This window comes from Rattus rattus, chromosome 9, assembly GCF_011064425.1.
Source record: "Rattus rattus isolate New Zealand chromosome 9, Rrattus_CSIRO_v1, whole genome shotgun sequence".
Taxonomy (NCBI): Eukaryota; Metazoa; Chordata; class Mammalia; order Rodentia; family Muridae; genus Rattus; species Rattus rattus.
In genome coordinates this window covers 25,861,650-26,140,683 of record NC_046162.1, presented here as the reverse complement: position 1 = coordinate 26,140,683, position 279,034 = coordinate 25,861,650, and the positions used below count along the sequence as shown (strand labels likewise).

Genomic DNA, 279,034 nt, shown 5'->3' with positions numbered 1-279,034 from the left:
TTCTTTGTATATTTTGGATATAAGGCCTCTATCTGTTGTAGGATTGGTAAAGATCTTTTCCCAATCTGTTGGTTGCCGTTTGTCCTGACCACAGTGTCCTTTGCCTTACAGAAGCTTTGTAGTTTTATGAGATCCCATTTGTCGATTCTTGATCTTAGAGCATAAGCCATTGGTGTTTTGTTCAGGAAATTTTTTCCAGTGCCCATGTGTTCCAGATGCTTCCTAGTTTTTTCTTCTATTAGTTTGAGTGTGTCTGGTTTGATGTGGAGGTCCTTGATCCACTTGGACTTAAGCTTTGTACAGGGTGATAAGCATGGATCGATCTGCATTCTTCTACATGTTGACCTCCAGTTGAACCAGCACCATTTGCTGAAAATGCTATCTTTTTTCCATTGGATGGATTTGGCTCCTTTGTCAAAAATCAAGTGACCATAGGTGTGTGGGTTCATTTCTGGGTCTTCAATTCTATTCCATTGGTCTATCTGTCTGTCTCTGTACCAATACCATGCAGTTTTTATCACAATTGCTCTGTAATACTGCTTGAGTTCAGGATAGCGATTCCCCAAGTCCTTTTTATTGTTGAGCATAGTTTTAGCTATCCTGGGTTTTTTTTGTTATTCCAGATGAATTTGCAAATTGTTCTGTCTAACTCTTTGAAGAATTGGATTGGTATTTTGATGGGGATTGCATTGAATCTGTAGATCGCTTTTTTGCAGAATGGCCATTTTACTATATTAATCCTGCCAATCCATGAGCATGGGAGATCTTTCCATCTTCTGAGGTCTTCTTCAATTTCTTTCTTCAGAGTCTTGAAGTTCTTGTTGTACAAATCTTTTACTTGCTTGGTTAAGAAGTCACACCGAGGTACTTTATATTATTTGGGTCTATTATGAAGGGTGTCGTTCCCTAATTTCTTTCTCGGCTTGTTTCTCTTTTGTGTAGAGGAAGGCTACTGATTTATTTGAGTTAATTTTATACCCAGCCACTTTGCTGAAGTTGTTTATCAGCTTTAGTAGTTCTCTGGTGGAACTTTTGGGATCACTTAAATATACTATCATATCATCTGCAAATAGTGATATTTTGACTTCTTCTTTTCCGATCTGTATCCCCTTGACCTCCTTTTTTGTTGTCTGATTGCTCTGGCTAGAACTTCAAGAACTATATTGAATAAGTAGGGAGAGAGTGGGCAGCCTTGTCTAGTCCCTGATTTTAGTGGGATTGCTTCAGTTCTCTCATTTATTTTAATGTTAGCCACTGGTTTGCTGTATATGGCTTTTACTATGTTTAGGTATGGGCCTTGGATTCCTATTCTTTCCAGGACTTTTATCATGAAGGGGTGTTGAATTTTGTCAAATGCTTTCTCAGCATCTAATGAAATGATCATGTGGTTTTGTTCTTTCAGTTTGTTTATATAATGGATCACGTTGATGGTTTTCCGTATATTAAACCATCCCTGCATGCCTGGGATGAAGCCTACTTGATCATGGTGGATGATTGTTTTGATGTGCTCTTGGATTCGGTTTGCCAGAATTTTGTTGAGTATTTTTGCGTCGATGTTCATAAGGGAAATTGGTCTGAAGTTCTCTTTCTTTGTTGGGTCTTTGTGTGGTTTAGGTATAAGAGTAATTGTGGCTTCATAGAAGGAGTTCGGTAGTGCTCCATCTGTTTCAATTTTGTGGAATAGTTTGGATAATATTGGTATGAGGTCTTCTATGAAGGTCTGATAGAATTCTGCACTAAACCCGTCTGGACCTGGGCTCTTTTTGGTTGGGAGACCTTTAATGACTGCTTCTATTTCCTTAGGAGTTATGGGGTTGTTTAACTGGTTTATCTGTTCCTGATTTAACTTTGGTACCTGGTATCTGTCTAGGAAATTGTCCATTTCCTGCAGATTTTCAAGTTTTGTTGAGTATAGGCTTTTATAGTAAGATCTGATGATATTTTGAATTTCCTCTGAATCTGTAGTTATGTCTCCCTTTTCATTTCTGATTTTGTTAATTTGGACACCCTCTCTGTGTCCTCTCGTTAGTCTGGCTAAGGGTTTATCTATCTTGTTGATTTTCTCAAAGAACCAACTTTTGGTTCTGTTGATTCTTTCTATGGTCCTTTTTGTTTCTACTTGGTTGATTTCGGCTCTGAGTTTGATTATTTCCTGCCTTCTACTCCTCCTGGGTGTATTTGCTTCTTTTTGTTCTAGAGCTTTTAGGTGTGCTGTCAAGCTGCTGACATATGCTCTTTCCTGTTTCTTTCTGCAGGCACTCAGCGCTATGAGTCTTCCTCTTAGCACAGCTTTCATCGTGTCCCATAAGTTTGGGTATGTTGTACCTTCATTTTCATTAAATTCTAAGAAGTTTTTAATTTCTTTCTTTATTTCTTCCTTGACCAGGTTATCATTGAGTAGAGCATTGTTCAATTTCCACGTATATGTGGGCATTCTTCCCTTATTGTTATTGAAGACCAGCTTTAGGCCGTGGTGGTCCGATAGCACGCATGGGATTATTTCTATCTTTCTGTACCTGTTGAGGCCCGTTTTTTGACCAATTATATGGTCAATTTTGGAGAAAGTACCATGAGGAGCTGAGAAGAAGGTATATCCTTTTGCATTAGGGTAGAACGTTCTATAAATATCCGTTAAGTCCATTTGGCTCATGACTTCTCTTAGTCTGTCTACGTCTCTGTTTAATTTCTGTTTCCATGATCTGTCCATTGATGAGAGTGGGGTGTTGAAGTCTCCTACTATTATTGTGTGAGGTGCAATGTGTGTTTTGAGCTTTAGTAAGGTTTCTTTTACGTATGTAGGTGCCCTTGTATTTGGGGCATAGATATTTAGGATTGAGAGTTCATCTTGGTGGATTTTTCCTTTGATAAATATAAAGTGTCCTTCCTTATCTTTTTTGATGACTTTTAGTTGAAAATTGACTTTATTTGATATTAGAATGGCTACTCCAGCTTGCTTCTTCCGACCATTTGCCTGGAAAGTTGTTTTCCAGCCTTTCACTCTGAGGTAGTGTCTGTCTTTGTCTCTGAGGTGTGTTTCCTGTAGGCAGCAGAATGCAGGGTCCTCGTTGCGTATCCAGTTTGTTAATCTATGTCTTTTTATTGGGGAGTTGAGGCCATTGATGTTGAGAGATATTAAGGAATAGTGATTATTGCTTCCTGTTATATTCATACGTGGATGTGTTATGTTTGTGTGCTTTTCTTCTCTTTGTTTTGTTGCCAAAAAGATTAGTTTCTTGCCTCTTCTTGGGTATAGCTTGCCTCCTTATGTTGGGCTTTACCATTTATTATCCTTTGTAGTGCTGGATTTGTAGAAAGATATTGTGTAAATTTGGTTTTGTCATGGAATATCTTGGTTTCTCCATCTATGTTAATTGAGAGTTTTGCAGGATACAGTAGCCTGGGCTGGCATTTGTGTTCTCTTAGGGTCTGTATGACATCAGTCCAGGATCTTCTGGCCTTCATAGTTTCTGGCTTAAAAGTCTGGTGTGATTCTGATAGGTCTGCCTTTATATGTTACTTGACCTTTTTCCCTTACTGCTTTTAATATTCTTTCCTTATTTTGTCGTTTGGTGTTTTGACTATTATGTGACGGGAGGTGTTTCTTTTTCTGGTCGAATCTATTTGGAGTTCTGTAGGCTTCTTGTATGCCTATGGGTATCTCTTTTTTTAGGTTAGGGAAGTTTTCTTCTATGATTTTGTTGAAGATATGTACTGGTCCTTTGAGCTGGGAGTCTTCACTCTCTTCTATACCTATTATCCTTAGGTTTGATCTTCTCATTGAGTCCTGGATTTCCTGTATGTTTTGGACCAGTAGCTTTTTCCGCTTTACATTATCTTTGACAGTTGAGTCAATGATTTCTATGGAATCTTCTGCTCCTGAGATTCTCTCTTCCATCTCTTGTATTCTGTTGGTAAAGCTTGTATCTACAGCTCCTTGTCTCTTCTTTTGGTTTTCTATATCCAGGGTTGTTTCCATGTGTTCTTTCTTGATTGCTTCTATTTCCATTTTTAATTCCTTCCACTGTTTGATTGTGTTTTCCTTTAATTCTTTCAGGGATTTTTGTGTCTCCTCTGTATGGGCTTCTACTTGTTTATTTATGTTTTCCTGGTATTCTTTCATGCATTTTTGCGATTCCTCTCTGTAGGCTTCTACTTGTTCTCTAAGGGAGTTCATCATGTCTTTCTTGAAGTTCTCCAGCATCATGATCAAATATGATTTTGAATCTAGATCTTGCTTTTCTGGTGTGTTTGGATATTCCATGTTTGTTTTGATGGGAGAATTGGGCTCCGATGGTGCCATGTAGTCTTGGTTTCTGTTGCTTGGGTTCCTGCGCTTGCCTCTCGCCATCAAATTATCTCTAGTGTTACTTTGTTCTGCTATTTCTGACAGTGGCTAAACTGTCCTATAGGCCTGTGTGTCAGGAGTGCTGTAGACCTGTTTTCCTCTCTTTCAGTCAGTTATGGGGACAGAGTGTTCTGCTTTCGGGCGTGTAGTTTTTCCTTTCTACAGGTCTTCAGCTGTTCCTGTGGACCTGTGCCTTGAGTTCACCAGGCAAGTCACTTGCAGCAGATAAGTTAGTCTTACCTGTGGCCCCGAGGCTCGAGTTCGCTCGCGGGGTTCTGCCCACGGGCTCTCCGCGGTGGCAGCGACCGGGAAGATCTGCGCCGCCTCTTCCGGGAGCCTCCGTGCACCAGGGTTCCAGATGGCCTCCGGTGTTTTCCTCTGGAATCAGCAATGTGTGTAGAGAGCAGTCTCTTCTGGTTTCGCAGGCGTGTCTGCCTCTCTGAAGGTTTAGCTCTCCCTCCCACGGGATTTGGGTGCAGAGAACTGTTTATCCGGTCTGTTTCCTTCAGGATCCGGCGGTGTCTCAGGCAGGGCTCCTGCTGCTCCTGGGCCCTCCCCCACAGGAACCCAGAGGCCTTGTACAGTTTCCTCTTGGGTCAGGGATGTGGGCAGGGGTGGGCAGTGTTGGTGGTCTCTTCCGCTCTGCAGCCTCAGGAGTGCCCACCCGACCAGGCAGTAAGGTATCTCTCCCACGGGTTCTGGGAGCAGAGAGCTGCTGCGGGCCGGGATCCGCGGGTGTGGGACTTCCGGTAAACACAGGACGTGCCTGGTCCTAGAGGGATTCTGCCTCTGTTGTCCCGATTCCACCCGGCAAGTCACTTGCAGCAGATAAGTTAGTCTTACCTGTGGCCCCGAGGCTCGAGTTCGCTCGCGGGGTTCTGCCCACGGTTGCAGTGGGTCTTAATTGTTTGAATATCCATCCCATGTGTGTGCTAAGTCTATGTGCCCATCACAGGAGAAATATGTCCTAGGAGGACATCTCTGCCTAACCCTTTAGTGACAACTAGGCAACTGAAGAGCATTTGATAGCCAAAGTCCAGGAAAAGCGAAGTAGACAGATTCTTGTTCTTTTGGCCAAGAAAGTATGGACACCAATCACCATTTAGGGTTTTCAAAGCCTTTAGTGAACTGAGGGCAGAGCTGGTCAATGCTAGACCTCTCTCTTAGGAGCAGAGATGGGACAACAACTAGAATCACCTTTCTGTCACACACACACACACACACACACACACACACACACACACACATGAATGCATTCACACACATACATACATTCCACTGACTCTCTCATTTCAGGCATGGACCATAGAGTCTGGTCAGGAATGAATCAGTACCAGGCATGGTTCTCTTGGACCTTCCTATTTTGAATTTGCCTGTTTGCATTTCAAACCGTTCAGTGATTTGTTTAAGAAATAGCCTGTAGGGACTGTTCTGTCAGTGTTTAGGAACACTCAGCAGCTCATCCAGCTGAGCTGAACTCTGTCCACTGTCTCATACACTTGCAGGGACAGAGTAGGGGTGAGTGCCGTAAGCTGGCCCTAGACTTTCAGTGGGGCGCTCTTCAGCCACATTGCAAAGCATTTGGGTAATGCTTTCCTTTGCCTTTGATCTTGTTAGGTGGCCCTCACCTCAGGCCTCCTGTATTTTACTCCATTAAGGAGCCACATGTTCATGCCGAAGGATACAGGACTGACGGATTTTAATTGATCGACCAGCCAGAAATAATTTTTAAGGAGTATTTTTAATAAGAAAAATTCGTGTTCATAATGATAGGCTTAGAAATGAGGGAAATTTATTAAGAAGAAAATAAAGTCACTAGAGATACCACTACCTAGAGATCACAAATATTATTTGCTGTGCTTGCTTTGAGAGATACTTAAACATATTAGAAATCTACTGTTTTCTAATTGTGGTTGAAGCCAGCTTCAGTGGAGACAGTTCATATATCAGTTAGGGAATTGGAAAGATGTTGTTGGGAGCTGGGGATGTTGGTGAGTTCTCAGTACATGGATGGAAATTGTAGCCAGAGCCCATGAGCAAATGCCCCAGAAGCACTTCCGTCCAAGGAAACAATCCTCTAGCTGAATGCAGGTGAGGGGTGTATCTTTTAAGAGAGAAGGATTTTGGAGATATGCTACTGTGTGTGGGGAAAGCAGGTGGGTATGAGGCCTGGGCTCTCCAGCTTGGAAGTGAGTCTTATGCAGACATCCCTAACTGTGCATACGTCTGCTGTCTGTCCACTACCCAACCTGTGTCACTTTCCTTGCCTGTCCTAAAAATGTTCTGAGTTTGATGCTGGGAGATGGATGAGGTGATAAAGTATATGCTTTACAAGCACAGGGATCTGAGCTTAATCCCTCTTAATATTCTCCCTTCTCCTCCTCCTACACACACACAGAGACACACACACAGACACACACACATACATACACACATACATGCACACACACGTACATGTACGCACACACACATGCACACAGACACACACAGACACACAGACACACAGACACACATACACACACAGACACACAAACACACAGACACACACAGACACACACATATACAGTCACACATACACACATACATACACACACAGACACACACATACAGACACACACACAGACACATACACAGACACACAAAGAGAGACACACACACACACACAAACATACACAGACACACACACATACAGACACATACACAGACACATATGCAGACACATAGAGACACATACACACATATGCACACAGACACATACACAGACATACACAGACATACACAGACATACACAGACATACACAGACATACACAGACATACACAGACATACACAGACATACACACAGACATACACACAGACATACACACACACATACACACACACATACACACAGACACACACACAGACATACACACAGACATACACACAGACATACACACAGACACACACACAGAAACACACACAGAAACACACACAGAAACACACACAGACACACACAGACACAGACACACACACACAGACACACACACACACACACACACACACACACACACACACACACACACACACACACACAGACACACACACACACACACACACACACACACACACACACACACACACACACACACAAACACACACACACACACACACACACACAAACAAACACACACACACATCCCAAAACAAAATAAAAGAAGACCCCAAAACAAAACTACAAACCATTCTGACCCTGATCACATGTTGTCTATTAAGTCCAAGCGTAGCGATGGAATTGAAATTGGCCATTGTTACTGGGGTCAGGCAGGGACTCTAAGGCAGATGAGGAAGCTCAAGCTTCAGAATGGAGGAAGAGAAGGACTTCCAGTGTACCCCGACTAGAGGCAGGCTCACTGAGAGCCGTACTCTGAACTGCTTGGTGAAGCTGCTAATTCAGCTCTCCCTCTTAGACCTAGGATATAGCTGTCAGTTGACCAGTCCTACGCATCCTGTTTTGGGTGCATTGTTACAGGAGTTTTATTTGCCTCCCTGGCCAGTTCTCTTCTCTAGTAGGCAACGGTCCCAGAGTCTTACCTTCTGCATGTTTAGCTTTCTGGACACTGAAGACGATGAGTTTGTTTGCTTGGCTGTCTGTAGTCTGTACATTAGAATTCTAATTTGTATATGGGCTTGATATATGCATATTCAGTCTCTCGTGCTGCCTTCGAAGTTTAATAGTTTCCTTTGGTAGACATGGGTACCAATATGATCTTGAAGTGGCTGCTATTGTAGTCATCCCCCATTTTGTCCAAAGATCAGTGAGGACATAAATCACCAAGGATCACACAGCAAGACAAGTCTGGCTTCAAATCTTGGCAGTTACATTCTAAAAATCGCTCCCTATACTGCCTCTCTCAGCTACTCAGAGACAGAGCCCACCCTGTCTTTGCCCACATGTTAGAAGATAAGAATTTAAAAATGGCACTTTGCTGGTGGACTGCCAAAGACCTGCATTGGGTCAAGAGTTATCATTTCAGCATGGAGGGGTAAGGGACTCATGGGCCCTCACTAGGAGCAATTGACAATAGATGATGGTTGGAGGAAGTCTCTTTTCTTCAAGGCTGTTTTGCCCCTGGTAGGTTGATCATGTTCCAGTAGATAGCCACCCACCTATGTGTATATGGACAGCACAAAATTGACTCAGTAGATTGTAAACACAAAAAGACAACACGGAGTCGGGAGGGTATATGTGAGTAGGTGGGGTAGATCTGGGAGGAGTTAGGGTTACAATTGTTGAGATGAAACGCCATGACCAAAGCAACTTAAAGAGGAAAGAATTTTTGGCTTACACTTCCATATCACTGTTCATCACTGAAGGAAGTCAAGGCAGGAATTCAAACAAAGTTAAGGATCTGGAGGCAGGAGCTGATGCAGAAGCCATGGGGGGTGCTGCTTATTGGCTTGCTTCCCACGGTTTGCTCAGTCTGCTTTCTTATAAAACCCACTACCTCCTACCCAGTGGTGGCCCCAACCACAATGGGCTAGGCCCTCCCTTATCAATCACTAATTAAGAAAATGCTCTATGGGCTTGTCTACAGCCTGGTCATAGAGAGAGGCATTTTTTCAATTAAGAATCCCTCTTTTCCAGTAACTCAAGCTTCTGTCAAGTTGACATAAAACTAGGCAGCACAGAGAAGAACAGGGAATGAGAATCAAAATGCACATATGAAATAAAAATATGCACATATGAAATTCTCAAAGAATTAGTAAAAATGCTATATTAAAGAATGGGCCCTCTTTCTTCTACTGGGTTGCTTTGTCCAGTCTTGATTGTGCCTAGTCTTATTGTAACTTGTGATGCAGTGTCCAGTTGATATCCCTAGGAGAACTGCTCTTTTTTGAAGGGAGACCTAGGAGGAGTGGATGGGGGGCAGGGGAGGGGAAGGAGAGGGTGAGGCTGCAGGGGAGGGAGGAATGGAGGGACAGGAAACTGCAGTAGGGATGTAGTGTATGAGTGAATATTAAAAAAAAAAAAAAGAGCCTTTTCTATTTGCCAAATTCACCCCCTGTCGAATCTCTTTCTGAAGAAGTTGGTCCTTTTGGTAAGACTTAACCCACTTTTAAAATTTGTCTTGGAGGACCTTGAATCCTCTTGATTCTGTTCCTCTATCTCACTTCCCCTTTAAATTACCAAATGGGCAGAAAGATACAGAGGAGAGAATGTGCCTGGGAGAGAGCACATCCTTGGATACCTGCTCGAGAGTCCTGCTGCTCAGGCTTGGCTGGTAGCTGCCCTGCTTAGTGGGCTAAAGACCTTGAATTCTTACATCACCCCAGTGTCAATTTCCATTGCCTCTTCAGTATGCCCCAGTGATGCTAAAATACTGCCTAGTCTGTGAGCAGGGTGATTGCCATACAGACAGAAATCATTTCTGTGATTCTGGGGCAGATGGTAAGTGCTCTATGTAAATTAGAATTCAACTTCCTTCCAAGATTTCTTTCTTTTTTTCCCTATGGCTCTGGCAACATGGAATGGAGGAATTTGAATTGTTAAAAGTTTGAGCTGGAAAAACCATGCCTAGTACCCCCTTTCAAATAGTGTCTTGGGAAAATTGAAGTTAAAGTTGATAAAAAAAAATGGCCTTCTTTATTCCCTCCTGCCTCCCTGCGTACTTTCCAGCCCACACTGTTCACCCAGATTGTGCAATGATCATGGGAGAAAAAGACTGAGTATCTTTTTTATTTCCTAATTCAGCCTAACAATGATTCATTGTGATTCCAGATAAACACACAATGCATTAAGAGTTTCAAGTCTTGTTTTATTTTCCGTCTCTGGGTCACCGTACTTGGAATCAGTCCTTGGAATCGGTAGACACTGGATGAATAGACCGTGGAGGAGCAGTGTGGGGATGCTTAGGCTTTTGTTGGCTGAAATAATAGCATATCAAGAGGCTTATCCTTCTTGGGTAGAAAGCACAATGGAATATTTTAATAGTCAATTTAACGAAAGAAAAGAGATTTACATCCCCAAACACAGTTCATTTTCTGTCTCTATGGTATCATCCCATAATCAGGGAAGCTAGGGAATTTGACTCAAAGGTGGCAGAACAGCGGCTTAGTGGTACTGAACAGGCTGGAGTTCCTGAGTAGCCAGAGGGGATGGTCTCAGGCATCCTGCAGGATGGCCAGGATGAGAGTGCTTAGCAGAGGGAAGGGGAGGGGCAGGTCTTCCTGATGATATAGAGAAAGGAGTAAAGTTGTTGGCTGAGGTTGGCTCAGCGTTTGAGGTATGAAGATGGAGGAAAAAGCTTGGAGAAAACATTCAGTCGGAGAGAGCATGAAGGACTCACATTAGGATCTACTGTAAGTTGTGTACTTAATGGGTAGATAGGCCTGGCTTATACTTTTCTTCAGTCACTTACAACTCTTGGTACAGATGCAGAACAAAGGAGTCTTGGTTTTAACTGTAAAGGTGTGGGTTAGCCAGGTGAGTTGGACAAGGCAAGAAGTAAGAGGAAACGAAGGCAAGCATGGGCCAGGGATCCATGCAATGACAGCCGGTGAGGACATGGTGTTGGAAAAGATGAGGTATAAGGAAGAGGGGTAGGACCCAGGGATCATAATTCCCTGAGGGGTGGGACAACCACAGGGAAGATAGTTGAAACTGAGATTTCAGAGGACCTACAGGGACTGCAAATGACAAGGTTTGGACTGAAGTCATGGGAATGAATGCCTGAAGAGGGATTAAGGCTAAGCTCATGGGAGATAAGATGGAATGGAATGAACAGGTTATTAAAAGAGTCACCAGAGCAATTCTTGAAGTCAAAAGTGGGCTGGAGACAGTGATGGTGAGCCAAGAACTGGCTGGTCGAGGGGAAGGTCCAACCTTAGGATGCTGGTGAAGAGGATGGCACACTGTACCACTGGACACCAGGAGACACAAAGGTGTGGGAGGGGAAGGGGGGAAATGGTCTGGAACAGAGGGAGAAGGATACCAGGTCATTTCTCAAGATGGAGAGGTGACTGCTGGCTAGGAGAGAACACAGACTTCACTTGAAGGATTTTCTCAGGGGAGCACTGGGGTCTCTTCAAATGGCTCCTCTTTAATAGTCCAAATGTATTGGGGATGATATCCAAGGCCAACAAAATGAGCAGTGAATGCACACATTACTAGAGAATGGCTCCTCTGAGGCGACTGTGGGGAAGAGGTGAAAGGTGGCCTACATTTTAACAAATGGGTGGAAGCCATCCATGGAGTCAGGGAGGAAGGGGAGAATTATGGGCTGTATAGCCACATGGCTGGATTTGAGGTACCGGAAATCAGCTGATAAAAACAGAAGAGGGAGGAATGGAGGTGGTTCTCTCATCCCGGAGCAACTTTTGGTGTCACCTTTGGAATTTGAAGTTTCCTTGGAGTGATTGAGTCACTGAACAAGCATAAGCAGAAGGTGACTTGGCTACGAAGACCATGACTTGTGTTTACTCATTAGTGGTCTGTGCTGGTTTGTATGGTGCCATGGATTAGGATGGTTCAAGTGGCTCCATTTCTGATTGCTTTGTTTTCACATTAGTCTCTTGGGAATTATATCTTTAAGAATATAGACCTGAATTCGGCTTCCCATTGTTGCTTCACAGTTTATGGCCTGGTGACTAATGACTTGTGCTTCCTGACCTATCCGTAAAATAGGAACAATAGTCCCTAGGTGAAGTTTCCTTTGGGGACTGCACAATCTTTAGTCATGTGCTTGGTGGGATGACTCACGGGGACACAATAACTGTTCACTGTAGTCTCTCTGGTGTGTTCTATGTTGGATTATTTCATGTTAAAATGTTTTTTTTTTAAATGTATTTGGCTGTTTTGCCTATATATTAGTCTGTGTACCACATGTGAGCAGTACCTACGGAGGCTAGAAGAGTGTGTTGGATCCCTGATTGTGTGTCACTTTGTGGGTGCTGAGAATTGAACCCTGGTCATCTGGAAGAACAGCCAGTGCTCTTAACCATAGAACACCATCCCCCTCACCCCCCAGACCATTTGCATTATTCCTTGTGGCTTGGATGTATATTGAAATCAACCGATCTTATTTATTACTGGGACAAGCTTTTGCTATGCTACTCAGCCAGCGTCCAGTTGAGATCATCTTGCCTCAGTCTTCTGAATGCTGGGTGACAGACCTACACCACTGTGTTTAATTGCCTGCTCTGTTTTGAGACTCACATCTACCGGGATTCTGGTGGACTAGATGAGGGGTATGGCCTGGGTGTTTCTATAAGATCCAAAGATGATTCTTATGTGCAATGAATGTCAGGCAGGTACTGAGCTCAGGGTGTTAGGGAGCAGCCAGCGGCATTAGCATCAGCTGGGATTCATTAAAATGCAAACCCTCCCTGATCTACTGAGTCAGAAGCTTTAGGGCCATCAGTGCTTGCTCTCAGGAACTTCCTGGGGGTTGTAGTTTGTATCAGCTTTAGAGCAACTGATGTAGGGTGAGGAGGTCAGAGCAGTCACCTTGGTTTTTGACATCTTTTCCTTCAGACCTGGTAGGGATCTTACTCTTTTTAATGCCCCAGTAGAAGGGTACCAATTGAGCTCCATGCCTCAGTTGTCTTTTTGATTGAGCAGGCACATTCCTGTAGTCCCGACACTCAGGAGGCTGAGTGCAAGGACAGTCTGAGCTATGAAGTAAGCTTTAGGGTGACCTGGACTAGATTTGAGACCCTGTTTCAAAAACAAATTCTATGGTGCATATGTACTCTGCTTTTTGTTCCATTTATCTGTTGATAAACATCTAGGCTAGTTCCAGTTCTTGCCTATTTATTGTGGGTAGGACAGCAATAAAAACAGATGTGTAAGGTTTTCTGTGGTGTGCTGACGTAAAGGTCATTGTGTTTATGTCCTGAAGAGCCATGGCTGGGTCATAAGACCGTTCTGTCTTTTAATTTTTGAGGAACTTTTATACCTGCATGTTTTTATAGTTTCAGAAGTCTCTCTCTCTCTCTCTCTCTCTCTCTCTCTCTCTCTCTCTCTCTCTCTCTCCCTCTCTCCTCCGTGTGTGTGTGTGTGTGTGTGTGTGTGTGTGTGTGTGTGTGTGTACTTATTGTTTACTCCCTTTACAGATTTGAATGTTTTGTTGTTTTGCTCTTTTTGCTGTCTTATAATATGTCACGGAGTGGCTCTTATCTGATAACATCTATTTAATTCTAAATGCCTCTTGTGTTTGGATGTGAATTCTTTCTCTATGTTTTTTTCCCCTTAATTTAGTGAATGATACATCCTCTTTGCCTATACTTTTAAGAAATCCTCAACACCTTTTGTCTTTTGGATCCTTTGCTTCTGTTTTTTGGTTATATCTCAGAATTCTTGGACATTGTAGTCATTTTCATTTGTTTCATTTTATTTATCAGTGTTAGAGTGTAGTATTTCCTCAGACATGTCCTCTATCTCTGGTACTTTTCCTTTTGTCTATTGATTGTAATTTGGTGTTTTTATTTGATTTAAGGGATTATTTATTTTAAATGATTTATTTTATGTATGTGAGTACACTGTAGCTGACTTCAGACACACCAGAAGAGGGCATCTGGTCCCATTACAGATGGTTGTGAGCCACCATGTGGTTGCTGGGAATTGAACTCAGGACCTCTGAGAAGAGTCAGAGCTCTTAACCACTGAGCCATCTCTCCAGCCCAGGGACTAATTTTTATTTCCAACATTTAAACTTGTTTCTCACCCAGGCTGACAATGCTCCTTCCAAGAGCCAAATGCCATCTAACAGAAACCCCAACACCAGGCATGAGAAGCCCTCACTTTGAGTTGTTCGTAACCGTCATCCAGGAGATGCCCCAAACATTACAGGCTATTGAAGTTGTCCCTGGTCGCCCCCCAGAAGTGGAGGGTAAGTCCTGACTGCTGAGGACACCGTGCATCATTTAGACCACTGGGGTGAAGCTGACTGGAAAGCCTCCTCCCTCAGAACTACTTTTCATAGTACCAGAAGGAAGGAAACAACCAAATGTGATGCCCAGCTATGATGCCTGTGAACAACAATGATGACGACCAGTTGGCTTTGTAATCTTTGGGCTGGGCAGGGTGTCTCACCCTTCTCTGACTCCCTAGGTTATAGTCCCAAGGGTATTCAATGTTCCAGCTGCTAAGATTTCTCCCACACGTGTTGGGAGTGGTCGGAACGAACACAGACTGAGCTTTGTACAGGCAGAGTACTTGCTTTCCCACGCTAATGATCTCCTCTAAGAACTAATCACCCGACTGTGGGGATGCACTTTCAAACTCTTGGCACCTGCGTCAGTGAAGGGCAGACAGGCGTGTTCAGAGGTTAGCCCCCACACCGCCCTCAGGTTCAGCACTATTGAACGTCAATGCTGTTCATTAGCTAATGGCATTTACTCCTGGGCATCAAGGTGGGGGTCACCATTCCCTATGCATTGGTTGCCAGAGCAGAACTTCTCGTGCATCTCAGCTATGCTAACTCTTACCCTGGAGTTGTGAGGGATTAAATTCAGGCTCCCTGAATCATGGTCATTAATAGTCTCAGCCCCCTCTCCCAGCTATTTCAGTTTTAAATAACAGGCTCCCATGAAAGATGGTACCTGGCCATTGCCTTCTGAGTCATAGAGTGACAAAATTGTCTCTGTCTTCAGATACACCAGAAGAGGGCATCTGGTCCCATTACAGATGGTTGTGAGCCACCATGTGGTTGCTGGGAATTGAACTCAGGACCTCTGAGAAGAGTCAGAGCTCCACCTGCTTATATGTCCATCGAGGATATAGGGTCTCACCAAAACCCATGACTTGATTTAAGGCTTGCGAGGGCTGTTATTTGTCTTGAGGACTCTGTCTGTCTCTCTTTTTTGTGATTTCTTTTTTTTTAATTAGATATTTTATTTATTTACATTTCAAGTGTTATCTCCTTTCCTGGTTTTCCCTCTGGAAACTCCCTATCCCATTCTCCTGCCCCCTGCTTCTATGAGGGTGCTTTCCCAGCCACCCACCTATTCTCTCCCACCTCCCTGCCCTGGCATTCACCTACACTGGGGCATCGAGCCTTCATAGGACCAAGGGCCTCTCCTCCCATTGATGCCCAACAAGGCCATCTTCTGTTACATATACAACTGGAGCCATGGGTCTTCTCCATGTGTACTCTTTGGTTGGTGGTTTAGTCCCTGGAAGCTCTGGGGTGTCTGGTTGGTTGATATTGTTGTTCTTCATATGGGGTTGCAAATCCATTCAGCTCCTTCAGTCCTTTCTCTAACTCTCCCACTGAGGACCCCATTCTCAGTCAAATAGTTGGTTGAGAGCATCTGCCCCTGTATAGCTGTCTCCTGAGAGGCTCTGCCAGAGCCTGACAAATACAGAAGACTCCCACCAGGAACTGTGTAGCTGTAGTTGCCTTTGATTTGAGTTCTTTCTGGTGCATCTTGACACCTTTAGGCTGTTCCCTGTCTTGGTAAATTTCTCAAATCTGCCCTTCCCTCTTTCAAGTTGTGATTTCTTTTTCATACTGATTACACTCCTTCGTTGGGTCACACAGGTGCTAGCTCATGCAGAATTGTGCAAATGATATTTGTTACTGACAATTATTAAGCTTCATTTCCTGCTCTGGCAATATTGATTTTATCTGAGGCAATATGAGCAAACGAGTGTCCAATTCTGGGAACTTAAAGGAGGTGTTGGGGTATTGTCTTTCCACAGTATGTGTCTTTCTACATTACAGGTGTAGTTCCTGTAATGTCGGCCCACTTCTAGGCAGTCCAGAGCACACCTGCTCTTCTGTCTCCAGAAACAGCCATTGCTGGGGCTGGAGAGATGAATCAGTGACTAAGAGCACTTGTCACTGTATCTCCAAGGGATCTGATACCCTCTTCTGGCCTCTAAGGGCTCACATTCTCTCTCTCTCTCTCTCTCTCTCTCTCTCTCTCTCTCTCTCTCTCTCTCTCACACACACACACACACACACACACACACATCAAATAAATAAAGCACTCAGTGCCACACTCTACCCACGCTTTCCCACGGTTCTGCCAATGCTGATGCTGAGATTGCCTTGTAGTAGACCTAAATCTTCGTGGAATATAAGTTCTTGGAGAAGCCCAAGACCATTTTAATTGAATTACCTCATCCAGTGTCAGGCTTCAGGAGTAGCCTATTCGGAATCTTAGATCCGAATGAATTGCTTTAGGAAAAAAAAAATATCAAGCAGCGTGAATTGTGGTTTAATCCTCAGGGGATATATAAGTGGAATTTCTTTCCAATTCCTCTTTATTTTCCTGTATTAGTTGGTAAACATTACTTTTATAGAATCTGTCTTTCCTTACCTAATGCTTTCTAGTTGATTTAAGAAGAAATAAAAGTTTAACGAGACCTTTAAACTTTTATTGCTTGATTTTAAGTTTTACTTTCTTGGATTTTAGGTCAGAAGGGATGATAAACATCATCTCATTTAACCCTTCATGAGCTTCATCTGGTATAGGCCAAAGTCCAGAGAAGGAGAATTCCTGCCCAAGGCTCTTATAACTTCATTGTCATAGATCTTAGCGTGGAAAAGACATCACATATCTGGACAGGAGTTGAGAACTACAAAGATATGTGTCATGGAAAGATTCAAGCAGGCAGATCAGGGGAGCAGTAAGGGTAGAGTTCTGTGTCCATCTAGAGTAGTGTTAAGGGAAGTGCTATGTCCTCCAATTAGGGTAGTGTTAAGGGAAGTGCTATGTCCTCCAATTAGGGTAGTGTTAAGGGAAATGCTATGTCCTCTAACCAGGGTAGTGTTAAGGGAAATGCTATGTATTCCAATTAGGGTAATGTTAAGGGAAGTGCTATGTACTCCTACCAGGGTAGTGTTAAGGAAGTGCTATGTACTCCAATTAGGGTATATCTGAAGAAGGAAAGGATGAAGTCCAGTGAGAGCCAAAGGGAGGATTTGGATCTCAGGAAGAGATTTTCCACAGTTCTGGCAACTTGTCAAATCGCCTTACAGAAGAAACTAGAATTATAACAGAGCCATACCTTGACCAGTACTGCAAAGCTTTGAATACCTCTCTCCCTGTATTTAAAGGTAAATCTTTCATCAGTATGGGAAAGATTGGCTTTGGAAGGGTCCTCTGGTCTCCTCTCCTCTTTTGTACCTCTTCTGAATGAGGTTACATGGAATACTAATACTAGTATGATTTGCAGTATGGATTACATACTAGTGGTTATGGGTAAACTTCTGCCCTTGTAGGGAGAAATTCTACAGGATGTGCATTCAGGGGAACACCTGAGTGTTTTGAAAATTAGAAGGTGAAGGGTCAATAGATCAGGTTCTGTCAACAGTATTCTCTGACCTCTTGATAAGATCTTAAACAGAATGAACTTAAATGGTTAAAAATGTGGGAGTTCAATGACACCAACAGTAACTCTGGGAATATTAGCATCTGTTATTTCAGTGGATTCTCTAACTGTGTATGAACATTTATAAGTATGACACAATAGATGTTAAATGCATTGGTAGTTAGTCAGGAATCATCCCACTCGAATGAGCAAACAGGCTCAGGCTTTATGAGTATCAAGTTAGCTTAATTTCATCAAAGTCTCCTTCCCTATTGTTCTGTAGTTTGGCTGGGTGGGTCCTCTGCTGCTTTTGTCTGGGCTCACTCACATAAATGCCGGAGAGCTGTTGAGTTGGAGAGGGCAGACATCCTCATGTCTGTACTTGGCAGCTAATACTAAGTGTGGATTGTGAGCTTCTTTGCTTCTGGATCATGTGGCTTCCCGTTTTCCAGCAGGTTGGTAGCATTCTCAGAAAAGCATTCCCAGACACTGGATACAGAGGTGCAGGCTCTGGAACTTGAGTGACAACATTAATTTACTCCTCACTTTCACAAGTCAGAGCCAGTTATAAGACTCTCTCAGATTAGAAGATTGGGGGTGGAGGGTAGTCAGTGGAAGGAATTTCCTCCATAGCAGAGTCTACAAAGAATTTGTAGGCACACTATTCTACTGAATTATCCACGAGTAAATCTCTATTAGCCTTTGGTTGTGAACCATAGCTTTACTGCACATTTACATTTGCTCCCAAGAGATAGGCATCTGGGAGAGGCTTTGGGTACCCCGTATATTTGTTGAATCCTGAGCCTCTGTGGTTTGGAGGTAGCATTGTTTATGTTCTGCATATAAAAATCATTGTAAAAACCGAGATACTAGCTGCATGTCTTTTTATTCTTAGAGAGCCAGTGTGCCCACCTGTGGCTTAATTTTAGAGATCTGTTTAGATTTCACTCCCTGAATTGTTTACAGAAATCCAGGTCTAGGACTATGCCCTTTAAAAAATGATGGGTTTTTCTCTAAAGGTCATGTGGCTCTCAAGCATTTGGCTGAGCCTTGGGAAGATAAAACAAAGGCGACTGAAGGCCAAAGGATTAAATTCCCAGTCAACAAGAGGGCTTTTGAAACCTGAGAAAGAAGCCTAGAATAGTCCGTGGAACAGAACACCTTTGTGAGAATCTCCCCAAACCCCCAAACTGTACTGTTTTCCTAAACAAGAGAAAAAAGTGATTCAGAGAACATTTAATTGAGTTTCTGTCTTCATGATGGTGACCTTTAGAACTTCCCATTTACCATAAAATGTACGTAATGACAGTAAAAAAAAAAAAAAAAAAAAAGGTTGATTAAGGCAGAAAGTGCAAAACAGTCTTCAGTGCTTGCTTATTAAAGAGGAGAGTCCTTGTTCAGCCACTGGACTAAATGAGACCATCTGGCATTTTCTTCAAGGAAGGGATTGTGACCATGGTGGGAAAGACTCTGGAGTAGAACCCAGATGAGAGCTAGGTGAAGGAGAATAGCTGTGCTACACAAGAGGGCATCTTTGGGACAAACAAATTGTGGCTAGCCATGAGGGATATTTATAACGTGAAGTGTTAATTTTCTTTTGAGTGGCATCCGGTGACATTCTCTTACTGCATTATAATGGGGAGAAGGAGCAAGTAGAGCTTCTTATATAACCACTGAGTTTAGCATAGGGCCTCATTCACAGGACCTCATCTAATGCTAAAGACCTCTCAAGACCATGACTCCAGATAAATGCAAGATGTAAATTTGGATGTCGAGATTATAACATAAGAACTTTGGGGGCACATTCAGTCCATAGTGAGGTAGGCAAACACAGATGTAGTTTGGTAACCCATGATCCTGCTTGAATTGAACTATACACAAAATCTATTCCAAACCGCACAATCTGGAGTACTACCTACACCTAGTCCTACACTCTTTTCTAAAAATAGCCATCCATCTCTCAACCTTTGGCTCCTCAGTAATCTGTAGTGACTCCTCCTTTGTGGCATGGGAAGGAGTAATTGTCTTGGGCAATTTCATGTTCTTATAATATAGTATCTTACAATAATAGTATCTAAAACTCACAATGAATAGAAATGTATTTGCCTCACAGTTCTGGTGGTTGAAAAAAAATCCAAGATTCAGGAACTACCTCAATAAGTGTTAACTGTGGTAACAGAAAGTGAGTGGGCCAAAAAGTCCATGTTGAGTGAGATTGAGCAAGTGGGGAAGGATGGTCAAAAGGAAAGAGAGAAATAGAACCAGAGAGGCTGACCTCCTGACCCAATTCTGGAGTCAGAGTCTGCATGATTTCATCACTGCCTAAAAGTCCCACCTCCCAAGAACTGAGGTTAAATTTCCAGCCTGTGAACTTTAGGAGAGGATCAGACCAGGGCAGCCTCTAAGCAGGTAGATATAGATCACGCTGTGGTATTTAATACACATCTACGTTGTATATGGAGCAAACCATGATCGTTAATGTTTCCTTCTCGTATCATGTTTCAAGGCTCCTTCCTTCTAGCTATTTATCAGATATATGAGAGATTATTGTGAACTGCTGTCATTCCACGGTGCTATTGAACACGGAAACATTCCTATTCCACTCTGTCTGATACTTCCTCTGCCTACTTTCTAAGGCTTCCCAAAATATAATTTTGAAAAATAGTTGAGCAATATTCCATTGTTTGTTAGGACTGTATTCTCACTGACCCATGGATTGATATCTAGGTCAGTTGCATATCTATTGTGACTAGTTGGGTAACTTTTTGACATGCTGACATCACTTTCTTTATGTGTGTACAGAAATAGGGTTGAGTCAGATGGCGGATCTAATTTTAGTGTGTTGAGGAAACGCTGCATGGTCCTTCTCAATGGTTGGATGATTTTACATTTTACCAGCATTGTAGAAGCAACCCCCTTTCTGTAATTCTTTCCAGCAGCTATCATCTTTTGTATTTTTAAAAATTATATTTTATTTTCAGTCATGCCTATGCAGGTATTTCTGACTATGGGTTTGTGTACATGGATGGTGCATCAGAGGCAAGAGGGTATTAGCTTCCTTAGAGCTGGAGATACAGGTAATTGTGAGCAGCCCAACATGGGTGCTGGGAACAGGACTTGGGCCCTCTGTAAAAGCGATACACGCTCCTAACCACTGAGTCCTCTCTCCAGCTCCGTCTTTTTCTCTTTTTACAGTAGCCATATGAACTGACTGGTTTTATGTGTCAACTTGACATAAGCTGGAGTTACCACAGAGAAAGGAGTCTCCCTTGAGGAAATGCTTCCATGAGACACAGCTGTAAGGCATTTTCTCAATTTGTGATCAAGAGGGGAGGGCCCAGCCCATTGTGAGTGGTGCCATCCCTGGGCTGGTGGTCTTGGGTTCTATAAGAAAGCAAGCCCCGGGGAGCAAGCCAGTAAGTAACATCCCTCCATGGCCTCTGCATCAGCTTCTGCTTCCTGACCTGCTTGAGTTCCAGTCCTGACTTCCTTTGGTGATGAACAGCAACGTGGAAGTGTAAGCTGAATCAACCCTTTCCTCCTCAACTTGCTTCTTGGCTTTGATGTTTTGTGCAGAAACACAAACACTAACTAAGACACCGTGCTAACTGGGATAAGATAGTATCTTACTGTGGCTTTTATTTGCACCTTACTGACGACTAATGCTACTAAGCATTTGTCCCGAAATTTGTTGTCCACTTCCTTTGTATAATTCGCCCATTTTAAATCAGGATGTTTTTCCTGAGTTTCAAGTGTTTGTACTTGTTGCCGTAAGATTAAATAAGCGGCTGAACTGGTTCCCATGGCGTTCTTTGCTCACATCCCCTGTAGCCTGGTAAGATCAAAGCTCTAGAAACTTGTAGTTTAGTAATTAGATTTATATGTTAAATACTCAACCCACAATACATCCACAGAATAAATTCATTGCCAATTAATAAAATAGAAACCGCCTACCTAGGACAAGATAAAATTGCCCCAGACCACCTGGATTGGAATCATCTTCCTCTATCGTCTCCAACTTGAATCCCCTCCTCCCTTGTCTTTACCCCGCCTACCCTTCCTTCTCATCCAATGATAGGCTATGCCTTATCCTGCACCCGCCTTGCTGCTTAATGACATCATCCTACGGTATGACTCCAGATATTATCGGCTCAGTAGCTCACAGTTTTCTTCTTCTGTAGGTTCACTCTTTATTCTGACTCCTGCGCAGTGGAGAAGGACCTTGATTTCACTTAATCTCATCGACAAATGATTTTCTGTTTTTGATTCCTGTGCTTTTGGGGTCTTGTTCAAAAAGTTCTCACCTATACTGGTGTTTTAAAATATTTGCCCTTTGTTTTTCTCTAGTAGTTTCAGCTTTTTACTTAGATTTGATCCATTCTGAGTTGATTTTTTTTTTAAGTTCAGAGTGATAAGGATCAAGTTTTAATCTTCTTATATACATATACAAGCTTTACAATACCATTAGTAAAAAGTATTTCAGTTAATTGTAAATATATGAAGTTACATCTGATCAATCTATTGTGCTTCATTAATCTGTGTGCCTGTGTTTGTGCCCAGAGCATGCTATTTGGAGCACTGTAACTTTAAGATATTTTTGACATTAGGCTGGGTAATGTCTCCAGCTTTGTTCGTTTTCCTTTGTGTCTCCATATAACTTTAGGATGGATTTTTTCTAGCTTTGTAAAGAATGTCTTTGGTATTGTGATGGGGATTTCACCAAATCTATGTTACTTTGTATACTGTGTACATTTAAAAAATATTAATTCTCCCAGTCCGTGAATGTGGGATGTCTTTTTTTCATTTTCTTGGCATTCTCTCCAAATTCTTTAATCAGAGAGTTTGAAGCACCATATATTTGTATTCTGTGTAATTATAGGTATTAGTATTCATTGTGCCTTTGGGAGTTCAACTATAGATTATTGTATACATGCACACACATACACATAGGTGAAGCAACTCCATTTATCGTGGTCTTTCTTGGTTAGTGATTTTCATATCCTTAAGAGAAATACTTTGCTGAGGGTGGCATGAAGCCTAAGTAATGAAAACAGTTGACTGCTTGAGGTCCTAAGGGAGTCATTTACCATCCTCTCACCACTGTTACAAATACCAGAGGTAAATTAGGATAGAAGGAAGAAGGGAAGATTTATTTTGGCTCATGAGCTCTGAGGTTTCAGTTCACATTTGGAAGATCCCATTGCTCAGGCTTTGAATCAGCAGCTTGCCCTGATGGATGTGTTGGAGCAAAACTGCTTACTCTGGTAGCTGTGAAACCAAAGGGAGAGAAGAGGAGGTCCTGGTCCCCCATTTCCCTTCACAGATATTTCCCCAGTGATCAATGTATTTAAAGTATTAACAGATATATTTTGGGCATAAGTGTGAAAATTTCAAATTGTTGGCCTCATTCCTTAAAGCCACCAGTTCTGTTTCTTTCCTGTTGTTTCTTGCTTAAAAGTAGAGTGCTAAATTGATGGGTTTTTTTGCAAGAATATAGTAGACAAATAAGAATTATGTTCAATGGGTGTGTATTATCTTATTTTCTCACTGTTGTGATTAATACCTAACAAAAAGTGACTCACAGAAGGAAGGATGATTTTGGCTTGAGGTCTGAGAGGGTAGTGTCATCTTGGCAGGGATGGCACGACAGAGTTCATGGCTGTGGACAGACGTAGCTAGGGCTCTTCATATCTCTGCAGAACAGGAAGGAGTGGGTGAGGGATGCTTATCACCTTCTGGCTTTCTTCTCTGCCCTTTTATTCAGCCCAAGTTCACCAACCCTTGGCATGGTACCAGCCATGCTCAGGGTGAGTCTTCTGCCTCAGTCAATTCCCTCTGGAAAGGACCTCATAGCTACAACCAAAGGTGTGTCTGCTGGGTGATTCTAAATCCCGTCAAGTTGACAATGAAGAGGAGCTCAGTGGACAGTGTTTTGATGTACATTCGGATGGTGATAATAGTTACCTCAGTCAGGGTAAGGAGCTTATCCATCATCTCTCATAGTTAGATTTGTTGTACTGAGAACCCAAGCAATTCTGAACACAAAACAAAACAATCAAAATCCCAAAACCCAAAACCCCACAATCCTTTATTGTAAAATGACTGTCACTTGAAACTGAGACTTGTCATAACACATATTAAAAGGATGAACTTTTGTCTGAAAATAATATTACACATAAACTACTCAAGGGGAGTAAGTAGGAAAGTGGGTTTCTTACCGTGAAGCTTGTCTTTGGCAAGAAAAAGTCCGAGATCATATAGTTGAAGTTGTCTGGAATACTTGAATTGGTGATTTCTATTTTCAATATATTTCTTTTATTAATCATGGTCTAGTTAGAAAAACAATGGGAGATATTTAATGCAAGAAATCAATAACTATATGAGATATCTGTATAGTATAACAAAATATCCTAAGACTAGTAGCTTAATACAGCAATCTTTTATTATGACTTACGAGTTCTCCACTTAGCAGGTTGTTGTCTCCTGGTCTGGACTAAACTCCTTCCTATGTCTGTGCTGGATGCCAGGTCAGATTCTGAGGCCTGGGTGATTATGCACAATTTGCTTTTTCTAATGATGTTTCTCATCTTCCAGTAGGTAAGCCTGGGCTTATTAATATGTCAGGAAGGTTATTGGGGTTTCAAAGCAAGAGCAGAAGCATGAAGTCTATTTAGATCTAGAATCAGAACTAATATAACATTGTGTTTACTATGACTTATGAGCTGAAAAAAGGAGCAAGACTTTTTACTGTGCTCTAGCGGTAGAGAAACAGTTCCATCTTTAATAGTATATTTCAGAAGTCTTTAGGAAGGGATATGCTAATTGTGACTACTGGTATAGTAGCCCCTGATCCACTACTTTATCGTTTAATGCTTTCAGCAACCTACGATCAACCGTGGTCTAGAAATATGAGACGGAAAATTCGGTAAAAGTAAAAATGTACTTTAGAAAAAAACTAAAAGGCTTTTTAAAAGTTACAGCCTTCTGAGTACCACAATGCAATCTTGCACCGTCTCACCCTGTCACCATCTCTGTTGATTAGGCTGACCATCATGGCCTAGCTATGTTTGGGTTCAGTAACCCTGGCTTTACTTTCCCAGCCTTAAAGCACAAGAGCATTGATGCTTGCAGTTCAGCCAGGCTCAGAAGAAGCCGTAGCATGTTTCTTCTATGCGAAAAGGGTAATTTTTATTAAGGGAAGAAAAAAAAATCCAGTGAGGATATTGCTAGAGTTAAATGTGCACTATGTCAGAAGCATGAACAAAAGTATTTATGTCTTTTAACAATATCAGAATTTATTGGTTATCAAAGTCACAAGGTACAGTGGTTTTATTGAAAGCAGCCTATGAAGTAGTCCCAAATTCTTGGAAAATTGGCTCAGGCAAACACAGATTCTTTTATTCCAATCCCAACTGTTGTTATCAACTGTAAGACACAGTAGACACCATACCATGGATGTGTCATCTATTTAGATATGCATTTATATAGGTTACAGAATGGCAGCAAGGGATAAAGAGGTCTCAACAGAGTAAAGGAGTTCCATAGAGGTCCAATTTAGAGGCAGAAGTAGGGAGTTAGGGATCCAGAGACAGTTCTTATGGGAATAAGATAATGAATGCTGTTGGAGGTCTTCCGGAAGTACCCGTGACAGATCACTTGGAATAGTGTGTAATGATAACGGGGACCAAGTAGAACTAAAGCTTCTAGGATAAGAGTTTTCTACCCATCATTCATTTGATCACACACTGGCTGGTTAGATGACAGGTTGGTGTCATTATCATACTTGTGGTGGTTTGAATAGGTTTGGCCTCCTCAAATTCATGTGTGTGAATGCTTGACCATAGGGAGTGGCACTATTAGGAGGAATAGCCTTATTGGAGGAACTGTGTCACCATGTAGGTTGGCTTTGAGGTCTCCAATGCTCTGGCGTTGCTCAGTGCAGAACATAGTCTCCTCCTGGCCTCTGCAGAGGACAGTCTTTTTCTGGTTGCCTTCAGTTCAAGATGTAGAACTCTCAGTTCCTTCTCCAGCACCAAGTCTGCCCACAAACTATCATGCTTCCCACCATGATGATAATGGACCTAATCTTGGAAACTGTAAGCCAGCCCCAATTAAATGTTTTCCTTTATATGAGCTGCCTTGGCAATGGTGTGTTTTTACAACAATAAAACCCTAGCTAAGACAATAATGTTAGATGTCCTTCTTTTTAATGGGATTCAGGTGAAGATGTTATATCCTTCCTCAGTCTGCTGTGCTTGATAAGTTCATGGTCTTTCTAATAATTTATTTTAATAAATTATAGGGAGATGCCCTTCTTACATTTGGAAATAGTTATCCTTTTTCAGTCTTCTGGTGGTGCTGGAAGACAGTGTTAAGTGTCCTTAAAGGTATAGAGTCACCCTGCCTCTGCATGTGCACTCAAAATGGAGTCAAATGCTTTTGTGAGATGCAATTTTTCAGGGTAAGGAATAGCCAGAGAAGCCACCATTTTAGGGCATAGCCTGATCTCAACATCTAAGATTTATAGTAAGACCTATCTTACAGTGAAATGTGATTAAGAAAAGAAATGTGTGTTAGTTTTGCTGTGCATTGGAAGCTGTACAAGTTACAGTCATAGTGAGGGATGAATCCTTCACTGAGTTGGAAAAGCCATCCAACGTGTGACCATTGACAGAAAATATGTTCCAACTGTGTGGTGGTTTGTTAGGAATGGCCACCATAGACTCATGTGTTTAAATGCTTGACCTCTGCACATAAACACACACATGCACACACATGTATCTGTTATGCATACCTGTACCCAGACTCTTAGATACATACATTGGTTGAAAGATATAAGAGAAATATAAAACCAGAAAACTTTCTGCTAGTAAAGAAGTTGCTGCCTAACTTTCAACAGAACTAAAGTTGATGAACATTTAAGGATGAAGGAGAAGGCATATCATTCAAAGTAAGGGCTAGAGGGGCTAGAGACATAGATAGCTCAGTGGTTATGAGCACTGGGTGTTCTTCCAGAGGACCTGGGTTTGGTTCACTAGGGTCACTCTAATTCCAGTCCCAGAGCCTCAGATGCCCTTTTCTGCCTGGTTAATCTTTTTTTCTTTTGTCTTTGTTTTTGAGAAGAGCTTTCTCTGTATAGCCCTGGCTAACCTGGAACTCCCTGTGAACTCAGAAATCTTCCTGCCTCTGCCTCCTGAGTGTTAAAGGCATATGCCACCACTGCCTGGTAATCACTGGTTCATCTTAGGCTGTGTGTAATGTATGGGTTAAACTTTGCTATAGTTATGCACACATGAAGATATGCAGTATGTATGATGGCTAGCATGCTTGCTGTTTCAGGTATCCTTTGGGGTCTTGGCCTCCTTCATGGGTAAGAGAGGACTATCATCTATCCTAGTGATAAAAGTATTAGAGCTGGAGGAATAGAAGAAAGAAATGTGCTTCAGGACAGGTAAGAAAGAAAGAAAGAAAGGTCTAATTAATAAAGATTCAGCTGCTGATCAGAAGGCCATGTATTTGGTACTTTGGAGAACAAAGTGTCAGTTGCTACTGGACTGCTGAAGGGACTGCAGATCTATGGATTTAGGATGACTTTCTTTTTCATCCTTGTGACGATTTACATAAGCAGAATGGGACTGAAAGCCTCAGCCTGAGAATTAGGGAAATCCAGCCCAGAGGCTTCCAGATGTAGTAGATAGAGCAGGTGCAAAAGTGAGAGAGAATGAACCTCGGTGGGGTGCTGTGACTCTAGGGAGTGGTGAAATGCAAATCCCCTTTCAAAGGCAAATGTTGGCTGAGTCAACTCAATTGCTAAATCCCCAGGGAGTTCTCTTGGGTCCTTTAGCCGGTGTCTTGGCAAGAGAAGAGAGTCTTGGGCTAGATACATACATAGTCTGAATGAGCAAGAAAACCGTATTCTACTCAATGACAAGTTTTTTTTTTTTTTTTAAAAGAAGTCTTTATGTAAAGTTGATAGGTACAAAGGGATTCATGTTACTTCTCTTGTTTGGTGAATAATCTTAGCTATCATCACTGAGAGTACCTGGGTGTCTGTGTGTAGTGTATAGAGAGATAGGCAATCAGAAGAGTACAGGAGTAATAAGTAGAAATGGTTAAGCAAACACCAGTCAACAGCCAAAGGACAGCCATCAGATTCTGTAATGAGAGGTACAGATATTAGAGAAATGTAGTGCTCTCTATTACTGACCATCAGAAGAAGGGGAGGTGGTGGGGAGCAGGAGGCAAGATATGTAGCCAAGGATGAGGTCAGAAAGGGTTTATAAAAATTCTGCTCTGAACGTCTCAGAATCTTAATTATTGATTCTGAAGCTATGTAAGGAGGTTGCGGGCTGATCTGGCAGACTTGTGTGTTTTAAATATGCACTGCTTTCCTATAAGAACTATCATACACTGCAAGTTATCCTGGGAATTAATCAATTATTGCCTGAAAGAGGCTGGCAAATGTAAAACGAAAACAAACAGGAAAAACCCCAAACACCATAGTTATGTCACCTCAACTCTTTGAGGCACATTAGCACATATAAAGAGGCTGGAAGTGGTGGGTCTGAGGCTGAATGGCTAATTAAAGGCAAAGTCAGGATAAAAATTCAAAACACATGATTTTTAACTCAGTGGGTTTATAATCTGACCCCCCAAACTCAGACAAAGTTTGTGGCTTATATTTTGACAGAGGCTTAGTCTTTATTGAGACCATGAGAATCACCCATGCATTCTTTCCCAAATGGGCAAACCTAGATGTAATCCAGAACTTGAGAGGCAGGACCTGAGGGACAAGGGTACAAACACTTGGGGGCGTGCTTATGCCAAAACAAAACCAAAGCACCAAAACAAGACAGTTTTGCTGTGTCAGACTGATGCTGGATTCCTGAAGAGCCAGCAATTCTGCTGGTTTTAGCATCTTCCAGGTGTTCTACTTGTCTCTGATTCCCCTCTACATCACGGTGAGTGCTTGAGGGGTTCAAGTGAAAGACCTTGCACGAGAGATTTCTACAGGCATGTGCTTTAACCAAGGATAAGTGTTAAACTCATGATAAAGGGGTTGGCTTTCACTAGGCTGAGTTAGGCATTCAGTTAATATTTGTATGTTGCATAAATGAAATATGATTTATGCACGTTAAGTGTGAAAGCTTTATATATAACATATCTGGGATCACTAAGATTTCTCTTCTAGAAGGTAGGAGTGGAGTGTAGCTGTGATTCACTCAGGAGCACTCCACCAGGCCTAATGTGTGCTGATAAATATAGCCCTCCTAGTGTTCAGAACCAATTTCACACCTCATCCGTTATCACGCACAGAATGTGTAAGAAAGTCCCTGATCATGGTAATACATCAGCTCTCAAAGATCAAAATTGCCTGAAGACCAGAAAAAAAGAACACCGTTATAGTCCATTGTGCTTAATCAGCTACCCAGACATTGATGGATTTCAGAAGATACTTATACTTAAATCCTGACGTCTACAATGTCTCAAGGAGAGCATGCAGTGTACAGCCATCATAGAAACAGTTTCACGAAACCATTTCTCATCATCCGTAGTCAGAATCACAGTCTCTCTTTATAGAAATATTTTAAGAAAAGTCAGACAAAGACTGGGGATAAAATCCTATGTAGAATAATCGAAGCAACTAGGTTACCAAAATCCTCACTGTGTCCATGACGGGCATCACTGACAGAACAATCTACGTTCTTGCTCAGCCTGGATGAAGCTTTACTGCTTCTTAATCCAAAACTCTAAGTCCTCACTGCTGGCTCATGTAAGCTGGCATGTTGAAGGGGAAGTCAATGACCACTGCTGATCTACAATTCGTGATTATGACTTCTCTGGAAAGGCAATATAAACAGGTAATAAGACAAAGAAATGGCAGATGAAGTACTCTGGATTGAGAAAGGATATTGAAGTAGGTTATCTGGACAGATATTGCTTCTGCGCAGAAAAAAAAAAACATTCAAAGACATGGCTTAAGCGTGTCCTCATGGTGGTGTTTCAGTAACTGAACTTTTGGGGCCATGTGTATCAGAACCACCAAGGTTTTAATACACGTATTTGCACTCATAGTCCCTGTGTATCTCAGTCACAGTGATGTTGGATCCACTGCCCCAGGGAGACCTGGATTCTAGTCCCAGCTCTGCCACATGCTTGTGGCATGAACTTGGTGTCTTGGTTACTTTTTTTTATTGCTGCAACATCATGACCAAGGCAAGTTAAAAGAAAGCATTTAATTGGGGGCTTTACTTAGAGTTTCAGATGAATCTGTGATCACCATGACGGGAACCATGGTGACCATGCAGGTAGACCTGGAGCTGAAGAACTCTCTAAGAGCTTACATACTGACCTGCAAACTGGAGTGGGGAGGCGCTTTTGAAAACTTAAAGCTAAAAAAGGCTGTACTCCCTTCAACAATACTGCATCTTCAATCCTCCCTAAACAGTCCGTCAACTGGTAACCAAATACTTAAATTTAGGTATAGCCTTACCTGAGCCTCAGTTTCCCCGTCTTATGGAGCAGAAAACAATCATTAGCCATGCTACCAGTCTCTCTTACAGGGTAGTCCCTAGTGTCATTCAAGATAAAGACACTTGTGATAATTTGGAAAGAAAAAGATGTCCAAAACACAGTATATAGCTATCCACCTGTTAGTTTGTAGCAAGTTGGAGAATTTCCTCAGGTGCCAGTGGCCTACTAAAAACCAGGAGAAAAGTGTAAACATTTTTCCAGAGTTCACAGCAGCCTTTATCAACCATAGCTGGTAAAATTTTGGGACATTTGAGAACTACTTGACCTAAAGTCTTATTCAAGATGGAGTTAAGGGATCCAGGGTGAGAAGGATGGATTACCTAGTCTCATAAATATTTGTTTTGGGTTTTGTCCTTTCCCCTTCAAATGGCTGACCTGTTTGTCTTTCAAGTTTTTAAATTCCCATTCCAGTGTTTTACAAATAGATTTTACTTTATCTTTATTGCATATATATTTATATATAGTGTATTTAGATTATGTTCACTTCCTACCTTCTCCTTTCTAGCCCTGTCAACTCTAACAGGAGATTTATACCCCTTTTTCTTTTTAAGTTTCTTGGGCTCATATCCATTGTTGGCAACCAGAAAACCTTCACAGATACTTTCTCATTAGCAAGCTAGGGAACTGTCAATGTTTGCTTTACCCCAGGACCCTGAGTGACTAACATGCTTCCTAGAACATATTAGATAGGAACATTTCGCTTAACAACTAAATTGAGAGCTGCCCGAGGGCTAATCCTAACAGAAAGAGATCAAAGCCAGGTCCTCTCAAAGCCAAGAGATAAGGGGCATAAAGTTCCTGGCTTTTATATATGGAGACTCAGGGAATGATTTCTGGAGATCATTTTTGAAAGTTATATATAGCTGTGAACGCCTTGTGCTATAACTCCAGGGTGACTCTGTGTCTACTACTTCTCCAGAAATGGGATTACAGCTAGACACACCCATTATAAGTAGGAAACCGTCAGAGGTGGAAAATGTATTCCAATATTCCAGTCAAAGAGTGTGGCTTAATAACAGAGGACAGTGAGGGTCAGTTGTTCATGCTGGTGATTGGGCAGATAAGTTGTGGCTAGCTAGGGCCTGGCAACATACAGCAGCCCATGTGGCTCATCACTAGTTTGAGAGACGATGAAAAGTCCAAATACAGCATCCAAGGCATTAAAATACTCTTTGAACCACTGTGCAGTTGAAACGTCATGTGTAGAGCATTGATAACAATCCCAGAGACAATATGAATAGAAAACTGCTTTACCATGTGGCCCCTTCACTCTGCTGGTCATCATCCCACTCCTCCCACCCTGTTTTGCACCCCAGTTGGTAGGGTGGATGCCTGAGACTATGCTTCTTACAGTTCACTCGTGGCAGCAGCATCTTACTGGTACCTGTGATATTCCTGAGTGCCACTGCAGACCAAGTGAATCAGAAGCTCTGCGGGGTAGGGGACTGTAATCTTCTATAGCCCTTGGGTAATTAGGATTACCCAAGTGTGAGAACCATATGTGTATGGCAGTGAGTTCTGTAGTTTCTGGTTGAAGCATAAGGTAGAGGGAAGGAGTTAGAATGAGCTGGGGGTGGGGGGTGGAGAGATGGCTCAGTGGTTAAGAGCACTAACTGTTCTTCCAGAGGTCCTGAGTCACATGAAACCACAGAAACCACATGGTGGCTCACAATCACCTGTAATGGGATCCTTTGCTCTCTTCTGGTGTGTTACAGTGTACTCACATAAATAAAATAAGTCTCGGGGAGAGAGAGAGAGAGAGAGAGAGAGAGAGAGAGAGAGAGAGAGAGAGAGAGGAAGGAAGGGAAGAGAAGGAAGAGAAGAGGGAGAGAGGAGGGGAGGGAGGGAGGGGGAGAGGGGAGAGGGAGAGAGAAAGTTGGGACATGTCTTTCTGTCTCTCTGCTATGGTGTAACTTCATTCCTCACCTGAATATCTCAGCCCCTGGAAGATTTTCTCTGTCCTGTGACCAATAAAGCACCACAACTCCCCTCTCTCACTTGGGCCTAGGGATGTTAGACATCCCTCCTATCCTGGAGCCAAACATTGGGTTCATACAACCTGTCTTTGTTGAAAGATATGTTATTGTTTTGGTCTTTTGATCATTTAAGTTGTTCATATCTTAATTGATTTTTGATAGGTTACACATGTCTAAGATTTTATCAAAATTTCTATATTTTCAGTGTTCAGAATGTTTTCAAGTATTCTCTAATGATTTTCTATATTTTACTAGAATTTATAGTGACCTCTAATTAATTAATTAATGATTTATTTTTTGAGATAGGGTTTCTCTGTGTAGTCCTGGCTATCCTAGAACTTCCTCCATAGACCAGACTGGCCTTGAACTCACAGAGATCCATCTGCCTCTACCTCCTGAGTGCTGAGATTAAAAGTGGGCGTCACCACTGCCCATCTGATCTCCAATATTTTAATTACTAATTTTCTTAGCTTTGATCTTTCTTTTAGTTAGTTTGACTAGAGGATTCTCAAGTCTTTTTTTTTTTTTACCTTTTTATTTATTTTACAGTGAAGTAAAAAAATATTTATTGACTTAAGCTTTGTAATTTCATTTAAAATAATTGATTTTTAAAATTTATTATTTCTTTTTTACTTATTCACTTTATATCCCATCCCATCACTGCCCCCATTCTGGTCACTCCCTCCTACAACCCTTCCCCTTCTCCCTTCTCTTTTGGATATCCTCTGGACAGGGTGCATCAAGTCCCCGAGGGGCTAGGTGCATCCTTTTTCATTGAGGCCAGACAAGGCAGCCCAGCTAGAAGAGCATACCCTATGGACAGGCAACAGCTTTTGGGAGAGAATGTTGTTGGGACCCACATGAAGACCAAGTTGCACATCTGCTACATATATGCGGGGAGGCCTAGGTTCAGCCCATGTATGCTCTTTGGTTGGTGGTTCAGTTTCTGAGAGCTCTAAGGGTCCAGGTTAGTTGATTCTGTTGATCTTTCTGTGAAGTTCCTATCCACTCTGGGGCCCACAGTTCTTCCCTCTACTCTTGTCCCCAAGTTCCATCCACTGTTTGGCTGTGAGTGTATGCATCTGTATCTATCTGAGTCAGATGCTGGGTGGAGCCTCTCAGAGGACAGCCATGCACGGCTTCTGTCTGCAAGCATAAGAGAGTATCATTAATAGTGTCAGGGATTGGTGCTTGCCCATGGGATGGGTCTCAAGTTGGGCCAATTATTGGTTGGCCATTTCCTTAGTCTCTGCTTCATCCCCTGTTCTGCATTTCTTGTAGACAGGACACATTTTGGGTCAAAAGTTTTTGGGTGGGTTGTTGTCCATAATGCTCCACTGATGTTCCTGCCTGGCATTAGGAGGTGACCTCTTCAGGTTCCATATCCTCAGTTTTCTTATTTTTGACCTTTCTTTTAGTTAGTTTGACTAGTGGTTTGTCAAATTCTTTTTATCTTTTTATTTTTAAGGTTGTAATTTAATTCGAACATTTCTCCCTTTGTTTTTCTCCCTCTTGACCATCCTATATAATCCTATTTACACCCCTGTACACTATGGCCTCTTTTTTTCACTAATTGTTGCTTTGTATGCATATATGTATTTGTACATATATCTAAATTCTTATATATAGCCTGTTCAATGCATATAATTTTACTTGTATGTATGTTTACACGGCTGTTTGGCACTAGATGACCAACAAATTTTGTTTATCGTTTCAAGAACCAACGTTTTGTTTGATTCTGTGTGCTGTTCCTTAATCTCTATTTCATTAGTTTCTAGCATGATTGCCAATATTATTTTGATATGTACTAAGCTTGGGTTGCTTTTGTTTAGGACTTTGAGGTATATATATCATTAAGTTATTTGATTTTTTTTTTACCATTTTTTTTAACCACAAGCAGTCATAAACATATACTTTCTTCTTAGAATTGCAGGATCTCCTGGATTTCAATGAGTTATACGTTATTTTCATTTGGTTATAGGATTCTTTTAATTTCCTCACTGATTTCTTCAGTGACCTACTTTTCATTCAAGACTGATCCAGTCTCTGTGTATTTGTATAGCTTTTCTTGCTATTGATTTCTAGATTTATTGTATTATGAACTTGAGATTATTTTATATTTGGTAAGACTTGATCTATGGCCTATTTTAGAGAAGGTCCCATGAGATATTGAAAAGAATGTATATCCTGTTATATTTGAATAGAATATTCTATACATATCTGTTAACTCCATTTGATCTGTGGTTTAGTTAATTTTATGTGCATGAGTGTTTACCTGAATGTATGTCTATGAACCATGTATGATCCAGGTGCCTATGGAGGCCACAAGAGTGTGTTGGACTCCTCGGAAATTGGATTGTAGACAATTGTGAATTGCTGGGAATGTCAGTGCTGGGAAATCAAACCAGGTCCTTTGAAGAGCAGCCAGTGCTCTTATCTGCTGAGCTACCTCTCCAGTCCATATGACATAGTTTAATTCTGACATTTCTTTGTTTTTGGTTTGCATAACCTATCTGGGATGGAGTGGAATATTGAACTTATTATTATTATAATATCAGGACCTGAAATTTTTATGTCTATTAATGTTTGCTTTATGAAATTGGAAATGTCAATGTTTGATTCTTAATTTGAAATTGCTTCTTTTAAGAAGCTCCTTTTCTCTAAAAATTCATCTATCTATCTATCTATCTATCTATCCATCCATCTATCTATAATCCATATATCCATTTATCTATCATCTACTTAGTTATGTGTGTGTGTTTGTGTACAAGTGTGCACACACGTGCAGTGCATGTTCTGTTGCAAACTTTCAGGATTCAGTTCTTTCCTTCCATTATGTAGGTTTTGGGATTGAACTCAGGGCATCCAGGCTTGGCAATTAAGTGAGCCAGCTCACCAGCCCTACAACTGTTTCCTGATTGTTCTCTTTACTATTCCATAGTGGTCTTTGTTACTTATTTTGACTAATTCTGGTTTAAAGTCTATTCATCAGATATTAGAACAGCTATGACAATTTGCTTTGTTTCTATTCACCTGACTGACTGCTCTCCATCCTTCGGTTCTAAGTCTGAGGTGTCTTTATCCTTAAGATACATTTCATGGGGACAAATATGTGGATCTAGTTTTTAAGCCAGTCAGCCAATGTGCATCTCTCTCTCTCTCTCTCTCTCTCTCTCTCTCTCTCTCTCTCTCTCTCTCTCTCTCGGTGTGTTGAGGACATTTATGCTTGAGAGGTGTTTACAAATGCAGGATTTTGGGGTGGGATGTTATGACTCATTAGATTATTGTCTGTTCTTTCATCCTCTCCTACACCATTGGGAAGCTGTTGTATTAGATGTGACATATTCCACCCTAACTCTCCTTTGTTTGGCCTTGCTCGCATGAGTGTTATGCTTTCTTATGCTCTTGTGACTGAAATTGACTTTTCCCCTGTTTGAGGTAGGCTGCCCTTTCCTATGCTCAGTATTTAAAAACTATATATCTTCTGCAGTGTTGGCCTGATGGTCATGGGCTGCCTCGGTTTCTTGACCAGTGTCTTGAAGTGTCTTTATTTCTCTGTCGATTTTTCAAAGATAGCTTTTCTGGTGTGGCAGTCTGAATGAGAAGGTCTCCCAGTGGGCTCATATAATTGAACGATTGTTTGCTTAGTTAATGGTGCTGTTTGGGGAGGTCTAAGAAGTGTGGCCTTGCTAGAGAAAGTATGTCGTTGCGGGTGGGGGCAGGTTTTGAAGTTTCAAAGCCTTGCAGTCTTTCTCAGGGCCGGTACTTCCTCTGATTCCTGCTTATTGCTCACAACGTAAACTTTCAGGATCAGCATCGTGCTGATGACTGATGATTGCTGCCATGCTTCCCTGTTGAGATAGATTCATTCACCTGGAACCCTGGGCCAAATAATCCTTTCTGTCCTATAAGTTGGCTTGGCTGTGGTTGTTTATTACAGCAACGGAAAAGTAATGAGTACAGCTGGGTATAGCCGTCTTTGTTGGCAACTACTTACTTCCAAGGCTTACAATACATAATTTCTTTCCTAGGCATATATAAGTAATGTTTGGGCTTGTGAAATTCATGTCTGTGGTCCTGAAGGTATCAGCCATGGAGGAAGATATTTTTTAGGTCTTGAGGGAGTATGGGGCTCATGGATTTGTCAATATGGGCCGGGCAATGTTGTATATGAATGGAGATGCTCCTATGTTATATGAGCCAAGCTCGCGGAAGCTTAAAATCACAGTAACAATACTTCTAGAGCTATAGAACATGCATGGAGATATCCTCTGCTCTCTAGGGATAAGCCAGAGGAATGCCATTTTTTTTTTCACAAGAAGCTATACATCCAAGTTCTTTCTTGGGTGGGAAAGGCAGTCTTTCTGTCTTTTGGTTATATGATTCCAGTTGGTGACAGAGGTTTGGGCTACTGATATCAATGTTCTTGGAGCTGCCAGGAAGCATTCCTGAGTTCCGAGAATCAGCAGAGATTTTCCTGACCCCTAATAGACATGTGCAGATGGAGTCAGAACTTCATAACAGGAACTAAGGTTATGGACTGGGGAAGAAATTTCCCCTAGTTCTTGACAAGCAAGTGAGCTTGGGACTCAGTACAGGTCTTCAAGTTGTAGGATGTTGAGAGGTATCCTTTCCCATATGAGTGATCTGTCAGCCCAAGGTTTCTGGTTCTTCTGGGGGAACAATTGCAAATCCCTAAGCCAAGAAGGTATATAACACTGACTGTTGTAATGGCTTGGGTTTGGGGAGCTGGGTGAGACTCGAAGTACATTCTTTCTTTGAAACACGATGGCTACCCTTAGGTAGATTATCCTAAACTGTATTGAAAAGCTATAATGGCAATGGAGTTCTCTTGCTGTTGTATCTGTTGGGCAATGCTGTCCTGTTTGCTGTCACTTTTCACCTGTCTCCTACTTCCTCAATCCCTCACCCCTCACAGGGAGCCAGGGCTGACGTCACAAGCTGCAACTTCTCCAGGTTGACTTTCCTTCTTGCCATCTAAGGTTCCAATGACTTACTAACTCATTTCCAGACTTTTCTCTTTGTCACTGTCTTCAAAAAACAGTTTTTCCTTTGTTGGCTTGGATTCTATGCAGCCATCTGGGTGGTTTTCCTCCAGTCTGTCAGGCTCCTGGATCTGTCAGCCTGGACCAAAGGACCTTCATCTGGCCAAGAAAACCTGCCATCGATTATTGCTGGGATGTCATACTTTCCTATCCCCCATACCCTCCATACATGTCCACACCAGTCAACCCCACCTCTAGCTGATCTCTCTGATGGGGTTTCCTGATCATCCGCTGCCTCTGGATCACTCCAGTATCTCTTTGGCCACTCAGATAAACCCCAAGCATCGTAGATTCCTTTCACCTTACCGGTTCTCGGCATTTCACCAGCTCCGCGGCTATAGCAGATTTTAGAGACCAGGTCTTAGCTTGTAACATTGGTGGTCCACAGAGTAAGATGGAGAAAATACCTACACAATGTAAGCCCTAGAATGTGAAGCATAGGATGACAGCCGCTTAGGGTAATGGGAGAAGGGAGGCCTATCCTCCGCTTGGATTGCGTCTGCGCAGTGGCTTTGAGGAACACTGTTTAAGCATAGCAACTGATTTTGTTAACTCTTTTTGGAGATGAGCAGAGTCCTGAAGGAGATAGAGTGATTTGCTCAAGGTCATCCAGTAGATTAGTTCAGGATTTGTATCAAGGCTTCCTTAGCTTTATCGCTTTCTGTAGATCCACAAATAAGAAAGACTACAGGGGACTTTCAAGGGAACATTCAAAGAGTGGCTGCCTATTAGCCCATCATCCCTTCAAAGTCTCACAGTCTGTCAATAGGTCCCTATGAAAAGCATCAATAGCATTCCCCCCCTCCCCGAAATGCCTCCCTCCTGCCCCGATATAAATGCCTTGCTGGCTTGTTAATTTTAGTTGGAAAATCAGAGACCTAGTGACAACCACCAACGTGCAGGGCTCCTCTGCTGTTCAATAAATGCTAATAAACGGCAATCTGCAGTCTTAACAATTGCTTCTGCCTGAACCCAGATGCAAGGGCAAAGATTACTTTGGTCTGAATTGGATTTGAAAAGGCCGAAGGAACAAGGCTTTGAGTGCGCAGTGGAAATGCCAGTTGAATATTAATTACAGCTGCGCTGCCGGCTTGTTGAAGTTGTGCAGCGGTTCAGCGCGAGCCAAGAGGGACTAGCAAAAGCCTTCAGAATGCTTGTGCTTGTGGAATCCAAGAGGAAGGCTTCAAACAGAGTCTTGGGAGCCTGGGGGTGGCTTTCTACAGCTCTCCCGATGTTCCGAGAGGTCCTTCTGCTCTTGTAATTTGCTCGTTTTATTTACTCTTCAGAATCATCACAGTGACTCAGCCAGGAGCTGTCTTACGGGCAGGTTTTAATTAGTGGCTTGGGAATTCAGGGAGGTACATAGGGGTTCCAGAAGCTACTTGCCCCACTAATTATTTCACACACTCCAAGAATGGAATGCTCGTGCCTCTAGTGATCCCAACACACAGTTATGACCAGCCTGCCTCGTACACTTACCTCTCTGACCTCAGCATTAGTCATGTGTTGGATGTGAAGGATAGAAATTTGTTTATGAACACACGGAGATGATTTCCATATATTCTCACTCCTGGCAATCTTTTAAATTATGAATACTAAATTATGTCCTATGGATCTAACTGCCCAATAGATGCATGACTAATTATTTCTTTCCATTTGAAACGGGAGCCTCCTGGTGGGCTGTATGTTTTGGTGCAATTATGTGGGCCCCAGGCCAGAGCCGGGCCATTTTAGCCACCTGAGGAGTGTGCTAATTGTCCTGAAGTATATTGCCTGGTGTGTGCCTCATTGTTGTAGTGGTCTTAATGGAAATTTCTAATTAAAAATAAGAAGAGAGTCAGGGTTGGATGCCTGTATTTTTTTCTCCAGTATTATGGTTCAGACAGAGTCCCCTTGAACGTGCCCATGTGAGCAAGCCCACAACGGGAGGGAGCTGAGGCCGAGACTAACATGTGTCTGGTTTGTCTAGTAGGTACAGCTTGGGCTACTGGAGCTCTCATTAGAGCTGGGCCAATGTCAACATGTTTTCCCCCATGCCACTTCTCCCAGGCTCCGTGTCAGTCAGCGTGTGGAGCGTGTCCCAGTGAGGACTCTGGGAAGAAACAAGGCAGGGATTTTAATCAGCTAGAGTTTCAGGCTGACACCCGGAGGGAGGTCACGGACATAAGATTGTTCTAGAAAATCATATGCACAACCCACTGCTTCCAAAAGACCAGGTTCCTTAGTGATTCAGTCATCAGTCCAAGATTGGATCAGAATATCGGCTCTGTTCTTATTAACAGTACATTCTTGGAAAAGCCACTTACCTCTTTTGAGCCTTGGAGTACTTCCTTATAAAGTGAGGATAAATAACAATAGAAACTCTGATGGCATAGCGGTGGACATTTGCCTAAGACATTTTTATATTGTACATGGCGAGTCCCATTTCCTCTTCATTCCCTCATTTCCCTCCTACACTGTCCCCAGTCTCATAACACAGAGACTGAGGAGACTGAGGCTATTAGTCAAAAGTAGAGACTAGAAAGAAAAGGCAAGAAAAGAGAATGGGATTTTCTTATTCCTGTGGGATAAGGTTCAGCCCATTTGTACCAACTGACCTAGAGATGTTTTTGAGAGAGAAAATAGTTTGTAAGAGGTGTTCTGGAGTCAGGAAAGACAGGAAATGGAAGGAGGAAGAGTAGAGAGAGTGAGAATTTGAGAGAGCAAGCCCTCTGTGGCTTGAGCCCCTTGAATACATAGGGTACCAGGAACTATTAATTTCCCTGAATTTTTGAACACTGGGTCATCATCTGGTCTTTGCATATGGAGAGAAAAAGAAGTAGGGCAAGTCAGGGAAGATAGGTCTCCAACTTCTGTCTTCTGGATCTGTATTTAGGATAAGATATGAGGACATTATTCTGAGCTATCCTATTGTGCTCATTGCCCAAGCCTGGGAAGAACTAACGTCGAACCTTTGATGACACCAGTCTTTTGGGAGTGACAAACACAAAGAGGCATAGGTAACTAGCAGAGGTCTGTGCTGGCTTCTACAAGAGATGTGCAAAAGCTTTTGGAGAAGTAACTTCATGCAGTAAAGTATCTGTTTGCAGGTCTGAATTGGAGATGGGGCCATTGAACCATTGCTCTGGGTAAAGCCCATGAAGGGAACAGCAGAGGTACAGGGATTGGGAGATACAGAGTGTGCTCAGAATAGTAAGCAGGAGATTTACTATGGTTCCTAACAGCCCAGCCTCCAAGCCTGCAAGGTCAGGCAAGGTCAGGTAATGAAGGGCCAAGTGAATACCTGGCTTAGGAGGCAGGCCTGTGAATGAAGCCCTGGTGACTCTTTTCTTATTTATCTCAATATCCTTCAGGTTTATTTCCTACCACCTACCTATTCCTCCCTCCTCCAATCTATATTTGCAATTTGCTAATGTTCAGCTGGTTTTCTGTTGACCTCCCAGTGCCTTTCATTTTCCTTTCAAAGAGTTAGTTCCATCTGGGCTTCTAACACTGTCACTACAAAAAAAAAAATTAGATTTCTTAGTGAGATCTCTTGAATAAAAGTTTTAAGGGCTTTTAGAATGACTTTATAAATGTTCTCATGGATGAGAAGGCAGAGTTCAGGAAAATCGCTGGCTCAGGAGTCCTCCAGACCAACCTCCTTATTTTAAATAGATAAGAAAGAAAAATTTCACAATAAGAAATTTGCAAGAATGAGAAATGATCTCCTGACTCTTAGATCCAATTGGGGCCTTTGAAAGCTTTCTTTTAGCAGGAGGGTGGCTTGATAATTTATTTTCTGGAGCCTGAAGTTGAGCAACACATGTGTCTTAGTCAGGGTTTCTATTCCTGCACAAACATCATGACCAAGAAGCAAGTTGGGGAGGAAAGAGTTTATTCAGCTTACACTTCCACATTGTTGTTCATCACCAAAGGAAGTCAGGACTGGAACTCAAGCAGGTCAGGAAGCAGGAGCTGATATAGAGGCCATGGAGTGATGTTTCTTACTGGCTTGCTCAGCTTGCTTTCTTATAGAACCCAAGACTCCCAGCCCAGGGATGGCACCACCCACAATGGGCTTGATCACTAGTTGAGAAAATGCCTTACAGCTGGATCTCATGGAGGCATTTCCCCAACTGAGGTTCCTTTCTCTGTGATAACTCCAGCTTGTGTCAAGTTGACACACAAAGCTAGCTAGTGCAACAGGTTTGACTCTTGACTCAGCCACATACTCACCTAAACAAGAACAGAAATGTCCATCCCACTGTATCTCCTGTTGTATCTGCAACAACCTCAGATGTAGGCAGTCCTGTCCAATGGAGTTGCCTAGATAAAGGTGTCTATCTCTCCATCCTTAATTGCTGTCCTGACTTGAGAACTCTTAGGCCTACTTCTTTGCCACAAAGCAACTCAGTGCTGTTGAAAAGGATGGCTTGCCAAGGTGGGAACCTCTCATTGTTAGGTCATGATGGTCATGAAGGGTCTGGACCCAACTGATAGTGATCCAGGAGGGTGGCATAAAATTTTACCTCGGAAAGCTCCAATGGGTCACTGTGGAGAAAGAGCATGGAGACTTTGAGGCTCAGAAGTGACTCTTTTGCATCCTCATTGGGGCTTTTTCCCTTACTCTTCAAAAGGAGTTGCACTTGACTAGAGTCTTAGCGACTGTTTTTGCCCAAGACTCTTGATTTTCCAGCTTCAATGTTTTCCATGGGAGAACACAGTGCATGCTTATTTTCACATATTTGTCTTATACATCCAAGAAAAGGACAAACGTGTGTGTGTGTGTGTGTGTGTGTGTGTGTGTGTGTGTGAGGGAGGGAGGAGGGAGGGAGAGAGAGAGAGAGAGAGAGAGAGAGAGAGAGAGAGAGAGAGAGAGAGAGAGAGAGAGTTCTTCTGAAGGCTTGGGGCTCTATAGCAGCACTTGATGGAGCTTTTAGAATTCATTTCTGCCTCTGCAAGCAGGACAAAAGAACTCTGAAGGAAGCCTTTTGCTGGTATAGCCCATCTCTCTTCCCCTTCAGGCTACTCCTCTGTAAACATGGTAACATGAGGAGTTCTAGAAGGACTCTGCATTAGTTAACTTTCTGTCTGTGTGATAAAGTATCATAGCAGAGTATGTTTGGGCTTGTGGCTCCAGAGGGAAGAGTTCATTATGGTGGAGAGGCAGGCACGATGGTTGGAACAAGAAGATGAGGGATCACATCCTCAAATGCAGCTATAAAGGACATAGAGCAAAGCGGAAGTAGGTCAAGCTATGAACTCTCAAAGTCTACTTCCAAAGAATACCTCCTCCAGCAATCCAGCCCTGCTCAGTCAGTGCCTCCAACTGGGGACCAAGTATTCAAATACACAAGCCTCTGGGGGATATTCTTATTCCAAGCACTACACACGGATTTCTATTCAGGATTTCTCTTCTCTCGTTTATCATGTGGCCTCATATCATTCTATGCATTTGGTGCAACAATCCTCTTTATCTTTTTTTAATGTGCATTGCTGTTTTTTGCCTGCATTCATGTCTGTGGGAGGATGTCTCTTAAAATGTGCACACAGTTTTGGAAAGCATTGGTATTTTTTTCTCTCTTTGGCTGATGAAATAGTTGAAGATGGGTGTCAGGAGAGCAGCGTTCTCATCTTAGTCTTGCTTACAGATTGCCGAATGACCCGGGACACAGCTATCTGTCTCTCTGTTGGATTTCATCATCCACATTTAATAGCAACCTTTCATCTGTGGGAATACACAGGTTAGTTGTAGGAGAAATGGCTGTTGACCTAAAGAAAACCATTTTCCATTACTAGTCTCATGTGCAAGATGGGGCCCTTAACATTATGAGCCAGAGGGGCTCATAAGGATTGTGGTGGTTTAAGTAAAAATGGTCTCCATGGCCTCATAGTTTTGAATGCTCAGTCATCAGGGAATGACGCTGTTTGAAAAAGATTAGGAGGTATAGACTTGTTGGAGGATGTGTATCACTGGGGGTGGGCTTTGAGGCTTCAAAAGGCCATGCCTAGGCCCAGAGTCTTTCTCTTGGCCTGTGGCTCAGGATGTAGTTTTCAGCTATTGCTCCAGAGCCGTCATGCTCTCTACCCCAATGAAAATGGACTAAACCTCTGAATCTGTAAGCCCTCAACTAAATGTTTTTCTTTATAAAAGTTAACTTGGTCATTGATGTCTCTTCATTGCAATAGAACAGTGACTAAGACAAGGCTCCACCCCTCTCTGAAGGGATAATTATGTTGGTAGGTAATTATGGTTGCTGGGTAAGGAAGAGACATTTTATTTAGCATTGCAGCCACTGGCTAGGTGATTTAAAAAAAAAACAAAAAACCACCCACTCACCCATTCACCTACAACTAACCCCAATTAAGATTATTTGTTCAAAAAGTGTAGGAAAATACTTTCTTTAGATTTCAGTCAAGTGTTTGGTTGGCTAGCCTCTCTGTAATTTATGTCAGAGGAACCTTTCCTCAGGCCTTCGTGTGAGGGGTGAACCCTCTTACAGACTGCTGTAGAGACAGTGTCTGTTCAGCTATCCACAGAGGTATGACTTTGAGGAAAGTTATATTTGAAGGGGCACAGGAATATAGGCTCTGGGCATCATTCACATAGTAAGCAATCATATTTGTTGAGGGTAGATGGAAGGGTTGAGGAGGTATCCGAGGGTCTATGTAAAAGAAAGGTACATATTTGCTCTGGCTTCCTTCTTGACAGTTGGAAGGGTTGAGTGCTTCGGCCCTTCATTATGGATCCCCTTACACAACAGTTTCTCGACATCTATCTACTGATCTGAAAAGTCAGCCAAGGTCCTCCAAGGGATTGGAGGTTTGTTATCTTCCCCGAAGGGATTGATGCCTCCTCAGTTTCACTCTACCCCTGAAACCAATCCCATTCATGATGTCTCCAATGGCAGCATCAGAGTATTATCATAGGATGTTATATTCTAAGTGCCAGGGGACACAGCAGGAAACTAATGTCTTTATGGGCTTTTCCATTCTCTGTGTTTATGTGTGCATGTGATACAGACTCATACAGCCGCACGGATAGTAGACCGCAGTCTTAGGCTATGTCTGAGAACATTCCTACACCATAACCAGCCTCCCCAAATAGCTTCTAGAATCAACTGAGGGCCCAACTCGAGAGGCTGGGGAAACTGAGATGAACAGTTTCAGGGAAAAAACTCCTGAAAGAATTTGTTTCGAGTCACCATAGAAACCACAAAACCAAGACTTGAAATCTGGTCTCTAGTTCTTAGCTCTAGGCTGACTCAATGTCCTCAACAGGATACCAATGCCTGAAGCCACCCCAACCCCCAACCCCAGGTGCAGTACCTCCTTCTATCCTGCTAGGTGGCACCAAAAGGCTTCAGTGGACAGGGTTCAACAGGGCTCAGTAGTGCCCACTTTGGAGTTGGGAATGGCTGCACAGGAGATTATTTTAAGGCAGTGTAAGGATTAGCTTAGGTTCCTGCTAGATGCTTACTTTACTTTGGGCTGCAGCCTGGCTTGACATGGTTTGGAATTGTCTTTCTTTAGGCCACATTGCTGGCTTGTGCCAGATTTGGATGAAATTAGGGCACCCTCACTACTGTGAAACCCTGTCTCTCAAGAGAATGTCATCAGGATCTCCCTGCCTCTGGTCTTACCTTGAGTCGTGCATCTCTGGCTAAGCACACAGCCACTGCTTTCAGACTCCCAGGGTCAGAATACCACCTGACCACTTGCTAACCATGGGACTGCATTGTTGTGCGAGTTCTCTCTACCTCACTGTCTTCCTCTACGAGGTGGGGATGATGACTGCAAATGGCATTCAATTTCTTTATGGTGCCTCTCGTGAAAAGATAGTGAGTATTTTTGAAAGAAGTGACTGCTTTCATGGAGCCTGGTGGTCAGCAAGTATACAAGTTCTCAGCATAGATCTTACGAGGTCATACAACTCCTTTTCCTTCTTACGATTCTGAAACCATGTGACAAGACCTAGCTGGCCTCCTCGACGATGAGAGACCATGAAGGAAGAAGATACCAGTTCTTCAGCTGGGGTCCCAGATACATATGAGCTCCATTGACATTAGGCAAAGTAAGGGCGAGGCCAATGTATGGAGCTTTGAGTTAGTGGTGGTGCAGTTGAAGCTATCGGACCAGGCTAGATAAGTCTTTACCATGCAGGGTTGCTGTGGTGTTAGATGGTGATGCATGTTGTATAGCACACAGTAAAGTAACCCAATACAGTTATTAGCATCCAGGCCATTGTCTGAGTTCTAGTCACACTGATCACTTTGTTCTCTGCTGTCTGTCTGTCTGTCTGTGTCCCCCATGCATGCATGTATGTGTGTGCATGTGTCTGATGTGTGGTATTTGTGCACATGGAAGACAGAGAAGAGTGGATATCCATCTTCTATCATTCTTAGCCTCGAAACAAATGCTTTCACTGAACTTGGTTTGCAACCACCAAATCCCAGAGATTCTTTCCTTCCTGCCCTCCTCACATCTCTGCTATAGTAGAAGGGTTACAAATGCATCTCACTACACATAGGTTTTTATGTAGGTATCAGAGATTTAAACTCTACCCTCATGTTTGTGCTGTAAGCACTCACACTGACAATGAAGGAAAAGAAGGATGCCGAAGTCAGCCTAGGTTTTGGGTATGTGCTAGGTTCGCAGGAGAAAAGTAGCTGAGTTTGATTTCTCATATACGTGTGCTTTATGGGCTGCTTCCAGTTCTTGCAGCCCAGAGATGTAGTTTGTGCTCCACTCTCATGCTGGGCCAAGTATTCCTAATGCCATGAACTCTGAGAATGTAGGTATAAGTGAGGGCAGGCCCAAGTTACACTGAAAATTATCCAGTAGGGATTTACCGAAGTTATTTGGATAGATGCATGAGTGAATGCAATGAAGGATGAATGAATCCATGAATGAACAAATATTCATGATATGTAATGATAATGTATTGGCAGACTAATAAGAGTTTCAGATTGGTAGGGAACTATGGAAAAACCAAGTTTATTTTTCTTTCTAAAAAAAATGATGACATGTTTCCAGGGTATCAGTAAAAAGATTATACACATACAACATATACAACATATAGTTACTAGCATTACACTATAGAGGGAACGTTAGAGCTTCCCTCTGAGTGAGGTGGCACATCAGACAGTCACACAGTTGGTTTGGTCCATGAAGAATGGCAAAAGTAGCCACTTGTGACCAGATTGGCCCAGGCTCCCCAGCATGTGGGAAACTGTAAAAATGGGGCCATCACAGGCAAAGGGAGTTGGTTGGTCAGGCAAGAAAAAAGCAGCATCAGAGTTCTGAGCAGAGCATGGGTTTTTGTAAGGGCTTGGGTGTTGCATTTTCTTTTGGTTTTCCTATCCCCTCTTTTCCTTCTGGGGTGAGACTCTCTCTGTTACCACTGTGTGCTGCCCGTGCTTCTGAAAGCTTCGAGTTGCACTGCATGCGATTTGGATTCTGTCCTTCTGCCAGGAGGTAGAGTTGCTTAAACTTAATTTGCAAGCATGGTGACCTGCTTCAAGGTCCTTTAAGGACTTCTGGGAAAAAGCAAACACCTAAACTCCAACCTGCTGGAGCCAATGCTCCGTTATTTTTTAGAATATTGCTGGAATTTCAGGCAGGGAGTCTCATAGGGAAAGTGGGGTTGGGGTTGGGATGGGGCAAAATCCAAGTTTTGGTGAACCTTTTCACCTGGAGCAACTTATACCTGATTAGTAGGATTACCTATCCCCTATCCTCCTACCTCTCGCATGACCATATTTTTCTGTAGGATACTCAAGTCCTTCTGCCTCATGCTGGCGCCATTACACAGGAGAGGTTTAGGATAGTCCTCCAAATGGCCTTTCCAGCTTTCTGTTTTTTCACCAGGCTGGACAGGAAGTCACTCTGCCATTTGCCATCTTGACTGTGGAGCTCTTTGGGTCATTGTTGAGAAATTATTTAAGTGACAGGGCAACTCATAACTGGTGGTGATGAGTTGGGTACAAAGGCTTAATGCAATGATAGGCTATCCTTGGACTTTTTGCCCAATATATAGGCACTGTCTTAGGAAAACTGGGGCAAAGAACACTCCTTGACTTAACCCTGAAGACTTGAAATAAGCCATAGAAGATCTAGATTCTCTTGACAACCTTTTAGAGAAATACTTCTTTGAGTTCTTTAACATTTTTAGCATTTACAATTTATAGGGATACGAAGTACATATAGTTCTTTCCCCATGATTGCTTAACTTAGCTGAATCATGGGTCAGCAATGGCCCTGACATTCTTGAATAAGCTGATTGGTGTAGATTTTAAACTTGAAGATGTCACTTTGCATTCGTAGTCGCTCCGTCATGTGAGTCTCTTCCTGAGTGAAGCAGTGTTAAGATCTCATCTCTGATTTTTCCTATTGAAAGTGATGAATGAGGATGGGTAATTTTATTTTAAAATAAATAAGTAGTTTGATGAAGAGAATGCCATATCTTTTTAGAATATTCCTTAGATGGTGGGGCATGTGGTCCACTAGTGAAAACCTTCAGTATGCATATTCTTCCTGCTACTTTACATGAGTTGCAAACCCACAGCCTTTGGCAGTATCTGTTGTACTGTGTGTAAATCATTTTCATCTTTGGCTGGCCTAGGGCAGTGGTTTTCAACCTGGTGGGTTGCATATCAGGTATTTATTTTACGGTTTGTAACAGTAGCAAAATTACAGTTATGAAGTAGCAACAAAATAATTTTATGGTTGGGGAGGCATCACCAGAACATGAAGTGTAGTAAAGGGTTGCATCATTAGGAAGGTTGAGAACCAATGGAGTAGACGAAAGAAGCAAACCCAATTCTGTGTGTGGAAGAGATGGTGTTGTAGTGATCTTGAGATGAAGCCCTAGTATGTGCAGGTCTCTTCTGAAGCTTGAACTCCTGAGGTGAAGTGATGGTTTGACAAACCTAGTAACTTCCACATTCTGATACATTCCCAAGGTCTATAATACTGGTTGGAGGCGTGGATACGTACTGCCCAGTTGCATTAGGTCACAGGCTTTACTTAGAAGCTCATAAGGACATGCTTGGGCTGTGAGAACACAATGCAGCAAAACCATATCTGCATCCAGACTATCGTTCTCAAGATGTGCTTCCTGGCAGCAGAATAAAGCCAGAGTCAACTGGCCCAGCAGTCAAGTTTTTCTCCAACCCTTTTGGGGCCAGCATTTCCTGAGGGCAATCAACCCTGGTGAGGAGAATTGATAAAACTGTCAGTCATCCCTCTACAGAGAGGAGAGGGAACTGGGTCATTTGCTCAGTGATTGAGTCGTCTCTTCTGCGTTTGTATCCGTCTCTGATTTCTGCAGACCCTCATATGGTCAGTGAACTCTGAGATCTGCGATGGCTGCCTTTGCTTGAGTGTCGAGATGCATCCTTCTGACCCCTGGAGTAGGCAGTGGGAGCCACTGTCCTGTTTGGGTCCAGAAGGCATTCTCCAGAAGAAAGTTTAGCCAAGGCATCTCGTGAGCACGTGTCATCCTTAGAATGCTCTCTACTGCACCTTGGACCTTGGAGAACCCAGTCTTCGACTTGCTTCTGTCGGGGAGGGCTAGAGCTCTTTGAGGTACTGGCTCCAAAGTCCTGCTGTGCTTCAGGTGCTACTGGATGACACGGGGGCTGAGTGTGGACAGTGCCAGTGGCAGGAGCTGAGGCAGAAGCAGAAGCAGGGGTCGGCCTCTGTTTGCTTCTCCAGTTCTGGATCTCAAGGTTTCTTTTGTCTGTGGGCAGCTTGTCAATTTTCTGAGCTTTTGAGATTAGAGACTTCCCGTATGTCCCTTGTAGAGACAGGAGAAAATACCTAATGGGAAATAAAAGGAAAAAAAAAAAAAAAACGGTTTTTTTGAATTGTTGTTAAAGGTAAAAGAACAACATAAATCCCATTTGTCTCTACCTAAGGACCAGGCCTGATTTCGATAAAGAAGGCCATAAGTTACTAGCTCTAGGAATAGACCATATGTCCCAAGAATTAGGCCATAAAACACCAGCTCCAGGAACAGACCATAAAATCCAAAATAGGTCATAAAACCCCTTCCTAAAGAATAACCTCAGGATAATCGCAGAAATGGGAAAATGTCTTTTCCCAGGATAGATCATCAGTGCCGGACACCTCATCCTATAGGTAAACACTCATGACATAGAAATGCAGACCACTGACCACTCAGCACAAGTTAATCAGAAGCTGACCCCTGTGACTTCCCCAGCACAATACAGTTTTAGATTACCCAACCCACTCTCTAAATATAGAAGAACTAACATAGTAGCTAATCAAAGCGATACTAATGTCACTGCTTTGGCCCCTACCAATCACGTTAGAGATTACCTAATCCTTCTAGACCTCTAGTTCCCTATAAGAAGGTCTGCCTGCCTTTGTCTGGGGTTGCCATTTCGGAGAATGGCTGACCCTGCATGCTGATAATTTCTGCAGAATAAATGCTCTTTGCCTTTGCATACTAGCTGAATCTAGGGTCCTCCTTTAGGGATCTTTGGAGCCTTACCAAGGGATTCTGGCCAGCTGGAGGAGCATGGTCTGGCAGGCATTGCCCTTCTCTCACATTCCCTCTGCCTTGCTAATACTCATTAGATTAGATTCCTCAAGCTGGCCACCCAGGTCTACTCTCTTACTTAGCCACTTCCTCCTTCCCAGGCTGATTACCAAGGTCTAGCTATCAAAGTATTGAAGTCTAGCAATCAAAAGTTTCCTTTGGCTCATCTAATTAACACACCCAATTAAAATTAGATACCCCCATCCTAATGGGGAGTTTCCCCTGGTACTTTTATAAAACATCATTTTCCTATGCATTAAGTCTGTCTCCTTTCTATCCAGAGACAGTCCTTTGTCCCATTCCAGGATAAATATTCCCCTTCTCCCTTGTTCCCTTCCTTTCCTCCCCCATCCTCCATTTCTTGTCGTTAGTCTCTTATTTCCTGTCTCCTTTGAGCTGAAAACTTGGTCTTGGGGGTCCTGAGCTGATTCTTCCCATAACAGTTGTCCACTTCTTAAAATGTCATTGTTAAAAGGGCTCTTAGAATCTAACTTGGCAGAGATTGTCATTATTGGACTCTGAGTGCTCAAAGTTAATGGTGACTGCCTCTGGTGGTGCAGAGGAAGCCTGAACGCACCAACGACACACAACAGTTAATGCTTATTCTGTACCAGGACTGCTTGAAGCGCTTTGCTGAGTACTGACTCAATTCTCCTCAAAAAAAAAAAAAAAATCCATGTGCTTGGTACACTTGAAGAACAAAAGGCTCTCTCTGTTCATGATAGGGCACACATGATTCCATCACCTGGAGACATTGCGTATTTTGTGATGTTTGTACTATAATGAAATTGCCTGACGCTGTGGCTCTCATTTCTTAAGCATGTTTGTACAATGCATAACTATACCTTTGTTTCCCTTTGTATACAGATGTAGAAACCAATCCAGCAGTCTGTCTGATGTCAAGTTATGGTCAGACCTAAGGACTCTAGATCTACAGGCTAGTCTCTCGTTTACTGTACTTATGCCAGCATTTTCTACGGAACTTTATTTATATAATTCGTCTTTGCCCCGTAAAGACACTTCTAGATGCTGAGGAGAGATTGTCAAGGTCTCCTGAAAAGTCTATAGCTCACCCTGACTTGTCTTCTTCCTGCCAAGCTGCACATAGCCTGTGGGAGACTCTCACTTCTGGATCCCAGTTTATCCAGGTGGAAGGGTGAGAATGTTAAGTATGTGTTATCTTGCATCACAGGCCACCCACATCCCTTTCTCTAAGTCTTATCTAAGAAGCAGCCCACCTGGCCTGGAGGACATTGAGAATGTTAAATTTAAAGCCTCTTAAGAGAGTGTCTTTCATTATTGTATTTCAAAGTTGCATGGTGAACCCACTGGGGTCAAGGGTTTTCTCAAGATCATAGATCTCACCAGTGAGTAGATAGGGGACCAAGTATATACTTCAGGAAAGATTGGATTTCTTATCTGGAGACTGAAATTTCCCTAGTCTAAATCTACCCAGGACAGAGCCTTTCTCCTCCACCCTCTAGTCAACAAATATGTGTTAAGTTCCCACAGCAGTTAGGTCCTATAGGATTAAGGTTTGGACAAGAGAGAACTCCTACTTTCCTGTTGCATAAGAGTACAGTTGCTGATAGAGAGAACATTTAATTACTTGCTCTCATTTGAAGACTATTCTCGAAGAAGGGAGCTCTGAAGAGACTGGTTTTAGAGGGCAAACCTCGAGGGAAGTTATAGATGCTCTCTGCTTTTGTTAGACTCTATGCAGTTGATGAATGCGCTAGAGAAATGCAGCTGGAGTCAACGAGAGGCCTGTGTTGGGAAGCATCTGGGAAAGATTTTTCAGTTCAGAACAGTGATTTTTATATCCATGGAGAAAATATAAAATTAGGAGACCAGAGAGCCTGGGATAAAGGCTTGCCACCCACTGTACCTAGGGTGTAAGTGGCAAAGGAAAGAAAGAGAAGTTGGAAGAGATTCCAATCACAGGTCATGTTGAACCACCTCTCCAGCCCATCTGACCTATATTCTAGGTCAGAATTATTTCTTTTATTTTTTGAGATTATATAATTTCCTCCCATCTCTTTCCTCCCTCTAAGTGGCCCATATATCCTTCTTTGCTCTCTTTCAAGCTCATGACCTCATTTTCATTACTTGTTTTACTCTCTCTCTCTCTCTCTCTCTCTCTCTCTCTCTCTCTCACACACACACACACACATTCCTAAATACAGAAATACAACCTGCAAAAAAAAAAAAAAAAAAAAAAAAAAAGTCAGGGGCAGAGGGCCCAAAGACTGTTAGACTGCTACAGCCAGTGGAAAGGATTAAGAGAATACATGATGGTTTAAGCTCAGTATGTTATTCTGCTTTTAAATCTGTAAAAAATAGTTTGCATACATCTGTGCTCTAGTTGAAGGGAATTTGAAATGTCCTTTTGACCTGAGTGGATTAACTAGACTAAGGTTAGTGGCTGATTATCATAAGATTGGCAAAGGAGATCAATCCCCATTATGAGTAATGTGACTTTCAACTTTAAGCTGGGAACAGTTTTCTACAGCAAACATTCTATCGTGTGGATTTATATAAACAAACAAGAATTATGCCAAAGTTGTTTAAGTCAGGAGTCCTTACAACTATTAAAATAATCCCTTCATTATCAGAAGCAATCCCTTTGGCCTTAGTAAATAGAATTAAACAAGAATTCAACGTTGTGGTGATAAGTCAGCAAAGATTTGGCCTGTATACCGTGGTCACTAGCACGTACATACTTGCTAATGTTTCCCTAACTCATCCCTTGTCTGTTCAGCCAGCCATCAACCTGATGCCCATCTGTTCTCTCCATGTGTGTCAACAGTCCTCGCACATGTTTCAGTGACCTTTCTTTTTTTTTTTTTTTTTTTTTTGGTTCTTTTTTTCGAGCTGGGGACCGAACCCAGGGCCTTGCGCTTCCTAGGTAAGCGCTCTACCGCTGAGCTAAATCCCCAGCCCCTCAATGACCTTTCTTAAGCTGCTGCTGTAGCCTTGTAAGACTCTGGCTCCCATAATTTTTCTGATGAACACTGGGTTTATGAATTTCTTTCTGGCTTTGAGGCTATAGAGTGCGTCTCAAACATGAGCTCACTCTTCAAACAGAGAAGCACTGTTATTGTGGTATTTTCTTTGAAAATGTGAAAGCAGACGTTTTTCGGTGGGAAGTGTCAAGAAATAGTATGTGAGTATGAATGATTAATCAGGAAAACAGAGCCTTTAAAAAAAATGTGACACGTGCTTTAAACTTAAGCGATGATAAAATGTTGGCTACTTCATAAAAATGCAAATTTCTGAGAGAAATCTGAAGTTCTGCTTCACAATCTTCCCTGCGATGACAGGAAGTTCCTTGTCTCCATGTGTGCACTGCATGTGGCTTGCTGGGACGGCTGCCTTTCCTACAGGCCCTCACGTGCAAGACTCCCTGACTAATAGAAAAAGATCATAGAGCTTGAAAAAAATGCTCCCTTACCACACAACAAAATTTATAGGCCAGGGAGGTAAAATGATCACTCCCACATTCCATATGTTACAACGGAGGTCATTTTGTTTCTCTATGGCTGACCTGGGACCTGAGTCCATGTTATTTACCCTCTGGCTTATTGTTCTTTTATCCTAGCATCTCAACTCTGGACAACGATCCCAAGGCCCCAGTGAACCTGAGTGATTTAGAGGCTTTATCGAAACACACTTCTGGGTATATCTCTGTGTGTGTTTCTAGAAAGGTTTAGAAGAGGAAGGAAGAGCCATCTTTAAGGTGGGCTGGGGTCCTGGGCTATGCAGAGAAAGTAAGCTGAGAACCAGTAGTCATGTCTCTCTGCTTTCTGAGCATGGGTGCAATGTGACAGACTCCATGACAAACTTTATCTCCAAACTGTGAGGTGAAATCCTTAAGTTGATTTTGCCAGGAATTTCTTCACAGAGACGAATACATTTGAGGTATGTGAACTTAGGGGAGACTGGGAATTTCAAAGGACATTGCCCAAGAACTCAAACCTTGGTAGAAGAGCCACGGCTGGTGTGAGGAGACAGGTGAGGTAGAACATGGGGTCTGAGAGCTGCCTTTCCATCAACCAGTAGGGATTGGTGGGGCTGTTGCAGGTGACGCAAGTGGCGTTGTATATTAGGGAAACCACGAAGTACATCAAAAAGCTGCCGAGGAGGACAAGGCCATGGAGGACAGTCTGTGAAGGGACAAAGAAGATGCTGTTGGAGGGTCTAATTAGGTTATGGGGCAGCAAAATGCACACAGCTTAGTTAACCTTTGTTTTAAACCATTCTGAAGAGGCATACACATATCAAACACTCACAAAATGAGCACATCTTGGATCAAGCTCTGCCTAGCTAGGTTGGGAAAACTGACTCAACTTGTAAAATACTGTTTAAAGAAAATATAGTGGCTAAGAGCATCTCAGACAGTAGAATTTGAGATGAACATCTCAAAGAATTTGAGATGAACATTTCAAGCATACTAAGATAAAATTAAAGTAACAACATATCTCTTGGCAAATGGCCTGCCTATCTTTGTTCTTGAGCTTAAATTTCAGTGTTCAACACGTTTAGGAAAGATCCGTACATGTTTACACATTGTGTTTATGGCTAAATTTTAACTTCATCATCTATAGGAATCCCTTTTACGTATGGATTGGATGTTTGTGCCTTTCCCAATCTATATAATGACGCTGTCAATTGCTAGAGTTTGAACGAGAGGCTTTTGGAAGTATTTTAGAAGCCCTGTTCCCATTAATGGACTTAGTGCTCTCGGAGACCCAAAAGAAAAGACATCTTTCTTTCTCTTCCTTCCAGGGATGTATTAAAAAAAAGATAGCTGTCTACAACCTGGAAGGAAGACTTTTCCCCAGACAATTCCTGGGCTAGGATGCTGACTTTGGACTTTTAACCTCGAGAATGGTAATCTATAACTTTTTTTCCTGTTTAAGCCCCATTATCTACAGCATTTGTTATGAGCCCCAGGCAGACTTAAAATAACTCTGCATTTTCTTTCACTCAATGCTCTTCTTGAGATCCATGTGCGCACAGATGTTATATTTCTAGCTTGTTCATTTTAACTCTAGAAGCTTCTTGACTCGTGACAGAGTTATGCCTTATAAACCTGTTGTAAGTAGAAAACAGTGTATGATACAAATGCCTCTGACTATACCTGACCTTCTGAACACCCCAGCCTACCAGTGTAGCACTGGTACCACCATAAAATAAAACAAAACAAAACAGAGATATAAGCTTAACTGTTGCTAAGATGGGACTACATGTGTTTGATTGTACAAAAAATACCACTGTGAAATTTATCATTCCTAAACATTTAGGCTTTTATTATGTGTATATATGTATACGTGTGTGTATGTATATAAACATGAATATACACACATAAAATTAAAAGCAATGCTGCAGCAAACATTTTATATGTTTCCTTACACATATGTAAGATTATTTGTTTATTACTATTATTTGTAGGGTGCATACTTAGAAGTGAAATTCTTTCATAGCGTTGGTGCTTTAAACTCCTTTGATTGTTTTAAAAAATCACCCTGTAGAGCAGTGGGTCTCAACTTTCCTAATGCTGTGACCTTTAATACAGTTTCTTATGTTGTAGTGACTCCAACCATAAAATTATTTTGTTGCTATGTCACAACTAATTTTGCTACTGTTATGAATCATAATGTAAATATCTATGTTTTCCAGTAGTCTTAGGTGACCCCCGTGAAAGGGTCATTTGACCTCCAAAGGAGTCACGACCCACAGGTTGAGAACTGCTGCTCTTGAGTTTCTTAGCAGTCTGCTAATAGAAGAAGAAAGCTGTTGAACTTCTTCACCTTTAACAGTCTGCTGTAAAGTCTTACCAAAACAGAATGATTTAGTTGCATCACTCTAGTCATAGAATAAGTATAACTGTCATTTGAATGTAGGTGTTCCTTCAAGGCTCTTAGGAGGCACCTACAGCCCTACGTGAGACCAGAGGAGATAGGGTGTTTTGGGGAAGCAATTGAGTCATAAGGGCTATGGGCAGAGAATGGATTTATAGAAGAGGCTGGAGGGAGAACATTCTGCCTTTATAATAAAGAATATAGTGTCCACTTTTGACTCCATCCCCCAAGTAAGCCATCTTGGAAGTGGAGGAGTTAGACAATAGTCCCTTCCCAACTTCGTGTCCTTATATATGTTCCTAAGTCTATAAAATGGGAGTATAAAAAATAACCTAACACTAAGGGCATAGTGAATTTTAATGAGGAAATATATATGTGATTCATGATGATTAATACTGGGCATATGATTTTGAGTTCTTTAGAGTTATTGATTAGGGAAACTTAGTAAGAGAACTCTCTCTCCCTATCTATCTATCTATCCATCCAAAGTTAGAAGTTTATTTTAGTGTCTGTTTTCCTCAAACTCCATCTTAGTTTTTGGGACAGGATCTTTCATTGAACATGGATCACTGATTCTGCTGGACTGGCTAGTTAACCATCTGCTGCAAAGCTCTTCCATCTCCATTTTTTTCTAGCACTGGGATTATAGGTACCCACCACCATATCTGGCTTTAATGTGGGTCCTGGGTATCAAATTCAGGCCCTTACCTTACCGATTGAGTCACCTCCTCACCCTGCCTTTATGATTTAAGCTACCAAAATATGATATTTGCAAATGCTTGATATGTGTGGTAAATAAGTTAAATGAGTAACAGTCCTGTGTGCACAGCCTCAGCTGTATTCGGCCAGCCTTTCCTAGCTCTGCAGTCCTCCTGAATTTTTCATCAGTATATCTCTGGTTTTGCAACTGTCTCATTGCTTCATGTTTGTTAGTATTGTCAGCCTGGCTGGATCCTGAGGCCAACAATGCCAATTCCACTGCTTTACAAGGGCACAGCGAGAAACTAATCAATTTATTGAGCTAGATCAACTATATACAGTAAAAGAACTCTGAAATCTGAGCGCAGTCAATGAACAAGAATACAGGTTTTAAGCTAAATGGCCTGTGGGGTCCTTACCCATGTCTTCATTTCCATTGCCTGGTGCAGGAGGATGGTGGTGAGTGAGATGGTGTTGATTGGTGTTCCAAAAGTAAAGACATCTATGTCTGAACCTCGGTAGGTCTAAGGAGGAACAAACGGGCACTGTCAGGTAGGCATATCTGGGCATGCACAGACTTAAAGCTATGCTTTCAATACAATGAGGCCAGGAGTCAAGGGAGGGGGAAGGAACATGATGAAGAGAGCGGAAAAGATGGGGTTCATTCAAGGAAGCGAAAGGTAAGAAATGCTATTAAATTGCTTAGGAACATGCTTGCTTTGGTCAAGGAGGAAAACCATGGTGGAGTGGTACACAAAGGCTTCCTGAGCATTTCCCAGGCACAGCATAACTGCTGAGGGTAGGCGTGTTTCCCTTCAAGGAGTTTGGTCTTTCAGGCAGGGCAGGAGGTGGTATACTTTAAGAGGATGAGAGAGTGCTGTAAGGACTAGATACCCTGGGAGCACAGATGAGGTTTTGTTAGCTGAGACTGGGTTATGATAAAGGAAATGATAGTCTAGACAGAGGGCAAGTCTAGGAGTGGCCAGTATGATGGATTTTGTGAGCTTGGCATGAACCTAGACATATCTGGGAAGAGAGATTCTTAGCTGAGAAAATGCCTTCATAAGATAGGCCTTTAGGCAAGTCTGTAGGGTAATGTCTTGATTAATGTTTGTTGTGGGAGGGTGCTACTCCTAGGCAGGTGGTATTGGGTGCTATAAGAAAGCAAGGTGATCAATTAATGAGGAGAAATCCAGCAAGCAGCATTCCTCTGTGGCCTCAGCTTCAGTTCCTGCCTTTAGGTTTCTGACTCAAGTTTCTGTCTGACTTCCCTCAGCGATGAACTGTGATGTAGAACTGTCGAGCTGAATAAATCCTTTCTTCTTCAAGTTAATTTTGGTCATGGCAGTAGGAAACTTAACTATAATAAATGCTTTCAATTCTAGGGCAGGAATTATAGATACTAAGAAGCATAGGATAGATCATGGCCAAAGGTACCTCCTCCCTTAGGGAGGCTGGGCACCTTCATAGTCACTTTAGAAGGCAGGGGAATTACAGATATGCTATAATTTCATGGTGATAGCATAGTGCACAGGCACACACAGAGAAGGGGCAGCCACAGTAAGATGAGAGGGCAGAGGAAGTCAGACAACATGGCCACTAACGATACAATCCCATATCTAAGCAGGGCCATGAACCAACGCTGAATGGTTTTCCTACAAGGGATGATAACCCAGTGTAATGACAATATTTGGTTTTTCAAGAGCTATCCAAAATGAAGCTTGGCATACATTGTTCTGTCTTCTCAAACACTTTGGGCTGGATGTACTCAGCTAGTAATTTGCGGTCTCTGCCACGATGTACACAACAAAGATACTATTAGTCTTGATTTTGTCTAACTAAGACTAGTGTCACATGTGCCTTGTGTGTCTAGGATGGGGCTATATGACTTACCAGGTAGGGGATAAAGAAACAGATGAGGCTCTGGTAGAATGCATCAGCCATGGAGACCCAGAATGTTGGCAGGTTGTAGCACTGCAGGTGAGAACACATTAATAACTCAGCCTCTGGTATTTGCGAGCATCTTCCTTGTGTGTGGCTGGGTTTGACAATATGATACTTTGCATACCTGTCATCTTAGCCACAAAGGAATAAAGTTTTAGCTCTGCCTCATACACATAGTGTAGTGGAAATTATGAACCTTCTCTGAGAACTGCTTCTTTTTCCCATAAAATATGGAGTTCAAGGGCACTAAATGCAACTGTGCTTTGGTATCTAGGAAGTGTTGTCAACGCCACTGTCAGTGCCATACATTAGCTCTGTCACTAGTACTGCTATTCTGAAGTCACTGAGTGCCATCTGCAATGAAGTCATTCATAGACTAGGATCAATGTTCCCAAAAGTCAGAGGTCAACTCTTTGAGACAATATTTCTCATCGTGTACTTGCTCTCCTCTCTCTCTCTCTCTCTCTCTCTCTCTCTCTCTCTCTCTCTCTCTCTCTCTCTCTCTCTCTGTATGATATATACTGAAGGACCTCATTAGGTACCCAGCATGGCTATGGGGGTATAAAATCAGAAGAGCCTGAGATGGGCTATGTCCCCTCCTCTTCTTCTTTATCTTGGCTGCTTGGACTGCTGTATTGTTCTCCTCTGGGTTAGGACTTGGTCTGATTCTTGGGCTGTCCACAAAAATAATCAATGGCTCTAAGACACCACCTTTGCTCTTCTTCACACCAGGTGCCAAGGCATGAACTGGACTCTCAGGTGTTTCGAAGCTCTTTCCTTACAACTCCCTTGTGGGCAGCCCAATGTTGCCCCTATCTCTTCTGTGTAGCTTCCTTGTCTGTGCCTTGTCTAGTCTCACTACTTGGGTTATATCTTCAAGTCATTCAAAGCTTCAGTATGGCCTTTGTAGAAACCTACATGATGACTTCCTAAGCCCTCTGAAGTTTATTTGATTAAACTTGTTCTAGACTCTGTATAATCTTAGGTCTAGTTCTGCCTTCCTTAGAGTGACATAGAAGCATTCACTCCATGCCTTACTAATGAGGAGAAAATTAGCTGTTAGTCATAGGGATCCCCCAAACCAGGAGCCATGGTTTGGACATGATTTGAGTGTATCCCCAAGGGTCCCATGTTGGAAGCTTGGTCCTCAGTGTGATTATGTTTAAGACATGTTGCCTAGTGGGAAGTGGTTTAGTCACTGAAGGAAGGTGCGTCTGGATTGATGCTGGCTTACAGAGTGAGTTCGTTCCCATGAGAATGGGCTGTTAAAACAGAATCTCACTAGCTTCCTGTCACACCATCTGATCTCCCCTTCTCACATATGCTTCCAGCATGATGCCACCTTCACGTTGTGATGGAGCCAAGGACACCCTCACCTAAAAGGCTGAGCAGACAGAGCTGCCTGATCTCAGACTTTTAGCATCAGAACTATGAGCTGCATAAAAATCTTTTGTAGTGTTATCCAGCGCTTGGTGTTTTTATCCAGCGCTTGGTGTTTTGTATGAGGAACAGAAAACAGTCTTATAACTGGTCTTGGAGGGTTAATTGCTCCATTCCACAGCCTGGAGGGATGGGATCTTATCATATATACTCCACAGTTTAGCTATGGCAATTGATGTGATAGAATTATGATGTTATTAAAGTATACTTACCAGTCTTATCTAACAATCTTAGCTGCAATTTTGAAACAGTCTAGAGTCACCCAAAGTCACAAAGGAGGAAAGTGACATATCTGTGGCTAGGCAGTAGAATTCCTGACTAGTAGCGCAATACTCTTTCTCTGACTTGCAGGAAACAGTCAGATCAGAGGGCAGAGAGAATCCGAAGCTATGTCCCCATGCCTTCTGGAGTTCCTCACCTCAGAGTTCTGGCCACTCTGGTATAATTCAGGCAACGCCAGGAGTGTTTCTGCAGAGACATCTTTATCGAGGATTCCAAAGACGATGGGTGGCAAGGACGTGAAGAAGAGATTGAAGAATATCATCTGCCAATAATCGATCATGGTGGAGCCCGAGAAACCACAGAAGAACTGGTACCAGAACAGCAGGTTGACATAGCACTGCAGGCAGGAAGCATGGCTTCGTGAGTGAGGGCCTTGCGTGCCCTGTGGTGGACTATGATGGTTACGAGCACAGGTTTGGGAAGTAGAGAGGCTGGATTTTACATGCCTGGGTGTATCAATTACTATAGCTCTGTGACCTTGGGCAAGCTATGTCATCTCTCTGAACATTTTATCATCAGTCATGGCACATGATATACTAACAGTATCCCAGTGGTAATAGAGAGTGGGAAGGGATGACAGGAAGCTGAGCAGTGGACTTCCGGGTAAAGATGGCAGAACACAGGTTGTCTCTGTGTGAGTCTGTAACGGAGAGAGTAAAAGCAAGGGTGAAGAGACTTCATCCTAAAGACAGATAGAGGAAGAGGAAAAGCTTGGGAAATCCATGACAGAGGTGAAAGGAATCAAGATGCATGGCACAAGAGACACAGGTGACACAGCCTGGTAGAGGGAGGAGACTCAGATGCCGCTTCCAAAAGGTAAAACAGATAAAAGCTTCGAGTTATCCCCCAAGACATTCTCACAACATTCATACAGTCAAACCCAGTGGATTCTGGTGAGACAGAAAATTCCTCCAGCAGATAGGTTAGCAGTAGAGATAAAACCCATTTTGCTATACTGCAACTAGGAGGACAGCACCCAAACGTCATAAAGAGAGTGATCTCACATTAAAGACTGAGCAAAAATATACTTGGGGTTCTGAGTTTAGGGAATATCCAAAGATCATGGAGCTTTGATGTAGCTTGCCTTAAGGGTTGGGTGAAAGAAGGCTCAGATGCTGTGCGGGCGGCTAGGTCGAGGCTGGGGGTGGTGGTGGTGGTGGTGGGGTAAGCATGAATAGAGGGAATGTCTCACCCACTCAGAATTACCCTTCAGTGTGACGATAACTGAGTCTGAAGTCAGGGGTTAGATCAAATTATGAAACCACCTGTTTTGCAGCGCACCAATCTTTGAAGTTCCAAAAATATGAAAGCAGGTCCTCTGTGAGACCCTGCCTTCCCCAGCTAAAACAGCCACCCCAGGATGGTAGAACATATTTCCATATCATGCAAACCTAATTGTGGCTAGCAGACATGCTGATATACAAGGAAAGAGAATGCTTCCTTCTGAAGAAAACTCTGGGGAACATCAGATACTTGTCTGACAGGACAGGTAAGAGGTCACATTTTAACTGGTCCCCTCTACACATACTTGTAGTTCCAGTTTGAAGGTCTAAAAAGAAGCTACCCTGTCACCCACTCCCTTTTAAAATATACATTTAGCATAGGATTTTTATTTACTGTATTGTATTAATTTACATCAACCTGATTTTTAAACAAGATTTATTTATTTTATGTATGTGAAATGCACTGTCGCTGTCTTCAGACACACCAGAAGAGAACATCGGATCCCATTATAGATGGTTGTGAGCCACCATGTGGTTTTTGGGAATTGAACTCAGGACCTCTGGAAGAGCAATCAGTGTTCTTAGCTTCTGAACCACCTCTTCAGCCCATCATCAATTTAATTTTTATTTATGCACTTTCTAATTTATTTGTGTTTTTGTTTCTCCCTTGTTTCCTTCCTCTCCCCTCTCCTATATTGAGTCATATTTTCATTTACCTTACAGGTCTTTAAAAAGTAATGCTTTTAAATGTCTTTTTATTCCCCCCTTATACTGATCTAATTTAGAACTTTTTCACTATTGGGAGAACTTTTAACATTTTCTTTAGTTTCGGTTCACAGCTCTTTCTTCTCCTAGTTATAACAATCCTTTCCACCCCTCCCCTTTCCATAGATTCCACCAGGCTTCTCCCTTCTCTCTTCCTCCCATTTCCCTCCTTCATCACATCCATTACTATTTTCACCCTGACTCTGAATTATTTTTAACTCCATAGCCCATGCTACTCTCATTTTCGGATCTGTGCTCATTGATGGACTGTAAAGTATAATTCTCGACCTTGCCTGCTGAGATGCTGCTGCTCCTGCTGTATTCATTTTCTCCTGGCTGAGTGGTGTGGGGACTGAGCCTTCAAGAGCTCAGTATGAAGGAGGTTTCCCCCATGCAAGCACAAAGAGATATGCATAAATTGCTAGACAGAAATCCAAGAAACATGAAAAACAAGACAACACAACTCCTCCATAATTACACAGTGTCTCAACAATGGGACTCAAAGATACCCACATGGATGAAACACTGGTGGAAGGTTTCAAAACCTTGAAAAGAACATACAAATAGGTTGCTAAATCCAATGTGGATCCTAGAGAGGAAAGTCATAACACAGGATGAAAATTCATGAAGAAAATTAAGATTTGGATGAAAAAAGGAAAGGGATATTGGAAGAGACTTTTTAAAAAAAAGCTAGAAAGGAAGCTCAATGAACAAAATGAAAACCTGGTATAAAGCATTTCACAAAGACTCAAGCTAGCAGCAGAAAAAAATGTCAGGGATGCGGGAAAGGAAAGATGAAACCCTGCATTCAAACATCAATTAATGTATATGATTGCAACATCCTCAGACTGTGGGGTATGACCAGGATACAGAACTTAACCTGGGAAACAGAAGGAAGGACTGAGGCAAACTGAAGGCACAGATATTCTAGTTGGTGAAAATTATAACAGAAAAGTCTCCAAATCTAGAGAAGGAAATAATCATTTAGAACCCCCAATAGATATGACTAGAGAACCATGACATGTTCTACAGTCAACATGTCAAAAATACAAAGCTAAGAAACGACATTAAAAGTGGTAATGAGAGGCCTGGGGAGACAGTGCCGTGGTAAAGTGTATATCACACTAGTGGTATGAACTGCTTCTGAGGGAACCTGAGCTTAGTTCTGAGCACCCAGATTCACAACTGACTTCTGCTCAATTTCTAAGGGATCAGATGTCCTTTGTGATCTCTGCAGACACTGGACTTTCATACAAAAATCCCATATCATGCACGCTAAAAGTAAAAATTCTTAATAAAATCTTTTTAAAAAAAGCTGTAGGAGAAATACATTACAGACTCTTGGTTTTTGACAAAGAAGCCAAAATCATACGTGGAAAAAAGAAAGAATCTTCCATAAGTGGTGCTGGTCTAACTGACTGTCTGAATGTTGAAAAATGAAAATAGACTCATATTTGTCACCTTGCACAAAGCTCAAGTCCAAGTGGATCAAGAACCTCAACATAAAACCAGATATACTGAATCTAATAGAAGAGGAAGTTGGAAAGAGTCTTGAACTCATGGGCACAGGGGGAAATTTCCTAAACAGACCTCTAATGGCTCATGTTATAAGATCAAGAATTAATAAATGGGAACTCAGGAAACTGGAAAGTTTCTGTTAGGCAAAGGACATAGCCAGTAGGACAAATCAACAACCTACAGATTGGGAAAAAATTCTTCACTAACCCCACGTCTTATAGAGAGCTAATATCCAAAATACATAAAGAACTCAAGAAGCTAACCACCAAACAACCCAATCAAAAAATGGAGTATAGAACTAAACAGACAATTCACAATAGAGGAATCTTGAATGTCTGAGAATCACCTAAAGAAATGTTCAAAGTCCTTAGTGATCAGGGAAATACAAATCAAAATGACTCTGAGATTCCACCTTATACCAATCAGAATGGCTAAGATCAAAACCTCAGGTGACAACACATGTTGGCGAGAATTTGAAGAAAGAGGAAAACTCCTCCACTGCTGATGGGATTGCAAACTGGTACAACCACTCTGGAAATCAATCTGGAGATTCCTCAGAAAATTGGAAATAGATCTACCTGAAAACCCAGATATACCACTCTTGGCAATATACCCAAAAGATGCCCCATCATGCCACAGGGGCACATGTTCCACTATGTTCACAGTGGCCTTGTCTATGATAACCAGAAGCTGGAAACAACTCAGATGTCCCATGACAGAAGAATGGATACAGAAAATGTGGTTCATTTACACAATGGAATACTACTACTCAGCTATTACGAATGAGGACATCCTGAGTTTTGCAGGCAAATGGATGGAATTAGAAAATATAATTTTGAGTGAAGTAACTCAGACCCAAAAGGACATGCACGGTATATACTCACTGATAAGTGGATGTTAGCCATATAAAGTACACAATTCCAGGATACAGAACTCAGAAGGGTTAGCAAGCTGAAGGGCCCAAGTGAGGGCACTTTAATCCTGCTTGGGAGGGAGAAGAAAGCAATCACAGGAGGGGGAGGGAGGGATGGACTTGGGTGGAGAAGGGTATAGGCAGGGGGAATAGAGGAACATGATCAGGTATTGGGTGTGGGGAAAGGATTGAAGCCCTGAGAGCCAGGAGAAAGCATGGAAACAGGCAACCTGGGGAGGTGTAGGAGGTGGCCAGGATCCTCCAGAATGGATTGGGGACCTGGGAAGTGAGAGAGACTGTCTGGACTCAAAGGGAAGGGACTTAGATGAAATGCCTTACAGTGGGGAGAGGGAACTTGTAGACTCTACCTCCTTCAGAAAGGCAGGGTGTCAAGTGAGAGATAGGGTTGCCATTCTACAGTCAAAACTCTACCCCATAATTGTCCCTGTCTGAAAGAACTGCAGGGACAAAAATGGAGATGAGCCTAAGGTAAAGGAGGTCCAGTGACAGGCCCAAAGTGGGTTCCAGTTCAAGGGGAGACCCCAAGGCCTGACATTATTATTGAGGCTATGGAGCGCTCACAAAAACCTGCCCTCTTAAAGACACAACAAGTAACAAAGAGTCAGAGGCAGATATTTGCACCCAACCAATGGACAGAAGCTGCTGACCCCTGTGGCTCAATTAGGGAAGAGCTGGAAGAAGCAGAGGAGGGGGTGACCCTGTAGGAGGACCAGCAGTCTCAATTTACCTAGAGCCCTGAGAGCTCTCGGATGCTGGATCACTAACCAAGCAGCATCCACCCGCTGAGATGAGGCCCCCAACACATATACAGCAGAAGAGTGCTGGGTCTGGGTTGAGTCAGAGATTGGAGGTCCCAGGGAGTGGGGAGGTCTGGCAGAGTGGAGGGTAGGGGGGTGGTGACATCTTCATGGAGACAAGGTGGTAGGTAGGGGTGGGATGGGGAGGAGGTATGGAATATGGAATAGTCAGAGGGTGGACTGGGAGGGGAATGAAATCTGGAGTGTAAAATAAAGAGATTAAATGAAATTGAGAGAGAGAGAGAGAGAGAGAGAGAGAGAGAGAGAGAGAGAGAGAGAGAGAACAAAAACCACCGTAACACCACAATAACACCAGATCGCTAATCAGAAACAGTCAAAATCAGGATATCATGCAATGATCTATCTTAATCCCTGAGACTAAATAACTGGCAACCAAGAGTGCTGTACCTAGCACTTTTCAGTTTGACAGAAATAGAGACACATGTTACACATTCTCACTTGTGGTTGCTGTCTTCAAGTCTTCACATGGGAATATAAAAGCTGGGGAAACTGAAGAAGCCAGGAAGTGAAAGGGACCATGGGGGAAGGGGATACTAGAGAAGTCCCTAGTAAGATCCAAGTGATATGAATGGGGAAATATAGTGTGGGGCTTATTTGGGGATCAGAAGGGAAGTCAGTACTGAAGGAGCGGACGGGAGGAGTAATAACACCAAGAATGCTTGAAAAAGTCATACAGAAACATTAAATATTTGCCTAAAGTTATGTTTACACACACACACACACATGTGCACATGCACCCATCCACACATTACCCCCACCCCAACAAGTAAATGCGCATCTTGAAGTTATGTCACTTGAACTGAACTAAAATTCATATGGACACTTAAAAGGTCTGGGAATTTAAAATGATTCTTACCAGAAAGAGCAATGCCAGAGACAAGTTAGCACTCCAAATCAAATGACATTACAGAGTCACAGTAACAAAACAGCTTGGCACTGGACATGTAGACCAATGAAATAGGTCAGGGGATTTGAAAATAAACTTACACAGTAATAGCAGTCTGATTTTTATTGAAAAATGTTGAGTACTATCTTTCTAATAAGAGTTTTTTCTCTCTCTGTCTCTCTGTCTCTCTGTCTCTCTCTCTCTCTCTGCGTGTGCATGCACATGAGTGCAGTGTCTGCTGTGGTCAGAAAAGGGCAGTCAGATTCCCTTGAGTCACAGGTAGTTGTAAAACCCTTTATGTAGGTGCTGAGAACTGAACTCAAGACCTCTGGAAGTCTAGCAGTGCTCTAACCATTGAGCCGTCTTCTAGGGTTCTAACTGTCTAACCGTTGGCAAGGCTGTCGAAACCGTATGCTGGAGAAAAGGCAGCCTCTTCAATAAATGGCGCTATGAAAACTGTATATCCACATGTGTAAGAACGAAACTAGTCATACTGTCATTTTGTGTGGAGGTAAATTCTAAGTAGGCTAAAGACCTTTGTGTAAAAACTGAAACTTTGAAATGTCTGAGAGAGGAAAGAAGATGTAGGCACAGGAAAGGATTTCATGACTAGGACTTCAGTGGTTCGGACAATAATTCCCTAAATTGAGAATTAGGTAAAGTTAAGCTTTGGCAGAGCAAGACTTCTTCAAAACCACCACCCTTGTGAAAACACTGTCTCTGTAATGCAAAAGGAAAGACCGCCAACTGTGCACCAGAAATGGTATTCACACTCAGGGTACACAGATGACTGCAGTTTTAACCACCTATAACCATCTACCAATAACTGGGCTAATTAATCGGCTAGAATGTCCTCAAAACAAACACAAACTGCTAATATCTGAAAAAGTGTTCACTATCCTTAGCTATCAGGTGCAGTTTTAAGCTGATGTCAGCAAGAAAGTACATGAGCCTGATTGATCGATTGATTGGAGGATGATGAAGGAGGAACCCTTGTTCACAGCTGGAGGAAACAGAACTTGGGCAGTTACTACGAAATTTCTCTGGAGGGTCCTTTCTCTAATAATGAAACTAGAACTGTCCCATGGCTCATCTTTGATAAAAACCCAAAGACCCTAAGTCTATACGCACAGAGATACTCCATGGCTTTGTTCATAGTTGCACCATGCATGATGGCCAGGGAATGGAATCATGTGAATGGATATGGAAAATGTATATATCTATAGGTATTTAAATATGTGTGTTCTTAGCTCGTGAAACTAGAAAGAATCATGGTGGTTGGGGGATAGGGTAATGTAATATGTATAATAAGAAGGGGGGATAATTGAGAGAACAGAGGGGGTCAGCTGGAGGGTGGAGGAGGACATTGGCATGGCATGGGTTGGATGAATAAAGGATAATAACAGTGTATGAAGAGGTCATGAGGAAACCTATTACTATGTATACAAGCTGGAAAAACTTAATACAATTTAGTCCACGAGCAGGAACCCTTAGGAGAAGGTGACCTCATGAGTGTTACCACGTGATACCTTCCTGATGACCTTATAACGCAGAAGGGTGAGTTATAAGGCTTAAATAGTCCATGTTCTTTAAAACAGTGTCTCAGTACGGAGGCCTGGCTGGCCTGGAATTCACTATGTAGACCAGGCTTGCCGAAAACTTAGAGATCTGTCTGCCTCTGCTTCCTAAGAGCTGGGACTAAATGTGTATGTCGGCATGGCAGGATTTACTTTTGTCTTGACAACTCTTTTTCTGTCCAAGATCCTCCTAATGGAAGTGTGCTGGTCAACCGTATTGTAAAATGGTTTGAAGTATAGGTCTAGCCCCAGGGAACTGAGAAGTTCAAGACCTGAGGCTTAAAGATAGCAACGGGGGTGGGAGGGGATGACTTACAAGAACGTACTCAGTAGACTTGTGCCAAGCTAGCACCTTCATTTACTAATTGCTGGGTTATTATTATTTTTTAAGACACAGTCTTAGTAGGGCTTTGAACTCTCAATCCTCCTATGTGAGCCTCCCAAAGGTTGGGATTAAGTGCCGACATATCTGACAAGGTCAATATTATTTGGAAGAGGCTATTATTATTATCGTTATTAATGATAAGACTTGAATACTATCACTAGTTCTAACACTATATTACATGTGAGGTACACCAGACTGGTGTCTAGTACAATTGATGTGCAGTACCCATTAGCATTAGTTATAACCATGGGTGAGGTTAATGCTTTTTAATATCATTAAATGTATGTTATTAATAAATATCAATACTATAGCAATGATATTGCTAGCTCCTGTCAAGAAATGAGGCTCTAAGATACTCAGCTGCCCTTTATCCTAGTTGAGAGCTAGAAACAAGCATCTGAATTTTCAAGGTTCTTTCTCTTTAGTCACTCTGGGCCTTTCCCAGTCCTTGGTCCTATCTTTCGGTTACGTAGTAAGATTCATCTAGACAACCGTAGCCAACAAAGCAGACAATATTTGTTGCCTAGTCTTTACGGGAATAAGATTTTCATCTCAATATGGACAGAGCATTTCCTCAGGGTAACGAAATTTTCTTCATGGCTCAGTCCACACACTGTGTCCACTGGCTAGCATGCTGCCTAGCACACAGCAGACATTCAATAGTTGTTTGAGTAGATGAAATAAATCTTTGTTTTGTCCTGACATGCATCTTGAAAATTTAACATCACAGAGTGTATTCTTCCCCCTAGAGTCTGGTTTCCATTTTCCCTCTGGTCTTTGCTTCTCGCAGGGAGCACGCTGAATCCCGTGACAGCAGGGCTGAGATTGGGTGCTCATTCTTCTTCCCTAGATGCTCCATTACAGTAATTAATTCATTGTTCAAATTTCAGAGCAGGCAGGGTTTTAATCCCCTCTGGAATTGGTTTCGGATGTGGAAGTCATAGTTCCCCACCCTCTAATTACAGCTGGGAGATAATACAGCATCAGTACTGCAGTTTTGAGCTTGGCAACATGCTAGAAATAAATATCATTTGAGCTTTGAGAGCATGACTGGCTGGAGAGGTTTTCCTTCTGTTTCACAAATTTAATGCAGAGAAGAGGCTATGCTGATTCAAAAGGATCATTCCTTGGATGCAACAGAAGAAAACCCAAACAGGGTGTTTTGAATTCCGAGTAAACTGCCTTTCATTCTTAGAGTGAATTTCAAGTCAAGTGGAGTGACTCGCTTTCATGGACAGTGCTGAGACAATACCATCCAGCTGATTGGATTTACCTAGTTTTTGTTGTGTGGTTCGTTTACGTGTGTGTGCATTGGACTTTGAGAGAGAGGTTTACTTCTGAACAAGGAAGACTGTTAGAGCCTAAAACCATACAGTAAGAGGAAAATGATATCATTTTATAGGCTACTATATTTGTCTTTCATCACCCAGTGTTAATTGTCCATTCTTCCTTAAGGAAAAAGGAATCAAATTCTATTTTCATCAAAGATCCTTGAAGTAGGTGATGGAAACTCAGTCCCTTGTCCCTTCCCTTAGTCCAACTATTCTTTGATGTGTTCTTATACTCACTGTTAAAATAAAAGCCTTTGTTACAGCTCTAATGCCTCAGCTTGGTCTTTGCTTTGGGGCCTTGCTTGGGGTACTTACTTTGGGGCCTTATTAGGATAGAAACCAGCTTTCATTTAGGATACACAGCATATCACAGGCCACACATCCATAATAAATGGATCAACCAACCACGAACTGAAACCTCCAGAAGAATTAGCCAAAATCATCCTTTCCTCCTTTATAAGTTGATTATCCTAGGTATTCTACACTGAAGGAGAACTGACCAATCAGAGCACTTGTGAGAAAGGAACCATTACCACCTGCATTTTCTAGATGGAGAAACAGAATTTTGGAGTCCTTCACAAATATGAGAATCTGGGTTGGAACTGAATATATCTGACTCCAGGATCCACATTCACAAGCATTCATGCTGCTCCTGGGTGCCAGATGCTTTTCGCACAGCATTACCAATTCTTATGACAACATTCCAGCAAGCAATAGCTGCCCCCTTTCCTGTTTTAAGATTAAAGAGGATTCTACAGTCCAGGGAGAAATGAACAGTGATGCCCAAAGTTGCACAGCTAGTGAGACACCAAATCCAGGTCAGCCTGCCTGATTTCCTTGCACAGAAATACTTCATCCAGTATTCTGAGGAGACAGAGCTCTTGCAAGGACTTTATGATCTGTGTTCCCACCCTGGGTACACTGGGGTTACTCACCACGTTCTTATAGAAGTAATACACTACCATCCTGGCCAGGCGCGAGTAACACCAGTGGCCATGCACAAGCAGGAGCTTCTTGAGGTGGCTGAAGCGGGCAATGGCGAAGTCACTGGACATGACAGCCTGAGAGGAGAGCAGAGGTATTAGTTTTCAATTTACAACCATCAGTGCTCCCAAAGAAGACAGTGCTTTATTCTGGGTCTGCAGCATTCAGGGCCTGCCTGATCCCTTGTCATGTGCTCATGATTAGGTGGCTCTTTAGATTCCGATATCTCTCCTTCCTTTTTGGAAGCTGAAACTTTACTAGACTCTAAGAAGGGGAAGCCAGGAGGGCCAGAGCTCTACTTTGCCCTTGTTTCCATCCATTTAACCAGCAACTATTTATTAAGGACCAGTGGCAGTTTCTGTTCTAGGAGTGAAAGAAAGAACTAAATTCACCAGGTGATTCTCAAACCTCTGAGCACCCTTGGGTTCTTCTCAAGTAGACCATTGGCATAATATACAGATGACACAATTGGTTGGGAAGTTACATGGTGCTGAGATGGACGTTCTGTCATTGGGGTCGTTTATAATAAGATACAAAGATCTCTTAAGAATAGGAGGTTTAGATGTGTTTGTTAGGAATCTTGGAATACTTTCAGATTATGTTAACTCCCCAAGCCTCAGTTTTACTATCTGAAAAAATGATTGACAGTCTATAACACACAATTATTATTGAAATTCCATGTGGTAACATATAAAGTATATAACACTGCTGGCATATGGTCAACACCCAACGGGAGAGAGAGAACTAAGGCTGCCGTTCTCATTCTCAGCAACAACTTAAAGCAATATCTTCTCTAGTGATGAGACTATGAGCATTGATGCTTCAAAACACAGGGTCTGATTTCATAGGGAAGAATAGCATCTCACTTTAGTATGCTTGTTCCAAATTGAATTTTTAGAGAATTAGGTACACTATGAAAATGTACCAATTAATTTATGAGGCAGTAAAATATGTTCAAATTTCCCTATGTCTGTCACTCCTTATAGAAGTCACAAGAAGGATATGTGAAGTCAGAGAAAGGTTTATTTATTTATTTTTTATTAACTTGAGTATTTCTTATATACATTTGGAGTGTTATTCCCTTTCCCGGTTTCCAGGCAAACATCCCCCTCCCCCCTCCCCTTCCTTATGGGTGTTCCCCTCCCCATCCTCCCCCCATTGCCGCCCTCCCCCCACAGTCTAGTTCACTGGGGTTCAGTCTTAGCAGGACCCAGGGCTTCCCCTTCCACTGGTGCTCTTACTAGGATATTCATTGCTACCTATGAGGTCAGAGTCCAGGGTCAGTCCATGTATAGTCTTTAGGTAGTGGCTTAGTCCCTGGAAGCTCTGGTTGCTTGGCATTGTTGTACATAGAGAGAGAAAGGTTTAAATATGCTGTGTAGCCTTAGACTATAGCTACCATTGCTGTTTGTAGAAAGCCACATAGCCTCAATGTCCCTCTGTTTTTAAAGGACCGAGTGGCAGGATTTTGAGGAAAGATGACACAGATGCTTGGGAAGGCCTCAGCAGTCAGTTGATAATTCTGTGAAGCTCAAAGGTTTCTTCAGCACTGTGGGATATTCCTCAAATCTACAGCAAGGGAAAAGGAGAGCAGACAAGAAGAAAGACGAGATAAAGGGCACAGTACCTGCATGCCTTCCTGACCAGATATTCCAATGCCAATGTCAGCAGCCTGAATCATGCTTACGTCATTGGCTCCATCCCCTGAAAGAAAAGAGGCCATCAAGTGTCTTTATACTCAGTCTAACCACTCGGTGATGAGAAGGCTCAGAGTGGCCCATTTGTACAGTTGAATCCTTTCAACATTTCCCTAAATAGGATACCACTTTTACCATATTTGGCTTGAAGGATTTCTTGTTCTTCAACTATGGATAAGAAACCCCACTTTATTTTAAATCTCTCAATGAGTACTTGTTATTGATTTTTTACTCCATTAATGGTGATCAAAAGCATCATGAATGGTCCTTCACAATGTACAGAAAGACCTTTGAAAATTTCAGAATAGATTTTGCTGAAGAGTAAACTGAGACTCTGACCAATTTTGAGACATGGTGAGGTCTGTCCATCCGGTGAAGCAGTAGTGGAACTTGGGTCTTTCTGTTCTGGGGCTGTTAGGGATTTGATATAACATGTCCCTTAAAAGGCTTGTGTGCTTAAGGGTTGGTCCCCAGATGGTGGATCTATCCACTGAGAAGTGATTGTGTCATAAGGGCTTTGACTTTATGAGTGGAGAAATCCAGTCATGGACTTATAATTTGATAGCATTCTTGGGAGCAGGTGGGAAGTGGGACCTAACTGAAGGAAGTAGGTGACTTGGGATATGCCTTTGAAGGGTGTCTTCTCTTAGGCACCTTGCTGCCTCTCTCTCAGTTTTGGTTGTCATGAGGTGCCACTTCTATTGCATTATACTCCCTCCATCATGACTGTGTGTATGTGTGTGTGTGTGTGTGTGTGTGTGTGTGTGTGTGTGTATGTGTGTGTTAGAGCCAGAACAAATGCTAAGCGAGATTGTACCATGGGATTATATTCCTAGATCATGCCCCCTGAGATCCTGCCTCACACTTCAGGAAGATGTAGCCAAAACTGAAACTGCCCACACCATGAGCAAAATAAACAGTCACTCACTTGAAGCTGTTCATGTCAGATATTTTATCACAATGACAAAGAGGTGACTGAAACAAAGTCTAAGAGCCTTCTCTATCTTAGTTTGACTTGAACCAACTACCATATCAAGATAGCTAGAATGTGGGGACAGACAGCTCATCAGAGATCCATGGGATTCAGTTCTCTGTATAAATATAGAAAAGTGGGATTTATTCACTGTATTTTTTGGCTGGGATATAGTAGTCACATTGAATGAATTGAGATTTCATGAAATTGGAGGTAAGGCCATTAAAAATACCACACACACACACACCCCACACACAGGGATACACACACACGTGGACACACACACACAGACATACACATGGATACCCTACCTCTGATACCAGGACTATTGAATAGATTATTCTCTTATGTATTAAAAACTCTAGGGTTGGGGATTTGGCTCAGTGGTAGAGCGCTTGCCTAGGAAGCGCAAGGCCCTGGGTTCGGGTCCCCAGCTCGAAAAAAAAAAAAAAAAAAAAACACCAACCAACCAAACAAAAAAAACCCCTCTATCTACAATATAGAAATAGTTACCATCTTATTCTATTGAAATGTAGCTGGTGAAGGTCTATTTAATTCAAGAAGCCACATACAGTTCTATATAGTGAGGGCATCTTACAGAGCCCAAATCTCCCCAGTGATTTATCTTGTAATCCAGAGCTTGGCAAACTAAACTCTAAAGGATCAGATAAATATTTTTGGCTTTATAAACACAAAGCAAAGTGAAATGATTATTGCCGAAAGGCTGGTAGTATTAAACTTTATGTTTAAAAATACAAAAGCCATTATAAGCTTCCATAAAAAAATATATAGTTGGCTGGAATCAACCTGTGACTTATGTTTTGGTAACTCCTATTAGAGACAGTGTCTACTGTATCCTCTTCTGGAACCTACTGTTTTTGCCTAGTAGCTTCTCATATTTAAGCTGTAATTAAGATTACATTGTTCACCATAGAAAATAATGGAATTGGAGAGGAGAGAGAATAATTCTTCCACAATTATTTGGCAACAAATATATGGAGCTTTAAAGTGTTGTCACTAATATTGTACTCCATAAATTTATATAATTTATGGGCCAATTAAAAATGTAGTAGTTGTCTTTCTTGGTGGACCTTGTCATTATAATAGTGATTCTTTTCTTGATAGCACAGCAGTCCATAATTTTAATCCTCTCAAAGGCAGAATAAACCTAAGCTTTAACTTTTTCTGTTGGCACACCAGGAGAAGCAGAGGTGTGGAATCATGCCATTTCTCACCCTGTTGGTTTTGTTTCTGTTGCTATGGGAGTGAAGCCAATATCTAACCTCAGAGAATATGTGCTAGGCTATTGTCTATTGTGTATCTAAATTATAGAAGAGGACAGTTCACAGTATTGAAGTAGTGGTGTAGTTGCTAAGGATCTGATCCTTTTCTTTTTCTTTTTCTTTGAGACATGATCTCATACATCCCAAACTGGCCTTGACCTCTCTGTGTAGGTGAGGATAACTTTGAATTTTGATTCTCACTGTCGCTACCTCCTAAGTGTTCAGATTATAGGCATATGCCACTGTGCCTGGTCCTCCTAGTTTTTAAATTCAGTTTTTATATTGCACATGGAAAAAGAATATAATATTTTCCCGAGCTCTAAAACAGGAGAGAAGAAAAAGGAGAGGCTAGAACATCTGTAGAGATATGATCCTAAGTAGAATAACTTAGCTACCCTTATCTGTGTGTCTGAAATCATGGAGAGTAATAGACTCTATAGACTATTTTTGTATATATAGGCAATGATAGTACGTTTCAAATAATAAATTATGTCCAATAAAAGATTAACAATAGCTAATAATATAACATATGGCAAATTATAACAATACATTATAATAGTTATTTAAACTCATGAATGATAATTTCTATAATTTTCTACTCTTAGGTCCAAAGGCAACTAAAATTGCAGAAGGTGAGATTAGGCTGCTGTATGTGAGTTGAGAGATGGGGGCAGGGGGAGTGGCTATTTCTAATACATGTATGGAATGTGCTCATCATGAGATCAAAAAGTGAATGAAACAGACCCTGTCCCTGTAAACTTATGTGTAGTAGGTACAATGGGGGAATGAGAATCTCCCCAAAAGGGCAAGATAGGGATGGTAGTGGAGTGTTTTACAGAGCATTTTGTACAAAGGCTTGGAGAGATGGTGGCGAGGAGGAAGGCCCATGGAGAATGGCAAGTAATTTAATTTGGACAGAATATGAAGAGCCCAGTGATAAGAAATGGCCATAATAAGAAATACCATCAACAAGTTAGTGGAGAGCAGATCATAAAGATTCTTATAAACCAGGCTTGGTGTTCCTGGGAGGTACTCAGTGGGAAATTTTTATTTCTGTGCTTGATATGACTAGTCTGATCAATTTATCATCAACCAATGAGAGTAGATTAAGAATATGCTTTGAAATGACTTTGGATGTAGACACTAGCATACCAAATTAAAAGGGACTACTTAAAGATTTCAAATACCCCTACCAGCCTTCTATCCCCAGAAGAATAGCAAATTTATATATATCCTAGGTATTACCACAGGTAAAATAATTTTGGGAGAGTACTGGATGATGTTTCTGAGTGGAGCTCTCTTGCTTGTCTATTTCTGGAAGAAGTATTTTTAAAACTATTTCATGTTTTGAGTTCAAGACCCTTCTAATCTAGGGCCTCCATCTAAATATGATTTTTATTTATCTAATTGGCCAGTTCTAAGAGCTTTGATCATTGTTCTAATCTAGTGTCCCCTGTTTCATCTCCTAACATTGACATCTTGACCGTGATTTTTGACAAAGACAAGGAACCTCTGCCTACTCATATTGGTATTCATAGCTGACCCAGGTCAGGTCATTCCTGCCAAGATACCACCCCCATCCCAGCATGATGGGTACCTATGGAAAGAGTCATGACGCTCAACTTGTCTCGCACCAGCTTGACAATCATACTCTTCTGCAGCGGGGTGGAGCGGCAACACAGGACAGACCGACAGTACTGAGTCAATTCCAGGAACTTATTTTCCAGCTTTCCCTGGAAAATTGCATTCAGTGTCTTCCCATCAATGACCAGTCCAATTTCAGGAGCCATAGCTCCCAAGTTAACAGATGGCTTCTTAGATGGAATGCAGTACCCACAGAGTTTTCTGGCTGGCTGCTGCGGTTCATGAAATCTCTTTACATCTTCCAATGCACAGTTGAGGATGGACTCGCAGGTTTCCTGCAGAGTGTCATGTAATCACGTATTAGTAAACAACCTTGCCTGTTAAAACCATACCCTTACTTTTAGTAAGATATTTATAAAACTCTATCATATAAGTTATTCAGGAATTTTTTCTCTCAGTTCAATGCACATTTCTCTGCAGTATTTGAAGCAGCATTAAGCCATACTAATTTTTGAGACATCAGTGGCTGGAATAGGAGGTCATTAGGAGTAGAAGTGGCTGTTGCAAGATGCCAACTGAGTTGGGCTGGGTATAAGATAAAAATCAGCACTAATATGTTGGTAGACACTGACGATATTTCATGCTGTCATATGAGCAGTTTTCTGTCCCTTCCAGGCCTCCCCAATTCCCCGTTGTGCCTTTACACATTGTTGTAGGTATCCGTGGTCTTGGTTTAGAGTTGAGGAGGTTGAAACAATGAGTAACTTAGTACCTTAGTCAATGTCAGCCAAGCAGTAGTGAGGCAGGAGCCTTACTTCTTCAAATGTGGTTTCCTAACTTAAAAAGAAATCCACCACCCTGTGTAGCTCTATTGGTGTATTGTACAGAGGTCTTAAGAACTGTGCTATACAGTGTTTTTCATGTCGGTCTGAACTGACCATGAATGTGAGATTCTTACTGGTTCAAAGAGTGTTCTCTGTGATTTTTTTTCTACTTCTTTGAGATGGTCTTTTGATACAGTTCAGGATGGCCTTGAACTTGTGATATTACCCTTTTCAAGTGATTAAAGATGTACTACTCTCATGTTAGTTTTATGATTTTTCATAAGTGATGTTATTTTGAAATTCAGAGAGGAAGTTGTTTTTAATTAGCAATTCTTTTTAACACTTTGAACTATATCAGTGATAAAATCAAATCACACTACTAATTGTTCTTCTGATATCTCTTCAATTCTTGTAAACATCACCTTTGAATAAAGCTTGAGAAGGCAGAAGATAGTAATAAAAACAACTTTAATAGCATGTTGTACTTAAATGAACTGTATTTTCCATGTAAGTATGGCATGCATGCATTTCTGTATGGATGTTTGCATATGTGTTGGTGAATGTGTAGGTATGTGTGCCCGTGCCCTGTGCATGTGGAGGGCAGAGGGATGACTGGTGCCTGTCTTGATCTTTCTCCACTTTACCAAGGCAAAGTCTCTTCTCACTAAACCTAAAACTTGTCAATTTGGCTAGGCTATCTAGCCAGCTTATCCTGGAAATTCCCTGCCTTACCCTTCTAAGTGCTGGAATTATAGGCATGCTCCATGCCCACTTGTCGTGCAGGTTTTGGGGACCTAAACTCTGATCCTGTACTTGTGCTACAAGTACTTTATTCTTTGAGCCATCCCCTGAGCCTATCAGGTTCTTTTATCCACGATAAGGGATGGTATTTCTTTATTAGTCAAAATGCCAAAAATATATTCTAAAAGTAAAGTATTATTCAAATGAGTTAATTTAAATAAAATCATTAAGAGAAGTAGTTCAGGCGATATGTGGATAGATTGGGTAGACTTTGGTAGATTTTGCAAAGTTACTCTTTAAGTGACAGATCTGGGGCAGCTCGATCTACTGTCTAACAATCAGTGGAGTAATTCCTGGAGCAGATACAGCTCATTTTTCTGAGTCTTCCCCTAGGAGATGCTAAATTGCTTGTTGCAGACAGTGGAGGGGTCACAGGAACTGGTTCTGGAGTATAAAGTTTTACCAGAGCATTAATTTAAGAAAGATAATGGAGTGATTCTTGCTGGATGTTGGTTCTAGTTACATAAATTCCTCTGGACTGGACCACACAGTCACTGGAACTGTGACGTTCACAGCTAAACATGAACCCGCTTGTTCTCACATTTTAATCACAATAGTTGTAGTTATTGAATATTTAACATTGTCAGGAGCCTGCAGTAAACAGTGCTGTGCTGATTCCTTCCAGTCATAGACCTAATGACTCTCTCCCAAAGAAGAGAATCTTACAACCCCCCTCAAATAATGCATCTTTCTTCATAGTATAGAAGCCAAACTTCTCTTCTGGGGTCTAGCTCAGCCAGTGAGAGGCCAGCATTCTCTCTCCCACTCTGGTAGCTTCCACTCACCTGCCTTTCTGCTCTTCCTTTCCCATGGTATACACTATGTTCCCAGGCTCTCTCTTCCCACCGACCCATGGGTATATTGCTCCTTTTATCCAGCTCTGCTGAATTCCATCCCTGCTCCACTGACAGGGGATACACTCACTTTCCACATTCCTTACTTCATTTTCCATATCTGCCTCCCAAATACAAACACTTATGATAGCTTGGAAGACATTCATTAGGTTTCATTCTATAATTTCCTGATCCTCACACTTTGCACAACCTACTCTTGTGGAAAATACTAATTTCTGGCTTTGTTTCTTATACCTTCTTTCCCATCCTATCATGACATACCCCCATAATGCATTATTCCTTTCAGGATGCTGTTCCATGGCATATAAATTGATGTTGAAAGTTTAGCTCTGGGTAATTTCAGTTTATGTAGGACTTTTCTATAGGGGGGTAAATCTTAACCAGCAAGATACTGACAATTGAATAAACGAGTGCGGTATGTGACTTGCACTAGCCTGGCAAGAGAGCAGAATGCTAGATTTGGTGTCTAGACTAGCAGACTAGCTGGGGTGAGGTGAGCAGTTGGGAGGCCCACTTTCTGATAAATAGCAACATCAAAATGACCAATTTACTAAGTATGTGGATGATGGACTATTGGATGATCGGCCGAATGTCTTTCAGATCATCTGAGAACCAAGATCTAAAGAGTTAGCTGAGGGGATGCTATGTATATCAACATTCAATCCCTCTTTGGCCTCACCTGATTCTCTGTGTTAATGGAGTACACGGTGTCAGTCTGATCCAGCAGTTTGCAGGAATGTGCGACATTGACAGCTGTCTCCTGTTTATCCCCTGTCAAAACCCAGAGCTGGATTCCAGCCTCCCGAAGTGCAGCGATGGTATCTGGAACCCCTTCTTGGAGTCGATCTTCAATCCCAGTGGCTCCTGGAAAGACATGGGAGCACAGTATGTCAAGTGTGTGGCAGCTTACTTTCCCCACATCATTACACAGCCATTCATCCATTATGTTTTCTGTATTAGTCTATGCACATTGGATGCAGCCAGGAACTAGATAGAGATGATTGGTATGCTGGCTAATTTTATGTCAACTTGACATAGGCTAGAGTCATTTTGGAGAAGGGAAGCCCAATTGAGACGATAACTCTGTAAGATTGGGCTGTAGGCAAGCCAATAGGCCATTTTGTTCGTGTTTGATGTGGGTGGGCCTAGCCCAGTATAGCTTATTGTGTGTGTGTGGCCACTTCTGGGCTGGACCTCCTGGGTTCTATAAGAAAACAGGTTGAACTAGCCATGAGGAGCAAGCCAGTAAACTGGACTCCTCCTTGGTCCCTGTATCAGCCCTTGCCTCCAGTTTCCTGCCCTATTTGAGTTCCTGACTTGACTTCCTTCAAGGATGAACAATAATGTGGAGGCAGAAGCCAAATAAACCCATTCTTCCTCAGCTTTCTTTCGTTCATGGTGTCTCATCACAACCCTAGCAACCCTAGTTAGGACAATTGCTACCTGTCCAGAACTCAAGTTATTGGAGGAAGGTTTATAATTGAGCTACATGGCAAGAAGATCTGAGTGCTTTGTGAGTGGACACAGCTTCACCTCAAAAGTCAAGGAAAAGTTTTGCTGATGAAAAACCATTTCTTGTGGTACATCTACACAATGGAATATTACTCAGCTATAAAAAACAATGACTTTATGAAATTCGTAGGCAAATGGTTGGAACTGGAAAATATCATCCTGAGTGAGCTAACCCAATCACAGAAAAACACACATGGTATGCACTCATTGATAAGTGACTATTAGCCTAAATGCTTGAATTACCCTAGATGCCTAGAACAAATGAAACTCAAGACGGATGATCAAAATGTGAATGTTTCACTCCTTCTTTAAAAGGGGAACAAGAATACCCTTGGCAGGGAAGAGAGAGGCAAAGATTAAAACAGACACAGAAGGAACACCCATTCAGAGCCTGCCCTACATGTGGCCCATGCATATACAGCCATCCAATTAGACAAGATGGATGAAGCAAAGAAGTGCAGGCTGACAGGAGCCGGATGTAGATCTCTCCTGAGAGACACAGCCAGAATACAGCAAACACAGAGGCGAATGCCAGCAGCAAACCACTGAACTGAGAACGGGACCCCCGTTGAAGGAATCAGAGAAAGAACTGGAAGAGCTTGAAGGGCTCAGACCCCATATGAACAACAATGCCAAGCAACCAGAGCTTCCAGGGACTAAGCCACTACCTAAAGACTATACATGGACTGACCCTGGACTCTGACCTCATAGGTAGCAATGAATATCCTAGTAAGAGCACCAGTGGAAGGGGAAGCCCTGGGTCCTGCTAAGACTGAACCCCCAGTGAACTAGACTGTTGGGGAGAGGGCAGCAATGGGGGAGGGTGGGGAGGGAACGCCCATAAGGAAGGGGAGGGGGAGGAATGTTTGCCGGAAACCGGAAAGGGAATAACACTCGAAATGTATATATGCAATACTCAAGTTAATAAAAAAAAAAAAAGAAAGAAAAGAAAGACCACTTCTGTTCAGACCAGGAAGATCAATGGCAGAGGTAAAGGAACATCCCAGGTAAAGGGACCAATATGTGTGAAGGCCTAGAATTCAAAGTAGGAAATGATTAGAAAGAAGTCAGAAGAAGTGAGAGAGGGAGAGAGAGGGAAAGGGGTTTTGGGGTCGTGTCAGGGCCTTGAGGGATATGTAGTTTATTTCGCAGCAAAGAAATCCATTAAAGGGCATTAAGTTGGGGAGGGACAGGATCAGGTGTGTCTTTTCAGATCATTCTAGAAAATGGATTGGAAATTGGATAGTGCGGATAAGAGATTCTCAGGGACTAAATAGGAATGCAGAGGAGACCTGGTGGTGGTGTGTAGTGACCCAAGGCAGTAAGTATTGAAGAGACGAGACAGAAACCTGCTCTGGCACAGATCAGAGCAGACTTAATAGGGACTCCCATTTGTTTTTGCTACTATTCGTGGTGCAGTTTAGACATGCAGGTGCCATCATTTGTGGATGATCTAGAGCTTTGCCTCAACCCTGATGAATATATACCCACATATTAGATAGTTACTAAATGCCTAATCAAAACTCAATCTGCATTTAGAATGAGATTCATTCTGAGTCACACGCTAATGGCTAACCATTTCACTTAGAGTAGAAGCAGAGGTTTTGTCTCTTTGAACAATCCAGAGTGCTGAAGTGTTGGCAAAGCAGTTACATTGGCTGCATATTGAAAAAAAAAAAAAAAAACTTGTATTTTGAGGTGTAATGTGAAGGCCGCAAAGCATTTTTGGCAGTCATGGGGTTCTGCCTTTGAGTCACATTTCCCAGCCACCTTGTGCCTGTTTTGTATTTCAGGTACAAATACATAGGTAAACAACTCAATGGGCAGTGATGGTTTAAATATCATCTTTCTCTGTGAGGTTTAGCCTGCAAGGTGAGCTCAGGAAATCGATTTACGGTACAGGGAGACTGGGTGGAAGGAAGAGGAAAAACGCATTTATTTGTGTGAAAGAGAAAATGAAACGGGAAGGTTGTGAACGCCTCTCCCAGACAGGGAAGCTGACGGGCTGTGACAAGTGAGTCCTGCCGTAGAGCCAGCTGATGAATAGCATGCTGCAGCTGAGACTTGGTGCTACCCTGAAGCCACAGACTGAGGGGGTGAGAGAGTGGTGGGAACCGCAGATGAGGTGACTGCCGGTGGCCTTGTACGGAGGGTAGACTGCTCGGGACTAGCGCCTTCTGGTTCTTGTAAAAACGATTCTTGTTTCCAGCTTTAGAAGTGTCAGAGCTTCTGAGGCAGCAAATATAGGTTCCCTGAAGCCAAGACACAAGGCAAGAGGCAGAAGGTGCTAAAGAGTAAAACTTCTGTTTGAAGGCTGTCCGGCTAATCTGCTGCTACGTGGCAAGGTCTCACCATCTTGTCACAATGAAAGATGGCTTTTGGTTTAGTGGCCAGTGCACACCCCTAATTCGTTCTTGTTGGGGGTCTGTGCAAAAATCCTCTAAACCTAAACTCCTTCCTGCTTCTTCTCTTCTATCCTAGTGGCCTCAGAGTGATTAGAGACAAGGGCGTCTCTCCCAAGACAGGAGGAGATTCATTTTCCCAAGCAAAGCTTTTCACTCCTCAACTCTGCAATGGTCTTCTTCCTACAGACATCCAGCCTGTCTTCGAACCAGTCTCTCCTCTTGCCCCTGGATCATCAGCCTATCCTTTATATAGTGGTAGCCCCATGATTTTACTAAAGCACCCCATGAGCACTTGATTTACATGGCCCTTCATTAACTGGGATCCTCTGGCCTCCTATCAGTTCTCCTTTATACTCTATAGTCCAGTTAAAGCAAATCTCTGGCATTTCCACTTCTCCTCAGACCTTACTTCCTGCCTTTCATTTAGCCTCTATATTCTGTTATGAGTCTCCCTCCCCTTTTCTGAATAACTTATCTTTTTAGTTAGTGGCCTCTCCAAACCCTCTTGGCCCCAGCGTGAGTTGGTACCTCCTATTTTTCATTCCTACCCAATCTGTACATCTTCTGTCCCAGCTCTTATCACTTCCTGTGTGATGGTCTGACTGGTATAGTCATCCAGGCTGGATTCTGAGCTATGAGAATGTGGAGACTGTGATTCCCATTTCTCACTCCAGCTGCAAAGCCTAGCATGTTACTTCATGCACATGGTGGGTGTACAACAAACATTTGATTGAGCAGAGGAATTTGTTGTTGGGGAAGGAGCCAAACTCATGGGCGTCTTCTTCCAAAAGGGAGTCCAGGAATCCTCTCAGGACAACCCCAGGAAACAGGACTGGCTGAGGGCATGGCCCAATTATGCCAAATATCTGGGAAAACCCAGTGAAGGTTCCTAATTGAGACAAAATTGTAGCAGCATCAGAATCCTGGCCAAGAGTTCCTTTCTTAACTTGTAGCATTCCCCTTTCTGTTTTTACTGTAGTGATGTCTTATTTTTAGCTACCGAGTAAAGTGAGGTGATTCTCCAGGTGCTGGGCTGTCTCCATCAGAAGTTCCTCTCGGTTGTCAAGGGATGCCTCAGCCTCACGCCGGAAACTGGCCCACCTCTGGAAGTCCTCTTCATTTACAACCTATGAGACAGAAGAGGATTATCAGTACCTTTGAATGGATCAGCAAATAGAATTCTTCCTTGGTACTGATATGCTGGCCTCCTGTAAGCCTGTGGAATTCACAGAATTGGGCATGGAATTCTCCACAGTGATATTTTGAATGCATAAGTTGATGAAAGATTAAACCTTAGATAGCCTTATGCCCAGAATATGGATAATATGAAGTTGATGGGTTATTGTGGTGGTAGAGAGGTAGGGCAATTCCAGGAGAAGTTAAGGTGAGGGGTTGGAGGGGGTGAACATGGTCAAAATATATTGTATGAAATTATCAAGGAATTAATAAAAATATTTAAAAGGACCCATGGAGTCATGAGGAAGAGAAAATGTAAGTACTTTGAAGGAGCAATGAACTTGACCCCATTTCTGATCCAGTACTGCACCAAGAAAGCAGCAGCCATATTTTCCGTGGCTTGTAGACCAAATATACAGACATGAAGTCTTTTTACTTTGGAGTCTCAGAGAACCTTTGGCCCACCATGTTAAATGTATACATTCTCTTTTTATAAATGAATTTTTTATACAAGCACCAAATATTAATTGAGTCCTTCTGTGTGGCACAATAGGGGAAATCAAGGGGACATAGGTCTTTTTTGTTTGTTTGTTTTGAGACAGGACCTCATAATGTAGGCTTGGCTGGCTTGGAACTCACAGAGATATACCTGCCCCTGCCTCCTAAGAGCTAGGATTAAAGGCCTACGCTACCATTCTGGGCCGTGTACAACAGGAGACACAATGGACACAGACTTATGGAAAACAGACAGTGCTGAGGGGATAGTTATCCTGTAATAAGCTATCCCAAAGACGCATCAAAAAGTAGTAAGATTGGGACTTGTACCTAGATAGACCTGTTTTTTTTTTTTTCCAATGTGGAGAGGTTTAATGAAAGGACAAGACAAGAGAGAGGGGAGAGAGAGAGAGAGAGAGAGAGAGAGAGAGAGAGAGAGAGAGAGAGAGAGAGAGAAAAAAAGTATATTTAACCTCTATGAATCAGATAGGCAGCTCTGGGAGCCTGTGGAAGGGAAACTGATTCTGGCTACCTAAAAATGTATGAGCATCATGGCATTCCTACCAGATATTACATATCTCATCAGACACTCTTGCTCTGTCCCCCCCTTCCTACCTCTTTTGTAGGGGCTGCAAAGTCAAGTATCTGAGAGCAAGAGGCCACGTCAGAGCCAAGGGTAAAGCAATAGCTAATGGTGGGGCTGCTAGGCAAGATCAGAACGCAGCTGAACACATCTCATCACAGGGGTCAGCTGCTACATAGTTATGCAAATTGGTGCCATCAATGAAGACTCAGATTCTCAAGAGAAACGAGAAAGCTAGGTTTCATTCATGTGAACACACACATACACATACACACTCTCTCCAAATTTTAATGTAGACAAATAATTCAAAAATTAAAAGACCACTTTGAAGACAAAATTTATGAATGGGATCAAGACACCTTGAGTACATGCATAAAATTTTCAAAGAATAAATATAAATGAATAAATAAATAAATACCTTTATGAGGTACAGGTCACCCATTACAGATACAATGAAGATAGAGAATGGTTAAAGGCACAGATATGTAGTTTTCTGTTCAGATTTCTGCCTCAGCAAAATTGTCACAATTATAGATTTTGGTCTTGAGTCAGATAGTTAAATCTAACCAGGTGTGATGTAGAACCATAATCCCAGTGACTTAGGAAGTTGAAGCAGATGATCACACGTTCAAGTCTTGCCTGGACAACTCAATGAGATTTTGCTCCAAAAAGCTACTAAGAATATAATTACCACCACCAAGCAAAGGCCTAGTGGTGGAGTCCTTATTTAATATATGTGCATGGTCCTAGAGTTAATAGCCAAGAATATTAACTTTGAAACAATAAAAGAAACCAGAGGTCTTTTATAAAGAAAGTAAGAAACAAAGGAAGGAAGGAAGGAAGGAAGGGAAGAAGGAAGGAAGGAAGGAGAGAAGGAAGGAAGGAAAAAAGAAAAGAAGGAAGGAAGAACAGCTGGGGAGGTGAATCAGTCAGTAAAGTGCTTGCCATGTAACTTGAAGACCTGCGTCTTGTAAGCTCAGTTCTGTGGAGGCTCCAGAGACTGGAGGGATTCCTGGGGCTTGGTGGCCATTCTGTGCAGCTCCAGGTTCAGTGAGAGACTATGTCTCAAAAAATAAGGTTGGAGTGAATGAGGTAAATGTTGACCTCTGTCTGTCTGTCTGTCTGTCTGTCTCTCTCATACACACACCTCTCTGTCTGTCTGTCTCTGTGTCTGTCTGTCTCTCTCTCTCTTTCTCTTTCTCTCTCTCTCTCTCTCTCTCTCTCTCTCTCTCTCTCTCTCACACACACACACACACACACACACACAGACTGAGGCGAAGGCCACTCAGCTACGCTAACATCTGGGGCACGCCAGCAGGCCAATCAGTTCTCACCTTCTTAGCAATGCACAGGGTTCGAAGGCCATCTCTTGCATACAAGTCCAGATGTTTTTGGGTCCGGGCTCGGATTCTCTTCAGCTTCTTTTCCACATCAATATCATTCCCTGTCAAATAGTTGTTGTTTCCCCCATGAAGCCATGGGCAAATGCTCAGGGAGCTTCACCCTCAACTTCCTGGAGTCTTTCTGGTTAACTACAACAGTCTTAAAAGAGGAGTCCCCTTTCTAGCCCTCCCTAGGAACGAGGAAGAGATCTTCTGATGGCAGACTGCCTTGGAAAATGATAATTCTATGAGTCTCCACGCTGTCTGCTTCTTAGAGCTTTTCTTCAAAAGCCTGGCTGGGAAAAGTGCTACTTAAGGAAGGGAGGTAATCTAAGAAATTGTTCAAATACATCTGCTTACAAGGGAACCGCCTAGAAAGTTAATACAATGCTATGCTAACATCAGATGGAGGGTCGGGGGCTAGGAACTTCTGTGTTTTTGGTACTCAAGGTAGATTTTCAGTATCTAGCCTTGTCTGGAGAGCTCCCCAACTTTGCAAACTCTTCTCTGAAACTTAGACAACCCATCATCCTCCCTGTCATCTACAGTAGTTCTTGTCAAGCTCAGTTCTAAGACAGCTGCAAACCTGGATCTCATTAGCAGACTTCTTCAGTGCATTGGGTTTGCTGACTTAGGCTTTTTTTTCAATATGAAGGATGGTGTTAGGAAAAAAAAATAGCTTTCACATTTTCTGTAACTTTAGTGTGAAAAATACCTCACTCCCTTGTTCAAAAATCCCTGTGTTAAAGTTCCACATAGCTTATTTCTTTCCAAAATCATTTATTTTCTCTATTAGACAGTAAGAATAGTCTAATAGTCTAACCAGCTGGGATGGTTGGGGACAGGACCTGACACTGTCCTTTTGTCATCCAAACTGTGATAGGCATCAGTTATCAATTACAGCGCTCTGTAAATCTGAGCAATGAAGTCTTTAGAATCCCTTACTAGTGCTGGACAGAGGTTTTAGAGATCCTCAGGAATGAATAGAATTTGAACACCACACCCATTCCTTTAGACCATGCCAAGCTAAAGATAGTTTCTAATAGTGCCCTAAGTACAAGGAAGTCCAATAAGTATATCTTTGTCCAATATAAACATCTTTTCAAATATTATTTCCTCATTGATCAAATGACCTAAGTACAGTGTTCATGTAAGCAATGCCAAATTGAACACTACAATAGCTTATCTTCAAAGCCATCCCTTTTGAAGCTCACCCTTGTGAGACCTTCGGTTTTCCCCCACCAGGTTGCCAGGAACCTCACAGTCAAACCGAATGATCAAGCATCACCGATACACTAAACTTGATCTTATCTCTCTCCTCCCTTTCAAAGTGTTCTCTCTCTCTCCTAAGGCAGTAACACTGTGATTGTGGTTTTTATTGGCAGCTTCTCCAACCCATTTCTGCAATCAGGTGAAGAAGGAATAAATAAACATCTCCAGGGCAACGTGGCTCTGTTGCCCAGGGTGCTATGGCTTCCCCACTCAGCTCCGAAGCACTCGTCTGCCAGAGTCTGAGGCTGAAGAGAACTAATTAGCTCCCTTCTCATTCTAAACACTAATCAGTCCCCATGAACCTCTTGGCTGTGATCCACAGCTGATAAGGCGGGAGGCCCTGGGCTGCCTGGGCAATTCTGAAGCTTGGCTGGGATCCACTATCCTGGGAGAATCATGACCCTATCACTGTCTTCTCCTCGTTAGCAATCAGGATGCGGTGGCACACCAATTCATGCTTCTCCAAAATTGGACACTGATACGCAGGCACTCTGGAACTTTTTTCTGGCCCTGTACAAGTTTATGAAAATCCATCTTGGTGGGGGTGGGCACTGGGGAAAATGATAATATAGAGAGATACTTGAGGGACTGCAGTATGCTCTAGGATGTGACTAATAGATGTTTTGGTAGCAAGAAACCTGGATATGGGCATGACTAATGAATATTTTAGTGAATGTAGAAACCTGGAAACTGGGAAATGTGAAGATAAAATGGCTTCTCTTATGAAACACTCTACAGAGTCTTGAACGTATTAATGAACACCTCAATTCTCTAAGTCAAGGTAATGGATAACTCAGTGTGTTCTAAAGACTTTGTTTTGAGAGTATCTCATGGGCTTGGGTCCCATTGGAACTTAGAGTAAGTGACTTTTAACTTGGGCTCCTTGTCACCTTTCCATATTGCCTCTAGGACTTGTGTTTCTGGGCCCGATAATGGTAACTCACCACAGGCTGGATCTTCCAGCAGGTCCATGATAACTGAGTCCGCACCCTTGGTGTAGACGACGATCTCGCCTGTCAGTGGGTGCCTCACCACTACTGACATTCTCTTCCGGACAGAGTCAAAGCCCAGGGTGAAAAGGAGGTCAAAAGTGAGGCAGATGCCCTGGGGCAGACGCACAGTCACCTGCTCAGGTGTCCTAGACACTAGTGTGAAACTGTAGGCACGGGCTGCATGAACTAGGGCTGCCTCATCAGGGCTTTCAGCCTCGTAGCACAGCTCTGGTCCATCCAGGCTGAGAGCTGGGGCCTCCAGCCCCTCCTCCAGAGAAGTGCCTGACTCAGACCCCAGGTTGTCACCCTGTTCCCACGTGCTGCTCCTGTAGCCACCATCAGTGGAGCAGTCCCCGCTGCACACAGATGCATCATCTTTCTCATCGGAGTCTATGGTGGGCATGTTGGGCCCCAGACTTTCTCCTAGATCTGTGTCAGAGGGAGCTGTGGATGAGAATGATTGGCTGAGACTCAAAAGCTTCAGCCTCTGGAAGAGATGTTGAATCTTCTCCAAGGAAGTCCCCAGAGCCTTGTTGGCTGGTGGAGTGGTGACCTGTGGTTGGGGGAGGAAAGTACAACATTACTCCAAGCATGCGAGATGTCTTATACAGAACATGAAAGTCATTCTGCCATCAGAGCATTATTTGGGTCTTCTGTGGTCATAGACCTGTAGCATGGTCACACACAGGCCCATGTGTTCTGTGGATCTCAGCCTTTCCACCCATACAAAGAGAGCGTTAACGCAGATGTTTCTTTTCTTTCTAGGTGTGGCCAGGGCTCATATTCGTATAGTTTCCAAACATCCCACTCTGATCGTGGTGGAAAGGAAGAAAGGGGTTGAAAGCGAGTCTCTCTACAGCACTCTTTCTCCCAATTCATCATATGATAAGCTGCTTTCTCTTTGTGTGAATCATCACATTCAATTTTCCCTGAAATTCCATGGGCTACCGAGAGTATGGGTGTGGAAAGCAGGCACCCAGATGTTGAAGAGATTTGCCAGGACACCTCAGTGTTTTGGTAATAGAGTTGGGACTCAGTCCTGAGTCTGGGTCCAGCAATTAGCTTGGAGCTATGTGTTAGTGCCAGCCCTCTCATTAACTTGAAAACTGAAGTTGGACAGCAGCTTTCCTAAAATAGTTCTTCTCAAAAACAGTTGCTTGCTCAGATTGTGCTATCTGCCTCCTCTATATCATGGAAAATGTTTGATCATGAGGGTATTTTTCTGGGTGGTTTGAAATCTTGGTATAACGAGAAGTTATAGTTTAACAAATCCCATTTTCTTGGTTTTATAGCCACAAGTTTGCACCAAATCATTTTTTTTGACTTTTTATTGGTTTTGATAATTCCACTTCATGCACCGTAATCTCACTCACCTTCCCTTCTCCTCATATCCACCCTCCACCCTTGCAACCTCCTCCACAATAGAGAAAAAACAAATCTCATTGTGGAAGCTATAGTGGGTCACAGTGTGTCTCACACCGTACCATTTTGCCCATGCTTCTTTGCTTGCAAATGTTCATTGCAATGACTTGTTGGTTTGGTACATGGCCTCTGGTTTCTGCTACTCTATCAACACTGGAACCTCACTGGGACTCCTCTCAGATATCCTGTGATTGCCCTTTGTCATGGAGATTCTGCAGCTATGATCTGTAGGACCAGCCCCTTCATATACTCCATCAGTTCATCGATGGGGTAGATGTTGAGGTGAACCAATTCAAAGCCCTGGATCTGGGCCTGAGAGAAGGGATTAGGCCAGCTCCACCGCTCTCGTGATCTAGGATTCAGTTCTCCTGCCTACCCATAGATGTTGACAGATGAGAGAGGGGAGGAGAGCATCTCTCCCTTATCTGTGCCATTGCCCAGAAGACAAGAGGCAGGGGTCGCTCTCCCACTCACACCCTTGAAGCTGGCTCACCCTCAACCTCCACACCCAGACCAAGCTCTACTGAGATACTTAGATGAGAAACAGGTTCAGCAATTCTGCTTTCATGACCCCACTGGGGCCAACTTTTCTGCCCAATACCAGTGTTAAGGACAAAAGGGAGGGGAGATCTCTCCCTCTCTAACACCACTACATAGCAGAGGAGAGGCAGGACTGGATCTCCCACACTCAAGTCTTTGGGGCTGGTTTACCTGTAGTCCCCACTTTCAGGGTTAGTTCTACTATACTGCCCAAGTGAGGCATAGGGCCTGTTCTCCCGAGTGCTGCAGCAGGTGAGGGGCAGGGTTAGATCTCCCACTTTGATAACCTAGGGGCCAGGTCTTCTGTCTGCCACCATGGGAAGGGGCAAGAGGGCTGATCTCTCCCTCTCCATGTTATTGCACAGCAGACAAGTAGCAGGGCCAGCTCTCCCATACTCACACCAGCAGGCTGGCTCACCTGCACCCCCACCATCAGGTTCTGCTCTACTGTGCTACCCATATGAGGTGCAGGGCCTGGTCTTCCAACTGCTGCTACTGGTGAGGGGCAGGGACAGCTCTCCTGCTCTCAGGACCCCAGGGCTAGTAGCTCTTCCAAGATGCCCAATCAAGGAGTGGAGTCAGTTCTGCAGCTCTCAGATATCAACATGTCCCTAGGCAGCAGACCAGAGATGTCCACCTGGCCTTTGGTGATAACAGATCCTTGCTGCTTCAGGGTCATGGACTCAGTCAAACATGGCCCCCAGTGGCAGCACAGGCTAGGACCCCACCACGGTCCCAGGTGGCATCACCAGCTACTCACATCAGGGTGTTCCTCACTACCCTCGGGTCTCCAGTTTTTTCTTTCTTCATTGTACCCATCTCCTTCTCTTTCTCAACCACTTACATGCTCCTCTTAGAGGTGCTTGAGGTCTGAGTGTCTGAAGTCATCTCAGGAATATTATGCCTCACTTGTGAATTTTGGTGCCAGACAAGGGTCATCTCTGGCATGGTCTGCTCCCCCATTCCCACACAAGATGGTTCAGGGTCTGACTGATGGTCATTTCCCCATGGCACTGGTCTGGTGGTCATCTCAGGCTCCCTTCTCGCTTGCCTGACCTAGTGGCCTCATGTGAGGCTTATCTGTCTGAGGCTTACTCCCACCTAGGGCCCTCAGTCCCAGATGGGGTTCTTCTAGTGTCAAGCTTGCTTCTGTTCTTTGGAGCTGTATGGACCCGCATGGCTGCAGACTGGTGGTCATCTCAGGCTTGCTTTTTTTTCCCCACACAATTGTTCAGAGGTCAGAACTCCTCTCTGCCACCCACGGATGCACATGTGACACAGCAGCCATCCCTGCAATGCTTCTAGTGGCAAATCATCATTCTTATCACTGACTTGCAGGGATCTTGACTGGGTCTATAGATAACTGGAGACCCGTATACCCTCAGAAGTTTTCATTGTTTAACTCTATATAGACAACCACATTTCTGCATTGTTTCCAAGGCAAGCACATAACACACAAGCTAATTAGTTTTAACCCCTATATAAAAGCAGATTCCAGTTTGATATGATATCATTGGGAACCACAGTAGCATCCACATGTGGTTCTACCATGTGTTAATCATGCTTTCTAAGTTAAGTTACTCAAGACCTGAGACTTCAACTTGTTAAATCCAAATTTCAGGGTTGTAAATAATATAGAGAAAGTAGTTAGCATGGGACCTGGCACACGACCAAATGTTCAATAACTCTTTACTCAGTATCTGCCCCACAGATGGATAGACGGAGGTTGAAGGTTACACAAACAGCTACTGTGTAACTTTCCCCATTTAATTTACAATCAGGGAAACAGACCTAGGAAGATTACAGGAAAGATCCAACGTTCACAGTGATGGGTGATTGACGCTACAGCTAGCGCCAAAGAGTCGTGCTTTTCTGATCAGGGGTTTCCCCTTTCCTATCTGCCTTTCCCCTCACTCTCAACCATCATTGGACCTTACCCTCTTTCTGGGTTCAGTGGTTGTGGACACCATGACAGAGTTGCAGATGGTTAAGGCGAGAAAGAAGTCAGCAATGGAGGCAGTGGTGGAGTGCGAAGGCTTGGCAGGTCTGGTATCCAAGGTCTCCAGCCACAGGGCAGCATCTCGCACCTTACTCAGGAGGTTTTTGTCAGGAGTCACATCTTTTTCCTGGAAGAAAAAGAAGCCCCTAGTGAAGTCTTTTCCTGAAAGGACTGGGAAGGGAGGTCCCTCCCAGCAGGCTCCATCTAGGGTAAGGATGACACCATCATCCCTGTAGTCTTGCATCCAGTACATTCCTCCCCTTCTGCTGAACTGACCACTGCTCATCTTTAATTCAATCTTTCATTGTCAATCTGTGGAACCATCAGTCATGAGGCCCCAATATTTCTTCTCATCTGCCATCTTCTTATCACTTGTTCCTTCCTCCTCTTGCTTCCAGTAGAGCCTGGACCCTCCTGTCCTCACCTGTATATTTCTGCACCAACTTTATACTAGTAATGCTGCCACTGGGCTCTTTCAGCTCTTCTCACCCTGCACATGCACATGTGGTGTGCCATCTTCCTAAGACACCACTTTCTCCCTGCAACTTCTGGCTTCTAGAAAGATCTCCAGATCATCACCATCAGCACTGCCAACTCCTCCTGCTTCTATACCCCTTCACAAATTTTACCTCTGGCAGACCCTAGAGGTATCGGTTGCAATCTGGACACACAATCTCCTTCTATGCTTCCGGTCACATCAACAGAAGAATCCTTTCCTACGCATCAGAGTCTCACCTAGAGCTTAATGACCGCAGAAGTGCCAGGTGCCTGTCAGACTCTATTCAACTCACGGTGACCTCTTCTGGATCACAGAAGCAAGTTCTACCCTGTCAGTGTCCAGAGGTACAGGCATGTAAGGCAGAGGAGGGAAGTAGGCCAAGGCACAGCCGAGTTCATTATGGGATGGAAGGTGCTGTTGACCTGGCAAGCCATACTAAACAGTGCCGCCAGCTTTGCTTAGCAAAATGCTCCAAGGCCCTTTTGCCAAGAATCCTGACTCTTCAGGAGAAAGCAGAGATGATAAGTGACCTGTTTTCTCTCTTGCTTCTTTTTTAACTTTCTGAGCCGAAGCTGATCCACAGTTCTGCAATTTTTCACATTTCTGTAGAACGTTCCATTTGAACTGTCACTCTGGAATAGGTGCTATCCATCTTCTCTGCATTTGAATATTGTACTTCTAAAAGTAGTTCACATTTATGAAGTGCTTTCCACCTTCCCAAGCTCAGGGTATTTCTGTGACACCTATCAGATTGTCACAGGTTCAGGTGCAGATGTATTTAATCCTCTCTTAACCAAAGCCCAGAGATATGGGCTGATTTAATCACTGGCTTTTAGCTAGACAGGGTGAAGCTCAATTTACATATGGGATCCCTGTGCAACAGGTGCAGCATCTTTTTCCCCTGGGCTTATGGCACAGGGGGTTGGTTCGTTAGTACTCTGTCTAAAGTTCTGTAGTCAGATTAGCCAATACTGTCTAAACACTGAACCAGTTCATCTTGATAATGAGAGCTCCTGTTCATGCAGTGTTTCATATGTTCCTCGTACACCCACCATTTAATGCATCTCTGCAATTGGTGTTGCCATTGTCTTGGTGCTGTTACCTCTAACTTTAGATTAGGAAACTCATGCCTAGCAAAATGTAATGCCTCATGGAAAAAATCTCACAATAAGCAGAAGGTATTTTCTCAGTTGACTCTTGGTAGCTTGACTCTAGAATATCTCATCACTCCTATACATTAGGGGGGAGTAGCCTTTGGGATTTTGTGAGAGACGGAGCCTCCCAGATGTCATGGACTGGCTCAACTATCAAACCTGAGTTCTTACCACTTTGGGAGACCATGGAAATGTTCCTCTTCCTGAAAATGGATTTTTTTTGGGGGTGGGGAAGGGTACATGAATGGGATTCTAAAACTTTGCACAAACATTCAGAAGTGGGAAGAAAGCTCAGAGGCCATCAAAGTGCAATCTTCTATTTCCCTGCAGAGAGGCCAGAATTATATCGCAGGTACTTTTTCCTTGTTGAGGTATTCTAGAGTCTGTAAGTGCCGTGCGGATGATGGCTTGTGTTTGAGGTGTTTCCTGGAGTTAGGCACATGCAGAGTGTTGAGTGAGTCCTTTCTAGAGTACTGTGCTTGCTCACAGCTGATGAGCTCTTGACTCTTTCTCTTCTTGTTGTTCACTTTATTTTTGAGCGTGTGTCCATGTGTGTGGGGTACCGTGAATAGAGGTCAGGGGACAATGTCTGGAAGTTCGTTCTTTCTTTCCACTATGTGGCTCCCAACAATCAGACTGCTTAGACCACCATGCTAGGTGGCAGACAATTTTTCCTGCTTTGCCATTTCACTGGCCCTTGACATTTCTTTATTAGAACTGCTTTTTAAATTGTTTCTAAATTATATGGTGCTGTGTTATAAAAGGCTTCTGCAGGTGTTGGAAGATATGGCAATCAACTTTTACCTAGTCACCAGACCAGCCGCTGCCCCTCAAGTCTCTTCAGGGTGCTATTTGCTCCGGCCCACTCTTTTTCTATGGGGTCTATTAGCATTTGGGAAGTTAGCCCTTAAAACACAGAAGAAAAGGCAGCTCCTTCCCCCGTGGCTGGTAATTTTGAAAGAAAAGAAACAGGAGGCCATTTACAGGTTTTTTTGAGCCAGAACTCTGTGGTATCCAGACTCTCAATTGGTTGGTTTCCTTCTATTGTTAGTCAGTTGGAGCATACAGGTCTTTTGTGAGCTCAGGGCCCATATGAAGGGATGCTGTATCACGAGGTTACCTTTACTGATACTCGATACATACCAAGTCCTTTGTGAAGTACCCTCATCTTATATCATCTATGCCAGCCACTATCGTTTTCTGTTTTGATTATGAGGCAAAGGAGGCTCACAATCTCCGATCCTGAACCAGGATCCCAAAGTTCCTTATCCATAAACCTGACCCCTTAAATGTTAAGGTGGTGCTTCCTAAACTGGGGTTGAATTCACGCAACCCGTAATGGGCCAGGGCTCCTGCATGTCTAACTAGCTCACAGGAGGGCGTGTGCTGCTGGTGCAGGAGCAGCTGGAACATCCAGAATGTGTGCCACATGGCGGTCCCGTGATTGCTCTTCCTTTCTGGATGGAATATATTCCTACAATGAAGTTTGGATAGAAGAGGTCAGCCTCCATTCTGCTACTCTCCTTTCGTATGTGTGTGTGTGTGTGTGTATAGGTCAGAGATCATGCTATATGCTGGCTGGGTGTCTTCCTCAATTGCTTTCTACCTTATTTTTTGAGACGAGGGCTTAAACTGAACATGGAGTTCGCTGATTGCCTGGGTTGGTTTGAATAAGTTTTAATAAGCCACTCGAATCACAGTATCACTGTTACTGATTGGGGCTAGCAGCTTCTCAATACAGAAGTCCACTAAGTCTCCGGTAGACAGAAGTAGGCTGCCTGGTTCCTAGCCTCTTGTGACTCCATCTTCCTCACTTCTCTGACTTGCACCTTCCTTCCAGCTATGGATGAGCACTCCAAGGCTTCACCTTGCTTGCACAGATTTTGCTCCTGTCACAGCTTACATTCTTGCACCCGTTCCTCATTAGATGGCTGCTACTGGTTGAGTTTCCCTGTTTGTCCCCCACTCTTGTCTCAAAGGCCAGTTCAGGTGCTGGCTTCACCAGGAAGCTCCCCAGAGGCCAAGAGGAGGCTGGAGCTCCCCTCTGCTGATCTCTTATAATACTTCTGTCTACCCACTGTCCCAAAGGAAGCTGCTAGTGTCCCACTTGCTCCTTCATTAGTCTGTAAATACCTAAATTGATGGGCCACTGCCCTATGAAACTTTATATCCCCACTGTCTAGCTATTGTATCTGCCATTGAATAGATGTTAACAAATGTTGATGGATTAGCTGACCAAATAAATGAAAGGCTATTCTAAAGAAATGCTGACAGTAACCACTGATACAGTCAGACACAGTAGGGAGGAAGCAGGCCCTTCTGTTTGTTGTTTGGGGATGTGTACATCATCTTGGGAAAAGTAAATTGACTAAAACCTGCACAAACACTCCAACTTAGCAATAATGCTTTAAAAATTGATATTGTAAAAGGTCTGCTATATACATATAAACCCACGACCGCTCATCTATCCAATAAGTTCCAATAGCCACTAAAAAAGAAAGCAGTGGTTGCTTTCTACTGAATTCATAGTGTGGCTAACATAGGAAGCATTTTCTAGGACTTGTGTTTTTTTTTTTTTTTTTTTTAATAGCAAAGTTGGGGCTGGGGAAATGGCTCGGTGGTTAAAGTGCTTGCTCTGAAGGGTGAAGACCGGAGTTCAGACTCCTTGCACTTATGAACTTGGCAGACCACCTGTAATTCCAGCTTCAGCAGACAGACAGGAAATCCCATAGCAAATTGCTTGGCTAGAGTAGTCCTATCAGCAAGCTCAGCATTTGATTGACAGACCTTACAATATGAATAAGGTAGTAGAGTAGTTAAGGATGATGTGATCTTTGGTTTCCATACGTGCATGTGCATGAACATATAAAACATAGGTGTGCACATTCATGTAGACATCCATGTGTACCTGCACATTTTAACCTGCATATGTACGCATAGACACACATGAAAACAGAGAAAAGACAAAGTCCAAAAGTTCTCTGTTCAAAGCATCATAATCTATTTATATATGTGTGCATGTGTGTGTGCCTCTGTGTGTGTGTGTGTGTGTGTGTGTGTGTGTGTGTGTGTGTGTGTATGTGTGTAGGTGTAGATGGCTATGCTCCATAGAGGCTTCTGTGTAGGAAGGCTCCTCTGGAAAGGCTGTATAGGCCACTGTGAAGACGTTTGTCTGTGGTGGAGGGGGATGGAATACAGTGCCATGTGGCCTTTGATCCCCTTTCTGTTCCTAGCTGTACGTTGGTATTAATAGCATGGAACTAGGACTTTCTGGTTGCTGGGGAAACTGAAGATTGAATTATTTTTCAAGATAGTGACTTTTTTTTTTGTACTAAGGTTGCGGTCTTGATGATATTTGGTTTGGATGAAAAACCAGGAAAACATAAACATTCACCCAGATCACACACAAGATGGTTAAGTATAGGTAGGTATGAGGAAAATTCACTGTGGCTACCCAACAAGGTATTTTCTGATAGTTTTTGCCCTTCCATTTGGGTCCCTGGAGAATAAGGACAGTCCTGCCCTGTGTAGTCACATTACTTGCACAAAGATATATGTGCCTACCTGATTTAATCAGGACGCTTACCTAACTTCACAGGGCCAGCAGGCATATGCTGGCTGCCCTGCCAATCTGCAGGAGTCTGGGAGTGTTGCACAGAGGAATTGCTAGGAAAGATGCTAGGCACTTCTTCTAATAGTGTCTACTGATTTCCTTCTAGAGATGTCAGGGTAGGGGACATGTTCATAGAGGGTAGTGCTGGAGGAGACTGAAGGGGCCCAGTACAGCTCCACCCCATGGTTGAGATGATGTTCTCTGGGTTGATGATTTGTGTGTGTGTGTGTGTGTGTGTGTGTGTGTGTGTGTGTGTGTGTGTGTGTGTGAAATGTTGTACAAGTGGTTCTTGGAATCAAGGGCTCTGCTTGAATCTTGGCTGCTTGCAGACTAGGGCGAAAGGCATTTTACTTTCCATCTGCCAGTACTGTTGAACATTGGCTGGGGATGTGCCAATTTCATAAGTATATTACCCACCTTAAAACCACAGGTTTATAGCAGCTGAATAGGAGATCATTACGGATGCTTCTTTGTTTTCTTTAGTAGCTAAAGAGAAAAAGCAAACCCCTTCGTTTGTTGCTTGCTACTGTCGATTCTTGTTTTATTTTTGGTTTGGATTCAAGGGCCAGGGAGACCAATAGCTGGTCTCTTGAGAAGCCTGTAGACTGCTGACAACTCCTGGTATCCTGGGAGTTTCTGAGGCAAGCTCTGACTCAGTTCCAAAGGGAAGGTAGAGATGGGGTGGTCTGGAGAGGTGCTTATGCCAGGCTGGATGCTGAATGGGCAGGTGGAAGAAAGCACCAAGACAGGTGGGGAGGGTGCAAGCTAGGTAAGCCTGCCACAAGTAGATGGAGGCAGAGCTCTGGAGAACTGCCTGGGGCTGACACCAAGTCTGCACTGTCCTCATTTAGAACCTGACAGCAGCCAGCAGAGAATCAGAGCCAGTACTTTAGGTGTATAAGTGCTTTGCCTGCATGTATCTCTCTATACCATGTTTGTGTCCTGCCCACAGAGGCCAGAGGGCATTGAGCAGAGTCACAGAGGGTTGCAAGTCATCATATGGATATTGGGAACTGAACATGGGTCCTCTACAAGGGCAGTAAGTACTCTTAACCACAGAGCCATCACTCCTGTGAGCATCTTTGGAGACAGCACAAGTCTCCCCTCTCAGCCAAGGTTTCACGTGCTTATCTGAGCCATGTGAGTACAGTTTTAGTCGGAATGCCAATGGTCTGAAGAGAACCTCAGTCTTGCCTGTCGCTAGAATCACTAGAAATGGAAATTATAATGTTCATATCCATAGACAACATGTATCAGAATCTCAGGGGAGTAAGAGCAATATTTCATAACAACATACATTTTTACACATGACATCGAATAAGACCTCTTCTTTACAAAGGCCACTTCAAATGTATACTAATGTCTATCTTCTTAGAAATGTGATGAATCAGAATTGCCCATAATTTAATGAAGGGGTGGCTATGTTTCTAGCTCACTCTATTTGCTGAGTGTCAAGTTCCCTTATTCACAATAGAGTTGAGGCTTGACCTGAGGCTGGGGACCCAGATGGACTTGATTTGTAACTGGACAGAATTTTTTTGGTCAGCACAAACATTGTCTTATTTGATATCAGGAACATCCTAGTAAGAATTTTATGTGTTTTCAGGTGATTAAAAAAGGGATAAAAATAGATTAATCATATTATGTATTAACAAGCTAACAGCATAGCTATAAACCTACATTTTCTGATTTATAGTCCAGCCTCTTCCTGAACAAACCCAAAGATGATGTTTTACTAATACCAGGTTCTTGGCCATACATAAAGAGAACACACCACTGTCTCTATCTATCCATGCCATAGGCAGTGAGTCATAATTCATTATCCATTTTCCTTATTGCTCTGGAATGAATGTAGAACTTGCTTCTGAAACTGCGAGTCAGTACAGAACCCTGAGCATAGTCTACGTTCTGGAGACAGTTTGGGGTCAGAACATCTCACCCATTGCCATCAGTTAAGGGCCCTCCATCAAATTGACTAGAAGAGGTTTTTTTTTTTTTTTTTATCACTGCTGTCAGAATGCTTCCAAATCTCCCACCTCGTGTCCTTGGGGTTGGGGACATTCATTATTAGACACATAAGATGACTGCCATACCTAAAACTGTGAGGTGCCAAAGACATATAGACTAGGTCCAATGAGACTTCATTTAAGTAACTGAAAAAATATCATCTAAAAATTTAGAAGAGCATTTCATTCAGAGGCGTAGAATTAAAGAAGGGGGTGCTGGGAACAGAACTCTGGGTCTCAGCACAAGCAGCAAGAATGCTTGACTGCTTAGCCTTCTCTCCACGTCCACACTGTGGCATTTTCTAGGATTTGTTGAGTTCTGTTTTTGAAAATGTTCAGAGCAAGGAGTGGAACAGGAGTCAGAAGGCCCCAGCTCGGGCCTTGACCTCCAGCGACTGCTGTGCAATTTGCGGGACTGAATTCAGAGCCTTCATTTGCTACTGGATGCCCAGCAGTAACTTTGAAGGGATCAGAAATGAAAAGACAAAAGTCAGAACAAAGTTGAGTTTTCCCGTCAGAACCTTGGGACTAATCTAAGGGAAGGAAGCAACTAGACACTTTGAATATAGATATTCATTTCCCAGCTTTTTAAAATTCCTCTTTGATTGCCGCTAAAATATTTTCTCTCACCTTTCTTCAAGTACACAAAGCTTAAAAGACTTAAACCTTTTGTCTTGCTAGTTTATGGAAGTACAGACATAACAAATATTTATTCTTTCTTTTAGCTCTATAATTGGAAAAGCGTGCATAATGAGGAGGCTGCCAGCTCCCAGCCCTGGCACTGAAAAATGGAGAAGGGAGGGGTTCTGGGCACTGAGGAGCGTGCCAGTCTATGTGGGACGCACGCCTTAACTCAACCTAATTATTGCCACGAAGCAACCCTGGACTAGTATAGGGGATGTTCCTAGTTCCATTTCCAGAAGTGGAGAAACTAATACTTAAGGCAAAAGGACCTCCAAATTTTCAAATGCAGGACATTTGAAATATATAACATTTGGAAATAACAAATGTATGCTGACAGAACACTATGTGAACACCACATGGAACTGAGAGGGGCCACATTGAGAGGTCTTCACACTTTAAATGTTTTTTTTTAAATGAAGTACAGGGTTTCATGTAGTCCAGTCTGGCCTCAAACTGACTAAGCAGCAAGTGCTGGGATTATAGGTGTGCACTTGGTTCATGAGGTGCCGGGGTGGAACCCAGGTCTCACTCATGCTAGGAGATCATTCTTCCAACTAAGCTATGCTCTTGACCCTGGACTGATCAGGGTTTATAGAGGCTCTTCTATATCCTAGAAGCTTCTGGTATTTTCCTGACATAATTTGTGATTCAGTGAACACAGTCAGGTACTTACTATTGAGCTACTGAAGGCCACAGGAGGTTGCGAGGTTTCCCAGCGCCCCACGGATCTTTGTCGGGAGTGGCTCTGGATAGGAACCCGGGCACTATGGCATCTCCTCAGAGGCTGGGTACCTCCTTGGCTTCTCATTGTTGCTGGGCCCTGGGTCCATCTAGGTGGGAAGGACAGACATTGGTATTGGGTCCACTCCTCACCATCTGAGTCCAGCTCCTTTGGCATCTCCAGTCGCTTGGCTGTGAAAAAGGAATCTTTGTTACATTCTGGTTGAGTTGTGTTTGGGGGATGCTAGACTTCAGGGGTTGGGGTAGAGTACAGGAAAGTTCTACGGAAAACTGTATCTGAGCTGTTGAGAATGGAGAAAATTATGTGACCTTGCTCTTCGACTCCAACTTAGGCTCATTTTGAAGATTTAGTAACCTAATATGTGACAGTGATTAGCAAGCTGGGTGCCTGTAGCAGTATATTATTTTTGTTATATTATTAAAAAGAAATAAGAAGGTCCGATGTAAATGGTGAATGATCACCATAGCAAAGGGGGTAGAGATATCTATAATATCTTCTACTCTCTCTTCATGGTGTGCGTGTGTGTGTGTGTGTGTGTGTGTGTGTGTACTAACTCAGTTCTATAGGTTACCTTCAGGCATGTAACAGTTCAGACTGGTTCACATTCTAAAACAAAACACTGACTTGGTGAAATCTAAGACATCTGTTAAAAAGAACAACATTTTCTAAATATGCCAAATTTGGCCCTGTGTCTACATCTAGATCTGTTCTAACATACCAGGTAATGTCACAGAAGAAATTTCTCAGCCTGGCTTCATGACTGATAAACAATTGGAATACATTCAATCATAGCTCATCCTTGATGTGGAAGGGTAAAGTAACTTGCCAAAATGCTACAAGAACCTCTGTGTGAGTGTGTGTTGGGGAGATGGGATCAGGATAGTGTCCTTGTCCCCCTGTTCACTTATGGACCCTCATACCATTTTCTTGGTGACAATATTCATTGCCCACAATGGTACAACGCCGGAACACCATCTTGTTTTCTGTCAGGGTTCCTGTCTTGTCAGAGAAGATGTACTGGATCTGGCCCAGGTCCTCTGTAATGTTTAGGGCTCGACATTGAATGGACAAATCAGTTTCTTCATCATATAGGTCAAGGTCGTTGTGAAGGAGGAACACTTGCCCAAGCTTTACCAGCTCAATGGACACATACAAGGAGATCGGGATCAACACCTGAGGGGAGATGGATTCACACTATGTCAACCACCTTGAATCCTGCTCCCAGAGCCTCACTAGTGGTTAGCAAAGGCATTTGAAAGAAAGGTAAGGACAGCCCACAGCATGACTTTTCCTGAGACTTCTAGCATCTCTCAAAACTCTCAGGGCATATGGAGAGGAGACACGCCTCTTCTGCACATGGTGGCTGGGATGAGGCAGGCACTTGTCATTGGTTGCTCACTACAGTATGATGGAGTATAGGACTTCTAGCACTACCTTTGAGAGACCTCTGAGAGCCTCAGATCTCTATGGATCTATGGAGAGCCACAAGCACCATTTTGAGTCTTCAGGCTTTCGCTGATTATGTTCCAATGCCTGATAGATTGACTTCTAACTTCTGATTTTTTTCTGTCTCCTACTCTTAGGGCTGGAGAGTCCTTGGTAGCTCCCTGTGCTATTTAATCTTCCTTTGGTCGTGGGTTTTAGTGTTTTTCCTGTTCCGTGTCTGGCAAAGGGATGCAAACATGTTGCAGTCTCACTCTTTAAACCTTTTTCACTCTTTCAATCTTCTCTTACGGCTATCTGAGAGGCTGTCCTGACATCACCTTTAATGTGAATACTTGATAGTACATCAGAAAGGGGTAACGATCTTCCCGTCTTGTCCTTGTTACTTCTTTCTGAGGCTAGCACTTACTTTTCTTTAAAGCGTTAGACACTCGAGAGCTCCTACCTGGAGTAGTATGATCATTGTGAGGAACATATAGAAGCCTCCAAGGGCAGGAGAAAGGAAGTTCCCATCGGCATCTGGCACATCGAAGGGAGGATGCTCTTTAAAGGTACCATTCCAGAGACTGTGGCCTGGAAGAAACAAAACTAGGAATGAGACACAATCTCTACTTAGTCCTTAAGTTGTCATGTACCTATGGCCTGTCCCTGGACATGGGTGGGTACTTGAAGAGACCATTCTTTTATTATTATAATTATTATTATTATTATTATTATTTCAATTTTAAAATTTATTTTTATTTATTTTTTCTACTTATTCATTTTACATTTTGCTCACTGCCCCCCTCTTGTTCACCCCTTTCCACAATCCTTCCATCCTCCTCCCTCCCCTTCTTTTCTGAGCAGGTAGGGGGCTCTAGGCATCCCTTTACTCTGGTGCATCAAGTCTGTGTGCGAGCCTAGGCACATCCTCTCTCACTGAGGAAGACAAGGCAGTCCAGCTAGAGGAACACATCCCATGACTTGGCAGTAGCTTTTGGGAGAGCCCCCCCGAAGAGCCCATTCTTATTCCACATATCACAATGCTGTCTCCTCCTCTCCCTCTTTTTCTATAGTTGACAGTGATCCTTCCTGTATCCATTCTTTACTCTTAGCCCCTTGATGGAGTGAGGGCCACTAATTTTTGTTTTTACTGGGTAAGATTAGCATGAAGATTACCTATATTTTAATGTAACACATAGTTTTCAGTCATGTTGTAAGAAGTGTGTGGTTGGGCAATCTTGATGCATCTGCCCTCCCGTTTTCCTTCTCCTATCTACCCATCCCTTTATCCAGGCATCTACTCCACCACCCAATTCTTCCCAATCTTTCCTCCTATATCCAACAATCATTAATTGCATCAGTCCTGGTTTTTGATCTTAATAATTCCCACTAAGCAAAGGACCATGACCCTGAAGGTCCGTGAGGGTGTGTGTCCCAGAACATGGAATGTTGTGAGAGTCCACAGAACTCACATATTATGCCCTTTGAACTCTTCGTTTCCTTATTTGCTAAAGGACTGACAACACCCATTATCACACGATTATATAAGATGAGCTGCATTCAGCACCTGCTACAGATCTATCTGAACTTGAATGTCCTTGGATGGTAATTAGTAATAGCTATCCTATAGGGGTATTGTGAAACTGGAATAACCCATTGTGTAAAGTTCTATGCTGGCAAGTTTTCTGTTAGCTTTAATACAAGAGGAAACCTCAACTGAGAAAATTTCCCTACTAGATTGATTTATGGACAAATCTGTGGTTCATTTTCTTGACTGATGATTGATGTAGGAGGTGTCAGCTCAATGAGGTGATACTATCCATGGGCAGGTAATCCTGGGTGGTATAAGAAATAAGGCTGAGCAAGCCATGAGGAAGAAGGCAGTAAATAGACTCCACCATGACTTCTGCTTCAATTCTTGCCTCCAGGTTTCTGCCCTGACTTCCCTTAATGATGGACTGTGATGTGGAATAAATCTTTACTAAACCAAATGCTCTTGGCTTCAGGGCATGAATTGTAGAGTAGAGCTCACAGAGAGAATACGTCATCCTGCCCAAAGCAGCTGTCCACACCCCCCTGCTGAAGCTGGGCCAAATTCTTCATAGTCACTTGGGAAGCAGGGGAATTACAGATATGCTATAATTTCACGGTGATAGTATAGAGCACAGGCATACACAGAGGAGGGGCTGCTGAAGTAAGATGAGAAAGCAGAGGAAGTCAGAGTAGCTAGAAAGTGAAACAGGAGGCCTTAGGGGTCTTAGAGCCTCGGCATGTGTGTGTGTGTGTGTGTGTGTGTGTGTGTGTGTGTGTGTGTGTGTGTGTGTGTGTAGGAGGGCATTATGGGAAAAGCAGGCAGTCGTACCTTGTTATAAAGACAAGGGGAACCCTTGGTAAGGAACCATGAAATGTCAGTTGCATGGGAGAACTTTTTCCTCTTCATGCGCTAAGCTTTCATGAGGCAGCCAAGAGTCCTGTTTCATAAAAGATGCTATTTGCAATAGAGAATTTTCCTTCCTTCTCCATTGATATTCTCTCTTTATCATTTTGGAGATCCAACAAAGCTGATTCTGGGTGTCTGTACTTTATCTCTGCATGGCCATGTGATCATGAACTTTTTTTTTTCTCCTGGAGACATAGTGACTTCAAATGTCCTTTCAGTTCTACTGTGCCTGAAAAATCTACTCAATCTGGAGACATAGTTCCTATGGCCGTATGAGCGTGGGTAGGAGTTATGTCCCTGTTATGGTTTCCTTTGTCTCCTGCTACCTTTCCTGCTGTGTGCCACCTACTCAGGCACAGCTGTTAGACTCACATGGGACATACATTAAATAAACACTCATGGCCACCTTGAGACAAACTCCAGCACCTCACTGTACTGACACGCTAGATCTCTCTCTTCTCTCTCTCTCTCTCTCTCTCTCTCTCTCTCTCTCTCTCTCTGTCTGTCTGTCTGTCTGTCTCTGTCTCTGTCTCTGTCTCTGTCTTTTAGACAGCTTCTTTTTAAACATGGTGATGGTTATGATTTCAGAAGAAGGCTGGCAGCAAACATCCTTTCTGTTTTTTTAGGTCAGGGACATCAGGTGTGTATGAGCTCATGAGTCTTTCCTCTTGATCTTCCTGATTGATGGTGGGGTCTCCATGAGCATTCTGTGAAACAGCCATAGATTTAAGATGACTGTTAAGAGCTCCATGAAGGACCCTTTTTTGTCTCCACTTTGAAGATCAACTTAAATGGCTCTAGCTCATTCCCTCTGTGCCTTCTGAAGCCTTGTCTTGCTTTTATGCACTAGATGGGCAACTGCTGTCTGTCTACAGTCATTCTCCTTCCCACATCTGTGCCCTCCTCTGCTGCCCATGTGGCTAAGTAGTCTTTCTCTCCCCAGAGTTCCCTGCCTCATTGTGCTCTTGAACTTTGTCTGCCACTTATCTCCTGTAACAAACATCTACCCCATTTACAAATCAGTTAGAGCAGGTGCCTCTCCAGGAAAGACTACTCTCACCGGTGTTTCCACAGTGCCCATGGGAGGCAAAATAACGCTGCATTCCTACTAAGATACATTCTAACTGGTGGGCCCTGGAAAGAGGCTCTTTTATGAGCTGAAAAGGAATTTGTGACGTGATTAACTCATGAAATTTGAAATGACAGGTAGCCTGGATTCTCCTGGTGGGTTCAAGGATGTAATTACAAATTTGTTTATAAAGGGAGATAATACAGACAAGGCTGGGGAGATGTGAGCAGAGACTGGAAGATGATGCCATCCTAATGAACAGAGACACACAAAAAGCCTCTAGAAACCCACAAAGACAGGACTGAATTCTCTTCAGAAGGAATCAGATCTGCAGAAATCATGATCTTAACCCAGTAGAGTTGGACTTCTGATGTTTAGGGCAGAATTCTGCAAAGAGAATTTTGGTTGTTTTGAACCTCTCAGTTTGTGATAATCTCAGGGCAACAGCAGGCAACTAATGTGAAGGTACCTGGTTAGGTCCCCTATTTAGAAGGGTAGGCTGAGCTCTTGAGTCCATTCATGTTTGATGCCTCCTAGGCAGTTTGTGGGCTCTCCAAGGGTCAATCCTGTGAGTCAGTCATCTCACTATCCTTCCATGCTCAGAGAACACTTGGTTCTGGGGGATATTTTTAACCCATCAGTGATTGACAGTATTGCTAACATTTAAGAACACATGCACTTTCAGGGGATTTTCATAGTCCCCCACTAAAATAGGGAGTACGGACTTGTTTTTTCTTTCAGCAAATTAAAGCTCAGAATTGTAGCGACTTGCCCAAAGAAACAGATGTCTGTGTTGTGTTTCGCAGGACATCCCATACCTACAGCTCCAATGAGGCACATGAGGAAGAGGAGGCCGATGCAGAAGAAGATATCTGTGTTGATGCGCCGCTCAATTTTGCTGCGTTTGTAGCGTGGGCCACTATTGTTTAGCATGGCTTTTGTCTCATGACCTTTGAGAGAAAATTGGGAAAATCAGTTTCTTGGCTCGTACAGGTGTTTCTGATAAAAGCATTTGCTATGCTACACCTATTCTGCTTCAGGGAGTCTGCTTAGAACAGATAGCAGAGGCCTCAGATAGTCAGCAGGCTTCACTTAGTCAGTCAGTAGGACTCATAATCAGTCAGCAGGACTTGTAGTCAGTCAGCAAGATCAGCTGTCGAGCATCACCTACATGCCAGGCACTGTGGTGGACAGCACCAGACCCCCTATGTCATGGGATGCACATTACATCACTTTAAAAGGAACCTCTTATTTTTTTAGGTACTGTGCATTGGAGTGGTTACTATGACAATGCTGTCTAGAGAAAGGGGTCCTTTCCTAATTTGCATAGAGCATGATCTTTCTGTTCTTTTAGGCTCGTGGTAGTATATGATGATAAACAGGTGGCTCCTGGTCTGGTGGAGACACAAACAAATAAGATCAGTGTAGCTATTAATATGTCCCCTGAGATCAATAATAACAATAACCAAAGGGCTAAGGCAGACACAAGATGGTAGTTAGATGAGTGATCAGCAGGAGCTTCTTGGAGAGAGTGAAAGAAAAGTTAGAGAAGAGAGATTTAGATGGGAAGAAATGCGTATGCAGGAGCTTGGGGCTAGTAGTTTCCCTGTTTGTTTCTTTGTGTCTAAGGTGCTGATGCTTCATGCAGAATAGTGGTAGAGCCAAAATCTGCCAACCTGGTGTTCACCAGCTACACGTCCACATAACATCTTACTCAAAGAAAAAATTGCCAGACTTGGAAGACTGTCGGTTTTCCTAGTTACTTCTTTTCTAGCTGGGGAAACTGAGGATCAGGTTAGAAGGAACTTGTCCAATGGGAAAGGACAACTAAACACTGGAATCACAGTGTTATTGTAGTATAATAATGTAGAGTGATGAAAATGTTTCCATGTCCAGTGAATAACCAAACAGTGAATAAAGACAGCATTATAATCATAACTGAAGAAAAGCCCACCAGTAACTGGAGTTTAGCAAGCCTTCCCTTCACTAGATACAGCACTAGGTGACTTGCATGGGATAGGGCATTTGATTCTCAGGAGTCTATAAAGGAGATACAAATGCTCTTCCTCTTCTACATATAGGAAAACTGTGATATGACAGGAGAAGCTATCCATTTGTGGAGTTAGTCTGAAGACCTGCCCATGCTTAGGTCCCCAAGTCACCATTGGGGTGATGACCTGAGTCCATCTCCCTGTCTGGTGGAATACATGGCATTGGCTGGAATCTCATTATGCCTCCTGTGGACTAAGTGAGCTCCTGTGGCTCCCGGCCTCAGCGAGCTTAACTGAGAAATGGAAAGCCCTGGGAACTCCTGTGAGTTGCCATTGTCTGAAGATGAATTTAGAGGAGAGGCTGGAGAGGGGAGACAGGTTGGGAAAAAGAAACTATGTAGAGAAAATGACCTGCGTAGATGACAATGCCTGCTGCCACCTCGGTGTTTCGGATGGTGCAGCCTCGGAGCAGAAGGCTCTCAGTGCCAAAGCCAGTCCTGGTCTCATCAGGATGCTCCCTGGGAGTGAGGAGAGAAGATTAGAGCGCATTTTCTGCTAGTCTCCTTATGTGGTTTCTGGTCAGTATAATGGAACTAGATGCTGCAATCCATATCCCCCATTCAGGAACTACGGCTGCTCTTGGGAATCCCAACTCTGTCAAGGTGAATCTCACCATTGTTTCCAGGAGGCTGGGTGAGGTTGGTCATCAGAGAGAATTTTTCCTTTCAAGAAATTCCTAATTTATTCACATTAAAGGCAGAACTGTGCTGAGAAAAAAAATCCAGATTTTAATTCCTATCCTCAAATTGGTTGCAGGGATACAATGCAGGGAATGAGTTTCTGTACCATGGAGGGCTGGTGCTGTGTCTCCCTTGGACTGCGTTCACTACCCCACCCCACCAAGTCTAATGCTGGGGACTGGAACCACACTGGCTGAGCATCCTGGTTTGTAGAGGATGCCAGATCATCCTGCCTTTTATATCATGACACAGAAGTAGGAAGTAAAATAAAGTAAGAGGGGGTGGGTTACAGCTCTTGCCCATCTAAGCTCCCTCCCTCACTGGGTCTCTCTTGTTATATATATTCCTTCCATTACTCAGCCCCTCATAAAGTACACAGGACTCCTAGGAGGGCATTTTGACCCTTTGTCTAACTACAGGAGGCAGGTTCTTAAAGAGGAAGCAAAGCACCTTTCTTCCTCCAGCCTCAGGAAGTATTTCGGCTTCCCACTCCATGTTAGGAAGCTCTGAGGCACAGTGACTCCATCCATTTATGACCTTTGGCCTGGCATTCTAACCTGATTCCTTTCCCCTGGGATTTCACCAGGTTTAAAGGTAACGTTCTAGAGTCGCTGAGGGGCCAGGAGAGCAGCAATCTTTACACTGAATCCCTTCTCCCTGTGATTTATCAACACTTCATTTTCCTATGTGCAGTGGTGACTACTCCTCTCTGTTAAGCAGAAGGCAGTTTATAAGCCAGGACCTGCCATCATATCCACTTTAGAGAAAAAAAAATGGAGGCGAGTTCATAGCTCTCATATGTGACAGACTATGTCTTTGATTCTAAAATAGCTTGCTCTTTCATGGTGGACTCATAGGCAGCATATGCCCATTGATTGATCAAATGATTGTCTTTTTATTTGTTGGGTTAAGTCTTTTTCATACAGTATATTTTGATTAAATTATTTTCCCTTCCCAAACTGCTTCCAAAGCCTCTCCAGCACCCTCTTCACGTACCTTCATGTACTTTCTCTATCTCTGACAAAGAAACAAAAACAAAACAAAAGCAAAAAAAAAAAAGTCAAAACAATAACAAAGACAAAATACCAGAACAAAAAGAACACTAAAAACATGGACTCCATTTTGTCTTGGCTAACTACTCCTGAGCACAGGGCTTGTCCTGAAGTGTAGTTGATAAGCTCAGTGTCACTCAGCTGAAGAAAACTCCCAGTGGGTATCAATTACAAACAGCTTCCTGTTTGTGGGTGGGACTTTTGAGTCCACTTCCGCCTCTCCATGTTGGGATTTTTGAACTTGTTGTAGGTCTTGTGCATGCTGTCAGCATTTCCATGAATCCATATGTGGATCAGGTTCACTGTATCCGGAAGATGCTTTTTCTTTTGAGTTATCCCTAGCCCTGCCTCTTAAAATCTTTCTGCCCTTCCTTCCACATAGATCCCTGAGCCTTGAGGTTTGATAAAGACATCTCATTTAAGCCTGAGTTCTCCACAGTCTCTCTCTCTGCATCGTCTAGTTATAGGTCTCTGTGTTAATTAACTTCTACTGCAAGAAGAAACATCTCTGAGGAGGGTTGACTGATCCTCTGTCAGATGTATAATTGATAAAGCTAGTCTTTTTTGATATAGTTTTATTATAGAGCTCAAACGGGCTTTGAGCTGTGATCATCTTTCCTTAACCTCACACCGACTGAAATTACAGGCATGTGCCACTGTGTTCAACTTCAATAACTTTTTAAATGCTAACAATTCCTTATTCTGATTATAAACTCTATTCACTTACATGATTTTGTGTGGTTCAGGAAGGATAGCAGGGTCATTTTATAAAAGCTAAAGCTTTATAGAGGCTGAGAATTTTGCCAAGGACTAAACACCTAATATACTGACATCTTGGGATTCTGGACTGCAGGTGACAGACTGTTTGCAGCTTGTAGTTTGTGACAGCCTGATGTAGTAGCACAGGGATAGTCATCTTTTCTCTCTCACAGTATCCACTTTTTAATAGATGGGAAAAATGTTTAGCTGTCTCATGGCTCTTTTGCCATTGAGACTTTTTGTGAACAGAGATGTTCATGGTCAACTTGCAGCATCTATATCTTCGAATTAACACTTGGGCAGGCCATTTTCTTCTTGTGGGATTTGTCTTATATTGTAGGGTATTGGGTGGCACCCTGGCCTCTTTCTACAAAAGACCAGTGCTATAGCTCTCCAGCATGACAACCAGTACTGCCTCCAGACATTGCCAAAGACTCCTGATTAAGTTCACAGACTGAGAACTGTGGTCCTATGGAAATTCATTTGTTTAATCAATTATTCTTTGGAGACAAGGTGTCATATCACCAAGACTGGCCTTGAATTTGTTATATAGTTGAGGATGACATTGTACTTTTGATCCTTCTACCTCCAACTTCTAAGTGCTGGAATTACATGTACATGCCACTATCTCCAATTTATATGGTTATGGGGACTGAACTCAGGATTGTGTAGATAAAGACTCTATTAAACTACCCCACCCAGCCTAAATGGCTTATTTAAAATCTTAAGCTCATTATCTTCAAGTAGACCATAAGAAGTAGTTCATTTTCCAGCTAAGGCTAGCTAATAACCAGGGATTCCTAACTTAAGGAAATCCATAAAGGCTTCTGGTATACATAATTCTTAGACATTTCATTTATGGGTGCTGGGCCTAAAAGTTGTCTACTTGTCTGATATAGGTGGGGATAGAGGCCAAGATGGTCGAAACTTTTATAATTTTTGTGTTGACCATGGGGTGGCTAGTTAGACTTTAACGTTTCTCTTCAAGACCCAGAGGTAGGGGGAAGACAATTCTCTAGGAGCAGCAGCCTTCAGATGAGTGGTGCTAGGCAGTGCTGAGGTCTGGGTCAGGTAGGCAGGCCTGAGACTGCAATCAATGACAATGAGACAGGACACCTGCAATAGCGTGAGTTCGATGGAGAAAGAGTCATGGAGAAAACCAAGGCATGAAGCTGATCTCTAGGATAATATGGAGATTGGTTCAAGGCACAGGTCACTTGGAGCAACCAAATCCAGCATCTCAGGCATGATGGGCATTGTGTTTGCCAGAGACAATGAGTAGCTTTTCCCATGACAGATGCATACAAAGAACTCTTCCCCAGCTCCCGTATTTCTCTCAGTATCTCCATCCACCCTTACTGTGTATTTGAAAGGTAAATAGCTTCAAGGGTACTGTATGCATCTTCTGTATTCTTTTTTTCCCTCTCTTACATTTATCCTCATGAGTTCACACATGGGCTGAGCATGAGTCTGGGAAGAAAGCATCCCAGTAGACTGGAACCATATTGGTGAGGCGTGGGGGCAACACTGTTCCGGATACAGTGAACCTGTTGTGGGAAGCAGGGCTATTGAAAACACATCATTTTCGAGATGTTTGCTACCTGCTGTGAAATGCTGGGTAGAATTCAGAGGTCTAGAGAGCACAAGATTCCCCATCTGAAACATGGAGAACATAGTCCCTATGTCCTTGGTGGCTGTAAAGACCACATAAGATGGTATTCTGAGACAAGGCTAGTCATTTGCTCATAGCCATGCTCTTGACTCTTACTGAATTTACTCATAGATCAACTTTTTAATGTGGGTCAGAATTATTGTGAAATTCTGAGGCTTAACCAAAGCTGAAGAATAACAATTCGAACACAAACATCTATGATTAAATGGCATTTTTTTTGGCCCAGTTTTGCAAACCTGAGTTCTGCATATGTTACACAATTTGGTTTTTAGGGACGAGAAGTGCTGCTAAATAGGTTTTATACATTTTATACTGCAAAGATAGCAACCAAGGAACACATAGGTAGATAAATTGATCCAGCTCACCCCATTTATTGTTGGGAGAACTAGGACATAAGCCCTAGTCTAGTCAAATATCTGTAACCTCAGGATCTGGACCCTTAATTGTCTGGTCACCTCAAGGAAATACAGAGGAGATGTTTGCTAGCAGCCCAGGGGACCTGGTACTTACATATACCCTTTAAACTTGTTGAGACGATTGTTCGGCTTCTCACACACGATGGTACTGTGGAAGTGCTCTGGTTGGAACTGCACCTCCTGGGAAAGAGAAGAAGACCTTGTGAGGCCGTTGCATCAAAGGGAGCTAGTCTTCATAGGCTCCCAGAGAAAGCTAATTGCTACTATGGACATCACAAATGCAGTCACTGTGTTTTGCCACACCGTGATGCTTGAAGCATGTCAGGTTCCAGTTACCTCCTCAAAGATGATGTGAACACAAAGTTGGGTGTAGACTAAAGGTAGGTGGATGCAGCACGAGTCAGCATTGCACAGCTCTCTTCCCGCCCATAGGCTCATACAGGTTTGCTGCCTCCCTCTTCCATGATGTTCCCTGAGCCTTGATAGCATGAACATTCACTTAAAATAACTGTAGATTCCTATCTAGGACCTATGATCTCCATAGTCCCAGGCTTTTGACAAAGTTTCCAATACCAGGCTCAAGATCTTTCCCGTGGGAGGATGGCTTCGAAAGCACACCCATAGCCATTCAGCTATGCAGTTACTGGTTTTGTTGCTTTGACCTCATGAGTTTCATTTGACCACCACCCACTGTAAAAAGAACCTTCCCTGACTGTAGTTGAGAACAGCATAAATCTATGAATTTAAACAAATACTTAGAATTGTAAGGAGCAAATGATTTCTGAATGAATGTGTGTTGTTAACATGGGTATAGTCACATAAGAGATCAATGCCTTAGACACAGGGAAGCAGCAAAATCTTCCTCTGGTGTGAGTGTGAATATTGACAGTGTATGGAGAAAATCTTCGCATAGGTCTCCTTCCCGTGTTTATGGCTTAAAGACTGGTGCCCTACAGAGATCCCTCACACCAAGATTAGCTAAATCTGCCTCCTTGTTCAGCTCTATACGATAATGCTATCTCATTGCTTATATGTTTGTAATAACCCCACCTACTTGTTTAACTGTAGGCAATTAATTTTATCCACTGCCTTAATCAGTTGTGCATAATAAACACACTGAGCTTCTAGGGTGCTGATCCTTCCTCATCTGAGATCCCAGCTCTACTATACATGTCTCTGTCATTTCTTCATTTCTTTGTTATCCATAGTCTGGCTTTTGAGACCCAAGCTGTGCAAGAACATGTCATAGATTGCAGTTTGTTAGAATGGACAGTCAGCAAAAATAACCGTAGATTCCTATCTAAGGCCTATGATCTCCGCAGTCATAGGCTTTGAGAAGGTTTACAATAACAGCTTAGAATCCCTCCCATGGAGCAGGCCATGAACACGTGGGCAGCACTAATTGGATTCAGGGCTTATTAATAACAGTAAATAAAGATATGAAATTGGGAGGGAGATTGGGTTGAAGACACGAAGGATGACTTGGAGAGAGGTAGTCATGAGTAGATATGATTAATATTCATGGTGTAAGTGTATGACACTGTCAAAGAATAAAAAGTACCAGAAAGCAATATGGTGGCACTGATGTTTCTCTGGCATCTCTGGGTTTGTGTGTAGTCCAGAGCTGCCCAATGGTGGACAATCTAAGTCTGTTTCATCCAGTATGGAAGCCATCAGTGTGGCCACTGAGTGTGTGAAGTATGCTGATTTGGACAATTGCATTTTTTCAAATGTAATTGAATTTAAACTAAGCTTGAGTATCTACATGTGGCTAGTGGCTACCATACTGGGTGACATAGAAACATATGGGGGTAAGGAAGGGCTTTTCATGGTAATGGTGGTAATTTCCGTTGTCAGAACACTGAAGCAGAAGAGTCAGTGCCAAGCTGAAAACAACAGTAAAAGAAGGGGTGAAACAAGACATTGTCTTCAAACAACACCTACAACAGTAAAAGAAGGGGTGACAGGCACATTAACTACAGACAGCCACAGCCAACATGCTTTATGTATAATACATTTCCAGGGCTTAGAAATAGCCACATACATATGCATGTATGCATATTCATATACATTTTTGCATTTCAAAAATGAGTTCATGGTCCTGTATCTGGAATACTCTTTCAAACAACACGTGTGCATGTGATGTATATGTATGTCTGCATGTGAGTAGGTTAGAAGTCAATATCTCATGCCTTTCTTAATGCTCTATACCTTATTTATTTTATTTTGAGACCGCATATCTTACTGAATCACTGATTAGACTAGTCCAGCTGGCCCACATGCTCTAGCTCTTCCTCGCCCACTCTCCCTAGCACCAAGATTACAAACAGACACTGCTATGCCCAACTTTTTACATAGGTGCTGGGATTCCAAGCCAGGTCCTCATGTCCCCGTAGGAAGCACATTACTTACTGTGCCCTCTTTCTCAGCCTGCCTTGAACATTTTGAATGCTAATTTAAATGCTTTTATGAACACCGAAAAAAAAAAAGCCTATTGCAAAGATATACCCTATTTCTTTACATTCTTTTCAGATTGAATATTTTTATCATTTGTTTTGACTATACAAAGTCTCTCTCTTTGAAGTTGTTTCAGATATAGTAAAACAGGGGTAAAATCAACTAGAGATGATGAGACATTGCTTTCCAGCTCTAGTGCTCACCAATGCATTTAACACTTGAGCCTTGGTTTCTCCAACTGTAGAATGCAGCTAATATCACCAGCCCTGCCTGCCTTGTTGGTGCCTTAGTAGATAGAATCTGTATGGAAGAATTCTGCAATGCATATCATTCTATCCAAACAGAAGGCAGCAATGCTGAAGACTGAAGTGGGCACAGTTCCTGAGTAGAGTTCTGAGCATCTGAGCTAGTAAATTTATCACTCAGGGTGGTAAGTTACAGCTCTTCAAAGGGGCAATTTTATTAGAAGCAATGATAGCATTTTCTGCCTTTGTGTAAATATACTGTCCATTACACCCATGGGGGCGCCAACATAAATAAACTCTCTACTCACTTGAAATAAATGGCCCATCCAGGAGTTACTAAAAATATGGCTCTTGTCCCTCCAGGTATTGATTCTTTCAGGGACAGTGAGTCCTGAGATGATGACAAATCATGTTGTAATTTGTCAGCTGCTTTTGTGCTCTTGATTAAGCCATGTGCTTTGGTCCTGACCCATGGCACTCAATTCATTGCTGGGTTTCTAAAAGCAGTGGCAGCTAATAATCCCGTAGCAGCTCTGAGTCCCTACTGCTCATTGAATTACACCCTGTGGGGCTCTGGCAATGGCCATGGTGAAGGTTGAGTCTCTTACTCTGTGCTTGCTCAGAGCAAACCCTCTCCTGTGTCTTTTTTCTGGTTCCTTCTTTCTAGGCACTGCTCATGGAATCCTCTGTCTTCATCTTGCGGAGGGCTGCTTTTGCCCTCTCTTGCTACCTGCCTCCTTGATTCCTTCCCGCACTCTCCAAAATGGATGCAGAAGACACAAGATCACTGCTTTCGCAAATGTTTATTATTGTTTAAAGTATGTGTACGTGGTATGTACATGTGAGTGTAGATGCCCTTAGGGTGCAGAAAAGGGTGTTGTGTCCCTTGAGCTGGAGTTACTGTCAGCTGCCAGGTTCCATTTACTATCCCTGTGTTACATAAAATGGTAAGAAAATAGTTTGTGGGGATAATGATTTATCATTTTAAAAAACTATCTCTTCTGTGAAGCTCACTTACTCCTGGTAGATCCTTTCACTTTAGCCAATTAGAGGAGCTAGCTGCTTTTTTTTTTTTTTTTTTAAAATATGCTCTGTGCTGTGTCTATTTCACATGTACATGCCTAGGTCTATACAGCTTTTTAAAGACTGTTATTTTCCTTTTAGGGCAAATCTTAGAGTTCCTTGTTTCAATTGGTATGCCATCATGGTCGTTGTGACGTTGGTGCTGGAGAGGGGTTTTAAGGGATGTCCATGGAAGGTGATGGATGAGGACACAGTAATAGACTCCATTGTGAAGACTATGCCACACAATCAGGGCAGTCCCAGGTATAACCTTAGCTTCCGTTTGTAGGAACAAGGCCACTTCTTTTATGGGAATTCTTTGACCTTTGTGCTGATTAGTCCTTGTGTCAACTTTATATAAGCTAGAGTTGTCTGGGCAGAGGGCTCCTCAGTTGAGGAATTACCTCCATCAGATATGCCTGTGAGAAAAATCTGTGGGGCATTTTCTTGATGGATACAGAAGTACCCATGGTGGGTAGTGGCATCCCTGGGTAGGTGGTCCTAGGGCATAAGGAAGTAAAGTTAGCAAGCCAGGAGGAGTAAGCTAGTAAACAGCACTCCTCCATGGTCTCTGTTTCAGTTTCTGCCTTGAATTCTTGCCCTGACTCCCCTTTATGATGAATAAGCTATAAGAGGGAATAAACTCTTTTCAACCCATACTGCTTTTGGTCATGTCTTGACTATAGTAACAGAATGCAAATTAGGAGAGCTCACTCACAAAAACTGTCTTCAAAGTTGAGGCCTCATGCACTCCTTCTTTTCTCATTCATGATTTTGAGTACTTATTGAATATCAGGATATGAATCTTGGGGGAAGGGGAAGAGACTCAGAGAGGAAGAAGTAGGTATTGACACAAAACAACTCTGATAGCAAAGAAATAACGCCCAGTTCCCAGTCTCGCTCAGGCGTGTCCCTGTGCTACCTTTGGAATCAAAACAAAGTGGGCCAAAAGTCAGGGTGTCATAACTACCCAGGTTGTGTCGTCTTACTCTTGGCTGATCTGTGTCTCAGATACAGCAAACTGGCCACTGTCAAGGCTACCAGGAAGTGTAAACTAAAGCAATCTGGCCGGAGCACATTCTAACAGCTAGAAAAGGTTAGAACAGGAAACCCATTGCATGCTCGTCCAGTTTTACTTTTCTAACTTCACTTTCTGTTAAATTATTTTCACAATGGATTATCGAGACATTCAGTAAAACTGGTTGACAAGTCCATGCTTTAGGTTTTGAAATTCCAGTGGACCACTGCTCCATGTTTATTCATCTCCCTTTCCATATTCTTTGCAAAACAAGTTACTGAAGTGCCTTCATCCTGCTGCTCACATCTTGATGTAAGCCCAGGTGTCCTGCCTCTTATGCTGTCCTGCTGTGGGACTGTGAGCTGAGTGCAATGACTCCAGGAAGGAAAATCACCCAAGACTGTTATGTTAACTTACTACTGCTCCCAATTCTTCATTCATCTTGGATTCCTAGTTGTGGTTTCTAAGCTCAATCCCTCAAGTTTTCTTTTTGACCTCTGAACCTTACTATATGCTCTTCCTTCCCTTCCTTTTCCTACCACATTCATATAACAATTCCTTTTTTTTGATTATCTAGAACCAGTCTCACAGAATTCTGTTACTTGTAAAGAAAAGAACACTAAGTCACTGTAATGGCCACCGAATTCCATGGCCACATGGCATACTTTCTTTTGGGTGTTTTAAATTCTAATTCACAGAATGACACCCTTTGTTTACTTTATCATCTTTAATCTTAATGATTAAATGACCAAGTATTCAAAACAAATTAGTCCCATTTTTATTGGAGAGAAAACTGAGTGTTGATTTATTTTCAAATTTTCTGTATTTGCTATTCTTTCAAAACTTGCATTTTTGGATGTAAGCCCAAGGTTTTTAATCTCCTAAGGCCCCATCTCTTCACCACACACTGTAATAGTCTGTGTTTTTAAACTTAGACAATACTTAATATCTAATCACTCACATGTACTTATAACGTCTTGCTAAATTGTCAAATCTCTGAGTGTTTTTGCGTTTGTTCCTTGGTATACGGTAGTGTCCCTAGGTCTCCCTTTAATGACCTCCAATGTGATCTGTAGGGCAAAACCAGGACTTCTAACATAGATGTACTTTTCAAATTTTGTGAGAATTTTATTTTTAATTATTCTTGTTCCAAATCATTTATATTTTAAGTGTTTACATTTGTTCCATGACAACTTTAGATACACGTTTAATAATCCTGTTTATTTTCTCTCTGCCCCTCATTTTACCTCACTCACAGGGTGGCCTTCCTGATTTTACTATACGTACCCCTTCCTATACTAACACCCTTTTGTTTAGAGACTCAAGATTGGTAAATGACTAATTCCCACAAAAGGTCACCAATTCCACAGCAGTTTCGCTAAATCTGTGTTTTCTTTGCTAATGAACATTGAAAGCATTACTGCATGTTTTGGAGTCACACAAGGTCTTGAAGCTATAAAGTAGTGGTTCTCAACCTGTGGGTTGTGACCCCTTTGGGGGTTGAATGATCAGGGGGTCATTCATATCAAAATTCCTCCATTTCAGATATTTACCTTATGATTCATAGCAGTAGCAAAACTGTGTTTATGCTACTGCAGTTATGAAGTAGCAACACAAATATTTTTATGGTTGGGGGTTACCAAAACATGAGGAACTGCGTTAAAAGATTAGGAAAATCGAGAACCATACTTATAAGGTAACAGTGACACACAGTTATATGTTCTTTGACTACAAGATTCATGTTTCAGTTTGTTTTGAAACCCCTCTGTCATTCAAGACATTCTGTGTTCATCAAAGGAAAGGAAACAGCCAGGCTTTCCTCTAACACAGAACACATGTATTCATCCAGATTCTATTATGAGCCAAGGAGGTCTGTTAAAAAGAAGAATGGAATCAGTTATCACTACGATTGCTTACTGCTGAGTCCATTTCTCCATGGTGCTCAGGTGAGGGGGCCACCATAAAAATTCCTGGACTTGGATTAGCCCAACAAAGCATGAGCAGGGACACCTTGCCTAGTCACGCCAAAAAAAGGGTTACAAGGCTAGTAGAACACAGAAGTGTGGAGGAATGCTATAGAATTGGGGAATTTTTAATTCCCCTTTACCCACTCTTTTAAAGAAAAAAAAAGTGTGTTAATAGGGCATCTAAATTGTGAAAGCAAATGTTCGCCACACCTCATCTGCTGAGCTAAATGTCTGCTTCCTTCCTGGATGCAAATGAGATCAGCCCTAATTTCTGAGAATCCTATCTGAAACTACTGACACTTATTGGCACTTGACAACCTTTCTAGTTCCTGGTTGATGATTGTCCTTTTCAAGATAACCACTGGGAGTGATGAGTAATCCCTTCCCTCTGTCTCTGGAGGAGGGGCTAGTCTATATAGACTGAGGAACCTGGACAGTCTTCCTGTCACACTCACTGGCATACAAGAGCATGGCTTGGGCTGGAAGGCCATCAGAATGGGACCCTAATGAGTTTTTGCAGATTGGGTTTCCTTTTACCAAGTAGATGGATATTCTGTTTTTTTATTCAAGGCTAATAAATCTTAAGGTCTTTCTGTGACATTTTGCTAATAAAGCCTGGGTTTGACATTCCAACCAAATATTGGAAAAAGAATGATTTTGTCCCCTGATCATTTCCAAAAGGAATTATAAGTAGAGTTGTTTACCAAGGACTGTGTCATTCAGTCATTAATTTCTGATTAGAACACATAGGCTCAGTCTATCTCCTGCCCTGTGTATATTTTCTCTTTGACTCCAGGAATATATTATTGCATACTTCACAGAGAAGGTTCTTCATCTGACGTGACATGAGGCATAAACTCTGGACGGGTGCCATCAGAGGGCAGTGATGTCTTAAGGGAGTATTCACTGCAAAGACAAACCTTCTCTGTATAAAACTGTCTTGTTACAGATAAGAAAAACACAAGAAAACAATGGGAAAACCCCATGTTTTTGGCAAAAGGAGTCGTAAAAAGCAGGGTATAAATTTCAACTGGAGAAGCTATATTGAGCTGTTCACAGAAGATACAATCATAATGTGTCACCTCTGTCAATAAATAATGGCAATGAAAATCCAAGCCAGGCATTTGGTAATGGTTAGACATCCTATATATAGCATTGGATGAGAAAGTGAATTGATTAACTGGAAGACAGTAGCGAAGAAGAATGAGAAGTAGCAACATCTGTAGAAGCCCAGAGAAGAGTGCTCTATACACAATATTGAGAAGGCAGAGGAGCTAAGACAGGAAGCAGGTTTTGGGGAAGAAAGTCTAGCATGGGAGGGGGGCTACAGGAGAGAGGCAGAGGACATCTAGACCCTCCCCAGTGTGGTAATTTAGGATTTTACAGTCTGGGTCTATAATGAATAGGATGGATGTCCATTGTTTTGCTGCTCATAAACCTCTCTCTCCACAGATCAGTCCTCCTTATGACTTTCAGGCAGAGGAAGCAACTGGGCTTCCAGGAACCAGTATGTGGTACCCAACCTGGGACAATCAGTCTTTTTCCCTGGGATGCTTTCCTGACGTAGGTGTCAAGAAGACTGATTGTTCCTCTCTGGGAGCTAAATGGGAGCAGGGGTCAAAGATGAAAAGAAATAACACAAGATGTGGGGCTTATCCCGATGGATTCTGACTTCCTGGTACCACAAGGCCTAAGGCTCACTCACCATACATCTTTCCAACAATTTTCATTTTGGGCAAGGTATTTTTAGTCAGTATTTTGTTATATGTAACCAAAATATTTTTTAATGTGTGCACATGTGCACGTGTGTGTGTGTGTGTGTGTGTGTGTGTGTATACATTTGTATTTATATGTATAGTTTTGCTAGAATCCTATACTAAACCTAGAGCTTGTTGACTGGGTTAGACTGGGTGATGACGCACGCTGAGGGAGGAATCCTCCTAGCTCTACCTTGCTGATGCTGGGATTACAGGCTCACGTCACCTTTGTGTATTAACATGGGTGCTGGAGATTGAATTTATGTCCTCAGGGATGGCTGTGCAGCATTTACTCGCCTGAGCCATCCTGCAACTAATGGATTTTTGACTAATCCACATCTTAGATAGGTATGGTTATCATGTGAGACAAGAAATGTTTTCCATATTGAGTTTAAATATACATGAGTTTTCTTACCAGTTAAGATTGTGTAGGCCAATATTTAAATCTAAATATGTTTAGCTATAGAGATGGTGGAATGGAAAAAATCTTTTTTTTTAAGTCTTTTTTTTTCTTTTTTTCTTTTTTTCGGAGCTTGGGACCGAACCACTGAGCTAAATCCCCAACCACTGGAAAAAATCTTAAATCTTTATGCTATCATCCATCAGTACCTTAGTGTGATTACATCTTTCTCATAACCTGGCAGAGTGGGTTCTGAATGAATACAAATGGAAAAGCACTTTTAAGTAGTTGTGTGTAAATAATGCTAACACTGGGAAGAGGGTATTCAATGTTGATGCTGTGCATGTGTGTCTATATGGACACATATAATTGTGCCTGTGTGCATGGATCTGTGTGTGTATCTATAGGTCACATGAATAGTTAATCTGTCTACATGCATCTGTGTGTGCTGTTATGCATATATGCCTGCTGTGTTTCTGTGTTTGACTATCTCTTCTGTGTATATATATGTACATATATTTGCTTCAGTGTGCATGTGTATATTTGTGTGTCTATACATTAGGAAAAAATATAGGAGATAGTCTATTAAAAAAAGAGACCAGAGATTCACAAAACATAAGTCAAAGGTAAAATTATTTGGTTCTCATTGGATTGTTCTGTCACTAAATTATCATTATTGTACAAGTAATTAAAATTTATATAACTTGGATATTTTCATGTACAGGAAAGTTATAATCAATTAAGAAACCGGGACAACAAATAAAAGGACATATAATTAATTTAGCATTGGTGAAAGCAGTCAGGTATATAAAAATTGAGTTTTAATTCAGACTGAACAATATATTAACTAGTTAAGCTTTACTAAAATCTAGCATCTCTCAAGTTGACTTTTTTCATTTCTAAAATGTTTCCAACATCTTGTTTTTCTAGAAGAGAAAGTTGCTGTGACAGCTAGTAAAGGGGACTGGTCAATGCACTGGCTAAGGACTTTATCTGAAGTAACAGGAAGATCTACATGTAGTGTGTGGGTGAGGTCCAGTTAAATTTTTGAGTCCTGAATTTAAGTGTTTTCTACTTGAATGCACAGGAATAATTATCACAGAAAGCAACGAGCACCTCCAGCATGCACTGACAGTGATCACTGAATACAACTTCATACAGAGAGGAACCAGATCTACCAGAGACTACTGAAGGGTCACGTGACACCTGTGACACTTCTTTTGAAGAACTTATCACTGGCTGAAGAGGACAATCAGTAAAGACAGCAACTGCACAGATTTGACACGTGTCATTTCTGTTTAAATCCTTGAGTTCTCAGTCACACTGGAGCAGCAAAACTTAAATTCACTAGACATCTTTGAAAGATGCTGGAGAAAGGTTCTTTTAAAAACTGGTAAATGAATGAAAATTATCCTGTCTTCTGCATTTTCTGGACAGGAGACATCTCAGCAAAAATAAATTCTCCATAGAAGAAATTAAATTAGGTTATAGTCACTGTGAAAACTCCATTGAACTTATAGATCTAACCAATTGTCACCAATGACTATCAACAGGGCAGAAAAGACAACCATCTTATGTGAGATGTTCATACACTATGTGTGGTGGATTGAATAAGAAATATTCACCATAGGCTTGCGTATTGAAACACTTGGTCCCCAGTTGGCTGTTTGGGAGGTTATAGAACCATTAGGAGATAAAGCCTTGACAGAGGAAGTATATGATGGGGGGAGGGCTTTGAAGGTTCATCGCCTTTCCTGTTTTACTGCTGCTTCCTGTATGTGGATGAAAATGTGATCAACTAGTTTCTTGCTCTAGTCCCATGCCACACTTCTTTGCCATGATGGACTCTATCTCAAACTGTAAGTCAAAATAAATTCTTCCTTAACTTGCTTTTGCTTACTATTTTAACATAGCAACAGAAAAATAACTAACACAGTTTCCTATGACCCCTCTGTCTTTACACACACACACACACACCACACACACACCACACACATATGGAGAGAGAGAGAGAGAGAGAGAGAGAGAGAGACAGAGACAGAGACAGAGACAGAGACAGAGACACAGAGAGAGACAGAGACAGAGAGAGAGACAGACAGAGAGAGAGAACAGAGAGACAGAGATAGTCCATTAAAGAATGATCCATGTGTTGGATCCAATTACAAATGTATAGAAATAGATTAGAAAAGGGAACATGTTAAATGATACCACAGAGAGACAATAAAATCAAAAAAGTCAAGTTTATGGTGAATTTTGTACAATAAACAAATTGGTTTTTAAGCAACTTGATACCAGCTATGCAAAGGAAGAAGAGAGATAAGCTAGACATGCTAAGTTGAAAGAAATACAAGATATTAACCTCAGTATCTGGCCTGGTTCAAGCAAATACACTGGTAAACTAGTTAAGACCACTGACTTAGAAGTTAATATCAGAGAATTATTGTTGTTTTAGAGGCATGATGATGGTGTTCAGGAAAAACTTATCCTTCAGAGATACATGGTAGATATTTGCTGGCGAAATGCTAAAACGTTGATTATTAAAAATACCTTTCAAAGCCGAAGAGGGAGGGGAAAGATGACTAGATTTAATTATGTATGTGCTGCTTGTTTAAATTATTTAATGGGTACATGAACATGTATAAAATTATTCTCTAGATTTTATGTATACTTGAAAATTTCTACAATAAAAGTCATAAGTGAGAAACCTTCCTGCGTTTTATGCAAGTTTAGTCCACTACTAGCAGGGTAATTGAGATGCTATTGTTTCACTTCTAATGGGCACCGTAGAGGTGCTTGCCACACAGGGTTTTGTGGGAAATAACAAGACAAAATACTCATCGCATACAGTACAAGCTTGACTTAAGTTACACATTGATGCTTCATAGAATTATATACTTTTATATAGATTATATACTAAATGACCCACAAAAATATAACCACTGTTCAACAGTGATAAACTAGAAAGCACTAAATATTCTTGATAGAAATTTTGAACAGTCTGTCATGGGTGGGCAGGACTCATTACCGGATTCCATTTCTACTGGGGAAGCAAATTTTGCCTGGTTCTCAGGGCGGGCAAGGTTGAGAGGGTTGGCGACTATGCCGAGGTTTTGAGATGGTGGTTCTTTCGCCCTTAGTGGAGCACAACGCCTTTGTAGGCAAGTGTTCATGTTTCTAAAAAATGCTAAAATGAGTACTTCTCCTGCAGAGAATAATTGACTGTTTCTAACTGAGCAAACGCTTTCAAGCAGTAACTATTGGTGGGGTGGAAGCTATAATAGTTAAAAGATATTCAACAAAGAGTTGAAAATGTAATTATTAATCAGTGGTGCCCTGGGACAGTGCCTTTCAAATTCAATATGCATGTGAACTACCAGGGACTCTTGTTAAAATCACCGAGATTCCCCATTGCTGGGTAGCTCTTCAGTGATGCTAAAATGGCCAGGCAAGGTTTGGGCTTAGCCTAGCACAGATGGGAAAATAGTTGGATACATGCTTTGGTAGACTTAAGTTTCAATCATTTTGATGCCAGACAACCAAGAGCATGCTTGAGCTAGAGTATTGATTTGGAGAATTCATTTCTGATTCTTTCACTTTAGTGACTTGTGTATTTACTAAAGTAAGAAGCAAAGGTCTTTATTTCTAGAGGATTCAAGATTCAGAATGTTAACAAATAAGAAACATAAACAAATTAACTCTCTGGGCAAATTGTATTCTGGGCAGAACTTAGAAAAGTAGTAAGTTAAACCGTTTGCTTCCACCTCTTCACCGGTAATATGATATGGGACTCACTGTTGAAAAGGTGAATTCATACCCTAGATGCATAGAACAAATGAAACTCAAGATGGATGATCAAAATGTGAATGCTTCACTCCTTCTTTAAAAGGGGAACAAGAGTACCCTTGGCAGGGAATAGAGAGGCAAAGATTAAAACAGAGACGGAAGGAACACCCATTCAGAACTTGCCCCACCTGTGGCCCATACATTTACAGCCACCCAATTAGATAAGATGGATGAAGCAAAGAAGTGCAGGCAGACAGGAGCCGGATGTAGATCTCTCCTGAGAGACACACCCAGAATACAGCAAATACAGACGCAAATGCCAGCAGCAAACTACTGAACTGAGAATAGGACCCCCGTTGAAGGAATCAGAGAAAGAACTGGAAGAGCTTGAAGGGGCTTGAGACCCCATATGTACAACAATGCCAAGCAACCAGAGCTTCCAGGGACTAAGCCACTACCTAAAGACTATACATGGACTGACCCTGGGCTCCAACTCATAGGTAGCAATGAATAGCCTAGTAAGATCACCAGTGGAAGGGGAAGCCCTTGGTCCTGCTAAGACTGAACCCCCAGTGAACATGATTGTTGGGGGGGAGGATAGGGAGGGGAACACCCATAGAGAAGTGAAGGGGGAGAGGTTAGGGGGATGTTGGCCAGGAAACCGGGAAAGGGAATAACTCTCGAAATGTAAATAAGAAATACACAAGTTAATTAAAAAAAATTTAAAAAAAAAAGAAAAGAAAAGGTGAATTCAAAAATGACTCCTCCCAAGAAGATTCCAGCTGAAAAAGCGATGACTTTGACCTAATTTTAGTTCTAGGAAAAGGGTTTGAACAACAGTTCTGGTCCCCACAGTGTCCTAGAAAGCAGATACTTCTCAGTGGCTACTATGTTTATAATTGTACTTGAATTCCATTTGCAGAAAGAGAAGAAGAAACTACTTCAGCCAGGGGAATGAATGGTCACTTTCACCTATCACGATCCTGTCTGTGTCAAATCCAGGAAATGTCCCCTTCCCTAAAATTTCATAGGAATGTAAATAAATACTTGTTCTAAAAAAAATGCACCCAGGGACCTGAATATATTGTACATTGAACCCTCTATGAAGTTGGTGTCTATGGGATTCTAGCTTATTAGTTTGACTTGACCATGTTTTTCAAGAGCTAGGGACTGTGTTGGGCATATTCTGCCTTGGGGAATGCTTGTCCAAGGAAGCCACCTTCAATTTCTCACCATTTCTAGATAATGGAAATATTATTTGAGGTGGGGACTTCTAGCAACATCTGAGGTTAGTAAAAGACCATTGGGGGAGAGTGAGGGTCTTATGAAGAACATAAATTTAGAGGGAAAATACATTAACAAAAAGCCATGGAAACTCATTATTCAAAACTCTTAAGTTTCTACAGAAATCATATTAGGAGGTGTTTAAAATCTCCTGAGACAATAGTGAGATCTGCCTTTATTGTTCCCCAGAATTTTCATCTTTCAGAAGAGGGTAGCAATGCTCTCCTCACAGGGTGGCTGTATGGACCCAAAGGATAATGTGTTCAGAAGGGTGGCCATACAGTAAGAGGAACATGGATGGATGGCCATTTACCATTCCTTCTTACTATGGTGATAGTTGTTCTTACCTGTTTGCTTATTTGGGGGAATTATTATTTTTGGGTTTTGTTTTTCTGTTTGTTTTTATTTTTCCCACGAGAATGGTGCCTTTTCTTTGTTTCAGTTTTTAAGAAGTTGTCAGTGAGTCTCTATCAAGAAAATGTCGGGGAACATTTTCAAGGTATGCCTACTGGGCACTGTCTCACTGTGGCATGGGAGAGGGTACAGATATTTGTGAAAGCTCCTGAGGGACAGCGATGGTACATGCTGAGCGCTCACTATGTAGCTGCAGCAAGTCTCTGAGTGGTGTTCCCACCCTTCCTAGGGCAGTTCTGGGATCTCTTCCTGGGAATAAAAGATTTCTATGCTCAAATATTTAGGAAGCTACATGCTTCTTCGCCTCCTTCGGGCTCATTAAAGGATCAGAGAAGTCCTATAGGACACAGAAGTTAAAACGTGTTTATTATTATCTTTTGGTTTTATTTTTCTTTGCAGTGTTCTCTTTCCTTGCAACTTTTATCTGTAATACATTGTTCAATACATTGGGGAAACTCTGTGGTACAGCATTAGCTAATAGTGAATTCTGTGTATACCCGGAAACCTTGGGCATTAAAAACAATAGGGAGAAGCAGGGAGCACAGAGCATACAGGACATGCCCAGTCCAGAGACTGGGCTGAACTTGAAACCTTTAATCCTGCTGCTTTTGTTCTTCCAGCAACCTGCTACTTAATTCTGGAAAGACTCTTTAAATGATAAATACGTGCATTCCATACACACCTCTCTATAAATACAAGGTAATAGCCAAAGGGCCAGGAAGGTGAGCTACCATAGACTTTAAGAACAAACATGGTTTTAAATTCTGGTTTCAACTCTACAGCTCAGTGACTGTGGGCTAGAGACATGACTTCTCTATGCCTTAGTTTCTGCATTTGTAAAATGAAGACCACAATGCTGTCCATCGGTTGGGCTGTTGTGGATTAGTTAATCATACAAAGCTCTTAGCATGGGCTCAAGTTTATTACTGTCATTAGTGAATCACAGACACTCTTGAGCTAAGAAAAATCAGGATAAGGACAAAGAACTCTGGAAGCCAAGTCTGTAAATGTTCTTTTCACATGTGAATTTACCTTTTTAAGAAATGCCAAGTACCCCATGAGAATTCAGGGTAAGAATTTGAAATGTTTATTAAATCGAATGGTTATGGTGTTGGAATATGAGAATTGTTTCACCTAGTTTCCCTTTAGGTAAATCCCAAAGTATATACAAGAAACAGTCCAGAGCTGAGGCAAAAGAAAGAAGAAAAGCCAATGGCTGAAATTCAATAGCTTTGAAGTAAGAAAGGAAATGAGATTCAAAATTAGATGAGGATGAAGTCATAGGAGTTAAAACAGAGATGTCTATGCAAACAAAGCTTTATGATTTCCAGGACTTAAATGAAAAGGAATAGAATCAAATACCACGTCTAACAGATCTTTGCCTGTCCCCAGACTAAGGTATCAGATTCCCCTGTGCCCATGTAATGGATGTGTGTCCTGTGTAAACTTTCCTGTAAGTATCAATTAAAAAGGTTTCTCATCAAGGAAGTAGGTCACAGGGCCCCAAGGCCAGATGTAGATTGTTCCTGCCTGCCTTGAAGGACTTTGTGACCATACACCAGATTTTGTTCTCCTCCTTATAAACACTAAAGTGATTCAGTGAATGCGAGAGAGACAAGCCAAGGAAAGTAACACTCAGAGGCCAAGCCAGTTCAGTGGGTGGGGCTTGGAGGCCAAGAGATCAGTGAGTGGAGATGTAATGGTGCCGTGCAGGTGTGTTCTTGTTCTGAGGGCCAGAGACACCATTTACTGTGTCTGCAGCAGGTACAATCTCTTATTTCCCCCTTATTTCCGTTTATTCTCTTGAAAAACTATGGGGTATCTGTTAGCATTCCTGCCCACAAGTGGAGAGGAGGGACCAGACTGAAGATGGCTGTCAATCACATAGGAAGTGGTTGAGACTTGCCCATCAGGTACCGTAGAGGAGGCAAGCTGAGTCAGAATACACGGTTTCATCTTGAGAAATGGAATAGACCACAGAACTACAGCTCATGAGACCCTTGGAGGAGTGGAACATTTGTTTCCTTTCTCCCAAATCCCCTGACTCATTTAATTCCTCCATAGCCAAAAGCCAGCAGAATAAAAAAAATGACAGAATTCTTTTTCCCCATCAATAGAGGTTGGAAATCAAGCTATATAAGGAGAACTGCAATTGAAAACCAGAATATCACATCCAATTAGCCAACAAAAACTGTTTATGAAAATCATTGATATTAATAGCAACTACTCTTTCAGTGTTCTCTTCATGCTAAGCAATCAGGTCTATACCATTTAGTCTTTAGAATTACTCTAGGGGAGAAGTATTATTTTTACCTTTTTTTCTAATGATAAAGTAAACAAAGTATGAGAGAGTGGTAACTTCTGTAAAATGAGACACTTTATCCATGTCAGAACTTAGTAGTTAAATCCAGTTTGTCAAAACCTAGAGTTGGAGCTGGTCACCACCAAATTCTCTGTGTTTCCTCTACCATCCTGCTCTGCTGGTTATGTGTGAAGAATTAACAAAGGTGTCAACAATGGCTGACTTTGGAGAGGATTAGGGCTGTCAGTGAGGTAGGTTCACAAAAGGGAAAGTGGGAACTGGGACACAACTCAGTTGGTTAAGTGCTTGTTGTGAACACATGAGGAGAGCAGTTGAGTTTGATTTTCAGAACCTACTTTTAAAAAAAAAGAAAAGCTCAGCATGATAAATGTAATCCTGGTGCTGGAGAGCTAGAGTCAGGTGGGTCCCTGAGCTTGTGGGCCACCTAGCAGCCTATACAGTAAGGCCCACATTCATAAGTTTCAGTAATAGCTTCTGAGGACACACCTGATATCAAATGCAGATATTTATGCAAATAGGCACCCATATTGGAACACACATGCATTTGCGCACACACATACACACACACACAGACACATACACACACATACACACACATGCACACACATGCACATGCACACACACACATACACATGCATACACACACACACACACACACACACACACACACACACACACACACACACGGCAGGGGCAACTGGGAATAACAACTACTTCTTTGCTGTAGTTAAGAGAGAGCCAAAGGAATATTAAAGATTCGTGTTTGATCTGAGCAAAATGAACAGGGTCGCCTGAGAACAAAGGAGAGGGTTGGTTGCATTCTTAGCTGAGCAGTTGTGGGACTTGATTTTCAATACAAGGTAGATTTTCCAGGAGGACAGTTAGTCATCACTTTTGAAATCAGTCCTTCAGACTTATTAGCCTCAGTTTTCCTCATCTGTGATATGGGCATGATTGCTACCCAGAAGGTTGCTGGGAGGACTGAATTTCTAAAGAGGCATCTGCTACCTCCCCCTTCTTCCTGCCAGTGTAGGTTCAGCATTCCAAGAGATAAGCTTGCTTCTTGTCTCTTATCTCACCATGGAAGGTTTTATAGAGAGAGCATTTACCTGCTGTGAGAAGCCCTTCACAACACGCCTCTGCTTGAGGTTGGTCTCTCCATCCAAGTTGGCAGTTTCCAGATGGCAGACCCCACTGGGGTCTGAGGAGAAGAGAAGCAGGATATCGGCTGGGACAATCTCATTGCACCGCATCTGGACAAAGTCTCCTACACGCACATCCTGCCAGCGCTTCTGCATGTAGCTTTGTTCTTTTCTAGGGTGTAAGAAGGAGAGGGGTCTCAGTAAGCTTTGAGATTCCTCAGTGCAATGGCTTACTTTAGATGTCAACTTGCCACAATCTAAAAGTCAACAGTAAGGGTCTCCATTGAGGAAATGGGTAGATCAGGTTGGCTTGTGGGCATATCTTGATTATTGGATGACTCAGCCCAAAGTGGGTAGCATCCTTCACAGGGTCGGGGTCCTCAGTGGTGTAAGAGAAAAGGAGGCTGACTGAGTATAAACTAGAGAGTGAGTGATCAAGCGAGCATGCATCCAGAAATTAATTTTCTCTCTGCTCTTGGCCTTGATGTCCCTGCAATAATGGTCTGTGTCCTGGACTTGTAAGCCAAATAAAATTCTTCCTCCCCTAAGTTACTTTTGGTTTATAGAATCTGTTCCTTTGATTTTTTAGAGTTTAAAGCAATTACCAAGTGTTGACCAGGCATTGTGCTGAGCCTTTCTTTCCTGGGTGGAAGAGTTCTTTAAGGGGGAAGGGAAGGGAACTGTGGCAGTTATCACAGAAGAAAGCAAAGGTACAAAGACCACAGATAGAGAAAGGATTGTTCTAAATTACTGGCAGCAAGGGGGCAATAAAAGTGAAGATATTGATCATTAACAATGTGTGGGACACTGATAAAATGGCAACCTCTAGACACATTTAGAACATTAGTAAGAAGTTACCAGGGAGTTTGATAGCATGGGACCCACTGTAACTGGAAATCAGAGGACTGAGGATCGGGAAGGAAATGATATGTTTACCTCTCTGTAGTTTATCCAACTTAGATAATAACAGTAGCAAGAAGACCTGCCAATTTCACATTTACAACACACTGAGTACTGGTGTCAACGTTTGCTTGCTTATATGACAATTCATTGGTGCAGACATTATATGAATTTCACAAACAAAGAAACTGAGGATCAAATCTTTCTTTCCTCAAGTCTCATAAAACCAGAGTTGTACAACCTGAGCTTGTATCCAGCTTAATGTCAAAGCTCACAGCTTTTACTGCTAGCCACTCCCAGCTAGTATAACACATTAGCTCTTCTATTCCCTCTTTCTGAATAGCACATTGCATTTACAAAGAGCTCTCATTATCAGAAAGTCTTTGTTACACCCAGCCAACTATTTACAAGTTTTGCTCTCCTAAGTAATCCAGAAGCTCTTATTTTCTATCTTTAAAAACTATTTAAAACTATCCCTCAGGGTCCTATAAAGTCTTCTGTCCATGCCAAGCCATGTCTAATGTCTAAGATATCCTTAATTATTCCTTGGATCATGTAGTTTCAAGACCTATCCTAGACATGTGGGTTCGTCTATGATCGTACCTCTAATGTTCCTCCTTCAATGTGAGATTTGAAACTAGACCAGTATTCCCTATGTGGTTTTTTTATTTGAGCCATGCTGGCTTAAAGTTGATATCTCTAAGTGGACCTGGGTCTAGGGACACAGCTTAATTCTGTGCCATTTCCACTAGATGCTGAACTCTGGATCTGTTGTTTTTGCTGGAATCTGAGATGTGAACGAAAGTTCTCAAAGAGGTCCAAATGACTGTTGTCTTTCCTTCTCTAGGTTCTCTAGAGAATCTTAGCAAATCCCTCCTAATATTTTGTATCATACATGGCTCCCACAGAAGACTCCCAGCTTTTGAAATGAAGTTGCTTCCATCTGAAAGCCTGGAGGAAGAGCCCATCAGAGTAGAAAGTCATCAGGCTTGGTGAACAGCCTTACATCTCAAGGTTATTACAGGGTATGCAGAAATATTCCTTGACCCTAGGAGCCAAATGTAACATTATTGGTCTAATCCACGGCAATCATGCCCACATGGCTACCAAATGTGGGGACAGTCTCTCTGTAGCATTATCAGTATTTCTTATGTGATAAAGCGTGTGTCAGATTTCCACATACTTTTGATTAGTTCCATCCACACACCCATTGTACTCCATATCTCTTCTTAAAAATGAAGAATGGGGACAGTCCTATCACCTCTATTCCCATTTATCCCTTCACAGATATATTAAAAAATATATTCATTTGTATACTTAGGTTTTATCCAAAGAGCAAAACAGCCACAGCAACTCAGCCCTGGGATTACTTGTTGAGTGTTCAGGTACAAGGCTCTTTAAAGGCTGTGGGATAGACTAAACTCTCAGTGCCAAATGAACTTTCAGAGAATGAAGGAGGGCATGGTTTCTATTGCTTTATCTTTTCATTTTGAGAGAAAAAAAGTGATTCTTAATATTAAAGGAAACTTGCCCCCAAGGAACAAAGGGTTATCCCCCAGTTTATTCACGTCTCCCTTTATTTCCTCCCAGCCTTTGGCTTCTGTGGCGGTAGCTGGGATCTATCAGATAAAGCCTTCGGGCCTGTGGGGGTATCTGTTGATTACTACAACATCAGCATCCCGCCTGGTGTGTCAGGATGGACTAGGGAGAACATCCTTGAATGTGAGCATCATCTGAATGGTCATCATTTTCAGAGTTTCCTCATTCTGAAAGTTGTGACAAATATGCTAGATGGGATTGCTACATGCAGAGCAAAATCAAAACCAAAGCACCTCCATGGGTGAAAACAAGTCTGCTCTCTCCACTTCCCAGTAAAGGTCTCCCCTGCTTAGGATGGGGTATAGGTAGGAATAAGGGAAGATGGGAGGCTCTGGAGGTTAGTTTGGGGTGCATACACACTTAGGTGGTCAAACTGGGCTGAAATGCTACTCTTTTGGTCTTTGTCATGATTCACATATCACTAGACTAGACTTGTGCTGTCTTCTTTATGATACTGCTTGGATCCCAGTGAGGCCACCACCATGCTGGGCAGTTGTTTCTATATGCCAATTCTTTTCTCAGACAAAACAGGATAGGGAAGGGACATCACGATTATTCCTGGAGGTTTGTCTCTTCACTTCTGTAATGCAGGTTGTCACTACTCTGCCAACCTTGTCTTTGTCCTTTGGACTTTTTATGTTTATAATTACATCCGGTGGCTTTGGATCAGGCAACAATCACCTGCACACACAAACCCTAACCCCTGCCCCACAAACTTTTGCTTAAGAGTAGAAGAAGGATCTCAGCAAATTGATGTTCCAGGGTCTGGAGTGTGGTTCCTGAAACAAGCTTCCAGAAATACTGTTCTTCTCCAACAGTCCCATGCTTTCTCCAGGAGTCCCCAGAGGGAGACTAATACTGGGGCTATAGGTATTCATTTAAAAGGTATTTTGGGGGCAGGCAGTTTAATATGTGCATGTGACATTCCTTATTGGGTACATCATCTAAGAAATTTTATTTGTAGTGGTGTTATAAGATGATATGTTACAGTAACCTAATTCAGCTATGTTCTAGGATGATAGACATACTTTACTGGACCTTTAGGGACACTTCCATTTCACACTTGGGCACTTTTCTCTGGTTGCCCAATGCTTTGGGGTACACTTCGTCAGTTCATCTGTCAGCAGCATGTCTGCGGAGCAGCCAGGGATGCATAGCCCAAGGGTGTCCAGCCAAGGGAGGTGAGAAACAGCAGAATTTAGCTGAAGCGTAAAAGTGGCATGCTTCTACACCGAGTGACACTCGGATGTGACCAGCAGCTGGCCAGGAGCTGCCAGCTGGAGTCATTCCCTCATTAATATGGCCCGCTTGGAACAGCTGCCCCAGGTGGATGCACACAGACCCTTGTTGTTCCCCTGCTCGGTGAGTTTGCACCTGGGGACTCACTGCTATTTTAGTTGCCTGCAATGTTCACTGCTGTTTAAACAGAAGACAAATTTACGCGGCTTTGGACAAAGACTCCATCTGGCAGATTCTACCTTGAGGAGAAATTAAGTGGCTCGGTGCTAAACAGCTTTCTGGGAGAAGATAGCCTTTAAAAAAATAAGGTAAAATAAACAGCAAGAGAGGTTTTTTAACCCGTTGTATGCCATGTGGAAATGGGTGAGAGGGAAAGATGGAGAAGAGGATGCTCAAGGTTCCATTTCTCCTATGCTTGGGTCCTGATGCAAAGAACCATGGGGACTGGAGAAGACTAGACCTGTCAGGAGGATAAACTTATGGAACTTATGACCCTGGGCTGTCCTTCAGCATGCTCATATAGGAAGTCTAGAATGTCCCAGGTGGCTATCTAGAGTGAATGGGGACCACTAAGAAGAATGAAGGCAGTCCAGGGATTAGGAATGTGTGTTTGAGCTGGAGACATGGCTCAATGATAGACTTCACACTGCTCTTGCAGGAGATCTGGGTTTGATTCATATCACCCACATCTTGTGGCTAACAACCACCGACAATCCTAGTTCAGGGGATCTGACACCCTCTTCTGGCCTGTGCAGGCACCTGTGCACCTGCCGTCATACCCAAACATAGATGCACATAATAAAAATGAAATAAATTTATTTAAAAAATGAGTATGTTTGAATCCAAGCTTCCCTGAACATTGTCTGTGAAACCTTAGGCAAATTACACAACTTCTCCGAACCTGTATTTCTTTATCTGCATCACCTCACAAGGTTATGGATTGGGGACTGGGGCTTAATCCACATGAGGGAGTGCATTTAGGGCTTTGTTTCTAGTTAGTCTCATTAGACACAGATTCCTTCACAATGCGGAGAGAAATGATTGTTTGTGGTATGGTGAGGGCTTTCCACCCTTCTTGTGCCCTTACATTTTCTTCTTCATGCTACTCATAAGTTTTATGGTTTGGGCCCAGGCAATAATAATGTATAAACTCCTGAAACTCTACAAATATAAACCTTTCCCCAGACCCAGAATAGAAAGAGATTACCATTTCAGTAAACTGAACAGTTCCTGCCCTGGAGCATGGCTGCTCCAACTTTGAGCTGGGTGAGTAGGCTAGATATATAGTCCTATCCCTATTCTTTACTCGAAGGCTGTCGAGGTCTGACCAAGGTGAGGGTATTGGTGGAAAAGCTCATGCTAGACCCACTCTTCTCTCCATAGCCAGTGGCTGGTTCAAGCCTGTTTATAATACCTGGTTGTTTGAGAACTTGAGTGTGGAGGTCTGAGGCATATGGGAAAATGGGAACAGCAGAGTCACTTGAGCTGCGTTTAAAGGATAATTCTAACTTTTACAGCTGTCTAGCCTTGAACTTTTCTTGTGTGTGTGTGTGTGTGTGTGTGTGTGTGTGTGTGTGTGTGTAGGCGTGCACAGGTGCTAACATGTTCTCAGGTGCATACATTTGTGCATATGTGTGGGATCAGAGGTCAACCTCAGTTGTCACTGTTTAAGTGCTACCTACCATTTATTTTATTTTATTTTTTTTTTTTTTGTTTTTTTTTTTTTTTTTTTTTTTTTTTTTTTTTTTAGAGCTGGGGACCCGAACCCAGGGCCTTGCTTCCTAGGTAAGCGCTCTACCACTGAGCTAAATCCCCAGCTACCATTTATTTTTGAGACAGGATCTCTCACTGTCCTACACCTTGCCACGTAGGCTAGGCTGTGTGTGCCATGAGCTTCAGCAATCCTTTTCTCTATGCCCGCCCCAGTTCTTAGACTACAAATATGTCACCATGCCCAGAATTTTTGTGGCTTCCGTGGATCTGACTTATAAGAAACACTTTACTGAGTGAGCGCTCTCACCAGCACCTTCTTAGTCTGACCCTCAGGTTATTCAAATGGGATGAGGGACTTCTGGTAGTTGTAGCTGAAAGTTCACTACACTGGTATTTATAGCTGCTCATCTTCTCCTTGTAGCTGTTTCTAGGTTGGAGAAGAACGCAGCATTGCCGTAGTAACGGAGGACTAGGAACTATGGTAGCTGCCTATTTTGTTAGCAGATACACGTGAGGTATGGGATTTGTTGGCTGGGAGGAATGTCTGGTGAGAGAGAGTAGGACTTGAAAAGGGTGATGCCATCTTAGTTCTTGACCTGATCCAAGTAAATGACACTGAGATTGAAGGAATTGCATTAAACATAGCCTGGGACTGGGGCTGGGACTGGGGCTGGGGCAGGGGATAGACAGTACAACTTCCTACTTGCCTTAAAATCCTTTATTGTCTATACTTGCTTGTCTGGTACAGACCACACAGGAGGAGTTTGTTAGACATGGAGGAGTTAAGGAAACTCTATAAAGGAGCAGTTGAGGTAGAGGAACAGAGGGAAGTAGGAACCACGTCTGGGCTGGAGACATTGTAGGACTTAAGTTACATTGACTGCACTAGAGATGCTGGGCCCCATCCAGGACAGCTGGCAATTGATTGGCAGGAGAGGATCCAACTCCTAAATCAACATGTTGAGGCTGAGCATCCCTAACAGTGTGGCCTTTGTTTTAGCACTGCCCTGTTCTCTGCCAGAGTCTACAGAAGTCTGGCCATACCGGGTCTCAGATAGATGTTAGGTGTCAAAGCTCCAAGCTCTGAGATGGCACTCATCTCTAACTCCACTGACTATGTAGTTGCCACATTCAGAGAGAATAACTTAGAACAGACCGTCATTAAGAAGTGATGGCCACAGGCACACCATGCCTCACAGGACGGGGAGTCACAGGAGTATTCCTGTAAGCCCATGGCTACTGGATTATGACTAAGTAGCCTAGGGGTATCTGATGGCACACAGCACAGTGCGTATGAACTTTCTCTAACCTCTCTCTTCACACCCTGAGGCAGTGAACGTCAGTGTTGCATGGCTTGTTGGCATCCTGCTTGCATATCACCCTTCTGTTGCCTTATAGCTTCATGCACCTTTTGTTTTCACTATGGGATGACCTTGCCGAGAGATGAGAAGGTCTCTATTTATGTTCCTAGGATTGGGTAAGCTGAGTATTTGTTAAATATGATATCTTGTAGATTCATCTTGAATATTATGCAAATGAGAAACTGATTGAAGCCGTTTTGACAATTAGTCATACAGACTCCCCACTGAAGGCTTCTAATAATAATAATGAGATCTCATATTATGGGCTGACATAAATGGAGTGCTGATAAGGAGCCCAGCACCAGACGTACATGACCATTTATCTACCTAATTAGGCAACTTTCATTACTACCATTTTTTCTCTTTTTTAGATGAGAAAGACAGGGCTGGGACAAGCTACCTTACTCAGGTAAGATCACACAAGGATTTGTGAGTTGCAGTGAGGGGCACTATAGCTTAATGTGGAATAGACACTCTGTTTGGAAATGAGGTACACAGTAGATGAAGGGAAAGATGGTGATGGAAGCCTAATGGAGGCTAAATGAGAACATGAGTGTCACCTTTTAGAGTCCTGAGCTCAGTAATGGCAAGACAGAGGCCATGAATTCCCCCTTGCTGACACATATCTCATTTCTGGTGACAAGAGTTCAGAGCTTCAGCATACTTGGACTCTTGTTTTATGGCTCTCCTGCCTCTGAGTTTGGGGGACCTAATGCAGTCTCTTCTGAAATGACAAGCTAAATTGGCCCAAGTGGTTTTTATTTCTGTGAGCATGAAGCAAGGCAGAGGGGCTAGTGTGTGGGTGGGAGACATTTGTAATATGGATACTGGGTTTGCCATATGCAGAACCAAGACCTGGGCTGTGAACACCATGGTCTGTTGGTTTGTGACCCTCAGGCTGTGGTAATTTTCACAGTCACACTTCAAATGACCCTGGATATTTTTCCGCTGTCTGCATTTCTCAGATTCTCCCCTGATGTCTGTTTGGCTGAATGTTGGAGCTTGAAGTTAAGCTCTACAGATACAATCTTTTCCCCACTTCTCTCACATATTTTTAAACTCTAGCCATCAGCCTTTCTTTTGTGCTTTTCTTGGGTCAAATTCATGGAGAGTCCTTGCTGTCAAGGTGTGGAAAGTCTCATCAGTGGTATTTTAGATAATATTATTTAAGGGCTGCTGAATGCTAGGCACAACACCAAGGGTTTAGCAGTACATGCTAAAATATACACCAGCTCACTTAGTACAAAGAACACCCCCCAGAAATTGTTTGGGCATGAAGGTAGATTTATAATGGTATGTTGATGTTAGCATGACTCCAGGAAAGACCAAATTTTGCTCATCTCTCCTTTTTAGATTCTCTAGACCACTACTGAGGAGACATAAAGGCAAATGGGGACCACAGCACCACTGGTAGCAGCACACACATGACATTCTTATGCTTAGGGCATGTTGGATTTTATATATGGCCCAACTCTTTTTGGGTCTGGGCTAGGGAGGACACATGTTGCCTTCCCTGAACCCGATATTCAGTGTGGGGATGGCCAAATGTTGAAACAGAGGCTCATGTGAAGCATTCACGAGATAGGGCCATTGTGCTCTGGCCAAGTGCAGGTTTGATGTGGAGTATCTGATGGCTGTGTTCAGTCAAGTCACTATGAAACTATTTTCTTCCTGTACTCCACATCCTGTGGCCATGTATTCTAGAGTTTGTTTCTATAGGAATGCCATTTCAGAGCCCTCTTGTATGCCATCTGCCTATTTCCTCATGAAACAGACCTCGGGGAGAATTACGATCAGCATTTAAAGGTGAGACCAGTTGGGTCCCATTATTGACGTGGCTCTATTTAGGTCACTAGATAATTAGCAAGACAATCAACACCAGCATGTTTATTTCTTCCATCTTCAACTTATTCACTGTGGATGCTGTCAGGGCAGGCAACTGCCAAAACCAGGCTGAAGGCCCAGTCAGGCAGCCAGCACTAGTGACTGCTGGCCTCTTTTGTGTTGCAGCACATGGAGTTACCTTGACATCAAAGGTACCTTATTTCTAGAAATAAGACTTTCCATGTCCTGCTAAAATGTCAAATTTAGGAATAGGGGAGATGGCTCAGTCTGTAAAATGCCTACCATGCCAGCAGATAGTTCAGATGAGCCGTCATTGGCAGAACTAATCATTGGAGCTTGTTCCTCAGCTAGCCTAGCCATTTGGTGAGCTCCAGGTTGAGTGGCAGACACTGTTTCAACCAATAAGAAGAACAATGGAGGAAGATACCCAACACTGACCCCCAGAAAACAAGTGTGTGCATATGCAGACACAAAGCTGCATGGGCATGTTCATACTAATATGACACACACACGCACACACACACACACACACACACACACAGAGAGAGAGAGAGAGAGAGAGAGAGAGAGAGAGAGAGAGAGAATTTGAAAACCAGTAATGTATTCTCTCATTTAGTCTCAACTTTCAAGCATTTCTTTCTTTTTCCTTCCTGACCTTTTTGATACCATTATAATCCACATGTGTAGTCTTCAGTTGACATATGACTAGACTCCAAACTGGACAGTGCTCCCTAGGCCTGGCCAAGAATTTCTCCTGTTTTGATGTCCCCTGAATGGTCACCTCTTTGAGGAAGGCTTCCCTTGGCTTTGGCATTTCATGCAGGTAGCTGAACCCCTACATTCTTCTCCATAGTACCATGTCTCCTGCCTCCTTGAATATAGGACACCAAAGTACATGGGGGGGGGGATTATGACTGTTTGTAAGCATCTCATGTACCCTGGGCCGAGAGTCCCTTGAGGACACATTGCCATGATGCCACACTATTAATTATGGTACCAGTTAACATTTGCTGAACAGGGGATGGAGAAGTGGCTTAGTTTGGATAGTGTCTGCCATATAAACATTAATACCTGAGTTTATATCCCCAACACTAACCACCAAGTGTGGTAGCTAGCACGAGTCTGTAACCCTAGCAACATGTGTGCAGAGACAGGCATATTCCAGAGTTTAATGGACAGCCCATCAAACCCATAAGTGCTGAGTTTAGTGAGAGACCCTGTCTCAAAAACTAAAGTGCTTAGCAAAGGAGGAAGACACCTGATGTCAATCTCTAGTCTCTATACATATGCACACATGTGTATCTATGCATAGACATACTTCCTCTACAACACACACACACACACACACACACACACACACACACATACACACACACAGTTTGCTAGACAGTTAAATAAGTCAGTGACTGGCTGCTGTAAGTCAGGCTGGACTTTGTTCTCTATTTCAATTTGGGGACAAATCCCACCCCAAATCCCTCAGCTCACATTCTTCCTATACTGCATGTTTTTGAATATAAATACAATTTCCTAAGCTAGCTGGAAAAAAATACAAGTCTCTTGCTGGGTATAGTTTCTGGATTCATTAAACAGAGCCCTGGGAGAAGCTAAGCTAATACAATTCCGAAGCTAATCTCCCCTCCAAGTCATTCCATAAATCTGATTAATGGGTCACCTCTCGACCATAAGCACTGTTGCTATATTAAAAGAAAATGCTCTAACAGGATTGTAATTCTGTTAACAAGGCTTCTGCTGTTCGCAAAAGGCATTTCCTCACTGGAGAAATGAGTCTAGACTGGATGATGCATGGGATTAGGTAGTGAGCAGAGTTCTACAGGCTTTTGTGCTTAATTGCAAAAGAGGAGAAAGGTATAGAAAAGATTCACAGAGGATCACAGAGGGAAGTGTGGGTGCTTGAGACATAAGCTTTTAGGTATTCCTCAGAAACACTCACTTTTTCAACCCTCGGTTGTCTGATAGCTTATCCTGTGACACTGATCTCTTGCAACAGGGCAAGGCGCTTGGTATTCATTGGTTCAGATAATCATTAACACACAAGCTGCATCTGGCTTCTCCTGTCATGGTTTTTCACAGAACCTGTGTATTCCAGAATAAGACAAACTTTAGGAACATCTATCCAGTGTAGGGTGCTCCAGGGTGGGCATGTTCCCATCACTATGTGGAAAACAGCTGACAGAGACAGGATTTTGAAGTGACAGAGTTGAGGGCCTCTTTGGATAAGAACCTTGCCTTAGGCATAACTTATTATAATCTTTTTTCCTGCCCCCAGGGATTGGGTCAGTGATGGGCAGGGGGCACTGAGATGTGAGGGGGCTTGGAGTAAGTTTCCTCTCTTGACTTTCTATGAAGGCCACCAGAAATATCTGCCTTTATCCCTTTGTGGGTTATTAGAAGTAGCTCTGGGGGCTAGTCCTGCTGCAGCCCTGTCATTGTCATGAAGCACAATTGTCTGAGGGTTCAGCCAACAAAGACAAGGACTAAATGGTGAATCAGGATCTAGAAGCTCATTGAAGTATTTGTTTATCTCAAGTCACCTGTGCCGGCTTCAGCCATCACAACCTCTTGCTGTGTATATCTCTTTGATTGAGGTTACTACCACTGGTGGGAATAAAATAACTGAGGCAACACAGTACTAGACATGATGCTTGCTGAAGGTCAGGTCTGACTCGTAATTATGTTATCATGTGTTATTAGACCAGTGCACAGTAGCATATAGATGATATATTTTGAATTTTTTTTTTTTAGTAGTACATCTCCCAGGACCCGAAAGCCTTAAGGAATGCAGAGATTCAAATGACCTTCCCAGTATACTCAGAGTTAGCTGAGGATTCCCAGGGTATTCAAGGTTAGTTGAGGATGTGAGCCTAGAGGACAGGCAGCTGACTCCCAAGCCTTCTGTCCCCCAAAAAATCATAACTCCTTCTTTTCAAAGACAGCCCCTCCATCGAGGGTTAGAGGGTTGGCCTCAGAAGAACACAATCATTATTTTGCAAAGACTCCTGATTCCTCGCACATTGTAAAACAAACTGGGGGGAATTATAGGCTTCCAGGTAGAACAGGACTTTAGGTCAAATAAACTATCTGAAACTTTTACATCCATTCTGTCATTAGCAACCCTGGAAGAGGAGCAACAGGCAGTTAATGATTGCTGGAGGAAGCGGGGCGGGGGTGGGGATCAGATACTGCAGCCTGTAGCATCTGGTATGTTACCTTTACACAAGTAAATACACAAATAAGTTCATGTATGCAATTCTAATTAAGTAGAGTGGGAAGCCTGACACCTAAGAGAATGAAGAAGACACCATCTAGGAGTGGGGGTGAAGAAGGCATTCAATAGGAGGAAGACAGGAGTAAGAAAGAATGATGGGGGAATATGATCAAAGTATTACATTTATATACATGCATATATGTGCATGAAATTGTAAAAGGATCAATTAATTTGACCCAATAAAGATGCAACTTGTAGTCAGTCCCCTAAGAGACTCAGGCAATCTGGCCTATCCAGCACTGGCTATGTCTCCACATGGAGCAAAGCGTGTTAGCTAACAGCCAGCTCTGTTGTGAGCTTCTGAGATTGTGCCTCGGAGGTCACACCATCTCCACCACAACCCAACACTCATCGCCTGTCTGGCCTCCATAGTTAATTATCTTGCTGTTACTGAAAAAAGCAAGCATTCCCATACATAGGTTCTAAAATTATTTTTGAGCAACATGAAGCTAATTAAACGTGAACAGATTTCTTTACTGTGTACTTTTCCTTTGTCAACCATGAGCCATAGTTTGTGATGAGCGGCAACTCTTTTGGGGTGGGATGTCTTTAGAATATGTCCCTTTCAGTCATTCTACTGAACATCCCTTTAGAGATGCTAAAACTCCTTTTTGTTCTCCCTAACAGTGAGAGGTCTAACACCTTTCTAAATTCTTTTATTATTATTATTATTTGGAACAGGTTCTCATGTAATTCAGGTTAGCTTTGAACTATATAGCCAAGGTGGCCTTGAACCCCTGATCCTGCTGCCTCAGCCTCCCCAGGTCTGAGATTACAGGCCTGTGCACTCATACTTCATCTATTAGACATAACTAATAGATAGTCATGCTATGACCTTTCCTCAGTTGTTGTCATCTTGCTTTTTCCCAAGTTATTTTGAGAACAGAACAACAGGTCAGTCGGCCTCGAAGCGTAGGTGAGCCTATGATCTGATCAACAGCGGGTTGGTGCCAAGAATAGGGGCACTCTTCTGGGATAGTCTGGTAAAGCAGGAAGAGCTGGATTCGCAAGGGAGCAGCTTCCTGCTTGCCTTTGTGCCACTTGTGCAGGAACAATAAAGAGGAAAGGCGGTTAAAAAAAAAAGTAAGATGGGTGTGTTGGGGCAGCAAAAAACGAATGCTTCTTAATAGCTCTCCCTGTAAGCAAAGGCTTTGCACTTAGACTTCCTCTCCTGTAACTGACTAGTGTTCTCCTGATGATTAGGTCTAGCTGGGAAAGGAAAAAAAAGGCAAAGAAAGGAAGGAAGGAACTAACTCTCCTTTAGACTAAGTTTTCTAGACATATAATTGTGGCCTTGTCAGCCAAGATGGCCACATCTTAGTGTTCCTGAGTGGGGAGCATGGTTTCACTTAGGGATTCTTTGTATGTGGTAGTCCCCCTGGAGGCTTCCCCCTGGCCATAACTTCTCTAGTGGACCTTGTCTCTTAAGCCCTTCCATAATCCAGTTCCAGTAGCTAAACTTTCATTCCCCCAGGGGAGAGAGTGTCTTCTAGGTTAGCAGATCCTAGAGTGGGCACTTTAGAGTCATTCCCTTTCATTTCTGCTGGTGACCAGGGCAACAGGGAAACCTGTGCAGATGCAGTTCATAAAGTTAGAGGGAATAGGACACAGTCCTAGAGCGAGCTGAAGAAAGGGTGGTGGAAATGGGGAAGGGGAGGGAGAGGGACAGAGGAGGGAGGGAGGGAGGGGAAGGGAGGGAGGGAGGGAGAGAGAGGGAGAGAGAGAGAGAGAGAGAGAGAATGAACAAGAGAGATGAATGAATGAAAAAGACATTCCCTATTTAATAAGAAACTAAGCCTTTCATGTCTAAGCAGTTCAGGTATCCATGGCTGTTAGCTCACTCAATAGGCATCCTGTCACACTTTCTTTCATCCAGTCTGAACTCAGCTCTCCTAGTTCTTTTGTAGTCACCCAGGTTGTTACAAAATAGAGACATTCCTTGATTCTGTCCTTTTCCCCTCATCAAAGAAAAGCATGCCCCACAGAGTCCCCCTGGGCCATTTGGCCAACAGAAATTTGCAAAATATCTGCATATACATAACAATATTAAACAGTGTGGTGAGAGCAGGGCAGGCAGGCAATGTTTTGGGGGAATATCACACAGTAGAAATGAGATTCCAGGTCCATAGCTGGGCAGACAGGAATTTTGCATTCTAAAAGTGAGTGTGGGGGTTGGGGATTTAGCTCAGTGGTAGAGCGCTTGCCCAGGAAGCGCAAGGCCCTGGGTTCGGTCCCCAGCTCTGGAAAAAAAAAAGAACCAAAAAAAAAAAAATAAATAAATAAAAAAATAAAAGTGAGTGTGGCCCCTATTTACGTGTCTGGCATTACACAATCCTTAGGAGTATTTTGTATCGGTCTCATGAGCAAGTCAAGAATTCCTTAAGCTATAGGAATTATGGCAGGACATTTACATCACTTGCCCGAGGCCACCACATGACTGCAGATAGTGCTCCACCTGGGATGTATCCTCAGGCTCTGGTTGTAACTCAAAGCTCTATCTGTCTCCTGAAACACAGTGATGGTTTTCTCCTCCCGGAATTAGACAGAGTCATAGCGACACCGGACTAATTAGGAAAGACAATTTATAGAAGAATCTTCCAAGAAATTACTACAAACCCAAGACTTTCTCATTTGAAAAGCCTTCCTTAGTCTTCTTTTGCTCAGCATTTCTGCTAACACTTCATTCAGGTAAAAAACGATCAGAGCCTCTGCCCCCATTCGTTCTGCTAGCAGGGGTGGCAGCCGGAGGAAGTTAGGCTGAAAGTCGCAGTGAGACTGCCCCAGAGACCTTAGATTTACCTGCTGTAGACCAGGGACTCTCGGTTATTGATGACTTTATCAGATTTGTATCTCCGAAAGTCTTCCCAAGCATCCTTGATGGCTGTGACGGTGAGGATGACACAGACCGGAACCATGCTCACCTCTGGCTGGAACGCATTGACCACGGGGATGAAATTCAGAACGACAATGCCCACAAAATAGAGATTGGCAAACCGGTGCAGCTGCTCAAAAATGTTCTTGGGTATGAAGGACAACACCGTGTACTTGCTGGTCTTGACTTGGTTTCCCCGATAATGGCGGTTGGGGTTTTCTTTGTAAGGCCATCCTTCGAAAGGCAGATTGGAGACCACGACCCTTTTCTTGTCTTCTTTCTTTTTTCTCCTTTTCCTCCCTTCCTTCCTCATCTCTGCTTAAGCCTGTCTCTTTGATTCTCATAATTTAATTAGCATCTTTTATTCTCCCTTGCTTAAAACTCCTCTTTCTTCTTCCAAAACTCACAATAAAAAAGTTAGAAAAAAAAGAAAAGAAAGAAGAAAACCAGCAAGTTGGTCTGCAAGCAGTCTGGGAGAACTCTCGGGAAGGAGCTTGCAGAGAATGGGTGTTTGTCACCTGGCACTTCCTTCTGCCTGTTTGAGACTCCACCTGTTGGCATGCAGGCGTCATCATCCACAGGTGTCTTCCTTTCCTACACAGGTGCACTAACGCTGGGTCCTAAAACCTACCAGGTTAGTTAACAAACCGATTTCTAGGCACCCTGATGCTTTAAAAAATGGCATACACTCTGTGTGTGTGTGTGTGTGTGTGTGTGTGTGTGTGTGTGTGTGTGTGAGAGAGAGAGAGAGAGAGAGAGAGAGAGAGAGAGAGAGAGAGAGAGAGAGAGACACTTCACCTAACACTCTCAAAAGAACTTCTTAGGAAATTAGTCTCCTATAATGATCTAATCGTCATAGAGTTTAATACTTGGGTTTCTAACCCAATTTTAAAAATAACACAGTGTCTGGGTGACTAAGAATATGAGGGTTTTCATGAGTTACATCGAGGTTTTACAACTTCAACCCTGTTTTTGACTAGATTTTGTGTGTGTCTCTGTGTGTGTGTGTGTGTGTGTGTGTGTGTGTGTGTGTGTGTGTGTGTGTGTTGTTCTCTTAGGATATGTCCTGGTACCCCCAGCCTCCATCCACTAGATGCCAGTAGTATTCTATCTACAACTTATGCCCAACCTATCACCATATGTTTAAAGGGGTGGTGAGGGGAGGTATGTGTCAAAATCACCTCCAGCTCATCATCACTGACTTAAGCAAACTTAATGTCTAAAAACAAAAGTCTTAAGCAATCAAACTATTATCTAAGAAAAGCCCCACAATACAACTGTCTCTCTCTCTCTCTCTCTCTCTATATATATATATATATATATATATATATATATGTATATATATGTATGTATAGTAACCCTCAATGATCAGCAGTGACATGTACACCTTGGTAATAACTCACTAATTAGACTATGTCCCACGAAACAAGAGGGAAATCATCCCCAACTAATCAAGGCTATTAAAGGTCATGGATCTTGAAGGAGAACCTACGACCTCCACTTTATTAAACCAGCATAATACCTAACTACACTTTAAATGTTTGTCTTTATACCCACATATGAATGTCACCCTTATACCCTCACTAAGGGATAAGGACTTATTTCTACCCATCGTCTTTTCAACAGCTAGAAAGCATTAGAGAAAACCACAACTAATCAAATGCCCAGGCTCAACTAATACATCTACAAAACATTTGCTCACTGAAGGCTCAGGAATCATTGGGGAAGTGGGGATTGGGAATATAAGAACCAGACGACAGGGGAGTTTGCTGTGAGACTATCTCCTAGTAATGTCAGAAGTTACACACAAAGTCTCACAAACATGAGTACCCGAACATAAGGTGAATGACAATAATAGACATGCTAATGTGCACTGGGGAAAGACTATGAGGCATCAACCCTAACACAGAACTACAGGCAATTAAAGAATATTGAAGAGCAGGAGAAATAGTCTTTCCCAGGGAAGAGCTTACTAATGTGCTCCCTAATACTAAATGGTCATCTCTGAAAACATACAAAAAGGAACATTATCCAGACTTAGCAGATTGCATTTAAGAATGTGTATATGCATATATGTATATGTATACATAACAGTAATTAATGAGAAAAGAGACAATGAATTTTAAAAAGAGAAAGGTATATGGAAGGATTTGAGGGAGGAAAAGGAGGGGGAAATGATGTAATTATACTATTATCTTTAAACTAGTAATTTAAAAGAAATTAAAAAAATATTTTAAAAGAATATATAGGGTTAGCTTAGTGGGTGAGGGTGCTTGCCAGCAAGTCTGATGACTTATGTTCAATACTCAGACCCTATATAGTAGAAGGGAAAGCCAACTTGGACAAGCTGGCCTTTGGCTTTCATATGTTTATTTTGGTGCGTGCACACACACAGAGAGAGAGAGACACACACACACACACACACACACGCACAAATAAATAAAGTTTAAAAGTCATATTGCTGGGGCTGGGGATTTAGCTCAGTGGTAGAGCGCTTACCTAGGAAGCGCAAGGCCCTGGGTTCGGTCCCCAGCTCCGAAAAAAAAGAACCAAAAAAAAAAAAAAAAGTCATATTGCTAGTAAAGATCAGTCCCTTAAATATGCAGGTGAGTTTATTTAACCTTCTGCGACAGAGGAAACCATACAGAGTCCCTCCTTACCTTTCATATATTTGAATGCTGGCACTGTTCATCTCTCTGTCGAAGCAATATCTCTTGAAGTCTTCTGTGCCATCTTTGACCATGATGACCAACAGGACAATGGCCAGTGGTAACATGGTGATTTCCCTGTGGAAGACTTCCATGGAGGGCATCCAGTTCAGAATCACCAGGAACAGGAAGTAGAGGTTGGCCCACCTAGAGGGACAAGCAAGGTGGGAGTGAAGCAGGGTGACTCTATCTTTTCATCCAGTCGTGTCTGAATCATTACACCTTCAAGGAAGTCTTAGCCGACATAGTTTACTTCACCAAATTCGCCCTATAAAGCACCACACACCTTTCCTTTCAAATATATTTTTCTATAGTTTTTTAGTCAGTTTGGTAATTTAAAAATTAATGTGTGTCTCCTTTACTAGATGGGGCAGTGACGTTTAATCTCTTCTTCCCATATATGTTTACCATGCAACACATGACATGATAAGTCAACACTTGATAAATGAGAGAAGCTTGCTCCATATGTACATTTGGATATCAAAGGGAACTGCATCTCTGAGTTTGTCTCAGTGGCAATGCTAGGCCAAGGTATGTATTGTTGGGGGACCCTGCTGCATACCTATGAAACTGCTCAAAGAGATTCTGGGGCAGGAAGGTGAGGAGAGTGTACTTGGTTGTACAGATGCTGTTGCCTGGGTACCTCCTGGAGACCTTCTTCCAGTCCTGGTGACACATACTGTTGTTGGGGTACACCACCCGTTGCTCTGTTGGGTTGTAGCTCTGCCTGCTTGTCTCCGGAGAAAGCAGCGGTGTGGTTTCTGAAGGGGACTGGGAGAAGCCATTTTGACTTCGCCATTTCCATCGGAGCCAAGAAAAGTCCAGGGAGAAAGTCATTTCCAGAATCAGGTGACAACAGTCTCCAAACACATAGGAAGTTGCTGTGGTCAGGAGAGCTGAGTGGAATGTGAACACAAGAAGTGACTATGGCAAGGAGGAAAACACAACACGGCATCTCTTTTTTTGTCCATGCATGGTCCAATCTTAAAATAGAAACAGTCCCTGCAATGCATCTGTTTTTAAGGTCACATACATTAAATAACCAATAAAAACAATATACAACTACCACAAGGATCAGTGCTGTGAAAGCGAGTGATGGGGTCAGTGTGGCAGGTGTTGGTGACATGGTTGGTGCTGTCATAGAAAAGTCAAATCTTGGTCTGCAAGGATGGTACGCTTTATATCATGATCTCTGGTTCATTCTTAATGGTAAACTTTTTCCATTCACCTTGTTCATCTTCAACATACAAAGAAGAAAGAGGGACTAGAGAGATGGCTTAGTGCTTAAGAGCACTTGCTATTCCTGCAGAGAAACTTAGTTCAGTTCCCAGATATCAGATGGCTGTCAATTATGTGCAAATCCAGTTTCAGGGGGTCTGATACCGTTTTCTGGGCCCTGTAGGCACTAGGTATGCATGTCATATACTTACATACATATACACATGACATAAAAATAAATAAACCTTGAAAATAATGAATTGGCTTTTAAAAAATGAAGAAAGCTATTTTTACCACTCTCTGCTCATGTGATTAAATTTTTAGAAATTTTATTTATGTATGTGGATATTTTATCAGCATATTTGTCTGTGTACCCCTTATGTGTCTGGTGCCTGCAGAGGTCAGAAGAGGTTATTGGAGTCCCTAGAACTCACTTACAGACAATTAGTTGTTAGGCACTATGTGGGTATCAGGATTGATCCTGGGTCCTCTGGAAGAATAGTCATGTTCTTAACCCTATCCATGTAGGAACAAATTTGAGAGGAACAAATTGGGCAGCACATAAAATTGTGTTGACATATTTTAAGACAAAATGAGAAATGTTATACTTAATTGATTTTTTAAAAAAATTAGTTAGTATATGGCTGGACAGTGGTGGTGCACATTTTTAGTCCCAGGACTTGGGAGGGAGAGGCAGGTGGGTCTCTATGAGTTCAAAGCCAGCCTGATTTAAAGAGAGAGAGAGAGTTCCAGGACAACCAACCAAGCCTACACAGAGAAATCCTGTCTCAAAAAACAAAGAACCAAAACAAACTATGTAATGGGTTTTATTATAACATATTATCCATATACGTCATCGTGCTTTGTTGTAATTGCCCCACCCACCCTCCCTCTCTATGCTCTCTGTACTTCCTCCTCTGGTTCATTCCTCCTTTCAGAGTCGCCTCCTTCAGTTTCCATGACTTTAGTCTTTAGGATTCTTTGACTATAAAAATTTTAACCTTCTAACATTTTAGATTAAGACATCAAATGGACGGGTCCGGGGATGTAGCTTGTAGGCAGAGAATAGAAAGCATGAGGCATTGGGTTCCATCATAAATAAACCTGGTATAGAAGTACCCGTCTGTAACCCAGGACTCAGGAGAAAGGCAGGCAGCTCAATGTCATTGTTTACTATACAGCAACTTGAACGGCAGCCTAGTAGCTTAGTAGGTTGTGTGGTTACCTGAGATCTCTCTCTCTCTCTCTCTCTCTCTCTCTCTCTCTCTCTCTCTCTCTCTCTCTCTCCTTTCTGTTTGTTGTTGTTGTTGTTGTTGTTGTTTTCCAAGATCTTTAAATGAGAATGGAAAGTGGAATGGGGCAGAAAGGTACTTTTCTAGGACACCTGGACACAAAGTGACTGGGCTTTGTGATCACTGTTAGTATTGTAACTATCAGCTGGCCTTTTCTAACTTCTTTGACTTGGGGATCATAACTCCATTTGGTTGATCTAAAAACTGAGTGCCTGGCCAAGAAGATGTTCTAGGTGGCTGATTTGGCTGTTACTATGTTTGGATTAAGACATGTCTAGGGCAGCAGTTCTCAACCTGTGGGTTGTAACTCCTTTGACAAACCTCTGACTCCAAAAATATTTACATTATGATTTATAATGGTAGCAAGATTATAAAGGAGCGATGAAAATGAATTTGGGATCTACAACCTAGGAAAACTGTATTAAGAGGTTACAGCATTAGGAAGATTGAGAAGCACTGTTCTGAGGGATGTCTGTGTCTCTCATGGTTTATTGTGGGATTATTGTGGGATGGTGAAAACTAGGAGGGGGGCCTCTTTGCAGATAAAGTAGGTCTCTTGGCTGTAACTTGTTTTGGTCCCATGCTGTATGAACTTCTCTTTTTGCTTCCTAACCATCAGAAAATAAAGAACAGAGGCTGGAGCCCAGCTCCAGTGGGTTTAGGACCCGAAGGAGGATTTGTGAAGTCTGTGAAGAAAGACTTGGATCAAGGAGTGCAATTCATACACTCTGGCACGGAGACAGCTCAGGACACCTGTCTTAGTCAGGGTTTGTATTCCTGCTCAAACATCATGACCAAGAAGCAAGTTGGGGAGGAAAGGGTTTATTCAGCTTACACTTCCATGTTGCTGTTCATCACCAAAGGAAGTCAGGACTGGAACTCAAGCAGGTCAGGAAGCAGGAGCTGATGCAGAGGCCATGGAGGGATGTTACTTACTGGCTTGCTTCCCCTGGCTTGCTCAGCTTACTTTCTTATAGAACCCAAGACTACTAGCCCAGCAACAGCACCATCCACAATGGGCTAGGTCCTCCCCCCTTGATCACTAATTGAGAAAATGCCTTACAGCTGGGTCTCATGAAGGCATTTTCACACCGAGGCTCCTTTCTCTGTGATAACTCCAGCTTGTGTCAAGTTGACACAGAAAACCAGCCAGTACAACACCTTTATTCATGTGTCTATTTTTTTCCACAGCTGAAAATGTTTTACATTCATTTTCTCAAGAACAGCCTCTTTTAAGAACCTCCTACATTCAATAATGTGCACACTGTACTTTTTTCTTCCTTCTCCTCCTCAATCCATGCTTTTTTCTGCTAACCCACAATCCACCTGGCCTCAGCAAGCAGTTAATATCTAACCCAGCACACCGGTACATAGCCAAGTGACTAGTTAGCAGTAATTGCAGTTACAGTATAAAGAGGTAATAGACTACCAGGAAATTCTAGTTTAATTGTTGGTAAGAAATGTCTCCCCACATCCTGACCAGGAGATCTAGTTCCTTTAATGCCCAGGGCTCTCAGCAAATTAGTAACCTGAAATAGTTCCTCATCCTTGCTTGGCGAATCTTTGAATGTTCCCATTTATTCTTGGAACCAACGATCCAGTAAGACCTTTCTAAATTTTTGATAATCACCTAATGGTTGTTCGGAACAGTTGCGTGGGCAAAGTGTTGTCAGAGCCAAGTTCCCATCGGCAGAGAACATCTGGACATCAGCTGACATACCCAGACCAGGCCCTTGTGTTGACTCAACCAAATCGTCCTTATTAACAAGCAGAGGAGTAGTGATCTCTTCTGCTCCCACGACCCTCAGAGATAAAGGAGAGTGAATCACAGCTGGGGCTTTCTTTTTCTGATTCTAGGGAAATGTCAGTCACAGACAAAGTAGAAGTAAAGCCAAAAAAATTGCAAACACAAGACAAAAGTGAACCAAGCAATCTCTCTGGAAAGGCCAGGAGATTGTGGTGCATGGATATCCTCACGGGTCCTTGCCATGTGGGGACCATGCTCTTCAGGCTGTAAGTTTGCTTTACACTTATAGGTCCTTCCAAGAAGATGCTTGGCCACCGTCAGAGCCTTTACACTATGCTCTGTCCACCACCGAGTTCTGCCCAAGTACATGGTGGTTTGAATGTGAACAGCTCCCCTAGGCAAATATTTTGGAATACTTGGTGTCTAGTTGATGGAATTATTTAAGAAGGATTAGGAGGTATGGCCTTGATGGAAATGTGTCACTGGATGAGTTTTGAGTTTTCAAAACCCCATACCATTCCCAGTCTCTCTCTCTCTCTCTCTCTCTCTCTCTCTCTCTCTCTCTCTCTCTCTCTCTCTCTCTCTCTCTCCTGCTTCATCATCTGTCATGCCTACCTCCCTGCTGCCCTGCTCCCAGTCATGGTGGACATGGGTTCTAATGCTCTGGGAACTGGATCCCCAAATTAAATGCTTCTTTCCTAAGTGGCTTTGGCCATGCATAGCAATAGGAGCTAAGTGACTTTGGATTGAACTCTATGACCCACTCATCTTCTTTTGCAGAAGTTGCTTTTCTTGGGTATTTTGGCCACAGTCACTTAAAGGTAACCTGCAATTGCAGAGCATGGTGCTGTGCTCCAGATCTCTCAACTGCCAGGCTCCTTAATGGAATCCACAACTAAATCCTCAAAGTTCCTCTAGACCAATTTTGCTTGAAATCCTAGAAGCAAATCTCTCAAAGATAGACTTTGCAAAGTTAGCAGTTGTATATAATGGTCTTTTTCATATACTAGGCTCATGGGATTATTTTCTCTTGAATAAATACATGAGTTATGTCAGTTGTTACTAATCTTACAATGAATAATCCAGGCTGCTATTGTAAATCTGATCACTTAGTGGTGGGGGGCTGGGGGGGTGAGGTGGGAACTCCATTTGTAGTTTAAATGATAATATTTTACTTTCCTGATGCTTACATGACCTCATCCTCATTCTCCTCATGGCTTTAATCAATCTGAATAATTTTTTTTAACCCACAGACATCGGAGCTGTGGGGAGCTCTTTAGAGACTACATAAACCCCTGTATCAGCTATGGAAAAAAATAAATGTAATTACAGATGCCCATCATAATGAGACCAAAAGCAATATTATGACATTTTGGAAGCCAGAAAGAATATTGTGTGCCTTCTTTCTCATTACAAAAAGATATGCTATTTTCACGGGCTCCTTTTTATTGCAAAGGCAAAGGAAATGAAAAGATAATTCATGAACAGAGTTGAAAATGCAAATGAGAAATCTTGCCTTGGCTAACAGCCTACACATTAGAGACCTCTCTCTTTTGGGTGGTAAGGTCTTTTAAAATAAAGACATTGGACTGACACAGGAGATGCAGGTGTTTGCTTGTGGGGTAGTTTTAAACCCCTCTTTATCATAATCACACTTTTATTTTTAATAACCAACTGGGCCTCGAGGTACAGGGCCATAATCTTAGCAACTCAAGAGCATGAAGGAGGAGGATCACAGTGTGAAGGCTTACTTGGGCTATGGTGTAGGTTCAAGGTCAGCTCAGGCAATTTAGAAAAGGTCCGCCACAAAAGTTAAAATTGGGGATCAAAAGAAGAATGCAGCTCAGTGGTACAGGGCTTGCCCAACATCTGTAAGGCCCTGGACTTAAATCCTACCAATATTTAAAGAACAAAGTATGATAGTCTTCCCTAAAAGTAAAGCAGATGAGGCTCTGGGGATGTTGTTCATTCAGAGTCTATTTGTCTTGTACACATGCAGGTCTTGGATTTAATCCCTAGCATTGGGGGGAAGAGAAAGCAGATAAAGATAATGGGTGTCAAATTAATGAAGGAACGTTTGATAATGAATTGGATACTTTCACAATTTTAAAGAAAGATACTGGGAAATCTTGACATCTTGTGCCTTTCTGATATGATATAAAGAGAACATAACATCACTTATGAGTCAGAAACATTATTTTAAAAACCCTCAAATTAGGGTTTAGCTCTCAAAATTACTAGCCTGTGCTTTTAAAGTGTCATAGATCAAAGAAAGCCATGGATCTGCTTGTGGGAGAGGGAAGTTTAAAAGCTAAATAGAATATTATTCTGAATGGGATTCTTGGCTGGAGGGCAGGAGGTAAATGAATTATAAGGAGCAGGGTGTGTTGGATCATACATAATATCCAATCATTTGGGAGACTGAGACAAGAGGAGGATTTAGAGTTCAAATCTAGCTTGAGATACATGGCCAGCCCCATCTCAAGAACAACAAAAAACAAAATAAAAACAAATCCAGAAGAAATAAAGACTTGCTTCCATGCATTAAGAAAATACAAGCATCATTAGGAAATGGGTGAAATTTGAAAACACAGTGCAGATTAGGTAGTGTAGTGTAGTGTAGTGATTTAGTAATGTTAATTATCTCAGGCTATTTCCAGTGATTGATTATATATATATATATGTATATATATATATATATTCTTGTTATTAGGGGATTCATTCTGAACTATTTAAGAATGGGGACAAGCTAGCACCATGATTTATAAAAACATGTTTCTTATGAACACAGACATGCATGTACACACACAGATTTACTGAAGCAGCATTATTTAAAGCATTATGTGAAGAGAAAAGTCAGGCAGGCTATGGGGAATGGTGCTACAGGCAGATGGCTGGATCTAGAAGCAGAAATTGGAATTTCTTCATAGGTCAAGAGGCTTGGCCACTCATGGTGGCAGAGGCCAGAAGCTGAGGCTAGAAAGACTGGGCTGGGTTGGATGACTCCTTAAGCTTTTATATGTGAGGAAGAGGAGTGGGAGTCCTGACAAGTGTGAGGCAGAGGTATGACGGGATGGCGGAGGTGGACTGCAAACATGAGGATGAGCCGAGGGACTGAGGCTGAGGGCTGGCAGGTAGCTCTGTAGCCTTCTACCCCGTTTATGGGCTTCTCAATTATTATGTGCTTCTTCACAGTGAAACAGGAAATGAGGGCTGTGTGATGTTTTATCTGAGGTGTGGTTTATTACCGCTCTCAGAATGGTAGAGAAGGGCATATATGACGGCCCAAGGTCCTCCCTGTTGTAAAGTTGTGTCTTTCTTCACTTCTTTAAAGGGTGCCTCCCATTACCAGTAAACTTGAGGATTACCTAGCTTCATTAGTTTATGCACAAAACCACCCTGCCTTTGAGTACCAGAATTATTTTTCTCTGTGCAGAATCTCTTTTAGATAGTAGGGGCATTCTCATGAGGTGGTCATTAGTCTAGCCTAATACATTAAAAAGGAATGTTATTTCTCAGACCTTAACTTCCTTGTTTTGCCTATCTCACATTACTTATTGATTTTTTTCCTTTCATTTCCTTTCATTTCCATTCCAGTACACTTCATTCTCTCATGTAAGGAGTCAACTAGTTATTCATGGAATCAACAGATGCTTATTGGACCCTTGCTTTGAATAGGATGAGTAAGAGCCACGTGGGCGTCCTTCTCCTGAAATTACTTTACTGTAGTTGAGAAATTGTAAGTGCCTATTTATAGAAGCAACATGTATATTCACCAGTATGGAGGAGTTTTTGAAGGAAGGCTAGACAGTGACATCACACTCAGTGAGGATAGAATTTTGTTTCTTAGGAGGTGGGGCTTCTGTGAGGTCAGGAGATCAATGGGAGACAGCTAAGGAGGGGTGTACAGATAGTATGTGAGTGAGAAGGGTTGGGGGGGTCCACCAAGGGTACTGAGAAGTAGTGGTCATACCAGGCATGGGGGGGAGGATGCAAAGTAACCCAAAAAGGCTAGAAAGTGGAATAGGAAAAGCTAGACACTGACATTCCTTAGTATATCTTTCAAGCATATGTACTAAAATGTACAAGTTGGGCAGGATCATGAGGGGGAATGAAGAACTCTAAAATTAAATTTAAACTCAATTTCTTGGGCCAGAGAGATAGCTCAGTCTATGAAGGGATTGTTCTGTGACCATAAGTATGTGGGTTTGATTTCTGGACCCAATGAAAAGCTGTGGCGTGGGAGAGTTGTTAGTTCACTTATAATCTCAGCACTGGGAAAACAGAGACTGGAGGATCCTTGGGGTTTGCTGGTCATCCAGCCTTAGTCTAAACAGCAACTCCCAGGTTCTAGTGAGAATCCCTGCCTCAAAAGTAAAGTAACATAAAATAATAAATGATGGGTAGCTATCTTGAGGAACAAAATTTGAGGTTGATCCCTGCCATCCATGACATGTGCACCCATTATAAACCCCCAACCTCTTAAAACACATGCACACCCCTGACTCTCTATTTCTTAATAAATAGTATGTTATCTTGATATTTGAATTAGAATACAAGAAAGTTCAGACATCAGTAAGCCAGCAAGCAGGAATTTTCAAAGTGCTCTGTATTGAGGGCTAAATGTGAGAATCTCAAAAAATACTTTTCTATTCAACACGTGATTAACCAACAATATTTGCCTTAGAAGAAAGGATCTGGAGTAGGCATGTGGGCATCCTTCACAGCTTCAAATCAACCATTTTATCACTGACTCCCAAACTGTAATTGTTCTTGAATTGCTTTCTTATTTCCAGCTTGTCCAAATACCCTTGGTTTAAACCAATGTGATAGAATTTAAGTCAACTGATCTTGAGGCTTAAATGTTGACTTTGATGATGTGTAAACACAACAATAACTGAAATTAAGGATTTTGATGTACTTTTTAATGTCTTAAGTAGGCACAAACAGGATCTGAATCCATTAAGATAAAAACCTTAAAGTGGTCTATTATAGTATTGGTCTATACCATCTCAGTCTCCTGTCCTGGGAATAAGGTTCAGAAGCATTTCAATGTCCCAAGAAGCCTTGGTCCTTCTCACGTGGAAGCTTGCCTATTAACAGGGAGGAAGCTCCTAACAGCTTTAGAAACTTTCCACCCCCACAGAAGGGTCACAACAACCACAAGAGCAGGTATTCATTAGCGTTGAAATAAATTAAAATTCAACTAGCCCTTTTCATTATGCATGTATTCAAGTAGGCCAGAGGACTCCTAGGAAATAGTTATCTTGTTTCTTTTTTTCCCCCACTTATTTTGATGGGATTCAAATTTTTTTGCATGTAGGCTTTCGCTTATTTTACAGGTGCAGAGATGGATGTCAGCAGGGGAGGGCAGAATAATTTCTCTCCAGAACATTTTCTTTCTTTCTAGTCTCTCTTAGGAAAAGCTATGTTTATTATATACCAAGATGTCCTTTTTTTCTGCCCATATTTGAGCATTTTAACCTTGACTGTATCATATAATTATTTCTTTCATTCCCTGAAATTATGATTGAGAAAATGGTTTAAAATAGTTTATTCAAGAAAATAGTTTCAGTTGTAGAAGCATATTCTAGAAGACAAAAATCAGAGTTGGAGAGATTCCCTAGTTAATGTTATGATTCTGAGACCCACACCTAATCAACCATGTTCTCATGGGAACAGACTAGGCAATGACTGAATAAGTTATAATGATTCCTGAATAGGTAAAAATTTTAGAGGGAGCCAAGAGATCCATCTGTCTCTTCCTCCCCAGTTCTGGGATTCCAAGTGTGAATCACAATATTTGACTTTTTTAAAAATATGGGTCCTGGGGACTGAATTTGAGTCCTCATGCTTGCAAGGCAAGCACTTCTGGGATGGAGTTATCTTCATAGCCAGATCTTTTAGGCACTAAAAATCTTCCCAGGGGGAAGAGTATGAGCCGTGATTATGCCTCATTTATAGACTACAAAGCACGTCCTATTATAATTATAATATATATTTTATAATATATAATTATAATATGACATATAATTATAATTAAGGTGCCATATGCTGATGCTGTCTAACAGAGGAGGAAATACTGTGTTAGAATGAGTGCAAAGAAAAGGGATTGCTGACTTTGGTTGGAGAGAATAGGGCCTTTGGGAGAATGAAAAAGAAAGAGTAGAGGCCTTAAATAAGATTAAACAAAGGATATAATTCTGTAGAAGATAATATAATATATGGGAGAAAAATGATTAAAAGGGAGAACTCTAAAACTCCCCAATCATCAGCAGGCCATGCTCAGCCATCACTAGTTGAGTTGATGATTTTTATTTTTAGTAAATTTTACTCCAACAGATTTTCAAGGGAAAAAATCATTTTTGAGTAGACAAAAAGGTACTGCTAGTTTATTGTGCTATACCCTATCTCTAAAGATCACTAGAACTCATGATGTCCCTGTTACGAAGCAAGTTGGCCTCCCATTTGGTATCCTTGGAGATCAGAACTCTCTCATCAATTGGACCACACTATCCCACTGTCTTTTCTCTTGCATTCTGGGTGTTATACCATGAATGTTCCTAAAACCGAGATTGTCTACAAAGTTCAATTGACTTTAGTAATCCTCATCTCTAATATAGGGACTCTCTGATGATTTGACATCCATCTTAATTCCCCTTCTACTGTAGCCAGTCTATTTTTAAGTTCTAATCATATTTGCCGCCTAAATAGTTTATGAAACTACAAACTCCTAATTTCCTCTTGCATTCTTGTTCACTCCTTTTGCAAGCAGCCCTCATATAGCTCCAGAGTTATTATTGCTCTAATGAAGAAGTCAGCCCACAGCAGTTTTCTTCTTACAGCTTTGTAAGATCTAGGTTTTAGATTCCACTGTTATCTATGTTATGGCTTCATATAGTCTGGCTGCCTTTGCCTACCTCTTTCCTTCTGGCTCTGTAGTCTCCAGATGCTACTGTGTGTGCATGCCTAGACTTCTGGTTACTTCTCTTCCTCGAACATTCTTTGCTCATGCTGCTTGGCATATGAGTCAAAGTAGGAGAAACTAAGCTAGGAGTCAAATCAAGGAACGAATTTCATTGGCTTAAAGTAACATCTGAAAAGTTTTCAAGTGAAGGTGACTATCCTCTATACAGTGACTCAGAGATCCAAGTTCCTTCCACCTCACCATTTCAACATTGTGGTTTTTTATATAGCCAGGTCAGGGACCCAGAAGTTAAATAGCACCTGTTCACAGTCTAATTTCTACAGCCAGAACCAGCCTCTTTGCCTCATCCTGACTGTATTGGTGGCTTGGCTACTTTGAAAGAATATGGACACTTAGGAAAGGAGTCCAGTGAGATCCACAGGAGCAGTGTACAGCCTGACAACAGGATATGGGCATTCCCATCTCTTTATTTTAGCCAATGGATATTCTACAATTTCTATTTCTGTTCTGCTTCTCTGGTATCTGAGTGCTATATTCCAAAGTGAACTTAAGAGATTATCCCTGAAACACATTGACCTGAGGTAGTCTACTAATAATCAGACAGCAGAAAATTCATATATGCTCCATGTACTAGACATTTCTTCAAGGCCCTTATGGATTTCTTGAAAGAATTGGCTGCCACAGGGATTATGCAGCAGGATGCAGAGTTCTTGAGCCAGTGAAATGATTGGATAGTTAGGATATATTCGCATGCACAGTTAGCTAGGTGGAAAAAAAATCAACAGTGAATTGACTAAATGGCTGATATAGAGACTCTAAGAAATGGAAGACATGATTCCTGAACAAGTAAAGTTGGCAATTCAGTGAATCAGATCTGGGTGTCTAAAGGCAAGCAGAGACCCAGAAAGTGCCAGAATAGGTAACTGGGAAAAGTTCTACTTTTTATCCTACCTAATATTATTCTGTGTAAGGAGCTCTGGGGACAGATGTGAGATCCTTACCCTCTTAACCACTGCGTAGACTTTACCACATGGCAAACCCGAAGCAACACAGTCTCCCGCACTCTCATGACTGCTCTCTGTTGAAAACTGAAGCCGCTTTGTCCCACTTTCCCTCCCTAGTCTAACCTTGATTTCCCAGCTATCCTTCTGACAAAAGATAAACGATCAGGGGAAATGAAAAGACAATGCAGAAAATCTTTTCTTTGTATGAGACAGGTAAAAAGAGCTGCATTATTTCATGTTAATATCCCTCCAGGCAGAAATGAGATTTCACTTAAAAGTTGCTTTACAGATTCTTTTGGTTTGCTTTAATGGCAAAATAATTAAGCTGTGTCTAATTAAAAGGGAATAAATTGCTCACAGATGTGGAATAAATCAGTGCTTTGTTGAAGGGTGGAGAGAGTTGTACAAAGTTCACAGGGCTACAAGCAATTAAAAGACAAGAGGCCAGATTGATTGACAAGACATCTCTGTGGAACAAGGAACACATTGATAAATACATCCAGGAAAGATGGAGGTGGGGGCAGCAGGGGACAGGAAATTTGGGAAGAGCTTTATCAAAGACAAATGAACTAACTACCTGTTTTGGCCAGACCTGTGAAGTAAAGTGAGAAAAAAATGTTGCAGGATTACTACCTCCAGAGGATTCTTCCTGAGGAGATGGTCTGTGACCACGCACTGGGGAGGAAGTCAAAGAGTGGAAGAGGGAGAGGAAAAGGCAAGGGGGGGGAGAGTTACTTAGTAAAGGCATGGAAAATCATAATTAAAGATAGGTAGGTGTTGGTGACTACCAGCAGACAAGTGAAATGCTCACTTAAAATATATATGATATGGTAAGAATGTATAATGTCTATCTGTGTAACCTTAAAATAGTTAATAAAACTTTACCTCATAGGGTCACTGACCTCAGATGATATCATTTGATTGGGAGGAGAGGTCTCCAGGGCAAGGAGGAGGAGCTGTCTCTAGGCTTAGGACAGTGCAAGGGAAAAAGATACAAGGAGGACCATGAGAAAGGCTGATGGGCAGCAAATGCTGGCCATTCCAACCGCAGACCAACTAGAGACATGGGATTAGGGCTCACGCTGATCTCATGGGGATCCTTGAGATCAGGGTAGGTCAAGTGAAGGAATCTGGTTTATTCATCCTATACTCAGTTGTGTGATCCTGGGAAGTCCTAGTTCCTTCTACATAAGTCAAGGGAATTGCTACGGCCCATGCATATTTCCTATGTTTTCATTTAGGTTCTCACACTGACCTGTCTGGGCAGCCTGAGAATAACCTTCCTCCCCAACATCCAGATTAGAGCCTGGGTTCTTTTTAGAGGAAAAAGGACCTCACGGGACATAGTTCTTATTCCAGAAAAGACCACATTTTCATCTACTTTGCTTTGGTTGAATTACTCTACTCGCATATGTGTTTGGGTATGGGCATTCTCATACTTTAAAAATAAACAACTAAACGCTCTCATCTCTGTCCTCTCTAAATATAACAGGATTTTAAAATAACTCTCAAATTCTCATCCTAACACAAGGAGGAATCTCAAGAAGAACCCAGCTCTTTCTAGTCATTGCCATGTGGATATCTTAAGGATGCAAATTTCACTTTGCTTCCAAAAAGACTCATTATCTTTCCCGATACATCTGTGGTAGCTAGCCTTCATATCTCATGGAATGGCAGAGTGCTTTCAGTTTTGACTGTGTTGTATTGAAACACTTTCCATGTCCTATTGATTCCAACTACAAACACTTGTCAGTTTTGTTCTTCCCTGGGTTCCACTACTACCCCACTCCACTCCACCACACCATCCCACACCATAGCACACTACACCACAGCCCATTCCACCCCACCACACCTCACCATACCGTACCCTACCACACCAAACCACATCCCCCCAAGTCCTATCCCACCTTCATCCTCCCACCCAGGCCCCACCACACCCCACCACACCAAGCCATGCTCCCTTCTTGTCTCAGTTGCCTGAATATCATTACATTTGTTCCCTTCTTTCTAAGTAAGTTTTCTCTCACCTAGTTTGTTCTTCAGGTAAGTCAGAAAGACATTGTCTAAGTGTACATCCATTCAAGGTATCACTGTACTTTGCTTTCTTGGCTTTGGATTTCCCAAAATAAAGTATAAGTAATATAACTTTAAATAAAACTTTAATATAATTTACAGAATGTTCCACCATTCTAGCCTGTCTTCCCTGTTTTTGTTTCATTATCTACAAGTCACCCTCTAATCTAATCATGGATTATTCTTTTCCTTTTGTGTACATCTTTTTCTCAGCGTTAACACCAGCACACTGTATCCCTACATCCATTCGGAAATGGATGTTCATTTATGTTTATTCTCATGAAAAGTGTGATTGGCTTATAGTTCTCTGTCATTATCCCATTTTAGCTCTCAGTCCTGTGTAATCAGCTATGTGCTTGTCTGAATTGAGGGCTTCTTCATGTCAGTCACAATCTACCCCAGTACCTCCTGGGAACAGTCATTATTCTACCTTAGTGCCTCCTGGGAACAACTGTTCATTTACATGTCCCCAGGTATAGTGACCAATTCTAGGAAGTGCCAGGGTTGTATGATGAATGCAAACCAATAATTTGTACTTATCAATGATTTAAAAACTTTCTAAAAAGCATCCTCGCTATTGAACTTTTCTCCCCAAATAGTTCTTTGAGGTCAGTTATGTCTGAGTGATGCGATTCTTCTTAATATCAGAATGAAATTCTCCAATATTCCTGTTTATGTGCATCAGAGTTTAAGGAAGTTGAGACTTGGCTTGGGAGCACATTTTGAGAGGACAATATGAAGCACTGGGATGAAACAATTCAGAAAGCATAGTAACTAACATCAATAAAGCACATGTAATTCATTTAAATAATAATAATAATAATAATAATAATAATAATAATATATGATACAATTTCACCAAGGACCTAGTCCCTAGAATTATTTAGTGTTTTTCTCTCTTGACACAACAAACTTGAAATTAATTTTCTCCATAGCTGCTGCTTGTTACAAAGCATTTAACAAAATTACTCTGATCTTATCACTTTGGTCTCCTAGGATCCCAGTGACTAAGAGTGACTGGAGTTTTGAGACAGAGGAATTAATTGGGAAGTGTGTGTGGCCTGTCCCCATTGCTCAGGACCACAAACCCTTTAGTCTTGCTGCTCAGGATTCTAGTAGATGTACTCATAGGATGCCCCTGCGTCTCAGCGAGCTCTTCCCCAGTAGAGCCAGAGTGTGCTTCACAATCACAATTCACAATCTTCACTGTGCCTTATCTTTTATTTCTCAGATGCCTTCTCTATTTGTTCATGACCCTTTAGTCCCCTCTTCTTTTATAAGTGACTTGATATTTGTATAGACTGGAACTGAAATAGACTAGGTCATTTAGAAGAGGTTCAGAAATGAGTTTGCACTTGTAATGAATTATCATAGAAGATGGAGTCTGGCTTAGGATGTATGACTGTGAGTAGGTCGAAAGTTGTCCCTATTGTGCAGATGAGACTAATTTCCCTTTCTTCTGGAATAAGAGCAATAATAACATATGATGTATGATAGAACGTGATAACATTATATATAATATATAAAATATAAATAAAATCTTGCAATGATAATAAAGATGAAGAGAGGTTGTATAATTTGCTTGAAATCACAAAGACAAAGAGCCTTATGCTCAGATGTACATTGTGCCTCCTAGTTTTGCATGTATGAAACATACATACCTATGCTTACCTCACTGTTTGTGATTACCCAGGGGGAATAGTTTTAAAAATAACCTTTTATGCTGCAAAGATAAAACAGAGAGCTCCTTCACAGGAGATTCTTTCTCCCTCAATCCTATAAAATCTACAGGACCCTATAAGAGGCTTCATATGATTGTAAAAGCGAACGTGAACAAGAATGTCCTATGATGGGCTGGAGGGGTGGCTCAGCAGTTAAGAGCACTGACTGCTCTTCCAGAGGTCCTGAGTTCAATTCCTAGTAACCACACGGTGGCTCACAAGCACCTGTAATAGGATTGCCCTCTTCTGGTGTGTCTGAAGATGGTGACAGTGTATTTATCTACATCAAATAAATAAATCCTTTTTTCAAGTTCACTAATTTTTTTTAAAAAAGAATATTTTATGATGAGATCATAAGCCTAGCAACCAGGGAAGGAAACAGATAAGAAGGAATGTCAAGAAGTGTAGATTACTTTATCATTTGAATACTCTACTGGCCTACTTGGCAAGACTCTGGGGACCGAGAAAGCAGAGCAGTCACAAGTCTACTACCAATAACCAGCAGCCTTCAGGAAGATAGTAGGGTGGCCCCAGGCCAGACTGCATGAAAGGGGCTAGAGAGGATACATAGGCCTCCAGGAAATATATCCTCTTGAAGACTCAGTCTCCAAGGCTTTAATTTTTCCATATCATTAAGCTCCAACTGTTGGCAAGAGATGCCTAGTGTCAGAAATGCACACTCTGATTATATTCTGACTGAGGAAGGAGACACTGACTCAACACATTTCCTGATGCCCAGAGGACTTGGTATCTAGTTAGCCAGCTTTCGGGTGTCATGGAGGCTTTACTATCTGACTCGTGGCACAGTGGCATGTCTGGGGTCTTTTGGCTTATTTTTCTGATACAGGAAATCAGTGTGAATAAACTTATGTGCTGGTAACTGTACTCAACTGCCTATCTCGCCTTTCAGTAATTTCATTTTGTCCTTTCACCAAAAGGTAAATGGATGAGTAGAAATGCATTTCCACATTTGTGATTCCTCTAAGAGCTGCTGTAGAGTTAGCTGATGTCTCACGTCTCTTACAAAATGGTTCCTGTAACAGATGCTCCCCAATGACTGAGGCTGTAAATGTATCCAGGCAACGTTTCCGTCTGTAGACCAGTAGGAAGGCAAACTACTGGATGATGGGTATGAGATATCAAAGGTCATGTTGAGAAGAGAGGCAAACTGCAATTTGGATAAATATAAATAAAATGTTTCTTCATCTGCTAGGTAGCCTTGGCTCTTATGGATATCTTACATAGAGTTAGAAGTCTAACCAGAGGAGTGTATCTACAGTAATATTTATACTCAAAATGCAACCAAGCAAAGCTTGTATATTATCTTGTATATTGAAGACCATCAGGAGACTTAGATTTGTTCAATGAGTACCAGCATTGGAGTGGCAAATACCCAAATAATACATTCTATAGAATAGGTAAGCAGTCCAGCCGGCGTATGCATGGGGACTGAGCCCTTGACAGACGTAGCCTTGTAAGTCAGTACAGACTCACACACATCGATCTCATTGATAACTAACCTAACATTAGTAATAACAAGAAGGGACAGTTTTCCCTCTTATCACACATAGAAAGTAAATTCAAGGTATATCAAAGACCTTCCTGAGGGAAGAAGGAATAGACTTAAAACACACCCTGGAGAGCAGCTTTGTAACTCTGAGGCATGGAAGAAATGCTGAGGACATCAATAATTGGACTAAAGATTGATGAATCTGTACCATATTAAAATGTGGAAATGGTCAACAAGGCAGGAGAAAGAGGAACGATAGAAGGAGAAGAGGAAAACCCATGCGACTCCATATAAAGTTATTCCTAGCTTCACTAGTAATCAGGGTCACACAAATTAAAACAATAAAGTGGTAACTGTCACACTACCAGACTGGCAAACACGTTAAAGCCTAGTGAATTTTAGATTTGGCAAAGATGAGGTACAATAGACACTTTCATTTGTAAGCTTTTTTTTTAAAGGTTTATACATTTTATGTATTTGAGTGCTCTATGTACACCTGCAGGCCAGAAGAGGGCATCAGATCCCATGACAGATGGTTGCGAGCCACCATGTGGTTGCTGGGATTTGAACTCAGAACCTTGGGAAGAGCAGTCAGTGCATTTAACTACTGAGCCATGTCTCCAGCCCCCATTTGTAAACAGTTATGGTACATGTGAAAGCGATTTAACTTTAGAAGGCAGGTTGAAAGTGCATAGGCTCATAGGCTAGCATTTCTACTCCTAGTGGTTATCCTGGAATAACCTATCCAAACGTGTACAAGGAAACATAATTGGAAATGTTAATTCCATCACCACTTAGGAAACTTATAAATGGAAGTGTGAATTATAGAAAGAAAAAGTAAATGGTAACATAAATAGAATGGGATTTTTGTATGGAAGACAGAAATAGACAATAGAAAATAGTAAAAATAGCAAGTTTCAGTAAGAGTTATTATTTTCCTTAGGTAACTCCATAAATACTGTGACTATTAACTTACAGTTTTCATAGCAAACCCATGATAGGGGCACTATTAGCATCTGTGTTTTACACATGAACAAAATAAGGAACAGAGAAATTTAATCACCCATTTATCTCCCAGTTGTCAGTGGCAGAACAGAGCCACAGGCCAGCCTTTAACTTTAGAATTGCTGCTTTAAGAGTTACACTCGTCTCAGCAAACAAACAAAAGTATAGCATTAGCTTAAATATTCAACTATGAATGTTATATATGGAGTATATCTCGTTTAGGGTTAGGTTTCGCTGCATTTAACAAAATAGTGGCATAAAAAAGGTGTTTACTTATGACATACAACCCTTTGAGAAGTTGGTAATCTAAGGCACATAACAGGGGGGTTCCTAAGTCATGAGGGATCGAGACTTCTCTGTTCCATTGTCCTTAGACTTGCTGTTTAATGTTAAGAACCATGGGGCTCTGACAGCTTCATCCATCAGTCATGTTCCTTGTAAGCAGGAAGAAGAAAAAAGGGAGGGTAGACAAATGTATACCTGCCTGGCAGGGTAGTCCCTCTGAAGATTTAAGAAAAGGCTTCATGGCCTAAAAGCTTTAATCTCATTGGCTGCGCCTCTCTTTTCAAGAGAAGTTGGGGTCTATAGTTCTTTAGTTAGAGTTTGAATGAACTCTATGGTCTATATAGAAAAAGGAAATATTGAGCAGACAATTAACATTTCTGAAATAAATATCACATATGTGATTACATATAATGCTTCAAACAAAACTATAGATTATTCATGTAAAATATCCTTTTAGAGTTCATACTTAAATAAGCATGTGTATGGAAATTAATACCAAATTCAGGACAATGCACATTTCAAGAAGGAAGAAAGGGGGTATGTAATAAACCAATCTAAAAAGATATCAAATTCAAGAATGGCTTGTTAAAGGCTTATCAGTTGGATGGAGGTCAGGGCCTATGTATCTCCAGGGGACATACGTGTATGCCTATATTTCTCCATCTTTTGTATAGTTTATTCACTCTTCTGTCTCTCGGTAGAAAAAGAGTCTTGCTCTCAAAGAACTGATTTCCCCTGTTGGAAGCTCAAGTCCTCATCGGCTGTGAGATAATACCAAAAATGAATTTTTTTTTTGTAGCACACTCTCTTTACAGTAATAAATTTGCTGAGATGCTGTCAAACATCTTAAACTAAAATAAGCTATTTATAAGTATTAGTTTATTTCACCCTCAGCAGAATCCTTGGTGTTAAAAAAAAAAAGAGAGAACAATCTTTTTTTCATCTGTACAGATGAAGAAACCAAGGCTTAGAGAAATGAAGAATCTTCCCTCAGACTCCCCACTTCAAAGGCAGGACCTAGGTTAGAAACTACGCCCACGAGACTTCAGGGCCTGGCCAGGAAAACGTCACACTGTATAGTGACACTGCAAGTACATGTTTTGATGCTGGCACACAATGGTGAGGGTAGGGTTCTGGGTTCGGAATGGAAGAAAAGGTTGGCTTTACCCTGTGTCTGGTGGAGCCTTACTTTGGGAGGGCCACATAGAGTTTGGCTGAGGTAAAGATAAAAGCAAGCAGTCACTGAGAGAAATTCTAGTTCAGAAGTTACACAAGAAAGGAAATCTTTTATTAGTCATAGGCTGGCTCTGCAGGGCATAGTCCAGGGAGGTAACCAAGGCTAAAATGTCCTGCCAAGAAGAGTGAAAACGGAGGCATTGGAGTTCTGAAATTGAAGGTAGAGAAAAGGCCAAGGCATTATTCACACTTATGTGATTTTCTACAGCTTTATGCCCAAACAATGGAGTTGATTTTTGAGACAGGGACCTTAAGCTGGGATGAGACTTATTGTTCACATAGCCTAGGCTGGCCTTGAACTCATGATCTTCCTGTCTCAGCCTCCCAAAGTGTTGGGCTTATAGGCATGTGCTACTATCCTGATCTTGTAGAACTGAACAAAGATGGGTTATCAAATAAAAAAGAGGAGTTTCTAATGTTGGTCAGGGAAAGTAGGGGAACATTTCACACAGATATGTTTAGTACACAGATCCTCCAGCTCTCTCTCCCTGAAATCCTAACCCCTAAAAACTTCATTCTTTCGGAAAAAGAGTCGGTAAGCAGCTCATTCCAGGCTTGCAGCTTCTTCCTTGGAACTGTGAGCTCAGCTTCCTGTCCCACACTCAAGATAACCTTGAATTATAACTTTACTTTGATCTAGCACCTTCTTTACATGTAGGCTAGGACACATAGTGTGGAACTCCTTCTCCTCTGTCTCAAACCTATAAGGTCAAGGGATTGCCTTTATTTCTCAGGAACAGAAGGATGTCTCTCTTCGGAACCCATGATGCTTTCCATGGTGCCCTATCTGTCCCAGTATTCTGAGAAGTGAAGAAAACTGAAGGTTCTGGTTCTTTCTTTTTAAGACCATTGTTAAAATTTTACAATGAAGAGACCCAGTCTTAGAAGGATAAATTGATTTCTCAAAGATCAAATCTCAAAGGGTCATTTCATTTAGGATCAACATGTGGGTAGGTCTCTTAAACCCCAAATTCTACAATTCTGCTATCCGTAGAAAAAGTAAGAGACCTAGTGTGACTGCTAACCCTTTTCTCTTTTAAATGCTAGGCTACAGTATCAACAAAATGGCAGCCAAGGAACAACGTTTTTCCTTGAGAAAATACTCTTTAATGTGACTCTCTCCCTGTACTACTCTATACTCCAGCAGCAATTCCTAACCTATTTATTTCCTGCTGGCAAATCTACTCATGTGCTGCGAGCCTTTATTTCCATTGGTGTGAGGTTGCAAATTGCTGTTATGCATGTCAGAATTCTTCGCATGCCACAAAACACCAACACTAATCATTAACAGAAGAGAAGGGAAAAAAAATGGACCTCAGAAATACCTGTCTTTACACACACATATTAAGGAGCAAAAACCAAATATTGAACGGTAAGAATGTACTATAATTTTTAAATTTCTATTCTAAAAGACGTAAAAAAAAAAAAGCCCCACCTAAATACAATGAAGTTTGAAATGAAAACACCAGTTCTCTTCCCTAGAAAAGATCTGACAGACTTCTTAAGCATTCTTCTTCATTCCAGGGTCCTCAAACTGAATTCAAACTAAAGCTAACTCTCTTTAAAAAACTTTTCTTTATGAGTCAATATGACTGAAACCCCCAGAAATCTAGGTTTGGTTAAAAAGTTTTGAAATCTGTTTGTGAAATAAAATACTCTTTGAAGTCCTAGAGCTGGCCCCAAGGACGTAGGGTCAGTCTGGCAAGGATGCTTCTCTGGCCCCCCCGCTCTGTTTGCGCCTGTGTCCTGAGTGTATGGATCCCTCTTCCTGAAGAGGCTGAATCACTGGTTGCTCCTGCTGAGAAGTCTTTTCTGGATGCCGTACCATATCTCCTTTTCATTTTTTTTTTTTCACAACTGGGTTTTTCTTTTCTGGTCAGCCGTATTACTTTGGCGGAGAAGCCTAGGATATGCATGTTTAGTTCCAAAGCCATGCGGTCAAAACCAGTTCCATTTTGTGACTCAGTTCATTGCCCTTTTTTATGACTGTTGATTATGCTGGCTTGGTGCCGGTTCCCTCAGGTGAGAACTGGCATAAGAGCTGACTGCAATGAGTAGGCCATTGGAAATGGGTTTCCTCAGAAGTATGTGTGCACAGACATTATTTATAAGCAAAGCAAAACAAAACAACCCTCCCCACAAAATACCAGGGCTATGTATGGGGTACGCATCTTTAATCCCAATACCTAGGAGTCGCATATAGGGTAGTCTCTGTCAGTTTCAGGTTAACCCAGGCTGGATGAGATCTTGTCTCCAAAGAGAGAGAAGGTGGGCGGGGCCCTTAACAGTTAAAAGCCTTTGCTACTTTTACAAGAGAACACAGGTTTGAGTTTTAGTACCCACAAAGTGGCTTACAATCATCTGTAACGTCAGTTCCAAGGGTATCCTGAATCTTGTTCTGCTTCTCTATGGAGCAGTTGGCTAGACACTCACTCATATAAAACAAACAGTTTAGATATGGAAAAGTTGGAGACTGAGGTTTTAAAAGGCTGAGCTTGCTTAAACCATAGCACTGACTGCTTCAGACCATACAAAGAGTCATGGGTACCGCTGCTCTATCCTTATGGAAGGTTAAACCTTGTGGGATAATCCTAGTAATGATTCTTTTACACGACTTATTTTTTATTATTTTATTTTTATGTATGAGCGTGTATCCTTGGTTTTGCCATATGCATACAGGGGCCCTCAGACATTGGATCTAACATTGCATTGCCTAGAGCTGGACTTACAGAGACATACGTGCTACTTGACATGGGTGCTGGGAACCACACCTGGGTCTTCTGGAAAAGAACTTTCCAGCCCTTTAGTCTCCACAGCGTTGGTTTTTATAAAATGGGAAAATAGGATTTGGAGGTATGAAATGGGTACTGTTAGATCTCTAATCTGGTCATGCCTTGGGATAAAGTATATGCATGTGTCTTTGTATGCCCGTATTCATCGTCATAAGTGTTAGAGCATAGAGGCAGAAGAGGAATAGATCTGGGGATCACTCCAAAATGTTGAAATAATAACCAAGTATTCCTAATGGCACTTATACAGTTAAACTTATAAACACCTGTTGGTTTGGGTTCGCATTTGTTATCTTTAAAGTCACATTTGACTTGGAGATGAGAAGCCTGAGATTAAATAGAAGTGGTTAAGGAATAGGGGCTACTGTACTCACTCCCAGTAGGCAACCTTCCAACTGTGAGTGAGTTCACAGAGTAGAGAAAAGCAAGAGCCAAAGGACTAGTATGTGCTTGCCAAGACTTTTGAGGACTTTCCATTGTTTGACACCAAGTCCTTAGGTAAACAATTGATACCTTTGTTCTCTAATTCTCTGAGATTTCCCTAATGACTTTCAGCATATTATCTTTATAGACCGTCCAATTCAGAACTTGATTTCTTTTTCTATAATTCAATGTATCTTACTCCATTGCAGATACGGTGCTGTCACGTAATAGCCGAGTCCTTTTTTTTTTATTATTTTATTAAGTTACTTATTTATTTTACATTCCAACCACAGTTTCCCCTTCCTCCTTGCTTCCAAGTCCCTCCCTCTCACCCCCCCCAGACCCCACAATCCTCTTCCTGCCTTCTTCTCAGAAAAGAGGAGGTTTCCCATAAATATCATCAAGACTTGGCATGTTAAGTTGTAGTAAGACTAGGCACATATTCTTCTACTGGGGCTAGACAAGGTAGCCAGTTAGGGGAAAGGGATACAAAGGTAGGCAACCGAGTCAGAGACAGCCCCTGCTTCCACTTGAGGGGTCCCACATGAAGACCCAGCTGCACACCTGTTACATATGTGCCAGCAGGCCTAGGTGTGTCCCATGCATGCTCTCTAGTTGGGCTCTGTGAGTCCTTAGATGCCCAGGTTGTTGATGGTTGTCTTGTGGTGACTGTAACCCCCTGGCTCCTTTAATCCTCTCCTACCTCTTCCACGGGTCCCCCAAGCCCCACTTAATGTTTGGCTGTGAGTGTCTGCATTTGTTTCCATCAGGTGCTGGCTGAAGCCTTGCTGATGACAGTGAATGCTAGGCTCCTTTCTGCCAGTACAGCAGAAAGGTGGTCTTTCTCATGGCATGGGTCTCAAGTTGGGCAAGTCATTGTCCCTTTCTTGAAATTCTGCTCTGTCTCTTACCTCTACACACCTTGTAGTCTGACGTTTTGTGCCTGGGTTGGTGTCTCAATCCCTCCACTGAAAGTCTTGCCTGGTTACAGGAGATGGCCAGTCTAAGCTCCATATCCCACATTGCTAAGGGTCTTAGCCAAGGTCACCCACATAGAATCCCATTTTCCTGGGCTGGTAGCTTATCTTAGAGATGCCCCCAATCCAGTTGTCTCTCCCCGTACTCTCTCCCTCTCTTCTCTCCCCACTTCATCCCTCCTGTTCCCATTCTTACCCCTCCCCCACCAAGCCCCCTCCATCAATTCACCAGTGGTGTCTAATATAGTCCTCCTTCTCAGGGAGATCCAAGCATCCCCTCCTTGTTCAACAAATGGTGATGGTCTAACTGGACATCTGTATGTAGAATTCAAATAGGTCCATATTACCCTACACAAAACTCAAGTCCAAGTGGATCAAAGACCTCCACATAAAACTGGATACACTAAGTCTGATAGAAAAGAAACTGGGCAGAAGTCTTGAACACGTTGGCACAGCGTCACTTCCTGAACAGAACACTAACAGCTCAGGCACAAAGATCACAACTAGTAAGTGGAACCTCATCAAACGGAAAAGCTTCTGTAAAGCAAAGGATACCATCAGAAGGACAAAACGGCAACCTACAGAGTGGGAAACTTTTTCACTCGTGCCACATCTGACAGAAGGCTGATATTTAAACTATATAAAGAACTCAAGATACCAACAAACCAAAAGACCCAATTTAAAAATGGGGTACAGATCTAAACTGAGAATTCTCAACAGAAGAATCTTGGATGGCTGAGAAGCACTTATGGAAATGTTTAATGTCCTTAGTCACCGGGTAAATGCAAATCAAAATGACTCTGAGATTCCACCTTACACCTATCGGAATGGCTATCAAAAGCTCAAGCAAAAGCTGATGCTGGCAGAGATGCAGAGCAAGATGAAGACCTCTCTGTTGCTGAATGCAAACTTATACAATCCCTTTGGAAATCAATATGGCGGTTTCTCAGAAAATTGGGAATAGTTATACCACTCATAGGCATATACCAAAAAGAAACTCCACCCTACCACAAGGACACTTACTCCACTATGTGCATAGGAGTTTTATTTGTAGTAGAAACTAGAAACAGCTTAGATGCCCTTCAGGCAAAGAATGGATAAGAAGAAATGTGTATTTGCACAATGGGATATTACTCAGCCATTAAAAACAATGACATCGTGAAATGTGCAGGCAAATGGATGGAACTAGAAAAGAACATTCTGAGTGAGGTAACCCAGACCCAGAAAGACAAACATGGTATATACTGACTTGTAAGTGGATAGTCGCTCTTAATAAGCTGAAATAAACAAGCTACAATCCATAGACCCAAAGAGTTCTTCCTAGCCACTCAGGACCTCAGGCAAGACCTTTATGTAAGACTGATACTGACCGGCGCTAAGTCATAGGCTGCTAGGAAATAACATTCCAAAGCATTGGGACCATTGCTACCCCCATGCTTAGTGAACACACCCCTTCAAGTGATAGTTAAATATATTTGACACATATGTCTATGAGTGCATACATTCAAAGAGTCCATAAATATGGGTTAATTTGAGTTAAACGTAGTTGTTCACATATAGGATGTGGTGTTATTTTCTTTGAAGCATACGTCTCATGGAGTATCATCCACATCAAAAATTTTATCAACGACCTAAAGGCTTGATAGTGAGGTTTAGCCTATTTTACCTTCTCCCAGCTAAGCCAGGAGAAATAACTGTCAGGGATTCACCCATCTGTGCGATCACCATGGCGTTAGTTCCTCCTTCCCTTCCACTATGTTGTCCCAGCGCAGAGTAAGGTGATTGCCAGAGCCTTTCCAGACCCTTCCTAACTGTTGGTTACTCCCTCAAGGTGTCACAGAGGACATGAAATGTTAATTCTAGAGCAAGTGGCCTTTCTGTTAGCAAGGAGGCATGTCAACATATCAGGAAAGACTCGGGGATTTAAAAAAAAAAAAAAAGAAGGAAGAAACAGACACACAGAACAGAACTTGCCATAGCAAATGGAGCAAATCTTATTTACAAATGACCTTTAACCTCTGAGGTCAGTCCAAATAAAGAAGCATCTGTCATCTTTGGGAACATCCAATATTCTTTACCCTGACAAGGGCCTCCAAAGACTACATTCCATTTCAATCTAATTGGCTCCATGCCCTTTCCTTGCCTTCTCCAGCTATGCATGGCAAGCTAAGCCATCTAGGGAAGGAAAGCAAGCCCTGAGACGTGGGACACCTTGACAGCAGAATCCGGGGATGGAGGCAGGGTAGGAACATTTCTAATTAGAGTACAACTGGGTACATTGATTTCAGCCTCAGAAGGAGCAGGCTACACTGCTGTGCCCGGAATCTTGGAGTTCCTGCTGATGCCGGCAGGTAGCCAAACTTTCCTTTGATCTAGATGAGGCAAAGAGAGATTTGTTTTCCCCCAAACCACAAAAGATAAAGTGTGAGACCAACAGTAACAATGCTCATTCTCAAGATAGCGATATGGAGACATGCTGTCTGCCTGGGTGTTGATATTGTTCTTGCTTCTCATAAATACTCATCAAATGTACAATGAGCCTAGAGCACTGATAATATAGCAGGGGACATGTGGATGGAGTCATCATCCTCATGAAGTCTTTGCTTTGATTCGAAGATGAAGGAGCATAAATCACGTTATCGGACTCGTTTTAGTTCTGCAAAGGAAGTCAGCACTGCAGACTAGCACACGGCAAGAACATGCCTGCCTAAACATGCAAGGACAACGAGAAACAAGTTAAAGTAGACAGGAATGGGGAAAAGCTCCTGAGGTATTGACGCTACACAAAGGACTACAGGCAACTAAGGAATGCTGACAGCAGGAGAAATAGTTTACCCTAGGGAACAGCACACCCAATGGTCAGCCTTGAAACATACAAGTAACATGATACCGACCGAGCAAGTTATATTTGGAGTAGATAGGTACATATCTGTACAACCATCAATAATAAATTCATGAATTTGAAAGCAAACAAGGAGGGGGTATATAGGAAGGTTTGCAGGGAAAGGAAAATGATGTGATTATATTATAATCTCAAGAAATAAAATGAATAATGAAAAATACAATGTGTAGCAATTAGAAAATAATGGGGTTGCAATTGCTGGCAGATAGTAATTATGGAAATTGAAATAAAATATATTAGGAACAAAAGGGCATTTATCATCGCCTGAAAGACCATTTTTATTATTTTCTTGTTTGCTTATAGCTTACTTTCCACTATTAAAATACAAACTAAACAGAGGCGAAAATTTTGGCCATTAATCTTTTCTTTTTTAGAATGCCTAGACAAATTCTTTGCATGTAGGAGGTCATAATCCACTCAAGTAATGAGTTAAGCAAGAAGACCTACTCATTTGACTTGATCAATAGGGAGTTTACAAATGAAAAAAAAATGATGTCTGGTCCGGAAGAGAAGAAAAATGACTCACCACGAGACGGATGAAGGAGTATTTACAGAAGTATAATTTGAAGCTAAGCAAGAGAAGCAAAGTATAAGTAGGTTGAATTTACAGAAACAAATGCTTGGCTGAGTGTACGTCAGTTATTTCTTCAGAGATCACCGTGCTGCGAGCTTGGAGACGCACATTCTCTAGCATGCTGCTGCAGCAGAGGTAAGAGCAGTGCATGAGTGTTCAGTCCTCATATAAGGCTTGGTTGCCTATCGGCATCACAGACTTTACCACCAGATTCTCAGGTGGACAGGGTGTAGGTCCCACGGTAACTGATCAATCTGGATGTGACAAGTTTGTGAAGGGGGAAGGGAAGCAAGTGGTAAAATTTCTGACTCAGAGTTTCAACAGCTTGGAAATAGAAGCTGTGAATTACAAAGTTTACTTGTGCTCTTTCTATGACTACAGATCTATAAAGCTTAGGGGTGGAGAATGGGGGAACAAGGTATTTCGTTGAGTGCTTTCATGGAAGGCTTATCTCCATTTTAGGGTGTGGGTCTGGACAAACTTTTCTTTCTACAAATCCATGGACCATTTCAGGGAACATCAGGAAGGCCAGTTGAAGATGTGGAAGCCCAGCTCAGCATGACATCAGGTCTACGGTCTTACTAAGAATTTGCTTCATGTGGTCCATAGTATTCTAGTCTGATCTAGGTGATCCCTGTGTAGTAAGCCTAATCTGGGAGAGGCTTAGGCTCTTTTTTCAGAGAAGTCTTCTGGCATCTGACCCTGGTTATATGGGCTCAGAAGAGAAGTCTAGGCAAGACCGTTGCGTTGCATAACCAAAGGTGAGACAAGTGCAGATATCAGCAGCTTCTGAGTATTTTTGGAAAACACATTTTCCTCTTCAATTTACACCAGTCCCAGAGCAGAGCTAAGTCATCACAAAGTGTGAGTCCTGTTCATTTCAGCCCTGATGGACAATCTGTTTTGTTAAACAGACACTGTCAGAAGCCATCCCTTGGGGTGCGTTACCCCCACGTACTGTGAGAATTTGGTTCCTTTGAATTCCAAATTTCTTTATTCACAAGTGGAGTGGCTTCCTCTGAGGTCAAGGGAAGCAGAGAAGTGGGGTAAGGAAGCAGAGAAAAGAGAAAGGAGACTGAGAAAGGAAGGAATTAGAAAGGCTATTAACTTGCGCTAACATTCCTAGAATTCCTATTGTCTATTAGCACCCTATCCTGGCCATTGAAGGCACAAATTCTGAACTTTAAACATACTGTGGGCTAAGTATCTCTAGCTCTATTTTTTTAGGAGGAAAACTCAGACCCATCCCTAATATGGGAGAAGGTCTCAGGGGTGTAGATAACGTTTACACAGGCTTAGGTAATTCCTAAGTACAAGCATTCTACAAGCGCTTTGCTGAAATCAGAGTATGCCAGGAAGCATATCTATTACTGGGTGTCAGTAGCAGAGAATTTAACCTTGTTCCAAGAAACTTTTGTCTTTGTCCACACCTCTGGGAAGTATTCTCTGAGCTTTTAGAATTCATACTTGAGAGTTTTTTGTTTGCAAGGAGGTGTAGGGTTATTCTGGAGAGTCTGACAATGTCATTTAGGGTTGGGATTTTGGGTCATGGGTCAGGAAGTGTCATCTCATCCTCCAAGAGGAGCTGGAGTCTGAGATCAGGTAGGTGGACATTCACTTATATTTTCTTGATGCAATGGAGTCCCAGTGGAATCTTAATATAAGGCCTGAAGTGAACATCCCTGGTTGATAATGTTCTAATATGTGTTGTTATATGGGGGTGCTGTGAAAGAAATTCTGTGGCTCTATAGAAAGAGGACATGGAGGCTGCATTTTAAAGCACCTGTAGATTCTACTCCCTTGGCCTTGTCTCCTGGATGATTTTAACTAGTGCCCTTCCCCTGTAATAAAGCCCACTCTCAGCATAATAGCTTTCTGTGAGTTTTAGACTTCTGCTAGTATACTATAAAAACAGAGAAGGCAAGTGAACATTGTCTGTGGGATCTGTTCCTTCAACTTCTTCAGACCAGCCCTAAGGCTGGCAGCTCTAATGTCTTGGAATGTGACAATCTACTGTCTCCAGACTCTTGGAATGAGCTACCACTATATCACAGGCTCAACACAGTGGTGGGAATGGAAGGTCAGGGCACTGTCCAAGACAATGACAATGGGACAAAGTCTTGGGATGGGAGTAGGAATGAATGAAGTGTCATGGCAGACAAGATCCTCCAATCCTAGTCATGGCTGCTTATTTGTTAAATTCTTCTCTGGAATTTGGTGGGGGGGGGCAGAGATAAATCTATCCTCACCTTACTTTGTATATTTATAATATGCAGACACTGAATTAAATTATTATCAGGTCCCTGAAGCATCCAGATTTTCTAGGATCTCATGGTTGGACCAGCATACCCAGATGGCTATGATGAAAGGACATGTGTTCTTTCATTTCTGGATACCATTGCTAGGCTGGACAGTTCATTAGGATATTAGATATAAATGTGCTCACACTTATGGTGACCACAGGTCTGAACTCACAGAGAGCCTTTTACAACACAATTCTTCCTGTATATCTTGTTTTCCCTCCCCCATTTCCCCCCAGTAACTACTGAGACCCATCTGTGTACCGAGCTCTGTAACAGCCAAGGTAGATTCCAAAGAGGATTATAATGTCTTCCTGCTCTTCTGCACCAGAAGGAGGTTAGCAGAGCTAGAGGGTGGGTTGTGTCATGAATGCAACTAGCTAGAATAGCTAAATTGAATAAGGGCGACATAGGAAAAGAGGTGTGAGACTCGAGGGGCTGAAAAGCATCATCTAGGAGGCAGAAACAGAAGAAAAGAGAGTACAGCACAGAATGGAAAGTAAAGTACGGTAGAAAGAGCCTATTAGATTCTACTGGACTTGAAATAAGAATTTCTAGGAGTAGACACAGAGCACAGAGTCTTTCCAGGAATAAGGAGAACAAAAAAGAAAGGCAAGTTATATTAGAAATATAGTGTATGTGGGGATAGACCATGCTAGACCTATAGAAATGAGAAAGTATAAGAGAAATAGAAGGGCACAGACAGCCTTGGCTGTCAAGTCAACACAGTTCAGTCTTACTCCATAGATGTGAAGAATTTTAAAGAAGAAAGGATAAAACTATACTTTGAAGCTACACATTCTTTGTTCTTTTTCCTATCCATGGTTCTTTAAATCGGTGATGAGTCTGACGATATGTCAGAGTGACAAGCAGAATTTTAAAAACTCACAGTGTGCATCAGTAAGTGTTTTGTGCATAAGAACATAATTTAAGTTCCAACCCTAGCACTGTGCCTGGCGATTGATGTAAATCATTCAGTGTAGACACAGCCCATCATGGAGTCACCTGACCTTGTTTTGTAGACGTGCAAAACACAGCTAAGGAAAGGTGAGCTCTGTGCAGGGCCTAAGTATCATAGACTCTAGGCACAGGACTATGTCTGCAGGTCTCATGTCTACTTCATGCTTTAAACGTCAGCATCCTCTGCTGACTCAGTAACTTGTCATGCTGAACAAGGAGACCTCTCTTTTCTCATTTTATAGATAGAGGATATGAGACAAATATAGATGAAGTAGTTAGTTCAAGGCTACTCTACCAGATAGAAGTTAATTCCTTGGCACTTGAATGAGCTTTCCTTTATCAGATGGAACTATAAGCAGTGGATACTAGGCACAGAGAAGGGAGCTGTTGTATATACATAAGCTTAAAGTAGGTAAATAAGCTGACTAATCCCCCAAAGATTGAATACACATGGCCAATTAGTCTATAATGTTCAACACACTGACCCATCAAGGAACTATAAATCCAATTAATGCTAAGAGCCACTTCCTCCCAGTCAAAAAGCTGTCATCAAGAAATCAAACAAGAAACTCTGGTAGGGATGCAGGAAAAGAGAGATGTGACTTAGACAAGATGTTATATAAATTGGTGTGAGAATTCATAAAAAAGCTAAAACCCAAACTGAATTATGATTCAACTAAACTATTCTTAGGTGAACCCCTGAGGGAATCTAGTTGAGCATACACAGAGATACCTGTCCATTCTCTTTTATAAAATGCTTTGCTCAATAGCCAAGTTATAGAACCTAGGTGACTATGAACACTTGACTAGAAAAGGGAAATGTGATATTCATAATGGCACTATTAGCCATTAATAAGAAATAAATGGTGTTATTTGGAAAATGGGTAGTACTATAGATGATCATATTAAGCAGAAGAACCCTCATCCAGATAAACAAAAGTCATATTTTCTCTTCTCTAATATATGGAATCCAGACTTACCAACAACAACATTATATTTGAAAGCAGATGTGGGACTCTGTGGAAAGAGGAAGGGGGCATTAAGAGAAGAGAGCGGCACAGAAACGGCAAAAGGGGATGAATAATTCCAAAGCAGATTGTGCACACACACAAGAAAGTGTGATAACAAAGCCTCACTATTTTATACAATGAATATACGCTAATGACAAAGTCAAGGATCTAATTTTTGAATGTATGAATTAGAAAACACCAAAGTAAATCTGTTTTTACAAGAGGAAGAAAATAAAGACAAATACAGAATTATTGATAGTTAATTATAGGTATGTGATTACTCAAACACCAAATAGTTTTCATTGAAAAGATTGAGATGTTTTATAAAATGCTATTTGGTTCTAGAAGACAAAAGAAATGAATGCCGCTGTCACTAAGCACTCTGCACTCTTCAGTAATGAAAAGCTGATAAAAGAATGTTTCATGACAATACGTTTGACAACTAACAATGAACATAACTCCTTAAAAACCTAAAAGAAACAAAATTTACAAAGAATCTTATGCCAGTTACAAACTTAATTTTAAAAAGTTTGAGGCTAGGGAAATGGCTCAGTGGTTAAGATCATGTACTATTGTTTCAGAGAATTTGAGTTAGGTCCCCAGAACCCATTCTACGTAACTCACAACCATTGGTATCTCCAGCTCCAGAACCCATTCTAGGTAACTCACAACCATTGGTATCTCCAGCTCCAGAGGATTTCACACACACACACACACACACACACACACACACACACACATATAAATAAAAATAAAATTAAAGTCTCCTGAAGAACAGGCACAGATAGCCTCACTGTGGGCTCCATGTAACATTCAAAGTGAAGTGAGACAAGTCATATACAAATTCCTTTGGGAAATATAAGAGATGGGAACTTTCCTCAAATGGTTTAATAAGTTTATTATTACCAATACATCGAAAGGAAACTGTATACCAAGATCCCTCATGAACACAGGCTAAAACATCCCCTATTAATCTTAACAAATCAAGTCCAGTCCGATACAGAAAGGGTAATAGACTGTTGTCAACTAGGAACTGTTTCAGAAAGACAAGACAGGTTTTAACATATAAAACTCAATTTAGATCAGCATATTAATAAAATAAAGGTAAAAATCTAGGATCATTTTAACAGAAAAAACAAAACCTTTTGACAAAATCCAACTTTTGTTTATGAACAAACCATGCAAACTGGGCCCTTAAAAATTATTTATTAGTTGTGTGTGTGTGTGTGTGTGTGTGTGTGTGTGTGTGTCTGTGTGTGATATACATAGAGGGCACACATATGGAGGTTAGAGGGCAGCTTCACAGAGCTAGTTCTCTTCTAGCTTAAATGGGTTGCAGTGGTTGGACTCAGGTTGTTATGGTTACGTGACAGTTGTTTTACTTGCTGAACCATCCAGGCAGTTCTGTCTGGAATCTTTGTACTTCATAGGGTAATCTTATGAGATTTAATTTTAGCCAATAGTGTACTTGGGCCTGAAAGACTGAATGTGTTTACCCAAGATCATGATTAAAGCAAGAATATCTTCTCCTATACAAAGAATTAGGCAGTGCAAGAAAGTAAGACACACTACTAAAGGCAGTACGTGTTTAAAAGGGAAATGTAAAATTGCCTTGATTTGTGCACAGTCTGAAAATGTATATTGAGAATCCTGAGGTGTAAGATTTTTCTGTAGAGATACAGTTGGAAAATACAAGCTCGATCTATAAAAATCCATTATATTTATATATTAATAATAGCTAAAAGAAGACTAACTTTGACTTTACATATCCAAGAGCAACATAATTAGAACATTATAGCACACATGCAATTAGAAAATCAAGTTCTCTCACTTATCATAAAATATTGATCAAAGAAAGAAAAATGACTTAAGTTAATAATTATGTACTATGTTGACAGTTGTACTATATATTTAGTGATATCCAGTCAAAGCTTTAACAGAATTTTTTGAAAGGTGCTGTCAAATTACAGTTAAAAATTATCCGAATTTCAAAGGACATAAAAACAGTCAACACCATTTTGAAAGGAAAGATCCTTGACAACTTAGTCTGACTTCAGTAGTTACTGTAAGTATAAATTAAGACATGAAATTATTGAATTAAATATACGTCGATCAATGGAATACATTAGGTAACATAAAAGTAGGTCTTCGTTGGTTTGTTATTTTTTTAGCAAAGGTGCCATGCTAACTCAGTGGGGTGTGGTGGTTTACATGAGACACTCTATAGGCTCATACTTGATTATGCTGCGTGTGGATGCTGTAGAACTTTAGATCCCGGAGAAAGCATGCCACTGGGGGTAAGGTTTTATGGGTTTATAGCCTGACCTTACTTCCAGTTCATTCTTTCTGCTTCATGTTTGGAGAAGAAGCTGTGGCCTCTCCACTTCCTACCCTAGCCGTCTGCTGCCGTGCGTCCCACATCCGTCATAGACTCTCCTCCGAAACTGTAAGCCAAAATAAACTCTTCCTAAGTCACTTCTGGTCATGGGGTTTTTATCACAGCAATGAAACGCAATGACTAAGAAGTCGGTGCCAGAAAATGTGAAGCCATGGCTGCGAAGAAAGCAATTGTGTTGTTTTTGAGGGGAATGTGGAAGACTTGAGAACATTGGAGCAGAAAAGTGGCTGAATTCTATAAGCAGAGCTTTATCAGCCATTCTAGGAGCTGCCTGCATGGCAGTACTGCTGAGAGTAATCCAAACTGTGAGAGTAATAAAAACAGCTCAGGAGGTCTCAGAAGGTCACAGACTCTCTCTTAGCAACTGGTCGAGAGGCTACTCGTATGATATTTTGGCAGTCATGCTGTCTTATGATCCCGAGACTAAACTAAAAGGTGGTGGACTGATTGCTTTGGTGGCATGGTTATTACTGATAATTCTTATGCATATCCACAACGAAAAGGAGCAAGTGGAGCAAAAAGAAATACAAAATGTACAGCTTGACAAGAAAAAGAGATGCAGGATGCTTAATGTTACAGCCAAGGCATGAGTTGAAAGAGAGGCTGTAATTGTTAAGGGGCATTAGTCCCATTAAGTAGAGACTTTTTACTCTGTAGCAGAACTGTGGGAAAAGTACCTTTGCAGCAAGTTGCCACAGCTAAGTTTTCAGCTTGTGAAAGGTGGAGGCTCAAGTGATTTTCTGCTCCTGAAAGGCAACTGCATACAAAAATCATGAATATGATTCAAGGAGATCAGGTCTATCCTGTGCTGGCAGTGGGACTTGGCAGTATTGTGCCCATGGCAATGGCTTTGGAGGCAAAAAGGACACAAGAGTATTGGAATTATGTTTTTTTTCTTCCCAAGTTTCAGAGAGCCACCAAAGCCTTAAGATGTATGGTCCCGTTACTAATAATAAGAAAAAAAGAACTATGGAGAAAGTCAACAATATGAATCCATTTCAGACATTATTTTAAATCAATTTATATGCAAATCTCTATTAGTGGAAGGTAGATCCATGGTTTGCAATATCCAAGGCTAAGAAAGAGACAGGATGGTATCTGTAAATGGTCTAGCTTCGAGGGAGATTTTTGACGGTGATAAAAAATTTCCTGCCTTTTTTTCGTGATGGTATCAATCTAAAATACATAAAAATGTGAGTGGAGGGTAGATTAGATCAAATCACGATATACTACATAATAAATTCTGAAACAGTAAATAAAAATATGAAAGTAAAATTTATTCTTTTCTATTATGTCCCCAGTAAGATGAGTTACTCAATCCAAATCCATATGATAGAAGTGAGTAGTCTTTGGAAGTTTAACAAGGATGAGAAGGTTCATATTTTACCCCTGTCTGGTTCCTATGTGAGTCATAGGCTGAGAGTGTATCTGATTTTATACTGAAACTTTCAGTTGTATATGGTGCACACTCAAGCATATATTGATGTGCATATGTTCATCCTGTCATTCCCATCTGCTCTTAAAATATATTCCCCAAAGAACACACAGGTAAAAACATTAATTGCCACAGTCCCTTCAGCTTTAAACCCTCTAATCCCACTAAGAGGGAATACCACATTTCCAGATACCCTTTTTGACAGCATTTCCCCCAGAGGCACTCTGACCTTAACTGGCAAGGTTATAATAAATAAAATCATGCACATATTATATCTTTTAACATAGAGGATTTTCAAAGGTTACTTAGACCAAAACGGTTTTTTGTTTTTAAGGGCCAACTGTCAAAGCTCATTCTTATATTATATGCATTGTAACTTGACTAAAATTCAAGGAGAACCACAAGCCCTCACAGCCTGCAGGCCATTCTGTGTTTGTTCATCTTTGATGGTGAAGCTGTTATTTGGCAAAGCATTTCATTTCATTATGGACAGTTTCCCAACTGTGGAGTCATGTTGTGACTGTCATTTATTGGCCTTGGTTTCTGTCCCACTGAGGGTTTATAGTTTTCCAATTGAGGTTCTCTTTAAGTATCTGAAGGGCTATCTGGTTTCTTTAGAACACTAAATGATGCCATAGCTAGTTAATATTTTTGCTTCTCCTCTATAATTGGTCCAAAAATAGCCAGTGCCCCTAACCCCAGACCAGTGTTAAATTAGGCACTATTATTTTGGAACTGCCTGTCCTCAGCTTATTTAATGCTAATTATTGCAACATATGGAAGGCTTTTGAGTATCAAGAGTTCTTTTAATATTTATGTCTTTCCTAATTTATCCCTGCAAGAATAATTAGCAGTAGCAAGAGTGTTTGGGTCTTTGGTTGACCCCATTCCCATCTTGCCGTCAGTCACCTTTGGGAAGTGTACCATCCCTTCATACCTCTTGAGTGCCATGGCAATCTCATCTTAGTGGGATGTGATACGCTCGTGGAGTAGAAATGGCCTCCCTGTTCCTTCCTCCCATTCCACTAGGGAGCTATTCAAAATACAGAAATGATCTTTAGGAAGTTGCATGTTTATTCTGCAGACGGTCTCTGCTGCTTCCAACACTGGACTGAGCCCTCTCCCAGGCTTGTGCAAACAGCTCTCCTGGAAGCAGTCATGCTTTATGACCTGATCCCAAGTAAGCACACCACCAGCTGTCCACCTACAAACACTCTTTTACCCTGAAGAGAGAGGAAGGAAAGACAAACACTTCTGAAGAAACGCTTCTGCACACTTAGCAAACAGAATGGCTATACAGACTCCAATACCACGTGTTGTCCTAATGTAGTTAGTCAATACATTTAGCCTCCAGAGAGGCCCAGAATACTGACTCTGTTTTCAGTTATCTTCCAGTATCACTTATATTGATCTCTTGTCTAGGCATATGCTAGCAGGGATAGATACCCACTTTGTAACTTACTATCATTCGGAACAAAAGTAGTTAACAGCAGCAGCCTACAAAGAATGAGGAGTCTTTGATTCCTCATTAAACATATTAGTTACATTTATTTTGTACTTCACACTTCTAAAGGTCTATTTCTTGAGCCTCTTATTTTTTATTTTGAGCCATTATTTATACCATTTTATTTTTATAATCACAGATAAAATTAAATTTTGTCATATAGTGATGAACACAGTTTCCTTATTCTATCAGGCATATTAGTTGGCCTAAACTAATAAAACAGTATCATTAACAAACAAACTATAGTTTATGACAAAAGTATTAATAGTATTACAAGTATGAGGGGCTGGGGATTTAGCTCAGTGGTAGAGCGCTTGCCTGGGAAAGCGCAAGGCCCTGGGTTCGGTCCCCAGCTCCGAAAAAAAAAAAAAAAAAAAAAAAAAAAAAAAAACCAAGTATGATATGAAGGTGCATTATATGGTCCTGAAGAAGTAGTAAAATTATTTAACATATATATATATATATATATATATATATATATATATATATGAACATTTATAGCAATGCACTCACAATATAACCAGATGCTACTCAACATATAAATGGATAGACAAAAGTGTTTAATGTAATGTACACCAATAAAAAAATTGAATTCTTCTATAGGCAACAACATAGATGTTAGAGACAGCTCCCTTATCAATAGTCAGCAGGCACAAAGATGAATTTGTTTTATGATTATATATGAAATTAAAGAATATGCAAAACTACCCAATAATAGAACATAAAGGTTAGTAGGCTGATTACAGGATTCAGGAAAAAGTGCCTTTAAGAAAAATCTTTCTCTATTTTTCACTGAGTGTAAATGTGTACAAGTACCAACAGAGGCCAGAAGAGGGCACTGGTTTACTAGAAATGCAGTTACAGGTGGTTGTGAGCATAGGACATGGGTGCTGGAGCTCAGCAGGAATATATGAACTCTTAACCCCTGGGTCAGCAGTCTAACACACACACAAACACACACACACACACACACACACACACACACACACACACACACACACACTCTCTCTCTCTCTCTCTCTACTTGTCTATCTGTCTGTCTATCTATCTATCTGTCTATCTATCTATCTATCTATCATCTATCTATCTATTCATCATCTATATAATATATAATATATATTTTTAGAAATATAATGTATTATGTCTGTAAAATCACATTGTAACAGATAAGGGTGTTCTTTATGCACATTTTTGTATTCAAACTATTTTTCAATTCCATAGAATAACTAAAAATTTTAATATCCACATTCTATGAATGAAGAGCAGGTTAAAAAAAAAAACCCCACAAATTGTTTGATGAGTTATGAAATTAATCAAAGTTCATATAGTTAAATTTCATTTTCTTTTAGGCAAAACAATATTCTAGTTTAAAACTGTGGCCCATGTTATTTTTGCTTATATTGAAATTCACATAAGTGAATTTGATGCATCTTGAGCTGTACTGATAAAACTTTGTTCATGTGCCGATGTTCATTGTCACATCTAAGGTGGACAAATTTCAAATATCTATTAACTTACAATTATCCAGTTATTTATACAGCCATTGGTTGAGTGCCAAATGCATTTTTAGACACTGGTAAACAAATTTAACTAAGACATCTTTATATATCTCACATTTTAGAAAAGCTCAATTACAGAGTGGTTGCATGAATTCTATCAGGCCTCATTTCTAATTAAAATTTAAAACAATGATCATACACTAAAAAAAAAACAAAACACCAAGCAATCTCCTTTTCAGCCATGTGCGACACATATGAAACTAATCTGTCTTCAGAAACATCCACGAAGCTTATGAAAGTTAAGAGGTATTTTAGGTTGACTGTTTTTTGAAATGCAATAAAAAGTTCTGAATTTTAGATTGTCTGAAGACCTATTAAACAAGATTGTTTGAAATGCCTTTGAAGCTGGAAATTGTTCCATTCAAACTTCATGAGTATGTACAGATTGCAGATGCTACCCTGTAAGGTGACTCTTCCGCATTTCTGTTACAGATTGTGTAATTCCTGTTGCTCTTCTTCCTCAGTGATAATCACTTTGTGAATAAAACATTTATTTGCTTGCTAAAAAAAAAAATTATTTAACTATTTTCTTATTGAAATTTTTTTCTTTTCTTTTTTTCATCTTTATTAACTTGAGTATTTCTTATTTACATTTCAATTGTTATTCCTCTTCCTGGTTTCTGGGCCAACATTCCCCCTAACCCCTCTCCCTCCCCATCTCTATGGGTATTCCCCTCCCCATCCTTCCCCCATTACCGCCCTCCCCCCAACAATCACGTTCACTGGGGGTTCAGTCTTGGCAGGACCAAGGGCTTCCCCTTCCACTGGTGCTCTTACTAGGCTATTCATTGCTACCTATGAGGTTGGAGCCCAGGGTCAGTCCATGTATAGTCTTTGGGTAGTGGTTTAGTCTCTGGGAGGTCTGGTTGGTTGGCATTGTTGTTCTTATGGGGTTGCAAGCCCCTTCAGCTCTTTTAATCCTTTCTCTAATTCCTCCAACAGGGGTCTCATTCTCAGTTCAATGGTTTCTTGTTAGCATTCGCCTCTGTATTTGACATGCTCTGGCTGTGTCTCTCAGGAGACATCTATATTTGGTTCCTGTCAGCATGTACTTCTTGGCTTCATCAATCTTATCTAGTTTTGGTGACTGTATATATATATGGGCCACATGTGAGGCAGGCTCTGAATGGCCGTTCTTTTTGTCTCTTCTCCAATTTTTGCCTCCATATCTCTTTCTATGAATATTTTTGTTCCCCCCTTTAAGAAGGAGTGAAGCATCTGCACTTTGGTCATCCTTCTTCTTGAGCTTCATGTGGTCTGTGGATTGTATTCAAGCTTTGGGCTAATATCCACTTATTAGTGAGTGTATATCATGTGTGTTTTTCTGTGATTGGGTTATTTCACTCAGGATGATATTTTCTAGTTCAATCCACTTGCCTATGAATTTCCCAGGACCAGATGGGTTTAGTGCAGAATTCTATCAGACCTTCATAGAAGACCTCATACCAATACTGTCCAAACTATTCCACAAAATAGAAATAGATGAAGCACTACCAAATTCCTTCTATGAAGCCACAATTATGCTTATACCTATACCACACAAAGACCCAACAAAGAAAGAAAACTTCAGAACAATTTCCCTTATGAATATTGATGAAAAATACTCAATAAAATTCTCATAAACCAAATCCAAGAACACATCAAAAAGATCATCTATCATGATCAAGTAGGCTTCATCTCAGGGATGTAGGGATGGTTCAATATATGGAAATTCATCAATGTAATCCACTATATAAATAAACACAAAGAAAAAACATACATGATCATTTCATTAGATGTTGAGAAAGCATTTGACAAAATTCAACACCCCTTCATGATAAAAGTCCTGGAAAGAATAGGAATTCAAGGCCCATACCTAAACATAGTAAAAGCCATATACAGCAAACCAGTGGCTAACATTAAACTAAATGGAGAGAAACTTGAAGCAATCCCACTAAAATCAGGGACTACACAAGGCTGCCCACTCTCTCCCTACTTACTCAATATAGTACTCAAAGTCCTAGCCAGAGCAATCAGACAATGAAAGGAGGTCAAAGGGATACAAATTGGAAAGGAAGAAGTAAAAATATCATTATTTGCACATGATATGATAGTATACTTCAGTGACCCCAAAAGTTCCACCAGAGAACTACTAAGCCTGATAAACAACTTCAACAAAGGGGCTGGGTATAAAATTAATTCACACAAATCAGTAGCCTTCCCTCTACTCAAAGGATAAACAGGCTGAGAAAGAAATGAGGGAGCTTCTTATTATTACAAGCAATTAGAGGTGGGGCTGGGGAGATGGTTCGGTCTGTAAAACTGCTTGACTTGTAAGCATAAGGATCTGAGTTCAGATTCTCAGCACCCACATAAAAGTTGGCTTGTAATCCTATTTGAGCCAATCCCTGGGGTTCATTGGCTTGCCAGCCTATTTAAATTAGTGAGATCTGGATTGAGTGAAAAGCTTTGTTTGAAAGGGAAATTTCTAAAGACAATAGCCAATGTTAACCCCTTACCTCTATACTCATGTGTACATGTGTACATACATGTATACACACACACACACACACACACACACAAACACAGAGTGAAGAATCTTAGCTACATTTCATCCTGCTATAATGTCCTAGAAGCTGAGAATAGTGAATGATAGCAATTAGAGACAGGTCTTGTTCCTTGACAGCTCACAGGTCTTTTTATAAAGCTATTTTCTATAGACCATTGTTATCATCATCTAGGTAACTATTATTTTTAAATTATTTACTAAGTCCTAAGATTTGGGCTAAGTATTTTAGAAACAATATTTATATATTGAACCATCCTAATAAGCATATGCAGAAGATACACAGCTACGAACACGGAATATGCAATGATTAGCTTGCTTGGGTTGTCATTTTCAGTACACGACAGACTGATATAGAATCCTGAGAAGCTGATGTGTTCTCTGACTCTGTGTTTACTAGGGTTAATAATATACAGTATCTACATTTAGTAACTAGAGGGCTAGCTACCTGGAGGCTACTTGTACCAGTGGAGAGGAAAATATTTTGAGATATGTGCAGTGGTAATCCTTCTCTCACACTAATAAATTGCAGGCAGGGCTGGGATTATGATCCAAGTCTGTGCGTTTCTAGGCTGAAGGTGTTAGCACAATGCTACACTGTACACTAATGATGCTCTCTCCACTATTCAGACCTCTTGCTACTGATCACCTGTACAAAAGAAATAGGACTTGATGAGAAACACTTACGTTGTGATGATTTAAAAAAAAACCAGTAATTTTTCTGAACTCTTTGTCCAATAGGGATGAATTCCTCATACTGGAACTATGAACAGCAAGGAGTAAAGACTGGTGGCTGATAAAACTGTAATGGCTACTTTACTTGTTCACCCATCCCAGGGCAGGACTTTAAATTTCACTTGTTAAGCAAGTAAATATTAGCAAGAAAATTAGTAGTAGTAATTATCATTATATTATAAACATCTATTATTAAACATTGCATAATCATTATTATAATAAAGACAATAATCTTTCAACCCCATTGTCATCCTGGATTCAGGCATCATCACTGTAAAGACAGTGGGAGTTACTTTCTATAAATGGAAATCAAGACGGAATGGTGCAGGGCCTCTTCAGGGGCTCAGGGAAAGAAAGCGGTGAAGGCTGCTTTGGGTGTCAGTGACAGCCTCCTGGGGTTTGCTGTCTTTCAAGCTGAGTTCATTGTAGACATTCTGTATACCTTGTACAGACCTTGGCTACTGACCTGTGTGTGACTGAAAGGTATATTGATATAATTCTAATTGATTTTTTTAAAAAAATCTCTGTTTTGACCTGAAGTTATGTACTTCTAGGGGAAACAGGGAGAAATGAAATGAACTAATGATTAATAGTGATGATAGTTAAAGTGGTGGTAGAGGTGTGCTATGTGTCCTTTCTCTGTGTGTAGTGCTTTGGGGGAACATTGTATACATAGAGTTTTAGTAAATCATAGCCATGACTCCAGAAGGCCGACGCATTTTTATTGTTTTCAGTTTCTAAATAAACCAAAGCAGATACTCAAAGCCTTAGTCAGAACCGCTCCTCTTTGCAATGAATGGCAATGAGTGCAGACTCTTTGCTGCTCAAGGTGCTGAGAATAAGGGCCAGTTGATTGCTCAGCCCTGAATAAGACATTTATATACTACTTCCTCCAAGGTTCAGGGAACATCACAGACAAGGAAGTAAGGGAATGTGAGAGCCAAAGACAGAAAGGAATTCTGCAAAATGGTACCTCCTGGGCACGATAACAGCCATTACATTCATGATCTCACAACAGCTGTGGTCTGCGCTGGGCCTGCACAAGACCATGTTTGTCAACAGCCAATCACAGCCTAGAGAGAAGCTAGTAGGAGAGTGGGAAGCAGAGAAAATCCTGGGTGAGTGTGTATTGTTTGTCATAGTCGTGGCTGTGTCAGTGGTATCTATGCTTCAGACACATGGGATTGGCAAAGCCTTCTCTGCGTAAGGCTCAGGGAACTGGCAGGTTATTCCCTGGTCTGTGTGCAGATGCTGACAGTATACGCATAAAGTGTTGGCCACAGATTCTTTCTCCCAGTTGTTTGCAGTCTGAGACCTCTACAGAGACCCCCTACAGGGATAAGTCAAACTTACCTTCTCCATCCATCTGCACGTCATAAATGTGCCTCCGTCCAGATGTATAAAAGAAATGGGCCAAAAAGCTCCAGGCTCTTGCTGCTGCATCCATCAGAATGCATTGACTTACCCAATCCCAGCCTTTATGTATGCCTGTGTGTCTGTACTTTCTTAAGTCTCTCCTTGCACCAGTCAGGTCAAGTTCAAAGCAATGCAGGTGAAGGCAATGGGGGCGGTAGCCTTCCAGGCTGGGCTATTGGTTACTGACAGGTTCCCGGACCTCTCCAGTATCATTGTCTTCAATCGAGCACTCCCTGGTGCACCTACCACTCTATACTGAATATTTCCAAACTGTAGGTCATGTAGATGTCCCCACTTTAACTTACTAGTTAATGAAATAAGACAAAGAGGTAGGAACCTTGGAAAGGGAATCATAAGGAGGAGCTGGCAGTAATGGCGGGGTGGGGGCAGGGAGGGAGGGAGAGTAAATGAAATGTATTATATAATGAATTATATGTGTATACAAGACTGTAAAAAAAAGTGAATAAAATCCCAAACCAAACAAACAGAAAAATAAGCAGAGAGCCTTAGCAGCTCACCCACAATCATGGGAACAGTAAACAGATTTGTGAGTCAGGATACAGACAGCCTGCGGTGTGATTACAGTTTCAGCTCTAAACACCAAGCCCAGAGCCTGTGCTTTAAGCAGCTAAGTAGTCATTACTGGAGAAGGTTGATGGGAGAAAGACAATCTTGGAGTTTAGAGGGGAAAAAAGATGGCTTATAGTAAGAGAAAGGCTGTCTGAGTGAGTTAAGCTCCTTAGCTGAGACATTTGACATTTATTTTCATTTTTCTCCCAGCTTCACAACTGTGGGAAGAGAGGGGTTAGAGGCAGCAGGATGTGGAAAGAGGTCTATCCACAGGATGATTAAACTAAACATTGTGCAACTGACTTGAGGGCATAGAGCCAGGGCGGATAGAAGGACAGCGAAGGACTGTACCCTGGCCTCAAACTAAGCAGCAGCCGGCCCACTGAGGGATAGATTTAGCAGTGCAAAACAAAATGAGTTCAACTTTTTGTTTAAGTCACATGAAGTATCTTAACGGATCCCAGAAGTAAATAATGACTCTGATACAATCTTGTTCTGTGGTCTCTATTGGGGTTCATTTGAATGTATTTTTGATTGTTAATAATGGTGTTTGTGTGTGCATATGTGTGTGTGTCATAGTATATATGTGTATATGTGAGAGAAAGAATGTGTGTGTTAGTGACTGTATGTGTGTGAGTGTGTATAAGTATGTGTGTACGAGAATGTGTGTGATTGAATATATATGAGTGTGTGAGTGTGTGTGAGAAATAGAGAATGTATCTCTCTCTCTCTCTCTCTCTCTCTCTCTCTCTCTCGGTGTGTGTGTGTGTGTGTGTGTGTGTGTGTGTGTGTGTGTGTGTGTTAGTAAGTAGAGGCTTGGAATATTCCTGAGCACCCACAATGCATAGACTAGCCCCAGAGCAGAGCTACTCAGTCCAAACTGTATATGTGCCAAGGAGGAAAAATGGCTCTAGTTCATCTCTCAAAAACCTTCCATGTTTTGTTTGAAATTGTACCTTAGTAGAGCCAAGAATTACTGTCCCCTCCAGTTTCCTGGAAGATGTTCCTCCCTCTGAATGTTGTTCCTCTTTGGACTCAGGAGACGGCTCTCTCCTTTTCCCAGGGGCTGCAGCTAGGTTTATGTTTATTTGGTCAGAAGAAGGATTTTCTGATCAGGTTTTCAGAATCTATCCTTTCCTGAAGATGCCTTCTCTAGCGGCTTTGAATGTCAAGCTCCAGGTCCTCTTGTCCTTTATAACAATGAATTTCATGAGACAACAATATGTTGTCTTCATAAAGGTAATATAATTTGGCCTTGATCTTGCTTTGGCTAACAGACATTTCTCTTTGATAGATCCTGTGAAATAATCTCATGGCAAGTTAGCTAAGGCTAAGGTTCAATGACAGGTCTGTGTGACCAGCAACTGGGACAGATATTTCACACATGTTAAGTCCCCTCTGACAGCCAAATCACAGCAATTTAAGATACAACTCCAAATCACAAGCACCTGGTGTTTCAGCATTTGGTTCCTGTTTCTAGTCAGCTGCTTCTTGTGTGGACTCGGCTTGATGGGCAGGCGACTGGGGATGGAGGAAGGATATAGACTATGGTATCCATCTACCACACTGAGAAGAAATGCTGTGACCTTGAGTAGACAGCTTGATGTCTCCATGCCTCAGTTTCTTTGTAGGGTTGCTAGAAGGCTGAGTCACTATGGCAAGGACTTAGAAGAAAAAGCATTTGGCACCAGGCAGGTTCTCAGCAAGAGGAGCTGATTTGGTTATTGCTATCGTCATCATTATTATGTTTTGGGAGCACATGATAGACGCCAGCTGATTCTATTTTATATGCTTGCATTCTAGAACGACTTCACATTTTTTTTTAAAAAAAGGTTTTCTGCTAAAAATAAATATGAAAAACCACTGGGTACCTTCATTTTCACATCAAGAGCTTTTAAGATTAAACGGCATCCAACATTCAAGCTAGATCTCCTTTATTCTGAAGTACGAATCAAAATTGGTGTAGGGTAAAGGAGGGAGATCCATATTTGCAGTCTCAGGCCAACAGATGCAGAGCTCAAGAGGGACCTTCAGCCTTCAGCTTTCCTTGCTTTTTTTCCTTCACTAAAGTTACTGTGACCTTCTAGGCTGACCTCCCTGTCCTTCAGTGGAGGTTGTAAATGATCCCCATCCAGCACAAGCAGGTCAGTATCTTGTGTCCCACCTGCATAGCCTGGTTGGGGGAAGGGTTTTAGAATTGTGTCAGAAAAGCTTATGGAAAACTGTGTAATGACTGAACTTAGAGACATTGTACTGCCTGGGTTCATATGATGGCCTACGTCACTTGCAATCTTTGTGACCTTGGCCAGCTATGAAGGTGTGTTTTATGTGAGATAGATAGATAGGTAGATAGATAGATAGATAGATAGATAGATAGATAGATAGATAGATAGAGAATATAAATGAGAATGTTATTCACTCAAGATCACATAAAATAGAAAATAGCAAAGTTAGGACCAGAAATCATGACCAAAGGTTGCAAACTAGGTGCTCCTAGCCTCCACCCAATTCACAGATGGACTTGAACTTTCAGACTTCAAGATAGTGTGAAAGCAATATTTGATTTCAGGTGTCCCAATATTAAGGAATTAGGAGATTTTACCTAAAAATTTCAGAATTACCTCTTATTTCCTCATGAATATAATAGGGGTGATTGTAAATTTTAGTCACTGTCCACTGGAGCAGAATGAGGAAAGCTGAAGAAAGCTCAGGCGCTAATGCAGTGCCTCAGACACAGAATGAGTTCAAGGAATGGTAGTCCTTGGGTGTTGTCCTTGGTGACATTGAGACTGGACACAGGCTTTGTCCCCACTCCAGTCAGCTCTTTCCCAGGCTGTCTCACTCACTTCTCTGTATGTAGAAAGATACTTTTCAGTCTTATACTAAACAGGCTCATTTAGAGAGAAGCTTGCTCAAAGAGGTCAAATATAAGTAGAGAAATTACTTGGCCCTAGTGTGGGTGAAGCATTCTCTCGCAGTTTGAAATCAATCCACTGACATAATGCTCAGAACCACCAGATGGTGTTGCTCAATTTCCCAATATTTGTATGTCTAGTTTCTTAATCTAAGCTGTTAGCATTTCCAGGGTGAGTCTGCACCCCAGCCATCTGAACACTCTCACTATGCTCTCTGAAGTGATTAGGACCAACCTCATTTCCCATTAGGACATTGTGCCCTGGGGTTGGGGAGAAAGAAAGACAAAGAGACATACACAGAAAGAGATACACACAGAGACATACAAGACATACACAGGTGTACAGAAAAGAAAGGGAGGGGGAGTGGAAGGAGAGAGAGAGAAAGAGAGAGAGAAAGAGAGAGAGAGAGAGAGAGAGAGAAGAAGAAGAAGAAGAAGAAGAAGAAGAAGAAGAAGAAGAAGAAGAAGAAGAAGAAGAAGAAGAAGAAGAAGAAGAAGAAGAAGGAGGAAGAGGAGGAGGAGGAAGAGGAGGAGGAGGAGAAGGAGAAGAAGAAAAGAAGAAGAAGAAGAAGCAGCAGCAGCAGCAGCAGCGGAAGAAGAAGAGGAGGAGGAGGAAAAGCAGCAGAAGAAGAAGAAGAAGAAGAAGAAGAAGAAGAAGAAGAAGAAGAAGAAGAAGAAGAAGAAGAAGAAGAAGAAGAAGAAGAAGAAGAAGAAGAAGAAGAAGAAGAAGAAGATCTCTATGGTCACACAGCAAATGACATTTTAATTTAAGCTTCTCTATAGTGATGACGACTTGGCTGCTTATAGCTCAGTCTTGTTTTCAGATGGGATTCTTTTGGCTGGTACCACACTTCGGTACTAAAGTTTACACGAGGTTCGAAGGATTTCACATAGAAATCAGAATTTTTGCTCCTCACCAGATCTGCTATCCCTGAGTCTGATTCCCACACAGTGATAAATGGTAGGACTGAGTAACCTTTCCTGTGATCGAGGGGGTGAAGTAGTTGACTGGGCTCCCAACAATTCCACTGGGCTAAGACAGTGGTTTCTTCAACTGCTGCCATGGACTCCAGCAGTACTTGTCTAATCTTTCCTGCACCACCCCAGGGCTGGACTGTTTTGCAGACAGAGACCTCCTAAACAGCCTAGAGTGTGTTCACCTGTGTTTCCTCACAAGTCTCAACTCTCAGTAGCTAAGAATGGAGACTTATTTTGGAAACAAGCTTTGAAAAATCTAATCAAGGTACGATGAAGACACACAGGGGGAGGCAGACTCTAAACCAGGGTAACCTGCCTTTGTAAAAAGAATAGATCAGTGGTTTTCAGCATGTAGGTCATGACCCTTTTCAGTGTCAAAGCACCCTTTCATAGGGTAGGCTAAGACTTTTGGAAAACAAAGATATTTACATTATGACTCATGACACTAGCAAAGTTGTAGTTATGAAATAGCAATGAAAATAATTTTATGGTTGGGGGTCACTACAACATGAGAAACAGTATTAAAGTGTCACAGCATTAGGAAGGTTGAGAGGCACTGGAATAGATGTTCACAGAAACAGAAGGAACATGGCCATGAGAAGGCAGAAACAGGCACGGGAGTGATGCTTGCTAACCCAGCAAAGGGGATCTGGCCTAGCACTATTGGCAGAGTATGGAGTCTAGTCCCACTGACACCTCAATTTCCAATTTCTAGCCTATACAGCTCAAGTGAATCTATTTCTGTTCTTTAATACATTCTGTTTGTGCTGTTTTATTATATAAATGTTAAAAAATGAACACACAGCCCTTCTAGTTGCTTCCACAGCTTTGTTTATCTTGTGTGTGTGTGCACATGTGTGCATGTGTGCATGTGTGTGAATATGAAAGTCTGAGTTTAATTTCAAGCATCTTACTCAATAATCCACATCTTCTAGAAGACAGCATCTTCAACTTTTGCTGATTCATCTAGGCTGAATAGTCAGTTAGAGAGCTCCAGGGGTCTACTTGTCTCCATTTTGCCAGCATTAGGACTACACACATGTACCACCACAGCCAGCTTTTTAACATGGTTCTGGGGATTGAACTCAGGTCCTCTTGCTTGCATGGTAAGTGCTTCCCAGGCTGAGCCTTCGTCCTAACCCCTACATACTTCACCATTGTCTTCTCTTCTGCCCTCCTCCTCTCTCATTCATCTTCCAGCACATTTCTACAGCCCTTGTGTCATCTCCAGACTGCAGTTCCCCCAGGTCCATAGACAGTCTGTCTGAGAGCTTGCTGAGGAGGGAGTGAAGGGGAAAGCTGCCTGCAGGTGTTGAGTGGCTTACAGCTGGATGGCTCAGCCACCAGGCTGCCAGAAACAGCTGCAATGGCCTGTCATATGTAGTGTGGATCTTGGCAATATCCTCTTTGGAAGCTGTAAGAACAACAAGCTTGCTTAGGACTTCATAGGAATTGGCACAGACACCTATTCTCCCTTCCCAGCCTCTTGAAATTGACTTTTGCAGCTTCTCAGCATTCAGCAGCAGCCCTCGCTGGTGAAGCTTAGACATACTGCGCTCCCTACAAAGCAGGGTACTGACAGCTTTTTTTCTTTTCCTTTCCTCATTGCTTAATCTGTCCACTTCCTGATACTAATGGATTTTTAAATGAGTCTAGGACAATTGATAGCATTTCCCAATTAAAACCAAATACCCTTCATCCACCCTTCACACAGCCGCTCAGTACAAAGGAAAGCGCTGGCAATATAGTGCAAACTGAGAGCTCTCGGATTCTCTTGCCTCCTGCCTTCTCTGCCTGCAGAGAGGGGTACCCCCCCGCCCAATGACCTGGCTTCTGCAAAAGTGCTCTGCAAAGTAGGAGAAGCATCTAGATAACATCCCGTGATTCAGCTTGAATCGTCTAAGCAGCATCAGGCCCAGAATCACACGCAGGACGTTCGTTCACTGTCCTTTCTCAAGCTTCTTGATGTTTCACAGCCAGGGGGCTTACATGCTTCTCTCAGGATTGTAGGAGAGTATTCTCCAGCAGTGTTAGTTGACAGGAAATTTGAAGGCAGCAGGGCTGATGGATTTCTGCCCAGTGAGTGCCTACTCTGGCTTCGGTCCTGCATTTGACCCTTTGTATAAATGATCTCTAACTCTTATTCCATCATTTGCTTTACAGATGCAGAGACAGATACTCCACAAATTGAATGATTTGTTGACACCATCCATTGGGTTAGGTAGAAAGAATCCAAATCTGGGTTATTTTGGTGCTTCTTGGACTGCATGTGAATTAAGTAGCCATATTTAGGGACTGTGTTCAAGGTCACTTTACTTTGGAGGGTTGACATATGGAAGGTGCAAGAGTCTTATTGTCTTGGTACTTTTAGTTCCATGACACTTATTGAGTCCAGTCTCCTCAGACCTCAGTATCCTCCCACAGGACACTCAAGGATGCTCTAAGGGTGTGCTTCCTAGGTAGATCTGGATATTATACATGGCAGAACAGCAGCAAGATGCAATTAGGGCTAGTTCCTTCTCTCTGTATAATCCAGCTGCCATGTCAATACTGTGCTCCTAAGCTCTGTTTCTACAACTCTTTCCTTAGTCTTATTTTAGTAATTCTTCATTACTGTTGACTAGATAAAGCCTACTCTTGGCACAATTAGCCCTCCAATTCAGAGAAGGACCTTTGTATGTATGTATTTACGTATGTATGTATGTATGTATGTATGTATGTATGTATGTATGTATGTATGTTATGGTGTGTGAGTGTGTGAGAGTGTGTGTGTGTATGTGTGTGTGTGTGTGTGTGTGTGTGTGTGTTTGTGCTTAGTCCAGATGTTCTTCCTTCCTTTCTTCCTTCTTTTCTTTCTTTCTCCCCTTCCTTCTCCCTTCTTTTCTCTTCTCTCTCTCTCTCTCTCTCTCTCTCTCTCTCTCTCTCTCTCTCTCTCGCTCTCTCTCTCTCTTTCCAAGTATCTTTCTAAATAAAATTTTCTCCATTACTTTATGAGTCAGGGCCTATCATTGAATCTGGGGTTCCCTAATTTATCTAGCTGGCTAGCAAGGCCCAAGGGTATGCCTGCCTCCTCTTCCCTATGGATAGGATTATGGTTATATGCAGCCATGCTACCTAGGAGTTTTACATGAGTGCTAGGGGACCAAACTCAGGTCTTTATGCTTGTGTGGAAAGAACTTGCTGAATGACCCATATACCCAGCCCTCTTGTTCTATCCCAATCAGTGCTGTTAGTTCTAGGTCCACTAAAGATCCAGAACGCACATCACTTCAGTCCTAAAGCCATTAAGATTTTGTCTAATCTATCACCCCATTTAGCCTCAGAGGTTTCCATCATTTCTGTTTGCCACTAGGATCATCCTCCAGTCTGCTGCTGACACGACCTTGCCACAAACTATCTTCTAACACTCGAATGAATCCTCACTATCTTCCAGATACATTTTATATCCTTAAATGTGCCTTAGTGGGGCAACATCTCATTTTAGCCCCTGGAAACTTGTGACTGAGCTCTCTATCACCTTAGGCTTGCTCACATTTAACTGTAGACACCACGAACTTCAAATGCCAGACTTCTTTCCCCAAGGCCTTTCAGTCTCTTTATCAGGTAGATCCAGACTTTTCACCCAGCTGCCACTACACAATCTTCAGATGCGACATTGATGATTCCTTGGGAAATCTTCAGCTAGATATATCCCTGTAAAGATCTAGGAGAGCATTCTAGCAACCTGTCCCCGTTATGCATAAGCTTTGGTCCCTGTGATTATCATTGCTTGCTTGCCATCTTTTTTCTTCCATATACAGAGATCTGAGAGTCTGACATTTTGAAGCATAGCACTGGGAGTGTGTGGTAGACAATAAATATTTATTACTTTCCTTTCTTTCCTTCAATTTGCTTGGCACTGACCTCATCGGCCACAATTAGTTCATCTGAGACATCCTCAGCATCCTCAGGACGAGTGCTGTCCCATTATCCTCCTCTCTCATATTCTCCTGTCTTCCTTTCACTCTTATAAAGGTGTTTTGGGCTCATTCCATGAACTGTCACTTTGAAATATTTGACAAAAAACACCCAGAAAAGCTTAGTTTTACTTTTCCCTCCCTCATGTCTTCCATAGTGGCAGGATGAACTAAGCATGTAGTGAATCTCAGTTGCCATGGTAACTGATAATGGTCTAGTCCTTTCACTTTCTTTCATAGAGGGAAAAATGTCTCTTTTCCTCTAATGAGCAAGATATGAGAATTTATCCTACTATCTGTTAGACACCTAACAGCCCGAAAGATTCTTTTTCAATTATCTAGTGCTCTTATACAATCTCGAAAACTTTTTGCTACTGGTCATAATGGTCTATCTTAGTTCATGCGTTCACACTGTAGCTTCACAAGGCTTGATGTAGAAGTCCATGTACATGTATGTGTACTGTGTGCAGGCACATGCTTCTGATGAGGAACAGTCAGCAGGGGCTACACAGCTTAGATTTTTGTCTTCGTTGAACTAAGATGTGAGATATAACTGCTCTAGAGTTCTCTAACCACAAGTTCATTTGCATAAAGATCAGGAGAAGATTCTCTGGGGCCTGGGATTAGTGTGCGGTCTGTCTAATTGGCTACATGGGTAGGAGTGAAAGACAGCTGTTCATAGCCATTTCTTCACTTTAACTAGGGCAACTTTTTTTTCCCAGTTCTCAAGCAAAAGGAAAAATATATTGTTGCACAGTGAGGAATTTGTACATGCAAGAAAATAAGGACACTCTGGAGCCAGCTCAGACCCTGGGGGCTGGGCATGTCTCTACTTTTTGATCCAAGCAAAAGGAACTATTTCCTTACATCTATTGAGCCTTTAGATTTCTCTGGAAAGTTTTTCATTTGCTAATGCAAATGGTGGGTAAGCTTGAAGTTCTGAGAGGGAAATGGCCTTCAAAAGTCATAGAGGCAGATGATGACAGCCCCGATGAGAGAATCCTGATCTGCTTATTTGTCATGCAGTACAATTCTATGCTAGAGTATGACTTGTTCCCACTAGAAGAACTCAAGTGCAAGCTTAATTCCTCAAAACAGTAGTATTGGGAGAAGGGGACTCGGAGTCATTAGGATCACAAAGGCCGAGTCCTCATGAACATACTAATGATAGATTGTGAGAACAAGTGAATTCTCATTCTCTAGCCTGGATTAGTTATCACAGGAGCAGTTATAAAACCAGGTTATCTCTTCTTTCCTCGTCTTCCACAGGTACTCACTAACCTTTCACATTCTGTTACAAGGACCTCACAGGAAGGAAAGAAGTTGCTCACCAAGTGCTGTGAGACATTTGGGACTTCTACAACTGGGAGATAAATAAACTTCTATTCCTTGCAAATTACTTGGTCTTAAAAGATTTTTTTTATAGCTCTAGACTAAGAGAACATCTTACTCACTGTAGGAGAGACGTTGGCTTTCTTATCACTATTATTTTGCCCTATATACTAGCCATGCCATAAATGTTTGTAACAATACTCTCTGGGACTAAAAAGTTTAAGCATGGGATACTAGATAATATTCTGGAAGGTTCTATGTATGGAGGCTGTAACCATGTGATCATGGAGTTTTGTTATAGCTGCTGTAATTTCATGTGCTCCTCCTGGCACAGGGATCTCATTACTAATGTGATCCCTTGTTTTGAAAATAAAGAGTTTCAAAAAGGTGAAGTTCCTTACCTGAGATTAAAGAATCAATAACTTGTGGCGCTACCAGGAAGAGAGAAGATGGGCATGACAGGCAGGGAAATGAGAGAAAAGTCTTGCACTGGAATATTCTGCCTATCATCCTGTTCCAAATCTCATACTAGGCTTTACCAGATGAGAGCTTGATTGAATCTTGCAGCATCCATGAATGTTTCAGTATCTACTCTATACATAGGAAACAGAAGTTCAAAAATGTTAATTTGCATGCTGGTATATGTCTAAGTACCCTCAGAGTCCAGAACAGGGCACTGGATCTCCTGAAGCTGCAGTTATGGGCAGTTGTGAACTGCCTGATCGGAAAGTTAGCAACAGAGCCCTGGTCCTCTGAAAGAACAGCAAGTGCTCTTAACCACTGAGCCATCTCTCCAGCCCCCAGTGACTACAAGAGAATCAACCTTCTGCAACAACTTCAGATCTAGAAGGTGCCTTTGAATATGTCCTTACTTTCAAACTCAGATGTAACAACACAAGACTTCTCAAAAAGGGTTTCATCAATGTCCTAGCATGCTCAGTGTAATACAACCAAGAGTTGTATTGGTAAAATACATGATCATTTTCTAAACTACAGTGCAATATAGGACCAGCTGTCCACCTTTCTGGCCTGTTTTCTCTTATGTAAACTCTGGTAGGTGATTACTGGCAGGGCACCTCTTTATATCACGTGCTAGTGTTGATTAATGACTTAGCATCGCTATCTGGCATGCTGGTCATGTGGGACTCTCAGACCCCCTACACCTTGCTCATATGCCTTGAGCATTGTGGATGGAAGAGGGGCAAGTTTGCCACAGGTTTCACAAACCCAGACTAAATGAGCAGTAAACATTGACAGGTTTATCATTTCTGTTTACTTGCTTAGTCTCTTGGAAAATGATTTCTGTTTTTGATCTATATTGGTTGCTGTAATAAATTATCACACTCCACATAAATCTTCATTTTCAAGCTACAGGGGGAGAACATTTTTGGCTAGATCCATGAGTCAAGAGCTTGTTGAACAAATCTATTCCTAGCCCCATAGTGACTCTTTAATTCCAAAGTTTCTTTCATATCTTTCCATATTAATGGATCTTTGAATCTTCAATCTCAATCTCTTTCTTAATGGGATGCTCTCTTCCCCTGCCCCCCAAATTATTTAAAGGATTTGAGAAATAGATGGAAAGGTGGGAAGAGGAGGACTTGTCAACAGACAGCCCTTCCTCTACAGTGAAACAAGAACCATTTTTTGACTTTAAGAAAGTGTGAAAGCAATAGCATTCATTAAAAAGTGCCATTTGAATTTTGGTCTTTTCTTAAACTAGTGGTGTTAGTGCTCTACCCTCTCACGATGCTGGGCAGCAGCAGGAAGCTATAGCTCTGGGTCATTCACATGACTGCCAGAGAGAACAACAGATGCTCCTATAGTGTGCCGGGCTGTGCGATGCGGTTTTCAGTAGGTTTGGTGGCGTAAATGCATTTTGGGCTTCATTTTTACATGAGTTTATTGGGGCACATCATATGTAAATCAGGGAGCAAATGAATTTTCAAAAAATGTAAAACTTTGTGTGTGTGTGTGTGTGTGTGTGTCTGTGTGTGTGTGTGTGTGTGTGTGTGTGTGTGTGCGCGAGTGCGCGCACGCGCTCTAGGACTCAAGCCCAAAGCCTTGAGCATGTGATAGTTCATCCACTGAGCTACACTCCAGAACCTTGAGTTTTGTGTTTTGGAACATGCAAAAGCTTAAAGGCTTAAAATCAGATGGTTGAACTGCTTAAAAGCAGAACCTGCAACGTCAAGGGGATTTGAATTTTCCCTGACAGGTGCAAATGCACTGATAGAGAAGCTCCTTTGGCAAACTGAGTGACAGGCACTACCGTAAAGCAGGGGCTCTGGATTTGGGATAGGAAGAGAGCTGGCAGTGCCACATAGCATACTGTGGGATCGGATGCAGGAATCCAGCACGCTCATGGTAAAGGGGCCCGGGTAGTTGCTAGCTTGGCTGCATTTTTCAACCTGTATCTCTCAGCACCCTCGGTTTGCTCTATGAATTGCATTTCTATGCATGATCTACCGTGAACAAACATAAGCTTGAAAATCAAGCATCCACATAAACAAAAGTACTGGTTTATGTAACAGCCACTTAAATTACCGAGTCGCCACAGGATTATGGAGGAAAAACTGACTTAAAACTTTGGACCATTTTCTGGAGGTTCAGTCTAAGCGCAGCTGTTCAAACATCACAGAGAGGAACATCATGGCCTCTTCTGGATATATACCATGGGTGGGTGGAATTGAGTACACTAACTCCTAATTCCTGGCTTCGAGTTTGCTCACGTGGAAAAGGCACTCCAGTGATTCTGAATAACGTTCTGGAACCACCCTCGATGTTTACACAGAAAATAGCAGGCTTGCTCCTGAGCCGGTAGGAGGGCTGAAGAAATAGCAAGTGCTCAGAATCAATTAGCTTTGATTTATAAAGCAGCATCACTGACATGTGTGATAATTAAAATATCAGATTGGTTATTATTCTATTTGCTTTGCTGCACAACAGACACTAACTGGCAGGGGAAGGTGCCCTTCTCACAGCCATCTGAAGATTGTTTGGAGCTCCTTCCCAGGATTCAATGGGGCCAGCTATATGGGACAGAAGTGACTTTGAATATCAAAGAAGTTTAATTTAAAAATTGCTCACCATTTATTCAATATCTATTGCACGGTGTATCTTATACTGGTAATAATAATAATGATAACAGCTAAGATTTACTGAATTTCCATTTGTGCCAGCAACTGGTGCTCATGTTCCGATGTGTTAACTTACCTACCAAACTGTGAAAATAGTGTTCTGACCCCAGTGTTAAGATGAAGAAACCTAGGTACAGAACGTTGCAAAGTAAATAGGTCCAGATTGAATGATTATGCCTGGCTTCACATCCTATCACTTGCATTATGATTTCTTACGGTACTAGGTACTAGGTTCTTTAAATATACCATCAAATCTTTACAATAATCCCACTTTCCTGAAAACTGAAGATGCTAGCAGTTTAGATACTTGGTCATGTTTCTGAGACACTAATCACATGATCTTTTAGACAGGATTTTTTGCTACAGTTTCTTTATCAAGATGACTCATGTATACCACACAGAACAGGCACGTTTTATGCCTCCTATGTAGACCTAGAGAAAGCTGATATTAATGAAACTTTTGAGGAACAGCAAGATGGCTCAGCAGACAAGAGCCAAACCTGATGACCTCCATCCTCAGGATCCACATAGTGAAAGGAAAGAACCAACTCCATGATCTCTACACTTGAGCCGTGGCCCAGCTCCTCCCCACAGAATAAATACATTTGTAGCTTTTGAACACATGCTTCACTTGCACGGAAGAAGAGAGTTGCTAGGGAACGAATGTTTCACTTCACTGTTACCTTCATGTTATCTAGGTGGTTCAGGGTCTCACAGTGCTTGGTCAGGAAAGAGACTGTGAAAACTCACACAAGCTTTCAAAGACACGTAGTCAGATAGACAAATAAAGATGTTGTGAGTCAAGGGGAAGACAGAGGAACATTCTAGGCAAATAAAAGATCTGCTGAGATGGTGCCTTCCAACAAGTAGAGACTCAGATGACCTCCTCCATGCTGTGTGCCTCAGACAAGATAATTGACTCAACTCAGTCCATACTTAATAATGACGATTACCTCAGAAGGCCATCGTGTCACTCATGCTTGATAGATACAGAAGTACTCACTGCCTTTGAGTTCTTTGTGGATGTGCAGGCTGACTGTTGGATAACTGTGTTTTCCTAGACATGACAGGATGGAGCTGGCAATACTAGAAGCAGACATTGGTAGACTTGCTGTTTTCGCTTAGCATTTCAGGGACAGGCAGGCAGGCAGGCAGACATGGGTGGGGGGAACACACATGAATATGAGAGCATATATGTAAGAATACTAATTTAGGTTTCAGAAAGTCTTGTGATTCAATCTAACCAATTTGCTTTTATCAGAACTTTACAAAATGCTCACAGCTATCAATACTCCAGCAATTTCCACCTATTTTTCCTGTTAGCTATGATGCATGATTTTCTTGTGGAATCCCTAAAGATTTTAAGCTGGATTTGGTACTCTTGGTGTACATGACTTTCAAGTCTACAACAGCCATCCAAAAGCAGCAGCTCAATCCATAGTAAATTATTATACAACCATTAAAATTCCTTTCGAATTATAAAAATTACAATTCAAGGATCTCTAAAAGACACTCAGGTTTGCCTTTTAGGGTCCTTTAAAGGCCTAATTATTTTCTCTGAGTTTGCCTTTGTTATCTGACTTTGAATAGGATTCTAGGAATAGGTAATATTAACTATTTTGTACCCTGCATAATAAGGCCAGTTTTGGACAGTTATTGGTTTGGTAGATCCATCTGTATTATAATTTCTTCAAAACCACTCCTGGAGGGAAAGTTCACTTTCTGAATAACACTTCAGTCCTTAAGAGTGTAATGAAGAGAGAGTACAACTTAGCACAATAACTTCTTCTGAGCTCAAATCTAGAAAGACCAGTTGTGTTCATCCCCAATGATGGGTTTGTAATCATTTTCTTCACTGAAGGTATAAGGTCGACTTTTTATGAGTACTGTTTCTCAACATGCTTTATTGAACCTAGCAAGGCATGAGTTACACGTCTTTTTAAATCTCATGTTTTCAAATGCTATACTTATGATCTTGAGGGTCCTCTCTAGGACCATGCATTCAAGCCTTAATTGCAAGCCTACAGCATTATTGTGAAGTGGTAGCACATTTAGGGAATGAGACCTGGTAGAAAAAGGTTTGATAACTGAAGGTATGCCTTTGAAGAAGGTATTGAGATAGAAGCCCCCCAACCCTGACTGTGATGAAGTGAGCAGTCTCCTTTATCACATATTCCCATCAGGATGTACAGTTTCACCACAGGCTCCAAATCATGAGGGCACAGGGAACAGGGTGGCTCAGGTCTCCTGGAAACCATGAGCCCACATCAACCTGTCTTCCACTAAGGCTGATTATCTTAGACATTTGCTCTCATTAGCCGGAAGTTCCACAGCATAGCAACTGTCAAAGACATCTTATTTTGTAGGCATAACGATAGGCTCTGTAGGAGTGCTTGATGTCTGTTAATTCAAGGGAACATCATATATCGAGTAGGGCTCCCAAGTTCTGAATCCCAAGAGCATGAACAAGTCTCCTTATGCTAGGTAAACTGTACAGCCTGAATACCCTGCCACTCATAAGCCATAACATCAGAACTCAGTATCATAACTGGCTCATTCCAAAGGGGTACTAAAGTAGTTTGGTATCGGGAAGGAAGGTGCACTTGAAATAGGTAATTCCTGGGTAGGTGTTTCTTGTGTATTCTCAAAAATATGATGAAACCCTCTGATAAAAGATGCTATCACTGGGTCTCCCATCCCAGTCAGCAAAACAGGAGGTTTCTGCTTTGCTGACCAAGGTTCCCATAGTTTGACATTTTATTGTCAAAGCCATTTGGCAACTGCTCTAAAGTGTTAACACTTTTACCTTTCTCATGAAGGTCACTTTAAAAAAAAAAACCATAAAAACAGAAATCAACTTGCTGATTTTACTGTCATGAAACCTTAGGAAGGACGCTATCTTACTTTAAATGATAGCCTGTACGTGTGTTAAATTTCACTCTCTGGGACAAAAAAAAAAAGTCTTTATGTTTTCTCACTGGACTGCAGTTTGCCTGGAGGGCAACAGTGGCTTGATTTTAGTGGCTCCATTTTATATGTGTACACTCACCTAGACCTTGGTGAGCAGGAGCTGGAGTTTGACACCTGCCCCTGTTCAGTCTCCAGAGGATTTTCCAATCTTAGTGGAGAAGTCCCAGGCCCTCAGGTTCACCAGGGCAATGGGCTCACCTTCAAGCTTCCGTTTTCTCTCAAGTCCTTGAGCAATCTGAAAAGAGCCCTGCTTTGGGCGGTTATAATAAAGTGACCTTTGACGAAGTACTTTGTTCTCATTCACTGTGCTTGGCGCTTACAGATGTGTTCGGTAAAGGAAATGGAGGCTATTTGTATACGTTTTGGACAGACAAAGAGGCTGTGTTCCAGAAACCCGAAGAAACCCATCTGAGATTACAGTACTTCCTAAGGAGAATGGTAGTATTTGAACCCAAGCAAGCCAAACTCCTGAGTTCTTGATTGGGAATTAAAAGTCTATGGCCAGAAAATGAATTGTTTAAGTATCAGGTCAGTGAAAAGAAAAAATACTGGAATAACAGAGAACAATTCACTTATACAGGAGCAGAGACAGGGCATTTTCATTAATCTAGAAGTAACAGGTTACTTTTAAGGTCATGGTCCTCCTATATCACATTGTTTCTTTAACAACAACACCAAAAGCAAAGCAAAGCAAAGCAAAACAAAACAAAACAAAACACCAAAATGAACACAGAATCCTTGATTCTTGAGATGCAGATATATCATGATCTTCATGAAGTCATTTTTCCACTTTGAGTAGACACTCAGTGTTTTTGGCAAAGTTGTCTTTTACTTCATTAAATACCTGTGCCTTGGTTGGGGAGCACAGCTATTTGAAGCTCTACTCACTTGCCTTCTGGGAAGCCAAGCTTCCTTTCTTGCCCTAAATGTTCAGCACATGTATATAGTTTTCTGGACTCAGTTTCCTGCCTCACCCTATGTTAATGCCACACCCTAGGAACTTCCACTCCCTTCTCCAGGTATGGCCAGTGCTTCCTGATTTCTGTTCAATGGTCTGCTTCTGAGCTTGGCATTGCTGTTTTTGTTACTATCTGCATTGTCCTTGTTCTCACAATGATCCCTGTAACTAACAAGGCATTTACTGTATGTCTGAAGTTTTGTGTGCACTCACGTGTGTGTGTGTGTGTGTGTGTGTGTGTGTGTATGTGTGTGATTAGAAATGGCGCTATCATAATCCCATTTTTTTGAGTGAGAAAACTAAAGTTTAGGCAAATTGTGCTACTTATATAAAATTCTCTTCTTATGTAAATCATTTTAAAAAGATTGACTCTAAAGTATGAGCAAATGTGTGGGTATATACAGTAGTGCAGGGGTATGCAAAAGCCAGAAGAGGCCATTGGAGTTGGAGGCCATGTGAGCCAGCTGACATGGGTGCTTGGAACCAAACTTAGATCCTCTGGGAGCGCAGTACTGTTAACTATTGAGCCATTTCTCCAGGCCTTATGTAAATGTCATGTTGTTGTGGAGATTTCCCACAATTCCTCATTATCCACGAACGAAGGTCTTAAGCACTGGCAATTCCATCTCCTCTCAACATTTCATCAATACTATGTTGTGCAGTCTTTTCCTTTACTCTCTTCTAAGTACCCTGTCTTCTGAGGTAATTGTAAACCAGCCAAGACCCACCAGGCAGGGAGAAGATAATTGGGACACAGAATAAACCAACCCTGAGCATCTAAGGGTCACAGCCAGGGAACATCAGGGGATTCGGGGGGCGTTCACAGCTTTGAGAACACCCGTGGGAAGTCAATGGGTCCTTATGTCTGGCCACACTGCTTCCTCTGGTTGTTAGTCAGTCTTCTGTAGATGTTTATGGAACACTAAAGTATCTAGGGTACTGTGAGAGGTAGGAATAACAGTGAAGCACCATCAAATTGGCCTGAGCCTTGGTTGGCAATCCAGATCTGGAAAAGCACAGTACACGCTGCCCACCTCCTGTCACATCAGCTTCACTCTTGGTCCTCATTAGAGGAGGCTGGGGCTCCACACAGCACATTTGCTTAACGTACAAGGGTAGATGATCACTTAGATACTTGACAAATCCCGTCGGCTTCCTAAGATCTGTTGCCTCTCAGAGTCCCCATCATTCTCCCTGCTCCTGTGACAGGTTCCCAAGACTGCTTGGTTGTCAAGCTTCTGTTCTAAATGACTATATTTTCTATGAAGTCTGGCAGGGGAGGTATTACATAAGGCACAGCCCAGTGTACCTGGAGTGGAGAGGGGCCCACATTTCACAATTGCAGAACGTTTGACAAGGCCCACACAATTGCTCTATTAAATTAAACGACCATAGACTCCATCTGCGCACATAATCTCCACACAGGCTGGGCTTCTTTACAGCCAATAGCCTGCAGGTGTGCAAATAAGTGCTCATGGGCCACACCAGATGTCAGGGCCTAATTAAAATAGAGAATGAAAGTGCTCTCCCCTTGGTACCGAGCAGACAGTGCTGCTGTGCTTCTTGGGATAGGAAATGGTAAAGATAGAAAATGTAATTCCAGTCGGGGAGATGCAAATGGCTGTGTGAAATCCACCTCCTGAGAACCACTTAGCATGGAGCAGCAAGTCAAAGGAAACCGTTCGTTCTTTTGTTCAAGGCCATTTTCACCTGGCCTCCATAACGCAATTAGTACTTCTGTGTTTTAGTTCCAGGGCAGGGGCAGTTAAGGCTCCCAGCTTGATGGTTCAGATGCTGGAGTCGGATGGCGTTGATTATGAGCAGGCTGTACTGTTCGCAATTTTAACCGGGGGGCACAGCCACGTCACCTGGATTCTAAGTGGAATTCTAAAGGCTGATCAGAAAAGCTCCGCTGGAGAGCTGTCAATCACCCAAGTAACAGGCAAGGAGAAGTGATAGGGGGGTAACTGCCATCCGGTTCCAGAGGAGGGCAGGGGAGATAGCTTTTTTCGGTAAAGTACTTGCTCTGAAAACTGGAAAAACTGAGCTCAATACCCAGAAGCCACAAAAAGAGAACAACGATGGGTGTGCACTTGCGGTTCTAGGCCTGGAGAGGTGGGGCCAGGAGAATCCTTGGGGCTTGCTGATGAGCCAGGGAGACTCCTTGTCTCAAAGCAAAGCAAAGCAAAATAAAAAACCAGGAGGACAGTGCTTGAGGAATGACAGTAGAGGTTGACCTCTGGCTATGACATGCACACGCACACGCGTGCATATACACGTATTCACACATATAAAGAAAGAGAAGCCCATAGGAGCTGAGCAGTGTGGTGAAGTGAACACGTGTCATTGGCTGGGCTCTAAGTTCTCTCCCCCTTCCTTCCCCACCTCCCACTTGTATTAGTCTTCCTCAGCATTTCTCTCTTCGCTCTTTCTCACTCTCACCTCCTCCCCTTGCTCCCTAACAAGTCTTCTTCTTCCTATGTTGTAAATACATGGGCAATGGAGTCAGGTATGTCTGAGTCTGAAGTCTGCTACTGAAGCTTCTCCACTAGATGGTTCTCCCACTCCCTATTTCTTGGGCCTAATTAAGAAATTATATGAATTCTATTTGGAGGCATATCTCAAAAATATAAAATTATCTAAAATACTGTTAGCTCTTGATTAATTTCACCAGTGACTCTGATGGACATGCATGTATTTAAAAGGGATCTTTTTGCTTCTTTCCTGTAGCCTTCCGACATGCAGGCCCCAAGGAAACTTGTGTCATATGTTTTTAATTTAATGGCTAAGTATTTATGTTAGCATTGTTTTTATAGAAAATGAAAGTGGCATACCATAACCATGGTTTCATAGATAAGGAAACACAAGATTGATTTAAACAATATTAGGGGTCTTTAGAAGTCATTCATTGGGTACCATGTGCTTGTTATTTAATGTGAAGACATGAATTTAAATCTTCAGAAACCATGTAAAAATCATCATATAACTGTAGCGCCCATGCTTCTTTGGTGAGACAAGAGACAGAAGCAGAAGAATTCTGCAGCAGTACAAAGACAGCTGTCTCAAGCAAGGTAGAAGGTGGGGACCAACATCAGAAGTCCTCTAATCTGGACATGAACATTATGCCAAAGCCCCCAAGACACATGTTATGCACACATATTAAAAAGCAAAACAAATTACAGTAATGGAAAAACATAGAATACATGCTTTTTAGTTTGGGAAGCAATCATACAGGTGATATTTAAATGTCTAAGGGTGTAGAAGGAGCCAGCACTCATGTATTCGTTACACACACCAGGACCCACATTTCTTCTGTCATTGATTCCTTCTGCTCCCACTTCCTAAGGCTACGGACTCTCTAAATGTTTAGTAAATCTGCTAAAGGAACCAGGGCTGTGGTTTAAACACAGCTCTGGCCTCAGTTCCAGAGTTCCACTCCTTCAACTGCATCACAGTGTCCTTAGAAGGACACAGGGTGTCTGCACACTGCAAAGTCGCATGCAGTGACAGAGGTTGAGCTGCAGTGTCTACTTTATAAAAGAGACTTTAGCCTCTCAGATCAGTCCTGATAGGCAAACGTGCACTTCTTCCCTTTACAGGTGATAGGATTGGCATTAAAAAGGCCAAGTGACTTCTATAGCCAGGACCCAGTTGTATTTGGGATTCTCGCTAGGCATCATTTAATACCATAGAATATTTTAACCCTGAGCCTTGGGGTCTCTTAGTCATGTGGAGTGTGATTATGGAGTATTGTTATAAAGTTGGGTCAGGCTAGTAATCCCAGGTGCTTGGAAAGTCAGCGTAATCTTTGCTAACTGCAGGAGAATTGTACATTCAGGTCCTGGTTGGGATATAGAATGCATCACAAGGCCTGCCTAGGTAATTTTGTAAGACCCTCTTTCAAAACCAAAAAAGCAAACCAAAAACCCACACATCATTATTTGGCAAACTGCACATAACAAATTGGCTACTCTTCTACTCTTCTTTTAATGTCTCATATTACTCTTTCAAAAATATAGAATGTTTATTTTTGTTATATGTAGTTAAGTGTGGGACCATGATGTGAGATGCTTATGACAGTCAAATAAACTAAGATGCCTATCATTTCATGATGTCCATTATCTTATGTGTAAATGTTAACAAATCAATCTTAGGAAATTTCTAGTGTATTACTAGCCATATACTTTCCCCATGAGCTGTCTTTCCTTTCTTGCTTTGATCTAAGCAAGAAAGGATGAGAAAAGGACTTTGTGGCAGGAAGAACGGCAAAATGACCTCCAGGATTCCTGGCTGCTGTCATATACAAAATGGAACTCTTAAAATTCGTTAAGTACTCTTGTAGATATGGCTGGCAAGGGAATTGGTGGATCACTTCAAATTCCAACACAGTTGTCCTTAAAATAGATGAACCTGGATGACATGACTAGTCTCAAAGGGCTTCTCCTGGAAAGAGATTTGCAGCACAAGAGAGGTTTGCAGCTGCTAGTGAATGCATGGATAGATGGATGGAGCCGCAAGGCACAGAATGCTGATGACACATAGGAGATAAGAGGGTCCCAGTTCTGACAGTTAGCAGGACATGTGAACTGCCATGCTATTGCTCCAAGGAACTGACTTGATTGACAGTCTGAGTGGGTTGAAAAGTGGACTTTCCCAAGATCCTGTAGCCATGTAGACCTAAGGAAGGAACCCAATCAGCCATACCTTCTCTGGACTTCTGCCCTACAGAAGTGGGACTTGATAAATGGGTGGTGTTTTCGGCTGTGAAGTTTCTATAATTTGTAAGATAGTAATAGGAAACTAATACAGTGTTTAAAGTCATAAATGTTAGCTCTAATTATTTAAGTGTAATATATTATTACACATAATGCATTCAACTGAATCATTCACTGTATTTTTCACTCTCAGATGAGTGAATTTTACTGCTTATGAAGACCAAATCCACAGTCTAACAGCAATTATCGTAATAATCTAACATCTATTGAACAATTGTGATGTGTTCATCTTGCTAAGTGCTTTCTATGCATTGACTCACTTAGTCTTCATAACCTTTGGAGTGGGCACATAGTGAATCATCTTACAAATGTGGAAACTAAAACATGGATGAGGATTATAGCCAACAGACATTGTGTTGCTTTAAGGAAAAGTCATTATCCAGTTGTAGCATTTATTAAAAACTAACATTTATCTTTTATTTAAAGGTAGGATTTTTTATCTGGTGTTGGTATATGCTTTTATGTTTTCATTTGTGTACCTGGAGGTCACATCTCCTCATTTTTATCAGCGAGAGCAACACGGGGTAAAGTACAGACTAAGCCACAGTATTGTCTTTCTAAGTCTACTGAGGAATCAGTACCTCAGGGCTCAGAATACTCCTGCCATTCAAAAAGTCACCTCTTCTATTCTGTAAGTTGTACTGTTTTATTTGTAAACTGACAAATTACATTAACAGGGCATAGATGTAATGCTATGATTTATGAACACTGTGTGGGATAATTAGATCAGACTAAATACCATATCAATCATCTCAAATACATATTGTTTTATATGGCTAGAACATTGAAAATTTACTCCCAGTGATTTTTGAAATCTTAGTTCCTGTATTTACATCAATGGGCAGTACCTCTTGAAGTCACAGAAAAGCTTATTCCTCCTCTATAACTGAGGATTTGTGTCCTTCTACCATCCTGTCCCAGTTCTCCTTCATACTCCAGTCTCTGAAACAACCCTTACACTGTTTGCTTCTCTTAAGTTCAATTATTGCAGCTTCCACAAGTAAACAAATACATGTGTAATTAGTGCTTTTCAAGATAGGATTGTTTTACCTATCAAAATATTCTTCAATTCCACTGATGTTGCCACAAATGACAAAATCTTCTTTTAAAGGGAGAATGATATTCTTATGAATTATGTGTAGAATATGTATATATATTCCACACAAAATGCACATATATAATATATATCATCCACACACACACTATATATATATATATAATACACACACATATACATGTATATATAATTTTCTTCATATGTTAATCTCCTGAGACACTTAGGTTCTGAATTATCAAGTCTTTGGGTTAAAACACTTGGAGGCTGGGGTTGGGTTGTTGGGCCATACTAGAATTTGTTAGTTTTTCTGAAAAATGTTCATGAATTTTTCTGTCTGGGCTGTACCAATTTATTTTATTTACAAAGAAAACAGTAAAATTTAGAATAGGAGAGGTGACTTGTTTCCCAGGCTCCTCTAGATATTAGCCTCCAGCTGGGTCATGTCCATGCATCCGTGTTGCCGTATTTTGTTATTCTATTGTTATCCTTTCCTCCAGTCACTCAGGAAGTTAAGCCCAGGTAGTTTCTTTGGTATACAGATGCCTGGGCTGTGGTCAGGGGTGAGCCAGAGATGTCTTAAAACTCAGAGAGTTTTAAGAACCCAACCCTGAAGGCTGTTGGGTTAAGTATTCCTGTTGGAATCTGCAAGGTAAAGTCCCAAGGGAGTAAACAATGAGCTGACAATTTTGAGCAGTTGCTAACACATGGGTGAACTGGAAACTCTGGACCACACTTAGCAAAGAAGACCCCAAAGCTCTTAGTTTTGTGCGGCTGATTTGATGAGGAGATCACTAAATTTGAAGTCAGAAAAACTGAGAATCTATTTGGTGCTTTTACTTAGATTGTGCTATTGTTCTGAGACCTGCAGGTTGAACAGAGCCTCTCTAGAGCTCAGGACAGTGATCCAAGATCCTCCTCAAGATTGATGCTGAGGATTTTGATAGCTATAGAATCACCCAAGGAGCTCTGAAAAGTAGACACACTTATTCCCTAGATTCAGAGACTCAGAAACAATTTATAGGCGTGGCTAGGGGGGAGTGTGTAGTCTACACAGATATTGTAGTAACTGTCCACCAAGGCAGTAGATCTGTAACACTGAGATCATGAAATCAGGTCACACAGGGAGCAAGGACCCAGCCATGTACATCTCAGCTAGATTCTAAGTAAGACGAGGTCTGAGTCACTTTTATCTCTGCTACAAGGATGCTGGGACTAATGAGAATGTTCATTTATTCCACAGCATACTTAATGTATTCGGTGTTAGGTACATAAGCAGCTCCGTTGTACAGCTGCAGAAATATGGATATGGAGTAGTTATCTCCAGGTTTGCCCAGCTAGGAAGAGTCAGATTTAGACCTTGACTCCAATTCTCTTTCATTCCTGACAACCAGCTCTTGTTTATTTCTCAGTAAAATGGTATCATGCTTTGGATAAGACACCCACAGGGAACCATCTCTGTTCTGGCCAGTAGTCACAAGATGCCTGACCTGTTAACTCCTTTGAATATAAAGCAGAATACTCAAAGGTCATTTAAACATGGAGTTTCTATGTAGCAACAACAAAGTTTCTTTACAAAATCCAATATGGTAGCTCTGAAGGCAGTTGGGTTGTTTGCCATTGTAAAGGTGGGGGAATTCACACAGATACCAGGTCCCTTTTTTCTATTCATACACACATTTTCCATTTAGTATTTTCTTCTGCAGTTAGGGTATCACAGCAGACCTTCCTAGGGATTTAATTGAGCCTGCTGCCTTCTTCTGCTACGGTTCATTAGCGACTTCTCCAGTATAACCCCAGGAGGTTCACATACAAAGTAAATGATGCTGGTCTTCAGCTCTGCCCTGAAGGATGAGTGACTGGAGGTCTTGGCAAAGTAATGACAGCTAATGAAGACTAAATGCTTCTTAGATTGGGCTAGCTGTGCCTGCACCCTCTAAGCATCATCATTGTGTTCCTGGAGGATCAGAACAGTCTTAAGTGGGCATCAGCAACAGAGAGGTGCAGGCTTCTGTCCTTCATCCTTCCATCATGTTTCCATGTGACTGTAGGCAGATCTCAACCTTGCCAGGGTATTCAGAAATTTGTACAAACAAAATATGAGTTAAAAAGGAGCCTTTGTTTCCTCCCATGGTGCTGTTAGTCTTCAAAGAGTCATGCTATTGGTAAGCTCTTTGCAAAAGATGATGGCCTTTGCCAGGACATGACTCTATGACCCATGCCTCTCCTCTTCAGGAAAGTCGTGGGTCATTCTTTTTTCCTGAGAAGATGAGGGTTTTCTGGCCAGCAGGTAGAGAATTCATCCATGAAGGATTTATTGCCCCGGGTTTCTCACTTTCAGTTGAAATCAGAAGATAAATCTTTAGTGTCTCCTTTTTGTTTTGTTCGGGTGTTCTGTTTTATAGGCAAAGCAGGTCTAAACTTGGACTCCAGCTGTGTATGGCTCTGTGTGTGAAGGTCAAATCCTGGTTGCTTTCCCCAGGGATCCTCTCTTCCCTGCCTTGCTTTGACTTCTAGTCAAGTTCACAGTCTTAAGGTTGCAGAGCCACTCTGTCCCTGGTTGTAGTTGTGTGCCATGAATAATGCCAGCCATTGGGAGGAAATCACGCTGGTGCCTTGCCACCTATTGCTCGCATCAATACTTCCCTGTCCTACCAGGCTCCTGTAGAGATTTCTGAATCTTCTGAGTCAAGAAGACAGAACTGGTTTGTTCAACTCCTTTGAACGTGGCCCTCCCCATGATGTACTTTGGCCCTGTAGAGATTACTAAGCCATGGTTGTTTATCAGCCAGGGCTGTTTATCCCCAGACTTTGTGTGAACATAAGTCTTCCCAAGCCATGCCTATATATTCCCAGCCAAAAGAGATTCCATGTCCAAAATTTCAAGGGGGACATCATACAGGACTAGCAGATCTAATAGTCTCAGATTTTTGAAAACATAGCTAAGTAGTGCTTATGAGAGCAACCAGTCCATGTACATACTGTATCCTTATTTCAATTTTATAATGAGTTAAGTCTCCCTTTCCACAGCTTATGCCTCTTCCCATAGCTTTTAACCTTTAAGAGCAACTGTCATAGTGTAGGATCAAAGAACGTGGGAAATGCCGTGCACATGATGAGATTTGGGCTGTAGTAATACCTTAAGTTTTTGTTCTTAGTGTAATTCCAGTTTCAAACATCTTGATTGGTTTGAACAATATAATGGACCAAGTAATGTTGCTCCCACATTTCATACTTCAACTCCATCCATGAAGCCCAACAAGTCATTTTGTCTTCTGCAAGGAATTTAATCTGTCAAGTGAAGACAGCAATTATAACTATCTCTTAGAGCTGTTGGAAAAAGTGGTTCCTCAGTAATCACCCAGTGAGCCAAAACTTTTACAACAGCTATCCAGAGATTCCAAGGTATATAAGTTAGGAGATTTAGGAATATTTGCAAAGGGGGTGGGTGGTAGATACATCAAGGAGTCTCATGACCTCTCATCAAGCTCTGGATTCTTTGAGGCTCAGGACATTGGTTTTCCCTTGCTTCAGTATCTCCACTGCTTAGAACATAGTGGGTTCCTGATCAGTATTTAATGAATTAATAAGACAGAAAGTCCTAAGTTCAAATTCCAGGGTTGTTATTTCTTGTATTGGATGAGTTGTCATCTCTAATGATGAGCTTGTATTTTTATGAAATTGTGAGGAACAAACTTTCAGGGACAAATTTAAGACATGGTAACTAGAGGAGCTGGTATTGTTTGCTCAGTATGTGCTAGGTGCCTCCTAAGTACTTTCTGTGGACTACATCATTTTATTCTCACAATACCTCTGTGAAGTGTAGGTCCAGTTACAACTGTTCCATACGTGGCATAGTTGATGTTCAAAGAGATCAAGAGGCATTCAGGTAATACAACTACAGATGGTGCCCCAACCCAACTCAGGTACATTTCCTCCATATTCTTGGTTTCCATATTTTTTTTCCCTTTTTTGAGACTGGGTCTCATTCATGGAGTTCATGCTGACCTTGATTCATTAAGTTGAGGATGACTTTAACTTCTGATCCTACTGCTTCCGCCCTTCTAGTGCTGGGATTACAGGTGTGGTTTATACAGGCCTAAGGATCAAACACAAAACTTCATGTATTCAAGACAAGAAAGCTATCCACTGAGCTACATCCCCAATCATCAGTCACCATGCTCTAGGCTTTCTGTAAGTTCTAGTAAAATAGGAATTTAAAAGTAGCCTCTGCTATTATTGTTGTGGTGTTCTAACTTAGATTATTTTCTGGTGACACTTGACACAAGTGAAGGTTCAAACAACCTAGTTGGTTTCATGATTAAAAGACTATGTCCACTCTAGAAAAATCTGGCTTAGTCAGAACTCAGAGGCTGAGGTTTCAGTGTGTGTGTGTGTGTGTGTGTGTGTGTGTGTGTGTGTGTGTGTGAGTGTGTCCTCCTGGACAGAATGCTCTATGCCTTTAAAAGCCATTTCAATTAAGCAGCTGTTAATTGTTGTCCTCAGACTGCAGGAGGCACTAGGGAGGCAGGTTTCCCTGGCAAGTGAGCTCTGAGTGATCTTACGAGATGGGTCAAACAGGAGAGAGCAGTTGTCAGAGCGTGGCCTCATGTCCTAACACATGAAAGCAAGTCACAAAGTTAGGGAAGACTAGAGATGCCCTGAGCCACGGGGGTCATCTAGTCCCAGTTCAGGAAACTTGAGAGGAGATCTAGAACTAGCTAAGCAATGGAGATGACACATGAGTTGGAACCCCAAGGTGTTCACTCTAGTTTGTCCGTCATTCAGTCATCATTTTCTGGTGACAGTGCCCAGTTTTGGGAACTGACCCACACAGGTTAAATGTTTGAGCTCATGCTCTCCCTACCATACCATGCTGTCATGGACGGGGGACACTTGTGATATTTCAGATAAAGGTTGGTAGATCTCTTATCCACGCTTTCCACATTTCCATTGGGAAATCCAAAAATGGAAGGTAAGTCTTTCATTCTTCTAGACTTCAAGGAAATTTGCACAATATTTCTCTCTTACTAGCTTTGAAGGGCTTGGTTAGCTAAGGTACCAAGTATTGCTAAGGTACCAAGTATTGGAGCAAGGAGAACCCATAAATCACACTGGAGAAAAAAGGAAGTGTTATATTTCTGCTTTTCAATGACATACCTTGCAACCTAGTGCCATCAGTGAGTACTATGTTACTAGAAATTTAGAAACACATATGGAGAAAGTAAAATGTTTGCAAAAAATTTATGTCATGGATATGGTTTTTATTTTTATACCATGCTTATAAAAACAAATCAGAATCAAACTAAATATTTGGTACTTGGGGACCAAATAATGTGTTTTTAGTTCATTCATACAATAGAATATTATGTAAAAATAAAAACAATAGCCAACAACTAACCACAATAATGACTCACCAGGCAAGATACCCTAATGGATAATAGTAGCACTTTTATCTTGGGGTTACCAACCAACAGCTGTCTAAATGATCATAAGGCCTGCTAAATTGTAAAAAAATTATAATTCATACCTGGTACTGTAAACCTGGACAGTTACTTATGGCTAGAGAAGTCATAAGCCCCAGAAGAGAACCCACTGCAGTAATTTTCCTAAATTAATATACTTTCTAAATGTATTCTAAATACTTATATGCACAGGTATACACTTGTCAATCCTTATCACAGAAGCTTCTATTGCCACTGATAAAGACTATTATAGAGATTCAAAATTGTCAAAATACAGAGAACAAGCATTGGTGGGCATCTGACAATGAAATTTTTACCTCTAAGGCTCAGGTAACATCACAAAGGTGGTAGAAAGATTATACGAAAACCAGAATTTTGCTGCTACATAGTATCCCTTTGAAATGCTCCCATGAACTTGTAACAATATAGTTGTCTGAACAGGACTGATATATTATACAAGTTGACATGCCAGTGTCCCACACCTAGATGGAAATTTGCAGGAAGTCAATAGTTATATAGAGAGGGAGACTCAGTTTCCTTTAGGGTGAATTCAAACATGAGTTGTACAATCTCTAGTGGTCAGCCTTCAATGCTTGTACACATACGCAATGCTAAGTAAACTCTATAGTTTGTATATGCATACATATCTATCTATCTATCTGTCTATCTATCTATCTATCTATCTGCATGTCTTATTTTTATGCATGTATACATGCACATAAAAAATATATATATACATATATACATATATATGTATAGTGGGTAAGCTATCTGTGTTTAAAAAAGTAGAACATCTGGAGAACTTAATTTTTAATTAAACATTGATTATGTATTAAATATATTTTAGCATACACATGAACTTCCTACTTAGAATATACACAGAGATACTTTTAAAGCAATAAGGAACGGCATGCTAGAATGTACAAAGTCTCTCTTTGAGTCATCATTTGCATATTGATGTGTTTTTCAATCAGTGTCATACTTAGGGTCTCTATTGCTGCACTACGACCAAGCAAGTTGGGGTGAAAAGACTTCCTCATTGCTGCTCATTGCCAAAGGAAGTTAGGACAGGAACTCAAGTGGAGCAAGAACCTGGAGGTAGGAGATGATGCAGAGGTCATGGACAAGTGAGAGTTTGTGTAGTGTAGTAGAAGCCAGAGTCCTCAAACCAGACCAATGCCTCCTTTCAATGAATGTTTGCAAGCAAAGAAGTGTGGACAAAGGGTATACTGTAGGACACGCTGTGAAACACTATAGCTTCCACAATGAGAGATTTTCTTTTGGGGGGAGATGGATGGAAGGCAGGTACAAAGGGGAGATGAGTGCGGTTGGGATACGTGATATGAAATTCATGAAAAGTCAACAAAAATTTAAGTAATAAAAAGAAATATATAAATCTAAGAAAAATAAATAGAAAATAAATATATGGCGTATATTATATCTATATATCCCATATCCATGCTGCCTAGGACCGATGACAAAATAGTTTTCCTGGTAAGCCCAGATTCTGTGGACATAGTCACAGAATCACTCCTAGTAAAGTTTATTTTTTAAATTAACAATTGCAAGCTGCATATATATATGTATATATATAATGAATAATGCATTATTTGCAAATGTGTACACTGTGGAACAGCTAAATAGAGCTAATATATTACCATATATATTTCCTTATGAATTCGTAGTCTTTTTGTGAAGTCAACACTTGAAACCTACCCTTTGTGTTTTTCGAGAAGAAAATGATAAATCTGATTTAAAGTAAGACAGGCCTTCGTCTAAATGCCAGCACTGCGCATTCCTAGTTGTGCTCCCTTGAATAAGAGGTTCCCTGTGCCATGCTTTCTTTTTCCCTTCGTAGTGGCCTTATTCATGTAAGAGGTCAGAGTGAAGAGCAACTGGCAGAAGCCCTGGGTGGCAGGCTGGGGTCGCTCCTTAATACAATAGAGCCCTTGAACTCATTCTTCACACCTCAATGAAGTTTATGTTCCTGACTAGTGTTTCTTCAGTTCATCATGAAGTTTACTCCCTGTAATTGATTCAACTTTTATTCCCCAAGTGCATACATATACTGGTATTCCTATAATAGACACTTGCTGTGTACTGGGGAGCAACAGGTAGCAAAGAGCTTGCTTCGGCTCGCAGCAGGCTTATTGCCTGGATGAAGGGATGATACTGGAGGTAAAGACATGAACAGCCGTGCTAGTTGCTTGCCTTAACAGCAATCTCCTTAGTGCTCTTAGCATGGTTTGTCTCCTTCCCTTCCTCCTTTCACCTTATCTTTCCTTTCTCTTAACAGAAGCCCAATGTCTGGCAAGCATATTCAGAAGGGTTCTGTTCTGGTAGCCCACAGACAGAGTCATGAGTCTACCTTTGATGACTCTTTCCTTGGCAAAGTTGGGGGATTACTCATAGACCCAGAATGTCACCAAAGGGATAACCATGTATGTTGAGAAAGATTTGTATAAGAATGTTTTGATATGACTTAAAATAAATATTTTTAAAGAAGGGATTGAATAAATAGGTTGCCTTTGATACCTGAGATATAATCTAATCCACAGTAAAAGTGATGTATACACATGAAACACATACGCATACAAACACTGCAAAGGGAATATGTCTGTGATATATAGTTGAACTTTAAATGCAGTTATCAGAGTAAAATATGCATACATCATTAAGTATACATGTATACTTTGTATATGTAACCTGTAAGGAAACTTCAGGAGTATGTATATGTATATTTATATGTTTACGGATCTATAGCCCATATCCTCGTTATTACTCTTACCACCTGGAGAATCTAAGTCAAAGAATATAGTAGTAGGTAAATATTTCATCTTGCCTGGATATAATTTATGCTATAGTTGGTGGCCTTCAAGGTCCAGTTCAAGGGCTGTCATGGATGTTTGAGGTAGATCTGTAAAAGTGATTTGGAGGATAATGGAGTCTTTATGAACCAATTCAACTACATCCTATAATTGCCCAAATATATGTCCAGCTTACATCTGACATTTAAAACTTAATAGGAACAATTTAAGGACATGTTATTTTCTATGGCCACACAAAGCAATCTCCTAGGTGTGTTGGAGTTTGTGCTCAGAAAAACAAATTTGAGAGTCATGCTAATAGAGTGTGCTCCTACAGGTAATTTCACAGCACCAACTAAAATCCTTTAGCTGATCCCCTACTCCCACTCCAACCCTGATATCTAGCTGTTCTTTTCCTGGTACTTCTCTTCCGACAGGTGGAATGTTTTATTAAGCATCCAGCATCTCTGGAGCTATGCACATCTTTGTGAAGATCCCAGACAAATTAGAAAGTCAAATTAGCAATGCATATTTAATGCTGCTTTGTAGTTTTTTTTTTTTTTTAAGTTGGCAGCAATGTTTACTCTTTGAGGGGGAGTTTATAATTATGCAAATTGAAGAGACAGTCTGCCTATGGTATAACGATAATGACTTGGATTTTATATTTCTATTTCTATTCTTTTCTTAACTTCACCTGTGACTTGAGGGGAGGTTAGTCAAGGCTGTGTGCCTGCTTCTTCAGCTGGAGACCTTGGAAGTGGGTATTCATCAGCTTGATCTTAGAGGACCAACTGATAAAATTTGCATTGCCTTTATAAACATTCACCCTCTCGTCTCCTTTCTAATAAGATACTTACTTCGTTTACATTTCTACTTTGCTCCAGAAGACCCTGGTGTTTCAGAGGTACCATCTCTAGACCCATGAGCATTAATGACTGATTTCAGACAATCATGACGGCTGGTTCCACATCCTCTGTCGCAAGAGCGTGTGACACATTCAGATAAATGAACACAAGTAGAAGCTTGCTTGGGGTTTTCTAAAAAAGTGCATTAAAAGGAGAGATATGGAAGAGATATCTGTCTGAAGTTGTCAGAACCAGGTCTTGGTGGGATTTTTATTTGTCTCCACTCTCTCTATGGACTTGCTCTATCTTTGGACTTTCTGTTATACAAGTAAATAACTTAAAATATTATTCAAACTGTGCAGAGCCTGTATTCTCTGTTATTTAAAGACAAGCACATATCTTAATGATATGTATCCTGATACTTTCTGAATTGCTCAGTGATGTATGCTTATACTATACATATGTCAACATTGCAGAGAAACGTAAGCCATAGCCATATATTGGCATCTGATTTACCAGTGATGTCAGCCGATCCTTGCCTAAGTGCACCGAAGGAATCTCCCATGGGCACCATGGGAGTCTCTGCTGTATGATCAACCAATGAGAAGAAAACCTACCTACAATTCAGACTCTTTCCTTCACTGGGATAAGTTTCTCCAGCCAGTCATGATCTTCCTGCCACCACGAGGCTGAAAGACACAGGAGAGAAAATAAATGTAAAATGTGCAATCTCATTTTGGCATCAGGCAGTAATTAAGTATTTTGCCCTTTTCCTTCCAGCTGGATGACTCCAGCTACAAATAAACTTCACAAGCAGGCTGGGCATTTTCCCAGGAAGCTGCTTCAATGGCAACCGTTTGCTCTGATCAGGGAATTGGGTCTACTGTTTTATCTGCCAACATGCAGAATACAAATGATGTTCCATGTTCCCTTGGATGTCAATCTAAATGCCTCTTCACTCCATGGGACACATCTCCATTCAAGCGCTTGGTGCATTTCAATTTTGCCACATAGACAGGTTCAGAAAGAAGATGAGATTTTTATCCAACTTAATGAAAGTAAGATCTTAAACTTGTGTTGAAAACGTGGAAGAAAAGAGAAGGTCTATTTCTGTGGAGCTAGATGTGGAGAAGATGTATTTCTGGCATCTCTCTCTCTCTCTCTCTCTCTCTCTCTCTCTCTCTCTTTCTCTCTCTGTCTGTCTGTCTGTCTGTATACTGTCTGTCTTGCAGCGAAACAGTCTTTCCTAGAAATGACTGTATAAAAAAGACCAGACCAATGGCAGTATCAATAGACACACTAACATTTAAGGAGAAAAATTTCATGTAGGAAATGCCTACCTGTAGACAAAGAGTCACGGGCAACTAATGACTTCTGAGGGAAGGAGGATTAGCCTTTCCCAGGGATGAGCCTAGTTATTGGTTGTCCAATGCAAAGTGAAACCTTGCAGCAAAACCTTGAAACCATATAACGAAACATACACATATACAACAAAACAAAACAGACCCAGCAGAACCTATTTATAAACATTTATGCACACACATACATATATGTAGTTAGCCTTGGAACCATATCCTCACATATAACAAAAGACTCTGCACAATCTATTTATGATTATACACATGTATACATATACACATATATGTAAAATAATAAAGAAAAAAGAGGTTAACAGTTTGAGAGTAGAGGCTATGGGAGGGATTCTAGGAAGGATAGCTGGGAGGGGCTGGAGATGGGAAAAAGAAGAAGGAAGTGATGTAATTCTATTTCTACTAAAAATATTAAAAACCTTTCTGCTTCAGAGGAAATGGAGTGGTCCTGCAAAGAACCACTGAGGGGCTATCTACATCATTCTAAGAAGATAAAGATCACACAGACACATACAAACACATGCATAGACATGTGTGTACATAGGCACATGCACACCTTCATGTGTACTCAGATGTATATACGTACATAGACACACACGCTCACAAATATACACATACTTCAACACACTCTCACATACATGCGTGTACACAAAGACAAACATTCTCTCACACACACACACACACACACACACACACACACACCAAACACACAAACACATGCAAATGAGGGCTTTAGATGCAAGAAGATCTTCTTTCAGAAAGATCTGGCCAGATGTAGTCTGGTTCTAGCTGACTCTAGTTGTCTCTTCCCAGGGCACTGCTGACTTAAGCCTACAATGGGTCTTTACTTCCTTCATCTTGTCTTGCTAACCTGGTCATCTCTATGCCGGGTGTCTCTGCTGATGTGTGACAGAAACGATCACATACAACATCGACTGACCTGTCCAGGGTCCAATTTACTCACCATGAGTCACTGAATAAGGGTCACAAAGAAACCAGCCCCAGTCCCCAACCCTAAATTGATCTATGTTCAAATGTTGAAAAGTTTTATACTAAAAGATTATAGATTTCACATTAAAAATGTTTGAAAGGACAGTCTATACAGTCTTCTTTCCCACATGATGACAGGGTGTGAGTGGTGTCTGCAGTCTCTAAGCAGGGCAAGGTTGCTTCTTTTGCTCTATCCTCCATGTGATCTTCTTTGCTCACTTCTGCCACCTGCTGGGCTAACTGCAAGCCTAGTGAATGGTCAACCTCTGCTAAGCCCATCTTGCCCCACAGTGGCTGCATCTGAAAGCGACTTGGGTATAGCCAGGTTCCCATCTCAGCCTCCAGTCCCTCCATAAATAGCATTGCGTGGCTTTCTTTTATTTTTGTCCATATCCTTGGCTCTATTGTCTAAATCCCTTTCACAAAGCATACATTATTTATTAGATTAGGAAAAAAATGGGTTTGTAAGTACATTTGTGCAAAATGAAGCTTTGCTGTTCACGTTTGGGGGCAGAAAGAGGACGAAAGCTGGGGCTCCATGTATCAGGCAATGCAGAGAATATCAGAAGAGTTGGCTATTGTGATCGTCCTCAATTCTTGTCCTCTCTTTAGTTCCCATGGCTACCAGATAGGGAGGTGCTGCTGGGTCACAAGTTAGGAGCTGGTGATCCATGGGTTATAGTTATAGCCAGTTATTTGGGCTCTATCCTTCTTTTGCTAAGTAAACACAACTAAAGGGAATGTCTCAATGAATAATCCAGATTACAGACTTCCCAGGACTTTAACAGTTCAGCAGTGTTTTTCCCCCTAAATTCGTGCATAATGATGGGGAGCATGACTCCTCCGATTCTTTACCCACTCTGAGAGCACATACTTATAGGCTAGTCACTTTTTATTGTCCCTATGTTTTTGCCTTGCCTCACTGGAACTTTCTCTTGATGCCCTTGGATGAGATACACCTCCGGACCCTCCGTTCATGAGAAGCGGATGATAACTGAGTAGCGGAGATGACTTGAAGCATTCTTTTAAACCTTAAGGAATTGTTCCTCCTTCCTGTGGGCTAAGCCCGGAAGCAGCATAGTGTGAGGGCCTTTGTGAAGAGCCCTATACACAGTCAAACCTGAAAAGGCAACAGCCTGGCTTTGAAAGTAGCAGAAATTTTCTTCCGTTGGGGTTGGTAGCTGATTCTCTAAGTAATTTGCAATTCAAGTGTCTCTTTGTTTTGTATGAAAATTTGCTGCTATTTGGAAAGTGGGGACGAGCTAAATTGCATCCTGCTGGTTTTACTTTGACTGTATCAAAAAAGAAACTGTTAATCTGGTTCCATAATTAACTTCCCTGTTTTAAAAAGGCCCTGGGAGAGAGTCCAGAGAGTGGCTGTCAACTCCCTGCCTCTCCACTCAATAATGCTGTTCAATAGGATGCCCTGAAAGGAGAATGGTTCCAGGTGGAGAGGGCTCTTGATTATCTCTCTGATCTTCTGTGTCCTTTATCCCTATCCAACCAAATTTAGTGAGTTCCCACTGCAGGTAAGGCATCAGATTAGTTGGGGGTGTCAAGATAATAAATCCCTGACTAGCTGCCAGGGAACATAGTTAATTTTCCATCCATCTGTCCATCCATCCATCCATCCATCCATCCATCCATCCATCCATCCATCCATTCATCCATCCATTCATCCATCCATTCATCCACCTATCATCTATACAGAACTCCCCTCCCTTTAAAATATGTAGTTTCTTTTTCCAAATCTCATGAGAAGCACTTGTATGTGAGAAATACAACACAGACTTAATCATCATTTAAAATTCCTAAAATGAAAAGATAACTTTTGACACAAGGCATAGAGTTAGCACCATTGAAAAGAAGGCACAAAAATTGGCTCTGGCCCCTGAGTTATCTGTGACCTTGCACATGCTTAGACCTGTTCATGAAATGCTCAGGGAAACAAGTGGAAGTAGGTGGTGACTATTACATTTGAAGGCTATTTGGGCCAGAGTAGATGGGTTGCACCAACATTAAGAACTGATGTGAGCCCTGCTAGAGACTTTGCTAGGCACCTTCCGCTTACTATTTTGATGGAACCCCATAAAGCCAAGCAGTCATCACTGGCTTCAGGTTACAGTCAGCAACCAGATCCAAGTCAGGTCCCAGGGGACACAGAGCTGTCATACCAGTCCCCTGACCTGTGATGGTTTGGGCTGCTGAGGGTGAGATGTGACTGTTGACTGAAAACCAGGTAGACCTTGGGGGGTTGTGGCGTTGCTACTGAGGATTTGTTGTCACTGAGTGAGGCAGAAAATCCCAAATAAGACTGTCTTAAGTACTCGAAGTATCACTATTACTTTTATTAGGATTTGCTCAGGAGATTTCTATAGATAGCCATTCCAGTGTTTCCCATTATTCTGATTTGACAGAATCAGACCCAAGCTGGCTGTGTAGTTAGCATTCTTTTAACCCCAAAAGATCACCAGAGGTAAAAACATCACACATATTTTGGGCAGCAAGATGAAGGAGGAAAGAACCCCTGCTACTTAAAAAAATATGTCCTGGTTTTTCAACGTAATACTTTTACTTCGGTCTCATTTGCCAAACCTTGGTCACATGATCACATAGAGCTTTCAGAAAGCATAGGCAGGCAACCGAAAGTCAGCATGCTCAAGAGACAGAAGCCCTTCCTCTCACATTATACAACGCTCAAGTGGAATAAAACTCAGATGCAAGATACCAAATGATGAAAGGCTTTGGAAAAAAACAGGAAACTGATTCATGAGACTGGCCTGGACAAGGATTCCTTAGGTGAGATTAGAGAAGCACGGGCAACTGAAGAAAAGATGTCTATGTAGTTTTTTTTTTTTGTACTGATTACTTTGTACAAAGAAATGTGTACACTTAGGCAAATGGGATTGTATCGATATATCAATATATCTATATATATATCAATATATCTATATCTATATATCTATATAGATAGATATATTGACTTTGTACAGAAAATTATACATAACAGAATAAAAGGACAGCCTACAAAATGGGGGGCTAGATTTGTATACTGTAGAGCTGACAAGAACTTTAGACGTGGAATACACATGGAACGAATATACTGCAATGCAAAAGAACTTGATTGAAAATGGATAGATGCCCTTTATTACATACCTCTCAAAAGAAAGCATGCAAAACCGCCATGGGTAAGTGAAAACATCTTCAACATTAGGAATCTTCAAGGGTATGCAAATTAAATTTCACTGTATTCCTCCCTATTAGAATTACTCCAATTACAATGGCTATTATAAAACAGACAAAAGGAATCAACCATTGATGAAGACGCAGAAAAAAGCAAACCATTCTACAAAATTGGTGGGATTGTACTTGATACAGCTCATGGGGGGAAACATGGACAGTTCTCAAAAAATTAAAATTAGAACCACGCAATTACCCAGCAATCCCAGCACTGATTATATAGCCAACGGGAAAGAAACTAATAAAAAGAAATAGGTACACTGCCTTGTTTATTGTAGGACTATTCACAGTAGCCAAGACTTAGATTTTACTTAAATGCCTAACAATATATAAATACACACAGAGAAATGTGTCACATCTATATGATAGAATCCTATTCAGCCAGGAAAATGAAATCATAATACTTAAAAAGAATGGCTAAACCTGGAAGACGTCATGTTAAGTGATTAAAAACCAGACATAAAAAGCAGAAACAAACAAACAAACAAAACCTGCATGGTTTCTTTCACATATGGGAATTTTATAAAATGTATCTCATAGAAGTAGACAGTAGGACAGTGGTTGTCAGAGTGTAAGGGTGGGGGCATGAAAAAAGAAGCAAAGGGCAGGCCGTCAGCAGATCCCAGGTAAGAAGGCAGGAGAAATAAGCTTCAGTGTCCTATCGTACTCCCAGTGCTGACTGTGGTTAACATGAAGACATAGGGACTTTGGAATAGTGAAAAGAGAGTCCCTTGAATGTTCTTATTCCAAACACAGAAAGTTCATAAAGTGGCAGATATAATAATTGCTGATTTTATACATCAACGTAAGTATGCACCACAATTTTTAACCATACCCTCCAAATGTATCTAAATCATGACAGAATTTTCATTATTTTTAAAATTTAAAAAAATTTTTTTTTCAGAGTTTTCATTCTTAAGGGAGTGAGAAAGAATGGATTTGGGGAGATGAATAGCATTAGAATTCCTGTTGTCATTTATATGGAGATAGAGGATGTCTCAAAGGACCATAGCTAGAAAATGACCCTGCCTGGAATGTAATTTCACTCTAGATTGACCAAAGACTCTCTTTCCTTGCTTGCTGTGCCTTTAACCCCATTTTCCAGTCTCTGTTAGTTCTATTCAATCTCGAGGACCCTTTTCAATTCCAATCTCCTCCAAGAACTTGTCTGAAATTGTACTCAGAAAGAAATAATCCTTTCATTGCCCCAAACCCTCAGTGTTGGTCCTTTTCCTTGTCACTATTGTATAGGTCTCATTCTCTCCCTGACTCTCTTCCTCCCTTCTTCCCTCTCTTTGCCTCTCTGCCTTTCCTTTTCTTTGCCTCTCTGCCCCCTCTCTCTTTCTCCCTCCGTCCCTCCCTCCCTCCTTCTCCCTCCCTCCTTCCCTCTCCCTTTCTCTCTCTCTCTCTCTCTCTCTCTCTCTCTCTCTCTCTCTCTCTCTCTCTCTCTCTCTCTCTCTGCCTGTCTGCCTGCCTGCCTGCCTGTTTCTGCCTGTCTCTTGATTTTTTAAAAATACAATTGATTTTCTACAATGACTCTGTACAGGCAGTGAACTAAGAGAATAATAAATCATAGAAGAGACCACCATTATGAGTTCTGGTACCCACATTTCTTTCCTTCAGAAATCATTTTCTCCTTCTTTGTAACTGCCTCAATTAGTGACTTCATTGTTAATCATCCCGTGGTTGTTTACAATCTTGTAACTATCTCACCGCCAATGGACTGTGAGTGGAAGTGTGGATGCAAGTTCTAAGGCCATTTCCATGAGGACATAACTACTTGCCCAGTCCCTTCTCCCTACTCTCTTGTGATAACTGGGAAAGAACATTCTACCTCCTGTGGTCCTATGATTGTTAAGGCTCAGGTTGAGAATAGTGACCTATCCATCTTGTAACTTGAGATGACCTCTTCGAACTATCTATTTCTCTAGACTGCTCCCCCATCTTGAATTAAGCCCATTCTTCCCAGTGGCTATACCCGGTCTCCATAACAGTTTACTTGTGCCTTGCCTCATTCAAAAGATTAACTGGTCTTTCTTGGAAAGAAATATAGCTGCCAACCCTGTCCTTTTACCGGGAGAGTGACATCTACCACAAAATGACACCTCTGGCCACTTAGCTGGCATTATAGGTTAAAACCCTAGAGGCAGCTGGGGCATCTATTCCATAAGCTCAGATTTTTGATCTTGGTTAACCAGGAGGGTTAAACAAAGAGATTTGGTTCTAGAATTCTATTATTGCTGTTGAAGTCACTCTTCAAAATATTTTTAATTAGGAGTATGTTCAGTCTTCTTAAATAATGTTTTGCACTGACATTCGCTGATTCATTCTTCTTAAACCCATCATTTTAGAAAATTGTCTGTTGCTGCCTAAGCATTTTTGCCTTTGGAGATGTTCTACAAAGTTCCATTCTTTTTCTGTCATTCTCTCTTAGGAATCTATTTAGGCAATTCTGCTGAGTATTCATTTCCTGGATGAGTATTAACAATAAAACTTTGGGTTGGTATGTTGTTTAATACTTTTCAAAGCCCTTTCATAATCTAATAGCATTTCACCTAAGAAGCTTGCAAAGTTGTGGTGCTTAAGTATTCTCACTCATGTTCATATCCCTACTCTGCAGACCCGCAGCTCCCAACCAGAGTGGAGAAATGGCGGTATGTAGCTATCTGTTATGAAGAACACTATCCTGCGAACAGGTCTTTGCCTCAGGTAATGAAATATTTTGTGTGTGTGTCATTTCATAGAGCCTTAAAGATGAAGAATGCACCTCACCACTGGGAACAGAGCAATAAATAAGACAGGCAGTATTCCCGTTTGTAAGGATCTAGTGGGCAGCATGTGAGTCACAGTTTGCCAGATGGTAGCTGTCTGTGCATCTTCTCTGGGCAACTGTTGTCCTTCTGCCTCTATTGTATGACTCTAATGGGGCTGGTATCCACAGAAGAAAGATAATTCGACTCTGGCTTTTCCGAGTACGGATATCTGCTCATTTCAGTGATTGGAGCACGTAAGGTCTTATGACACAAAGAAAGCCAATTGAGGTAATTAGTGGAATTTAGAATTTAGGAAATTGAAGAGACAAGCTCTTCTCTATCACTTTTGGTAGGGATGATGTCATCTTGCAGTCAACTGTGGCCATGTCCCTTCCTACATGTATGGAGAGACAGCTTTTGCAACTTTACAGTCATGAAGAAGTATGTGTGGGGGCTGCTAGAGTGGTAGATACTGAGGAGCAGGCAGGGGTGATAATTTGGGAGGAGAAAGAATAGGCTGGTCAAATACCACGACGCTGACTGGCATATAGAATAGGCTGGTCAAATACTATGACGCTGACTGGCATATAGAGTAGGCTGGTAGATAGTACAATGCACATCGACTGGCACATAGCAAGTGCTTGTAACTTATTTACTGAGCTGAATATTACTCAAAAGCTCCTTAGTCTAGAAGTCTTCATCATTTGGCTAAGTGTGCTGAACAGAAAACCTGCTTGGTATTAGTCCTCGAATGAATGAATGAATGAATGAATGAATGAATGAAGAGCATTGTGTGACTATATTTCCAACTAGGTGAAGAGGAGCTCACAACTGAGGATGCCCAATATTTTTTTTTAATATTTTTTACCCATTTTCTCAAAGTATGACAGAACAGAGCAGTCATGAAGAAAAAGGCCTTACATCATCAGGCAGGCCAAGCTTCGATTTATGACTTCAGAAGCAGCTGGCTGAGCAATGTTCAGAAACCAATATGCAACCACATCCTATGAGTTTTGGGGGAGAGTAGAGTGATGTCCGTGTGCAGGCTTATGCTGGACAGCTGACGTGTAGGAAAGTGCCTGTGCTGTTTTTATCCACGATGCCAATTTTTATTGAGCAGCTTCTATTTCTTCAGACCCTGTTTCAATGCTATGGATACAGGAGAATGAGAGAGATGTAGGCTTTGACCTCAAGGAGCGTCTGCCTTATGGAATGAGCTGGCAATGTTAAAACACACAGATGAACAGCTAGTCTGAGGAAACGATCCTGGCCATGGAAATAACAGAGAAGAGAGAGAGGTGAATGGGACCTCTCAAACCACAAGAAGGCTTCTAAGGAAAGACCTATTTCTCTGAGGTCTGAATCTCAGAACCTGTGACATCATTTCATGTAGATACTAATAGTACTTTTTAATCTGTTGTAGAGGGAAATGAATGAACCAACTTAGATAAATCTAACACAGTGCTTCAGATAGAGCAACCTACAGATACAAAGACTGAGGCTTCAATGTGTTTGAGGGATGGAAAGGAGGCTCTGTAGCAGGGTATAAGTGGGCAGGGAGAATAGTGGGGGATGTGATAGAGGCTAACCTCATTCCCTAGCCACTCAAACTTCACTATGATGTCAGTCACCACAATAGGAGCGTGAAAGGGCTAAAGCTACCTTGAAAAGCTCTCAGCTTACTAAGGCTCACTAAATTTTGTCAGGGGAGATTTCAAGTGAATTAATTTTTTAAAAACCAATCACAGTTTGATTGTATTTCATTCCTCCTGTTGTATCTTTGCTGGTATATGGAACTGACTTAGAGACAGAGAAAGTCTTCTCTCAAGCTTTCTCCATAAAGGAAGCAGGAGACAGCTGAAGAGTAAACATAAGCTTGCTCACCAGAGAAAAGTCGGTGAACTTCATTCTTAACGAGACTAACCCATCACTTTGTACATGAACTGACACAGTGTTTTAGGATATAAATAAGGGTACTGCCCATTAGAACCCAGAGTGACTGCTCAAACTCTCTGCTTGTGATGGACTGTAGTAGAAACCATGCTCAAGAACTTTTCAGACTGGCTGTCCTTAGATATTTCTGATTTCTCTATGCAAAGTCAGTGGTAGAATCACAATGATTTATTCCTGTGACTTTGAGGGTCCAGAGCCCTTAGAGGAGCAGAGGAGAATTTATCTGTGACATAGAAAAGGGTAGAGTCCAAAACTGATCAGAACCCAAGGCTCAAATCAGGACACAGTAAGACCTATTTCCTATAAGAATGTCTCTTCCTCCTCTAGGAGAGATTACATCCATTCTCATAGTTTTACATACCACCTGCAGACTGATGATTTTGGAGTCGCACTTGTAGCTTAGACCTTCCCTTGAGTTTTCAATGCTGGGTGGAGATCTTAGACATCTCTAACTTGACATGGCTCTGCCAAACCTACCCAGAATACATCTCTACTTGCTTTAACCCACATTCTATGCCTTCCTTATTATATCTGCATGATCTCTGTCAATTCTACAACTGCCTACCATTTGTTTCTGGTTTAGCCTTTTTTCTCACTCCCCATTCCCAGTATCTAGGACATCTAGTCTTATAGGATCTAGTCTTGAATGCTGTCTCAAATCTTTCCTCCTCATTGCTATATTGACTCATTGCTCAATTCCTGATCTCTACATCTGGCTCATGCTGCATGTCTTCTCTTTATTTTTGTCCTTCATGGTCCATTATCTACAGAGATAGTTTGAGTAAATGCAAGTTAGATTAATTGTACCACCATCTCTTGACACACATTCTTAAAAGCCTTCAGTGGTGCTTTGAATATCATTTACAGCGTCACACCTGGATTACAAAGTGAAAAGTTCTATTTGCTTACTTTTGCAATTTTGCACCTTGGGCTTTCTCTGTTCATGTCTAAATTCTAGTCACAGTGGCTTTCAATTACACCAAGACATGCCAAGCTTACTGGCACCTTAATGTATCATGTTTGGAATAAGAGACCTTCTCAAATATCTCTGTGTAGTGAACTCCTTCATTCTCACCCAAGAAGTAACACCTTCTCTTCTTCCTCTACATAATCTAACATTCTCACCAATACAATCCCTTGTTACACTGTACGTTTTGCTCACAGCAATTTCAAAAACGTTCAAAATTACACTCTGGTTTTATTGTAGTTGTCTATGTATTCATATTGCATTATGATCTGCAGATATAAGAAAGGCCTTCACCTTGTAAATGTATTCTCCTTCTGGCATTGAGTAGGCCTCCTCCCATGGTAACCCCAATGTTGAATGATAAATGTGTTAAAGCTTCATATTGATTGTAAAAATGAGGTCCATGCTACATTGTAGCAATCCATCTCCCACTCCAATCCTAACATGGTTCATCTGTTTGTTTGTTTTTCTAAGTCAGTCTTCATTCAAGTCGTATTTATTGAGTTGAATTTGAAGGTTCTCTTTTTTTCTCTGACAGCACTGGGAATTGAACACAGGGCCTCACACATGCTAGGCAAGTATTCCTGAGCTACGGCCCTACCATGCACATATCTCAATAGTAAAACATTTTCATCAGTTTCCCAGACCTGAAAAAACTTGTCCAAACAATTCCTATAGGAGAGTCATAGATTACCCATGTATTTATGTACATCTACTGATACTTGTGTGAACATAACTTTGATTCATGTTCTCTCATCTAATGCAAGTTAGTATGTTGGGTAAATTATTTCCTATCTCTGTTTCTCAAATTTTGGCATCTACCTCCTATATATGTTAGCACTGAAACCTTTGATAAATCACACAATGTCTCCTGGCCCCAGGAAACTCAGGGTGAAGAATAATTCCAAAAAGTAAGTTCATATCCCAGTTCCTAGGATGTTTTCTTATTTAGAAAATCCTGGGAATGTTTCCTCATTTAGAAAAATTGAGGGTCTTTGAATATGGAATTAATTTAAGGATCTAGGCATAAGGAAGTATTCTTGAATTATCCAAGAAGTCCTTAAATCTAATGAGAAGTTCCTTATGAGACAGAAGCCAGGGGAAATTTGAACACAGAAGTCAATTTGACCTTTCTTTGAAGCAGAGATTATATTGATGAAGCCCAAGTCAAGGGATGCCAAAAGCCAGTAGAAGCTGGAAGAGGTGACTGATGGTTTTTCTCTTGTGTCCCTAACACATAAGCATAGCTCTATGTGACCTGGAGTTTCCAGACACCAGAACTACTGTGAAGGAATTCATTTCTGTGGCATTTTGCTATAGTAACACTAAGAAACCAATACAGCAGTTGTCTATGAACTGCAACCCTAATAAGCCTAAGGCTCACCTTGTGGTCAGTCTCTAATGTCATCACATCTACTGAGCTCACTGGGCCAACACAATATGATTAATGTTGTGGTGTAGCAGGAACAGATGTGGTAGGCAATAGTATACAAATCCCACTACAAGGCCTCCTTAAAAGAGACAGTGTTCACATGTTCTCCCCATGTAGCTGGCACTTTTCCTTCCCCTTGCTTCTTTTTCTTCAACCTTTCATCCTGAGCCCTCTACATGGATACATGTGCACATGCATGTGTATACACATACACATGTGGGATCTCTGACACTTTCCAACTCACTTCAGACAATATAGTAACAAGAGTTCAGGAGGTTCAGTCTTGTCCTAGGTGCCTAGAACTTTGCACTTCCAGAAATAATATAAAAACACTAATAGGAACAGCCATAGTGCGAGCACTAACTGCATTCCTGAAGGACCCCTTCCTCCAGGAGGACATCTGACTGGCACCAGCCAGTTACACAGAGACTTCACAATTTATATGTTTTGGACTATAAGCAATTGCTGTCCATTTTGCCATGTTGACTACTGCAGAGTCTTACGGGAAGCCAGAGTTTTGTGGGTGAACATTTTACCTGGTACCATCTACCTGCACCTTTAGGCTATATGGTAGACCAGAAGGAGGTGAACACAGCCACTGACTCTTAAGACCAAAAAATAAGAGTGAAATTTGTCCTGCAAATTAATTGACAGGAATTTAAACAAAAAAAAAATCTTTCCAGGGTTGGAGGTGGAGGGAGAAAGGCACTAATGGCCAGGAAGTAGACTATCCAAAGGCTGGCTGTAAAAACTCTCTGTGGTTGCCCATGGATGTCAGAACTCATCTATCACCTTTAGCGGACCCAGGAGTCAGGGACCTCTCTGGGGACAGACAACATATGCTGTGTCTTCCCCCTGAGTGCTTTGCCTGCTACAGCAGCTGGGCCTAGACATCCATTCCACATGGCCCCACTGCATCTATCCCACAGATGTGCCAAACGCCCTGGAGGCTACCTGTGGTTGCATGCACAATGGATTGTGCTCAATTTTTACATCAATACCTGCTTCTTTGGCTCTGAAAGCAACTGTCCCAGTTTATCCCCACCTGTGTCTCTCTGCTCCCCCGAGACGGCTGGCTTGGGTAACTTGTTTGCTCTGAGTAGCTCCTGTGGCATTTTTCAGTCCCTCTGTGCTTGACCTTAATACATGTTATCTCATAGTTATTTGCATCTCCCTCTGGTCTTGCCCACTTCCTTTTGGGCCTATGATTTTTATTTCATATAGTTCATGTCTCCCCAGGTACATAGCACTCCTTCTTGCCCAGAAGAGATACTCAACGGTTTTATTATTGAACAACTACTTACTTTGTAATAATTTGGGGCAGAGCATTCTATAACAATGGCTCTGTGAATTATGAGAAAGGAGATGGTTGGCCATCATTATTAGTGAGATGGAAATTCACTGAAGGGTGTTAGGTTAGTAATTAGGACCATTTTTTAAAATGTGTTTTAAATAGTCTTTTCCTCTCTATTGTTAAGCATCTAGGGATTTCCTTCTGCTTTTTGAATTTAGGCCCTTTGTCCTCAGAGACATGGTAGTGCCGCGTGTTATTGCTGTCTTTCTCTAGCTCACTTCAACTCTAATGGAAAGCATCACACATCACACATTCCAAAGTGACGTTAATTAATGCTGATGCTCTTTGCTGACATTTCAATAAAAAGTGCTTAGTTAAGGGATGGAACGTGCTCTTCTAATTCTCAACACGGCTTGCAATATGAGTCGAAAATCAATGACTGGGTGACTAGATTCAGGTGCCTAATCAAGCCATTCATGAATGCTTACTGCCTAACTCTTCAGCAGGAAATATACATAACTCATGAGAAGAGTGGCCAATTGGATAATAAGGCCAAAGGCCCTGAAGAGCACAGCTTTACAAAACTTGGTAGAATTTAGAGTTTTCAGTGGGAGGAATGGTTTTCTCTTTCTTCCTTTTGATTTGTGGATTCACTCACCATGCACATCCATTCAAGCTTGTGGTTTTTTTTTTTTTTTTTTTTGATTAGGATGCTGGACATCATCAGATGGGATGCCAGCGATGTGCCGGATACATGTTACATTTATTGCATTACCAAAGCAGGAAAATTGGCATGTTATAATGATGAAAATGAGAACAGAGATTACTTGTTGGGTTTCATACCTTGATTTGAAACTATGTGTACAGTATCTCAGAAAACCCTAGCATTTCAAGGTTGGGAGTCCATGTATGAACTTGGAAATTTGTCACTAAATAACTGGCTAGTACCTATCTGTTTAAGACCCAGTTTCCTCGTCTATAAAATGGAATTAAGAAAAGTAGCAATCTTTTAAGGGTTAAATGTGATCATAAAATATTGCAAGGCCTATAATCGAGATATTAATGATTAAAAAATAGTAATGGTAAAAATTGTCTATATGCCAGAAATTCCTCTACACATACTTTTTTTTTTTTAATTATCCCTATTTCACAGATTAAAAGCATAGTAAAAACTTGACATTTGGCATAAGCTAAAATGTGGCAGGATGGAGGATTTGATCCACTAACACTAACTATCGTTAGTACTATAATCCAGAGTTTTTAGTACAATGTTTTACACAAAGTCCCAGACAAAGAAGTGGTTTTGGATTGACAGATCATAGGCAATATATTCTTACAAGAGAAGAATTTTGAGTGTTGCTTCCTTTTTCTCTCCCTTTATACCTGATTTGGCTAAAACAACTGGAATTAATTTCTGATCAATGCAACAGAGGTAGGTGTCTCCCCTTAGAGTTTCAGGTTTTCCTCAGTCCAGTGCAAAGTGCTCTCACTCTACCATTTAGGAAAGGTGATATCAGTTGAAGAAATACATTTAAAGCATGCACACTTCAAAGGCCAGACTTACCTTTTCCTGAAAGCTTTGAAATTTCTCTGTCCTTTGGATCCCTATAGAGCCCTCTGCCCTTGGGTTTCCTTTTACTCATTACATAGGATGATAATGGAGAATTTAGTGGACCTTAGTCCTGTTTAAGTATTATAGTCTGAGCCTTTGGTCAGACTCTCCTATGGTTCCTTCCAGGAGCTCTTGGGAGAAGCTTAAAGTGATTTTGTGCAGCTCTGGCTGCTTCGGGTTCTGTGACCCTGGATGCCTGTGATGTGTTCAGCAGCCAGGGTTTGCCTATGAGCACAAAGTCTGCCCATAGAAGCTTCCAGAGATAAAAATTCCACTGGGGACTAGAGTGCATCTACTTTTCCTGTAGCAGTTGGGATACTGCCACTCTCTGCAACTGGTGGCTTTGCTTTGATCTCATTGATCAACCAGTGTCTGTATCTCAAGTCGTTCCATGTCATCTGTGCCTCTAGACTGTGTGGAGCACCTGTCCCACCCAATTGTAGACAGATGGAGCAACAGAGACATGTCAGATCTTTTCATGTGTAGCTCTCAGTTAGTATAGAGATCACATATCTTCTGAGATTTATGCCTAATGTTCACCCTCCCCATGAGATGCTAAACTCCAGGAGGGACCAGACGGTGTTTTGTATTCACCTTCCTTTATTCAGAGTTAGCATCGTGTGGAATGCAGCAATGGTATGCATGAACAGAATAAATACCTATCTGTTCTCCTGAACTCACAAGGCCATATCTAGAATAGAAACAGAAAGATATGCATTCAAACCGATTGCAGGGAAGAGCCCAGTCATCCACCATGGCCCTGGTGATATGGTCCTCAATCAGATAAACTGCAAAGATGGATTCCTACTTTAAGTCTAAATATTAGTTAGAAGAACAAAGCCCACAGGATCTTCCCAAAGAGATTCGAAATTTTAGAATTGGAAATAGTATCCATCCATTTTAATGCCTTCTGTGCTGTCATAGTGCCTAGCAAGGAAGATGTGTGCAGGAAATATTTGTTGGATAAGGGCAAGCATGAGCAGCCAGGCTAGTCAAGGTTACTAACAAGCAAAGTGGAGGTCTACTTATTTTGATAAGTGCGCAGGCGCTTGTGTGGAAAGGGCTATCTCCAATACCTCTCCCTTTGTTTATCTCCCTGGACATACTTCATGGCACTTTACAGTATGTGCTGGGAAACTGTTTGCTAGACATACAGTGGATTTTAAAAAGCCTAAATTAAGCTGAGATGAACACCTCACGGATGTCTCCTTCTACACCAGGTAAATGCATTCTGAAATCTCCAAAGTTATGAAGACCTACCACAAATATTTAGCCTAGATGGCATGGGGGTTTTTGTTTAGGGACTGTCGGGCCAGACACTGTTTACTGTGTCTCTAGGTAAAAATCCAGGAACATGTCAAGTCCATGCTTGTTTTCAAATCTACCTCTATCAATAGTTTGTAGTTGGTCACATTGTCCTCTAGAGGTCACATGACAACACCTAGAGACATTTTACTGCCACGAATGGAGCAGTTCTACTGCTAACTGAATGGGAGAAAACCAGCTATTTCTGAGCATCATATAATAAATACATAGAACATCATCCCTACAGTTGATACAATGGAGTTGAGGCTGGGAAACTGTGGTCTGGACCAGTCCAACACAAAGTCAAGGGACCTGCTAAGTCCACACAAGAAGTCTAGTATCCACTGCATAAGGCACTTGAGTTCTTTTAGATTTCCTGGCTGAAAGGCAACTTGCTAAAAGAATGCAGCGTCCTGAACTCTGAGTGTGTCCTTGGGGAGGTAGCTCAGGCTCATACTCATATCAGGCACTGCAGCAGGATGGGGCATTCCCTAGTCAAAGTGACCACACTGTGTTCCTATGGCTTTCCATTTTTCTCTTGCTGTGATCAGGAGAGGGAATGGGTATCTCTATTCTGCATCTCTTGCAAACACAGCCCAGATAAGCACAGGAGGGAAAACAACTAGAGGTCAACAGAAAGCATTCAGCTGTCTGCTCACTTCCAACTGACCTTGCTTGCCTGCCTGCACTTGCTCTGGGAACAGCCTCTTCCGTAGTGCCTTCCCCGTGGCACTCTCCTACTCTAAGAGCTTCTGTTGGCACATCTGGAATGACAGGGTTATAACCATCAGGTCTGAGCTTCAGTAGCTACCATATAACCTGAGACTTATGAACCTTTGTATGTAGGAGGAAGATACCACCAATCAGGTTTCATTACTCCCTATGATCCACTATCACCCCAATGAATACTGACACGAGGATCATCTAGTGCCAACAACTGTATTAAGGCTGTATTATATGATTTAATCTTCACCATAATTCATCGCCCCCACCATCCCAAAGGTAAGTTGAAATATGCAAAGCGATGCTTCCTTTAAGGTCCTACTGTTTGTAGAATAATCGAAACCTGTTGATCTAGCCTTGGAAATCTATTTTAACAATCAGAGAAAAGGAGCTCTAGATAATGAGGAGCTATATTTTATTCATGTAACTCACATTTATTGAATACCTCTGTATATTTTGCCTTAATTTAATGCTTACTGTGCTAGAGGTAATAAATACCAAGGTCTTTTCAATTCTATCCCTTTGGAATTCACAGAGAGTCAGAGATCAAAGTGCTGATACCTATCCTTGATCCGGTCTACCATCTCCTAGTGGCTTCCTGAGTTTAAAGGCTAAAGTCCATGCCAAAACCCAAACCAGACCACTAAAATATTCTACACATGTACTTTTCCATAGAGATGAGTATATCTATTTGGCCAAATTACCCCTAGAATAGATGAGGGTTACATGTCCTTATGACCCCAAAGATCCATTTTTAAAAAAACTGCCTCAAGTCCTATTTTTCTAGTCTCATGGTAGCTTGTACCTATCCTTCTCAGTAATTGCCAAACATCATTTCTGTAGTCATGTTCTGAGAGAGTATGACATTTGTCTAACATCTTCCAAAGAAGGAAGCAGTCTTAGGAGCCCATAGCAATACAGCTTGTAGGTCAGGATTATAACTTGGACTTAACCTGATCTCAAGTTTGAATGCTAGCCACGTGTAACTCTGCAGTCATCTAAGAGAGCGTGATCAACAGTGAAGCCTGAAGACTTCAGATTCAGTCTGCTGTGCTGACTCCTCAGTTGTTTGACCTTGGGGCTACATGCCCGCTCTGTGACCTAACCTCTTTGTATATAAAATAAGAATCAAACATTATCAGGCATCTTATGGTGTTATGTGAATGGTAAGAATAGTGCTTAGCCCACTGTATGTTTCTGCATATAGACGTGTTTCACTCTCCTTTGGATTAAGAAGGGGTTTAAAGTCTATACTTTGTGCCCATCAAATTCACAGTCTGAATATTGAATGTCCAAATTTGATAGGAAATACTAAAATTTAAATGGGGGGTGATTAAAATTATGTAGCCATAATTAATACGAGGGCATGCCTCCTACATGGCAGTTCAACATTTCCATATTAAGCTATCTCTGGGACTTAATGAGATCTTGTTAAATTTAATTGTCTTGTTAAATCTAAATTAAGTGTATGTTAAGGAAACTATTTAGATCATTACTGGGTTTTAAGTTGTCTGCTCAGTCTGGAAGTTGAACCAATGTTGTTCAATGCTTCTTGGTTTGGTTAGGCAGAAATGAACTGGACATCTCTGACTGCAGTGCACCTGCCCGGGAGAGCTGCCTGGGACTAATCCACAAACTCAGGAGCCAGAAAACTGTCTTGATGTTTGCCAAGACACCAGACACAGAGAAATAGGAGGCTTTTAGAAGCATTTACATGGTACTTAAGGCAGCCTGGGATACCACAGAGGAGTCTACTCTCCTGTCTGTAGGTGACAGCTATGTGTATGAGAAAACAGACCTAGATTTGAGATTGGAACTGTATAGAAGCTGTCCAGAGAACAGAAGCAACAGGAGGATGAGTGACAGCCTTAGCTGATAGTGGAGGCTGACAAGTCCTGTCCTCTGCAAGCTGGAGAGCCGGGAGAGCCAGCCAATTGTGTCCATAACACGAAGCCTAAGATCTGGAGAATCTCTCTCTCTCTCTCTCTCTCTCTCTCTCTCTCTCTCTCTCTCTCTCTCTCTCTCTCTCTCTCTCTCTGGCTCTCTAGTTCTACCTAGCCTCTAAACAGATTAGAATGGGGCCATTCATAGTAGGGATAGACACTTTCTTACTCAGTTCACTAATCTCTTCTGGAACAGTCTTATAAACACATCCAGAAACAACGTTTAACCACATTTCAGGGCACCTTGGGACTGGTCAAGTTGATGTATAAAATATATCACTCTCAGAGAGGAGGACTTTGCATAAAGCTAACTGAGAATCCAGTGACATTCCTCTGGCACAAAGGACATCTGTGTCCTTTGACATTGGATCAAGGTCAGCAGCTATTCAGGATTGGATATAAGAAGAGCAGCTACCAGGAGAGTTCTGGAATGTACTCGAGCTTGAATTTGGCCCTAAATAAAGAAATACAGGTACCCTCCCCCTTAGAGGGACTAAGATTTAGAAGACAGAAACACAAGCTGATTGATATTTTAGAATATTGCCCAAGAGATCTCCAGAGTATGAATTCCATTCTCTAGGGAAGATGGTGATGTCATGAGAATAATAACCCATAGCCCTGCTGGAACTTTTACATGTGCTAGGCATTTTACTAATATGCCATTTAATTCACTCTCCACCCTGTTCCCATGGGTGCTACTGTCGTTTCCATTTCACAGTCAGGGGAAGCTGGGGTGAGATGAACATATATACAAGTTGTCCAAGTTCAGTCTGCTGGAAGTGTCAGAGTCCAGATTTGGATTCCAGCAATCTGTACTCGTTATCAATATGCTACACTGCCTCTGGAGTTCACTGTGCCCTTTGAACATATTTATGGCAACAGAACGCTGGCTTGCCTTCTGTTAGGGTAGGGGTGGACTCCTTCCCGAGTGGAGGAGTTCAATAGAATGTAAGCGAGATTAGCTTCATTTTCAAGGAAAAGAGAAACACAAATGGGGAACAAATTTACAGAGATGCATAGTTCAACCTAGTGAAAGGGAGAATCTAACAACAAATTAGAATCACAATGGAAAACAATACATACAGCTGTGATAAAGAATGAGCGGCTCTTTGGAACCCAAATGGAAATAACGAGAGGGGAAAAACGGGACGTGAAATTCCACAAAAACGAAGGGACAGAGACAGAACTATGGGCATAGATTCTCCTATTCCATTCTTCAAATAAGTTTGTGTTTGTGTTTACAATACAGGACTTTGCTATTAAAAGCAGTTGCTTTTTGGTAAGAATACTATTTGGGAAGGAAGAGGAAAGAAGGGAGGTTTAATACTCTAAGTGGTTTTGGTCTTGTCATTGGAATTATGCACCTTGTACTTCTATGATTTATTAAAAGTATATTTTGTAAATGTAGAGGTGAGGATTAGATCCAGCTGTGTTCTGAGGTGTGAACAGAAGAGAATTTTCAAATATAATGCTACAGTATTGGAGAAGCAAATCGTACTTTGGAAGGAAGATTGGGATTTCTAATTCGTCTTAGAAATCTATAATTTTGTCATTGCAAAATGGCTGGACATGGCAGTTTCATCATAGTCCTTATAAGGACAAACCTGGAGCATGCAATGCTAAGTTGTCTGAGAGTTTACAGGGGATCCTGTACCATGGGCATGGCTTCGGTGACCTAAAATGTATGAGGAAGACTTACCTTCGATATTCTAGTTAGTAGTTATTTATTCCTCTAAAACCTGAAAATGTTATATTTAATCATTGTCTGATCCTTAAAACCATTCCCTTTTCTTAACTATTAAAATAAATTTTATTCACATTCTCAATAAGGTATAGAGACTGTTAAAAGCTTTGGCTACAGCTATTAGTCTTTCGTAGTGTTGCTTCTAATTTTATCATAAGAGGTATTCTCCAAAATGTCAAACACAGTGGGAATGAAAGGGTTTTGAAAATGTGGCAATGCAGTCTATGTAAATCTACCACATTATAAGCCTTCTGGAAAGATAGAGGGATTTGACGTTGTGGTATCTGAAAGAAAGGAACACACAGCCAAGGCTACTGGATTAGGCTCATATTTCAAGAAGAAAAATAAAGTAAAAAAAGAAAAATTAAGACATATAAATAGTAAGACATTTTTTGATGATGATGATAGACATGATGATGATGATGACGACGACGACGACGATGATGATTGTGCACGGGTGGAGGTTAAGTCCTTAATAATCCACCAGATGAAGCACCAAAAACCTGGCATATTTTGCAAAACAGTGAGGAAAAGGCTCACTGGAGTCATGCCTTGCCTTGTTTTGCTTTGCCTTGCCTTGCCTACCCTTGCCTTGCCTTGCCTTTCACCCAGGCTAGCCTCTAACTCATAAATACCCTCCTGCCTTTGTCTGCTAAGCACTGAGTGGTAGGATTAGAGGCTGTCACTCCCTAGCTTTTTAACATTCTTTTATAATATTATTCCAACTGTGAGAGTCACTACTGAGTATCTGAAACTAAAATAGATGTGGTTCAAGCAAAGTAAAATGGATAACACTGCTACTGCTTGCTGCATGAGCAAAGACCAAGGAGCCTGACTGAAGAGGGTAGCATGCTCCTTCTAAAGAGTTAACTATGGCCGAGGACAAAGTGAGTTTCTGTGGAACAGAGGCATCAGGGCTGTGCTGGAGGACTTTGAAACTCTCAGATGCCCAAAAAAATATCTACAAAGAAAAAGAAGAAAACACAAAGATTTGCTGCCCCCTAGCTTACACAAAGTCAGAACAGGATGGGGAGGAGGCACTTGGGAGAGTGAGAATGGAAGCAAGAAAAAAGGCTCAGATAGGGAGCATTAAAAAGAAGCCTTGGGACTAGGGATGGGGCTCAAATGGTGGATTGCTTGCCTAACCTGCAGGAAGTCTTAGATAACCTGGGTGTGGTGATTGACATGTGTAATCCCAGCCCCAGCGAGTTAAGGGCAGAAGCATCAGCTGGTTAAATCATCCTTTGTTATGTAGCAAGTGTAAGGTCAGCTTAGACTACAGGAGATTCTGTCCCAAAGGAAAAACAAAAGACTTTCTGGAAATTTCTAGGAAAAGCAAGGGTATTAAATGTTAGGATTACCTAGTAAATGTTTCAGTTACCTCACAGTCAAAATTATCTTAACTGGAGTTTTGATTTCTATGGATTTAGAATTCTCCACACAAGAGGAAAAGAGTGTGAGAAAATTTAAAAGATAAACAAAAACCCCAGAGATGTGGTGTGGGAGAAGTTAGAGCATGGAGAGGACCATCCAAGCAAGGATGCGGTATTAACCGCTGATGGTGAACAACAATCCCCAGAGGAGCTCTAAGTGAGCTTTCCCTTGCTCTAATGGTTTGACCTACTTCCTTCACTTCACCCTAAACATTCAGCCTTGCCTGAATCAGTCTTATCCTCCCATGTCAATCAAACCAAGATATTCTCAGCAGATCCTTCACCTTCATTCAATGTCTTTAAAGAAATGTGGGCTAGTTTGCTTGGGCTACCATCACCAAGTACCAAAAGTGAGTGGAATAAAGGAGCAACACATCTTTGGAGGTGGGAAGTTTGAGATGAAGGTGTTCTTAGGAGTAGGAGCGGTGAAGAGCTATTTCATGCCTCTCCTTAGCTTTGGAAGCTTCATGGCAATCTTTGGAAGCCCTTGACTTGAGAAAGATATTATTCTGCCTCTGTTCATCTTCCATGGACACACCACTATCCAGCTTTCTCCTTACAAAGACATCAAGCCTCTTGGATAATTTTATAACTGCTCTATCAAGGATAAAATACCGTTTCTGTAAAGGGCTACGTACAAAATATTTTGGGCTTGTGTTGATATTATATAATCTTTATGGTCAACAAAGGTGTTTTTTGTCTTCAGTCTTTTAAAAAATACAGAAAACATTCTTAGCTTATAGTTCATAAAAAAAAACAAAGAAAAGAAAAGAGAAAGAAACAACAACAAAACCAGGTTTTCTGGCTATTATTGTCAGTGGGCTATGGTTGGATAGTCTTTAATTGTACATGCTTTATTTCAGATGATCTTTGTCTCTTAGTGAGATGGTCAAGGTTTTTACACTTCTTAATATGAGTGTCAGGTTTTGAAATAAAGGTTCTGTTGGCATTAGATGTGACTCTGAAGTATTAAAGACATTCTAGAACAGTTTAGCTATGATACTTCCTGTGCCTTGAATACCTAATCTAACTCAGCTGAAAAGCTGTGGTGGTATATGTAGAATGTTCTAGAATCAAAGCAAAGAACTATTTTGAGGAGATGTTTCACTTTGTTTAACATTACACAACACATGCATGTATCAAAATAGTACATGGTATCCCATCAATATACATGTGATTTCTATACTTTTTAAATATAATTAAATATATTTTTTAAAAACCTTGAGAAAAGCTGATGCTATATGAACTGGCCATCAAAGAGAAATACAGGCAAACTCAGTACACTTTTATGGGAGGACACTCTGGGTTACTTCTTGCTCTCTGGGTGTGTGCTACATCAGCTTCCAATGTAATTTGCTGACGGGAACATTCTTCCCATCTAGCTGTTGACTGAATTGGTTTTCATGTGAAGTTTCTGAGATTATCTTGACAATTAAGATTTCTCAAATGCTTGAGGTAACAAATATTGGTCTCTGTACACAAGTAGGTGTTCATAAATAAAATCCGTCAGTGGAAAACTAGCAGAGAGTGGCATATACACACTATGACCATAACTCCCCTTAAATACTTAACTCTTATTCTCTCTCTCTCTCTCTCTCTCTCTCTCTCTCTCTCTCTCTCTCTCTCCCTCCTCCCTCCCTCCTCTCCTCCTCCTCCTCCTTCTACCCCCCCCTCTCTCTCTCTCTCTCTCTCTCTCAAGGATTTTTTTTTTTTAAAGTGAACAAAGGTTCTCACACAGCTAGGGTTGACCTCAACTTACTATTCAGCTGAGGATGACTTGAACACCCGATCCTCTAGCTTCTACCCATTTAGGTATAAGAATTATGGTCTTATTTTACCATGCCTAAGTTCCTAGAGATTTTTTAAAAATATTGAATTATGTGTATGTTTGTGTATTTTGTATTTTAATTAGGTATGTGCTTGTGCAAGTGAGTGTAGTGTCCATAGAGGTCAGAAGAAGTCATTGGATGCTTTTTAGCTGGAGTTCCAGGCAGCTGTGAGTGCCTGATAGAGGTGCTGGGAATAGAGGTTGGGTCATCTGAAGAGTAGTATTCAAGCACTGATCCATCTTCTCAGCCACTCCTTGAGATGTCTTTGAAACCTTTTTTAAAACAAAGTGCTTATTTGGTTCTTAAAAGAGCGTTTGTTGACTTTTCACTTCTAGGTGACTTCCCTGGCATGTAATCAAAGTTTCTTGTAAGCTTCTCACTTATTTTCTCAGCTATAGCATCAGAAGTGAGGACATGCGTATCACTAAACAATTCTTCGTGCAGCTACAATTAAATATAACTGTTAATGGACTTAGCATGTTTTAAAAATTGACCTAATTTTTCTAGCATTCTTCCAATGCTTGTTTTCTAAACCATTTGCATATTTTTTTGCTATTATAATCAGTTCACTTAGAGAAGCATGTCTAATTCAATCCATCTTTCCTTCTATTTCAGAATGCTTTCTTAGATAAGTTCTACCAAGAGGAATCATTGGCTTGAAGTAAATGAACATATTTAAGAATCTTATTTGGTTTTTAGATGTTACTTTTCCTTCTACATCTCAGTAATTGACTGAATAAAGCCAAAGGAGGATTCAGACAATTTTGGCAGAATATTGATTTTCTTATTTTCATTATTTGATACATAATATTTAAAAAGATGGTGTTTTTTTTTTAAGATGTTGTTTTTATCACTAGCCCAGCAATAAGAAATCTCTTAACAAAATGTCCTGCAATGACTTGGCAGAAAAAGAGCTGCTGTATACTTGAATTTCTGGTAAGGCAAGGAGGCAGGTTTCAGTAAATTTGGGCAATTTTGACTCTGGCAGGAGTTTCTAATGGCAAACAGTTCACAAAAGGACTCCTGGTCACATTCTTCAATAAAAATGTTTATTTCAAAGAGTTTGTATTTCCTTTGACTTCTGGCAACTCCCTGGACATGCTCACAAATGTTTATCCCAGTCTCTGACTGTCAGTAACTACAACTCTTTCTGGGAAAAAGAGCTGGATTAGAGAAAGAAACAGGCTTTCGGATATCTAACAAAGGTCTTGGGTATATTGTGACAAGGCACTAGCTTGGGATGTTAAGAACCTTTATAGTCCCAGCCTGTTCAAACACAGCGTTGAGCAAGCACCCTACTCTCTCTTTATCTTGAATCCTCTGTGGTATAGAACACTGTCCTATCATTCGCTCCCATCTTGGAGGTCACGTATACAGTTTCTCTACCAGTAGGAAGATAAAACTAATCTCCCAGATTTCTATTCATCTTTTGCTTATGCTATTATTATATAAATGGTTACTACTATCCTTTTTAGGTCTATTTTTCCCCTCAGCTACATACTGTTTGAGTTTAGGAGTCTTCTAATATCCCTCATGTTCCCAGGACCTAGTTACATCTACAATGTAATAACTGTTCAGCAAATACCCATTGAAAGAGAATATGAGATTTCTACTAGGAAATTTCTTTCACCAATGCCATTAAATTATTTCCTGCTAGTTCTTTGTGTACTAGAAGTTGGTAGCTCACATTTTTATGCTGTCTTCAGTCTTTCCCATTTTTATAAACTTTCCAAATGCAAGAGTTCACTTCTTATTTCTTTCCAATCACCATGTGCTTATGTAAGCATTGTGATAATGAGTATGATGGCTTGGAAGTGAAATGTTCGATGAATGTTTGTGGAATGACTGAATGTGTGTTTCTGCATGCGATGAATTATAATCACAGCATCAGGTCAAATAGGCCTAGGGTCTTTTTTGAGATTTGAAAAATTGTGTTTTGCTTTCTCAAGCATGCTATCTAGCTGAAAATTAATCTCAGCCTTCCTTTGTACTTATATTGATTGGTTATCCACAAAGCAAACCCCGTGGACTTCACATAATCTAAATTCATTAGGAATTGAGCCAAATTTCAATACATGAAACTCGGAGCTGGGTTTTCTTTTTAGTACAGAGATCTCTTTAATCCCTTATCTGCAGTGCAGATTTCCTTCAAGCATTCTGCAGCTGATGCTGATGGATGGTCCAGAGGAACCACAGAAATAACATAGGTGTTAGCACTAGATGGATCTTATCTCTGACTATTGTTTACATCACCTGACAAGTCAAAACAATAGCTTTGCTCAGTTTCAGTCCCTTTCTGTCCTTAGGCATATATACATACCTACATGCATGCACACATGGATCCTACACACACACACACACACACACACACACACACACACACACACACACACACACACACACCCCACAGGATAGGACAGTATAATGGCTAAAGGTAAATCTTGATATTGGATAGATTTTATTTAAATTTCATTTCTGTTACTTAGAGCACTATGAAATACTAGGTTGTACTTAGTGATAGCTTTCAAAAGATAGTAAGAAATTTCACGCCATATATATATATATGTAAACTAAACTATAGGGATATCCTCTAACCTGAACACCTGAGAGAGACTTTCATGTCTACGCTATATAGAGCACATACTTAGCTAAATGTCCACTATTTAAAAAAACACTGCTTGAGTAAATGATGGTTTACCCATTTGTTGTAATGTTAGGCAAATGTTCCAAAGAACTAGGAAGGTACAAATCCCGTTGAGGGAATATATATTAAACACAGCACTGGGTAAGAATTCAACTTATGGGAATGATGCACAGTGAGATTAATATTTATTTCCAAAGTTAGTTGGATCATCATGTACAAGAGAACAAATGTGTTCATACACACATACAGGAGACAAAGACACTGGTTATCAATTTTATTATATAATATTTTGTTTCTTGAAGGTAGAAAATGATAAGACTTTTCCACCTTTCCTGACAAGGAGCCAGAAAATCTAGGGGCCCACTTCTAAGGGAAACATACCAGTGGTAAGGACACAGAAACCTAAACTCCGAGGACAGAGCACACACTTGTTTCCCTAACACAAAACATGGAAAAAAGACTCAAACCTGCTACAAAGAGTATAAGGAGAAACGAGAGCCATTTGTGACCGTCTTCTCATGGGCAGGAGATGCCATTTCCAAGCTGAAGCAAGCCTGCCTCTATTTTCTAACTCTTTCTTACAGAACCATCACCAAGGACAGAGGGATACTGTGGCAAATACTGGGATACAGCAGGAGACCAGGCAGAGAGTTTTACAAGCTATAGGGCCTGTTCAGTAAATGTTCAGTATCTCTCTGATGAAGGCTGGGTAGCAGGGTAGCATGGGAGATCGATTTTTACATGGCACAAAAGTATTTGTGCCTCAGTGGCATATTCTTGTATAGGAAGAAGAGAGAGAAATTATCTCTCACATTTTGAAAGCTGGAAGCTGTGTTGTAGGTTGCAGAGAAAACTTGAGACAACTGCTATTCTCTGACACATGGAGGCAAGGCCGACCTCGCCGTCGAATCTTTTGATGTGAGGGGTGAATTTATTAACCTGTTGCTGCAAATTCTAAATCTACCTCAATGAAAGATTAGATGATAGATTCATATTCATTTCTATATCAGTGGACTGAAGAGGAAGGAATACTCTCCTTTGACAGAGTCAATATTCCCTTAGTTCTCTGTTGTTGCTTTTTGTTTTTGTTTGTGTGTGTGTGTTTGTGTGTTTGTGTGTGTGTGTGTGTGTGTGTGTGTGTGTGTGTGTGTGTCTCTTTCATGCAATATATATTATGAGACAGGGAAACATGACTAAGAACCAAAGGGGGAAACCTCCATTTGGAATACTAGGAAGTGAAAAGCTAAAGGCATAGAAAATCTATTAATGAAATAATTACAGAAAGTTTCTTCAATCTTGGGAAATCCTCCCTGTGCAGGAGCCTCATATGATTCTAGAAAAAAACATGACCAGGAAAAAAAATCCTTACTCCAACATAATATTATTAAGCTATTCCAAGATACTTGTAAGGGGAAAGTACAAACTTAAGGTGAAGCAAAGCACTGAAGATAAGTCTATTGAGTGACTTTGTTTCCGGTCACCTGAGAGAATAAAGCAATGATAAATCAAAGGAATGAGTCTACCCAACACAGATGAAGAGATACTGGAGAAGGGACTACACCAGAGATGACTTGAATAAGAATGGTCCCCACAGGGTCATATATTTGAATGCTTAGTCACCAGGAAGAAGAACTCTTAGAAGGACTAAAAGCTTTAGGAAGCATGGCCTTGTTGGAGTGGGTCACTGGGGTGAGCTTTGAGGTTTCGAAAGCTCAAGCCAGGTAGCCTATGGTTCAGAAGGGAGCTCTTAGTTACTGCTCCAATGCCTATCTGCATGTAGCTAGGCTTCCTGCTGTGAAGATAATGGACTGAACTCTGAAACTGTAAGCAAGCTTCCAATTAAATGTTCTCTTTTAGAAGAGATGCCTTCATCATGGTGTCTCTCCACAGAAATAGAACAATGACTAAGACAACACCAAGACTCCTTGTCAGCAATTGTTAACTGTTTATATATCAGTTATATATCAGGGGAAGGGAGAGACTACATCTGTTTTGTGAGCCTGCTAGCCTTTCTGTGTGGGAACATTAGTAGGGCCAATATGGAGAGGGTCTTGTGACCATGACCAAAGTGCTCTGGATGAAGATGACAATGATTATGTCCAACCCAAAGAAAACAGCTGCAAAGAACAAGACTCTAACACTTCCAGAAAACTCTAGAGGAAACACTTAAGACATTGTCACAGGCAACAATTTTCTAAATAATTCTCCACAAAGAAACCATACCAGGAAACAAGAGCAAACAGCTGGCAAGCAAGAATACAACTGTTGGAGTTTGCTTTCTGCTGCTGTGGTAAACACCATGACCAAAGTAACCTGAGGAGGAAAGAGGCTTATGCTTACAGACTATAATCCGTCATCAAAAGAAGCCAAGGTAGGAACTAAAGAACAAGCTTAAAATGGAAACTACTTATGGGCTTATTCCCTTTGGCTTGTACAGCTACTACTTTTATCATCCACATACATCTGCCCAAGGATGGAATTGCCCACATTAGCCCTTCTAAGTCAAAGAGCTCTTAAGAAAATGCCCCCTGTTGAGGTTTAGTCTGTTGCTATGCAGTGTAATGCTAAATATTGACTTCCAAGAATAGGTCTCCCTCATGAGGAAATCCTCAGGAGATCCTCATGTTTACCAAATGATGCTATGTAACTTTGTTCCTTCATTGAATAAAGATGCCTACAGTCTGTAGTTGGGAAGAAGAGAGGTAGACAAGGCTTTGGTTGCCAGGTTTGGGATCTGAGGCAGAGACCATGAGAAAAAGACAGTGAGAGAAGAAGGAGGATGTCATGGGGTAGGTGGATCTTGAGAGTATGGCCATGAAGGCTGGCTGATTGGGAGTGGGAGTGGCCCAGGAAGAACATGGCAAGTGATATTGATAAGAAAGTAAACAAAATAGCACAGAGGGTTGACATCTGCCCAGCTCTAGTGCTTTTAAGGCTTATTGTAAATATAAAATGTTCGTATCTTTTATTTGTAAACTAAATGACCTAAGATGGATTAGAAGCACCAATTAATTTTAATAAGAGCCCCCCAAACATGGTCACAAATCCATCTGATCTGGGAAGTTTTCCAGGTGAGGTTCCCTCTTTCTGGGTGACTCTAGGTTTGTGTCAGTTGATACTAACCATGGCACCATTCTAAAAAGCATTTGCATAGCAAAAGAAACCCAGAGTGAAGACCAATGTACTAAAAGGAAGAAATGACCTGTCCGCCATTCATCTGACACGATTTGGATCCAGAGTAAATAAGGAAGCCCAAAACCTCTTAACATAAAAATAACGAATAATTAAGTAAGGAAATAATCAGAATAGTTTGTCTCCAAAGAAAGAATACAAATATTCAGGCATATTAAAAAAAAAACCACTCAGTAGGTTTTGCAAACAGAGAAATGCAAATCAAAACTACAACAGGACATCTCATTCTGGTTAGAATAGCTAATAGGAAAAATGATAAAAGGTGACACATACTGACAGTTATATAGAGAACTAGAAACTCCTATGCACTGTCATAAAGAATGCAAAGTAGCATAGTCAATGTAAAGAAGAGTAGGGTCATTCTTCAAGACACTGAAAATAGGGCTGCTACAAAATCCAGTTACCCTGTCTCTTGATGCATAGCCGCATACATTTGGCAAGTCAGCATACAAAAGAGCTCTCTGAATGCATATGGCTTTTGTGGCACTATATATAACAGTTAAGGTAGCAACCTAGCTTCCCACAAATAAATGAATGGGAACAGAAAACAGGCTTTACATAGTAAAGTACTACTTAGCCTGAAGAAGAATGAGATCTTTTCTCTACCCACAGGCTTGAATCATGTCTCTGCTCAGGAGTCATGGGAAGGGTAAACTGAGGTCATACATAGCAGGGCGAGGATGTAGACATACCACAGCACTTTCAATCAAAGAGTGACTCTCCTCTTTCAAATTCCAATATTTCCCCGATAAAGCATTATCATGTTTGAGTGAGAAGCAAAAAGAATTCTGGGTGTGACTTAGGAGATTTGATGTTTGTGTAGAGTTTTTCTTCTTCCTCTTGTGTTTGGAAATATATTAGGGCCGCACGGGTTTCAGTCACTTTTTAAATAGGCAGATAGGATATTTGGGTACACATTCTGGTTTCATAGAGACTATTTGATTCTTAGCAGAAATAAGTCAATAGAGCCAATATGAATTCAGGTCAAGGGCACAAGTTATGACAGAGATCCTAAAGTTAAGTGGTTTTCTAATTCTAATTCTATTTTTGCGGTATATACAATATATTTGATACTAAAAGTACAACTTTAATGTGAATTTTAACAGTTTCTGTGATGAATATCAATTCTAGCTGTATATAAGTACAATAACTTGTATAAAGACCCTGGGTATGGATGATTTTGATGTGTAGTACTTTTATTTGCAAACTATTTTTATTTTTTAATTGAAAATGGATTCTTCTCTCATACAATATTTTTAATAATAAAGCTTATTAAAAACAAGGCCAATGTGGAGATGAAAGAAATAAAAATAAGAGAGGGAAATGTTTGTTTTCATGAAATTTCTCATGTTTTGTATTTCCCGTTCCTTAAACTTGGTGCTGACTTTTTATCCTGCAGAAAGGAAGTGCAGACCATTTCCTGAAATGATCCTTGATTGGTTCTCAGACCCAAGCCATTGGTTCATGACTTTTCAGTAAAATCAATTAAGTTCCTTAGAAACAACGGATTATTTCTCTAGTCTTCTAGATTCCACAGATTCCTGACTGTGGTGGACTTGCTGTGATCGAGTGAAATATTTGTGGAATGCCTGCCATGCACTCATCAACTGGCTCTTTACTGAGGAGGACAAAATAAGGTCACATGGTTGACCCTGTTTCTCTTTAGTCCTTTACATTGTACTTTCAGAGTGAGCTTTCCAAAGCTCTGGTCTCATAACAGTATCTTTACACTTCACCTTCTCTTCCTTGCTAATTGAATGACACCTTCTGAGGATCGTTTGCAACATTTTTTTTTTTTTTTTTTTTTTTTTCTTCTGCAACGTAACACATCAAGAGAGAAAAATCATTCCCTTCCACAAGATTCCCAAGACATTCAGGGCTTTATATATTTACTTTTGACTAACCATATTCTTCAAGACTCAGGTTAAACGCTATGTGTGCTAAGGAACTTTCCTTCAGTACTGATCTCTAGCCACCAGCTGTACCTTCTTTCCCCTTATTCCATACTTCCATTGTTTCTTATAATTCCCAGAACTATGAGCTTGTGTCAACAGGTTCTCCTCTCATTGTGTAAAAGCAGAAGATTCCCACGATCAAGTTGAAAGTATGTTGAGAGTTTTGCATTATGACAACCCTTCACAAAAATCATTATTTGATTTCTAGGTATATGAAACCATAATCCTGTCATGTTTTCAGGGGATCAAAAGTATCCCCTTGTTGGGGACCTTCCTGGTATCACAAGTACCGAGGTATTGGAAAAGGCCAAAGACTGATGACCTCTGACTTTGTAAGTCTCTCTTACTATTTTAGGGGCCAGAAGCTGATGGCCTCTAGAAGTTTAACTCTCTCTTACAGTTTTGTGCTAATAAGTGCTAGTTCCTTTTCTCTTACTATGTTGTGTTAATAAGTGCTTGTTTCTTACTATTCTGTGGCTAAATGCTGCCGGTTTCTGGTAATAAACTGCTGGCAGCAGCAGGAAATTAAGAAGAAAAAAGGTTTAATTGCTAGAGTTCTTTTGTCTCTGGCTCTAGGACCTCTTTCCCAGCCAGCAAGAGTTCTGGAACTTATTAACTCTTCATGAACCAAAGAGAAAAAGAAAGGAAAAGAAAGAAATCATTTACACTGGTAACATGTACAGACACACAGGCACAGACACACAGGCAGAGACACACAGACACACAGGCACAGACACACAGACACACACAGACACACAGAAACACAGACACACAGGCACAGACACACAGGCACAGATACACAGACACACACGCACAGTGACTGGGTCCAACCACCTATCTCAACAATGACAATTTCATAAGTGTTCATGCATATTTATATAATGTACATATACCTACACATGTATTTATGTATGTACAACCATATAGATGAATAAACACATTTGATACACAGAGCTGAGCCTCAAATGCCACACACATACATTTGGATGGATGGGTAGAATCCCCCAAGCCACCACTTTATGAATTCTTTCTTGCCTTTTTATATCTTCTTAAACAAAAATTCCTTAGAAAACTACCTCATAGATAAATTGTTACCAAAAGGGAGTTACAGAAGAATGTCAATAGTAAGTTCAAAGCAGTGTTTTATTCTATAAGCTCATTGTAAGCTCAAAGCAACCGTTTCATATGGCCTTGCTTTATCATAGTATATACCTGTGGCTTCATCCTTGGACCTGACCTTGAATGAATGTTTTTTCTTGATCACAAATATGTCCCAAGACTATGTCTCCTCTTAATGCAATTGTGAAGGCTCATTGAATTCATTCTTATGCAGCCTTTCCTTACTATTCTATGAGGAGAGGGCACATTCTGTTCTGGATTCTAACTTTATTACAGCTTTCTGGCAGAACAACTAAAATCATCTCCTTCAAGTTTCTTCTTTAAATAATTAGACTCAAATCAGGAATTCTATAAAGTCATCAATTCATCTAAACAGCATTAACTCATGAAAATTCATCTTCATGTTGATCTGCAGAGAATTTGCTCAGTAAGGTGGACTAATGCCCAGGAATCACTAGGCTCTGTCATAGTGACAGGAAAGGCACATCAGCAGCAAGAAGCAATCCTGGAATGAAGTGTCTAAGGACGCTGCATTGTTAGACCTCACCCACTGTAGGCCATGAAACATGGTGGGCCATCTTCAAGAAACTCACTTCCAATGGCTTTAGCCTTTCCTAGGTAGCTCTGGACATCCCATCTCATCAGTCAGGTCTTGATTGTTTCCTGTCATTGTTGGTTACAGTCTTTGAAGGCTGCAAGGTATCTTATTATTCTAAGAAAGTGTGTGTGTGTGTGTGTGTGTGTGTGTGTGTGTGTGTGTGTGTGTGTCTCTTTTCCAACTAAGAAGGTTTTAAAAGGAAGCATTTAAAAGGCCAATGACTATAGACATAAGTGGGCTGTGTCTTTATCTATCCTATTGTGAATAGTTTGATATAAAACAGTGATAATTTTAGATGATTCTTTACAAGATCATAAATGCCTTGAGATCAAGGGTTATATTTTACTCTTCTCCCTGCCCTTTAAGTTACTAGCATAGTGCCATGCTATTGTCAAAGCAAAACCTTGTAAAATGTCTGTTGGGGTAACTTTCGAAAGGGAAAAAGAACATACTGTAGTTTCTTTCCCTAAAATATGTCATTGTTTTGAAACACAGCAGAGCTTCTAAAGAATGATTAAGTCTCTCTACCAAGACAAGTTTTTCTTTAGTGAAATTATAGTAAGTGTAAATTTTTTTCCTGCTAGTCATTAAAATATAATTTGTTGTTGGTGATACTCTCTGAAGTTAATAATCCCTAGCAAAGAAGCCATCCTACAGAAAACAAAGACATTGCTTTCAGAGGAGGAATGTAAGTGGATACAATTTATTACTTTAAAAATAAATATCCAGCAATCTGCTTCATGCCTTAGCCTCAGAGAACTTTTTGTTTTTTGAGTTATCTCCCCATGATTAGTGTCATGCTTTCCTTGAAGACATTCCTATATTTACTATTAGTTTACTATAATGGATTAACTACTCCTGTTCATAAAGGTGTTTAATGTCTCAGACATGTGCTCAAAGTTATCAGAGCCACATTCTTTCACATCAGGATTTGGTGATGCACACTGAGATTGTGGGAACATTTAGAAACTGAGTTCTCTCACTCAGCCTCATGTTAGATTTATAGGATTATGTCAAGATTTAAAGACAACTTTGGTTGTCTTTCTAAAAGAATCTGGTATGCTCTTTAAAGCCTCAGGTTTCTAAAGAATACTTTATTAATTCATAATGCATTTTCTGCTTCTTGCAGCATCAGTTTGGAAAATTGCATGGTACAGTTGGTACAAGATATTCTTTATATATTTTTTAAAATAATTTTTAAGAATTATCCTTTCATATATTATACCTTGACCAAAGTTTCCCCACCCCCTCATCCCTCTAGCCCTTGCCCTTTTCCTCCTCTCTATTACAGATTTCCCCTACCTCCCCTTTCCCCTGAATCTTTCCTGTCTTCCAATCCCCAGATTTCCCCATCTTTTCTTAGAACAGTGCAGGCCTCACAAGGACATCAACAAACCATGACATAACAAGCTACAATAAGACCAGGCACATACCATCACATCAAAACTGGACAAGGCAATCCAGTAGAGGGAAAAAGGTCCCAGAAATAGGCAAAATGGTTTCTCAGAAAATTGGAACTCTATCTACATTGAGACATATCATTGTCTTGGGCCTGCCCTCCTGGGTCATGCCACTCCTTGGGCATATAGCCAAAGGACACTTCATCCTATCAAATCCTCAACTATGTTTATAGCGTTTTTACTCATAATAGCCAGAGACTGGAAACACCCAGATGTCCCTCAACCAATGAATGGATAAGAAAATGAGGTACATTTACACAATGGGGGATTACTCAGTTGTTAAAAACAATGACATCATATCATGATTGGAATTTTCTTATATTGGATATGTTATTCCTGGGTGTAGAATTTATCCTTATCCTTGTTCTTCTTAGAGTAATCCAGCGAATGTAAGTAATCAGACCTAAATAGATTATCAGAATGAGGTGTGGAAATAGTTCTTAAATTATAAAGTGGGAATGAGAAGAATCTCAACAGGTAAACAAACCTTCATCTGTCATGCAAAACCAACCACCTTCACTTTCCTGGTCACGTACCATTCCAAGTCTGCTCTGAGAACCTCACAGTATTTGACTGAGACTTTCAAGGTCTAGAATTGAATGAAACAAGCACTTTAATGATGCTAAAGAAACTTTTTTTAAAAGAATGTGTTTTTAATAAATGGTACCAGTCTGTTGGATAACAAGCTTTAAGGAATATTATTTTGCTAATTAAAATAGATTCTACTTATTTTATGTACAAGAGAAACTAAATCAACATTCAAAAATGTGCATAAAAAATCTTTGCCAGCATCAGGAGGAAATATTGGCAAAATTTTTCTAATTTGAACCTGTGAAGTAATTATAACTAAAAGTTTAGATATGAAAACAGTAATAAATTCACTATATGTGGGAAATCACCTTGAGATGAATCAAAAGACCAGTTGCAAATGGAAAGTATTCCTGACACACCACAGAAAAAGTTGAATGTCCTTAACATATAAAAAAATTAACACAAGTAGGAGTGTAGAAATAAATTATAATTCTGTTGACAAATGGGCAGAGAGAATAAATATAAAACTTATAAAATCATAAAGACATGGGGCTTGATTTATATGAAAGGGCAAACAGCTTCACTTACAGCTACAACTCATTGAGATGTTATTTCTCATTGTTCAGACTGACAAAACTTCAAAGCTTGACAATATAGTTTGCTCAATGGGCTGTGGGGAAATAGGCTCCTATAGGCACTAGGAGGAATACAAACATGTGGAAGTCAGATAACAATTTCAGTGCTTGATTCTATCTATCTACTGTAAGTTCTAAGGGTTGAATTAAGCCATCAGGCTTGGGGACAAGCTCCTTTATTCTGAGCCATATAATTGGCCAGATAACAATGACTACAGTAAAATGTTTCCCTCAACCCAGCAATCCCAGTTCTAGGAATTTATGCTGAAGACACAACCTTAATAGGAGGACATGTCCCCATTCTATTCATTCCAATGGCATCTGTAGAAACTGCTAGAACATGTAAGCATAGGAGACTGGCTGAATAAATGATAGGACATGCATTCATTGATTTGATCATTGCCTAGCTGTGAGTAAACAGGGTAAATGGTTCATTAAATAAATTGAGCTATCTTTGAGAAGTTATTATTAAATGAAAAAAGAAGCTTTTTCAAAGTTCTCACACATTATGTCGTGGAAAAGACAGAAGGGGAAAGGAGAAAATATATACACATTTACTTAAGTTTATAGAGAGAAAGAGAGGAAGAATGAGACACAGAAATACTCTGGCTGGTGGCATAGGATAGGAACAATGGAGCAGAGTGTTTCAGGGTACTGTGACACATCTCTGTGTATACTTTGTGTATAAGTTTTGATCTGGAGAAGTGAGATCCAGTGAAGGAAGAAAACATAAGACTACCAGCATCAGATAGCAGTTATATGGACATGTTTACTCCTATAGAAACCATCAAACTATATGCTTGAAATTAGTTCTCAGTGTGTATGTGAGATAAATAAAATATTATATAAAGCCAATCATTCTGAACAACAAATCTAATGAATTTCACATCAGATGTTGAACTGTCTTTAAAATTGAAGCCAAACTAAATGTAGTGTTTCTATATACCCAAGGAAGTATAAGACCCTATAAGAAAGTATAGTAGTGAATACTATGTGTTCCAATTTCCCTATATACTTATTATATAGTATAATTTAACAAAATCACAACATTGTACTTTATAAGGCTTATTTAAAATTTATTGATTATTTCTAGAATTTTCTATATAATTTCTATAGGTGAAATGACAGATAAGGGACGACTACTGTCCTTTTCCTTCAACACAATATTCACTAGTCGGTAACTATGACTTTATGTTCCTACATCTCTGACTAGATTCGGAAATTTGGAAGGAGATGGACATATCTTATTTGTTGTTAATTCCATACTTATTCAAACATGATATATGGAAAGTATCTAGTTCTTGCTTAAATAAAAAAAAAAAAGGCAGGAGTGGTCTAGAAAAATGATCTAGTGGTTAAAAGTGGTTATTGCCCTTGAAAAGGATCAGAGTTCAGTTCCTAGAACACAAACTAAGTGGCTCGCAGATGCCTGTAACTCAAGCTTCAGGAGTCTCTGACATCATCCTCTGGTCTCCATGGGCACATGCACTACTCCTAGTTACATAACCCCTCTCCGTCCCCTTCCCTCTTCCCTTCCCTCTCCCCCTCCATCTCCCACTCCCCCTCCCCCTCTCCTCCCCCCTCTTTTCCCTCCCCCCTCTCCGCCCTCTCCTCACACACACCAACTTGTACAGAGTGAGGGGGCATGTAATTAAAAATAAAATAAATCTTACAAAAGTTTTACAGGTGAACTAAAATAGACTCTGATTCATGTATATTTCTTTCCCCACCTTATTCAAATGCTTCAGTAACACAGCTCTCATCTCATATATAGATTCTTCTTTGACAGATTCTCATTATTTATGATTATTCATACCCAACCCCAAAGATAGAACATTTATAAAGGGAAGAGGACACAAACTATACAAAACAATGATTTTTCTTTTTACTATCTACATATCATAGAATTCCAACATTACTCAGTGGATAGCCCATGAGCCAGTCAGTATCAGCAGATGAAATCTATAGGAGCTGAAAATAATTTGAGTTTGACTTGTTTTTATTTTTCTAGGTCCTTGATAGATATCATTAAATTATTTTTTTTTGCATTCTCTGAATTTTTCCCTTTAGGTAAACACTCATAGCTATAAACTTTCATTTTACACAGGCAAATCTAAATTAATAGGCAGAGGGAAAATAAAGCATGGGCAGAGATAAATTAAGAAGAGACTAAAAGAAATACTACAAAGAAGAAATAAAACGTAATTTGCTCTTGGAAAAGGTAAGTAAGATTGAGAAGTCTTTGTTCAAACTAACCAAGATAAAAGACGACAAATTCATAAAACTAAGAGGTGAAAGGGGGACATTATAGTTGATACTAATGAAATTCAGAAGATCATTATGTAATATTAAAAACTTACATTCTACTAAACTGGAAATCTAGAAAATTAGATAGATTTCAAGACACCTGTGACCTACTGAAGTTAAATCAACACAATACAAACAACATAAACAGGTGTATAAGGAGCAGTGCAACTGAAACATTAATAGTGTCAGCCAGAAAAGCCTCAGGGTAGATAGAGTCTTTATTGAATTCTACCAGTTCTTAATACACACACACACACACACACACACACACACACACACACACACACACACATGAATATGATAAATCTCTTCAAACTTCTTAAAGGAGAAAGGGAAGGAATGCTATAAAATTCAGTTAATGAAGCAAGAATTACCTTGCTTTCCAGGCTGTATAATAATATAACCACGAAGGCAAATGCTACTTCACTTTCCCTGATGACTAGACACCTGTCTAGATGACTAGACAATTCAAAACTGAGTTGAATGACACACTAAAGAGATCATACAACATGATCAATTTCATTACATTCTAAGAGTGAAAGAACAAGTCTACATGTGTAAATCAGTCAATGTAGCTCAGTACATAAAGAGATGCAGGGACAGAAATTACAGTTATCACAGTGGAGTTCAAAAAGTATCTCTGACACCTTTTTAATCTTTCGTGATAATATCCCCAATGTGAGTAGGAAGGAAAGAAACATACCTCAACATAATAAATGCTACATATGACAAATATATAAGCAATATAAACAAATGAAGAAATATTGAAAACATTTGCTCCAAAACTAGGGATGCTAATGAGGTTGTCTTTTTCTTCCTCATTCTTGAGCAGAGTGCAAGGGCTGTTAGCCAGAGCAATTGAACAAAGGAAACAAAAGGGATACACATAAGAAAGGCAAAACCCAGATGGTCCCTTTATTTGTAGATTATATGACCATGTATTCAAAGTCTGTGAAAGATGGGGCTAAGAAGATAGTTCTTTAGATCAAGTACCAACATGTGGATCTAGGTTTGACCTTCAGAAGCCACGTAAAACAGCTGGCTGTGACGACATAGTAGCATATAGCCATGTAATTTTAGCACTTGGGCAGCACATGCTGACAGATTATGGGACCTGCGGACCAGCCAGCTGAGCATAGTTTCCTAGTTCCAGACCTTATTCTACCAGCAAAAGAAAGACCAAGTCTTCTGGAATGACATGAGAGATCGTCTTCTGGCCTTTGCACATATGTATATAGCTGTTCACGAATACTTTCACATGTGTATGCACATGTACACACACACACACACACATACTCAATTTAAAATTAAACTACAGAACTTTAGTAAAAAAGGACAAGCATGCTATTAGCACAAAACAGACATGCAGATTAATGGAGTTGATATTCAGAAATAAACCTATGCCGATTTCTGACAAATGTGAGACAAACAAACAAACCAACAAATCATACATTAGCTTCTTCATACATAGCCTCTTCAAGGAAATAGTATTGGGAAAATCAATTATCAATGCATAGTAGAATGAAACGAGATTGACACCTCTGACCTCGCACAAAAATGTATTCAGAATGGATCAAAAGACATTAGTGTAAGACATGAAACTTTGAAACTGCTAGAGAAAAACAAAGGTATTGACCTTTAAGGTATAAGTATAGACAAAGGCTTTCAGGAAAATACTTCCAAGCAAGAAATAATGCCAAGCACTGACCAATGGGATTTTATGACATTAAAAGAAACTTTTGTACAACACAGAATATAAAACAAAACAAAACAAAAATACAAAGAACAGCATGTAGAGACATCTCACAGAATGAAAGAAAATATCTGACAGCCATGTTTCTGACTAGATTTTATATATATGCATGCATACGTATGCATTTTTAAAAGAGTATACATGGAGTGGTCTGAGGCCTCTGGCACATAAGTAGCAGAGGACTGCCTTGCCTGGCTTCAGTGGGAGAGGACACACATAATCATGTAGAGAATTGATGCCTGGGGGAAGGGGAGTACTGGGGCTGGGGGTTGAAGTGGGGATGGGTTGATAGGTGAGAGTGATAGGTGGGTAGGTGGTAGAGAGGGTGGTGGGTGGTGGGTGGTAGGGGTGGGAGCCACAGGGTGGGAGGGTGGGGGTTGTAAAGGTGGGAGGGAAGGATGAACACCCTCTCAGAGGTAAAGGGGAGGGGGGAAGGGGGTGACAAACTCTGGGAGGGGGACCGGGAAGGGGAGCAACATTTAGAATGTAAATAAATAAAATCATTGAATAGTGAAAACTATGTAAAGTCTCACACAAAATTATAAAAAGATTTTAGCTTACAATTGTGTGTGTGTGTGTGTGTGTGTGTGTGTGTGTGTGTGTGTTTTCATGGAAGTCAGAACACAGTAGCAGTCGTGGGAATCAGAGTATAGGCTGCTGTGAGCTCCCTGGCATGGGTGCTCATGTAACCCAAGACACAGAACAATGACTTAGGTCCTAAAGATAAGGTAGTGAAGGCCAGATTCTCTGGGTTCTAATTTTGGCTCCACCTCTTTCTTCCACATCCTGATGGATAAACTGGTCCATCACCATGGTCACGCCACAGAGTTAAATGATAAATGTAAATGACCCTCTCTAGGCATGGACTAGCACTGGCAGGTAGGGAGAACTCGGTGAGCATTATCTATTCTGGTGATTTCCAACAAGATCATCTTAATTCTCAGAACAACTGGTGAAGCCATGACATTGCTTTCTTAGATTGTAGATAAGGAGACTGGAGCACATGGGCAAAGAATTTTAACCCTTGCCTTACACAAAGATTTTCAATTAAATGTCTACTGATTCAAGTAGAGTAGTTTCGACAGAAGGCTGGGCCTTTTTCATAGACCGTTACATGAAAGTCAACATACAACTGTATATTCTGATTAGGGGAATATTTTTTCATTATTATTTTCTTATTAATGTTTTAGGTGTCTAGATTAGCAATCATGTCATAAGCAATAAATAAGCTGGTGAGTGCAGTCTCTGGCATCATAGCATGACCATGTTGGTGTTGTCCCTTACTCATGGCTTCACCCTCCAAAGTGCCACACATCCCATCCTACCACTCCATGGCATGTGGAGAGGGGAACTTAGCATCTGCCAAGGAGATTTCATTCTGTCCAACTGGGTTTGTATTTTGTACAAGACCAAAGAAACACGGTGTTCCATTTTTTCCTTCTTAAATAGAGTAAGTAGTCAAGCAAGTCCCTAGAGAAGTAACAAGATCTGATTGAATTTTTCAGTTTTTTTTTTCTGTTATTCTATCAAGTTCACTTGACAGCAGAGGACAAACTGCCTTTCAAGTGCTGTAAGTGAACGCATCAGTGATTCCGAAGGAAAAATGCAGGTTATTAAGTGGGAACAAGTCTCTCTGAATATATTTACACCAACTCAGGGAAACCATTGTCCTCAGAAACCTCTGTGACAATCTATTTTCTAGTCTCGGTAATGCTTTAAGTCTGACAGATGATAATAAAATACAGCGAAATTACCTTTGAGCTCTGAAATGTACATCAGTCTCCACATCCTTCATGTCTTGATTTTTTATTTTTCCAACACAGCCATCTATTTTCAATGTTATTCCCAAGCACTTGAATTTGATGTCAGGGGAATAGAGTTACTGGTACCAAAGTCATACTCATAGGGAATGCAGAATTTATTGTCTGTATGTGTATATACCTATGTACAATGCATATGCACCAACATATATTCAGCAAGACCTTGAACCTTGTTGCTTTCTTCATTATCATCTGACAAATGAACAAATAAAATATACTCTAAAGATCATAAACTTTGAAATCGGGCTTGATATCAGGCCCAAGCTTAGTTGGCTTAGTGTAAGTTGATGACTGCTGGTGGAGAGGGAGAAGTCAGTTTCCTTCAGGGATGTGGCTCCTGGTAAGATACTCGTGTTCTTAGCTGGATAGTGCCACACCCATGTGCATATGAGCAGCACCAATTGGACTTGGTGGGCTATAAAAAAAGAGGACAGAGGGATATGGGGGAGGGAGGAGTCTGGATATAAACAAAATACTAATTAAAGTACATTGTACACATGTATGCAATTGTCAAAGAATAAGTTGTTTTAAAATCAGGTTTGAGGCAATGTGTACGTGGCAAGGACATAATGAATTCTGAGGCCTATAACATTCATGTTCGATGTCAGTCCTCCTCCTTCTTCTATGATGGCAGTGTCATTGTCACTTTGTAGATGAGAAAACTTGAGGTAAGAAGATAACACAGGGCCGGGGAGATAACTCCATTGATAAAGTGTTTACTGCTCAAGCAGGGTTTGATCTCTAGAACCCATGTACAAAACCAGCCATGGTGACCAGTGCTTGTAATTCAAGCATTGAAGAGGCAGAGATAGATAGATCTGGGGTTATCTGGCCAGCGAGCAGCATAATTGTGAATTCCAGGTCCCAGCAAAAGATCCTTCTTGAAATAACCAAACAATAAAAAAGGAACAAAAACAAAAATAAGGTAAATGACTCCGGATAAGCTCCTGAGATTTACCTCTGGTCTTTAAGTGCACACACACACACACACACACACACACACACACACACACACACACATGAGACACACGGGGGGGGGTATGGATTAAACAGATAACAAAAGGTTGGAATCGTGGAATTGTATCAACATAATGAAGCTTTCTTCAGTGTCTCAGCCTCTTATCCCTGGTACAGAATTTCAATTGTCTTACTTTTTTCTATATATGAAAAATGTGAATACTTATAACAGACGAATCTTAAAATTACCCTCTAAGAGTGCCATAATGAGAACTTGAACAAGATTTCATTAAATTTTAGAGGACACTGAATTTGTACCCCTCTTTGTAGTTAAGAGATCAGTCATGGTTATGGCATGGTTATAGAGCCAATAGAAACTAATCATATCCAATGATATTTCAGAACTGAGCCAAGATAAGAAGAGAGAATGTGTCCTATCTGAGCTGGTACTCAGTTGTCACCTGCTCACCATCGTCTCATCCAGGGTCTTCTGAGCACTGTCCTGGTGTCTGTCTTCACTTTGAGGACCACAGCAGTTCATAAAGTAGCAGGGTAGGTTTCTACATAGTGTCATTCTGAACTCAAGAGACCAGAAGCCTCATCTAAAGCCTTGTTTAAAACAGACCTTGAGTTACGTTGAGTTTTAGTGTGTCTGGGTTAAGGGCCCAAGAGGTTGCATTTCTAACTGGTTCATGAGGAATTCTAGAATATCTGGATCAGAACTGTTGTGAGCTATACTTGGCATATATATATATATATATATATATATATATATATATATATATATATATAAAAAGTTTACCATCAAGCTTGTTAGTGGGGCATGGAGCTGGCAGTTTCATTGAATTGACCCGATGAGACAAAGTGATGTAGAGAAACAAACAAAAACATGAGCACAATGAAGCTCCAGAAGGTTTAGCCCTTCAGAAGCAAATGTAAAAAAGAAGAAATTAGTAGGAATTGGTAGACATAGAGGTTAACGCAGGACTGTCTAGTTAAGTTTTACCTTTAAGAGAGTGAGTAGATAAAACCAGCTTTGGAAGTCCAACTTGCATGAATTTATGCGAGTCACAACCGTTATTTCTTATCATGTGATAGGTGCTATGGAGAATGGCTACATAATAGACCCAACAACCCTGGACTTAGGGCCTCTGGCTCTGGCATTTTCTGTAAGTAACCCAGAACTCATTTCCCTAGATTTCAGTTTCATCTCATTTAAAGCAGACATCAAGCCCCTTGTCTTCTTCCTAGCTCTATTCTTTTGGAGTGGCGGCCTTCTTCAGACAGATATATTAAAGCCATATGCCTCAAAAGATAATGCTCCCCTTAGCATAAGGAGAATATAGTTTGAATGTAAACTCAGCATGTGGGGTTCAATATTCAGTGAAGGGCCTATTAATCCATGCATATGTGTACTTCCCTGCTACATTCTACAAGAAGTACACTGGGAAATCTAAAAGATCCCGACTCCTTCAAGGTAGATATCCAGCATCACTAGGTTGCAAGCTGAGGAAATAAAATATCTGACACAGTTTTAAAAAGCCATCGATGGCAATGAAATGAGGAACTCAGTCGGTGTTATTAAGGGTAATTATAGTAACATGTAGAAAGAAAACAACATCTGTGGTTTGCCTGATTAATAGCTTAATGTAACAGCGAATGTATTAATGGAATAACACTCCACATGCGCTCAGACTACATTTGCAAGATCTGGAAACAGAGAGGCAAGGGAGAAGAAGGAAGCAGGTGCCAGATCGTGACTGGAAGTCACGCTCCACTTTGACTCCCGTGGACAGAATTATACAGCCAGGGTAGAGAAAAAGTTCCATCTTCATACGTCCATTTCTGAAGCTTTCGGCTCCTCAATAATTTGCTTTCAGAAATTAACCTTTCACCTGGTGGTTCAGAGATGCAGTTCTCACCAGGCTCATGGCACACCAAAGAAGATCTGGGTTGAAAGCGATCATCAGAGAGACCTACCTGTGTACACAAAGCTTGTCCTGGAGGACATAGCTAACACATATATACAATTTAAAACAACAGCTTTTTCCTTTGAACTTAGGGGAAAGCCAGAGTCCCCCAGCTATTATTGAAACTCTGCAGGGTGCCAGCTTCCCAGTTTATCTTGAGGAAATTGAGAAGCCATACAGAGATCTCATTCTATTTCTCCGAGCTGTCCTTTCTTTCTATTTGAGAACAGGGCTCTAATTCCGTCTGCTTCTGCAGGCTACACCGGTTGAATGCAGGATATATTATTATCATAAAACATGCTCGGGCACATCCAAGCTGCAAGCTCTGTCACACAAGGAAGTAACATTTGCCTTCAGCTTATCATAATGAAATCAATTGCAGAAAAAAAAAAAGATAATACAATGTTCTATCAGAGAAGGGATGTGAATCGTGTGCCCAGCAACCCAAATGAAATTTCTAACACGGCGTTAAAAATGTAGTCATACGATGGGCCTGACTCAGAATTCAGAATCCATGATGCTAAGAGGCAATTATCCCGACATTGTCTCTGTGAAGGCAGAGAGCTTTTACTTACCCAGCAAAGCTGATTGTCCCTACCGAGCAGACTCCATTAGAAGGTATGGAAAACAGTCCTTGGGAGTGGTGTGGTCTCTGCCATAAGCATGGCTGAAGTTTTTCTCTTTTCTATGGCGTCTTTCATCTCTCTGATTATGTCAAGGCAAGGCCTTAAGCTAACAGCAATTCAGTAACTCGGAGAAGAGACACAGGAAAGAAATAACCACAGCCAATGCAACAAAAGGCGACAAGGAGCTGCCTCACCAGGCCCAGGAGTGAAGAGAGAAGAATGGCAAGTCTGTGAGTGTGGGGCCTGGGCCAGAACAGTGAAGGCTGTGTTCTCCTCTCGGTTCCACATGGAGAGAGTAGCATCACTGTTAGATGTGGCTCCTGCATTCATTTCTCCTTTCTGTCAATCAATGAGCCAGCCATATAGAAATTCCTAAGGGGTTTCATTCTCTATGCATGGTACAAAAATGACTTTGCCCATTATGTTTGGAGCATGTAGTTAAGTGTGGGACAATTATAACCTTGTTGTTCTCATTTGGGGGCCTGGAATGGAATTCAGTTGCTGGGTTTCAAGAGCTCTTAAGGAAAAAAAAAAAAGACTCTTAGCAGTGACTTTTATGTGTGTGCGGGTGATGAATTTGCTCTCAAAGCTTCAGAAGTGTCATTCTGCTATAGTCATAGTTCCTGCTGATTACTGTCTGATTATATCAAATTTGAAGAGAGGGACCAATATATCATACTTCAGACATACAAAAAAATCAGGATTGTTTATGGGTTTAATGATAGCTTCAATTCATGTATAATCCTTTTGCTGCGTTGCTTCTAACCAAACTAGATGGGGTAATGTCAGAAGTCAATTGTTATAATAATGGACAGCTATTGATGGACCCATAAACAACAGATAAAGTAGAATAGTCAACAAGCCTACCTTGGAGATTGCAAGAGGAGTTTGGGACTCAGAAGACATGGGAAGAAACAAATATCTCATGCCATAATTGCTGAAGAATTGGTTAGTTTTTTAATGTCAACTTGTTGTGGCGTAGAGTCACCTGACAAGAGAGAACCTCAATTGAGGAATTACCCAAATCACATTGGCCTGTGATCACGTCTATGAGAGATTGCCTTGACTGATGGTGAACAAAGGTGGGCCCAGACCACTGTGGGCAGCACCATCCCTATGTAGGTCTAAGTAGTGCCAAAAAGCTAGCTGAGTATAAGCCCATGAACAAGTGAGCCAGTAAGGAGTATCCCTCCATGGTTTCTACATTAGTTCCTACTTGAGTTTCTATCCTGACTTCCCTCAATGATGGACTGGAACCTGAAATAGAGGTCAGATAGAACCTTTCCTCCTCTAAGTTGGTTTTGATATTGGTGTTTATCACAGCAACAGAGAGAAGTAAAAGAGCTGGGTTAGTAATTGTGAAATTTATATTTAGTTAGGTATCTTTTCCAGATAACAAAGTAGAATTCTGGACATAGAAATTTACCAAAGGACAAACAACTTGTAAAGTCCAAATAGCTGTAAAATACAGACTAGAAAGTTTTCACTCCTTCTTTAAAAGGGGAACAAGAATACCCTTGGCAGGGAATAGGGAGGTAAAGATTAAAACAGACACAGAAGGAACACCCATTCAGAGCCTGGCCCACATGTGGCCCATACATATACAGCCACCCAATTAGACAAGATGGATGAAGCAAAGAAGTGCAGGCCGACAGGAACTGGATGTAGATCGCTCCTGAGAGACACAGCCAGAGTACAGCAAATACATAGGCGAAAGCCAACCACAAACCACCGAACTGAGGACGGGACCCCCGGTGAAGGAAACCGAGAATGAACTTGAAGAGCTTGAAGGGGCCTGAGACCCCATATGAACAACAATGCCAAGCAACCAGAGCTTCCAGGACTAAGTCACTACCAAAGACTATACATGGACTGACCCTGGACTCTGACTTCATAGGTAGCAATGAATATCCTAGTAAGAGCACCAGTGGAAGGGGAAGCCCTGGGTCCTGCCAAGACTGAACCCCCAGTGAACGTGATTGTTGGGGGAAGGGCGGTAATGGGGGGAGGATGGGGAGGGGAACACCCATAGAGAAGGGGATGGGGAGGGGTTAGGGTGATGTTGGCCCGGAAACTGGGAAAGGGAATAACAATCGAAATGTAGATAAGAAATACCCAAGTTAATAAAGAAAAAAAAAAAGAAATAAAAAGAGAAAGTTTTAAGAGCATAAAATCTACTCAATTATCCAGAGTCTGGAATTTTTAAAAGAGGATCTTGGCACTTTACAGTTTACCCTTTGCAAAATATGAGCGCCTTTTACGCCTCTTTTCTCTCAGAGTCCCCTGGCTTCTGGGCACTATGGACTGGGTATTATGGTCCGCTTAAATTGTTGAACATTTATACCATAAAGTCGCTAAAGGCTGTTTGATGCTCTGGTACTTTTCTTCTACCTGAGGAGGGATGTCAGTCAGGGAAGCAGATGAGTCTACTGGCGGCCACATAGGAAACTGCTGACAAATACAACTTCAAGACACAGGGCAGCCTTCCTCCTCAAAGTATGAATTGATTCAAATTGTCAGTAGTTCTGAGGCTGGGATACCTGCCCAAAATGTATCCTCAACGCCTCAGGTGATGCAAGAGGACATGTACACTTGATTTATTGAGTAAATGACATACGTTTATGGTCCTTTTCCAAGCTAATTGTGACTCCTTATCCAGATAGAAGGTAAGCAAACTTAAAGAAGCAATGTGAAGTCTCGGTATAGGCCTATACCAAATTAATTTGATTTTTTAAAATAATTTTTTGCAGGTAGTGATAAAGTAACAATGAAAAATCTTCATACTACACAGTATTTATGGTCATAGAAAGGGTTAACCAAAACCAACAGCGACTGCAGACTACCTTAGTGTATGATGAATTTCTTGGTCTTTTGCCATTTACTAATTTATGTAAAAGTCAATGTTCCTGTACCAGATGTTACGCAAGGTTACTGACCTATTGACATGTTTTGCTTAATTGGCACAGGCTTCAATTTTAAATTAATTGGGAGTGCTTAGATGTTGGGAGATTTCTCATTATAAAGCAGGCTCACACATTTTATGGAACAAGCCCCCAAATGCCAAAAACAGGAGCTTAGTCTCACAAATTAAAAGCATGCTACTATTGAATAACAACAATTACTGTGGGCAGGACCTAGTTATAGGAATCTTTTACCTGGCCTGCTCCATAAGCTAGGCCTCATTTTATGTCACTGTATTATAGCTTCTGGATGACAAGATTGTGTTCTGTCCTTATTTGTTTTCTGTTACTGTGAAAAAAAAATTGACCAACCAACCTGGGCCAGAAAGGGCTTATTTTATTTTTCAACCCCAGGATACAGTCCATTATGGTAGAAAGTGAAGGCAATAACACAGAAGCAGAAGATGAACCAGAGAGCATGGAGGAATGCTGCTTACTGCATGCTGTCCATGGTTTCTTCAGCTTGTTCACTTAAACAACCCAGGACCACCTGTCCAATGATGGTACCACCCACAGCGGGCTGGGCTTTCCTTCACATGTCAATCATTAATCAAGAATGTACTTATAGATATGCTACAGGCCATATTTGATTGATGGCTTTCTCAATCAAAGCTCCCTCTTCCCTGGTGATGTCAGTTTGTATCAAGTTGACCAAAACTTACTAGCACATGCTTACACTCCTATGCCAACTGGTATGACATGATATAATGATGATGTCTGTCAGAAAGCCACCTGAAACTTTGTCCAAAGTAATTGCTATAAAGTCAAGTCTATACCATATTTTGCCCACATCTTTTTTTTAAACTTACCATTTTGTTCTTCCTGTGACTTTCTTCTCTCCCAATTTTTAGTTAAAAGGTGATTGATAAGGAGGAAACTGATGACCCCACTTCAGCTATTTGGGTAGAGTACCACAGACGTCCTTTCTACCCCTCCTATCAGCCTGTTCATTTTCAGAATATAAAACCATGAATCAAATATCCTCAAATAAATATTTTTGCCTATTGTGTATGTAAATTAATGAATAACTTACTAGCATTTGCATAAAGTAAGTTTCAGAATAAAAATATTGAATACTGATATGGAATGTGTTTATAGCCAAAATTCAAATGCGTATTTTCTAGAGTCAGGTCACGTCGTTAGGAGGTCATGCAAAAGAGCTTAGAATTCTTTGAATAACGATTTGCTCAAATTAATGCATGAGGGGAAAGAGATTAATTGTTATATTCATAAAGTATGGACAAGGTTTTGCATTGTTTATGCTGTGAAGTAGATGGCATCTATAATGATTAATGTCAAATGTAAGGAGAATTAATGAGCTGTTGGGAATATATTTATTCTATTTATATAGGACAGTGGTTCTCATATGATTTTGTGAATTGGTGATCTTTTACATTCTTCAAAATTATTTAGGACTCAAATGAGTTGTTTATGTGGATTGTATAACTATTTCCTTGAAGAGAGACTTAAATTTAGAAATTTTAATGTAATTTTTATTTTAAATGACAATATACCTACTTTGTACTAATGTATATGCCACATTTTAAATCATATTAACCATTTTATATAACAAAAAACTAAACAAGGATTTAAAAACATCTTTAGTGTTAAGATAACATATTTGCTGGATTCTCATATCTGCTTAATATTTTATCCATTGTGTTATTATGTTGCTATGGTTATTCTATGAAGGACAATCTAGTCTCATACACTGTTTGAAAGGTTTTGATCTGTAGACTCTTTGAAAGGGTTTGGAGACACTGAGATGTAGTTGGCAAGGTTATAATTTGGGTATTTAACTGAACATCAACCTGGATGTTGTGAAGGTGCTTTGTAGGTGTGATAAAAGTCCCTAATAGTTAAAGATCATTTGACTTGGGGATGGAAGATGGCTCAGCAATTAAGAGTGCCAGATGATATTGTTGAAGGCCTGAGTTTGGTTTCCACCACCCATGTAAGGCAGCTCATAATTGCATGTAATTCTAGCTCCAAAGGACATGACATCCTCCCCATTGTTAAAAAAAAAAACAAAAAACAGAAAAGACAAAGATTATTTGTCTTTAAATCAGAAAGACTATCCTGAAGCTCTGGCTGGGTTTGACTCAGTGGCTTGATGTGCCTTTCCTCATGACCTTTCCAGAGACTTTACACTTGCCCAGCCACCCCAACTACATAAGCTGGTTTGCCAAAATAGGGCTCTAACATCCATCTCTAACTAACTGTGCCTGTGTTTTTTTTTTTTTTTTTTTTTGTTTGTTTGGTTTTTTTTTTGGTTTTTTTTTGTTTTTTTTTGGTTGGACTCTCACAAATACAAGGACCTTTTAGGTTTATTTCGTCTCACTTTAAGAGCGCTTTAAGGTATAGTTTAATGTATATGGCTATATTTTGTACAACCTTTCTTGACACTCAGGTGAATGGCTGAACACGATCATTATATAAGGCCAGTAATAATAGAGACCGTCACTTCTCTCCTCAGAGAGACCTCTTATCAAAAAGCATGCATTCACTAGCAGCTCTTAGTTTTGATCCTGAAGTTCTCCTCTCCTCTTCCACACCTCTAGTACTCTCACCATGATTGGCTTTAACAATCTGTGCATATTTAAATGTGAAGAGAAGTGGGTCTGTGTGGTAATGACACAAAACACCAAGAAGAAGTAGGATATGGTTCCTAGTTTAGCATGCTGAAGTATTTCACTTCAGAGCCTGTCACATATGTGTTTGCATTTGCACATAAGAGATGCAAATTTTCATGATAAGGAATTAGATATTTTAGCTGTATCTTTTTCAGGAATCAAAGATACTATAGGAATATAAATGAAAAAAAAATAAAAACCCTGTAATAGCCTTTGTACACAATGCTCTATTTACTGAATTCAAGTTTTCAAGTTGAATTATGTAAGTAGATGAGTGGATGTCTTAGTTACTCTTCTGTCGCTGTGAAGAGACACCATGACCAAGGCAACTTACAAAAGAAAGCATTTAATTAGGAGGTTGTTTATATTTTCAGAGTGTTATTGGGCCAGGCCAGAATAGTTCCAGAACAGGATCTTAGAGATTTATATCCTGACAGCAGCAGAAGTGGCAGCAGAAGCAGCAGAAGAGAGAGAGAGAGAGAGAGAGAGAGAGAGAGAGAGAGAGAGAGAGAGAGACAAAGTATGCTGGAGCAGGAGCAGTAGTTGAGAACTTTGCATCCTTATCCACAGGCAGCAGGCATATAGATCAGACAGACACACAGACAGATTGATGGACGAACAGATGGATGGAGAGAGGGAGAGACTGGGCTTGGCATGGGGCTATTGAAACCTAAAACCAGTGACTCACCTGCTTCAACAGCAGTTCCCAAACAGTTCTACTCCTGGTGACTAAGTGGTCAAATATATGAACCTACGGGGGCCATTTTCATTCACAGTAGATTTTCTAGTTGTCCAGGCCTTGTAGCTACTTCACATGTACAAACGTCACATGTCTGTAAGGTAGATGACTGGGATAAAGGAAGAATGATATCCAGAAACAGAGAGGACTACTCTTCATTTAGAAGTAAAAGCCTTGTACTAGCTAGATATGCTTACTAGGACAGTGAATAGTTTATGCTTTGTGATGGCTAATCTACATTAACAATTTGACTGGATATGGATTTACCTAGTAGATACACGTCTAGGCATATCTATGAGGGTGATTCCAGAGAGGTTCAACTGAGGAAGGAAGAACTACTCTGAAAGTGTACAGCAGCATCTCACAGACTGGATTCCCTTACCAAATAAAAAGATAAGCAAAGAGAAGCTGAATACCAGCATTTATTTCCCGATATGAGCACCTTCCTGTTACCATACGCTTTCAGTGACACACCGTCTCCTACTGCGTTGAATGGTATCCTCAAATTACGAGCCTAAACATTTCTTTTTTTCTTATGTTGTTTTTGTAAGGAATTTTATCATGGCAATGAGGAAGGTAACCAGAGCCAGGAATATAGACACACACCTTTAATCCCAGCACTCTGGAGCCAGAGGTAGGTATGTCTAAGTTTAAGGTCGGCCTGCTCTACAGAGAAAATTAACCAATAAACAATTCTAAACCTTTGAAGTTATAGATCACCATGGATCAATAGGGTTAAAGTGATGGATGTGGTCACAAATAAGATGATGAAAGGTTGCCTCAGAATTTATGTGAATCACTGTTAGCATATTATTGATGAAGAAGACTCTATTCCAGAAAGATTAAGTAATTTTTTGAGGTTACAAGTCAGTGTCACATTCAAGACTATCTTGTAATTTCTTTTATTTCTTTATTTTAATTTTTCATTAGATATATTAGTATTTACATTTCAAATGTTATTCCTTTTCCTGGTTCCCCCTCTCCCATCCCCTCTCCCCCTCCCTCTTCTTCTATGAAGATGCTCCCACTCCCACTCTTCCACTCACACCTCAATGCCCTGCCATTCCCCTACACTGGGGCAATGAGCCTTCAGCTCTGGGTGCAGATGGAAACAGGAAGAGTCCTGTTCTAGTCTTCCCTGTGGCTCCTGTGCCCCACCTGCTCCAGGCAGGCCTCTCCTTGGACAGTTAGTGGAGCAAAACAAGAGTCCCACCTATGGGCTTAGGAGTGAGAGTGCTCCTGGGAGACCAACTCTCTGCATACAGGTTTTGTATCTGGAGGGTTGTAAGACAGCCCCAGCTCTCAGCACAGATGGAGACTCTTGTAACTTTTAATCTGTGAGCTTCCGAGTGCTACATTGAGGTCAACAATCCTTTTGAATTTTTCTTAAACTGATTCCCACCTAACTCAAATAACTTAAGAAAAAAGATAATTCAGTATTTTAGAAAAAAATGGTTCAGATCTCCAAAGATTCCTTATACCATTACCAACTCTTTCCTTCACTGTTATAGGAAGGATAACTCTATTGAAAGGCAACTAAGGCTTTGCCAACTCTAGAAATGCATACAGAATAGAAGTGGACACTTAAGGGTTCTTTGGAAAGTCAGATGTATTGGATGGTGTTTTGCTGGCGCAAACACATAAATGAGTGTTTTTTTGAAGTGGGCAGGGGTGAAAGACTAAGGCAGATTCGTGAAGGAATGTTTCACTGAAGTAGACACAGGAGAAAGGATGTTCTGCTAAAGCAAGCCTGTGGAGAACACAGGACTTCATGGGCAGTGAAGGAGGCTAGAATAGGCTTGCTTATAGAGCTCGCTGTGGGTCTTGTGTCTTCATTGACATACACTTCCCTGAGAGAGGTACAACAGAGAACTTCTCCTGGAGTTCCTCCCTGGTCCTTCATGCTGACTTGTGCCCAGGCAGTGCCACCACTGCTGATTCACGTTTGCTATCCCAACTCTACCAAGCTAGACTGCTGATACATCCATGAAGTGTTTGCAAGTGGATTGAGCTGCTGTTTCTGACCTGTGTACTGAACTCCCAATTTCTAGACAGCATAGATGGGAGTTGTTCTAAAGAACCCTTTCTAAACAGGTCCATTCCCTGCCCCTACCCCTCTGGGTGGTGGAGTAGCAGGGAGGTTTAAGCATTTAAGAAGAATCATTACAAATAAAAATTTAAAAATAAAAATAAAAAATTTCAAAATTTAAATGTAAAAAGTTAAAATTACGGAGAATCAGCCTAGAAGTCTCAGTAGAAATGCCTTCCTGATGTGGGTCACCCTGCCAAAGCCCCAAAGAAGAGATGGAGTCATTCAGTTTTGGCAAGATGCTTGCCCCTGGGACAAACACTGTTACCACAAGAGGGGATACTTTGGATGTGCCAGGTGATATGAGCAGCCAAATGTTGGAGCCAGCATTTTTCACTACAAGGAGTATGCATCTCCTAAGAAAAGAGTATTTTCTCACCAGAAGGCCAAATATTCTAGACAGATACAGATTTAGAATATTATAATTCCATTGTAAAATGCACTCTTTGAAGCGGGAGAAAATGCATCTGAAGGAAGTTTCTAAGAACAGATCTTCCCAAGGAGGAAAATCCAAACCAGGAAGAAAATGTCACTTTTCTTCAAAATTTCTCAGGACAGTATTTACAATTTTTAAAAGGTACTGAATTCCTAGATAGAGAAGACAAGGTTGATTCACTATGGCTTATATTAAATCAAAGTCTTAGCATAAGGAAGATGTTACAGTCTTAGAACAACACCTAGTATTCCAAAAGTAGTTTGTGTGATTTATGCATGAAGATTGCTCATGTGATTTATGCCAAGTCGGCTGCCATTGCCTTTTATTATCCCATACACAAGCCTAGAATGACCAATCAATCAAGTGCTATTTTATGAAGCCTCAATTAGTAGTGAAGATAGTATTTACTGTTCCTCGATTGCTCTTTGTGATTCTACAGCATACGTTTCCCACCCTCTTAGAACTTCATTTGGACTAGTATTTTCTGAGTTCTTATTAAACTTCAGTTCAGATGGAATTTCATGGTGTAGCTAGATGTATTAAAGAATCCAGCAAACTTAGGTTTGTACAAGGTCATCTTGGAGAAAAAAAAGGACAATTTATATGCAGTACAGAGTCTCACTTGCATTGCTCCTCAGAAGTATTATAAAGAAAAGCAGTAGTGATTCTGGGTTTTATAAACCTTATCAAGGCCAAGAAGACAATACAAATTTGGGGTTAGGAGATGTGGCTTGCTTACACAATTATCACTTCTAGTATTAGACTTCTTAGTACCTGTGTGAACTGGCAATTTACTTCAGTTCCACAAACTTTCTGACTTCAACTGTAAATGGGGAGGCTAGCAGTAGCTAATTCACT

At 41.3% G+C, this 279,034-nt stretch overlaps 1 protein-coding gene and 1 pseudogene across 1 annotated transcript; both read right to left on the bottom strand.

The window, feature by feature from the left end:
• Nucleotides 1-48,487: 48,487 nt before the first annotated feature.
• Atp10b (ATPase phospholipid transporting 10B (putative)) lies at nt 48,488-223,854 on the bottom strand. The gene is made up of 23 exons (XM_032911974.1): nt 223,782-223,854; nt 148,417-148,714; nt 147,807-148,001; nt 130,299-130,503; nt 112,574-112,659; nt 108,252-108,358; nt 106,668-106,799; nt 102,804-102,931; nt 101,836-102,088; nt 100,847-101,085; nt 92,156-92,344; nt 88,209-88,809; nt 85,945-86,054; nt 83,357-83,483; nt 79,119-79,303; nt 75,974-76,295; nt 72,051-72,127; nt 70,375-70,500; nt 60,139-60,339; nt 58,230-58,310; nt 56,756-56,860; nt 53,752-53,939; nt 48,488-49,028 (listed from the first exon to the last, which is right to left on the bottom strand). Exons 2-23 carry the CDS (start codon nt 148,689-148,691, stop codon nt 48,542-48,544), a joined length of 4,419 nt encoding a protein of 1,472 aa, XP_032767865.1. The 5' UTR covers nt 148,692-148,714; nt 223,782-223,854; the 3' UTR covers nt 48,488-48,541.
• LOC116910722 lies at nt 91,445-91,530 on the bottom strand (annotated as a pseudogene).
• Nucleotides 223,855-279,034: the final 55,180 nt, after the last annotated feature.

Coding starts and splice junctions, on each gene's coding strand:
- Atp10b (XM_032911974.1), bottom strand. CDS start 148,691: ATGACTTTCTCCCTGGACTTTTCTTGGCTCCGATGGAAATGGCGAAGT. Junction 130,504..147,806: donor AGCATTCAAATATATGAAAG/GTAAGGAGGGAC, acceptor CTTACACCCTAG/AAAAGAACAAAGCTACATGC. Junction 86,055..88,208: donor GCTGGAAGATCCAGCCTGTG/GTGAGTTACCAT, acceptor ACTATTTGACAG/GGAATGATATTGATGTGGAA.